Consider the following 285,484-nt stretch of genomic DNA (forward strand, 5'->3'; position numbering starts at 1 on the left):
AAGCCAGTACCTGGGCTGCTACAAACTTGCCTTTTTTTATTTACTGCTATCATATCGCCTGAATGGCAGTGCCTCTTAAAGGAGCCCTGTCCTTTTTCTTTTTTCTTTCAGCTTTCTCAGGCCCTACATGGAAATATGGCCCCTTGTTGGGTGTCAAAATATTGTTGTTGTTTTTTTTTTAAACTCTTTACTCTTTTGACTCTTTTGGAGGCCCACCACCCAGTTCCCAAATAAATCGTACATGGGGTCTTACCCGTTCTTATAAATGCCCAGCCTTAGCTTGGCTTGTTTCTAGCCAGTTTTTCTTAAATTATCCCATCTATCTTTTGCCCCTGAGCTTCTCCCTTTCTCTATTTCTGGATATCTTTTCTTTCCTTCTTATTCCATGTCTGGCTGAGTGGCTGGGTGACTGGCCCCTGGAGTCCTCCTCTCCTCTCTCCTCTTTCTCGCTCCTAGATTTTTTTTTCTTCCCAGATTTCTCTTTCTATTTATTCTCTCTGCTGCCAGCCCTGCCTGTCCTTTCTCCTGCCTAGCTATTGGCTGTTCACCTCTTTATTAGTAGATGGGCACGGTAAAACAGAGTTAAACAAATGCAACATAAAAGAATGCAGCACATCTTTGCATCATTCAACAAACGTTCCACAGAAAACAAATGTAACACACCTTAAATTAATATTCCACAACAGTGGTGGGACAAAGACTGGGTCAAGGAAACCTGGGAGACCTTTGGAGGCAGACTAGACTAGAATGATGATCACATATTTGAAGATATATTCTCAGAAGCTGGACATGGTGGTAAATGCCTGTAATTCTAAATTTGAGAGGCTGAGACGGCAGTATCAAGAGAGCTAAAATGGGGGAGGGGCTGGAGAGATGGCTCAGGGGGGCTGGAGAGATGGCTCAGTGGTTAAGAGCATTGCCTGGTCTTCCAAAAGTCCTGAGTTCAATTCCCGGCAACCACATGGTGGCTCACAACCATCTGTAATGAGGTCTGGTGCCCTCTTCTGGCCTGCAGGCATACATACAGGAAGAATATTGTATATGTAACAAATATTTTTTTAAAAAAAAATGAGAGCTAAAATGAACTAGGCTTGGTGGCATGTGCCTTTAATTCCAACACACTGGGGGCAGAGGCAGGCAAGTCTTTGTAAATTTGAAGCCAGTCTAGTCTACAGATTAAGTTCAAGGCCTGCCAGGACTATGGAATGAGAACCTGTCTCAAGACAAATAAATAAGCAAACATGCAAACAGGAAGTAAAATGACAGAAACTAGCATGAGGCATGGGGAGGGAACAGCCCCTAAAACCTTTAGGTAGATGTACTACTTAAAAGACAATAAAAACAAAAAAATAGAACTCTTCTCATATTTGTGGCCTCCCATGAGGACATTTTATGAGGAGCTGCTTTGGGCTCTTTTTCCATCTGACAAAGTTTTATCTGTTCTCACCATTCCCTCCTTTGAAGTAACAATGCTAAAATCATTTAGGAACCAGACCAGGGATTAAAGCCTACAAACAGTTTTGGCATTTCTTTGGCCTCCAGTTAGGACATTTTTAAAAAAAAATTTTTTCTTCTTCTTTCCTCTTTCTGTCTTTGTCTTTTCTATCTCTATGTGTATGTATATATTTTGTTTTGTTTTGTTTTTACAGTTAGGACATTTTTAGCTCATGACTGAGGATACAGATATTGACTGAGGTCCTGTCTCTAAACTGCCTGTCCCATCTTTATCTCCCAGCCTCATCATTCCTGCCTGAAAATGTGGCTCTGAAAGCCATTTAGGAAATTGGGATGTTTCTTATTACATTTATTTGGTGTGTGTATGTAGGCCAGAGAACAAGGGAGTCTGTTCTTTCCCTCCAACATGGGGTTCCAGAGATGGGTGGTCAGGCTTAGCACCTTTACAAACCAAGTTATCTCTTAATACTGCCAATCACCCTAGAATATTTTATTTTATTTTATTCTATTTATTTATTTTTGGTTTTTCGAGACAGGGTTTCACTGTAGCTTTGGAGCTTATCCTGGAACTATCTTTTGTAGACCAGGCTGACCTTGAACTCATGGAGATCTGCCAGCCTCTGCTTCCTGAGTGCTGGGATTAAAGGCTGTGCCACAACTGCCAGCTTTTTTTTTTTTTTTTTTTTTTAACAGAGTCTCGCTATGTAGCCCTTGCTAACCTGGAACTCACTATGTAAACTAGGTTAGTCTCAGACTCAAGGAGATTCACCTGCCTTTGCCTCCCAAATCTTGGGATTAAAGATATAAACTCTCCTACTCTAAAAAAAAAAAAAAAAAAAAAAAAAAAAACATACACACATACATACACACACAAAGAAAACAGGGCTTCTCTCTACAGCCCTGGCTGTCCTAGAACTCTATATAGATCAGACTAGTCTTGAACTCACAGAGATATCCACCTGCCCTTACCTCCCCAGTGCTTGAATTAAAGTCATTCAGCTCTATTTGAACTTTTTGGTTTTTCGTGACAGGGTTTTGGAGCCTGTCCTGGCACTTGCTCTGTAGACCAGGCTGGCCTTGAACTCACAGAGATCTGCCTGCCCCTGCCTCCCTATTTGAACTTTTTTTTTTTTTTTTTTTTGGTTTTTCGAGACAGGGTTTCTCTGTGGCTTTGGAGCCCCTATTTGAACTTTTAATAGATGTCTCCAACCTACCATCTACAAAATGGGCTTTCTGATCTTGCCTATCCCCAAATGCTCTCTGCTTGTATCTGCTTTCTCCATCTCGGGTGATTACGTATATATATATACATAGCTAAACTGTTGGGATGTAAAAGAAAAATCATCCTCGACTCTTCTCATCATTTTGTCATTTCCCTTTTACAAGCATCTTAGTACTGCTTTTCTGGCTCAGGTATCTTCTTTCTGATCTGACCTGGATGGCTACTATAGCCTCCTTATGTTTTCTGTGCACGTGCGTGCGCACACACACACACACCATTGTTCTTTATACAACAGTCAAGGTGATCTTTGAATTTCTTTTTTCTGATTAAAATTTTTATATTGCCGAGTGGTGGTAGCACACGCCTTTAATCCCAGCACTCGGGAGGCAGAGGCTGGCAGATCTCCATGAGTTTGAGGTCAGCCTGATCTACAAAAGCTAGTTCCAGGACAAGCACCAAAGCTATACAGAGAAACTTTGTCTTGAACAAAACAACAAAACAGAAAAAAAATATTTTTATTTGTGTGTGCTGCAGTGCATGTCTTAGAGGTCAGAGAGAGCTTGAGAGATTCAGTTCTCTCCTTTCACCATGTGGATCCTAGGGAACAACCTCACATCATCAGACTTGGCTGGTTTTTGTTATTGTTCTTGTTTTTCCCCAGGACAAGGTTTCTCTGTGTAGCCATGATGATCCTGGAACTCTCTCTGTAGACCAGTTGTTAGCTTGAATTCACAAGAGATCCCCCTGCCTCCGCCTTCTGAGGGCTGGGATTAAAGGCATGTGCCACCAGTGCCTGGAACAATCATTTTTAACTGCTAAGATGATTACCTCAACTCCCTTTAGAGTCTATAAAAAGCTTGGAGCGTATTTCCTTGTAGGGCTGGGATGACTGTAGATGGAGCTAGCTCAGCAGTTAAGAGTGTGTACTGACTTGGTGTACATGTCTGTCTGTACCACATTTGTACAGATCTTTTTATTCCAGGCCTTGAGGATGATGAAAAGGAAAGGGGGGCAGTGAATGTCTCTCTGGCCTACAAGAAGAGTGAACTCTTCTGTCCCTGGAACTTTCTTGCATGGATCACTTAGACCGACATCAAACAGTCCATCCATTGACTGTTAGGCTGGTTGCAAGTTCAGGGATTTGGAGAGGGAGGAGAGAAGAAGACAGGAGAGGAGAGAGACCAGGCTGACATTGCAACCCCAATGAAACCCCTTTGAGGTTTCTGTACCAGAGATGCTAGATCTGAGCAGACCTGGAAACCAAACCTTAACCGATGCAGACTATTCTTTGTCTTTTTTTTTTTTTTTATTTTCGAGACAGGGTTTCTCCATAGCTTTTGGTTCCTGTCCTGGAACTAGCTCTTGTAGACCAGGCAGGCCTCGAACTCACAGAGATCCGCCTGCCTCTGTCTCCCGAGTACTGGGATTAAAGGCATGCGCCACCACCGCCCGGCTCAGACTATTCTTTGATAAAGTCGAGGGACAACAACCTCACTTGGGAAATGGGGATTGGGTGCCATGGCATCAAAGCGTGAGGTTTGGTGGGGTTTGGAGGGGTTTGAAGGGATTTGAAGGGGGAAGGACCTGTCAGGGTGGGGGTTCAGTAGAAATTTTTTTTATCTTAGTTCTGCTTCTGTGATTTCAGACAGGAAGATCTTCTGGAGCTTGGGGGTGTCAAGCAAACTTGCCAGACAAGGTATTTTCACACGAAAGGACTAGGACTTATATTTACACCGAGTTTCTCATATTCGGTGGGCATCATTCACCACTGAGGACTGTCAGAAACACAGAACCTCTGGACCGACCTGAGTAACATAGAAACGCCTGTAAAATAAGAACCGGGAGTAGTGAAGCAAGCCTTTTATTCCACCATTCGGGAGGCAGAAGTGGGTGGGATCTCTGGATTCGAGACCAGCCTGGTATACCTGAAGAGTACCAGGACAGGCAGGGCTGCATAGAAAGACCCTGTCTCTCAATAAAATAAAAATAAATATGATGACCGTAGTGGCTCATGCTCGTAATCTCAGCGTTCTGGAAGACTGAGGCCGGTTGGATTATAGCGATTTCGTGACTGGCCTGGGTTACCTAGGGAGAGACACACTGTCTCAAAAAAGTAAAAGCTAGATGTCAGGGCTGCTTCCCACCCTCTGATTCCATGCGTCTAGGAAACGACCAGGAAACGGCATGCCATAGGTTTGGCGCTGCTCAGTACTTTTTGGCAAGGAGAGAATTCCTTTCCCAGATCAGTGATAGACTCGATGCTGGCTGGGGTGGACTTTTGGCCAATCCTAGGGACCGCTGGCGCGGAGAAGTTCGCACAGTTCTAACCCATCTTTTAGCAGAGTAAATTCCCTCAAAAGCAGTCACTCCGCTCTCCCGAAAATGACGTTTGCAGCTCTTGAAGAGAACTCTCTTGGGAGTCACCAAAGACAGGTGCCTGAGATAAAATTGTTGAAGAACTAGGCGACGTGACAGCCCCGTTCCCGCCGCTCTCCACCCGCGGCTACAGGGCTCAACCGCCTTCGCAGGACACGCCCTCCCGACCTCCCTCGGGCCTTTCCCCCGACAGGAAGTTCCCAGTTGGACCAATTAAAAAATGGAATGGGGGCGTGGTCTTCATCTTTCTTTTTATTGGCTCAGAGGAGTAGGCGGCGGGGATCTTCCCGCGCCGAGGCGGAAATTGTGCTGTGTTCTCTGCGTGCTTTCAGCTTTCTCGGGCTCTTTCCACGATGGTGCGGAAGCTAAAGTTCCACGAGCAGAAGCTGCTGAAGCAGGTGGACTTCCTGAACTGGGAGGTCACCGACCACAACCTTCACGAGCTGCGCGTGCTGCGGCGGTACGGGCTCCAGCGGCGCGAGGAATACACGCGCTACAACCAGCTGAGCCGCGCCGTGCGCGAGCTGGCGCGGCGCCTGCGCGACCTCCCCGAACGCGACCCGTTCCGCGTGCGCGCTACGGCGGCGCTGTTGGACAAGCTCTACGCCCTCGGCCTGGTGCCCACGCGCGGCTCGCTCGAACTCTGCGACTCCGTCACAGCCTCGTCCTTCTGCCGCCGCCGCCTGCCCACTTTGCTCCTCAAGCTCCGCATGGCGCAGCACCTCCAGGCTGCTGTGGCCTTTGTGGAGCAGGGTCACGTCCGCGTCGGCCCTGACGTGGTCACCGATCCCGCCTTTCTCGTTACTCGCAGCATGGAGGACTTTGTCACTTGGGTGGACTCGTCCAAGATTAAGCGGCACGTGCTGGAGTACAATGAGGAACGCGATGACTTTGATCTGGATGCCTAGCTAGGATTCTTCCCGTGGCAACTACAGGTTACTGACCCGGGGATGGGAGGAATCGCCCTTTGTGTTCCGGGAAATTTTCTTCGAATTTGAACTGATAATTAAATGACTGTCTTAGGAGTCAGTGAGAAGCAGTTTTGTATTGCACTGGGGATTGTTAGCTGCTAGTGCCTTAAACTTGATGGTGCAGAAGCAGGACGTTAACCCCTTTCCTCCTTTGCTTTATCGTCTTGAAATAGGACTGAACAGATGGAGAATTGGAGTTAAGTTTTTTTGTTGTTTTTTTATATATAAAGTGGTGCAACTTGAATGTTAAGTGTTCACTCTCTCATTTAAAGAAATCTTTAACTTATGCCAATAAATGCCCCTACCACCTTGTTAAGTGTAAATATTTGTCTTCTTACCCAGGTTTCTATCTAGCCGTATCTATTGATCGTACAAGCTCATGAACCCTAAGAATGGGAATGGGATTATAGGCGTGAGGTCTGCTGCGGGAGCCTCACGTGGAGGCTGCACGGTGTTGGACAAGCTGAGCAGATTTGTCACCAGCCCTTTTCCCGGAATGAATGTTTTGGCAGAGTTTTTATCCAGAAGACTTCCTGTTGATAGCCCAGCCCCAGGAAATACCATATTAAAGGCCTGGAGTGTTTGCTTGCCTAAGGAAATGATCACCCTGTAGCTTGGTCGGCTAGTGGTTAGAAGTGATCTGGGAGGTTCCTAAAAAGGAGTGGTAAAATGTGTGCAAGGTCATAGGTTCGATGTTAACCCCTACTGCAAAAACGAAGCAAAAAAAACCAATAGAATTGGTGAAGAGAGAATCAAGTTTTAGCCCAGACAAAATAGAATACAGAGCCCAGCCTATTAAGTTCATTTTTGGGGTGAGAGTGCTTTTATTTTTCACAGGTTTTGATATACAACTCAGGCAGGTCTAGAACTTGAAGTGATCCTCTTGCCTCAGTGTCTCCAGTGCTGGGATTACAGTGTGCACTGATGGATTTTTTGTTTGTTTTTCGAGACAGGGTCTCATTGAATATCCCTGGCGGCCCGGAATGCTGGGATTAAAGGTGTGTACCACCTCCGCCCGACAAGGCTTAGGTTTTATGTGCTTTCTCTACTTCACTAGGTGGAGGCATTAATGTCCCAGGTAAGATGGCTCAATGGGAGAATTCTTGCTGCTCAGCCTGACAACCTGAGTTTATTCCTAGAATCCACATGTGAGGTGTGTCGTGTGTATCCACACAAAATAAATTAAAACAAGCAAGCAACCACAGAGAAACCCTGTCTCGAAAAACCAAAAAAAATAAAATAAAACAAGCAAGCAATAAACAGGGAAGGTACCATGAGGTGCTTCCAAATGTTAGACCCATTTTTAAGTAGGTAGTATGTATTAACCTATATAACCCTTCCAACAACCCATTTAAATAGACCAGTTACTCTCCACCTTTCAGATGATAATGGAAGATGGGTCAGAGTATTTGATTGTATGATAAATGAATTAGGCTACTCCCTTTTAAGAGACTGCCAATGTCAGCACAGCCAGCTTTTATTTTATTTATTTATTTATTTTTTTTTTTGGTTTTTCGAGACAGGGTTTCTCTGTGGTTTTGGAGCCTGTCCTGGAACTAGCTCTTGTAGACCAGGCTGGTCTCGAACTCACAGAGATCCGCCTGCCTCTGCCTCCCGAGTGCTGGGATTAAAGGCATGCGCCACCACCACCCGGCCAGCCAGCTTTTAAAAGGTATGTGAGAGTCTCAGCTTGAGTTTCCAAACCAGTAGCAATAGTAGGCAATGACTGGTCTCAGCAGAATGCTATATAAAAAGTTAGAGCTGGTGTGGTGTCCACTAAGTATCTGGGAGGTAATGACAGGAGGAACACTGCAAGTTTAGGGTCAGCCAAGGCTACTCAGCCAGACTGTCTCAAAAAGCAAAACAAAAGGCTGAAGAGATGACTCAGCAGTCAGGAGTACTAGCTGTTTTTCCAGAAACTACAATACTTCCAAGGGCTCCAGTGTCCTCCAGGCATGCACATGGCACATAGATATACTTGCAAGCAAAATGCCTCCCCACACAAACACACACAAAAAGGTTGATGTGTTGTGTGCCTTTAATACCACCACCTGGGAAGTGGAGGCTGAAGGATCAGAAATTTGAGCCCAGACTGGGTTACAGGAGACCATTTCAGAAGAATGGTAGAGAGAAGTACACATTTGGGAGAGGTAGAGGTAAGATCAAGTGTCAAAAAGAGAACACGCCTCTGGGGAGTGGATAACAAGGTGATACTCAAGGTAAGCAGTGGTAGAAACAACTGGAGCTATGCAGTGGTGGCACAGTCCTTTGATTCCAGCACTCGGGAAGCAGAGGCAGGGGTTCGAGGCCAGTCTGGTCTACAGAGCAAGTTCCAGGACAGGTAGGGTTACACAGAGAAACCCTGTCTCAACTCTCACCGCTGCTGAAAGTGAGAACAGAGAAATGGCTCAGATGCTAGGAGCCTATTCTACTCTTACAGAGGACCAGTTTGTCAGACTTAACTATCCATAAATCTAGCTCCAAGGGCATGAAATACCTCTTGTCTCTTCAGGCATCCACACTTGTGTATACCCACACACACATAAAATGAATACTTTTTTTTTTTTTTTTTTTTTTGGTTTTTCGAGACAGGGTTTCTCTGTAGCTTTGGTACCTGTCCTGGAACTAGCTCTGTAGACCAGGCTGCCAGGCTGGCCTCGAACTCCCAGAGATCCGCCTGCCTCTGCCTCCCGAGTGCTGGGATTAAAGGCGTGCGCCACCACCGCCCGGCAAATGAATACTTCTTAAAGAATGAAGAATGGTCTGGAGAGATGGCTCAGCTAGGATGTTTGGTTGTTATAAATAACTTGGGTATTCACCAGAGAAGACTGCTCAGACATAGGTTTAAGCCAATAGAAAGTATTTATTAGCCTACCAGCGACTACAATGGGTGCTTGGGATCCTGGTGTAGCCCCCAGACCTTTCACAGGGTGAACTTTTGAACACAAAAACCATATTCCGGGTTGACACACTTCAGTTAAAAAGAACAGCCAGAAGCAGTACTATAGAAGCCAATAAAACAAGGTTATTTCACTTAGAGATGTTCCCGGAACGATGGACTTTGATGGGTTATGTCTTTGTTTTTACTTTGGCTGGTGGTGCTATGTGCTGTTTTATAGCATGAATTGCACTTCCACCATGAAGTCAGTTGTGCTAAGGTATGTGACCCTGTTACATAAATACGGCATAGAGAAAGAGAGTTCAGCAGTTCAGAGCACTTGTTTTTCTTGCCGAGAAACTTAAGGTTTGGTTCCTAGCACCTATATGGTAGCTTATAACCATAATGCCAGTTCCAAGGATTCAATTCCTCCTTCTGACCTATGTGAGCATCAGCTATACACACCATACATGTACATATATTCAGGCAGACACTCATACACATAAAATGAGAATAAATAAATCTAAAAAAATAATAGCTGTGGCCACTTTGCCCAGAGGTATTTATGGCATCTCTTAGCAACAGTAGTCCATTTATGTCTTTTTATTCATGCATGCTATACAAACACTGTATCACTAAGTTATAGCCTAGTTCTTTTGCTTTTTTGTTTGTTTGCTTGCTTTTTGAGACAGGGTTTTTCTGTGTAATATTCCTGGGTATCCTGGAACTCACTCTATTGTCATAGCCACATGTTGGGGTGACATCTGTCGTGGTCAAGCAAATGCAAAATAAACGTGGCGTATTCTGGATTCAGTATTCACTGGGCTGCCCTCCTGGTACTATCCTATGTCTCTGTATTTCTTTCATATCTGTTCTTCTTGCCTAATAACATTTCTAACCCACATGTCCCTACCCTGGAGTGTATGAACTCATATAGAGGCTGGACCCTCTATAGACCAGGCTGGCCTCGAACTCACTTTTGAGGTCAGTCTAGGCTATAGAACTAGACCCTATCTAAAAATAAAAGCCAAAGTCTAAAGCTGGGTGGGTCCAAGAACTTTCACTTAGAATTTTTTTTTTAATTAATTTATTTATTATGTATACAATATTCTGTCTGTGTGTATGCCTGAAGGCCAGAAGAGGGCGCCAGACCTCATTACAGATGGTTGTGAGCCACCATGTGGTTGCTGGGAATTGAACTCAGGACCTTTGGAAGAGCAGGCAATGCTCTTAACCACTGAGCCATCTCTCCAGCCCTTTCGCTTAGAATTTTTGCCAGTTTACTTTGAGACAGAATCCCATGTGGCCCAGGTTGAATGCCTATTCTCCTGCCTCCACCTCCCAAGTGCTAGGGTTATAGTCCAGGGTCACCACAACCTGATTCCTGGTTATTTTTATATTTTTATACATGTATATTTTGTCACCTTTTTTTTTTTTTAAAGTCCTGGATGTCCTGGAACTATCTCTAGATCAGGCTGCCCTTGAACTTACAGAGATCTACCTGTCTCTGCCCCCCAAGTACTGGGATTAAAGGTGTGCACCACCACCACCCAGTGATATTTTGTCCCTCCTTTTTGAGGATGGGCCGAGTTTATGTTTTACACTCTGTAAGTTTCTAATATTGAATGCAGGAGTTTAATATTTATTCATCAAATAAGGAAAAATTTAAAAACAGGATCTCCATGCAATTTTGGGTGCCTGGAGCTCCCATGCAAATGGATGGTGTTATATATCCAAGAGATAGGCATCTTGGTTTTTTTTTTGTTTTTTTGTTTTGTTGTTGTTGTTTTCTAATTTTGAGTGTTTTGCTGGCAATGTGAGCTGCCTTGTAAGTGCTAGGAATTAAATCTGAGTCGTCTTTGCAAGAGCAACAATTGCTCTTAATAGCTGAGTCATCTCTCCAGTCCTCATCTTGGATTTGTCTAGACTCAACATGTACCAACTTTTGATAGCTTGTTTCTATTGTATAGTTATGATAGTAATGGGTAACTTAGTTCTGTGACAGTCAAACATTCAGCAAATTAAAACGTTATCAAGAGCTGTGTGGTGGCGCACACCCTTAATCCCAGCATTTGGGAGGCAGAGGGAGGGGCATCTCTGAGTTTGAGGCGAGTCTGATCTACATAGAAAGTCCAAGGACAGCCAGGACTGTTACACAGAGAAACCCTGTCTCGAAAAACAAAACAAAACAAAGCAAAACAAACCCCAAAACCTACAGAGAGTGGTTCTCATGTAGCTCAGACTTGCTTCTAGATCGCTATGTAGTGGAGGATGAACTTAAACTTCTGTCCTTTCTGCTTCTACCTGCCTACCTCCTGATGTTGGGATTACAGGTAGGTGCCACTACGAATTTATGTGGTCTTGGGGGTAGAATGCAGGCGTTAGTGCATGCTAGAAAACACCCTACGGAGATACATCCCCAGAGGCAGACTCCTGTTCACTGAAGAGTAAATTAAGTAAAGCATTACATCTGTCTCATAGTAAATATTCAATAAGAAGCAAGTCGTGGTGAGGTTTTTTTTTTTTTTATTTTTTTTTTGGGGGGGGAGGGTTTCGAGACAGGGTTTCTCTGTAGCTTTGGAGCTGGAACTCGCTCTGTAGACCTGGCTGGCCTCGGAACTCGAAAGGGGTTTTTATTTTACAGCCTAGCAATGATCTTATCGTGCAGACACTGTTTATTGGTTTTATTAGGATCTCTGAACGCTAACTAACAAGATCCAAGCCAGGTTCCTTTCCACGCAGTTAGAAGGGAGAATGGGGAAAGAACATCTTTTAGTTCGAAACTTGAATGCCATTCCGAAAACGACACAAGCAAGACAAAGACAAGCTGTGGGCGCAGTGCTAGAGCTTGGGCAGACCCGGAGTGGTGACGGCCACGAAGTCAGGGCTTTGTTAGCCCAAGGACCCGGGACAAGTTTGTGCTCAGGAGTGAAGCCTCTGCTTCGCTAACCATCTACGCAGAGTTCTGAACAAACACCAAACCAAATCTGTTAGCCCTTCCCGGCGCAAAAACACCAATCCCGTATTCAGGGCGGAAGTAATGGCCTGTCGCCACTCCCGCGATGCACCACGGTAGGCGGAACCGGAAGTTTGGTGTGCCACTCCTAAGGGGGGGCGGGTCTAACTCCGCTAGGGCGGGTAATTGGTCAGTTCGTGGAGGCGGAGGCTGCGTGCGCGACTGACTCCTCGGTGCGGTAAGTCTTGAGTTTGGCCCTGTCCGCTTCCTGCGACTTAGCTGTAACTTCTTCCGATCGCCCAATACTTTGCCTTTCCAGTCGCTACCCAGAGAGGCCAACCAGTCTAGGATGTCGGGTTTGGCCATATTTCTGCCGTTGTATGCCAGGGAATCTGACCTTAATTCATGAGGAATATTATTGTGTGGCAGGGTGAGCTAGAGATAGATGACCCCATCAATAGAGACAGTGGGGAGGGGGTAGTGACAGGGAGGACGTTAGAGTCCACGGCCGCCTTGAGGGAGCATCTGTCAGACTAGGGAAGAGGCTTACGTGGGCCTTACACTCGGGAGTTCGTTTCCTTCCTCAGTCTTACTGCCATTGCAGGCGTGTGCCACCCTCTAGTGTACCGTTAGGGACGGTTTCAGTGGCATACTATTGAGGATACCTTGGGGGGGGGGAAGCTCAATAATTATCCTAATATTCCCAGTTGTATTACAAATACTTTGATACACAACCTTAAATTCACACTGATAGTATTTCACTTAACACATTTTCTAAAAGAAGCACTCTTAATGTCTTAAGGATATATAAATGCTGCTTGCTGCTGTCTTTCTTTTTCTTTTTTCCTCCTGGCTTTCAAACCCAAGGCCTGGTGCAAATTCGGTGCATACTGAGCAAATGCTCTACCAACGGAAGTATATTCCTATCCTTTTTTCCCCGTTTTTTTAAATATTTAATTAATTAATTAATTAATTAATTATTATGTATACAATATTCTGTCTACATGTATGCCTGCAGGCCAGAAGAGGGCACTAGACCTCATTACAGATGGTTGTGACCACCATGTGGTTGCTGAGAATTGAACTCAGGACCTTTGGAAGAGCAGGCAATGCTCTTAACCGCTGAGCCATCTCTCCAGCCCTCCCTGTTTATTTTTATGTGTCATGTATGCACATTTAAAAGAAAACGTGTATGGGTGTTTTGCTTGCATGTCTGTGCGCCACATGGGTGCACTGCTGGGGGGAAAGAAGAGGACTCCAGTTCCCCAGAACTGCTTTACAGATGCTCAGTAACCACTATGTGGAACCCGGGCCCTCTGGAAGAGCAGCCAGTACTCTTAACCTAATAGCTGAAAAGCTGAGCCATCTCTCCAGTACTCTCCCACCCTACATCCAGTCTCTCCTTCCTCCCTTTTAATGAGATAGTTTTATTCTGTAGCTCAGGCTGATTGGAACTTGGTGAAATCCTCCTGTCTCAACCTTCCAGGTTTTGGATAACGTGGGCATGCTACCACAACCAGCTAGAAGGTTAATTTTGCAAGCTGGAAACAGTTGGTAACAATGTAAAGTTATTCCCCACTGCAGAACTGTGTACTTAAATGGTTAAAGTGGTGAATCCATATGTATTAACCTCACTCCACCCTCCTGGCCAATCAAAGCCAAACACTTGACACTGAGCTCCAAAACCAGCTGGGATTGAAGAACTGTGAATTGAACCAGGAGCATTGCATGCAATGGAAACACTTCTCTATTGAGCTATAATTCCAGCTACCCCCTTTTAAAAAGATTTGTAACTATATGTATGCACCATGTGCTTGCCTGGAGAGGCCAGAAGACAGCCTCAAATTTGTTGTGAGCCACTGTATTGGTTCCAGGAATTGAATCCAGTTCCTCTGCAGGAATGACAAGTGCTCCTAACCCCTGAGTCATCTCTACAGCCCATTTGTTTTTTGAGGCGGGGGTCTCAATAGTCCCATACTTATCTAGAATTCCCTACGTATTTGTGGCTGGTCTTGAACTGCTGATCCTCCTTTCCTGCCTTCATCCCCTTGTGCTGGGATTTTAGGCATTAGTGAGCCTGGTCCCACCTAATTTTCACTTTCTTTTTCTTTCCTCTCCTTTCTTTTTCCAGCTGGTTTTTTTTAAAGATTTATTTATTTATTATGTATACAACATTCCTTCCATGTATGCTTGCCAGAAGAGGGCATCAGATCTCATTATAGATGGCTGTGAGCCACCATGTGGTTGCTGGGAATTGAACTCAGGACCTTTGGAAGAGCAGTCAGTGCTCTTAACCTCTGAGCCATCTCTCCAGACCTCCTTTCTTTTTCCTAAGATAGGGTAGTGCTAGGTTACCCAGGCTGGTTGTGAGCTTATTCTGTAGCCCAGCCAGGCCTTTAACTTGTCATTCTCTTCCTTACCCTGCGGAGTAGATGAGATTATGAGATTACAGGCCTGACTCATCACAGTTTTGTTTTTGTTTTGGAACAGGGCCTCCTTAATGTTTTCCTGTCTGGCTTGGGAACTCAATATATAGACCAGCCTGACCTTGAATTTGCAGTATCCTGGGTGCAGTGGTGCGGTATGCACTTTTGTTTTTCGAGACAGGGTTTCTCTGTAGCTTTAGAGCCTGTCCTAGAACTAGCTCTTGTAGACCAGGCTGGCCTCGAACTCATAGAGATCCGCCTGCCTCTGCCTCCCGAGTGCTGGGATTAAAGGCGTGCACCACCACCACCTGGCTTGCTTGCTTGTTTTCTTTCTTTCTTTCCTTCTTTCTAAGCTTCTTGGTAGACTATGTCTTTAATCTCAGCACTTGGGGGCAGAGGCAAGTCTATGTAAGTTTGAAGCCAGCCAGGATTACATGGTGAAAAATAAACAAAAATATCATCAGAATTATATTTAGAACTATTTAGGAACCAAGTTAAGATGCTCTTTCACATGGCCGGGCGGTGGTGGTGCACGCCTTTAATCCCAGCACTTGGGAGGCAGAGGCAGACGGATCTCTGTGAGTTCGAGACCAGCCTGGTCTACAGAGCTAGTTCCAGGACAGGCTCCAAAACCACAGAGAAACCCTGTCTCGGAAAAAAAAAAAAAAAAAAAAAAAGATGCTCTTTCACATCACTGGGTGTTAGGGGTAACTTATTATGATGAGAAGCAGAAAAAAAGGCAATAAAGGAACTTTATTTAATGATTGGTGTTTAGATTTATTCCCTCAGCTATTAAACTTTCTGTTATTGAAGTACTAATAGAAAATAACATTATTACTAATATATAACTCATTTATCTTTTGTCTCCCTCCACAGAAATAACTAATTTTGGTTAAGTGAGATTTTTCTTTTAAATAATAACTGCCTTATTATCAAAATATGAAATAAATAAACAAACCATTTTATGTTTTCCTTTCTAGGGAAGATGGAAGAACTGAGTCAGGCCCTAGCTAGTAGCTTTTCTGTGTCTCAAGAACTGAACAGCACGGCTGCCCCGCACCCTCGCCTATCCCAATACAAGTCCAAGTACAGTTCCTGGGAGCAAAGTGAGCGGCGCCGCCAGCTGCTAGAGCTACAGAAATCGTAAGGGTGCTTCCACTCCTTGGCTTCTTTACGCTGGGAGCTGTGAATCATTCACAGGCCACTGAACTTCTCTCCATAGAGCCCCTGCCCAGAAGAAGGTTATTCCTGTCCACTAGGCTTCTCTCCATAGAACCCCTGCCCAGAAGGTTATTCCTGTCCGCTAGGCTTCTCTCCGTAGAACCCCTGCCCAGAAGAAGGTTATTCCTGTCCGCTAGGCTTCTCTCCATAGAACCCCTGCCCAGAAGGGTATTCCTGTCTACTAGGCTGGTCTCCTTAGAACTCCTTCACAGAAGAAGGTTATTCCTGTCCACAAGGTTGGGTGGGTAAATTCTGTCACAGGTATTTATCTTTTATCCGTACATTTTCTGCATATAAAAAAAGAAGGAAAAACTGAAATTTTGAAGCAAAAGCTCACTAATAAGTGATTACATGTTTCTATTTTTCCTGGCAACACTACTGAACTTTGTAATTTAGACTTCTGCTCCCACATTCCCTGTATTGCTGATGTGTGACTTCTCACCCACTCTGATGATGGTCTTGGTATGGCCTTCCCATCTGCCTTCAGTCCAAATGTTTCTGTAGTGCCCTTGGAAGTTCAAGTTAATTCTACAGAGAATCGGTGGAAATGTTTTCCCTACATTTAATTCTAAATGCCAAAATGAACAAAGAGGAAAAGGGCAAGATAGGTGTGTGTTAGGCTGTGCTCTCTGAGGTCAAGGCCTGTCCTTTGTCTCAGTGCATCTTTGGCCTCTTTGGAGTCCTAACTTAAGGAAAAGCGCATTGGAAGGAACTAGCCACAGCTGTACCGCTTGCATAGCGTCTGCGTTTTGCACAGCACTGCCAGTAGATGGGTTTAACACACGCAGTCCTGATAAATTCTGAGTTGTTTGCTGATTGCAGCCCCACTCACTCCTTTCCTTCCCTGTTTTTTTTTTTTTTTGGCATTTTTGAGACAGAGTTTCTCTGTGTGGCCCTGGACATCCTAAAACTTGCTCTGTAGACCAGGTTGGCCTCGAACTCAGAGATCTGCCTGCCTCTGCCTCCTGAGTGCTGGAATTAAAATTAAAGTTGTGTCCCATTACTGCTGGGACAAACCAGGCTCTTGGTGCTTTTTTTTTTTTTTTTTTTTTTTTCCTTTTTTAGACAAGGTCTCACTATGTAGCTATTCTGGAACTCACTATATAGACGAGGTTTCCTGAACTCCCAGAGATCCACCTGCCTCTGTCTCTGGGGTACTGGGATCAAAAATGTGTACCACCACACCAGCAAAAATGTCAAGTCTTAAGCCAAGTAACTTCTTTTGAAACTCAAACAAGATCAATATGCTGTATGAAGCGGAATGCCCCAGAAGTGTCTCTTGCTTTGAACTTCTCACTGCCTTTAGTGTTTCCTCCTTCCCATCTCTGGGCTTTTGATGAGTCTGCCAGGCAGGAGATGTTTCTCATCTGTAGTGCAGTGGGGTAATGTGGGTTTAGCTTATTCAGCTAGTGAGTCTTGGAAATTCCTCTAAGGATGGTTTACTATGAACATTTTTTAAATAATTTATTTTTATATTCACTGGTGCTCCATCTACATATATGTCTGTGTGAGGGTGTCTGATCCTGGATTCCAGACAGCTCTGACCTGCCATGTGGGCTCTGGGGATTGAACCCAGGTCCTCTGGAATAGCAGTCATGCTCCCAACCGCTGAGCCACTTTTCCTGCCCCTACTTTGAACATTCTTTTTTTTTTTTTTTTTTAATATTTATTTATTTATTTATTATGTATACAATATTCTATCTGTGTGTATGTCTGCAGACCAGAAGAGGGCAGCAGACCTCGTTACAGATGGTTGTGAGCCACCATGTAGTTGCTGGGAATTGAACTCATGACCTTTGGAAGAGCAGGCAATGCTCTTAACCACTGAGCCATCTCTCCAGCCCCCTACTTTGAACATTCTTTAGAAACCGAGGAAGACTGTTCAGAGGTGTTCCCTGATTAGGAACTGTGAGGTGATGGTTACTAGTTTAACCTTACAAAAGAAGTTTTGTTATTTCTTACCCCCACCAGATTTCTCTAGTCACTTCCAAATTTGTCATCCTTTAATTGAATGACATCTGTATGCTGTGGGATATCTTTGTATAGTATGCATAGACCTGACCTTATCTTCTCCTCCAGCAAGCGGTTGGACTATGTGAACCATGCCAGAAGACTGGCTGAAGATGACTGGACGGGGATGGAGAGTGGGGAAGAAGATAAGAAAGATGATGAGGAAATGGACATTGACCCTGGCAAGAAGTTACCAAAACGCTATGCTAATCAAGTGAGTGTTCCAAAGGTTTACACTCTCCACATGTAGTCAAAACCCACCAAAATAAATGCTGCTATAAAAAGAGGGTGGGCAGCTACAGAGCGAGTGCCAGGACAGTCTACGCACAGAAACCTTGTCTCAAAAAACCAAAGGAAAAAAATAAAAAAAGGATGGGCACTGGGTGGTGGTACATGTCTTTAATTCGAGCACTTGGTGGGCAGAGGCAGGTGGCTATGAGTTCGATTGAGGCCAGCCTGGTCTACCAAGCGAGTTCCAGGACAGCCAAGGCTGATACACAGAAAAATCATGTCTCGAAAAGAAAAAAAAAAAAAACAAACTAAAAATGGGGATGGGCAAGGCTAATGAATAGGAATTGCTGGTGTGTTTGTAGAGAGAATGGATGGTAGCAGAGCTGGCTTAAAGTTGTGTGGCTGAATGGAGACACTGATGAAGCTAGATGTAGTGGCGCACGCCTTTAATCCAGCACTTAGGAGGTAGAGACAGGTGGATTTCTGTGAGTTTGAGGCCAGCCTGATCCACATAGTGAGTTCCAGGACAGCCAGGACTATGTAGAGAAACTGAATTTCAAATCAAAACCAAAACCACTGATGAAGTCTGTGGCTAGTGACTTGGAATTACTAGTCCATCTGACCCCACACTGTTAGCCAGAGGTTGCCAGCTCATACAGAGCGCTGAACTACTCCAGTAGCAGATCCACATCCTCTTTTTTTGGACAGGGATTATAACCCAGGGCTTTGTGTATTCTAGGCAAATGTTCTGTCACTATTGATTGAGAAACCCAGCCTCCTTGTCTTTTGTCTTTTTTTTTTTTTTTTTTGAGATAGGGTCTTTCTGTGTAGCCCTGTCTGGAACTATTGTGTAGATCAGGCTGTCCCTTCTTTTACTTTATTTATAAGCAGGTACTACCATTCCTGGCCTTCCTTCTTTTTTTTTTTTTTTTTCCTTTTTGGTTTTTCGAGATAGGGTTTCTCTGTAGTTTTGGAGCCTGTCCTGGAACTAACTCTTGTAGACCAGGCTGGCCTTGAACTCACAGAGATCAGCGTGCCTCTGTCTCCCAAGTGCTAGGATTAAAGGCGTGCACCACCACTGCCCGGCTCTAACCATTCTTAATAATAAATCTTGGAGTCAGCTGTCAGGGGGTGAAAGTGGAAGGATCAGAGAAGCACAGTGCCCAGACACTAGATTTCTTACCTCTATCAATGCTCAGACCAAAGGGCGATCCTATCAAGACTGCTTTCTCAGACCGATTGCCCAGGCTGCACTGAGCTCCTCCCAGCTGTATCACATTCCTGTCTCCACCTCCCTAGTGCCGGGATTAAAGGTGTGTGATCCCTAGTGCTAAGATCACCTTTGTGTGAGCTCTGTTCCCCTTTAGACTGGATCAATTTCATGTAGCCCAGGGTAGCCTTGAACTAACAGAGATCCCTCTGCCTCTGTCTCCTGAGTCCTGGGATAACAGGTTTCTGCCACCACTGCTTGGCACTCTGATCTTCAGGCAAGCTTTATTTGTTAAAACATAAACAAAGTATCACCATGATTGTTGGTTTGGATGGGGCCTACCCACAATCCCAGTGTCCTCATCCCTTCCTTGGTTGGTAGTTTTTCCCTGCTTGAGTATTGCGAGGCCAGTCTTGGCATTGTACATTGGGGTGGTATCGGGTAGGAGGAAGTACATCTGCCCCTAAAGAGATCCAGAGTGGGACATCCAGTTGACCACGGTAATGTTGAACCATAAAACAACCAATCTCTTTGCCACACTCAACTAAATGCCTTGTTATAGCTGGTGGTGCTACAGGGGAAACAGGAAAGGACGTGCCACACCGTCGTGGTGTTCCAGAAGAAAGGGTGTAGGTCTGAGTTAAAGCAGGGGTCTTCCTTGCTGTAATATACTACTTTGTAGAATCCTCTTGCCTTTAGAATACACTTCTTGGGAATACCCACCTACCTGTTTCTCTCCCCAAAATACAGTACATATAATACAGACAAAGTATTCTTCAGTTTTTGTTTATTTGTGACAAGGTTTGGCTGTGTAACTAAAGTTGGCCTTGAACTCATGATTCTTCTGCCTCATACATACAATTCAGTTCTGTTCGGGAAAAGTGAAAAACTTGTTATATGTAATCAGGCTTTGCTGTGTGATAGACATGGACCATAAATAGCCTCTATACCCTTATTTTTTATTTTTATTTTATTTATTTTCGTTTTTGGAGACAAGGTTTCTCTGTGTAGCCTTGGCTGTTCTGGAACTTTCTCTGTAGACCAGGCTGACCTTGAATTCAGAGATGCACCTGCCTCTGCCTCTTGAGCCCTGGGATTGAAGTGTAGATATAAGTTTGCTATACAAAAATAAAATTCTTGAACCAGGTACAGTAGCTCTTATCTGTAAATTTTAGCATTTAGTTGAAAGGTTAAGGCCTTAGCCAAGGATTGCCAGAGGTTGAAGGTCAGCCTAGGCTATATAATAAATGCCAGATCAGCCTGATCTACAGTATGAAATTCAATTTCAAGAGAGAGACAGAAAGGAAAAGAATACTACAATTCTGTTTTTTTTTTTGGTATAGTCACAGGCCTGGGCAGCTATCACCATTATTCAATTCTAAGACATTAACTTTCTGTTCTGAAGTATTTTTATTAGCTATGTTTATTTGTTTATAATTTCATATGGATATATAATGCTTTCTGCTTGCCCTTCATCCTTTCTCATATCCCTCTCACTTCTTCAACTCCCCTCCTTCCTACAAATCCTTCCCCCAGGTTTATGCCTTTCTGTTTTGTGACCTGCTGCATTTACCCAAAGTCATCCCTGTATCTATATTTGGAACTATGATATGCATTGAAGCCTGGTGGGCTTACTAGTGGGTTTGTATCTGAAGACATTGATTCCCCATTTCCAGAATCTATCCATAGCCTCTAGTTCTGTGTGTGTGTGTATGTTTGTGTGTGTGTGTAGTTACCAAGGCCTGTCTTTTGTTGGCCTTGTGCAAAGAAACTGCAGGGTCTGTGAGTTCGTGATTGTAATGGTTATTCATGCCCATAAAATTGGGAAGATAGCATTTCATAGCCCTTCTCCATATCTTCCAGTCTTCCATTCTTTCTGTTTCCTCTTCCAAGATGTTCCCTAAGCCTTAGAAGGGAGGTATAAATGTCTGTTTTAGAACTGAACATTCAACTGTCACTTATTCTTAACACCTTAACCAGCCAAACATCATTCACTCCAAAGAGGCTTCTCTGATTAAGATTAAAAGTAGTTGCCAGGCCGGGCGGTAGTGGCGCACACCTTTAATCCCAGCACTCGTGAGGCAGAGGCAGGCGGATCTCTGTGAGTTCGAGACCAGCCTGGTCTACAAGAGCTAGTTCCAGGACAGGCTCCAAAACCACAGAGAAACCCTGTCTCGAAAAACCAAAAAAAAAAAATAAATAAATAGTTGCCAGGTGGTGGTGGCACATACCTTTAATTCCAGTATTCGGGTGACAGAGGTGGACAGATCTCCGTGAGTTTGAGGCCAGCCTAGTTTACATACCTAGTTCCAGGACAGCCAGGACTACACAAAGAAATCCTGTCTTGGAAAAAAAAACAAAAACCAAAAAGCAGGCCGGGCGGTGGTGGCGCACGCCTTTAATCCCAGCACTCGGGAGGCAGAGGCAGGCAGATCTCTGGGAGTTCGAGGCCAGCCTGGTCTACAAGAGCTAGTTCCGGGACGGGCACCAAAGCTACAGAGAAACCCTGTCTCAAAAAACCAAAAAAAAAAAAAAAAAAAACCCAAAAGCAGAAACCAACCAAACAAAAAGACTAAAAGTAGTGTTTGTTTGTATAACTATTGAGAGTTAGAAGGCAGTTTGACATGATGTTAGTTTAGCTAAAAAAAAAAGTAGTAAGTCCCTTTCCCAGAGCAGATGACTTTTGTGGCCATTTGTCTCTGACTGAGGTTTATATTACCATGCATAGGTTCCCTCCTGTAGCCCACACCTCGAAGGTGATTAAGTTGGTTACTCCTGTAACAGTCACACCACTATTGCACAAATGGGCAGGTTGGTATTGTAGGTGTTAGGAGGAATTGAAGAATAGCAGGCTTGGTAGAAGAAGAAGCTGAGACCCTTCAGAAATGAGCTTTATTAGGAAAGAGATACTGAAGACTCTGGGGGCCGTGACTGGGCTGTGAGGTTGGAAATCATCAAAAGGGCAGTCTGTCAGATCAGAGGCAGCATGATAGGGAGAAATAGAGGCTTCCTCTTAAAACTTGGAAAGGAGACAGATATGTAGTGCACTTATTTGATCCCAGTATTTGGGAAGCAGAAGCAGGCAGATCTCTGTGAATTCAAAACCAGTCTAGATTTCATATTGAGTTATAGACCAGCCAGGGTTACACAGTGAAACCCTGTTTCAAATAAACAACAATCCAAACAAACGAAAGTGGAAAGGAGATTCATTAACCAGTCAGCTTAAAGTAAAAGAGTGAGCTGGATTAGCTACCATGAACAGTATGATGGAGACCTGAAGGGGAGAGAGTTCCTTTAGAGAAATTCCCAAAACCAACTGAATATTTGGACTTTTATACTTTTTTCAGAGATTAGGGGCAATTCCACCTGTGTGACTGAGTTTCATTTACTCTAGATGACTCCTTGCATGGAGCCATGTACTGAGCAGGGCCATATTTTTCTTGCACGGTTGACTAGGACCATTGATGTCTTTGCTCTTCCTGCATTCTACATAGCGCCTCCTGGCACTATTTTCTTACAACCAAGACTGTGTTGTCTTTAGAAATAGTGTCTTTTTTTAAAGTTTGTTTGTTTATTTGTTTGCATTTGTGTATCTGTGTGAATGTACATGCATGCCTGCATGTATGTATACAATATAAGTATACATATGGGGCGTGACCATAGATGTCAAAGAGGGCGTCAGATCATCTGAAGTTGGAGTTACAGGTTATTGTGGGCTGTTGGGACATGGGTGTTAGGACCTGGTCTCTCTTTCTCTGGAAGAGCTACAAGCACTCTTAACCACTGAGCTATCTCTCTAGCCCCAGCAATAAATTCTTATTATCTTGTTCTAGTAGGTTACTTTTTATTTAAGACAGTAGCTCAGGCTGGCCTTTAAGTTGCTATGTAGCCAAGGATGATTTTGAATTCCAGATCCTTCGAAATGTTCACTTCCAAGTGTAGAATTACTAGTGTGCACTACTACTCCTAGTTAATTTTAGAACATTTTCATTATCAGTACACACCCACACACATACACCATCACAAATGCTCCATAGTAATTAGCAGTCAATCTCTACTATGATTGCTTTCCCTTTTGCAAATCTACTATCTATGTCTATAGACCAGCCTATTCTGGATAACTGTGGTCTTTTGTGGTTGGCTTCTTTCAGTTAGTATAAGGTTTTCAAGGTTCATTTATATTATAGTATTTATCAGTCTGTTTATTGTCAACAAATAATCCATTGAAGGGACATATTTGTGCATTGTTCAGTTAATGGCCTTTTGAGTTCCTTCTACTTTTTTTTGTTTTTTTTTTGGTTTTTCGAGACAGGGTTTCTCTGTGGTTTTGGAGCCTGTCCTGGAACTAGCTCTTGTAGACCAGGCTGGTCTTGAACTCACAGAGATCTGCCTGCCTCTGCCTCCCGAGTGCTGGGATTAAAGGCGTGCGCCACCATCGCCCGGCTCCTTCTAGTTTTTGACTATTATGAGTAATGCTATAATAGTTGTGTGTGTGTGTTTGCACACATGCCACTCCTCATATCCTGCCCATTTAGGACAGCTTTTAATGTGCTTACTAAACATTTGCATATACTCTTTGGAAAAATGTCCTATCTTTTACCATTTCTTTTCTTTCCTTTTTTTTTTTTTTTTTTTTTTTTTTTTGAGGCAGTGTTTCTCTATATAACAGCCCTGGCTGTCCTGGCACTCACTCTGTATATCAGGCTGGCCTTGAACTCACAGAGATCTGCCTGCCTGTGCCTCCCGAATGCTGGGATTAAAGGTGTGCCCCATCATTGCCAGCACCATTTATTTTCTTTCTGTTAAAGATGTTTCATTTAGGGGGGCTGGAAAGATGGCTCAGCAGTTAAGAGTACTGGCTGGTCTTCCAGAGAACCTGGGTTCAATTCCTAGCACCCACATGGCAGATCACAACTGTCTGTAACTCCAGTTCCAGGGGCTCTGATACCTTCGCACCAATGCATATAAAATAAATTTGAATAAATTATTAAAATAGAAAAGAAAAGAAGGAAGAAAGAAGAAAAGGGATTTACCATGATCTGAGTTGTAGGCTGTTGATGTGGGCGCCACTCTGTAGTAGGAGGAGCCGCCCAGCTAGCTTACACCTGAAATAACCACACAGAAATTGTATTAATTAAATTACTGCTGGGCCCATAAGCTCTAGCCTCTTATTGGCTAACTCTCACATCTTGGTTCAACCCATTTCTAGTAATCTGTATGTCACCATGAGGTTGTGGCTTACCAGGAAAGATTCAGCATGTCTGACCTGGCAGCTTCATGGCGGCTCAGCTCTATCTGCTGCTTTCTTCCTCACAGAGTACAGTTCTGTCTTCTCTGCCTATCTAAGTTCTGCCCTATCAGGCCAAGCAGTTTCTTTATTGATTAACCAATGAAAGCAACACAAATACAAAAGGACCTCCTACACCATTTCCCCTTTTTCTGTTTAAACAAAAAGGAAGGCTTTAACTTTAACATAGTAAAATTACATATAATAAAACAGTTATCAAGCAAGAATTACAGTTACATTATTTATATCTATTTTATCTTTTATCATAACTAAGGAAAACTATAACTATCTATTTATTCTTCAACTCCATCAAAGACTCCAGAAGGATTTAATATTACCTAAGTAAACAAGAAGTGCATTGTAAGCAACTTCCAAAACTCTAGAAATGACAGAGACATCTCGCTGCCTGGACAGGTTACCCAGAGTTTTTCTGTACCATTGGGGCATCCATCTTTGGCCTTCAGGCCCATAGTATCCAGCAGACTTTTCCATGAAGCAGGAAATTTTAAAGACAGTTCAGTCACTTTCTTTTATATCCTGCAGAATGTCTTGCAGACTCTTTCATGAAACAAGAATCCCGAAGGACCATCTCACCTTTAGGCAAGTTCAGCAGTCATCTCTCTGTGGGTACTGCATGTCCAGTTTATGCATCAGTCCAGGCAAGAGCAATTTCTTGCCCAGATGGTATCAAACTCCATAAGGAGCCTCTTCAATGCCCATCTTCCTCTTGAAGTAGCTGGTGCTGCCAGGAGCAGACATGTCTCATTGTCATGAAAAACCCTAAGTTATTAAAACATTAGGAAATATAGGTTGTTAATGGATAATTATCAATAATAGTCAAGCTTGTAGTCATGTTAGTTAGATTTTCTAGATATATAGAGATATATTTCAGTTAGATAGGCATTCTTCATATCTTTCAAAGACTAGAGAATATGGCATTTAAAATGTTTTAATAACTTAGGGTTTCATTTATTTTATGTGTGTTTTGTGTTGTGCCTATGTGTCTGCATGAGAGAACAACTTTCAGAGGCCTTTTCCCCCCAGGCTTGCATAGCACGTACTTTACCCTGCCCCCCAATACCTCTCCCTAGCCCTTATTTCCCCCCCCTCCACTTGTCCTCCCTTCCTTGCCTTCCTTTCCTTTTTACCTTTTGAATTGAACCCAACACTATGAACGTTCACAAGGCAAGCATTCTCCACTATTCTGTACCCCCGTCCCACTTCTTTCTTAGATTTGGAGCTGGATCCTGTCAGTGGTGGTGCAGCGAACTAGAGATGTAGCTCCATGCTGCCCCGCTACAACAGCCTTTTCAGAACTGCACTCTGGTAAAGTCACATCATTTACTTGGCCTCTGAAAGGAATTTCACGATGAAACAATATGAAGCAGTGTTATAGTTTATTTTATTTTTAACATTTTATTATTTATTTGAATGTCTACATGTGTATGCTGGCTAGTTTTTACATCAACTTAACAGAAGCTAGGTCATCTGGGAAGGACTCTTAATGGAGAAAACTCCCTCCATAGGATTGATTCATAGGCAAGTCTGTAAGGCATTTTCTGATTGATGATTGATGTGGGTGATGCAACTCCTGGACAGATGGTTCAAGGTGTTATAAGAAAGCAGGCTCTGTAACTGGGCGGTGGTGGCACACGCCTTTAATCCCAGCATTCAAAACAGAGAGGCAGGTGGATCTCTGAGTTCGAGGCCAGCCTGCTCTACAAATCAAGTTCCAGGACAGCCAGAGCAGTTACACAAAGAAACCCTGTCTCAACTGAGCAAGCTATGAAGAGCAAGCCATGAAGCAGCATCCTCCATGGCCTCTGCATCAGCTCTTGCCTCCAGGTTCTGCTGTGCTTTGTGTTCCTGCCCAACTTAGTAGAATTGCAAGTGAAATAAACCCTTTTCTCCCCAAGTTACTTTTGTTCCAGTACTTTATCACAGCAATAGAAACCTTAAATAAAGCCGGGCGATGGTGGCGCACACCTTTAATCCCAGCACTCGGGAGGCAGAGGCAGGCGGATCTCTGTGAGTTCGAGACCAGCCTGGTCTACAGAGCTAGTTCCAGGACAGGCTCCAAAGCCACAGAGAAACCCTGTCTCGAAAAACCAAAAAAAAAATAAAAATAAAAAATAAAAAAAAAAGAAACCTTAAATAAGAAGTGTGTGAGAGGGGGCTGGAGAGATGGCTCAGAGGTTAAGAACACTGGCTACTCTTCCAGGGGTCCTGAGTTCAATTCCCAGCAACCACATGGTGGCTCACAACCATCTGTACTGAGATCTGGTGCCCTCCTCTGGCGTGCAGGCATACACTGAGGCAGAATGTTATATACATAATAAATAAATAAATCTTTAAAAAAAACAAAAACAAAAAAAGTGTGTGAGATGCTGGGCGGTGGTGGTGCACACCTTTAACCCCAGCACTCGGGAGGCAGAGGCAGGTGGATCTCTGTGAGTTCAAGGCCAGCCTTGCTCTTCTGGAACTCACTCTGTAGACCAGACTTGCCTCAAACTCAGAGATTCTCCTGTCTCTGTCTCCCTAGTGCTGGTATTAAAGGCATATACCACCACACCTGGTTTTTAAAGTATTTTCTATTGAGTTAATAGCTCTTTCAGCAAATACTGGCAATCATGCTTGAATTATTATATTATTATTTGTTTTTTCGAGGCAGGGTTTCTCTGTGTAATAGTCCTAGATGTCCTGGAACTCGCTTTGTAGACCAGGCTAGTCTCAAGTTTACTGAGATACGCCTACCTCTGTCCAAGTGCTGAGATTAAAAGCATGTGCCCCCACCGCCCAGCTCAAATTATTTTTGTAAACTATGACTATGTCTATGCCTGCATGAGTTTTGTGTACTACATGCATATAATATGCTGGAATCCCCCCACACACACACTGGGTTTCTCTGTAGCCCTGATTGTCCTGGAACTAGCTCTGTAGACCAGAGATCCACATGCCTCTGCCTCCTGAGTGCTGGGATTAAAGATGTGAGCCACCACTGCCAGTTCAGGATTGCAACTTTAACATTTAGGAGGTGGAGCCAGGAGGATCATAAGTTCAGAGTCATGTTCACCTACATAATGAGTTAAGGCCAACTTTAAAATTTTGAAACGTCATTAAGTTGTCCAGGCAAGCTGTGAATTTGACAATCTTCCCACCTGAGCATCCCAAGTAACTGAGATTATATGCCTATACCACCATGCCTGTCTCCATAAAATCTTTTATCATAATGTGTGGCATGTCAATTTGGGAAATGATGCTCAAGTCTGAGCATGACTCAGGATGAGTATTCATTCCTGAGGTGCAAACCCAGAATATAATAGTTATAGACCTTTAGGCCTTGAGGTAAGGCAGTAAGTAGGATGCAGATGGTGATAGTAAGGGCAGATGCCAAGTCACCAGTAAATGCCTTCCATCTGTCGGTTATGCTGGAGATGAGCTTGCTTCTTAGAGCACCTGGCATGGAAGTACCTCTGCCCTCAGCTTTTAGCTGTATTTGTATTACATATGTAAGATGTTAATGCTTTGTTCTTGTGATGTTTGAATTATATATTCTTGCTGATCTTTTAACACCATTTTTGTGTTCCTAGTTGATGCTTTCTGAGTGGTTAATTGACGTCCCTTCAGATTTGGGGCAAGAATGGATTGTGGTTGTGTGTCCTGTTGGGAAAAGAGCCCTTATCGTGGCCTCCAGGGTGAGTAACTGCTTCTTGCCTCTAACACCAGCAAGCCTACTATGTGACAAGTGTATATTTGCTCCCCATTTTTATCGGCCACACCTCTGTGCCTGGTGTTGGCCTCAGAGTGCTTTCCTCCTGGAAGAGACTTTTGCTGACCATCTTTGCGCTATGACAGCCCTGTAGTAAAAAGCGAGAGTCAAGGACATCTGTGAATGCCTAATGAGAATGGCAGCTTTCTCCCTACAGGGTTCAACCAGCGCCTACACCAAGAGTGGCTACTGTGTCAATAGATTTTCTTCCCTTCTGCCAGGAGGTAACAGGAGAAACTCAACAACAGCCAAAGGTACCTACATATGATATGTATTTACTGTTTTTTTGGGTCTTTCTCTCCCACTATCTCTTTGGTGCTGGAGCTCAATCACAAAGGACCTCTGAGGCTTCAGGAGCTAGCCAGCCAATTCCGTAGGTAAAAGGGCTTTTTGCCGACTCCTCGTAACCTGAGATTGAGCCCACATTGAAGGTTAGAAAGTTAACTCCTAAAAGTTGTCTTGTGAGCTTCACATATGTGCTGTAGGACATGCCCGTGTACATGCAACATACATAATAATAAAACTTACAATTAAAATGCAACACTAGGTCTAAAAGCAAGTTTGAGAGGAAGAGCTTATTTGTCTTATACTTCTGCATTGTAGCTCATCATTTATGGAAGCCAGGACAGGAGCTCAAACAGGGCAGGAACCTGGAGGCAGGAGCTGATGTAGAGGCCGTAGAGGGGTGCTGCTTACTGGCATGCTCGGCCTGCCTTCTCATAGGACCCAGGACCACCAGCCTAGGGGTAGCACCACTCACCCATCAATAACTAATTAAGAAAATGCTCTAAAGATTCGCCTATAACCCAATCTTATAGAAGCATTCTCTCTCTTTCTCTCTCTCTTCCCCTCCCTCCCTCCCTTCCTCCCTCCCTCCCTCCCTCCCTCCCTCCCTCCCTCCCTCCCTCCCTCCTTCCTTCCTTCCTTCCTTCCTTCCTTTTTTTTTCTTCTTCAGTTTTTTGTGATGAATTTCTCTGTGTAACAGTCCCGGCTATCCTGGAACTCGCTTGGAACTCACTTTGTAGAGTTCAGCAGGCAGGTCTTGAAATCACTGAGATTCACCTGCCTCTACCTCCCAAGTGTGAGAATTGAAGGCGTGCACCACCACTGTCTGGCTTATTTGGAATTTTGAGACAGGGTTTCCCTGTATAGCCCTGAATATCCTAGAACTTCCTTTGTAGACCATGCTGGCCTTGAAAAATACACCTGCTTCTGCCTCCCAAGTGCTGGGGATTAAAGGCATTGTGCTACCACCTCCTGGCAGTAAGCATTTTTTTTTAAAGATTTATTATGTATACAGTATTCTGTCTGCATGCATGCCTTCACGCCAAAAGAGGGCATCAGATCTCATTACAGATGGTTGTGAGCCACCATGTAGTTGCTGGGTACTGAACTCAGGATCTCCAGAAGAGCATCCAGTGCTCTTAACCTCTGAACCATCTCTCCAGCCCAAGGAAGCATTTTTAAAATTGAGGTTCCTTTCTCAAAGATGACTTTAGCTTATGTCAAGTTGACATAAAACTACCCAGCACACCATGTAACTGAGGCTGGCCCGAACCTCCTAATCTTCCTGCCTTAGCCTCCCTGGTGCTAAGATTACAAACTGAGATTATAAGAATGTACCATTATGCGTAGTTATTTGCTAAGTTTTTGTCATTTAAAGAAAAAAGTAAGGTCTTGTATAGCCCAGGCTATCTTCAAACTTGCTGTGTAATCAAGACTTGAACTCTAAACCTTTGATCTATTTTCCAAGCAGTAGGTTATAAGCATGTGTCATTATGTGCTGTTCATTTTCAATTTTTTTTACTAGTAAAAGATAGTATCTTGCCTGGCTAGGTATTTTTTGTTTGGGTATTTTTTTTTCTATTAATTTTTTTATATTTTATTATTTTGTGTGTGTGGATATTTCGCCTGTATGTGTATCTGTGTACCACTTGCATACAGTGGCTCTGGAAGCCAAAAGTGTTTGTCAGACCCCCAACACTAAATCTATAAACTACTGTGACTTGCTATGTGGATGCTGGAAATTGAACTGGGGTTCTCTGAAAAAGCAATCACTGTTTTTAACTTCTGAGTCATTGCTCCAGCACCATGGTTTTGTTTATGAGACAATATCATGGTGCACAGGCTGGGCTTCAAATTGCTCTGTGGCTAAGAATGATATTGCTTTATTGAATGTTGAATATTGTTGAGTATTGAACCCATAGCTTTGTGCTTTCCAGACAAACACTTTAACAATGAAGTTACAGGACTGGAGAGATGGCTCAGAGGTTAAGAGCATTGCCTGCTCTTCCAAAGGTCCTGAGTTCAATTCCCAGCAACCACTTGGTGGCTCACAACCATCTGTAAAAGAGGTCTGGCGCCCTCTTCTGGCCTTCAGGCATACAGACAGAATATTGTATACATAATAAATAAATATTTAAAAAAAAATGAAGTTACATCCTTTGACTCCATGTTTTACTATTGTTTGTTTTTAACAGGCGGTCTGTTCAACAGGCTCTGGGATAGAACGAAATTTAAAACTTTGCAAATATTCTCCATGGGAAAAAGCAGAAAGCAAACCAGATGCTGAAATTAGCATTTCAGTTGATGGTGGGACGAGTGGGATGTTTCTGATGCTTCAGTGTGGGGGCCATGAGTTTTGAGTGAACCCAAGGAAGTTGGGGGTGGACCTCTGACATGTTTGGGTGGATTCCCAGGGTTAATGAATGCACCCTTGGAGCCTGGAGATGGATTGCAAGAGCAGGTGTGTGTACATACTGGGTCTGAAGGTTAGGCGATGAAATGAGTGAATGCCTGGGGATAGTGGGTGGATACATGAATCGGGGAAGTATACACCCAATGTTAAAGTGGGACCCCAGCCAAGCCAGCTGGAAAGGTGGAGGGCATCGGGTTAGAAGCAGACCGAGCAAAATGAGAGCCAGGGTTGATTCACACTCAGCTGAGTCTTGCAGAGGCACTGGGTGGGGCTGGTTGCTCCTGAATTTAATGTGGAACTGGAGTAAAAACTACTAATTGGTTTCCAGTTCCAGTGAATCCAAAAACTTGTCTTTGGCTTTGTTAGTCTCTCTCCTCCGCACCTAGAAGACAATGGTCTGTAGGACTTGATCCATAAGCAGTTACACTTATCCTCTATTGAGGATAGAGGGACTCAGTCCTCTAGTTATAGGCAGACAGAACATAGTGGAAGGGCCTATTGGCCCTGGTGATCTCAAGGTTGTCCATCTAGAGCAGGAGGTTCTGTTAGCCCATCTCTGTGCACCTCTGCTGCTTTGTATCCCAGGCTGCTGATAGTCACAACCTTCTTTCTTTCCACTTTGACCCTTCTGGAAGTTGGCAGGACAAGGCCTCTTTGACTTTCATGGGTATTCCCTGGGTCAAGTTGTCTAATGCTCTTGCCCTTAAATATGGGTGAGGTAGGACCCTTCTTTATTTTATAGAATCAGGCAGAGTTTACATTTGTAAAAATTCTAGGTGATTTTCTATAAAATATGAACTGTCTTTTTTTTTCAAGATAGAGTTTCTTTGTGTAGCCTTGGCTGTCCTACAACACCTAGCTCTGTAGACTAAATTGTCCTCAAACTCACAGAGATCTGCCTGCCTCTGCCTCCCGAGTGCTGGGATTAAAAGCATGTACTACCATGGCCCAGCTGTCATTGATTTTGATAGTCTCAGGGCCAGCTGCTGTTGGTTTTCTTGTTGATCCCTGTTACTCTCCAAGGACGAGGCCACGACCCCATTCCTACTCTCGCGCCCTGGTTAATGCTGGAAATCCATAGGGGAAGGACTTGGGCTTTAGGAGACAGGGAAAACCCCTCTCCTGAGGCCTCACCATCAGAGCATCCACAGCTTTCTGTGTGAAAGCACAAAGCAGACTTCTGGTTATTTGTTTTAATGACCCACTTTGAATGCTTCCTCCCCTCAGGGTCAGGTCTCCTCAATTTCATGATAAAATGCAGCCCTGTGAGGCCCTCTATGTAGTATATCTCTGAAAGAAGATCATGCCTTGGGCCCATTATTACAGTTTTTTCTCCTATAAAGGTCCCTGAGAAACTGTCAATTGTAATGACACAGTGAGCTGTTGCTGAGGTTTCCCAGTCCAATTCTCTTTCTTCTTTGTCATTTTCCTACTTAGCTATTCTCCTACCTGGCCCTAGTAAGTGGACTAGGATTAAATAATGTATTGGTTGTTTTGAGTGGAACTGGCAAAGCTGAGGCCCAAACCCTGCTCTATTTTCTTCCTGCTCAGACTCATTGAAGATTTCTTCTGTTTTCTCTAGTAAGGGTAGCCTTCTCTGTTTTGTTTTGTTTTTCCTCTTTTTTTTTTCTTTTCTTTTTTATAATGGAGGTTCATGTAAGGATCAGGTTGATCATGTACTAAGGATGACATTAAATTCCTGATCCTCACCAGGTGGTGGTGGCGCATGCCTTTAATCCCAGCACTCAGGAGGCAGAGGCAGGCAGATCTTTGTGAGTTGGAGGCTGTCTAGTCTACAGAGTGAGGTCCAGGGCAGTCAGGGCTACACAGAGAAACCCTGTCTCAAAAAACCACACACACACACAGACACACAAATTAAATAAATAAAGCAAAAAAAGAAAGAAAAAAGTTCCTCATCCTCTTGCTTCAGCTTGCCAAGGGCAGGGAGTACAGGCAAGAGGCAATGTAGCCTGCCAACTCCTATTGTTCATAGTTTATGTTGGTGACTTAGCTCTTGTCTCTTTCTCTGATCATCTTATATCTATTTCCTTGAAGAAAGTGATGAGTTCTACTTGATATTCCTCACATAGCACAGCACTTACAGTAAGAACATGAAAAGTAATTGTAAGCCAGATGTGGCTGTGTCCAGTCCCTCAGAAGGTCAGTGAAGCTTGGGTAACAGCAAAACCTTTCACAAACACACATAATAAAAATAGCCTAGAGTGGCTGGAAGGAAATCAGGGACAGTAGGACTGCTGTGAGTTTGAGGCCAGACTGGGCTACAGCGTGCAGTCCTGTCTTAAAACAGGAAAAGAGCAGGTTTGATGGTGCCTGCCTGTAGTCTTAGCACTTGGAAGATGGAAGCAAGAAGATCAGGAGTTCAAAGTCATCTTGGGTCCATAATGAATTCCCGGGTAGCTTATCTTTAAAAAAAAAAAAAAGCAAAATAAAATCTGACCTTCTTTAAAAGTAAATAAATGTCCCAACTTGTTTAGAATTCCCACTTGGCTAAAGTGTGATCTCTAAAGACTTCTGCTATGCCAGGTATCTAGAAAGGGCTATGTAGGATTCTCTTCTTGATGAGCCCATCATCTTTTTTTTTTTTTTTTTTTTTTTTTTTTTTTTTTTTTTTTGGTTTTTCGAGACAGGGTTTCTCTGTGGTTTTGGAGCCTGTCCTGGAACTAGCTCTGTAGACCAGGCTGGTCTCGAACTCACAGAGATCCGCCTGCCTCTGCCTCCCAAGTGCTGGGATTAAAGGCGTGCGCCACCACCGCCCGGCCTGAGCCCATCATCTTTAGTACTGACAGTTGCCATAAGTCCTAAGGATTGTTAAGATGGGGCTCCTCCCATCATGGTGGATGGAACACTATCTTTGAGTTCTGTGTTGACTTTCTTCCTTATATCTGTAGACTACACCATCCTGGACTGCATTTACAGTGAAGTGAACCAGACCTACTATGTTTTGGATGTGATGTGCTGGCGGGGACACCCTTTTTATGACTGCCAGGTAAGGATTGATAATCTCCTCGTGTCTTTCCTGTCTTCTTTCCTCCTGGGAAGGTGGGTCAGCATGTGGGTTTGGTACGTGACCAACTTCTTGGTAGATACAGGATGTGGTAATCAAGAACATTATCTAGTGCTCCCTGCATCTTCAAGGGTGTCTGAAATAGCTTACTTTTAAAAATAAGTAGGAGGAACTAAGGGAAGTATGACAGTTCTTAGAGCTGCGGGCTGGGCCTATGCTAGCCGTTGTGGCCGCCCCTTGCCTCGCTCTAGAGAATGGGAGGATTGTTGTAGGGACAATTGAAGGGTAAGACGTTTTGCAGACAACACCATCAAATTAACTCCTGTACCTTCTGTCTTTCACCCACCACATCCTGACCCTGAAAATGCCAGGTCATCTTTGGTATGATACAGAGCCTCATCTCAAAGCTTGCTCTAGGAAGAGATTACAGACATGATCCACTGTGCCTAGCTCCAGACTGACTGACTGACTGACTTCCTTCTTTCCTTCCTTCCTTCCTCCTTTCTTTTTTTCTTTTGTGAGACAAAGTCCCACTGTGCAGCCCTAGCTGGCCTGAAACTCAGAGATGCACCTCCCTCTGCCTCCTGAGTGCTGGGATCCAAAGCGTGTACCCCTGTAGTGGGAGCTGCGGGCTGTGTTCCTGCCGCCCCAGCTCCTGGTCGCCTGGCTAGCTTATGCCTCGAAATAATTACACGGAAACTGTATTCTTTTAAACACTGCTTGGCCCATTAGTTTCAGCCTCTTATTGGCTAGCTCTTACATATTTATCTAACCCATTTCTAATATTCTGTATAGCACCATGAGATGGTGGCTTACCGGGAAAGATTCAGCATGTCTGACCTGGTGGCTTGCTTCATCGCGTCTGGCCCAGAGAGGAGAGGAAATGGCATCTGAGCTCACTTCCTCTTCCTCCCCGCATTCTGTTCTGTTTACTCCACCCACCTATGTTCTAACCTATGAGGGCCAAGCAGTTTCTTTATTATTTAACCAATGACCTTCCTCCATCATTTCCCCCTTTTCTGTTTAAACAAAAAAGGAAGGCTTTAACTTTAACATAGCAAATTTACATATAGCAAAATAGTTATCAAGTAAGAATTACAGTTACAATATTCACAACTGTTTTATCTTTATCATAACTAAGGAAAACTATAACTATCTATCTGTTCTTCAACTCCATCAAAGACTCCAGAAGGATATAATATTACCTAAGTAAATGAGAAGTAAGCAACTTACAAAACTCTAGAAATCACAGAGACATCTTACTGCCTGGACAGTCACCCAAAGTTCCTCTGTACCGTTGGGGCATCCATCTTCGGCCTACAGGTCCATAGTATCCAAAGACATTTCCATGAAGCAGGAAATTTCAAAGGCAGTTCAGTCACTATCTGCTGTGTCCTGCAGAATGTCTCGCAGACTCTTTCATGAATCAGGAACCCCAAAATATCATCTCACCTTTAGGCAAGTTCAGTAGTCCTCTCTCTGTGGGTTCTCTGTGTCCAGTTTATACAATAGTCCAGGCAAGAGCAGTTTCTTGCCCAAATAGCTATCAAACTCCATAAGGTGCCTCTTCGATGCCCATCTTCTTCTTGACGTAGATTGGTGCTGCCAGGAGCAGAGTATCTCATTGTCATGAAAAACCCAAAGTTATTAAAACATTTAAAATGCCATATTCTATAATCTTTGAAAGATATGAAGAATGCCTATCTAAAATATATCTATGTACATCTAGAAAATCTAACATGACTACAAGCTTGACTATTATTGATAATTATCTATTAACAACCTATATACATTACATTTTTAAATGAACTACACAATCACAATACCCTAATCAATATCAGAAATATATATACAGCCGGGCGGTGGTGGCGCACGCCTTTAATCCCAGCACTTGGGAGGCAGAGGTAGGTGGATCTCTGTGAGTTCGAGACCAGCCTGGTCTACAAGAGCTAGTTCCAGGACAGGCTCCAAAGCCACAGAGAAACCCTGTCTCGAAAAACCAAAAAAAAAAAAAAAGAAATATATATACATATAACAAAATTGACCTTAAATTTATATCAACAAAGTAAAATTTATATCAATGTAAATTATTCATATCTATATCATTTCCCCCTTTAAATGTAAAAGAACATTTATAAACAATATATGGGAACATGGGCGCAGTTTTTTCTCTCCAAACTGCTTCCTGCTGAATGGGGGTGCTGTTATTTGGGTCTTTTATGGGATAACCTGTCTGCTAGGTTCATCTCAGTTGGCAGTTGAGCGAAGCAATTTTTTAAGGGTGTTCACAGCAACCCTTCAGGAGGGCGTGGTCTATCATACCATATTGGGATTGAAGAAGCAATCCATAGAGTCTCATTCTCTGTGAAAACAAAAGAAGAATCTCTTTTCCAAAGTATCATATCCTTAGATCCAAATTCTGAAGTCAAGGTATTTTGAAAATATCTATCTTGGATTAGTTCAGCAACATTTATAAACAAATATCTTTTAGCAGCTGTTGCTCCTTCCTCAGCATTCAATTCAAACAGAGCATAATAGCATATAGTATCAAGATTCTCATTGTATTTTCCATCTTTGTGCGGCTTTATTTTAACCTCTATTTTGTTTACTTTTACTTTTATTTTATATTTTCTGTATATCTTCGTCCTGGAATAACTCTTTTGACCAGGCTGTCCTTGAACTCTCAGAGATCCATCTGTCTCTGCCTCCCAGGCATTGGGATTAAAGGTGTGTACTACCACACCTTGAAGTCACAGAGGTCAATCTCCCCCTGCCTCCCAAGTGTTGGGATTAAAAGTGTGGACTACCACACCCAACTACTTCCTTATTTTTGTTTTTTTTTTACTTTTAAGAACTTTAATTTTAGCCTGCATATATTTTTAAACACACTGTAAATCATTTAAAGTTTTCTTTGTCTTTGAATCTCTCTTTACTGTATATCTCTCTTTTTTTGACCACATGAGTCTTTAATTTACCAAGCAATATCAGTAGGACAAAACCCGTGACTTTGCCGGCTAGATTCAGCCCGTTCCTTAGCTTTCTGCCATTCCAACCTTGTGGCTAAGGTACTGGCCAGAGCCGCGTTCAGTGACACAAGTCTACAGTGTTTCAAGGTCCTTGCCAGCAAACAAGCTACAACACTCAAATGCTCTCTCTGTAGCTGACCTCCTGCCTCAAAGAGTCAGAGTTTGCCCTGGCAGGATGGCCCACAAAGCCAGCATTTTTAAACGGCACAACTTTTTTCCTGCTACAGCTGAAAACCGAAAAGCATGCGTTCAGCTTTTCATCAACACCGTTTAAGTGTTTCATGGCAGGATTTTGCACCTAAAGCTGAGTCAGGAAGCCTTTCTTATATGAGAGCACTTGCTTGCCTCTAGCAAACAGAGCAGACCCAAGAAATTGCTGCTACCAAGAAAACATGCGTTATTCTTTCCCAAGCTTTCTAGGCTTTCTGTGGATATAGCCGTCCCACGTTGGGCGCCATTTTGTAGTGGGAGCTGCGGGCTGTGTTCCTGCCGCCCCAGCTCCTGGTCGCCTGGCTAGCTTATGCCTCGAAATAATTACACGGAAACTGTATTCTTTTAAACACTGCTTGGCCCATTAGTTTCAGCCTCTTATTGGCTAGCTCTTACATATTTATCTAACCCATTTCTAATATTCTGTATAGCACCATGAGATGGTGGCTTACCGGGAAAGATTCAGCATGTCTGACCTGGTGGCTTGCTTCATCGCGTCTGGCCCAGAGAGGAGAGGAAATGGCATCTGAGCTCACTTCCTCTTCCTCCCCGCATTCTGTTCTGTTTACTCCACCCACCTATGTTCTAACCTATGAGGGCCAAGCAGTTTCTTTATTATTTAACCAATGACCTTCCTCCATCACACCCCTACACTGGGATAGCCCACTAGACGGTTTCTTTCTATTCTGTTACCTTATGGTGGATTTCAGGAATGCCAGCTAGTGATGGCTCAGTTTGTCTGGGATAGAATCTTGCTATCTAGCCCTGGGCGACCTGGAACTCATTAAGTAGCCACACCCTGCTTTGTCTTTGAAACAAGAAGTCATTATTTAGCCTAAGACAGTCCCAAACCTACCGTCCTCCTCCTGCTTCCTTCTCCCCAAGGGGTTGAGAGTATAGGTTTTGTCTTCATTCCTGCTCCAAGTTTTCCTTTAGTTTTTCATGTTTGGTATTTTTGTTTGCTTGTTTGTTTTTTATTTTCCAAGGCAGGCTTTCTCTGTGTAGTCCAGGCTGTCCTGGAACTTGTTCTGTAGACCAGACTGGCCTTGAATTTACAGAGATCCTCCTGCCTCTCTCTGCTTTCCTAGTGCTGGGATTAAAGATGTGTGCCACCACCACCTGGCTCTCCCTTTAGTTTTGTTAAAGGATATTCACCACATATATTCATAACTTACAGATTTGGTGATTAAAACCATATATATACTTCCACATATATAGTTATACTATAAGGAAAACACAGTTTCAGCATGGTAGCTCATGCCTGTGGTCCCTTTATTACAGGCTGAAGCTAAAAGAATGTCATGAGTCTCAAGCCCAGCCTGAGCTATGTAGCAAGACCATTCCTGTTTCAACAAAACAGATCAGGAGACTGAAGGTGCAACTCAGTTAGTAAAACGCTTACATACTGCACACAAAACTCTGCATTCAGTTCCCAGCACCTCATAAACTGGTACATGCCTGCAGCCTCCACAGAGGATCAGAAGTTCAAAGCCACCCTCTGATATATAGCAAGTTTGAGACCAGCCTGAGCTACACAAAACCCTATCTCAACAAGAACATAGGGCTGGAGAGGTGGCTCAGAGGTTAAGAGCACTGGCTGTTCTTCCAGAGGACCCGAGTTCTATTCCCAGCACCCACATGGCAACTCACAACCATCTGCAATAAGATCTGGTGACTTCTTCTGGTGTGCAGGAATACATGCAGGCAGAATGCTGTATACATAATAAGTAAATAAATTTTTTAAAAAACACACATATACACAGAAGAAAAAGAAAATCACTTTTATTGTTTCAAATTTCCAGAAGTAAAGTAAAAGAACAAGGAGTGTCTCATAGAAAGATGCATGTTAATAATTCAGAGAATCAAGTGCTTAGGAAAAGATTCAGCAGTATAGTGTTTTTAATAGCCAGATTAAAATGAACAAGGAGGAGTGAAGCGTGGAGGAATCTAGGTCTCACACATTTTCTTTGTTTGCCCAGGCTAGTGACTTTACTCTTTTGATTCTCAGAGTCCTCAAAATGTAAAATAACAATAATGATAAAATAGTGGTTGGTTGAAGTTATAGCAAGTAGTTGAAGTTACTTATTCATTAATTCATTAATTATTCATCTATTTATTTGTTTTTCCAGTCAGGGTTTCTCTGTATAGTTCTGACTGTCCTGGAACTTGCTCTATAAGATCAGGCTGGCCTTATACTCACAGAGATACACCTGCCTCTCCCTCCGGAGTACTGGTATTAAAGGTGTGTGCCACCATAGCCCAGTTATGTATGTATGTATGTATGTATGTATGTATGTATGTATGTATGTATGTATGTATTTAAAGACAGAGTCTCATTCTATAGTTGAAGTTGGCATAGATCTAACTATGTAGCCTTGGTTGGCCTAAATCTTTCTTTTTTAAGATTTATTTATTTATTATATATACAATATTCTGCCTGCATGTATCCCTGTGGGCCAGAAGAGGGCACCAGATCTTATTACAGATGGTTGTGAGCCACCATGTGGTTGCTGGAAATTGAACTCAAGATCTCTGGAAGAGGCTGGGCAGTGGTGGCACAAGCCTTTAATCCCAGCACTTGGGAGGCAGAGGCAGGCGGATCTCTGTGAGTTCGAGACCAGCCTGGTCTACAAGAGCTAGTTCCAGGACAGGCTCCAAAACCACAGAGAAACCCTGTCTCGAAAAAAAAAAAAAAAAAAAGATCTCTGGAAGAGCAGCCAGTGCTCTTATCCTCTGAGCCATCTCACCAGCCCCTGGCCTAAATCTTGTGGGCAATCCTGCTGTGGCTTTCCAAATGCTGGGTTTACAGGCATGACCCACTATATCTGAGTAAAGATTGTATTGTTCTTATTGTTTGAAGCAGGTCACCCTATATAAGAGGCTGAAGATTGCTAGACAGTGGTGGTGCACACCTTTGATCACTGGGGAGGCAGAGAAAGGAGCATCTCTGAATTCGAGGTCAGCCTGGTCTACAAAGTGAGTTCCAAGACAGCCAGGGCTGTTACACAGAGAAGCCCTGTCTCGAAAAACCAGACCAAGGGCTGAAGAGATGACTTAGCAGTTAAGAGCTAGCTGTTTTTCTAGAGGTTGTAAGTTCAGTTCCTTTCAACCACATGGTGTCTCACAATCATTCATAGGATCTGATGCCCTCTTCTGGAATGCAGGGTTATATGCAGAACACTCATACATAAAACATAAATAAATAAAAATTTTTTAAAAGAAAAAAGAGAGGTGAAAGATTAATTAATTAGATTATAGGTGTTGGCTGGGCCTGGTAGTCTTTGATTCCAGCACCTGGGGAGGCAAGGGGGGCTTTATGAGTTTGAGCCCAGCTCAGACTACATAGTGAGACTTTGTCTTTAAAAAATAAATATAGCCAGGTGTGGTGGTATGTGCCCTTCATCCCAGCCCTCAGGAGGCAAGTAGATGTCTCTGAGTTTTTAGAGGCAAGCAAGCAGATCTCTGTTAGTTTGAGGCTAGCTTGGTCTACACAGAAGATTCCAAGATTCCAAGACAGTCATATATACGTGTGTGTGTGTGTGTGTGAGGGAGGGAGGGAGGGAGGGAGGGAGGGAGGAAGGGAGGGAGGAAGAGATTCTATTTCAAAAACAAACAAACAAATGCCCACCAAACCTAAATAAATAAATACTAGATGTTGCTGTATGATCCAGGATAACCTCCAACTTGTGGTCCTTCTGATTATGGGGATTGCAAGTGTGAGCCACTATGCCCTGGCACCCTAAGAAGGAGAGTGGAGTCAAGACAGATTTTATATATCATAGGCTGATTTCACTATGTAGTCAAGGATATCTGCCTCTATCTCCCGAATGTTGGGATTTGTGCAGGTTTGAGTCACTATGACTGTCAGCTTTGCTAAATTTTTGTTTTTTTGTTTTTTTTGGTTTTTCGAGACAGGGTTTCTCTGTGGTTTTGGACCCTGTCCTGGAACTAGCTCTTGTAGACCAGGCTGGTCTCGAACTCACAGAGATCCGCCTGCCTCTGCCTCCCAAGTGCTGGGATTAAAGGCGTGCGCCACCACCGCCCGGCAGCTTTGCTAAATTTTAAAAGAAAAAAAATCTCAACAACATATACTTGTCTGAAAATGCTTTATATAATATAAAATTTTGTATAACATAAACAGTGAAAATCTATTTTGGAATTTTATTTATCTTTATTGTGTGTGATGTGTTTGAATGAATGAAGGCAAGTACATGGAGGTCAAAGTATATCTCTTGGGTGAAGGTTTTCATCTTCCAAGTGTGAGTTATAAAGATAAATCCAGGTTATAAGTTTGCATAGCAAGTGCTCTCAACCACTGATCCATCTTCCCATCGGAAACACCTGCCTCACACACAATTAAAATCTTGAAATTTTTGATAAATTTATGGTTATCAATGGAAATGGGGATAGCAACAGCAGGACTTGGGGATTTTTAAGTCACATGGCTGTGAGAATGAGGTATTTCATTCATATAAACATTTGAGATGAACAATATTTTATCTTTTTTTCTTGACCTTCTGTGTGGCAGACTGATTTCCGATTCTACTGGATGCACTCAAAGTTACCAGAAGAAGAAGGACTCGGAGAGAAAACCAAGATTAATCCTGTAAGGCTACTGTTAATATTACACAGTTCTTTATCATTATTATTGTTTAGTTTAGAGACAAGGCTTCATACGGCCCAAGCTGGCTTTGCGTCTATGGCCTTAGAACCCTGATCTTCTTGCCTCAGCTTCCTAACTGTTTGGATTACAGGCATGAGCTACAATTCTTCCTTCCTTCCTTCCTTCCTTCCTTCCTTCCTCCCTCCCTCCCTCCCTCCCTCCCTCCCTCCCTCCCTCCCTCCCTGCCCAAGGTTTATTATGTATACAATGTCCTGCCTACATGTATGCCTGTAGGCCAGAAGAGGGCACCAGATCTCATTACAGATGTTTGCGGTCACTGCCACCGTGTGGTTGCTGGGAATTGAACTCAGGACCTCTGGCAGAACAACCAGTGCTCTTAACTGCTGAGCCATCTCTCCAGCAACCCCCCTACTTTCTTTTATTTTTTTTTTTAAATATTTATTTATGTATTATGTGTACAATGTTCTGTCTGGCCAGAAGAGGGCACCAGACCTTATTACAGATGGTTGTGAGCCACCATGTGGCTGTTGGGAATTGAACTCAGGACCTTTGGAAGAACAGGCAATGCTCTTAACCACTGAGCCATCTCTCCAGCCCCCCCCCTTTCTTTTCTTTCCTTTTTTTTTTTTTTTTTTTTTGATTTTGCGAGACAGGGTTTCTCTGTAGCTTTTGGCTCCTGTCCTGGAACTAGCTCTTGTAGACCAGGCTGGCCTCGAACTCACAGAGATCTGCCTGCCGCTGCCTCCCGAGTGCTGGGATTAAAGGCGTGCGCCACCACCGCCCGGCGATGAGTTTATCTTTTGAGGCAGCATATAATGGTGCAATGGGATGATTGTGAGTTTAATAGGCATCCAGGTTTGAATTGTTTCAGTTTAATAACTGCTAGTGTAGGGCTAGAGGTGGGGCTCAGTTTATAGAACTTGTTTAGAATATGTAAAGGTTCAATCCCTAGGACCATTAAAAATAATAATGGTAATTATTAGGATAATAGCCTCACTTACTTTAGTGGTGTGTGTGTGTGTGTTTTATCTGCAGATTGCACTAATAAGCCAGGAGGGGTAGTGCATACTTATAATCCTAGCACACAGGAGGCTGAGGAAGGAGGAGCTCAATTTTGACATTATCCTGGACAATATAGCTATAGAGTGAGAGCCCATCTCTAAAAATAAAGGGCACTATCAAGAGTTATCGTAGGAACCAAATTACACGCACGCACACACACACACACATACACACACACACACGTAGCTCTTCATAGCTTAATCCTTATGGTAAGGCACTTAGTAAATGATGCTTATTATAAAATGCTTTGTGTGTGTCTGTGTGTGTAGTAATTGAATCCAGGGCCTCACCCATGCTCTCAGTAAGCATTTTACCACTTTCTCTGTGTGTGTGTGTCTGTGTGTGTGTAGTGATTGAACAGAGAGCCTCATGCATGCTCAGTGAGCATTTTACCACTGTGTGTGTGTGTGTGTGTGTGTGTGTGTAGTAATTGAATCCACAGCCTCACCCATGTTCACTGAGCTGTACCTATGCTGTGTGGCAAACTTTTCTTGAGGAAACACAATAACACATTTACTCACTCCAGATAGGAACCCCTATAGAACAAGGTACAATGCTCCCCACAGTCCCACATGGTGAACCAATGAATTCTGTTGGGATTAGTTATAGGAATACAGGTAAGGGGTTACTTATAGGTGACAGCTCACAAAAGTGGGAAATCTGAGCACCTGTAGGTAGCTCAGCAGGTTGGAGAGTATCCTAGCTGAGTGACACTTTTTCTTGTTTTCCGTGACAGGGTTTCTCTGTAGCTTTGGAGCCTGTCCTGGCACTAGCTCTTGTAGGCCAGGCTAGCCTCGAACTCACAGAGATCCGCCTGCCTCTGCCTCCCGAGTGCTGGGATTAAAGGCGTGCGCCACCACCGCCCGGCTTCTCTGTAGTTTTAGAGCCTGTCTTGGAACTAGCTCTTGTAGACCAGGCTGGTCTCAAACTCACAGAGATCCGCCTGCCTCTGCCTCCCACATGCTCGGATTAAAGGCCTGCGCCACCACCGCCCGGCTCTGGGTGACTTTTCTAAGCCTTTTCCTCAGCTGGTTTCTGCCTCTTCTAGGCGCTGCCTGGTCTCAGAGCCTTCTTTGCAGAGTTTGCACTTTTGATCTGAGAGAGATGCTCAGCATTTATCGTTTACTCCGTCAGCATAACAGGGCCTAGTTCATCTGGTCAACTTTAGGGACGCCCTGAGTTGTTTACCCATTTACGGAGCTTCCCTGTGCGATGGAATATTTCAATATACAGCAACCTATTAGCATTTTTTAGAGACAAGGATTTCACTGTATAGCCCAGGCTGGCCTGGAGCTTGCTATATAAACCAGACTAGCTTAGATCTCTGTGAGTAGTACCTGGGACTTGGTGAAACACATACTTCTAGACTGTTCTTAGAGTGCTGGAAGTGGGGTCTAAGCATTTGAATTTCTTTCTATTCCTTACCCCCTTTTTAAAGACTGGATTGATAGCTTAGGTTGACCTTGAAACTCCAAACTCACAGTGATTTTCCTGCCTCAGCTTCCCGAGTACTGGGAAGCAAAAGTTATTTGATAAAGTTTTCAGTCATTAGAGCTAGTATCATCTGAAACATGTACTAACTCTTTGATCTCATTTATATTTCAGTTTAAATTTGTGGGGCTAAAGAATTTCCCATGTACCCCTGAGAGCCTGTGTAAAGTGCTATCTATGGATTTTCCTTTTGAGGTAATGAAACCATTGTCTATTGCTCTGACATGATTATAGGACACAAGGAGACCGGGATACATGAAATCTTAACAGAGCCTCTGATTTTGCTCTGTCTAAGCATCAAAACAGGGCTAAAAAATACTTTTTTTTTTTGCTGAAAATGAATTCTAAGTAAGTGTTGTTGCTGCTCTCCAGAGCCGCAGCCTTACCTCCACTAAAGTCAACACTGGCATTGAATAGTCCCCAGCACCCCAGGAAACAGGCCTAGAGAAGAGCAGAGGATCCCTCCATCCTGGGTCATCATTGTGTGCCTTGTTTGACGGCCATGGCAGGTTGTAAAGGCATATGGGCATATGTGGCTGACTGACCCCCACAGATGTTTGAACCTCTGATTCTTTTTTAGTTTTTCGAGACAGGGTTTCTCTGTGGTTTTGGAGCCTGTCCTGGAACTAGCTCTTGTAGACCAGGCTGGCCTCGAACTCTTAGAGATCCGCCTGCCTCTGCCTCCCAAGTGCTGGGATTAAAGGCGTGCACCACCACCGCCCCGCTGAACCTTTGATTATTTTTGATCAGACCACCGATGGCTCCTAGGATAACGGTGTTTACTAATCGGTGGTATGGTGGGAGGGCCAGCTCCCTTACTTTGTCCATACTTCCATATATTAGCACTGAAACTCTCCTGTCCCCAGGAACTCCTGGGACAGTCTTTTATCATCCTCAGAACCTGCAGTTACTCCCTTGGCTTAACAAGCAAAGTTTTCTTTGCTATCATCCTTTTCAAAGTTTTCTTTGGTTTTTCGAGACAGGGTTTCTCTGTGGTTTTGGAGCCTGTCCTGGAACTAGCTCTTGTAGACAAGGCTGGTCTTGAACTCACAGAGATCCGCCTGCCTCTGCCTTCCACGTGCTGGGATTAAAGGCGTGCGCCACCACCGCCTGGCTCCTTTTTAAAGTTTTCTTTGCTATCATCCTTTTTAGAATTCTGCCCAGTCATAGTCAAATGTATTTAATTCGTGAAGGATCACAGCTCTCTGGATAAGGAAATGGCAGAGACTAAGTTGCTTCATTTCTGGGATCAATTAAGAAGGTGGTAGGAGCACTATCTTTATTTGTAACTCTTAGAGCTTTTTAAGGGTGAGTCACAAAGGAGCTGCAGGAGTTTTTCCCGTCTAGAAGAATGGAATTTCCCAGAATGTGGCTCCTGGCAGTCTAGGGGGAGGTCTAGGCAGCAACAGTAGCTTGGGCAGCAGGGCCTTTGAACAGGATTGTTCCTGTGTCAGTCTGTGCGTTGGTGGGGCTACCTAGATCTCTTGCTCTTATCCCATATGAGGAGCTCAGCCTCACTATTGAGACTTTGTGGTGATAGAAAGAACCCAGAATGTGGGGAGAGAAGACATGGACTCAGGTTGAATTCCTGCTTCATACTTTGCATCTTTACAGAGGTGCCTAGAACTTTCTATATTGAAAAACCCCATCTCTAAAAAAGTAAAACAGGGGCTGGAGAGATGGCTCAGAGGTTAAGAGAACTGACTGCTGTTCCTGAGGTCCTGAGTTCAATTCCCAGCAACCACATGATGGCTCAGACCCACCTATAATGAGATCTGGTCTCCAGAACGCTATATACATAATAAATAAATTTAAAAAAAAACTTAAAAAAAACAATAAAAAAGCAAAACAATGGGTGGAAAGCATTTTGTAAGTGGAACAGTGTTCTTTTTTTAATTTTTGTTTTGTTTTTGTTTAGATCTCCCCTTTCCCTTTTTTTTTGGGGGGGGGGTTCACTATATAGCTCAGTCTGTTTGATCTTAAGATCTCCCTACTTCAACCTGCAGAGTCCTAGGGTTATAGGCGTGTACTGCCAATTCTAGCCCCAGCCCTTTCTTTAAGAAGCTTCATATGAGAAGCAAAGGAGTTTTTTTTCCACTGGCAGTTGCTTAGAAAAAGAAAGAAGAAAGAAAGAAAAATTGCCTGGGCCTGGCTGCACATTCCTTTAATCCCATCACTTAGAAGGCAGAGGCTGGTGGATCTCTGTGAGTTCAAGGCCAGACTGGTCTACAGAGATAGGCTTCATAATAGACAAGACCTAGTTTTCCAGCAACAACAAAAGGACCCAGAAGAGCTGCCTCTGTGTAGTTGTCTTTGAAATATGTGGCCTACAGTCATTCTGATTCCTGATTTTTCCTCTTATAGGTAGATGGACTCCTCTTCTACCATAAACAGACACACTATAGCCCTGGGAGTACTCCCTTGGTGGGCTGGCTGCGCCCCTACATGGTGTCAGATATTCTAGGTGTAGCTGTGCCAGCTGGCCCACTGACCACCAAGCCAGAATATGCTGGGCACCAACTCCAACAGATTATTGAGCACAAGAGGAGCCAGGAGGACATGAAGGATAAACTCACACACAAGACTTCTGAGAATGGGCACTATGAGCTGGAGCACCTGTCTACTCCCAAGCTGAAGAATCCTCCCCACAGCCCTGGGAACCTCATGGACAACTAAAGAGGACAGCCCATGAAAGACTGGGGAGGAGGACAGTGGTAATGGCAATAGGTGATCTTATTTCAGAGTGCTCTTTCCAAACCCACCCTGCTGGAAAGTTGGCTCAGACTGTTGGGGATGAGTCCCTATTGGATGGAGTTAGAATCCAGGTAGATCTTAATATCTCTTTGCTGTGGTATGTACATCCCAGGTCCACAATGTAAATATATATGATTCTTAAGAAAAAGGTTGTTTGTGATTATTTTGTTTTATTTTTGTGATTATTAAGATTTAGCTATCTCCTCCCCCTTCCCCTTACTCCCTAGGATACTTATGGCATGACTATTCAAATCTTGACCCATTTCACCCTTCTTAGCACTTGAACATTCTGCTGAGTTTCCAGTTGCTGCTGTTGGTAATACCACTTTCTGAAAGGTCTTACCAGGAACTGCAGTTCTTGGTATTTGAATATGTTCCTTCTTCTGAGAAGAGAAGTGTGATTTTTCTACGGTTTAGACCTTCCCAGAGATAAAATGCTAATGGGGTTCATTTACTTCAAGAAATGGTAGAGCCGGGCGGTGGTGGCGCATGCCTTTAATCCCAGCACTTGGGAGGCAGAGGTAGGCGGATCTCTGTGAGTTCGAGACCAGCCTGGTCTACAAGAGCTAGTTCCAGGACAGGCTCCAAAACCACAGAGAAACCCTGTCTCGAAAAACCAAAAAAAAAAAAAAAAGAAAAGAAATGGTAGAGCCCCTATTAAGAGATAAACCCTGCGCTATGCCTGAGATGTGGGCTATAAAGGTAGACAAGACCTTGAGGGGTGTGCCCTGCAGCGAGGAAATAAACCTCATAGTGTGTAGAGTGTGGTGATATGATTGCTTTAGTGCAGAGAAGTACCTAGTTTAGAGGGAAAGGAAGAGCATGAGATCTCACAGAGGAGAATGGAGCTGGGCTAAGTCTATGGGGAGGGCCCTAGTGTATTTTGCAGACCAGGAAGAAAGCAGGTCCTCAAAGAGTTAGATGTTATGTAGCTGCACTCCCCTAAACAGGTTCAGCATGGCTCAAGTACAAAATAGGAGTGGAGAGTTAGGGAGAGAAAGCTGGAAGGCAGAGGGGGCTTTAGATTTTTGTCCTAGTGAAAGGGGGTTAAGCAAAAGTGCTGGGGCAAGATTCCATGGGAAGCAAAGCCTTCATCAGCTGTGGAAGCACAAGATGGTGCTTAAGGTTAACTAATTAGTTTTCCACTCCGTTCAGAAAGTACATTCCAGGTCCTCTGGCTTCAATCTGCATCCCAATCTGCTTCCCACATTGTTAGGACTTCTCTGTTGGACAAACTGGGCATCATCATTCTCTTCAACAGAAATAGTCTCAAAGGGATCCAGGTCAGATCTTGAGTTAACTCCCTTTGAGTTAATTAGTTCTGAGAACTGGTGGTTCTGGCCAGAAGTAGTAGTTACCCAGATCAGCACATCCAGTGGAACTCGTCGAAGCATCTGCTCTTACAGGGCATAAGCTGCTTTCTGATCAGACAGGAAGAAACTCTGCTTTACTCTCGCTGACTATAGATTTAGGCATTTGCCTATAAGTTCTTTCCTGTATTTAGGTCAGATTTGCTATATTAATGTAGCAGTGTTCCTTATATTAAAGAATATTTCTGTAGGCTGGCCTTGAACTTGCTTTCTGCCCAGGCAAAGCCTTGAATTTTCAAACAAGTCTCAGCTTCCCAAATTGCTGGGAGTATATGCCTTTGCCACCATTCCTGACTTGTTTGAGAGGCTTCTGAATTCTTCAGTTTTATCAGTCTTGGGACTGTGCATGCCAGTGTCAGCAATTTAGCCAGACTTGGCTTAGAAATAAGCCTGGGCTTTGGGGATGGTGGCTTATGTTTATAATTCCAACACTTTTAAGAAACTGAGACAGGAGAATTGCCATGGATTTGAGGCCAGCATGGGCTATAGTGTGAGACACTATCTCAAAAATAATTAAATAAGTAAACCCCAAAATAAACGTGGAAGGATTACTTTCTCAAATTACCCACTCTGGAGACAGATGCATGAGTAAGTCAAAACATCTATCAACTAAATTTAACCACAAGCACAATTTGGTATCATTAAAATAAATACTTCCTAATATCTTTAACCGTTGAACTGGTTTGGTTGATCATACATAACAGTATGTCTCCTGGTCATATTTCTTTGAGAATTATAAAACCACTTCTTACCATTTATTTAAAAAATGGTTTTATGGGTGGTTGGATATATGGTAGATTTTAAGAATAAGTACTTTATTTGGTCCTGTGAATTTGATTGGACTGAGGTAGAATGCATACCTGTTTTCCCAGCATTTGGAAAGTAAAGGCAGGAAAACTAGGAATTCATAGTCGGCCTGGACTGCCTGAGACTCTGTATCACAAAAAAACCCAAGACAGTCAGGGCAGCCTAGGGGTGGTGGTGGAGACATAGCTCCTAGACAGTCAGGGCAGCCTAGGGGTGGTGGTGGAGACATAGCTCCGAGACAGTCAGGACAGCCTAGGGGTGGTGGTGGAGACATAGTTCTGAGACAGTCAGGACAGCCTAGGGGTGGTGGAGACATAGCTCCAAGACAGTCAGGACAGCCTAGGGGTGGTGGAGACATAGCTCCTAGACAGTCAGGACAGCCTAGGGGTGGGGAGACATAGCTCCTAGACAGTCAGGACAGCCTAGGGGTGGTGGAGACATAGCTCCTAGACAGTCAGGACAGCCTAGGGGTGGTGGTGGTGGAGAGATGCTCAGTGGTGAAGAGCACTTGTTGTTGCTGAAGAGAACCAGGTTGGACTTCTGGCACTCACATGATAGCTAATGACCATCCACAACTACAGTTTCTGGGCATTTCAGACTCTTGTGACTTACACAGGCATCTGCATGCACATGGCGGACATACAGACATACAGTCACACATAAAAGTTTTTTTTTTTTTTTTTTTTCGAGACAGGGTTTCTCTGTGGTTTTGGAGCCTGTCCTGGAACTAGCTCTTGTAGACCAGGCTGGTCTCGAACTCACAGAGATCCACCTGCCTCTGCCTCCCAAGTGCTGGGATTAAAGGCATGCGCCACCACCGCCCGGCCTATAAAGTTTTTTTTAAAAAAAAAAAAAAAAAAATAGTTCCAGGACAGGCTCCAAAACCACAGAGAAACCCTGTCTCGAAAAAACAAAACAAAACAAAAAAAAAAAAAAAATAGGTGCTAAAGAGATGGTTTAGTAGCTAAGAGTGTATATTGCTCTTACAGAGGATAGGAGTTCAGTTCCCAGCACTCCTGTTGGGAATCCCCTGTAACTCCAGGTGATCCAGCGCCCTCTTCTGGAGTCCATGAGCATGTACACCCACGTGTACTATCCCCCAAAGAGATAAGCACATATGCACATAATTAAAAAATAATAAAATCTTTAAAACTATTAAAAAATGTGTTTTGGTAAGAAACAACCTTCCTATCTATAAATTAGTAATAAAGAAATGAGTCAAGAGCTATGTGATGGCTCAGTGGCTTAAGGTAGTTTCTGCCAAAGCCTGAGGACCCGAGTTTGAGTCCTAGAACTCACATGTAGCAGAGAATAAACTTCCATGAAGTATTCTCTGATTTCCATATGTGTGCCATGGCACATATGCTCCTCCCAATAAATATGTTTTATATATAAAAACACACATGTAATAAAAGCATGTAATAAAATAAAATATTTAAAAGTTTTTTTTTAAGCTTTTCTTTCTTTTTAAGTGCATTGGTATTTTGCCTGCATGTATGTCAGTGTGAAAATGTCAGATTCGCTGGGATTGGAGTTGCAGACAGTTGTGAGCTGCCATATTGCTGCTGGAAATTGAACCTAGGTTCTCTGGAAGAGTAGCCAGTGCTCTCAACTGCTGAGTCATCTCTCCAGCCCAAATGCTGGAATTTTTAAAGCAGTTAGGATTTTTTTTTTGTTGTTGTTGTTGCTGTTTCTTTGAAACAGGATCTCTCTATGTAGCCCTGGCTGTCCTGGAACTCACCATATAGACCAGATTGGCCTTGAACTTGTAGAGGTCTGCCAGCCTTTGCTGGGATTGAAGGCTGTGGAGGAGACTATACCAATTTCAACCTTGAATTTTTGGTACTTCTGCCTCCATTCCTGAACTCTGCTACAAGGTTTCATGCAGTGCTGGGGATCAGAATCTAACTCTGGGACACTGTATATGCCAGGCAAGCATTCTACCAACCGAGGCACGTACCTAGCTTCTCTGCCCTCCTTTTTTGCTGGGGGGATGAGAATCAAACTTGGATTCATCTTGTGTTAGGTCTACAGATGTGCACCAACATGTTTGGTACTGGTGACTTTGTGTGTGTGTGTGTGTGCATGCGCGCATGTGTTTGTGTGCATGTGTGTGTGTGCATGTGTGTGTACACGTGCGCGTGTGTGTGTGCAGGTGTGCATGTATATGCAGGCATCTGGAGGCAAAAGGTCAATGTTGGGTATCTTCTTCAATGGGTTTCCATCTTATGTTTTAGCTAGGAGGTCTATATTAGTAATATGGGTCTTCTAATATATGTATATATGTATGTGTATGTGTAGCTATATGTGTGTGTGTATACACACATACAACCATAGATGTCTTTTGTAAAGCGAAACTTATGATTTTCCTTTCTTTTTTTTTTTTTTTTTTTTTTTTTTGGTTTTTTTGAGACAGGGTTTCTCTGTGGTTTTGGAGCCTGTCCTGGAACTAGCTCTTGTAGACCAGGCTGGCCTCGAACTCACAGAGATCCGCCTGCCTCTGCCTCCCGAATGCTGGGATTAAAGGCGTGCGCCACCACCGCCCGGCCGATTTTCCTTCCTTATAGCAGTATTGTTAGATTAGATGAAAAAATTATTTACTTATTTTAATTTTTTAGTTTTTGGTTTCTTGAGACAGGGTCTCTCTATGTAATCCTGGCTGACCTACAATTCAAAATCACTATGTAGACCAGACTGGCCTTGAACTCACAAAATTCTGCCTGCCCCTGCCTTCTGTATGATATGCTACCACAACCACTGAGAATAATTTAGGGCAGTGTCTAGGGGAATTATGATAAGGACACAAGCAATGTTGTGTACATAAATTCCAGTTGTGTACATATATTCCAGTGTATGTACAGTATGATTTATTACTAAGTCGATTGAGGACCATTATGTTGCTTCCAATATTCTGCACTTTGATCTATTCTGTAGTCTAAGATCTGTCTCAGCAGGATAGCTATATCATGCCTGGTTTTGTTAGTTCAAGAATGTAGTTTGGGCCAGGCGGTGGTGGCGCACACCTTTAATCCCAGCACTTGGGAGGCAGAGGCAGGCGGATCTCTATGAGTTCAAGACCAGCCTGGTCTACAAGAGCTAGTTCCAGGACAGGCTCCAAAACCACAGAGAAACCCTGTCTCAAAAAACCAAAAAAAAACCAAAACAAAACAAAACAAAAAAAAAACCAAAGAATGTAGTTTGGGCCAGGTTTGGTGACACATTTTTGATCCCAGCACTTAGGGGTCATAGGTAGGTGGATCTCTGTGAACTCAAGGCCTAGCCTGGTCTACATAGAGAATTCTAGTCTAGCTATAGCTACATAGTAAGACCCTGTTTCAAAAAAGATAGTTTGGCCGGGCGGTGGTGGCGCACGCCTTTAATCCCAGCACTTGGGAGGCAGAGGCAGGCGGATCTCTGTGTGTTCGAGGCCAGCCTGGTCTACAAGAGCTAGTTCCAGGACAGGCTCCAAAACCACAGAGAAACCCTGTCTCAAAAAACCAAAAGAAAAAAAAAAAAAAAGAACGGATAGGGCATGAAAAAAGATAGTTTGGGGCCCGTTGATTAGGTGGCGGCCATCAAACCTAACAATCTGAGTTCCACGTGTAGGACTGAGTGAACTGGCTCCTGAAATTGTCCCTTCACACGCAATGATATACACACAGGCATGTGTGACACACATGTTAAATATATAATTGTAATTAAAAAATCCGAAAGCAGGGCTGGAGAGATGGCTCAGCGGTTAAAAGCATTGCCTGGTCTTCCAAAGGTCCTGAGTTCAATTCCCAGCAACCACATGGTGGCTCACAACCATCTGTAATAAGGTCTGGTGCCCTCTTCTGGCCTGCAGGCATACATGTAGACAGAATATTGTATACATAATAAGTAAACATTAAAAAAAAATAAAAATAAAAATCCGAAAGCAACCAAACAAAACTAGATTGTAGTTAACTAGGTGTGGTGTCACCCGTAAACACTTATAATCCCAGCCCTGGAGATCTGAGGAAAGATTATAATCCCAGCCCTGGAGAGCTGAGGAAAGAGAATCGGGATTTCAAGGTCATCCTCAGCTAAATATGGAGTTCTGAACTACAGGAGGCCCGGTTCAAGAGGACAACAATAATAAACAAAAAACCAGACAAAACAGAAAAGACTATATAGTTCAAGGCAATCTTAGAAGTACATGGCAAACTATGCTTGCAATCCTAGCACTTAGGTTGTTAAGGCAGGAGAATTGCTTTGAATTCCAGCCAGCATGGGTTACAGAGTGAGACCTTGGGACAAAAAAAAAAAAAAAAATACCCCTCTCCCCCCCAAAAAACCACCAAGAGAACAAATGAATAAATAAACTCAAGGTGGATACTGGCATTTGTACTCTGGTTCTATGAATTTTTTCTAAGAGCAAAGCTAGCCACCCAAGTTCTTGGTGCTTTGTTTTTGTGTCTCATTCCTTTCTGAACATCGTCCTGTTGAGCTTGCAATAGGTAACAATTCTGGCAAGCTTCCTTTATTTACTGCATTGCCCCTACACACATTTGCACGTCTGAACCCCTAAGCTCTTTCCATTCATCTAAGTTGCATCCTTTATTATTTTCCTTACCACATCGGTAGATTTAGTTCTTCAGCCTGGGTTCAGGTTTCACCTCACTAGAAATTTTGTGGCTGGCTGAATCGCTGACTGCAAGGTTCCCTAGGATCACTGGGCAAAAGATGTGCAAAAGTAATATCAGTAGTAGGTGGAGACAGGCTGGCTTTCTGTTTATGGTCATTTGTAATTTCTTGTAATGTAACGGCATTCCTTTTCTTTTTTTTTTTTTTTTTTTTTTTTTTTGGTTTTTCGAGACAGGGTTTCTCTGTGGTTTTGGAGCCTGTCCTGGAACTAGCTCTTGTAGACCAGGCTGGTCTCGAACTCACAGAGATTCGCCTGCCTCTGCCTCCCGAGTGCTGGGATTAAAGGCCTGCGCCACCACCGCGCGGCCCTTTTCTTTTTTCTTCATTGGTTTATGCAGCGTTACTGAGAAGAATTACTAGCAAGGCTCCTGGTGATCACTCATCCACTGACAACTGCCTCAGTTATTTACTGCGACACTAAATGTCAGGCAGACTGTTTTATAGATCCGCGCACTCTCTGACACAAAAGGGTCACCTGAGTTTGGCTTATGTCACAATGGACAGATGGTCCAGATGTAGTGGAGCATGCCTGTCATCCCAGCATTTGGACTACCAGGAGTTTAAAGATAGGTTTGCATCCTTGGCTACAAAGTAAGTCCAAGGCCAGTCTGGGCTATAGGAGACCCTATTTCAAAAAATCAAAACCAAGCTGGGCAGTGGTGGCGCATGCCTTTAATCCCAGCACTCGGGAGGCAGAGATAGGCGGATCTTTGTGAGTTCGAGGCCAGCCTGGTCTACAAGAGCTCGTTCCAGGACAGGCTCCGTAGCTATAGAGAAACCCTGTCTCGAAAAACCAAAAAAAAAAAAAAAAAAAAAAAAATCAAAACCAAAAGAAGCTAGGTGTGTTGGGGACACTTTTAATGCCAGCACTGAGGAGGCAGAAGCAGAAAGATTGAAAAGTTTGCTGGTGCCACCCTGTTCTCTATAGGGATTTCCCGGTCAGCTAAGGCTACAGAGGGAAAATGTTAAAAAATGAAAGCCAAACAACAAAAAGACCTTTAGAATCCATCATGGTGGTGTATGCCTTTAGTCCCAGCACTCAGGAAGCAGAGCAGATGGATCTCTGAGTTTGAGGCCAGCCTGGTCTACAGAGTTCCAGGATAGACAAGCTACACAGAGAAACTCTATCTCAAAAAAAAAAAAAAAGAAAGAAAGAAAGAAAGAAAGAAAGAAAGAAAGAAAGAAAGAAAGACTTTAGAAATAGTTAAAGCAGGAAACCACTATGAATCATAATATTGATATAAATGCTACCATTACTGTTAATATTTAGATGAAAAATTCCTTGGTTGTTTAAGAGGAATCTATAGGATAATTAAATATATACACATTTCAAGCACCATCTTGATTGGGATTGCTAGTAGGTTCTAGTACACACTGGCAGCAGGGAAGGATCATCTCTTTATCTCACCTTGGCACACAAGAGCAGAGGCCTCCATCAGTCTGTGGTCTTGTTTGTCTCTCTCTGTCATGTAATTTCTTACTCTGCTTTGTTTCGTTGTATCTTCCTAACTCCTGAACTTTGTTCTAGAGCATTTTTCTTATTAGGGAAAAAACACGAATTTGTTTAAATGATTGTTTTTTTTTTTTAAAAAAAATATTTATTTATTGTTTGTTTGTTTTTGGAGACAGGGTTTCACTATTTAACCCTGGTTGGCCTGGGTTGTATGAACCTGGTTGGACACAAAACCACAGAGGAGTATCTGCCTTTTTCTGCCTCCTGACTACTGAGATTAAAGGTATGTACCACAAATGCCCTGCCTAAATGACTATTTAAACATACACAAGTAAAGCTATAGTCTTGGAGCTAAGACAGTAGTTACCCTTTAAAGCAGAATTGAGGCCGGGCGGTGGTGGTGCACGCCTTTAATCCCAGCACTCGGGAGGCAGAGGCAGGCGGATCTCTGTGAGTTCGAGACCAGCCTGGTCTACAAGAGCTAGTTCCAGGACAGGCTCCAAAACCACAGAGAAACCCTGTCTCGAAAAACCAAAAAAAAAAAAAAAAAAAAAAAAAAAAAAAAACTTCATTTGGAAAAATAAAAAAACCCAGGATAGCCAAAACAATCCTACACAATAAAAGAACTTCTGGAGGCATCACAATCCCTGACTTCAAACTCTACTACAGAGCTACAGTACTGAAAACAGCCTGGTACTGGCATAAGAACAGACAGGAGGACCAATGGAACCGAATAGAAGACCCAGATATCAATCCACACATCTTTGAATACCTAATCTTTGATAAAAAAAGAAAGCAAAAAATATCAAATGGAAAAAGAAAAGCATATTTAACAAATGGTGCTGGCATAACTGGATATCAACATGTAGAAAAAGGAAAATAGACCCCTATCTATCACCATGCACCAAACTCAAGTCCAAATAGATCAAAGACCTCAACATAAAGCCAGCCACACTGAACCTTATAGAAGAGAAAGTGGGAAATACACTTGAACGTAATGGCACAGGGAACCACTTCCTAAATAGAACCCCAGCAGCACAGACAGTGAGAGAAACAACAAATAAATGGGACCTCCTGAAACTGAAAAGCAAAGGACACGGTCAACAAGACAAAACGACAGCCTACAGAATGGGAAAAGATCTTCACTAACCCCACGTCAGAGGTCTGATCTCCAAAATATACAAAGAACTCAAGAAATTGGACACCAAAAGAACACATAATCCAATAAAAAGAAAAATGGAGTACAGACCTAAACAGAGAACTCTCAACAGAGGAATCTAAAATGGCTGAAAGACACTTAAGGAAATGTTCAACACCTTATCATATCAGAGAATCATATGATATCATATGATATCAACCATATCAGAGAAATGCAAATCAAAACAACTCTGAGATTCCACCTTACACCTGTAAGAATGGCCAAGATCAAAAACACTGATGACAACTTATGCTGGAGAGGTTGTGAGGTAAAGGGAACACTCCTGCATTGCTGGTGGGAGTGCAAGCTGGTACAACCCCTTTGGATTTCAGTGTGGCAATTTCTCAGAAAATTATGAAACAACCTTCCTCAAGACCCCAAGACCCAGTAATACCACTTTTGGGTATATATCCAAAGGATGCTCAATCGTACCACAAGGACATGTGCTCAACTATGTTCATAGTATCTTTGTTTGTCATAGCCAGAACCTGGAAACAACCTAAATGCCCCTTGATCAAATAATGGATAAGAAAAATGTGGTAATTTATACAATGGAGTACTACACAGCAGAAAAAAATGTCAACAGCATGAATTTTGCAGGAAAATGAATGGAGCTAGAAAACATTATTTTGAGTGAGGTAATCCAGACACAGAAAAACAATTATAACATGTACTCACTCATAAGTGTTTTTTTTTTTTTTTTTGGTTTTTCGAGACAGGGTTTCTCTGTAGCTTTGGAGCCTGTCCTGGAACTAGCTCTTGTAGACCAGGCTGGGCTCGAACTCACAGAGATCCGCCTGCCTCTGCCTCCCGAGTGCTGGGATTAAAGGCGTGCGCCACCACCGCCCGGCTCATAAGTGGTTTTTAAACATAAAGCAAAGAAAGCCAGCCTACAAACCACAATCCCAGAGAACTCAGACAACAATGAGAAGACTAAGAGAGACTCACATAGATCTAATCTACATGGGAAGTAGAAAAAGACAAGATCTCCTGAGTAAATTGGGAGCATGGGGACCTTGGGGGAGGGTTGAATGGGGGAGGGGAGAGGCAGGGAGGGGAACAGAGAAAAATGTAGAGCTCAATAAATATCAATAAAATAAAAAAAGATTTTATTTATTTATTTAGTTTTTGAGACAGGGTTTCTTTGTGTAGCCCTGGCTGTTGTGGAACTCTTTAGACCAGACTGGGCTCTATTGAAGTCAGAGATTCATCTGCCTCTGCCTCCTGAGTGGTGGGATTAAAGGTGTGCACCACCACCATCACCACCACTATTGCCTGGCCTAAGATTTATTTTTATTATTTTTATTATGTGTATGTCTGCATATGTGTTCACAGGTACCTGAAGAGGCCAGAAGAGGGTGTTGGATACCCTGGAGCTAAAAATTTAGATAGTCGTGAGCTGCCTAATGTGAGTGCTGGGAACCAAATGCAATGGAAGAGCAGGCAAGTGCTCTTAACTGCTGAGCCATCCTCTCCAAATCCAATTTCTCCTTCCTTCCTTCCTTCCTTCCTTCCTTCCTTCCTTCCTTCCTTCCTTCCTTCCTTCCTTCCTTCCTTCCTTCCTCCCTCCCTCCCTCCCTCCCTCCCTCCCTCCCTCCCTTTCTCCCTTCCTTCTTTCTTTGTTTCTTTTTTTTTCTCCCCACCACCTCCCCACTTCCGTTCTTTCTTTTTGTATCAAGGTTTCTCTGTATAGTCCTGTCTGTCCTGGAATTCCCTTTGTAGATCAGACTAGCCTTGAACTCAGAGATCTGCCTGTCTCTACCTTCAGAGTGCTGGGATTCAAGGCATGTGTCACCACTGCTGGGCTCCGAGTTCTATTTTTTTGATTTATTGGTTTTAATACTTTACAGTTTAAGCCGGGCGGTGGTGGCGCACGCCTTTAATCCCAGCACTCAGGAGGCAGAGACAGGCGGATCTCTGTGAGTTCGAGGCCAGCCTGGTCTACAAGAGCTAGTTCCAGGACAGGAACCAAAAAAGCTACGGAGAAACCCTGTCTCGAAAAATAAAAAAAACAAAACAAAACAAAAAAACAACAACAAAAACTTTACAGTTTATAAAAACTCATGTGGCTGGATATTTACATTTTTACATTTTTCTGTGTATATTATACATTAATAGAAAAAATAAGCAAAATGCATCTTCCCTTCAGTTTTGTACTGTTTCTTTTTTCTTTTATTTATTATGTATACAGTGTTCTGTCTGCATGCCAGAGGAGGGAACCCGATCAAATTACAGATGGTTGTGAGCCACGGTATGGTTGCTGGTAATTGAACGCAGGACCTCTGGAAGAGCAGTCAGTGCTCTTAACCTCTGAGTCATCTCTCCAGCCCCCTTTTTTCTTTATATAAATGATAGCTTGTTATGTATACTATTTGAAGTCTTGCATTTTTAATGTTTTCTCTCTATATATTTTTTTTAATGTGTATGGTTGTTTTTCTCTGCATGTATGTCTATTCATCATATGCTCCCTCAGAGTCCAGAAGAGAATGTTGGATCCCCTGCGACTGGAGTTACCATGTGGGTACTAGAATTGAACCCAGGTCCTAGGGTCAGCCCAGTATTCTTCTTTTTAAATTTTATTTATTTAATTTAGGTTTTTTAGGACAGGGTTTCTCTATAGGTTTGGAGCCTGTCCTGGAACTCTGTAGACCATGCTGGCCTAGAATTGAACCCAGGTCCTAAGGTCAGCCCAGCATTCTTCTTTTTAAATTTAATTAATTAATTAATTAATGTATTTCTTTAGTTTTTTCAAGACAGGGTTTTTTCTGTAGCTTTGGAGCCTGTCCTGGAACTCTCTCTATAGCCAGGCTTGCCTCAAACTCAGAGATCCACCTGCCTCTGCCTCCCAAGTGCTGGGATTAAAGGCGTGCGCCACTACTGCCTGGCATAAACAGTATTCTCACCCTTTGACCCATCATCATTTCAGCCCAAGTGTTTCATTTTTTACCTCCTGCTATATTTTCATAATTGTATACTGTCTTATTTTAACTCCAGTACTTACTGCATACTTACAGTGCCTAGTATACCAGGCTTTTTCTTTTAGGCCACTAACCAACTCCCAAATCATGACAAAGAGACTTTTACCTCTCTTCTTTTTTTGTAATAGTTTTATTTTTTATTTTTTAAATTTATTTAATCTTATTTTATGTGCATTGATGTAAGGGTGTCAGATCTCCTGGAACTTGAGTTACAGACAGTTGTGAGCTGTCATGTGGTTGTTGGGAATTGAACCTGGGTCCTCTGCAAGAGCAGCCAGGGCTCTTAACCATTGAGTCATCTCTCCAGCCCCTCTTCTATATATTTTACTTTCACTGCTTCTCAGTATACCTGGCTAGTGGCTGCCTTGTTCTCCCCTCCTTTTTTCCTTTCTGAGCCTAGATTTCCCCTCTTATGTATTCTCTATGCCTGCTGGCCCCACCTGTCCTTTCCCTGTCTAGCTATCGGCCATTCAGCTTTCTTAGACCAATCTGGTGCCTTAGGCAGGCAAGGTGAAAAGGATGCAACACATCTTTACATAATTCAACAAGTGCAGCATAAACAAAAGTAACATACCTTTACACAGTCAAAATAATATTCTGCAGCATAAACAAATATAACACATCTTTGCCCAGTTAATATCCCACAACAGCCCGGCACGTAAATATACTTGTTACATAGGCTGTCTTCCAGTTACAGTACTGAAACCAGCTCTTGTGTGGGTTCCTGAGTTCAACCTAGAGTCCATCTTACTGGTGGCAAAAGACAAACTAACCTAGTTGAAGGGGTCACAAGCATGAAGGGGTCATGCTTTTAATTCTATCACTTAAGATGCAGATCTCTGTGAGTTCAAGGCCAGACCGATTTACACAGCCAGGATGTGTACAGTTAGGGCTATATGGAGAGGTAATTTCTCAAAAACACCTCCCCCTTCAAAAAAAAAAAACCCAAAAAACAAAAAACACTTAGCTGATGTTGCTACTGCACCAGTGCAAAAATGAAGTTAAGACTATATTGTAAGAAAAAAATATTTTCAATTAAAAAATATCTAAAGTTAGGTTTGCTGGTGCATTTAATCCCAGCACTCAGGAGGATCTCTGCAAGTTGAACCCAGTATGGCAGCCAGACGTACATAGAGAAACCATCTTTCAAAAACAAACAAGCACACCCACATTTTAAAATCAAGTGAAGTCGGGCATTACTTTTCAGGTCCTACAGTTGTTGCAAGGGCATGTACTGGAGTACCAGTTTCCTGGACCACTTGAAGCCAATAGGTCAAAAACGCCTGAGAAAAGAGGGAGGCTGGACTCCATCCTGCCTTTAAAAAGTTCTCCAAGATGAGCATCAAAAACCGACAGCGTTTTCTTTTCTGAAGACTCTTCTCCTGGTTCTTTCTGCGCCCTCCAGTCCTGGGGGGCCTAGCTGTGGCACTCTGGTTTGTTGAAATCCTCTGGAATACTTATCTTTGGTCTAAAATGATGAAAAACCACAGCAGGCTCAGTCAGCCAGCCCTTCACAATGCCCCTATCCTGAGAGGCCCAAACTCTGGTGCGCTTGCCCTACAGAAAAATGAAGCATTTGCAAAGGCTGTGTGTTCCTGAATGAATTCTGACATAAAATGTATTTTTCTCGTACGCGATTAAAATTAGCTACAATGATGCTAGAATACAGGATACATTGAGCAAAGAAATGTGACCCTTGCTTATCTGTCAGATTCTTGGCATCTGAGCTTCTTAGACCTCGGAGGCAACCTTTTAAGACCCTAAGATGTGGGTTCCTCACGAATAGGTGGTAGCCGCCTGTGAATGCGGGGAAGGGTGCCCGTTTTACCATAATTTTGGATTCTTTTAACTCAGTCCCGTCTTCCTCTCCCTCCGGTAGGGGAGTTGCCTCGTCTCCCGCAGCCCCTCCCCCGCCACTCCGCTCGGCCTCCCCTCCTCCCAGCTCCTCTCTGTCTCCCCCTCTCGGACAGCTTTCGGCCCGGCCCTCCCCGGCGCCTGTTTGTGAATGAGATGCTCAGTTTCTCAATGGAGCCGCGGGGGGCTCGGGCGGACGCGGCGCAGGCCGCAGCGCTGGCCCTGGGCCGGGAGGGGGACGCCTTTTCCTCGCTCGCTCGCGCCCGCCCTCCCTCTCGCCGCCGCGGCTTTTGAGGAACTGGGCCGCGAGGCCGCCGCGCAGGTCGCAGGGCCCGCATCCCCGAGGACGCCCGGGCTGGGCGCGCTCGCGGCGCCGGCGCTTTCTGGGCCAGCGAGCTCTGCACGCGAGTGAAGACGCCCCGGAGGCCGGCGGCCTTCGCGGGGGGGCTTTAAAAGTTGTCGCTCTCATTATTTCCTTTAAAGAAAAAATAATAATAACCACCCCGCGCTGTTAGTTCCTCCGCTGACTTTTTTCCTCCTCTGGAGAGGCGGGGTAGCTCGAGGAAAGGAGTGAAGAAAATAAGAGGCATTTCCTCCCCGCGGGAGCGACAGCAGATTCTCCGGCCAGCAGGAGCGACGTTGGCAGCCGCCGCGGGCGCCGGGCCGCGTCGGTCCCACCATGCGTGAGCCGGCCGAGAGCTGCTGAGGCGCCGGGCCGCAGACGCGGAGTTGGAGGGCGGGCGGCGGGCTCCGGCGCTCGCGGACCAGTGCTGTCCCCCGGCGGGCGACGGCGGCGGCGGCGGCGGGATGGAGCCGGTGACCGCGCCCCGGCCGGACATGGCGCCGGAGCTGACCCCCGAGGAGGAGCAGGTAAGCTCGGCCGCCGCGGTGGGTGTGTCCGAGCCTCCGAGGCCTAGGCCGGCGTCTGCTCGCCAGGCTGCGCTCGTCGCCCCGGGCCCTCCGCGCTTCTGCTCACCTTCAGGCCTGCGGGCTGGCCTTCCCGGCCGGAGACCGCGCCCCAGGCCGCCGCCCGCCCAGCCCGGGAGCCGCGGGACCCCTCGCCCTGAGATTCTTATGATTCGAGGCTTCCGCTCCCCTCCCCCTCCCGCCGCTCTATTCCAATGAATATTAAAGTTCCCGAACTGGGGTAGGCTCCCCCTCGGGATGATTGCAGAACACCTTGCCCCCGGTCCTTCTCTCTTATAAAGGTTTTGTTTCTTTTCTTGAGGGTCAGTTTTCAAGGGCAAGAAAAGCCATGGGGGGGGGGGCGGGTTCTTAGGTGGTTACCTCCGTTCCCAAGAAGAGGGGAGGTAGCAGCGCTGGTAAATGGGTGCCCCAGTTTCTCAAATGAATCCTTCATGCTTTCCAGACTGCTGTGACGGGCCTACTTAGACAGATCCTGAAAGATCTGCCTCTTCTCCGGCTCCCCAATTCCCTGGCCTTGACCTCCCCATTCTGCTTTCCCAGGCTGGGCTCTTCCCCTCATCCCCCACTTCCCTGCCCCCACCTCGTCTGACTGTCTCGTCTCCATCTTTCTGAAGCCCACATTGGAGTTCCATTGTCCATTTTTAAAGCTCATGACCTTAAGTTCCCAGAAAGGAGTAGTTGGTTGCATTATCTTTTGAGGGGGTTTAGTAAGGGAGAAGTCTGGCGCTCTTGTAACTTTCCACCCCCATATTTCAGCTGTGGAAGCACAGACTGCTTCAGAGGAAGATAGGAAAACCGGATAGGATGAGATCGGCTCTTGCTTCTCTCCTTAGCGCTGCTCATACCCAAACATAGCTGTGCTCAAATATGGCCATGGTCTGGTTGTACCTTAAAAAAAATAAATAAAATAAATGAAAGAGGAAAAGGTGAGGCATGCTGGCAACTCATTTCACGCTCTCTAACCTTTGTTCACGAGACCCACATTTGTTAGCAGTCTGTAGAGGAGAGATATTTGGTTTAATGGGCTTATTGAAGACCTGAGTTTTTGGGGGTGGGGTGGAGCGGGGTTTAGACAGGGTTATTCTGTGTAGCCTTAGCTTCTTGGGTATTCTGGAACTCGCTCTGTAGACCAGGCTGTCCTGGAATTCTCAGAGATCCCCCTGCCTCTGCTTCCTGAGTGCTAGGATTTAAAAGTGTGCACCACCACTGGATGGCTAGGACCTGATTTCTTAAAAGCCCATGATTTTTCTTTTTTTTTTTTTCTTTTTTTTTTGGTTTTTTCGAGACAGAGTTTCTCTGTGGCTTTGGAGCCTGTCCTGGAACTAGCTCTGCGGACCAGGCTGGTCTCGAACTCACAGAGATCCGCCTGCCTCTGCCTCCCGAGTGCTGGGATTAAAGGCGTGCGCCACCATCGCCCGGCTCGATTTTTCTTTTCTTTTGTGGGAATGATGTTTTTTGTATTTGGTCTCAGACCATACTCTTAGATAAACTCAGCATGAGTAGAAAACTTAAAAGAAATACATTTTTTAAAAACAATGATAACAGCCGGGCGGTGGTGGCGCACGCCTTTAATCCCAGCACTCGGGAGGCAGAGGCAGGTGGATCTCTGTGAGTTCGAGACCAGCCTGGTCTACAAGAGCTAGTTCCAGGACAGGCTCCAAAACCACAGAGAAACCCTGTCTCGAAAAACCAAAAAAAAAAAAAAAAAAAAAAAAAAAAAAAAAGATAACAATCTTGGTAACTGCAACTGGGTCTTCTGTGTGTCTGTGTTCTGTCTCTGTGTGTGTGTGTGTCTGTCAGTGTTCTGTCTCTGTCTCTCTGTGTCTCTCTCTGTGTATGTTTGTCTCTGTCTCTCTGTGTTCTGTCTCTCTCTGGGTGTATGTGTGTCTCTGTCTCTCTGTTCTGTCTCTGTCTCTGTCTCTCTGTGTGTCTCTCTCTGGGTGTATGTGTGTCTCTGTCTCTCTGTGTTCTGTCTCTCTGTGTGTCTCTCTCTGGGTGTATGTGTGTCTCTGTCTCTCTGTGTTCTGTCTCTGTCTCTCTCTGTCTCTCTCTGTCTGGGTCTCTCTCTGTGAGTGTGTCTCTGTCTCTCTGTGTTCTGTCTCTGTCTCTCTTTCTCTGTCTCTCTGTGTCTCTCTCTGTGTATGTGTGTCTCTGTCTCTCTTTGTGTTCTGTCTCTGTCTCTCTCATCTGTCTGTCTGTCTGTCTGTCTCTCTCTCTCTCTCTCTGGACAGGGTTTCACTGTGTAGTAACTGTGACTGTTCTGGAATTTGATTTGTTGACCAGACTGGCCTTGAACTCACAGAGATTCCTGTCCTGGCCTCCTGGGTGCTGGGGTTAGAGGAGTGTGGCACCGCCCGCCTGGCTCAAAGCGGTTTAGCAGTTTTTATTTCACATTCTCCTGCACTCACAAGATTGTAGACTCATTGAGGGTGGGCCTATGTCTTTGTCTTTCTGACACCTGTGTATGTACATAGTAATGAGGGCTAAATATATTGTTAGCCACACAGTATATTCAGGAAAGGCGGAAAATCCCATACCCATTTTTGTTATCTTTCCATTCTTGATTTTAAAAAAGAAAGAAAATCCTGTTGATCATAGAATAGAAGCATTTTTTAAACTGATAATACTGATTTCTTTAAAGAAACCCAGAGAGAACCATTTTTTCCTTTCTAGTTTTTAATTAGTTTTACTACTGATTTTATAATCAGACAACTCTTCATTCATAAAATAGAATAAATGTGGCTCTGGGCTGAGGAGAGCAAAAGAAAGCAGAAACAAGAGCTAACAGTGGGTTGTCTTTATCAGAGTTAACTCTTTTAGCTTCTTGAGACACATTCTCACTCTGAACTAAAAACTTCTCTCTTTCTATTAAGTGTTTTTTTTTTTTCTTTTTGATTAGTTTCAGAGGGACATTTTCCTTTCTTATTTTCTTTGGGGTTCATCAGTTCTGAAGTTACGAGACCTCAGCAAGGTGTGGTGTTGTTACACCTGTAACCCCAGCACTTGGCAGGAAGGGGCAGTACCAGCAGTCCTAGGTCATCTCCAGTTTATTTAGTGATTTGTCTTTAATTCTTATTTTTATATGTATGCATGTGCACTTGAATGCAGTTACCCACAAAGTTCAGAAGAGGACAGTTGAATCCCCTGCAAATCTAGGCAGTTATGAGCTGCCTGATGTAGGTGCTGGGACCTGAACTTGGGTTCTCTGGAAGAGCAGTGTATACTCTCAAACACTGAGCCATCTTCTAACCTCTGTGTAGTGATTTTGAGGCCAGCCTGGTCATTATGCTGGGCCTGGTTGTACACACCTTTAAGCCAGCACTGGGGAAGAACAGGTAGGCAGATCTCTGTGAGTTTAAAGCCAGCCTGTTCAATATGGTGAACTCTAGGGCTACGTAGTGAGACCCCCCGACATACCAAAAAAAAGAGGCATCAGTGTCATTAGAAAATTTAAAATAAAAATCTAAGGAAAGTAGATACTTAAAACATTGAATAAGAACATTCAATTCATAGAATTAGTATTGTACCTGTAGGTTCCTTTTTCTACTTCATATGAGAAAAAAAATAATAAAATTAAGTAACTGTGACCTAGAAGAAAACCCTGACAAAACAGTTATGCCTGATTCCCAAGGACATACTTTCTAGTCATTCCAGAATGTCGAAATACAAATAGAGCTTTATTATTTTCTTTTTCTTTTTGGTTTTCTGAGACAGGGTTTCTCTGTATGGTCCTAACTGTCCTGGAACTCCTTTGTAGACCAGGCTGGCCTTCAATTCAGTCCCCTTGCCTCTGCCTCCTAAATGTTGGCATTAAAGGCATGTGCCACCTCTGCCCAGCCTAGTCTTATTTTAGCTCAATAAAGCTTGAGGTTTTAAATTAATTAGTTAATTTTAAGGCAAGGTCTCCCAATTTAGTCCTGCCTGGTGTGAAATTTGCTGTGTAGAGCAGGTTGGCCTTAATCTCACAGAGATCCACCTGCTTATGCCTCCCATGTACTGAGATTAAAGGTGTGTACTACCATGCCTGGCCACATCACAGTATCCATCTGGAGTGTTGGGATTATAGGCTTGTTCCACTTTACATAAAAGGAATTCCTCTTAGTTTTTTTAGAGATAGGGTTTCTCTGTGTAGTCCTATCCTGGAACTTACTCTTTATCCTACATTGCCCTTGAACTGGTTCCTCCTACCTCTGCCTCCTGAGTACTTGGATTAAAGGCATGTACCACCACCACCACACCACCACTTTTGGTTTTTCGAGACAGGGTTTCTCTGTGGCTTTGGAGCCTGTCCTGGAACTAGCTCTGTAGACCAGGCTGGTCTCGAACTCACAGAGATCCGCCTGCCTCTGCCTCCCGAGTGCTGGGATTAAAGGCGTGCGCCACCATCGCTCGGCTCCTTTTAAGGTATTTTTAAGACCAGTCTTGGTGACACTCAGCATTGGGGAGGTATAGACAGGATTTCTGAGTTTGAGGGCCAGCTTGATTTTCATAATGACTTCCAGATCATAGCGAGGCCATATTCTAATAAAGAAAAAGAGGGGTTTAAAAAAATTGCTAATATTGCTTGGGTGACTTGGTCTTTTTTTTTTTTTTTTTTTTTTTTGGTTTTTCGAGACAGGGTTTCTCTGTGGTTTTGGAGCCTGTCCCGGAACTAGCTCTTGTAGACCAGGCTGGTCTCGAACTCACAGAGATCCGCCTGCCTCTGCCTCCCAAGTGCTGGGATTAAAGGCGTGCGCCACCACCGCCCGGCTTGGTCCTTATTTTTTATTTCTATTTGTTTTTCCTATTTTTTTTTTTGGGGGGGGGAAAGGGGAAAAGAACCCAGAGCCTTTGTTGAGCCATCCTCTTGTCATGAAATCCTGTTCTGTAAGGAAATAGGATATTACACTAGATTAGAATATACTCCGGAGGTGGGATAGGAGGGGGTATTCGTCCTTTTGAAATGTTTTAACTGCTTTACAGCTCCTTGAGGACTCCTGCTCCTGGGCATGTCTTCTGCAGTCATGCCAATCAAAATCTTGGACACTTTGTTGCTTTTATTCCTTGTATAAAATGTATCATAGAAAATGTATCATTAGGTTTTCTTTAGTATCTCTTGAATTTGTCAGCTTCAGTCTGTCACCCTCACTTGATCACAATCCCCTATCCAAACTACTGCCTATCATAATAAGAGTCTGTTTAAAAATTTTTTTAACGTTTATTTTCCCCTCGGCTCCATCTATATTTGAGAAGCTAAATCCAGACTATGGGTCTGATCACATCTTCCTGTCAGCCTGCCTGCCTCCCAGATAAGCGCTGAAGGGAGTATTTTGTTTTGTTTTGATGGCTCTGGTGATTGAGTCCAGGGCCTTGTGAAGGAAAAGCATATACTGTAGCCTTCCTTTTAAGAGGTTTTCATTTCTGAGTATGTTTGTATGCCGTGTGTACATGTACTCTCAGAGGTTCGGAGAGGAAGTCAGATGCCCTGGAGCTGGCGTTCTGGGTGGCTATGAGCTAGCTGTCCAGTGCAGATGCTGAGGCCTAAGCTCAGGTCCTCTGCAAGAACAGGAAGCACTGTTAAATGTTAAATGCTTAGAGAGCATCTCTAAGGCTCTTCATGCTTTTCTTTTTTTTTTTTTTTTTTTTTTTTCGAGACAGGGTTTCTCTGTGGCTTTGGAGCCTGTCCTGGAACTAGCTCTGTAGACCAGGCTGGTCTCAAACTCACAGAGATCCGCCTGCCTCTGCCTCCCAAGTGCTGGGATTAAAGGCATGTGCCACCACCGCCCGGCCTCTTCATGCTTTTCTACCTGAGAAATAGTCACAGCATCCTCTCGTCTCGCTGTGCTTCCTCCTGCCATGGAGTCTGTACAAGCTGGGCTCCATTTCTGGGAACACCTCTCCCTTTGACCTCAGTCCTAATCCTTTATCTGTCAGTTTGCACCTCCTTGTGGAAGATAGTCTTAGATCTGTCTCAGTTAGGTTAAACCCCTTCCCTGGCTCTTGCTTACCTCTCTGTCCTTGATGCCATTTATCATGAGTTTGTACTTCCTTCATTTCGTGACTGTGAACTTCAGAAGAGTTGAACATTTTGCTTTTGCTCACCATCATATTAAACTCATTTGTTTTTTTGTTTGTTTGTTTGTTTTTCTTTCTTTTTCTTTTATTTTCTTAAACATCAAGGATGGTGGTACAGACCTATAATCCCAGTGCTGTGGAAGCTGAGGCAGGAAGATTGAGTTGAGGCAAGCCTGGCCTAGGTAGTGACCCCTGTCTCCAAAAACAAACAAGAAAATAAAATTTTTAGTACGTATTTTGATAAGACTTTGTTTTTGTTTGTTTTTATAAACTTAAACCAGGTATGATATAGAACATGCCTTTAATTCTAGTGCTCGGGAGGCAGAGGCAGGTGGATCTCTGAGTCTGAGACCAGGTTGGTCTAGGGAATGAGTTCTAGGACAGCCACAGTGAAACCCAGTTTTGAAAAACCAAAAAAAAAAAAAGTCTCTTGAAATCTCTCAAAGCCCACTCCCATGCCACATCTCCTCCACGAAGGCCATATCTCCTAATTATTCCCCAAACAGTGCCACCATCTGGGAACTGCATATTCAAATATATGCACATTTGTGGGACGTTATCATTCAAACAACCACACCATTCATGTTCTTTTTTTTTTTTTTTCAATTGGTTTTTCATGACAGGGTTTCTCTGTGTAACAGTCTTGACTGTCCTGCAACTCACTTTGTAGACCAGACTGCCTTTGAAATCACTGAGATCCTCCTGTCTGTGTCTCCTAAGTGCAGTGATTAAGTGTGTGCCACCTCTGTCTGATGTAAGAAGTCCTTCTGTCTATGTGTTGTTTTTTTTTGGTTAATGAATAAAGCTGCTTTCAGCCAATGGCTTAGCAGAGTAAAGCCGGGCAGGAAATCCAAACAGAGATGTAGAGAGAGAGTAGACCAAGTTGGGGAGAAGCCAAGTAGCCACACAGGAGACAGCCGCCTTCACCAGAGCCGTTGAAACTTTGCTGATAGGCCATGACCTTGTGGTGATGCACAGATTAATGGAGATGGGTTAGTTTAGGATATAAGAGCTAGCTAGAAATACGCCTAAGCTATTGGCCAAACGGTGCTGTAATTAATATAGTTTCTATGTGATTATTCATGTCTGGGCGACCGGGAAAAATGAGTAACCTTCTTGCAACCACTGTCTGGCTATTTTTCCCCCCATCCATTTCTTTGAGACAAGGTCTCTTGCTAGCTTGGTGCTCACCCATTAGACCTGACTAGTTGGCCAGTGAGCCCTAAGGGCTTTCTCATCTCTGCCTTCCTAGCACAGGGATTATAATTGTGTGCTCCTCGCTCTGGGTCTGGGAGTTTTACTTGGGTTCTGACCATGAAATTCAGGTCCTTGTGCTTGCTAGGAAGACTCTTGACCAACTGAGCCATCCCCTCCCCCACTGTCTTTTGTCTTTTTTTTTTTTTTTTGAAATGAGGTTTCAAGTGGTCTGGCATCTACATGGATGACCTTGAGTTTCTGACCTTCCTGCTTGCCTCTACTTTCTCAGTGTTGGGACTGTAGTTCTGAGTCTTGCCGCCTGATTTTATATGATGCTGGAGATCCAACCCAGGGCTTTTGCATGCTAGGCAAATGCTACTAACTGAGCTATATCCTCTGATGATTTTAATTGTATGTGAAAAGTATTTACTTATATATTCTTTTAAAGATTTATGTTTTAAGTTTTAAAAATATTTTTTATTAGTTTTTTTTTCACTTTATTTTGTGTGTGTCTTATCTGCCTGTACATATGTACTGTGTGCATGCTTGATGTCTGCAGAGGTCAGAGGAGGGCAACAGATTCTTTGGAACTGGAGGTACTGACAGTTAGACCCCATATAGGTCATGGGAATCGAATCTAGGTCCTCTGGAAGAGTAGCCAGTGCTCTTAACCTCCAAGCCACCTCTTCTACCCCCCCCCACTTCTAGTTTTAAGTGTGTGTGTGTGTGAGAGAGAGAGAGAGAGAGAGAGAGAGAGAGAGAGAGAGAACGCGTGAGAATGAGCAGATACTGGAAGAGAACAGAGGCATCAGATCCCGCTAGAGCTGGAGTTACAGGGGGTTGTGAGTTGTCCAAAGTGGGTTTTGGGATCTGAACTGCTACAAGAACAATACCTGCTTTTAATCACCAAGCCATTTCTCCAGCCCTGTCATTTTCAGTTTTTTGAATTTTCATAAATTTTTTGAAGATAATCATTATAGTTGGGTGTGATACACAGGCCTGTAATTTCAACACTTAGGAAACAGGCAGATGGATCAGGAGTTCAACCTTGACCCTAACAATATATCAAATTTGAGGCTAGCCTGGACAACATGAGACTCTGTCTCAAAAGACAAAAAAGAAAGCCATTAATATTTTATAATTCTATTGTCCTTTCTAGACATATGTTGACTTGATATAAATCCTCATTTGTAATTATCATATTTTTGCCTTCATTTTATTTCATTATTTTATTTATTTAAAATTTTATTTGTAGCTGGGCAGTGGTGACATACACCACCTTTAATCCCAGCACTCGGGAGGCAGAGGTAGGTGGAGCTCTGAGTTCGAGGCCTGTTCTATAGAGCAAGTTCTAAGACAGCCAGGGTTACACAGAGAAATTCTGTCTAGAAAAAATTTTATTCTGTGTGAATTTTATATTGTGTATGTGTAGTGAGGGTGTATATGTGAGTAAGGATATGTGTGTACCATGGGGTGTGTGCATGGCACTCACATGGAGGCCAGAGACAAGCTCAAGTCACCATATCTCACTTTCTTGGCGTGTTTGAGGCAGAACTACTTGACAGCAAACTGCATAGCCAGGCTAGCTGTCCCCTGAACTCCTGAGGATTCTCCTGTCTCTACCTTAAATTTTCTTTATTTCACAGGTATTATAGCCCACTTCCTGCCATCTGGCTTTTCTGTGAGCCTGGGAACCTGAACTCAGGTTGTCAGGCTTGGCAGTGAGTGGCTTCACCTCGCACCTTCTCCTTGGCACTCTTGTTTGTGTTTGCTGCCCACAGGTGGGGTTCGGGGCCTGTTCCTGAGCTACTTCCCTGCCTCTATTTCTTGCCTTCATTTTTTTCAGTTCCTCAATAATGAGCCTATAGTGAGGTCATAAGGAAAGCAAATCTTTAAGGAGTTGATGAGAATAACAGCAAAATAATAAGAGTGACTATCTCTTAGCTCCTGCTTTGAATCAGACTCTTGGCTATTTCTCTGCTTGGTCTTAGCTGAAAGGCAGAAAAGCTATGTGTGGTGGACGGTTCGCACACAGTTAATCCTACCAGTGGAAACTGGAATTAAACCTTGTTATTTTGCACACAAAATTCAAATTGAAAGAGGAAAATTGCCCAGGAGCAGTTGACTAGCAAATGATGAACTATAATTTCTATCCATGACTATGTTATTTTGTCTCGATTGCCTGTGTTCTATTTAACTTCATTATTTCTTAGGAAGAAAGTGGCTGTTTATTCAGCTACCACAGTGGGCCATATATAAAACAGGTAATTTGGGGAATTTATGATATACTTGTTTGGTTTTTATAATGCGTATGTGTCTGTGTACAGGTGCGTACATATGTGAGTGAGTATATGTGTGTAATATGTACATGTGTGTATGTATGTATGTACATGCTTGAATGCACACATGGGGAAACTGGAGGAGGATATCCTGTTTTGTCACTCTTCATTTATTCCCTCAAGACAGCATCTTTTCCTGAGCCTGGACCTAGTCTGGTATCGAGTAGTCTCCAGTGATTCTTCTGTCTTCTCACTCCCCCACTTTTCTCAGTGCCAAGGTAGCAGCGTCTGTGTAGCCATGACCAGGTTTCTATGTGTCAGGATCCAGCTCAGGTTCTCAGACTAGAGTAAGCAGTGTTATCACTCACAAGCCTTTTCCAGCCCCGTTGATAATGCTTCTGGGTGGTGGTAGCACACTGTTACTCCCACCGCTTGGGAAGCAGAGGCTCCAGGACAGCCAGGACTACATACCGAGACCCCATCTCAAAACAAACAAACAATGTCCAGACTGGTTTTATTTTGGCCTGTGATTCTCCATATCTTTAATCGCAGTGTTGGAGAGATAGAAGAGGCAGGCAAGTCTCTGTAAGATGAGGCCAGGCTGGTCTACATAAAAGCTCTAGGCCAGCTAAAGTTATATAGTGAGACTTTTGTCTACCATCCCCCCCCCCAAAAAAAAAGGAAGAAAGAAAAAATAGGTTGTAAAATTGATCACAGTAGCACCTGCCTGTGATCTCAGAACTTGGGAGACTGAGGTAGGAGGTCTGCCATGAGTTGAAGGCCAACGTAGGCTATATAACTAGACCCTCTCTGTAAAGTTTATGACGTTCAGACATTGGACTGGGTGTGGGAGCGCATACCTATAAGCCTAGTACATGACAGGCTAAGGTGGAAAAATTGCTTGAGATCATCTTGAGGAACATGGTGGGAAACTTTTTTTTTTTTTTTTAAATGGTTGGGGATATGGTTCAGCAGTTAGGAGCACTGGCTGCCCTTCCAGAGGACCTGTGTTTGATTCCCATCACCCACATGACCGTTCAAGACATCTGCAATCCAGTTCCAGGAGAACCAATGCTCTCCCTCTCTGGTCTTGTCAGGCACAAGGTTCACTGGTGATATATAGACATACATGCAGGCAAAACACCCATAAACACAGATAAAATAAAGCCCGAAATAAAGACAGAAAGAAGGAGAATGAGAGAGAGAGAATCGTGGATTGCAGCAGAGCACTGTGCTCTGTTGAGAAACTGATGCCATTACTCTTGGATAGGATTGCTCTTCAAGGTGGAGGTGGCACTCTGCATGTCAGTTGTGGCCTTGATCACAACAAGTTTGGTTTTCTTTGTGTCTTTAACACAATAGAAATAGCTGTTCTTTGAGCCTAATATAATGAATATGATCTCTTCAAATTAAAAGTCAAGTTGTATTTTTGTGTTAATAGCCATTTTTAAGATATGCTTCTGTATAAATGTATAAGGCACAATTAATAGGCTTGTGATTTGTTGGTATGAAAGGATAATTTCTTTTTTCCCTTTTGTTATTAAAATGATTTATTTTTATTTATGTGATTGGGGTTTTGCTAGCTAGTATATCTGTGTGAGGATTTTGGATCCCTTGGAATTAGAGTTACAGACTGGTGTGAGCTGGCTTGTGGGCGCTGGGAATTGAATCCAGGTTCTTTAGGAGAGTGGCCAGTGCTCTTAACCACTGTGCTACCTCTCCCCCCTTTTTTTGAGAGAGGGTCTCACTGCTTGCCCTAGAGCTCCCTATGTAGACCAGGTTGGCATAGCCAAGGTGTCAAGGTGTCAGATCTCCTGGAAATAAAGTGACAGTTGTAATGTGGATGCTGGGAACCTAACAGGTCCTCTGGTATTTATTTGCTTGTTTTTACAAGACAGGGTTTCTCTGTGTAGCCTTGCCTGCCCTAGAACTCACTCTATAGACCAGGGTGACCTCAAACTCACAGAGATTGCCTTGCCTGTGCCTCCTGAGTGCTGGCATTAAAGTCATGTGCCACCACTGCCTGGTCTCTAACAGGTCTTCTATAAGAGCAGTAAGTGCTCTTACCTGCTGAGTCATCTCACCAGCCCCCAAAGGGTTATTTCTATATATCACTGTTAACCTTTATTCTCATTTTGTGTGAGCTGCAGAAGTTAAGTGGGCTTGGTTTAGTAATTTACAGATTTTGTCTGTAAGGACATGTTGTTAGACTGTCTTCTTTGAAATAAACTGTGAACGTCATGGTGGCTCACACTGTAAGGCTGGCACCTGGAAAGTTGAAGCTGGAGGATTGCCACAAGGTTGAGGCCAAACTGAGCTAAGTAGTGAGATTCTGTCTCACAAAAGGGAATGAGTCTGAGAAGTTAGCTCTTTAGTAAACACTTGCCTTGTAAGCATGAGGGCTTCATTTGATTCCCCAGAACTCACTAAGAAATGCTGAGTGAGGCTGTGCTCCCTTGTAATCACAGAGCTAGGGAGGTGGAGGAGACAGGAGGATCCCTGGGGGCTCCATGGCCAGACAGCCTGGTCTAATTGTTGAGTCTGTGATCAACAAAACATAGGTGCGCACGCACACACACACACACAGACACACACAAACACGCACACAGAGGAATAAACCATAAACAGTGACTCAACTACAACTCTATAATGATATTTAAATTCAATGATTATAGCTATTTAGGGTCTTCTGTGGTTATCCCAGTAGCAGTTGATGTGGCAGACAATACAGTAATTCTCCTAAGTATTTGCAGTTCTGTTCATTTTCAACTAGCAGTGGTTTGATTAATTTTTTGTTTTGTGTTAAGACAGGGTTTTTCTGTGTAACAGCTGTCCTGGAACTCATTCTGTAGACCAGGCTGGCCTCAAACGCATAGAGATCCACCTGCCTCTGCCTCCCGAATGCTGCACCACTACTGTCTGGCTAAAGTTTAATATTTAACTGCTGTGAAAAAGATTTTTGGTCCTTTTCCCTAGGGCAAGGGTTTGTTCTTTCTTGTGGCTAAGAATTTTTCTTTCCCACAGTCTTATATGTCCTATGCTAAATGTCATCTGTCCCCCCTGGAAGGAACCAGATGTCAAGAACCAAATGATTCATGATGTTAAGTTGAGACTTTCCCGAGAAATCTACTCTGTAGACCATAGAAGGAGAGAAATGGGAGGAAAGGAAAGGTGAATTCTCAGTTTCATTACTGCAATTACTAAACATGTAATTAACAACTGGGTGAGATGTTATTTGGGTTTAAGTAAATTTGGGTATAAGAATAAAGTAAAAATTTTACTCTAAAATTTTGGAGTATGAGTGCTGGAATTAGTTTTGTAAATATGAAGATGCACAGGCTTTTTCCCAGAATGTGACTTATTATTTACTCATTCCTAGAGCTGCAGTTACATTTGTGAGTTTCCACACCTGGCAGGATTACTATATTGGAGTAAGCTTTTTTACCTATGGCTTTATTTTCGTAGAAAAGGCATAGGCCTCATTTTATATCGGAAAGGCTGGCTCATTACAGTCTCAACACTCTGGTTCTGAGCCCTAACTCTGGTATTTTATCAGCAGTTTTACATTTCTGTTTTGAACACCTTGTTTTGAACTTTCAGGTGATAGCATATTTTACCTTTCTGGACTAATTACTATAATACTTTCCCACTGCGCACATTCATGTAAAAACTCAGAAAAACTGGGGGCTAGCTCACAGGAGCAGAGCATTGCCTTGCGTGAGAAAGGCTATACTTGAGGCCAACCTGGGCTAGACTCTCTGTTTAAAAAAAAAAAAAAAACAAAATAAGGGACAGGAAGTGATAGCTCACGCCTTTAATTCCAGTACTTGGGAGGCAGAGGCAGGCGGATCTCTGAGTTTGAGGTCAGCATGGTTACCGAGCTAGTTACACAACAGCCAGGGCTACATAGAGAAACCCTGTCTCGGAAAATCTGAAATGAATAAATAAAACAAAATAAAAGTAAATAAATAATTGCAATTTTTTGTGTGAATGGATGTTTTGCCTGCATGTACATCTGTTGTACCCCTTACATGTCTGGTGCCCACGGGAACCAGAAGAGAGTGTTGGAGCTCCTGAACTGAGGTTAAAGATGGTTGTGAGCTGCTGTGTGGGCGCTGGCAACAAAAGCCAAGTCTTGTATAATAAGAACAGTAAGTGCTCCTGATCACTGAGGGATCTCTTCATCCCCACTTTATATTTTATTGTTGTGTGTGTATATGATATGTGTGTGAGTATGGGTATATATACATGTGGAGTCAGAGGGCCACTTTGCAGGCAGTTGGTTCTCTCCTTTCACTGTGGGTTCCAGGACTGACTTGTGTGATGAGCTTTTACCAGCTGAGCCATCTGTCTGGCCCATAGTTAACATTATTTTAGAATAACCATAAGTTTCTTTTAGAATTGATAAATCTGATAAAAAGTACTGTAGATCCATTTAGGATTATAGCACTCAGTACACAGATCTTGGGATTTAAGACTAATTTAAGGGGACATGATGATAGAAGCCTAAATTTTCAGCACTTGTGAGATGGACACAGGCAGGAAGACCAGAGTTTTCCTGGGCTACATAGTGAGTGGAAGACTAGCTTGGTGTAGAGACACTGTCTTCTCTCCTTTTCCCACCTCTACCCCTTAAAAAATTCTAACATTCACTGGGCTGGAGATGTAGCTCAGTGATAAGAGCACTTACCTGGCATGAGTGTGGCTATGGGTTCTTTTTCTATAACCGTGGAAAAAACATTTCTGTACCGTACAGTGCGTTAGTAATGTACATAGAAGATGACAATGACAGAGGGGCTACTTGTACCTTTTGTCTACTCAGAGTACATTTGGGCTGTCCTTTGGCGTGTTTCCTTATAGATTGCCTAGGTCCGTGGTGGTGGCGGGTGGTGGTCTTCTGCTGCTTATTAGGCAAAACTGACTTTAACTCAGTCACTGTCTAAGTGCTGGGATTGAACCCAGGCTCAGCAATGATAGGACATGTTCTGCCACTGAGCCCTACCCCAGGGCATGTAAGACTCTACAAAGGTCATCTGATGACAAGAGTTATTCAGAACATACTGTTAATGAATGACATTTGTATCCTTTCACAGATAAATGAGGTAGACTTGGATTCCATTATCTTAATTATTCCCAACTTGGGTGACTTAATTTTTCAAGCTATGTTTGTCAATATCGAGAGGTATTTTTGATGGTCAGAGCTTGAGGATGCTGCTGGCATCTAGCTGGAAAAGACTGCGAATGCTGCTGAGCTTCCTCTTTTGCATAGGGCAGATCCTGTCAGAAAGAACTCTGGCTGAAGATGTTAGTAGTCTAATGATAGACAGTCATGATTTATCACTGAAGAATTTTGTAGTAGCCGGGCGGTGGTGGCGCACGCCTTTAATCCCAGCACTTGGGAGGCAGAGGCAGGCGGATCTCTGTGAGTTCGAGACCAGCCTGGTCTACAAGAGCTAGTTCCAGGACAGGCTCCAAAGCTACAGAGAAACCATGTCTCGAAAAACCAAAAAAAAAGAATTTTGTAGTTAGGACTGTTGTCGTTCCTGACTTTAAGTCAAATATAAGTCTCTGCATTTATTCAGGTAAGTTTCCTAAATGTTGGCTCTAGCCTTCACATGACCCATTACTCCCAGTTTACTTATCATGGTCTTTGAAAAATGGCTTCTCGGTGGCCACGTTTGTGATTATAGTACTCATAGGAGACACAGGAGGATGAGAGGAGTCATCCTTACCAGCCTGGGCGACTTGAGACTCTGACCCTGCCTTTTAAAAACCATTTCTGTTCACATGAACTGAAAAGACTGCTCATCACCTCAGCTGGTGGATGAGCCTCTTCATAGCAGTGCTCAAGTGTTTGAGAGGAATTGACTATGGGCTTGCACTCATAATACTAGTGTTCCAGAGACCAAGGCAAGAGGGGTGCCTTGAATTTGAGGCAAACCTACCTCTATATTGTAACTGTGCTAATTTTGGAATCTGAGTCAAGAAAAATATACATTCTCAGCAAGGTGTGGTGGCTCATACACACTTGTAATTCCAACACTAGGGGTCTTGAGGGAGGAGCAGCTTGGGCTCCTTAGGAAGTCCTAGGCCAGTCTGGAGTAAATATTGAAACCCTGTCTTAGAAATTCAAAGAAAAGGGGTGAAGACATTCCTTCTTATTTTTTTATTTTTATTTTTTTAAAATTCTGCACCTGTGTGTGTGTGTGTCTGTGTGTCAGTGTGTAAGTTACACACAGACATGTAGGCACACATGAGTGCAGAGACCAGAGCATTTGGGTTTTCCTGGAGCTGGAGTTTCAGATGATTGTGAGCCACCTGATGCGAATTAAACTCAGGACCTCTCTGGAAGAGCAGTACAGGCTCTTAACCATTGAACCCAATTTCTCTAGTCCTCTTTCTTGTTTTTATATTTTATTTTTATGTCTGTGTTTGCTGAAATGTATGTCTGTGTACTGTGTACTTGCATTGTCTATGGAGGTCAGAGAGAGCATCAGACCCCCTGGAACTGGAGGTATACACTGTTGTAAGTCATTGTGAACGTGCTGGGAACCAAACTTGACTACTCTGTCAGCAGCCAATGCTCGAAACTGCTGTGCCATATCTCTGGCCCCTGCAGCCCTACTTAAAAAAATAAAATTGCGCATGGGTATATGCACACATGGGCACAGATGCACAAGAAGTCAGAAGCATCAGGTCCCCTGGAGCTGAGTTATCAGGCGGTAGTGAGTTGCCAGATATGGATGCTTGGAGACAAACTTGGGTTCTCTGCAAGAGCCCTTTGATCTCTGGGTCTCCTTTCTGTGCATTCCCTCCCCTTTATTTTTGATTTTCTTTTTACTTTTGAGAGAGGATTTCAGACAGTCCAGGTTGTCCTCAAACTAGAATTTACTGTATAATAGAAAATGACTTCAGATTCTGGTTTATTTTCTTAAACTTTTAAAGTATTATACTTATTTATGGTGGTGATGGTGTGTGTGTTCCTGTTCTGTCCTTCCACCATATGGTCAGGGTTGGATACTTCCAGGTTCTTGACCTCTAATCCAAATACTTGAACATAATGACAAGGAAACTACAGAGTAAAGCAATAGAAAATATAAGAGTTCAGAGCAGGAGAGCTGCAGGGGCACCAGTGAAAGCAGCTGGCTTTGTTACTGTCCTTTTTTTGCTGTGAAGAGACACCAAGACCAAGACAGCTCTTATAAAAGAAAGCATTTAATTGGGGCCTTGCTTCCAGTTTCAGAGGCTTAGTCCATTATCATCATAGGCGCGAGCATGGCAGTAGTTGAGAGCTCAGTGCTGATCTGCAGGCAGGGAAGAGGTGAAACTGGTGTGAGCTTTTGAAACCTCAAGGCCCCCCTCCCTCCAGTGATACACCTCCCAAGTGCTGGGATTAAAGGTGGACACCACCATGTTTCAGCTAGCTATGATTATTGTTGGTGGCTTTGTTTTATGGAGTTGAGGAAGACTTTGGTAACTATGGGCATAGTGAGGGTACACTATGGGCATTGTTAAATAGGTTAGGTCATGCATTAACTTTTCCTGCTGCAAATGTCCATTCCCATGATGCAGCTGATTAATATTCATAAGCATAACATGATAAATGCCCTAAAAGCTCACTTGAAGGACACAGCTTGCCTTAGTGTTCATGTACCCCAAACTACTTTGAGCTGTAGCAGCCCTTCAGTTCTTTTACTGGTTGGTTACACTGGGAATGTATTGGAGTAGAAACTACCTGAGTTTGGGCTAGAGAAATGGCTCAGTGATAATGAGCAAATTCAGTTTGGTGCGCCCTCAGCAGGAGACTTAAAACAGTCTGTAACTCTAGCTCTCGGGGGCTCCCATGCCCTCTTCTGGATTCACAGATGACTACACTCACCTGTACATGCCTCACACAGACACACATATGTACACTCATTAAAACTAAAATCCCTTTTGTTTTTAAGGAAACTGTCTAAATTCGGTTATTGCTAGGGGTGAAGAAATCGATACTTTTGTTCAGAGACAGAGGTGTATATATAGTCCCATGAATTTGGAGGTTCAAGGGGTTCTGAGGTTGCTTAGGTGCATTGAAGAGGGGCACGTATGCACAGCGCTTAGTCAGACACAGGAGCTGGACTGCCAAGTGCATTGTTATAGGAAGGAGTGGGGGTTTGCATAACCTAAGCTAAATCCAAGTTCAAGAGACCACCATTTTCACGTTTACTTACCAGAATACACAGACATGTATGTAGGCAAAACCTCACATACATGAAATAAAGTAATTTTAAAAATTTAGCCGGGCCGTGGTGGAGCACACTTTGATCCCAACTCTTGGGAGGCAGAGGCTGGCGGATCTCTGTGAGTTCAAGGCCAGCCTGGTCTACAGAGTGAGTTCCAGGACAGGCAGGGATACACAGAGAAACCCTGTCTCAGGGAGAAAAATTGCTACTAAAGGCTCCTCTTACCCCATAGTCTAGCTTTTGAGCCCCTTTTCTCCTATGAGAATGATTTTCCAGGTTTCCTTTGGTTGTGTGATTCACCCCCAGCTAGCAACAATGCATAGCAGTTGGAAGCTGCCTACAAGTTTTTTCCTTGTGTGCAGTGACCAGCGGACTTTGCCCTTGGAGAATGGTTAGGAGCTTCCTGTTCTTCAAATGTTTGTTTCTTTTCTGCTTCCCTTCTGTGTTACAGTCTCTGACCTCATAACCTCTTGACATGAAATTTTTCTTAAGACAATTTAAAGTTTTTGTTGTTGAGTTATTTTTTTTTTCTGTTGTCTCTGGAAGATTTTTATTTTGACAACCTTTGTTGGAGAGTTTTTTTGTTTGTTTTTCTTGTGGTAGTCTAGGGCCTTGTGCCTTCTAGGCAATCACTTTATCAATGGGCTTTAGCTCTACCACACCCCCACTCCACATCCCACTTATTTTACTTAATTTTTTTTTTTTTGAGGCAAAGCTTTCTCTTAAGTTGCCAGGTTAACCATCCTCCTGCCTTCGCCTTCAGAGTAGCTGTAATTGCAGACCTGTGCCTAAACCTGAGTGAGAGAGTACTTTTAAAGGCTGGCAGGAAGGGACACCAGGGCTGTTTAGTAAACGGTAGCAATGCCCTCTAGGTGGAAAGTGAGTAAGGTGCCTGTGGAAGTCCTATCTGAGGCCTGAGGGGCAAGGTCTCTTGGTTTTGCTGGAAAGACTGTCAAAAGACATTATTAGTTAGTAGGATAGTTTGTTTTCTGATTTTTCTTATGTATTTATTTTTAGAATTTCTTTTTTTTTTCATTTTATGTGCATTGTTGTTTTGCCTGCGTGTGTAACTATGTGGAGGTAACTCCTGGAGTTGGAATTACAGACAGCTGTGAGCTGCCATGGGGGTGCTGGGGGGAATTGAACCCTGGTCCTCTGGAAGAGCAGCCAGTGCTCTTAGCTGCTGAGCCATATCTCCAGCCCAGTAGACGAATAACAACCCCCCACTCCAGACAGGGTTTTTCAGTGTAGCTTTTCAAGCCTATCCTGGAACTAGCTCTTGCAGACCAGGCTGGCCTTGAACTCAGAGATCCTTAGGCTTCTGCCTCCCAAGTGCTTTGATTAAAAGTGTGTACCAACACCACCAGGCTAAATAGTTTTAAAAGAAAAAGTTTTTTTTTTAATTTATTTATTTATTTATTAAGTATACAATATTCTGTCTGCATATATGCCTGCAGGCCAGAAGAGGGCACCAGATCTCATTACAGATGGTTGTGAGCCACCATGTGGTTGCTGGGAATTGAACTCAGGACCTTTGGAAGAGCAGGTGCTCTTAACCGCTGAGCCATCTCGCCAGCCCCTTTTTTTGGTTTTTCGAGACAGGGTTTCTCTGTGGCTTTGGAGCCTGTCCTGGAACTAGCTCTGTAGACCAGGCTGGTCTCGAACTCACAGAGATCCGCCTGCCTCTGCCTCCCGAGTGCTGGGATTAAAGGCTTGTGCCACCTGAGTTCTCAACCTAGATTGTGCTTAAACTCTCTAAGTAGATAAGAGAAACATGAACTCCTTATCTTCCTTCACTAACGTGAAGTCTTGGCTATAGGCATGTGCCACCCACCCTGTGTCTCTACCTTCCAATGCTGAGAGTATGGTGTATGCTGCTGTGCCTGACCTTTTTTTTTTTTTTTTTTTTTTTTTAAGATTTATTTTATTTATTATGTGTACAGCATTCCTTCCATGTGTGCCCGCAGGCCAGAAGGGGGCGCCGGGTCTCATTATAGATGGCTGTGAGCCACCATGTGGTTGCTGGGAATTGAACTCAGGACCTCTGGAAGAGCAGGTGCTCTTAACCGCTGAGCCATCTCGCCAGCCCCTTTTTTTGGTTTTTCGAGACAGGGTTTCTCTGTGGCTTTGGAGCCTGTCCTGGAACTAGCTCTGTAGACCAGGCTGGTCTCGAACTCACAGAGATCCGCCTGCCTCTGCCTCCCGAGTGCTGGGATTAAAGGCTTGTGCCACCTGAGTTCTCAACCTAGATTGTGCTTAAACTCTCTAAGTAGATAAGAGAAACATGAACTCCTTATCTTCCTTCACTAACGTGAAGTCTTGGCTATAGGCATGTGCCACCCACCCTGTGTCTCTACCTTCCAATGCTGAGAGTATGGTGTATGCTGCTGTGCCTGACCTTTTTTTTTTTTTTTTTTTTTTTTTTAAGATTTATTTTATTTATTATGTGTACAGCATTCCTTCCATGTGTGCCCGCAGGCCAGAAGGGGGCGCCGGGTCTCATTATAGATGGCTGTGAGCCACCATGTGGTTGCTGGGAATTGAACTCAGGACCTCTGGAAGAGCAGTCAGTGCTCTTAACCACTGGGCCATTTCTCCAGCCCCAGCGTTTCTTTTTGTAGCCCTTGCTGTTCTGGAACTGGCTCTGTAGACCAGTCTACAGAGTGACCTCAAACTCATAGAATCTGCCTGCCTTTGCCTCACAAGTGCTGGAGTTGAATGTGTGCTGCCACTGTCAGACCTGTGCTTGACTTTTTATCTGGGTGCTTGGGGCACAAACTTGGGTCCTCATGTTTGTGCAGTGAGTTCCTGATTTATTGAGCTGTCTCTTCAACCTCTGGAATTCTTTAAAAATATTCTGCTCAGTTGAGTATGGTGGCCCAGACACTTAGGTGAGCTAGAGGAAGATCTCAGAAAGTTATAATCCAGCTAAGCTGTATAATGAGACAGCGCCTCAAAACAAACAAACAAACAGGTAAATAATGAGACTGACAAGGTGACTCAGTGGGTAGAAGGCACTTGCCTTGTAAGCTTGCAGACCTGAGTAAAGCTGAAGGAGCCAACTCTGCAGTTTTCTTCCGGCCTCTTTATGTGTGCTGAGACATGCTCCCCTCAGTCATGTATGTGCACCACATTACAATTAACAGTTATCTCCAGGAATTCTGAGTTAAAAGTTATCAAAAAGTAATACTCTTTAGTTTTACTTTTTGAGTAGATCTCATGGCTTTTTTAACTTAGAAAAAAGTACAAAAACAAGCTGGGTGTGGTTTCATGTATACCCCGACAACTCTAGAGGATCCTTGAACCAGGGATTTGGAGGCCAGAGAGAAATAAAGGTATAGGAGGGAAGAAAGAAAATACTGCTTTGTCTCATGGTCTCCCAGCCACCAGTTCTCCTCTGACATAGTAAATCTTACCAATTTCTTGTGCATGCTTCCAGAGTAACTGTGTGCCAAGACAGACCCTAATATGTCCTTCGTTGATGGCCACTGTATGTCTAGTAGGTCTCCAGACTGCTCTGTGGAGTGGAGAGACTGTTATAAAATTTGAAAACATTTGGATTTAAACTTTTTTTTTTCTTTTTCTTTTTCGAGACAGGGTTTCTCTGTGGTTTTGGAGCCTGTCCTGGAACTAGCTCTTGTAGACCAGGCTGGTCTCGAACTCACAGAGATCCGCCTGCCTCTGCCTCCCAAGTGCTGGGATTAAAGGCGTGCGCCACCACCGCCCGGCTTTGGATTCAAACTTAACCATTTATTAATTAAGTTACCTTGGACACTTTACCTATTTCTGTGAATTTTTGTTTTGTTTTGTTTTTGTTTCTTGAGACAGGGTTTCTCTGTGTAATAGCCCTGGCTGTCCTGGATCTCACTCTGTAGACCAGGCTTCTGTGAATTTTTTTTCTTCCTCCTTTCCTCCTGACCTATTTTGTTGTTCTGCTAAGGATCCATCTTAGGGCCTGGTGCAAGCTAAGGAAGAAGTCATTGCTGAGCCTTTATGCTTAATATACCCAGTTGACCGCCCTGTTGAGTTGCATACTTGTCACGTCTGAAGTGCTTCACAAATGGTTACTAAAACAGTCCTTGTGTATCTTTTTCCCGAGTCCTGGGATTACAGTCATGAGTCATCATGCCTGGCCTCAAACTGTCGTTAGTGTAATATGTGGCTGGAAGCCAACCTTGAACTAAGTGACACAGTCTAGGAGTCTGATTGAGTTGGTTTTCTTTGCCAGTTAAATAATTAAAAAGCAGGAAAAATGTAAACTTAAGCAGCCTCTAACTCCTGCAGAGGGTTTAGGACCTCAGTGTATCTCAACTAGTAGCCTAAAGAAAAAGAGGATCAGTTGCTCTGCTGTAGTGTCCCCTTGATGTCATGTCCATTTTTTATGTTTTGTTTGTCAAGACAAAGTTTCTCTGTGTATCCCAGACTATCTTGGAGCTAACTCTGTAGACCAACTGGCTTTTTACTCAGAGCTCTGCCTCTTTCTGCCTCCTGAGTGCAGGGATTAAAGGCATGAGTCACCACCGCCTATCCCATTTTTAAATTTTTTAAAGCTGTAAGTATATATTATTTTTTTTCAGATAGAAAGCATGTTAACCACTCATGTTTTTTTTTTAATTTAAAGAATATTGCCTAAATGAGTCTTTTTTACAATTTATCATATGTTATAGGATAGAAAACAAAGCAGAACAAGTGACATTTAAAAGAACATGGAGAGGCCGGGTGGTGGTGGCACAGGCCTTTAATCCCAGCACTCGGGAGGCAGAGGCAGGTGGATCTCTGTGAGTTCAAGGCCAGCCTGGTCTACAAGAGCTAGTTCCAGGACAGGCACCAAAAACTACAGAGAAACCCTGTCTCGAAAATAAAAAATAAAAAAAAAAAAAAGAACATGGAGAGTGTTCATATTAGGTTATTTATTTTTGGTTTTATGATGTAGAGTTTCTCTCTGTAACAATCCTAGCTGTTCTGGAACTAGCTCTTTTTTTTTTTTTTTTTTTGGAAGGAACTAGTTCTTGTAGACCAGGCTGGCCTCGAACTCACAGAGATCCACCTGTTTCTGCTTTCTGAGTGCTGGGATTAAAGGTGTCTGCCACCACCGTCTGTCAGGGCTAAGAAGATTAATGGGTGCCACCATCCTTGGTTTATGTCATGCAGTTATACCTTAACCAAGATGGCGACCTAGTAACATGGCTCACGCTATCTTGATGAAGTCACCAGCAAAGAGAGTGCTAAGCTACATGGTTACTTTTTTCTCAAGGTGAGCCCAGCTCCTGTCAGGCAGGAGTCCCTATGGGATCTACCAGTTTCACAGATTAAATATGGACTTCTGTATTCTTTTGTTTAAACAGACTCATTAGTTAGCATGGATAAAGGACAGCTCACAGCTCTATAACTCCAGTTCCAGGGGACCTAACACCCTCACACCAATACACATAAAGTTAAATAATTTTTTTTAATATTTATTTATTATGCATACAATATTCTGTCTGTGTGTATGTCTGTAGGCCAGAAGAAGGAATCAGACCTCATTACAGATGGTTGTGAGCCACCATGTGGTTGCCGGGAATTGAACTCAGGACCTTTGGAAGAGCAGGCAATGCTCTTAACCACTGAGCCATCTCTCCAGCCCAAGTTAAATAATTTTTAAAAATAGAGGAAAGAAGCTATAATTTCAGCTAGAGTAATATAATCAGTTTGAAGTTTCTAGGATGACTTTTAGGGAGAGGGAGAGAAGAAATTTACCATCATCCAGTTTTCGTTTGAAGCAGTAGTTGGGCTCTCAGTCTTTGCATCTCAGCAGAGATTCTCCTGCCTCTGCCTCCTGAGTTTTGGAATCAAAGGCGTGTGCCATCTCTGCCCAGCTATCACCAAATATATATTTTTAAATTTTTTTTATTTTATGTGTATTGGTATTTTGCCTGTGTATGTCTGTGCGAGGGTGATGGGTCCCCTGGAACTGAAGTTACAGACAGTTGTGAGCTGTCATGTGGGTGCTGGGAATTGAATCTGGGTCCTGGAAGAACAGTCAGTGCTCTTAACTACTGAGCCATCTCCCCTGCTCATCACCAAACATTTTAACTAGCTTCCTAGAGTATATCGACATTAAAGTTAGAAGGTTTGAGTGGACCTTCTAATTAGAAGAAATTAAATTAGCAGCCCACTTCCAGGGTAGGGGAGGGTACATGCATCTAAAAGGTGGATACACCTTTTAGAGTTTGGCCTAATTTTTTGACTTGATGAATCTACAGTCCTCAAAAGAAATCCCAGATGAGTTCCACAAATAATGCAATCTAGGGATTGGGTTTTTGTTTGTGTGTTTGTTTGTTTTTTGTTGTTGTTGTTGTTTTTGGCTTGGGTTTTTTGACTTTTTTGAGGCAAGGTTTCCTGGCTGTTCTGAAACTGACTTTTCAGACTAAGCTGGCCTCAAACTCAGAGATCTGCCTTCCTCTGCCTCTCAAGTTCTGGGATTAAAGGCGTGTAGTGCCTCGCAGAATCAGGTTCATTTTCTTTGCCAGCTAAAGAATTAAAAGGCAGGAAAAATCTGAACTGCAACAGATCACAGCAGAGAAATCTCAGGTACCACAGACAGAGCCAGCAGCTGACGGAAGGTGTTTATTGAGGGTAAGGAAACTCACACATGCAGAGACACACAGAGAAAAAGACCCTCTGCAAATAGAAGGATTTGGCAAGCCAAGAACTCCAGTGTCTTCTCGAGGGTTGGGGTTTAAAACCTCTCAAGAGCCTCCTGCCCTATTTTAGGGTTGGTAGGTTTGAAGATGGATGGTTGATTGATTGGTCAGCAGCTGTTGTGTGGCCTGCCCTGAGCAGGCTTTGATCTTGTAGAGCTAGTCCATCAGTAGGGGACCTGCTGGTGGAGACCAAAGATGCCAGGCTTTTGTTTCAAGTCAGGAGGAAGATGCTGGCAGTCTTGGAAACTTACTCCTTTGTTACCTAGCCATGGCTCATGGCCCCTCTCCCTATCTCTCTGCCTACCAGAGCATCTGTCTAACTCTTGTCTCAAAAAGAAGACATTTTTGTGTATTTTGGGGGTAGGATAGGTTGGGCAGGGATGGGTGGTACTGGGAGTTAAATCTAGGACTTTGCACACGCCATAGGCACTCTACCACTGAGTCTTCCTAAGGGAATAGAACATTTTCTGTTTGTCAGCTCTTGGAGATTCATTGGGCCTTTAACACTTGGCTGTTGGAGTGTTGATAAGCCTTACTCCTTTCCTTCCACTGGAAGGAAGTCATTAACACCAAAGAGCTTTCTATGTTTAATAGCCTAATTAACTCTGGCCTTTCCTTGTCCTATGAAGCTTTGGGGAGCTTTACTTATTCAGGCTTGGTTTCCTATTGTTCAGTTCTCAGTGTGATGTAATCTTTTAATTGTACTTAGCTTTTTTTCCCCTTTGGTCCTTGTACAGTGTTTGATGTAATAGATGAGAGAATCCTGAATTTCACAACCATTCCACTTATTTTCTTTGAGAGGGTAAATGAATATTAAGCTTTTCTTCATTGTTAGTTGGCCTTAAGATTTGTAGGGCTTTGAGTTTGAAGTTTATTTTATTTTAGGGGGTAGAAGAAAGATTTTCTATCATACAACCCATTGATATGAGAATAGAATACCTCTTAAGTAAGTTACTGCTGTCTTTTTTTTAAAAATATTTATTTATTTATTATGTATACAATATTCTCTCTGTGTGTATGTATGCAGGCCAGAAGAGGGCACCAGACCTCATTATAGATGGTTGTGAGCCACCATGTGGTTGCTGGGAATTGAACTCAGGACCTTTGGAAGAGCAGGCAATGCTCTTAACCACTGAGCCATCTCTCCAGACCCTTGTTTTTGTTTTTGTGTAACACAGTGTGGCCTTCGTTAACTTACTTTGTAGCGCACACTGGTCTTGATTGCCTCATCATCCATGTGCCTCTACAGGCTGACATCTTCTAAAGAAAGTCAAAAATAAGTTTGTTTGTTTGTTTGTTTGTTTTGGTACTGGGAATTAAACCCAGGAACTCCTTCTAGGCAAAGAAAAAAATGTGAGTACTCACTATGTAAGATTCTGTGTGCTAGATGTTCTTATTTATTTATTGTGTGTGTCTGTGACTGTGCTGAGTACAGGCAAGCATGTGCCATTGTGCCCATGTGGAAGTCAGAAGTCTGTCCTCTCCTTCCTCCTTGTATCTGAGGCAAATGTCTTTTGTTTTTGTAGTTTGTACATCAAACTATCTGACCTCAAGTTTCTGGGCATTCTCCTGTCTTTGCCTCTCACCTTAGAAGTTCTGGGGTTACAGATGCTCGCTGTTACCTTTGGTTCTTGACGTGGGTCCCAGGGATTGAACTCAGGTCCTTATCAGTCTTGTGAGTAAGGCTGTTACTCACCAAGACCTAGTTTCACATAGTTGATTCTGAGTTCTAGAAATGTTATTCTCTAGATTGCTGACAGTAGTCTCATTACTGATTTATAAATCAATTCTATTTGCCATAGTCTTTCTGACAGGATTTGCTATTTGAACACAGAAGACTTAACTGGGAAAGGAAAGAATATATCCTGTTTGGATAGATGAAATTGTGATAAATTATATGTCCCGCTTTCTTTCCTTCCTACTTTCTCCTTCCTTCCTTCCTTCCTTCCTTCCTTCCTTCCTTCCTTCCTTCCTTCCTTCCGTGTGCCACCACCGCCTGACATATCCTGCTTTATTTTCTGTGAATTATGAAGCATACATTTTCTTTTCTTTTTTTTTTCTTTTTTTTTTTTTTTTTTTGGTTTTTCGAGACAGGGTTTCTCTGTGGTTTTGGAGCCTGTCCTGGAACTAGCTCTTGTAGACCAGGCTGGTCTCGAACTCACAGAGATCCGCCTGCCTCTGTCTCCTGAGTGCTGGGATTAAAGGCGTGCGCCACCACCACCCGGCTAGCATACATTTTCTTGTAGCTAAATCTTGAAGAAGGCATCATTTAAAAAAATACACACATTGGCCTATCTAGTGGTACGCCTTTAATCCCAGCACTTGGGAGGCAGAAGCAGGTGGATCTCTGAGTTTGAGGCCAGCTTGGTCTACAGAGAGAGTTTGAGGACAGGTCCCAAAGCTATACAGAGAAACTCCGTCTCCAAACAAACAGACAGACACCCCTAAACCAAACACCACACATTGAAATATTACAGTTTCTCTTTTTTTGAAGAACAGCATCAGCAATTAAAAAAAAAAACAAAAAACAACTGAAACTGACTTTTAAAAATAGTTTGATTAAGAGGGTGTACACCTGTAATTATAGCACTTTAGAGATCAAGACAAGAGAATGGAGCATATCAAGACTCTGGTTGAAACAATAAAGCTAAAATAAAAAACAATTTAAGTCCATGGAAATAGAGCAAATAAATAACCTTGGAGGGAAACTGGGTAGAAATCAGCTAGACTATATATTTTCTAAAAAATAATTAATATGCCTGCTGTATTTCTGATTATTTTTAAAAACTAGAATATTTGTTTATTCTTTGACAATGTAATACTTGTAAACAATGTGTTTTGTTCATTTCTACCCTCAGCAGCTCTCTCAGTCCTGTGAGTGCTGCCTGTCGGGACGCTGTCGCAGGTTCATGTGAGTTCATGAGCGCAGTGGCTATGCCATGTAGAAGGCAGCCCGTCATCTCTTCCAGGAAGTCCCCGCCTTTGTGGTGTTGACAGAGCCCATTTAGGGCTGAGTGTTCACTAATTCGTGACACACTGCTCAGTTTGAAGTCTCTGCACTCTGCACTCTTGCACGACTCTTGCTGTTTGTGGGGAAAGTGCCTCTGGTCAAGATTGAGGGCTGCATTGATCCTTGGTTGTAACCACAACTATTTAGGAGCCAGTTTGTCAGCAAACCCATTAAGTGGGGTAGTAGTAGTAGTTTCTCCCTGAGGTTCTAAGACCTCCAGAACCATGAGCTTTTGGTCAGGTTTACAGTACCAGACCTGAATTCCCTCTTTTGAAGCAGGTGATGAGTACATGAGGGCTCTTAGGTGTGGTTGAAGAGAAGGTTTGTTGTAGATGTGAGGGGGAGTATAGCCAGAGGCATCTAGAATGGCCCAGACTGAACTGGGCCAGGAGAAGATAGAGAAGGGGAGAGAGTTCGAGAAGAAGAGGAAGAGAAAGGAGAGAGGGCAGGAGAGGGGCCCAGGAGCGAGCCAGGAGACTAGTTCCACCAGATGGACATCAAAATCTAGGTGGCTTCTGGCCATCCTGTTTCCACCTCTTAAATGCTAGGAATATAGATTTATGCTGCATACACAGTTTGGTACAACATTAATGAAAGAAATGTTATTTTAGTTTAGAAATTCAGTACACATTGTAGCAGTATTGCAAATTTGTGTTTGTTTAGATCCTGTTTCTGTTTCCTCAAAGATTGATGTGGATTCAGTGATTAATAGACATAAAAAGGGCAATAATTCACAACAAAGGAAAGATGGGAAACAGGCACGAAGTGAAAGCATCTGTCACAGGATAATGGGGAAACAGCATGTGACTTGAGATATAGAGGTATTGTCTTCATTAGGGTTTATTGCTGTGAAGAAATACCATGACCACAGCAACTTTTATAAAAGACAACATTTGATTGGGGCTGGCTTACAGGTTCAGAGGTTTAGTCCATTATCCTCATGGTGAGAAACATGGCAGCATGCAGGCAGACATGGTACTGGAGAAGGAACTGAGAGTTCTACATTTAGATCCATAGGCAGCAGAAAGAGACTACTACACTAGTCCTAGCTTGAGCATATGAGACCTCAAAATCTGCCTCCACAGTGACATACTTCCTCCAACAAGGCCATACCTCCTAGAAGTGCCCCTCCCTATATGCCAAGCATTCCAATGCATGAGTCTATGGGGGCCATTCCTATTCAGACCATCACAGGTAGCTTCTAAAAAAACTAGATATTGAGTCTTTTACTTATTTAGGTGTTCAGTCTAGGGTGTCTGGTTACATTTTTTTTTTTTTTTTTTCTGAGACGGTTTCTCTGTGTAATAGTCCTGGCTGTTCTGGAACTCGCTCTTGTAGACCAGACAGGCCTCGAACTCACAGAGATCCGCCTGTCTCTGCCTCCTGAGTGCTGGGATTAAAAGTGGGCGCCACCCCCCCCCCAGTTTATTTGGTTACAGTTTTCCCCCCATGTATGTCTTAGATGAAGTAGTTCCTTTATTGTCATTATAATGAGTGGTCTCTCAGTTGGTGCCATGTGCTTAGAAGCCTTTGCTCTAGTCACTGTCCTGCTGCTGTGTAGAGAGAGCATGACCAAGGCCACTCTTGCAAAGGGAACATTGAATTGAGGGCTTACTTAGTCACTGTTATATTGTTGTGAATAGACATGACCAAGACAAATCTTATAAAAGGAAGCATTTAATATGAAATGGTGGTGCACGTCTTTAATCCCAGCATTCAGGAGACAGAGAGTTTGAGGCCAGCCTGATCTACAAAGTTAGTTTCCAAACAGCCAGGGCTACAGAGTGAAAACCAAAGAGGAAGGAAGGAAGGAAGGAAGGAAGGAAGGAAGGAAGGAAGGAAGGAAGGAAGGAAGGAAGGAAGGAAGGAAGACAGGAAGACAGAAGAAAAAGAAGCATTTAATTGGAGGGTGGCTTACATTTTAGAGGCTTATTCCATTATCATCATGACTGGGACCATGGTAGCACACAGACAGTTGTTGGAGCCATAACTGAGACCTTTACATCTTGATCTGAAGGCAGAGAGAGAAACCTCAAAGCCCGCCTCCAGTGGCTCTTCTTCAACAAGGCCACACCTCTCGATCCTTTAACTCTATCAAGAGTCCACTACCTGACCTGTGGGGGCCATTCTTAGTCAAACACCACAAGGCCTGCAATCTCAGCTCAGTGGAGACTGAGGTAGAAGAATCACAAGTTCAGTGCCTGCCTGGACTACCAAGGCCAATTTGAGCAGGCTGGGGAATATGTATCTCAGAATAGAAGGAATAAATCGGGGGCTGGGAATATAGGAGAAAACAGTTTGTGCTTATGATGGCAGTGTTAGTCCTTTTCAGAGAGAAAGGACTTAGAGAAGGGAGCAGATGTAAAAATACTATTCACAGAGCTGCAGATAAGGAATTGCCCCCTTATGGGCTTTTTCTCCTTCTCTTCCTCCTTTTTTTTTTTTTTTTCAGATGGATACATTTTGTATGTTTATGCTGTTGGGTAAAATGGATTAGAACTTCTGAACTGTTGTAGGCTGAAGGCACATAACAGGAAACCCAGTTCTAAGGAACTCTCTCTACTGAAAGAAATTTTTGTGTGAAAACAACTGGATTAAAGAAAAAAGAAAATCATTTATTTAGAGATTACTGTGTGCTAGGTGTGGTCATAGGTGCTTTCTCATCCATTGTTCCGTTTCACCTTATCTTTTCAGAAGAGAAAACTAAGGCTTAGAGAGGGTCAGTGCCGTCTTCAGATAACACATTGAGTGAGCGAGAGGGTGGATGTTTTATTCCTAGACTCACTCTCCATTGTTCCTTGATGGCTACATGGGTGGTATCCCAACAGACAGGCTATGCTTTAGTATTATTATTATTATTTTGTGTGTCTGTGTATGTGCACTCTTGTAGAGGTCTTCTGTCAAATGTCTTCCTCAGTCACTTCTCTATCTTCCTTTTTTGAGACAGGATCTCTCACTAAACCTGGATCTCACCAATTGGCTAAGCTGGTAGCCTGTGAGCCCCAGTGATCCTCCTGTCTGCCCTCCATCCCCAGTACTGGAATTAATGGGCATACATGCTTTTACCTGGTTTATTTTAGGTGTTGAAGTTGCCTATGTGCAGCAAAAACGATTACCCATAAAGCTATCTCTCCAGTTCTTCTGTGAGGTTTAAGATAGGATCTCTCACAGGGACTTGGGACTTGCTGACTGCTGGGATTAAGGGTGTGTGCCACCACTGCCCAGCTAAGTAGAAATTGATGGTAAAGGTCAACCAGATTACTGTGTGATCTGAGTGGCTTATTATGAGCTGGGTATTATCTGATGCACCAAGCTGTAAAGTTGGGTGTACACAGCAGTAGTCCATCATCAAGTGAAGTGGCCTGGGGTGGTCCTGAGGGCACAAGTTTCATAAGAAATTGCTTTTTGTCGTGGGTTTTTTTTCTCCCCGAGACAGGGTTTCTCTGTAGCTTTGGAGCCTGTCCTGGAACTAGCTTTTATAGACCAGGCTGGCCTCGAACTCACAGAGATTTGCCTGCCTCTGCCTCCTGGGATTAAAGTGGGATTAAAGGTGTGCGCCACCACTGCCTGGCGTGTCATGGTGTTTATCATAGCATTAGAAAGCAGTCTAGAACATGAACTGTATTGGATTTTTTGTTTTTAATTTACTTTTTTTCGAGGCAGGGTGTCTCTGTAGCTTTCAGAGCCTGTTCTAGAACTAGCTCTTGTAGACCAGGCTGGCCTTGAACTCACAGAGATCCGCCTGCCTCTGTCTCCCGAGTGCTGGGATTAAAGGCGTGCGCCACCACCACCTGGCTGGATTTTTTTTTTTAATGTGCGTTCCAGTGATCAAATTCATATTATTATTCTTGCACAGGAAATGCTTTTACCTGTGGAAGCATGTTGCTAACCTTAGAATGTATGTTTATTAAGAAAGAGTGAGAAACAACTCCCAACTCTAGGAGGGCTTCCACGGGAGGAATTTTCAGCATTGCACATTTAGAAAATTTTATTATGGGACTGGAGAGATGGCTCAGCAGTCAAGAGCACTGAGAACAAGGGGTCAATTCCTAGCACCTATATATTAGCTCATAACTCTCTGTAACTCTGGTTCTGGGGGATCTGACATGCTCTTCTCGCCCTCTTGGGCACTGTACACATGTGATGCATAGACATGCATGTAGGCAAAATACCTATATACATAAAATAAAAATAAATCTTTAAAAAATTAGTTTTATTTGCTTATTTATTTTTGCAATGGAAGGGCTCATGCATCTGAGTCGGCCCGGGGTTCTCTGAGTGGTAGAATTGTAGGCATGTCGTCCCATACCCAGTTTATGTGCAGCTACTCTGCCAACTGAGCCGCCTCTCCAGCCTTATTTATTGAGATAGGACCTCACACACTTCAGGCTGGCTTTGAGATCGCCGTCCTCTGACTCATCTTGAGCTCATGGTAATCCTCCTGCTTTAGCCTCCTAAGTGTCAGGATTATAGGTGTATGCCACTCACTTCCAATCCTGTTGGTTTTTTCTCTGATACCATTATTTCAGCAGCATGTGGATGACGTCCAGTATGTTACCTACTTAATGTCTAGATTTCCTTGCTGTTTTATGGCAGGTTCTCAAGTACCTGTGGCCTTGTTGCCATAGTCAGGAACTTTATTGTTGTTACTTTTTAATCTAAATATGATTGTGGCCTTTAATACCAGCCCTTGGGAAGCAGAGGCAGGGGGATCTTTAGGAGTTCAAGATCAGCCTGATCTACACAGGCATTGTAGGCTAGTTAGGGGTACGTATTGAGACTCTCAAGCAAAAAACCCACGTCAAAATAAGTCCCCAAACCCAAATAAACATGATTTTGGGAGTGTAATTAAACTCGCAATCTTTTGATTGTGCTGGAACAAATCTTTTACTGGAAGAGTCAGTCGAAGGGCTTTGTAAGTGATAGTGCTAGTTTTTCAGTACAGTAATTTAGGCCTTTTCCCAATCCTAAGGTCTTTTCCCAATCCTTGCAGCTGCTCAGAACCCTAGATGAAGTCCAACACAGACCTTGAGCTGGAATCGTTTCTAAACTGTGACTCATCTTTTGGTTTGTTCTTTTTTTCACCAGGAAATGCACTGAGTATTAATTTGAAGAATTTCAGTTATCCCTCTTAATGAGTATGTTGCTTGTCGGAGTTGCTAGGACATGCTTTTGTGGTAATCCACAGGCCACCAATGAGTGTATATATGCTCATTAGTTGTGCATAATCCATGTGTAAGAAGATATGTAAGTCTGTCTCGGAAGATGTGAAGATAAGACCGTCCTTTTTGACTTCTTTCAGGGGTTCATCTGTTTCACCAGAGGGATGGAGATGCAGGAGGTTGAGGCTGAATAAAACAGGTGGTGTGAATGTGTTTGAATTTGTAAATATCACATCACTGTTTACAGTACATTGGTCTCTCTTCGGGCAGGGCCTTGTACTAGCCAAACCAGGAGGAATTGTTCCCGTGCTTAAAGCCAAAAACAACATCCTGACCAGCAGGGGGACAGAGGTCAGCTCAAGGCAACAGTTATTGGAGGATTTTTGCAAAGAGAAAATCAAAAAAAAAAAAAAGAGAGAACTTTGGAACTGAGTTTATTAAAAAGAAGACAAAGTGTAGAAAAGAACACTTGATCTTAGCCAAGTGGCTGAAGATTGATAAGAGAAGGGCCAACACTACACCACATACTTTTAGAATTTAGAATATTCACAGTCAGTAGAATGGGGTGGGTACCAGAACTGGAATGTGACGAGAGTAGAGAGATAGATGATAGCCAAAATGTGCAAAGTTTCAGTTACATCCGTCCGCATAGGGGGTAATTATAGATAATAGTAAGGTGCTGCATACTTTACCGTTTCTCTCTCTCTCTCTCTCTCTTCTCTCTCTCTCTCTCTCTCTCTCTCTCTCTCTCTCTTCTCTGTTAGTATAAGGGCACAGAGAAAGGCTGGCTTAGTAAGCCTAACACAAGGTGCTGGCCTCTAGAAGCCTTCTATAAATGTCAATTGCTTTATGTATTTCACTGTAACTATGTTTTTAATCTCACCAGACTGATGAATTACTGATATTACAGCTACAATTTGACTTATCATTCTACCATACCTTAAGTATTTTTAACTGCTTCATTAAAGCTTAATTGACAGGGGCTGAGGAGATATTTCAGTTGGTAAAATGCTTGCCATGCGAGCATCAACACCTCATCTAGATCCTTAGGGCCCATGTAGTATAGCTGGCTGTGGTGGGACAGATTTGTAATTCCAGTACACGAGAAGTTGAGACTTTTGGGCCCCAGCAGCTTGATTAGCCACATTAGCCAGTTATCAAGCCACAGGCCAAGTAAAGACCTTATCTCAAAATAAGGTGGGCAGTGACCATAAGACAGCACCTGAGGTTGACCTCTGGTGCACACACATACACACTCCCCACCCCTACATCTACTTTAAAATTTTTAAGAACGCATTTCAAATGTTTACATCACAAAAAATAATTATTTCAATTAGTAGATAGGTAATTTGCTTGATTTAATCATTCTACACTGTATACGTATGTGTGTATATGTAGGTATAAAAATATGCTGTTCCCCATAAACATATCATTTGTCAGTACACATAAAAACAATACAAATTAAAAACATGAACCATCTCTGCAGTGAGTTAAAAAGCAAACAGGTGGTGCACACCTTTAATCCCAGCACTCAGGAATTCAAGGCCAGCCTGGTGTACAGAGAGTTCCAGGACAGCCAAGGCTACACTGAGAAACCCTGTCTCAAACAACCAAGCAAACAAATAAAAACTATACCCTGTGTGTGGTTATCCATGTCTTTAATCTTAGCAGTGGCAGGGAGAGGGGGGTGGAGCAGAGGCAGGTGGATCTATATGGATTTAAAGCTAGCCTGGTCTGCAAAGAGTTCCCAACCAAACACAAGAAGAGAAAAACAGTAAGATGTACTTCAAAGGAAGTATATGAAAACCATGTGCAACTGCCACTCTGGTTGTCCTGTTACTTGATACGTAGACCAGTCTGGCTTGGAACTTGTGGAGATCCTTCTGCCTCTGCCTCTGCCTCTTGAGCCATTAGTGTTACAGATGTAGACATTACATCTGGTCTTGTTTTGTAGCAGTTGCCTGGGAGTTCAAACATTTCATTCTAGAGCAGCAGTTCTCAACTGGTGGCTCACAGCTCCTTTAGGTTTGCATGCCACATACCTGCATATCAGATATTTACAATTCATAACCGAGGTAAAATTACAGTTATGAAATAGCAGTGGAAGAATTTTATGGTTGGGCTCACCATAACATAAGGAATTATATTAAAGAATTGCAGCGTTAGGATGGTTGAGAACCAGTCTTCTAGAGGAAGGTCCTTTAAAGCTCAGAAAGTTCCAAGTACTAAATTGAAACATTTCTTCCAAAGTAAACAACTCACAAGTCTCAAAAAATTCTTGAAACTAACAAGATACACAGGAACTCTCCTCTTTCCTCATCTACAGCCGTCCCCCCCCCCAAAGAAATAGGAACAGATGTTAGAGGTAAGAGAGGAGGCAGAGCTGAGAGCTGTTTGAAGGGGGCTTTCTGATCTGTTGTGCTACCTCAGGTTGTGCAGAGAGCTCTACCAATGCAGCTTTCCAGTATCATCACTCAGGTTGTGGTTGATGCAGTTGCCTTTGAATTAACAACTGCCCCTGCTCCTGTGATTAATCGCAGTAAACTAATTGGTTTTCCAAATTGCTCTTCGTGTAATTGTCACTTTCATCTGGAGTTGGTTACTTATCCAGGATGAGTAGACATTGGTTTTCATCTCCACAGTAAGCCTCACCTTACTTAGGGTTAGGCTAGGTTTTTCACAGTGAAAGGTCATCTTACCAATTGGGTATGTGTTGATCATATCCCCTTTCTATCTATACAAAGTTTGATAGATGTTCTCACAGCTAAGCAACAAGAAAGGTGTGTTCTCTTACTCTAGTGTTTTATTTACAAACATCAGAAATCCATTATAAAAGTAGATTTAAAAGGTGATTTGTTAAATTGGGCATGGTTGCACATGCCTTTAATTCATCATTTGGGATGCAGGCATAGGAGGATCTCTGTGAGTTCCGTGCCAGTCTGGTTGGTTTACATAGTGAGTTCCAGGCCTGCCAGAGCTACACAGTGAAACCCTTTCAAGAAAAATGTAAAAGGTTATTGGTTCATCAAAAAAAAACCAAAAAAACAAAACCAAAAAAACAAAAACAAAAAAAACACCCCATTTGTGGCCTTTCTGGCCTACTAGGACTTTGTTTGGGCTTCTGTGCCTGCTTTTCTTCTTTTTTTCCTCATTTTGATGCTGGCCACTCATTAGAAGGTGCAACTCTACAGGTGGAACACAAATGCTTTCCCTTGGGGAACATTCTATTTATTTATTTATTTATTTATTTATTTATTTATTTATTTATTTATTTTGTGTGCAGCATTCTATCTGTGTGTATGTCTGCAGGCCAGAAGAGGGCACCAGACCTCATTACAGATGGTTGTGAGCCACCATGTGGTTGCTGGGAATTGAACTCAGGACCCTTGGAAGAGCAGGCAATGCTCCTAACCACTGAGCCATCTCTCCAGCCCCCTTGGGGAGCATTCTAAATTTGTTCTCTTATCTTCTCTAAGATTCAGTGCTGTGGTCTGGCTTCAGGTGGCTGAGGAACAGTGTGCTCTTCTGAAAGCTTTTCTTGGTGGTCTGCTTCTTGACCCCGTGCCCTGTGCTTAGTAGTTTTCTTCTTCTCTTTCCCAGTGGTGTGTGGCATTGCCTCACTTGCAGAGCTCTAAGACTCAGCTGTGCTCCAGGCCTTGGACTTTCCCCTGGTTTAGAAAGGTCTTTTGTGTTTTCCTAGGAAATTGGGGATGAATCAGGTGCTATGCGGTAAGGTATGCTGATCCTTGTAGGATTCTGGTTTGATAGTTGTTTAAACAGGATGCAGCAATTTGAATTGGATTTGGGAGGGAGGATTGTTGCCAAGCCTCTGAAACAGGCCATTGACCCTATCCTTTCCCCTTATGTTCCTTTTGTTTGTTTGACCCGGTCTCATATGCCCAGGCTTGACTTTTGTGTAGCGGAGGATGGCTTTGAACAGTTCCTAATATTCCTGTCACCCCTCCCAATGCTGGGATTATAAATATGTGCCACAACACCCAAGTCTCCTTTGCTTTCCTACCCTGTCCTTGAGATGGGATTTTGCTATGTAGCCTTTGATTGGCTGTGTAACCAGGGTGGCCTAGAATTTAGGACCAATTCTTCTGCCTTTCTTTGCTTCTTTAGTGCTGAAATTTCAGGCACATATAACCCTTATTTCGCGACCCTCCTCCTCTTTTGAGGAAAAGGTCTCAATTATATAGTACTGCCTGCCTGTCTTACTTAATATGTAAAACAGGGTAACCTCAAACTCCCAAAGATCTGCCTGTCTCTATGATGGGATTAAGGCCGTGCGCCATCGTGCCTAGCCTCGCCCCCTTATTTTTCATCGTAAGTTAGTGAAGAAGACTTCCCTAGGCCATGATCGCATAGTAGGCTGGGTGTCATGCCTTTGGAGCAGCTTCATGTTTAGTATTTTTTCCTCGGCATTGGTGGTAGTTGAAGAAAAAAGTATGGTTTAATATGAGTAGATACATCTTTTTGTTGTTATTTTTTTGAGTCAGGGTCTCACTAAACATACTTTGGCTGTATTGAAAATCACTGTGTAGACCATGCTGGCCTTGAACTCACAGAGTTCCTCCTGCCTCTGCTTCTTGAGTGTTAGGATTAAAGGCATGTGCTACTATGCCCAACTGAGTAGGTACATCATAATTGTGAGTTGATTGACAGATAATATGGGTATAGTTAAAATTAAGAAATTTTGTCATTTTCTGAACTAATAACCAAGAAAAGTTTCTAGATGGGTAGAACAGAATCACAATGCAGTAATCTTTTAGCCATTCAAAATATACGTGCACAAAAATCCCAGTTTAAATAATTCTAAAATGGCCTAGTGGTGGTGGCGCACGCCTTTAATCTCAGCACGCGCAGAGGCAGACAGGACAGATCTCTGTGAGTTGGAGGCCAGCCTGGTCTACAAGAGCTATTTCTAAGCCGGGCGGTGGTGGCGCACGCCTTTAATCCCAGCACTTGGGAGGCAGAGGCAGGTGGATCTCTGTGAGTTCAAGACCAGCCTGGTCTACAAGAGCTAGTTCCAGGACAGGCTCCAAAACCACAGAGAAACCCTGTCTCGAAAAACCAAAAAAAAAAAAAAAAAAAAAAAAAAAAAAAGAGCTATTTCTGGGCTGGAAAGATGGCTCAGCCGTTAAAGGCTAGGCTCACAACCAAAAATATAAGAGTTTGGTTCCCAACATCCACGGCTGTCTCTCCAGCCATCTTTTTTTTTTTTTTTTTTTTTAAAAAAAAAAAGCTATTTCCAGGACAGGTCAAAGCTACCGAGAAACCCTGCTCGAGGTGTGTGTGTGTGTGTGGGTTCTAAAATGAAGAAATAGCTGTTTTGGGTAAAGCCAGAGTACTGGGAGAGTGCTCTATTCCCAACTCTTAGGAGGAGTTATTTCTCATTATTTCTTCATGGGTCCCAGACCTGTTTCCTCTCTCTGATTTGATTCTACTTTCTGGACTAAAATGTAAAGAATAAAATTACACAAATTTTAACCCTTTTAAAATATTTTTAACGCTTTATTTGTTTATTATATATGCAGTGTTCTGCTGTATGCTGGAAGAGGGCACCAGATCTCATTACAGGTGGTTGTGAACCACCATGTCGTTGCTGGGAATTGAACTCAGGACCTTTGGAAGAGTAACCAGTGCTTTTAACCTCTGAGCCATTTCTCCAGCCTCTTAAAATATTTTTTAAATTAAAATTTAAAATTCCTTTTATTTATTTGTATGTGTACTCATTCGAGCATGTGGAGGTCAGAGGACAATTTGCAAGGATCTTCTTTTCCTTCTCCCATGTGGGACCTGGCGATTGAACTAGTGGCAGGTGTTTTTACATGCTAAACCATCTTTTTTTTTTTTTGAGACAGAGTCTCATGTAGCCCAGACTGGCCTAAAACTTCATAAATACCGGAGTCTTGTTTGGGGAACAAATAATAATCTTTGCCTGCTGTCTCTTTTATATTTCCAAAATATGTTCTCTTCTCACTAATTATTCTTTCTTTGTTTATTAAACAGGCTACCAAGCAGTTTCTTGAGGAGATCAACAAGTGGACAGTTCAGTACAATGTTTCTCCACTCTCTTGGAATGTGGCTGTCAAGTTCCTCATGGCCAGAAAGTTCGATGTGCTTCGGGCCGTAGAGTTGTTTCACTCCTACAGAGTACGTGGGTCACGTGGTTTGTAGCAGTTGAGCTAAGTATTGCTGTTCTTTGTGCTCTCCTCACACACACTGGATCAGCGTCCAGCAGCTGGGAGAGCTGAGATTGGACTGGCCAGCTCCTGCAAACACTCTTTATGTACCCAGAGTTTGCTGCGATGGTGGAGGCTAAGGAAATCCCTCGGTATCAGCCTGTGACAACTCCTCCTCGATGTCTGAGTCTTTGCCCTTTTCTGCCTCCTGGCTGACTTATTTGGTACACTTCACAGGTGTTTGAGGTCTTTTGAAGTTTTACGAAGCTGCCGTTCTGATGACTGGAGAGCTTAGAGAGCTGTTCAGGAAGGGGGGTGTTAACTCTAGAAAAAAAAACATATTAGCTAAGTTCTGTTCTTAGAAGTTCTTTTTTTAAAATTTTTAATTTTTTTTTTTTTTGTGTGTGTGTGTGCATTGGTGTCTGTGTGAGGGTGTCAGACATTTGTAAGCTGTCATGTGGGTACTGGGAATTGAACCTGTATCCACTGGGAGAATAACCAGTACTCCTAACCGCTGACCATCTCTCCAGACCCCTTGTTTTTTCTTTGGTTTTTCGAGACAGGGTTTCTCGGTGGTTTTGGAGCCTGTCCTGGAACTAGCTCTAGTAGACCAGGCTGGTCTCGAACTCACAGAGATCCGCCTGCCTCTGCCTCCCAAGTGCTGGGATTAAAGGCGTGCACCACCACTGCCCGGCTTTTTTTTTTTTTTTTTTTTTTTTGACACAAGGTTTCTCTATTTCCTGGAATTCACTATGTAGACCATGATGGCCTCAAACTCACAGAGTTTCTCTGCCTCCTGAGTGCTGGACCAAAGGTGAGCACCATCATGCCTGACTACATAGCTACAATACTAACAGTGCCGTGATTGCTACCTAGAAGAGGGAGTAAATACATTTACAGATGTGTTCTGATAAGAGAGTAGTACTCTGGAAGAGCATTTAGCTAAGCAAAGGAAGCATTCCTAAAAGAAATAACTTCTAGCTGGACATAGTGGGTCACTCCTTTAATCCTAGCATTCAGGAGGTAGGGGCAGTTGATCTCTGTGAATTCCAGGCCAAGCCTGTTCTATGTAGTGAGGTCTAGGTCAGCCAGGGCTGAATAGTGGCACCTTGTTTCAAAAACCAAACCAAACCAAAAAACCACACCTAAAGGATGGATAGGAATCAAGCCCTGGTGAAGTATAGTAAAGAAAGCAGTGTGGGCTTGAGAGATAACTTAGCTGTTAAAGGTTTACAATCAAAATACAAGAAACTGTAAGTTCAGATGCCCAGTGCTGGAAAGTAAAATTTAGCGAAGTCAGAATGTTTAGTAGGAGTTTAGTAGGAGTCAAGGTACGGTAAAAGGCTGAAAGCGCAGATCAATAAAGCCAGGTCGTTAAGGCCTCAGAAATCCATTAGTAATACAAACAACATGGTAGGGTTTTCCATATTTGCATTCCAGAAAGATTTTGACATAGTAGTTTTTGGAGAGTGTGTCTCAGCTGTTATTTTGGAGCCAGAAAATCAGTTTAAGGACTGTTAAATTTACAAGGAGAGAGAATGGCAGTATTATTAAGCACATAATATCAGGGGAGGTGGAGAAAAGTAGGACAGAGCTGCTTAAACTAGTGTGTGAGGAGAAGGAGTTGGGTATCTGGATTGGGACGAGTGAGTCAAGATCAGAGCTGGCATTCATTAATTTAGGAAACAGGAAAGTGGGGTGGGTTCATGGTAGGAAGAAGGACATAATTTTAATTTGTCTGTGCCTGTGGGATATCCAAATAGACATGTCTGTCCTTTAAGCAGATAGAATCTGAACATGGGCTACAGAAAAGAAATCTGCATTAGAAATAGAGATTTCTAAATGACCAAACTAGAGCAACTATTGGACGCATCAGAAGAGTTCCCGGTAAGGTAGCTTTGGACAGAACTGTGGGAACAGTTAACTGCCCTGGAGTGCAGGCATGTTACAAAGGAATTCACAATTCATTTAGTACCTTAGCTCCAAGCTATGTAAAGTTGTTCTGGATATATCGTATTTCCATATTAATTCATCTCTTTATTATTTCCTTTTTAGGAAACAAGAAGGAAGGAAGGCATTGTGAAGCTGAAACCTCATGAGGAACCTCTCCGTTCTGAGATCCTCAGTGGAAAATTTACCATCTTGGTGAGTCTTTAGAGCCTGTCTTGGCCTTGTTACTTTCTCTTGTCCTATTTGGATTTTTGTGCCTAGGTTCCTTATCAACACATTTTGCTACTAAATTATTCTAATAATAATTGAATAATTACTAATTGAAAATTACTAGTTATTAATAATAGTTGAATTATTGAGCTTTGGAGCAGTAGACGTAAACATTTTTCTTCATTGATCCATCTAAGTTGTTGGTCAGCATCTTGGGAAAGCTAACAGTGTGTCAGAGCATAGCATACCCTTACCTAATGGAAGCTCTCGTTTATAGAGATCTCTTGGTCTCTCAGATGAATATGTAATAATATGTTTAAGATAGCACGGAAATCATTATCTTGATCTGTTTTTCTCCATCCTGCCTGGGAAATTAGTTACAAATCCAGTGCAGAATTATCCTTGGATTGCTCTGCAGTTGAAGAAAATGTGATTTTTTTTTTCAAAGCTACAAGAATATGGTTCTAGGAAATGCTGATAAGATCAGACATGGGTAATGATAACATTTCTCCCTTTATGGAAGAACAGACACAAATCAAGGAAGTTTTGTTAGTAGCTGTTCTCATCATATGTCAACTCTTTATCCAGGATAATAAGTCTAAAAGATTGCTGTGACTTTTTTTAAAATTATTATTTGATTTCTAAATATTTCTTGTTTATTTGCTTTAGAATGTTCGAGATCCAACTGGAGCCTCCATTGCCCTTTTCACTGCCAGGCTACATCATCCTCACAAGTCCGTCCAACACGTGGTACTTCAGGCCTTATTTTACTTGCTGGACAGAGCTGTGGACAGGTGAGCACTGAGATTATCTTATAGGTATCTACCTCATTAGGAAAGTGACAGTTTTAAATTGATGAAATTCAGAAGTGCTCCTACCATGTCCCTAGGATACAGCCTAGACAGCCTCTGAGTAGAAAATACCTCATGTTGTTACGAGTGTTTATTTTTAGCACCATCCTGATGCTGGATACTCTTTTTTTTCATCCCCTTGCCTATTTTAGGATTAACAGAAGCTGAGAAAGACAATTCCTAACAGTTGTTAATACATTGAGGATAGAGGAAAGAGACTGTTGATTGCTTGTGTGTGTGTGTGTGTGTATTAATATAAGGCATCCATATGCTATCATTAGGCTAAATCCTAATCTGTCATTTTTTTTTTTGAAAAAATATTATTAACCTTTACTTTGAGATATAGTCTGACTTAATTGCCCAGGCTAGGCTTGAAATCATTCTTTAGCTTAGTTCAGATATGAATTTGCTGTCCTTCTGCTTCAGCATCTCAAATAACAGAGATTATAGGCCTGTATTTCCAGACCCTAGGTCATCTGTTTGTTGGTTTTGTTCATATTAAAACCCTCTGGGTGCTAGAGATATGGCTCAGAAATTAAGAACACTGGATGCTCTTCTAGAGGACCCAGGTTTGATTCCCAGCACCCACGTGGTGGCTAATAACAATCTACAACTCCAGTCCTAGTACATCCGATGTACATGTAGACAAAACACTCACACACATGAAATAATAATAATAATAATAAATACCACCAACAACAACCCTCTGGGATAACCTGGGGATATACAGGGATAGCTACTTGTCTAGCATGTGGAAGACCCTAAGTTCTTTCTCTAGTATGGAAAAACAAAGATAAAACAAGCTAGGTCCAGGCAGATCTCTGGTTTTGAGGCCAGCCTGCTTTACAGAGTTTGTTCAAGAACAGCAAAGCTAGCTGGGCCGTGGTGGCACATGCTTTTAATCCCAGCACTCAGGAGGCAGAGCCAGGAAGATCTTTGTTTGTTCGAGGCCAGACTGGTCTACAAGAACTAGTTCCATGACAGGCTCCAAAGCTACAGAGAAAGCCTGTCTCGAAAAACCAAAAAAAGTTTATAAACAAGAACAGCAAGGCTACACAGAGAAACCCTGTCTTGAAAACCAAAACAACCAACCAACCAAACAAACAAAAACCAAGCCAGGCCTAGTGGTATCCACAATCTTAGCATTCAAGAATCAGAGGCAGAAGGATCACCACAAATTTGAGGTTTGCAAGGTCTATATAGTAAGTTCCAGGCTAGCTAAGGCTACATAGAGAAAAATCTTTCTTGATAAAAACCAAACCAAAGGGGCTGGAGAGATGGCTCAGTGGTTAAGAGCATTGCCTGCTCTTCCAAAGGTCCTGAGTTCAGTTCCTGGCAACCACATGGTGGCTCACAACCATCTATAATGAGGTCTGGTGCCCTCTTCTGGCCTGCAGACGTACACACAGACAGAATATTGTATCCATAATAAACAAACAAACAAACAAATAAATATATAAGATGAATATTTTTTAAAAAAAACTAAACCAAAACAACAAGCCAATCTGGAAGCTGGGGTTATGTGGCTTGCTGGTGGAGTGCTTGCCTAGCTTGCCTATTGTCCTGTGTTCCCAGTACTACAAAAATAATTAGCCAGCTGGGTTGGTGCATGCCTTTAATCCCAGCATTCTGGAAGCAGAGACTGGTGGGTCTTTATGAGTTTAAGGTTAGCTTGGTCCACATAGTGAGTTCCAGGTTATCCAGAGCTGTAAAGTGATTCCCTGCCTCACAAAAAGAGTGTGTCGGGGGTTGGGATGCCAGGAGATGATTTAGCAGTTTTGAGTACTGGCTAATCATTCAGAGGACTGGATCTCTATTCCCAACAACCATTGGTAGTTCCAATTCCAAGGACGTCTGACACCATCTTTGATTTCTGTGGTTACTAGACATGTGGTGCACATACATGTATAGAGGCAAAACGCTCATACATATGAAGGAAATTAAAAATAACCATTGGAGGGGCTAGAGAGATGGCTTAGAGGTTAAGAGCACTGACTGTTCTTCCAGAGGTTCTGAGTTCAATTCCCAGCAACCACATGGTGGCTCACAACCATCTGTAATGAGATCTGGTGCCCTCTTCTGGCCTGCAGGGATATGTGCAGGAAGAACCCTATATACATAATTAATAAATAAATTTTAAAAAAAGATAAAAAAATAACCATTGGTTTGTTGACCTATTATACCTGTAATGTCAGCGCTTAAGTGGGGGAAGATGCTATAGTTTTGAGGCCAGCTTAGGCTGTGAGAAGAGACTGTCTCCAAAAAGGAGCAAAAAACAAAACAAAAACTGTGACCACAACCTATGGGGGTTAGACACAGTAGTACCTTAAAGCCTGATGTGGTAGGAGTGTGAGTTTGAGGCTAACTTGAGTTTCTTTTTTTTGGTTTTTCGAGACAGGGTTTCTCTGTGGCTTTGGAGCCTGTCCTGGAACTAGCTCTGTTGACCAGGCTGGTCTCGAACTCACAGAGATCCGCCTGCCTCTGCCTCCCGAGTGCTGGGATTAAAGGCCTGCGCCACCATCGCCCGGCTGGCTTGAGTTTCATAGAGATATCTCCTGTTGCATGTAGCTCGAGTCAAACTTACTAGGGAAGCAGTTGGCTATCATTGTGACACTGCATAGTGCGTACAAGAAAGCACTTTATGTTCTATAGCATTCCCTGTGTTTTCAGAGGATGAGAAATTCCATATAGACTATAGAACCCGGATCATTATGCCCTGTAGTTCCTTCTTAATTCATTTCTTTCCCATCACTGACTTGTTTTAGGCCCCTATCTTGAGAACAAAGTTTGCAATTCTTTTAAATGTCCCTAGTTGAGTTTGTGGAGAAATGGAAACTCTCTAGACCTAGATAATCTACTTGGTAATTATGCCTCAATTGACAGCATCTGTGATCTTCCTGAATGATAGTTTCTGTGTGGTTATGAAAAAGGAATCAAGATTAATATTAATGCATTAGGGGCCAGTAGAAATAAATTCTGCCAGAAAAATTTCTGTGCATTTTAGAAAGAAATGGTTTTTTTTCTTGCTCTTCTAAAAAGTTAATTCATTGATCCTGAGATATATTAGATAGACAACAAACTTTAAATTTACATACATGAACTGAATTTTGAAGTATTTCCTTTTTTTTTTTTTTTTTTTTTGAGACAGGGTTTCTCTGTAGCTTTGGAACCTGTCCTGGAACTAGTGAATTTTGAAGTATTCCCTCTTCAATGTTGTAGAAGTTTGATGGTATGGGGGCTATAGGAGGGAAGCAAAGATGAGGACGCAAAATAATAACCTTGGGATGGCTCATACCTGTAATCCTAGCACTAAGGAGAGTGAATCGGGGATTGCTTTGAGTTTGAGGCAAGCCTGATTTACATAGTAAAGCTAGCCTGGACTACATGAAACCCTCTTTGGAAAAAACTAAAACAAATAGGTGTAAAACTTGTTATCTAGAAATAGTACGATTAAATGATTTATTTCTGGATTGGCAAGATTGCTTAGTATCTCAAAGCACTTTTCATACAAGCTTGTGGACCTGGAAGGAAAGGAGGGAGCTGACTCTTAGGAGTTGTGTTCTGATCCCACACTTCCTGGCACATGCCTCTCCTCCTTACCCATGATGATGATAATTCTAATAACCTTCTGGGTCATAAAAGCATCTAAGGATCTCACTTAACTTTGCATGAAATATTTGTATTGAATTAAATATTTGTTTAATTGGTTTACAGCTTTGAAACTCAAAGGAATGGATTGGTGTTTATCTATGACATGTGTGGTTCCAATTATGCCAACTTTGAGCTAGACCTTGGCAAGAAAGTCCTAAACCTGCTGAAGGTAAGGTTGTAAAGGGGAAATCCTTTTAAGTCTCGCTATTGCTCTCAAACCAAAACAATAACAACGAATAAAAAATTGAAAAGGAAAAAATGAAAATGAACAATCTCAGGGAAATTCTTAGTTATAAAAGTGTCTTTTTCCAGAGTTTTGTGGAACAGTAACTCATAAAGGCCTACCCATGGGAACTGTGAGAAATGCCAGCTAGCGGGAACTTTCTAGACATGTGCTGGTCGACTCAGGGTGAAGTGTGTTTTGCACTACACTTCAGTGTCTTCACTTCAGTGCATGTGAGTTCATTTGGTCTATTCATGTTCATGTAGAATTACGCACATATACAGATGTGTATAAGTCCTATACACATAGCTTCATAGTTCCTTATCCTAGGCCTAGTGACTTGTTTTGTAAATGTATGTGTGTGTGTGTACAGGTGCACTTGTGTGCTTGTTTATGTGGAGGAGAGCAGACAATCTTAGGTGTCATCCTCAGGCATGTCATCCACTTTTTTGAGACATAATCTGTCATTGACGTACAGTTCACCAGTCAGGCTGGCTGGCTAACACGCCCCAGGGATCCTCCTGTTTCTGCTTCACCCCCTTGTGTTACAAATACTACACTTAGCAATTTTGCATTAGTTCTAGAAAACGAATTCAAATCCTTGTGCGTATGGGGTAAACATACTACCCACTTAGTTAACTTCCCCAGCCATAAAGGTATTTTTGTTTTTTTATTTTAAAAGGTTATGCGACAGGGCTGAAGATACAGTTAAACTGGTAGCATTCAGAGGCCTTGCATTTGATTCCAAGTACCTAGAGCAGGGGGCTGAGAAGCTCATGGTCATCCTTGGCTACATAGCAAGTTCTCTCCCAGCATAGCTTGTTTTTCTGCTGCTGTGACAAAAATACCACGACTAAAGCATGTATGAAAGACAGCAGTTAATTGGTCTTATGGCTTCAGAGGGTTAGACCTATTATGCTGGAACAAAAATATGGTTATAGTAATGGTTAAGGACTCACATCTTGATCTAATAGCTGGAGGGAGAACACGCTGGGATTTGTACTCGTCTTTTGAAACGTCAAAGCTTGCCCTCAGTAATATACCTTCTCTAACAAGGCCACACTTCCTAATTCTTCCCAAACACTTCCACCAACATGGAAACAATTACTCAAATATGGGCCTATGGGAGCCATTCTCATTCATTCTACTAGAATGGGCTGCATGAGACCATGTCTCAAATGACAACACCCCCACATACACAAACTTCATTATAATGTATAACTATTTAATATGATTAAGGAAGGTTGAATGACATAAAATAAATTGTGCAAGCCAGCTATGGTGATACATGCCTATAATCTCAGCACTCATGGTAGGAGTTCAAGATCACCCTGGACTATATAACCAGATCCTTTGTCTCAGAAAACAAAAATAAAAATATGCAAGTGAAATAACTGTTCAGGAGTTGGGAGTATAGCTCAGTTGGAGAGTGTGCACTTGACATCTGTGATGAGTGTTGTCATGGGCTTATTAATACTAGCACTTGGGGCCGGGCGGTGGTGGCGCACGCCTTTAATCCCAGCACTTGGGAGGCAGAGGCAGGCGGATCTCTGTGAGTTTGAGACCAGCCTGGTCTACAAGAGCTAGTTCCAGGACAGGCTCCAAAACCACAGAGAAACCCTGTCTCGAAAAACCAAAAAAAAAAAAAATATATATTAATAAAAAAAATATAATAATACTAGCACTTGGGAAGCTTAGGCAGAAAGTTTGTCAAAGATTTAGGGCCAGAATGGGCTACATATGAGTGCCAGCTCAACCCAGGCTGACTGTAGGCAATACCCTGTCTTCAACTAAGGTAAAAGAACAAAACAAAACAAAAATATTTGGGCCAGATTGTCCTAGCACAGGAGAAAAGCAGAGGCAGATGGATCTCTGTGAGTTCAAGGCCAGCCTAGATTCCTTAGCAAGTTTCAAACAAGTCAGAACAATATAGTGAGACCCTTTCTTGGTGGGGTGTGGGGGTGGAGGAGCATTTGTATTTCTAGAATAACATTTCAGAAATTGAATTGACTAAAGGATATATGTACATTTTAAAGAATATATAATGGGCCGGGTGGTGGTGGCTCATGCCTTTAGTTCCAGTACTTGGGAGGCAGAGGCAGGAGGATCTCTGTGAGTTCGAGGCCAGCCTTGTCTACAAGAACTAGTTCCAGGGCAGGTTCCAAAGCTACAGAGAAACCTGTCTCAAAAAAGAAAAAAAGAGGAAGAGATGGCTCAATGGTTAAGAGACTCCCAGAAAACCAGATTCATGCCCCATCAAACACATGGCAGCTCACAACTGTCTGTGGTTTTAGCTCTCCAGGTATCCAGCATCCTCACAGCAATGCACATAACATAAAAAAATTTTAATTAAAATAAAAGGGTATATAATGGAAATTGCCTCCTAAAGACACCATCAATAAGCAGGTCTACCAAGTCTGAATGAAAAAGCCTTTGAAGGGGCTGGAGAGATGGCTCAGAGGTTAAGAGAACTGACTGCTGTTTCGGAGGTCCTGAGTTCAATTCCCAGCAACCACATGATGACTCACACCCATCTATAATGAGATCTGGTGCCCAGAACACTATACGCATAATAAATAAATTAAAAAAGAAAATGAAAAAGCCTTTGACGAACTTTGTTGTATAGTCTGTGTAGGGAGTGATTGTAAATTTCTCAAATTTAGTAGAACCAAAACTAACTGGAGCCCAGTGGTGGTGTCACATGCCCAGGACAGCTGGGGCTACACTGAGACAAAGAAGCAAACAAAGGCTTAACTAAAAAGACAGTAACAAATGAAATTGAGAGTGGTTTATTCAAAATGGAAGAAAAATTAGGGTAGGAGTGTTTTTTCCCCCCTGGAGACAGGGTTTCTCTGTGTAACTTTGGAGCCTGTCTTGACACTCACTCAGTAGACCAGGCTGACCTTGAACTCACAGAGATTTGCCTGTCTCTGCCTCCTGAGTGCTGGAATTAAAGATGTGTGCCAACACCCACCCAACCTTTTTTTTTTTTTTTTTTTTTTTTTTTTTTTTTTAAGACCAGGCTGGCCTTGAACTCACAGAGATTCTCCTCCCTTTGGCTCCTGAGTGCTAGGATTAAAGGCATGTGCCATCACTGCCAAGCCATATTTTTTGTTTTTTGAGATTGGGTTTTTCCCAGGGACTTGGATTTTCAAGTACAATTCCAGTACTGATTTTTTTTTTGCTGTTAATGTAGCTTATTAAAAGCAAAGCACTGAAAATGCTTAGATGGATGCAAGCAGGCTCATTGATTATTAGGCTAGGCTGCTGGCTAGTGGGCCTCGGGGATCCATCTCTTTGTCTCACTTGTGCTGGTATTACATGCCTAGGTTTTTATGTTGGCACTGGAGGTTGAATTCAGGTCCTCTATACTTGGATGGTATGCACTTTATGGATTGAGCCATCCCTCCAGCCCCCTGATTTCTTATTACATGGGAACACTGCCCCCAAGAAAGGCTGGAATGTTAAAAATTGGAATGAAGCCAAGCACTTGTGGCTTAGCAATGATCTTTACGTCTTGTAGACACAAGATTATCTCTTTTTTCCCTCTAAGAGTAGTTTAGACTATTTCCTTTTCTGAGACCTAATTTCTACTTGTACACACTAGATCATATTTATTTATTTATGTATGTATTTTGTGGTGTTAGGTATCAAACCTAAGTCATATGCATGCTAAACACACACTATCGTTGAGTTATACCTCCAACCTAGGTTGTGTATCTTGGTTTAATAAATAAACAAGTGGAGAAAAGACTAAAAATAGAAATATTATAGATGGGCAGTGGTGGCCCACGCCTTTAATCCCAGCACTTGGGAGGCAGAGGCAGGCGGATCTCTGTGAGTTTGAGACCAGCCTGGTATATAGAGGATGTTCCAGGACAGGCTCCAAAGCTATGCTGAGAAGCCCTGTTTTTAAAAACAAAACAAAACAAAATAAATATTATACACATACACACACATACATGCACACACATATCAAACTAAAACTTATATAAGTAAAATGTGTATCTTCAGTTTATTAAAAACCTTAAGTTTTAATAAGCTGAACTTTTATAGGCACTTGCTGCTAAAGCCTGGTGGCCTGCGTTCAATACCCAGGATCTATATGGACACTGTGGAATAAAAATAAAAGAATAGGGGGCTGGAGAGATGGCTCAGTGGTTAAGAGCACCACCTGCTCTTCCAAAGATCCTGAGTTCAATTCCCAGCAACCACATGGTGGCTCACAACCATCTGTAATGAGATCTGGCACCTTCCTCTGGTGTGTGGGCATACATGGAGGCAGAATGTTGTATATATAATAAACAAATCTTTGAAAAAAAAATAAAAGAATAATTTGTGATCCCTAAAGTGTATGGTTGACATGAGTGTAACACACATTTAGGGTAGATCAACTTCTAGTTTCTTTCTTTCTTTCTTTCTTTCTTTCTTTCTTTCTTTCTTTCTTTCTTTCTTTCTTTCTTTCTTTCTTTCTTTCTTTTACAAGACAGGGAAAATAAAATTTTATTTACTCATGAAACTGTACATAGGAAAACATAATAACTTCAATGCTGTACTGTCCAATTTTCAATTCTTTTTTTTTTTTTTTTTTGGATTTTCGAGACAGGGTTTCTCCGTAGCTTTTTTTTGGTTCCTGTCCTGGAACTAGCTCTTGTAATCCAGGCTGGCCTCGAACTCACAGAGATCCACCTGCCTCTGCCTCCCGAGTGCTGGGAATAAAGGCGTGCGCCACCACCGCCTGGCTCAATTTTCAATTCTTATTTTTTTGTTTGTTTGTTTGTTTGTTTTCGAGACAGGGTTTCTCTGTGGTTTTGGAGCCTGTCCTGGAACTAGCTCTTGCAGACCAAGCTGGTCTCGAACTCACAGAGATCCGCCTGCCTCTGCCTCCTAAGTGCTGGGATTAAAGGCGTGCACCACCACCGCCCGGCTCAATTTTCAATTCTTAAGGAACATTATTTATCACATAACTTTCAAAATCTGGTCCAGCGCAGCAAACGGGTTTCAATAGAAGCATTTCCTCTGGTAATGGCTTGTTCACTGTGACGCACAGGTCTGTGAAGGACCATCACTTACGGAAGCTTTGGGTTAGAATCATAGGATAGCTGGATTTTTGGTCACAGAGGTCTTGGCACTGGTGTATGCAAATGTTCCACAAGGGTATCCTGCACACAGGCACAATCTTCTGCAAGCCTTGCAGAGCAACACCCTCCTCCTGCTGTGGGCACTGCATCTCCTTGGTTGACTTTGAGGACACATACATGATGGTGTGTGATTTCTTACAAGCTCCTTTTTCCGGTTTGCTTGTAGTTTCTTTCCTTTCTTTCTCCTCTGTTGAAAGCTTTGATTCCGCAGATAACCCGGGAGAGCTGGGGGTGTTCCCACTTTGTTCACGTACGGCCTCAGCACTGCCTGGATTGTCCGTGAGCCTTACACATTTCTCCTCCATCTGCGGCTGCATCTCCAGAGGCGGACTCCTGTGAGGAGAGAGCCTAGCTGACTGAGTGGCCCAAGAGGCCGGAGGTCCCCTCTGCACAGTGCTATCATTTAAGCTATTAAGGCAGGACTCTCTCTCTCTGAAATGGCAGTCTAGAAACTTCCCCATGACACTGGCAGCAGGTGTGTCTTCTGGGGTGGTTACATCCAATGGCAGCACCTCACGCCTCTTTTTGAGCACAGGTACTTCAATTTTCTCTTCAGGTTCGTACTTCAGCTTTAATTCATCTGACTTAGCTCTCGGTTTTATATTCTCACTTTCTGAAAGCTGCAGGCGTCTTTCATTTGGTGTTTTTCATTCACAAACAGTTTCCACTCAATATCCAGGGCCGCCCGCTCTCGGACAACGCCTTCATTCTCTGTATGGATAGCTCCCCTTTTGTGCTTTCCTTTTCTTTGTTTAACTTCTCAAGCTTTAGTTGAAGTAAATCTGCATAATAGGTGCTGTCTTCTAGAGAACAAGGGCTGGCTGATGTGGACGGCTTAGATTCTATACTTTCATATAAGGTCTTAAATTTCTCCAGATTTTTTATTTCACCTAAAAGAAGTTTTATTTCACCATTCTTTTGTTCTAACATGGCAACCAACCGTTCCTGCTGCTCCAACTCAGTTTGAGATCTCGCATCCTCAGCAGTGTGGAGATTTGTAACTTCATTCTGCTCTCTGGTGAATGCATTGTGCTTCTTCAGTGACTGATATTTGACTTTCATCGAGTTGAGCTGGCGTTCTATAGCCACCCTTCCATCATCCACCTCTGCCAACAGGGAGTTGCCTTTACTATTGGGATCCAAGGCTTGCTGAAGCACGTGACCCCACTGCACTTGGAGATCTTGATTTTCTACATGAGCTTTCTCTAAGGCGTTATAATACGACACCACTTCCTTTTCTCGCTCTTCTTTTTCTTCTTGAAGCCGGTCTACCCGGTGCATTAAGGAAGCATTGAAACATTCTAGTTGTTCTTGTTTGTACTGCAGCTCGTTTACCTCTTCTTGGAGAGCAATCTTCACACCTTCCATTTCATTTAGCTCAATCTGAAGAGCCAGCACCTCCAAAGACATGCTATTGAGCATGCGCTGCTCAGTCATTAGCCGGAGCTCTTCCGATTTGTGGGCGAGAACTTCGTCCTAGTGGTCCAGCTTCTGCTTCAGTGCTTCTGACTTAACCTCGCTTCATCTAATTCCACTTTCAGTTTCTCTAACTTATTTTTCAGGTCATTCACTTCCTGCCTATGGCTTCTGTTTAGCTGAATTTCTAACTGCTCCAGCTGCGTTTTCTGTTGTTGTTTCAAAGCTTCACATTCACAGCTCAAACTTTCTAACATCCGATCCTTGAGCTCAGCTTCTCTTTGAAGGGCATACTTCTGGTTATAACCCTCAGTAACAGTCATCACTTCTTCATGACATTTATCCTATCGATTCTGCAGTTCAGTTTGCCCCTCCAAGAGCTGTAAGCCGTACTGTACAGCTTTCAATCACTCCTTTTCACTCTTTGAGTTTGCTTAGAAGATCTGTGATCTCTCTCTCTCTCTCCATGCTTTCTGTTTTCAGCCTACTTCCTGCTCACGCTTCCCAGTGCCTCAACCAGAGACTTGTCCAGAAAGCACCAGGTGCCCGGATTCGTGTCGATACATCCACTGCAGCACAAAAAAAACCCCGCCCTTCTAGTTTCTTTCTTTTAATCACTGCCTGCTTACCAATTTGTCTGAATTGCGCTGTCAAGTTTCTGTGTTGACTGTGAATGAAAAAGAGTGAAAAGAAGCCATGCTTTAGGCCATACAAGTATCATTGGTTTTAATTCATACATTTTCTCTGCAGGGAGCATTTCCGGCTCGTTTAAAGAAGGTGCTGATTGTAGGAGCACCCATATGGTTCCGAGTGCCGTATTCTATCATCAGCCTGCTCCTGAAGGACAAAGTCCGGGAGAGGGTAAGGCAAGCCAGCCTTTTCTATTGGAGGTAGATAAGTAGATTCTAGTTTCTGCAGGTGAACTCTTGCCAGTTACTCTTCTGCCTTCAAAAAATCCCCCTGTTTATTCCCCCAGAATGTTTTCTGCTCCTGTATTCGTTCACACACTCCATGTAGTCCTTTGCTTGGGACAGAATACCCCTTCACTGTCCACACATTTGTTGTGGTTATGGTTTATCCGACTCTTTCTTCACAACACTTTGAGTAAACAGTATTGAACCAGTGTGTCCCAGAAGTATTTTATTTTTATTTATTAATTTTTTTTTATGAGCATACCAAGCCAATCTTTTCTTTCTTTTTTTTTTTTAATATTTATTTATTTATGTATACAATGTGTGTATGCCTGCAGGCCAGAAGAGGGCACCAGACCTCATTACAGATGGTTGTGAGCCACCATGTGGTTGCTGGGAATTGAACTCAGGACCTTTGGAAGAGCAGGCAATGCTCTTAACCGCTGAGCCATCTCTCCAGCCCTATTTATTAATTTTTTAATAATTTATTTAATGCTATTTTATGTGCATTGGTGTGAAGGTATCAGATCCCCTGGAACTGGAGCTACAGATAGTTGCAAGCTGCCTTGTGGGTGCTGGGAATTGAACCTGGATCCTCTGGAAGAACAGCCAGTGCTTCCAGCCACTGAGCCATTTCTCTATCTCCCGCAGAAGTATATTAAGGATTATATAATTTCCAAAGTTGATTTAGTACTGCATAAGGCACTATTAATATTTAACAGTATTTAAAGGTTGGGGGTGTACTCAATGTCAGTATTGCTCAAGGGTCTGGGTATAGTCCCTAATACCCCAAACCAAAACCAAGACCAAAAATTGGCATTTAATATAATTATGTTACTGAACTGGTATTAGAATTTATTTGGGGCTGAGTATGTAGCTTAGTGAAAGAGTACTTAACTAGCTTATAAAAGTTCCTAGAGTCTGTCTCTACTTTACAGAGAGAGACAGACAGAGAAACAGAGAGGTTTATTTACTGGAAAGTACTATTAAGTCCCTGTGACCTTCAGAGTGGTGGGGAGGTCTCTCCTGAGTTTAGTTCCTTTTTTTTTTTTTTTTTTTTTTTTTTGTCTTTTGGTTTATTTGAGACAGGGTTTCATTCTATAGTTGAGGCCGGCTAATAGCTACTCACTGTGTTCTAGCAGACTTTCATGGCAGTCTTCCTGTCTCAGCCTTTCAAGTACTGGAATAGGAGGAGTGTACCACCCACTGTGAGCATCTCTGGGTATTGCTTTTTATTTTTCTTTTTTCTTTTCTTTTTTAAATTTATTTATTATATATAGTGTTCTGCCTGCATGTATCCTTGCAGGCCAGAAGAAGACACCAGATCTTATTACAGATGGTTGTGAGCCACCATGTGGTTACTGGGAATTGAATTCGGGATCTCTTGAAGAACAGCCAGTGCTCTTAATTGCTAAGCCATCTCTCCAGCCTGTATAAGTTTTTCTTAAGCCACTTTCTTATTGTTTTCATTTTAAAAATGTTTGTATTACTACTACTACTAATTTTTAATTTTCCCCGAGACAGGTTTCTCTGTGTATCCCTGGCTGTCCTGGAACTTACTCTGTAGACCAGGCTGGCCTCCAACTCACAGAGATCCGCCTGCCTCTGCCTCAGAAGAGGGTGTTGGATTCCTTGGTTCTGGAGTTAAGCCATGTGGATGCTGGGAATTGAACTGACTCTTAACTACTTAACATCTCTCCAACTCGTATGAGCTGGTTCTTTAAGAGGTAGAAGAGGAAAGGGGACAGATTTTTAAGAAGAGGCTGCGGTGGGGTGCTGGAGTGGTGCCTCAGTGGTTAGAGCGTGTACCCGAGTTAGGTTTCCACCACCCAAGTTGATTGACTCCTCACTATAACTGCAATTCCAGGGATCCAGTGCCCTCCTCTAGCCTCTCCTCATCTTTACATGGTACACACACACACATACACACACACACAATTTAAAAAAAAATAATCAAGGGGGCTGGAGAGATGGCTCAGTGGTTAAGAGCACTGCCTGTTCTTCCAAAGGTCCTGAGTTCAGTTCCCAGCAACCACATGGTGGCTTACAACCATCTATAAAGGGGTCTGGTGCCCTCTTCTGGCTTGCAGGCATACATGCAGACAGAATACTGAGAATACTGTATACATAATAAATAAATCTTTTTTAAAAAAAAAATAAATAAATAAAAAATAAAATAAAAAAAATAATCAAGAAGAGACAGTGGGAAGTTGGAGAGATGGCTGAGAGGTTAAGAGTGCTGGCTGCTCTCCAGAGGACCTGAACTCAATTTCCAGCAAGTACATGGTGCCTCACAACCATCTATAATGACATCTGGCTCCCTCTTCTGGCATGTAGTATACATGTAGTCATACAGGTAGGACACTATATATGATAAAGAAACAATTTTTTTTTTTTTTTAAAGAAAAGGCAGGGTCTGGAGTGATGACTTAGTGGTTAAGAGCACTGACTGCTCTTCAAGAGGGCCCAGGTTCAGTTCTCAGTGCCCACATGGCAGCTCACAACTGTATGTCACAACTCCTGTTTCAGGGTACCCAATGCCTTCATACAGACATGCATGTAGGCAAAGCAACAATATACATAAAAGGTATAGTTAATTAAAAAAATGGAAAAAAAAATAAAGATGCCTATGCTTAAAAAAAAAAAAAGGAAAGAGGCACTGGCAAGGGACAGTCTTTTAAGAATAGCATTTCTCGGGGGCTGGAGAGATGGCTCAGAGGTTAAGAGTACTGGCTGCCTTTCCAGAGGACCTGAGTTCAATTCCCAGCTTCCACATGGTGGCTCACAACTATCTGTAATGAGATGCATGCAGGCACACATGCAGGTAGAATACTGTATACCTAATAAATAAATCTTTAAAAAAAAGAATAGCATTTCTGTGCTACAAAGATCTTGGCTTATCATGGCTATATTTTAATGTGTAGCAGAATCAAATATGACTTTTTATCTAGGCTTTTTCCTGGATTACCATTTCTAGGTGGCTTTGTCTTTCATAGAAATCTTTCTTTGAGGACATCCATACCAAGCAGTCAGTAAAATATAAGCTAAGAGACTTAGAATAGGTTGAGTTAGTATGTGATTGACAAAAGTAATCATTAACTATAGTCTTAGCTTCTGAAAAAAAAAAAAGGACCAGCGCCAGGCGGTGGTGGTGCACGCCTTTAATCCCAGCACTCGGGAGGCAGAGGCGGGCGGATCTCTGTGAGTTTGAGGCCAGCCTGGTCTATAAGAGCTAGTTCCAGTCTCTGAGAGTTCGAGACCAGCCTGGTCTACAAGAGCTAAGTCCAGGACAGGCTCCAAAGCCACAGAGAAACCCTGTCTTGAAAAACCAAAAAAAAAAAAAAAAAAAGGACCAGCAAGAGATGGTGCTGAAAAGCCTTGTGTACAGTGTGAAGCCTTTGTTTACTATCCCTTCATTCCAGAAGAAAAATAGCTTGACTCTAATTCCAGGAGTGAATTTGAAGGACATTCTGGGGACTTAGCTCTCTGAAAAATTTATGGGATTTTAATCCAAAGCAGATAAAATTCACTCTGCTTCTTTTCAAATATACAGTGTTTCAAGCAAATCTCATCTGATTTTCAAATCCAGCATAAACACATTTGTTTTTTATTCTGTCTATATGCTTTCTGACCTATAGCCCCAGTACTCAGTGCAGTTCTTTGTGTCCTTACAGATTCAGATATTAAAGACGTCTGAAGTTACCCAGCATCTGCCCAGGGAGTGCCTTCCAGAAAATCTGGGTGGGTTCGTCAAAATTGACCTTGCCACTTGGAATTTCCAGTTCCTGCCCCAAGTGAATGGCCACCCAGATCCCTTCGATGAGATCATCCTGTTTTCCCTACCTCCTGCCTTAGACTGGGACTCAGTACATGTTCCAGGTCCCCATGCCATGACCATCCAAGAGTTGGTAGACTATGTTAATACCAGGCAAAAGCGGGGCATATATGAGGAATATGAAGACATCCGTCGTGAGAACCCTGTTGGCACTTTCCACTGTTCCATGTAAGTAGGAGAGGTTTGGGTCAACAATCAGTTACCAGGGTGCTTCTGGCTACTTCGGTGCCTCAGTTCCTTTGTAGAGGGTTTTCCTGGTGTTAAAATGCTTTCTGGGAAGACCAAACATGGTAGTTTGTGCCTTAGCCATTAAAGGCTAGGCTCACAGCCAAAAATAATGCCAGTATTTGGAAGACAGATAAAAGTAAATCTGAGTTGGAACCCAATCTGGTCTACATAGTGAACTCCAGGACAGCCAGGGCAACGTTTAAAATAAATAAATAAGTAAATTAATTATTTTAAAAAAGCTTCTTGGGGATATGGATACGTGGGTAAGAGCACTTGCTCTGCAACATGAGGATCTTAGTTCGAATCTCCAGCACTCATATACAAAGCAAGGCGTGGCTGCGCTTGTATATATCATTGTTGGGACAGTCGGAGGCTGGTCCTGAGCATTCACAGGTGAAGAACAGCAGATGAAGATGAAGACACCTGATGTCCTGCTTTGCCTTTTGCATGCGTATACATAGGCATGTGCACTTCTACGCTCAGGTTCACACAATGCATATGTACTAACACAAAAAGCTTCTCAGTCACTTTATAGTTATGTCTAAGAGTTGTTATCTCCTGCTTTGGCCTTGTTGTTGATGTCTTCTGTTTCAAAACTTCTGGTGGTCTTTTTTACCAATGGAGAAACCTTGTAATGATGGATATATCTTTTTTTTTTTCCAAGACAGGGTTTCTCTGTAGCTTTTTGGTTCCTGTCCTGGAACTAGTTCTCCTAGACCAGGCTGGCCTTGAACTCACAGAGATCCGCCTGCCTCTGCCTCAGGAGTGCTAGGATTAAAGGCGTGCGCCACCACCGCCCGCCAGGCCCATGATGGATATATCTTTGTGTGTGTGTGTGTGTGTGTGTGTGTGTGTGTGTGTGTGTGTGTATAAATATATATATATATATATTTTGGCCAGGAACTAGCTCTTGTAAACCAGGCTGGCCTTGAACTCACTGAGATTCGCCTGCTTCTGCCTCCCGAGTGTTGGGATTAAAGGCATGTGCCATCAGTGCCTGGCAATATATTTCTTACTTTTTCTTTTATCCTATCCATCCATCCATCCATCCATCCATCCATCCATCCATCCATCCATCCATCCATCCATCCATCTGTCATTTGAAACAGTGTAGCTCTGACTGGCCTGAAACTTACTTTGTAGACTGAACTGGTCTTGAACTCACAGAGGTAGGTCCTCATGTCTCTGCCTCCAGAGTGCTGGTCTTATGGGCATGTATCACTATGGCAAGCTTGAATGTTTTCTTGAAATGCAAATGCTGTTTAAGAAAGGCTGAAAATGTACCTGGGTGGTAGTGGCACACACTTATAATCTCAGCATTAGGGAGGCAGAGACAGGCGGATCCCTGTGAGTTCGAGACCAGTCTGGTGTACAGAGGGAGTACCAGGACAGGCTCTAAAGCTACAAAGAAACCCTGTTCCACAACAAAACAAAACACAAAAAAGGACTGAAAATGTAATAAAACGCTAGATCTTGTTAGGAGCTGGGACTGTGTATTGAAAGAATTCCACATCAGAAAGAGAGAAGTGTTGCTTCTTAGGAATTTAACCTCTCAGGACTTTGCTTCTACCCAAATTCTACCATAAAATCATCTTGTGAGTTTATCACTCTGATTCATAATGATTTGGTGCCTACAGTTGCAGCATAGGGCATTTCCTACCTTTTGTTTTGGGACGTGTTTGTATACATGTTTATATGTGTACCTATGTATCTGTGGAGGCCAAAAATTGATACTGGGTTTTCTTCTCAGATGTTCTCTACCTTATTTATTTATTTTAAATAATCAGACTTTTTGTTGTTGTTATTTTATTTTGAGACAAGATCCTAGTATGTAGCCTTGACTGGCCTGGAACTCATCAAAACAGGGAGCCATTGATTCCTTTACCTCTGCCTCTCTAATGCTAGGATTAAAGGTGTGCACCACCACACCTATATAGCCTTACCATGTTTTAATTTTTTTTTAGTTATTGTATTTTATGTATATGAGTGTTTTGCCTCTTTGTGTGTCTAAACACCTCATGCATGAAGTGCTCACAGAGGGAAGTAGAGGGCATCAAATCCCCTGGGACTGAAGTTACAGGAGAATGTGAGCCCCCATGTCTGTGCTGTTTGAACCTGGGTTCTCTGGAAAAGCAACTAGTGCTCTTAATGGCTGAACTATCTCTCTTGCTTTCTTGCCATGCTTTAATTGGCTGTTTTTCTCCCACTAGTGAGCTCTGTTTATTGAATATTAATCATGTTGTCTCATTGAGCTCTTAGTTTAAATTCCAAGTTAGCTAGAAGTCCCTTCTGCAAATGACGATTATTTTCCTTCTCTCTATACCTTAGTTTTTCTGTGCCTAATATGTGACTGTTGCATGTTTACCTTCCCTTAAATGTCTTAGGAATCCATGAGTCCCCTCAAAATTCTTGTTCAGTGTAGTCATGGTCCGTGAAGAAAATGCCAAAGAAAGAGGGAAAATCACAAGTTAGTAAACTGAGGAGAGGCCATTGAGAAAGAAACTAGTAAACAGAGCAAGAATATTGTGGAAAAAAAAATTAAAAAAAAAAAAAAGAACTTGTGAAAGACTAGTGGGCCGGCTCAGCAGGTAAAGGTGCTTGCCGCCAAGCCTGACGGCCTGACTGACTCCTGGGACCCACATGGTAGAAGGAGAAAGCTGACCCCACAAGTTGTCCTGACTTCCACACATGCACCCAGTGTACTGTGGCATGTGTGTGAACTCTCTCTTTCTTTCCCCACCCTACAATAATATCAATAATAGATAAAATAAATGGAAAAGAATGAGAAAGAGAAGCCGGTGCTGTAGTTTCATGGTTGAGCTCTGTCTGGAATTGGTACGGCCTTGCGTTTGATTCCTAGCACCCTGTAAAGAGGCCGAGAGTGAAGAAAGGCAAAGCAGGGTGTGTATCAAGAGTGGAAATACTATTTTATCTGTCAACTTCTTTTCCTTTCTATGTGCTCAAGATCTCTTTTTACACTGAATCTCCTTCCAAAGCAGAACACTTTTTGTTTTTGTTTCCCTAGCCATCCTTGAACATACATATTCCAGGCTAGCCTAAAATGGTGATCCTCCTGTCTTAATCTCCCAAGTGCTGAACCTCTCTTAAAAACCACCATGCATGCTTTCCCTAAAGTTGTTACCCTCCACCCTTTTGATTCTCTTCCTACTCCATGGGATCTCATCTAGCCCAGGCTGCTCTAAGACTTGACTCTGTAGCTAAGGATAACCCTGACCTTTTGATATTCCTGCCTCTTCTTCCTGTATGCTGGATACAGGTGTGCACTACTGTCTTCAGTTTCCTCAATGGGAATCAAGGAAACAGTCTGGGACCAGGGAAGTGTAGTATACTTTTTGGGGATTTAAGATTTTGATGTAGTCGGGAGGCAGAGGCAGGCGGATCTCTGTGAGTTCAAGACCAGCCTGGTCTACAAGAGCTAGTTCCAGGACAGGAACCAAAGCTAGAGAAACCCTGTCTCGAAAAACCAAAAAAAAAAAAAAAAAAAAAAAAAAAAGATTTTGATGTAGGTACCCCTGTAGTTATTTATTGCCTCAAAAGGGTGGGTTTTGGTTGTGTGCTTGTACCATTCAGACTAGCTGCTATTTTAGAATCTGGAACTAGCTTTTGTAGACCAGGCTAGCCTCAAACTCACAAAGATCCACCTGTCTCTGACTCCCGAGTGCTGGGATTAAAGACGTGCACCACTATCACCCGGAAAATCTTGCCTTTTTTATTGAACTTGGAGCCCTTGCTTGATTATCTAGTACCCATAAGCCTTATTAGCTCCTGAGTTTACATTCTTCAACAAGTTTCTATTAAAACTACCTACTACCTACAGATAGCAAACTATATCTTTACTGGAATTCGGGATTGTAAAGTAAATATCAGAGTGTTCACAATTGCTCAAATTTTCCATAGAATTTTTAAATTAAAAACACTTAATTTTTAAAAATTTTACTTAAAATTTAATTCCCCCAAATTTTAATTAATTAACTAACTAATTAATAAATATTTGGTTTTGCGAGGCAGGGTTTCTCTGTGTAACAGTTCTGACTGTCCTGGGACTCTCTTTGTAGACCAGGCTGGCCTCAAACTCACTGATATCTGCCTGTCTCTGCCTCCTGAGTGCTAGGATTAAAAGAGTGTGCCACCATTGCCCAGCTTATTTTTTTAAAGACTGTGTGATTGTCTGACTGAGAATATTCTTTATAAGGCTTGTATTTGAAGACTTAGTGTGCAGTTTGTGAAACTGTTTGGGAAGGATTAGGAGGTGTGGCCTTGCTTGAGGATATGTAATAATGCTCTTTTTTGTTTGTTTGTTTGTTTTTGTTTTTGTTTTTCGAGACAGGGTTTCTCTGGTTTTGGAGCCTGTCCTGGAACTAGCTCTTGTAGACCAGGCTGGTCTCGAACTCACAGAGATCCGCCTGCCTCTGCCTCCCAAGTGCTGGGATTGAAGGCGTGCGCCACCACCACCGGGCGTGATAATGCTCTTATACACTGTAAAGATTTGTCACTTGTATTAGTTCAATAAAATGCTGATTCACCAGTAGCCAGGCAGGAAGTACAGGTGGGGCAACCAGACTAGGAGAATTCTGGGAAGAGGAAAGGCAGAGATGCAGTCATCAACTAGACTCAGAGGAAGCAAGATGGGAATGCTGTACTTAGAAAAGGTACCAAGCCACGTGGCTAAACATAGACAAGAATTATGGGTTAATTTAAGTTTAAGAAGTAGTTAATAATAAACTTGAGCTAATAGGCCAAACAGTTTATAATTAATATAAGCCTCTGTGTGTTTCTTTGGGACTGAACGGCTGTGGAACCAGGCAGGACAGAAACTTCTGTCTACATTCATAGGCTTGTGTTTGAAGGTATAGTGAGCAGTTTGTAGATAGTAGAGTTGGAATCAGAGGTGGTTCTAAGTGTTCTTAACGGCCAAACTGTCTTTCTAGCCTCAAAGGAGAGTTTTTAAGATGTAGAAAAGAGCCGGGCGGTGGTGGCGCACAGCTTTAATCCCAGCACTCGGGAGGCAGAGTCAGCCGGATCTCTGTGAGTTCGAGGCCAGCCTGGTCTACAAGAGCTAATTCCAGGACAGTCTCCAAAGCTACGGAGAAACCTTGTCTTGAAAAACAAACAACAGCCGGGCAGTGGTGACACATGCCTTTAATCCCAGCACTGGGGAGGCAGAGGCAGGCGGATCTCTGTGAGTTTGAGGCCAGCCTGGTCTACAAGAGCTAGTTCCAGGACAGGAACCAAAAGCTACAGAGAAACCCTGTCTCGAAAAAAAAAAACAAAAAAAACAAAAAAAAAAACAAAACCAAACAACAACAACAAAAAAGATGTAGTAAAGAGCCAGGTATAGTGACTTGAAATGTAATCCCATTACTTGGGAGTCTGCAGAAGAGTTGAGGCCGCCTGGCTATAGTGTGAGAACCTATGTCAAAACAAAGCAAAGCAAAAAAACAATAAGGAGATGGTTCTTTGGATAAATCCACTTGCTTCTAAGCCTAAGGACCTGAATTTGATCTTTGGAACTCACTTTGTGGACGGAGAGAACTAACTTCTGCAATTCCTGTCTCTTTGACTTCTACATGTACCCCAACACACCAAGTAAATACAAATTTAAATTAAAAAGGTGAAGGAAAAATATATGTAAAAAAGTAAAAAGTATAAATCCCCAGTTCCTATGACCAGAGGTGATACTTGTTCCTGTTCAGTCATATCTGTCTTTTAATTTTTTTTTACATGAATGAATTCATTATGAAGCTGAATCACTTCCAGTCCTTACCCTTAGTTCCTTCTTTTTACAAGCAGTTACACCTTGTATAAATATAGTGTCTTTCTAGACATTTTGATTATACTATTATGTATTCATATGTGCCCAACAGTATAGAATATATTGTGTAACCCTGACTGATCTTGAACTCTGTATGACCTAAGTTTGACATTGAACTTCCGATCCTCCTCACTCTACCACGTGAGTGTTGACCTTACAGGCATGTCCTTCCACACCCAGCTCAGGCAGTACCTGAAGATCAAGCCAGTGTTTTGTGCATGGGAAGCAAGCCCTATTCCACTTGAGCAACATCCCCAGTGCTCCAATAGTATAGGATATTATTATTCATTATATGTGGGAGGTCTTGGTAAGTTTTTAATCAGTAATATATCTAAATCATTTTTTTCAGAGCCAAATAGTACAAAGCAAAAAGCAGTGAGGGTTGAGGATATGCAAGCACCCTTTTACTGAGCTACAGTTTATTTTTAGAGGAGTCTTGTATAGTTCTGAAGTCTTGAAGTTCTCTTTGTAGCTAAGAATGACCTTGAACACCTGATCCTCACACGTCTCCTTATTTTAACTTGCCCCTTGTTTTCTTCAGGTCTCCCGGAAACCTAGAGAAAAACCGATATGGAGATGTACCCTGCCTGGACCAAACAAGAGTGAAGCTGACAAAACGAAGTGGCCACACTCAGGTAGATAGATTGATGCCATTTTTCTCTCGGCATCCTAGGAAATTAAACCTCTTCCAAGGTGAAACTTGTACTGTTCTCAGGTGGCTGAAATGGGCTCCAAAGCCAGAGAGATGAGTTTTGGTTCTGGTTTTGCTATGTAGTAGTGTGTGACTGAAGATGTTCTGTAAATGCTCATCTCACCATCCTAAAGAGCAACCACATGGTGGCTCACAACCATCTGTAATGAGATCTGGCGCCCTCTTCTGACGTGCAGGTGTACATGGAGGCAGATTGTTGTATACGTAATAAATAAATCTTAAAAAGGAGACTTTAAGATTCCAATGAAGCCATAAAATTAAAAAAAAAAAAAGAGTTTGTAGCCAACTTAGGCTACATAGGAAGACCCTCTAAAGTAAAATAAAGTATAGAGTAAAGTCAGCCAGAGCCTGGGCTGGTTAGATGGCTCAGCAGGGCAAAGCATTTGTTACTAAGCCTGGCAACCTCACTTCAATGCCCAGAACCACTTGGTAGAAAGAGAAAAATGACTGTTTTTGAGTTGTCATTTAACCTTCATATATATGCTGTGGCCCACAAGTTCGTGCATGTATCTGCACACACACACACACACACACACACAAAAAAAAAAGGGGAAACCATAAGCAAACAACTCCTGATTATAGTTTTTCTTTCAAAGTAAAGGAAATTCAGAGCATCTATGTAACATGACTTACTTTTTTTTGCGGGGGGGCGGGGCTTTTCGAGACAGGGTTTCTCTGTGTAACAGCCCTGACTGTCGTGGAACTCACTGTGTAGTCCAAACTGGTCTCCAACTCACAGAGATGCTCCTGCCTCTGTCCTCCTGAGTGCTGGGATTAAAGACGTGCACCACCACCTCCTGGTTTAATGTGATTTACCTTATAAAGGCTTGGCATTTTAGCTCTTATTTTGCTTGTTGATAATTTTAAGAAAAATCATGGGCATGGTTTCAGACCTTTTTGACCCTTTTCTTTTAGGCATTTATAGTCCTGCTTATGATTCTTGCATATTTTTTTTATCCTTCTTCACTGAGAGTTAGTGAAGCTGCTTGCTCATAGTACTTTCGAAATTGTCCTAGTACATTCTCTTCAGAAGTGAAGTACACTGATTGAGTTGGGTCTCTTGAGTCCAAAATACTTTTTTTTTTTTTCAAGGCAAGGTTTCTCTGTAGCTTTGTTGCCTGTCTTGGAACTCACTCTGTAGATCAGTCTGGCCTCGAACTCACAGAGGTCTGCCTGTCTCTGCCTCCTGAGTGCTGGAATTAAAGGCGTGTGCCACCGCTTTTAATCTGTTTTGTATACACTGCTCTGTCACAAGTGTATAGAACAGTGCTTGGCAGGTTTTAAGAAATATTTGTGAGTAAATCCCAGTGTTACAGGAGATTATTCTAGCTATCTTATAATAAATCTGAGGATTAGTGCCTGGTATACATGTGCAGGTATTGGGAATATATTTATGAGTGGGTATATTTACAGATGAGTAAATTCCAGTGTAACAGGTGATTCTAATCATCCTGTAGTTAATCTGAAGATCATCATCTGACTTGTAATTCCATTGCTACAAACAATACCAGCAGCTGTTCTCACAGTAAATGGGAATTTATGTCCCAGCCCTTGAGTTTTGTGTTTTTATTTTGTTCTTTGTTTGTTTGTTTTTGAAATAGGATGTTGTTATATAGCCAGGCTGGCCTCCTGTCTTAGTCTCTAGAATTTTGGTTCAGAGGCATTTATCACAATACCAGCTTTGATTATTGACTTACTTGTTTATTGACAATGCTCCTGTACGCCAGACTGTTCTCAAATTTACCATGTAACACAGGATGACTTTAACTCTGATCCTCTGCCTCTCACTTCCAAGGGCTAGGATTACCTGTATACACCAGAATAGGCAGTTTTTTGTTTGTTTGTCTTATTGTTGAAATAAAACCTGGCCTAATAGTTCATTTAAACAAAACCTTAAATGGTGATAAAACTTAAGTAGTCCCAGAGAATTAACAGCTAAAACAAAAAAAAAAAAAAAAGAAAAGAAAAATTGTTGAAAAAAATTACAGGAAGCACATGTGAATAGGGTCAGTCCAAATCTTAATTATATTCTAGTCATATTGCCTTCCAGAATTTCTAATTCAGAGAGATGCCATATAGCCCTGTTGGAGACAGACACCAAAACTTTAGCCAGTAAGCCACAGCTTCGTGGCAATACACAGATTAATAAAAATGAGTCAAATTTATATATACACATTAGCCAATAAAAAGCTATAGCTAATGGGCCAAGGAGTGATTTAATTAATACAGTCTCTATGTAATTATTTTTGGGCTAACCAGCTAAAAACCAACAAGCGGCCATTCTCCAATAGATTGGTGCCCAATATGGGGCCTGAACTCAGGACCCTGAGATTAAGAGTCTCATGCTCTACCGATGAACTAGCCAGCCCTTCTTCAACATTTTCTGATGCTGAGGATGAATCCAGGGCTTCATGCCTGCTAGGAAGCTCTCTAACCCTGAGTTAGAACAGTTAGACTTATACTTTCAAAAATTGTCCCTCCACCTTTTTTTTTTTTTTTTTTGGATTTTAGGGGTATATTATTAATTTGTTCTTCTGTTGCTATGATAAACACTAGCTTAAAAGAACTTGAAGAGGAAAGAATTTATTTGACTTATAATCCATCATCAGGGTAAGCCAAGGCAGCAACCTGGGTACAGGAACTGAAGCAGAGACCATGGGGGTACTCCGTACTAGTTTGTTCTCTATGGCTTGTTCAGCTTGATTTTTTTCTGAGAGCTTAATTATTTTAACATCTTTCTTTGGGTCTTTATTCTGTTTTGAGGTATTTTGTTTTTGTCTATAAGTTTTCATTTTTAAAGAGAGGATCTCACTCTGTAGCTGTGTTGGCTTAGAACTTAATTCTAGACAAGGGCGGCCTTTGAATTTGGAGTTATCCTCCAGCCTCTGCCTCCCGAGTGCTGGGATTACAGGCATGACATTATGTAGGATTTCACTTTTGTGTATAATTTGATGTAAGGAACGCTATGATATCTGTCTGTCTCTATCTATCTATCTATCTATCTATCTATCTATCTATCTATCTATCTATCTATCTATCCATCCATCCTAAGATATTTGTTGGAGTGGAGCCAGTAACCCACAGAAGAACTGTTCCATTCAGCTCTACCCCTGCCTCTTCTTTACTCCCTTTCTTTTTTTTTTTCCCCCGAGACAGGGTTTCCATTGTAGCTTTGGAGCCTGTCCTGGAACTAGCTCTTGTAGACCAGGCTGGCCTCGAACTCACAGAGATCCGCCTGCCTCTGCCTCCCGAGTGCTGGGATTAAAGGTGTGCGCCACCACCGCCCGGCTTTTTACTCCCTTTCTTTACCAATAAAGGTAAAACTCACATTTTTTCCCCTAGTACTAAATTGGCCCTCTTGTTTTTCATTTTCTGCTTGACAGGAAGAGACTAGCCACACCTTGAACTGAACTTGCCCAACACATACATTACTTTGTGAGCCAAATGGTGTTTTCATGCACTTGCAATAATGTCTCCCTTTTATTATTAGACAGATTACATCAATGCCAGTTTCATGGATGGCTACAAGCAGAAGAATGCTTATATTGGTACACAAGGTAAGCTATTTTAGCCTTACATGTTGATTTCGTATCACTTACACATGGTTTTTCAATTCAGGTGATTTTTTATTTTAATTAATTGTACACGTGTGTTTGGTATGTGTGTCAGTCTGTGTATACCTGGTGTATACAGAGATCAGAAGAGGGTGTCAGATCTCCTGAACCTGGATCTGGAGTTATAGATGGTTGTATGCTGCACAGTATGGGTGCAGAATTCAAACCTGGGGAAGGCAGCAAGTGTTCTTCACCATTGAGCCCCTGTGTCCAGCTTTTATTTAGGTGCTAAGTTCCAAAATCAGGATTGAGCAGCAATCATTCTTATCTATTGAACCCTCTTTCCAGCCTCCAGATTTTTTCTTTTCTTTTCTCTTCTTTTCTTTTCTTTCTTTTCTTTTCTTTTCTTTTCTTTTCTTTTCTTTTCGGTGTTTCACTATACAGCCCTAGTTGTCTTGGAATTTCTTGAATTTGCTCTGTAGATGAGACTGGCTTTGAACTCAGAGATCTACCTGCCTCTGTCTGCCTTGCCAGTAATGGGATTAAAGGTGTGTACCACCACCACACCCAATTCAGATGGCATAATTTTTAAAGGAAGTGTATTGTGAACACTAAAATCCTGGTCTTTCATTAAGTTTAGTAGTGAGGAGAACAGTTAAGTTTGTAGTTTCAGTTCCAGATATTCATGGAAACTTACAACAAAGAGAAAATCTAGAGATTTAAATCTATAATGTTATTGCTTGCCAGCCTGTTTTTGGGACTGTGTTTTAGTATAGTGATCCAAGAGTTTAGGGCATCAGAGCTTTGAGTAGTAGTTCATAGCCGTCATGCACACACACAATAAAGATCTGATTCAGGCCGGGAATGTAATTTAGTGATGTAGCACATGTCTAGGTTTGAATGTGATCTCTACCGTCTCAAGAAAGTAGTAATAATAATCAAAAATCTAAATCTAGCCGGGCGGTGGCGCACGCCTTTAATCCCAGCACTCGGGAGGCAGAGGCAGGCGGATCTCTGTGAGTTCGAGACCAGCCTGGTCTACAAGAGCTAGTTCCAGGACAGGCTCCAAAACCGCAGAGAAACCCTGTCTCGAAAAACCAAAAAAAAAAAAAAAAAAAAAAATCTAAATCTAGTTTTAAGTAACAAATCAGTAATTCAGATTGTTTAGCATAGTACAAGGAAACATGCTGAGTCTAGGTCGGCATGTTGGTATGTACTTGCTTATAATCCCACTACTCAGGCGATTCTAAGTTCAAAACCTGTCTGTTTTACATAGTTAATTGGAGTTAAGCCTCTGTTACACAACAAGACTCTATGTTGAAAAAAAAAGTAAGTGAATCCAATTCTTTAAAGTTAATGTCTTGAAAAACAAGAACAGGAAGAGAACTGTTGTAGATTACTAAAGGAAGAACTAAAGGTAATGTGGGACTTATGATGTGTCCTCTATAGGGAGAAAGTAGCATTAAGGACAAATTACTGGGACAAGTGTAGACTTGCTATCAGTTAAGCTTGTATCTGTATTCCATTGGGTGGTACTATAATGCTGAATAATGATATATAAAGGGGCCGGGCGGTGGTGGCGCACGCCTTTAATCCCAGCACTTGGGAGGCAGAGGCAGGCGGATCTCTGTGAGTTCGATGCCAACCTGGTCTACAAGAGCTAGTTCCAGGACAGGAACCAAAAGCTACGGAGAAACCCTGTCTCGAAAAATCCAAAGGGAAAAAAAAAAAAGATATATAAAGGGAATGAACAAATACATATATATGCACAATAATCTCTCACACACACACACACACACACACGCTAGTTGGACAAGGTCTCATCTACCTTAGGCTCTTTTCATACTTGCTGTGTAGCTAATGATTACTTTGAATTCCTGATCCTTCTGCCTCTTCCTTTTTATTTCTGGGATTACATGCATGAACTCTAGTGGAATCGTTCTTATATACCCATATATGCATACTAGTAATATTCTAATAAGTCATCTGTTAAGAATATGTATTATATTTCAGGTGCATAATCTCTGATTATTAAAGTAAGTCTGTGAAGGTTTTTCTTTTTAATTTTAGTGTGTATGTGCGTTTATTTAAGCAAACTGAGGCCCAATTGGTTAGGTGACTTTGATCATAAAGCTAGTAGCAGAACCAGAATTTGAATCTCTGTCCAGGTCAGAAGTTCTTAGAAACCATCTCTCTGAATTGGTTCTTCTGTGTCAAAGTAAACCACTAACTTTATATCTATAGACATCCCCTTCTATCTGTGTGGTATATGGACACATGAGTATGCTTATTTATGTGTGGGGACAGATCTAGAGGAGGACGTCAGGTGACTTGTTCTGTCTTCCTTCACCTTGTTCCTTTGAGACGGGTCTCTCACTGAACTTGGAGCTAGACTAGTGGTCAAGAAGCTCTAGAGAGCCTTTCTTTCCCTACAAGTGCTGGAGTTATAAGCATGTACATCCATGTCTGTCCTTTTTATGTGAGTTCCTGGATTTGATTTGAGGGCTTTATGCTTGTGTGGCAAGAACTTTTACCTGAGCCCATTTCTTTATGTTTTTCAGAGAGTTTAGCTGCAAAGCCCTTGTTGTTTTGGAGTTTGCTGAGTGTGGTGTCACAAATCCACACTGTGGCAGAGCATGGGCTGTAGAGATCCTGGGTGCTAGGGATCAGCTCAGGTACTCACACAGCAGGCACATTGCCAATTAGGCAGGCCCCAGCTCCTTGGGGCTTTTGTTGTTCTTTGTTTTGAGATAGTGCTCAGGTTGGCCTGTAACTCACCATGATCATCCTGCCCCAGTCTCCCAAGTCCTCCTGGAGATTATGGGTATGATAACTAGCTTCACTAACATCTTTTATTTTGATTTTCTGGTTTGAAAAGGGGTCTTATGTAACCTAGGCTTGGCTAGAACTCCCTATATAGTTTAGGATGAATTTGAATTCCTGATGTTGCCTCCTCCTCCTCCTTCTAAGAACTGGGATTATAGGTGTCTTCAGTTTGTACTGACATCTTTTTTTTTGGTTTTTTGAGACAGGGTTTCTCTGTGGTTTTGGAGCCTGTCCTGGAACTAGCTCTTCCCCACTGCTGGTGGTCAAGCCTAGGGCTTCACATGGGACCAGCAGGTGTTCTCCCGCTGACCCACATGCACTCTCATACACTTGGTTTTCCACATTCAGATCTTGAGCAGTGGCTAAGTAAGGGTGATACCAGCTGGAGACAGGCGTAGGATTATACGTTCAGGAACAGCCTGTGCTGCACAATGAGACAAAAGACCCTAAAACCAAAACTATTGTTGGAACTGGGACATCTGAGCAGTCAGAATATCTGATAAACCAGATATAAAATCCAAGGTAGGTAGATAGAGGGACTAAACTTTCTTAAAGGCACAAGAAAAAGATTTAGAAGAAAAAGGTAAGTTACCCAAATTAGGATTTCCCACATACTTGGTTTTTCGAGACAGGGTTTCACTGTAGTTTTAGAGCCTGGCCTGGAACTAGCTCTTGTAGACCAGGCTAGCTTCGAACTCACAGAGATCCACTGCCTCTGCCTCCCGAGTGCTGGGATTAAAGGCGTGTGCCACCACCACCCAGCTTCCCTTCATACTTTTGAATCTGGTAATTGAACCCAGAGCTTTGAGCATACTAAGCATAAGCTCTACCACTAAGCTATACTACTGCCTTCTCTCTATCCTGAGATGAGATCATTTGAAATTCCTTTTCTTATTTTTATTGTGTGGGTGTGTGTGTGCGTGTGATGTATGTATTTTGCCTTCATTTGTGCCTGTGTACTATATATATGCATTGACTACAGAAGTCAGAAGAAGGCATCAGATCCTCTGAAATTGAAGTGGTTGTGAGCCAATGTGGGTGCCAGGAACTGATATCCTGGATTCTCTGAAAGAACAGTTAGGGGGCTGGAGAGATGGCTCAGTGGTTAAGAGCATTGCCTCGTCTTCCAAAGGTCCTGAGTTCAATTCCCAGCAACCACATGGTGGCTCACAACCATCTGTAATGAGGTCTGGTGCCCTCTTCTGGCCTGCAGGCATACACACAGACAGAATATTGTATACATAATAAATAAATAAATAAATAAATAAATAAATAAATAAATAAATAAATAATAAAAGAAGAACAGTTAGTGCTCTTAACCACTGAGCCATCTCTCCAGTGAAATAATAGCATTTTGTCCATTTCTTTTCCTCCCTCCGTCCCTCCCTCCCTCCTTCTCTCCCTCCCTCCTCCCCTTCTCTCCCCCCTTTTCTCTCCCAACTACCTACCCAACAATCATCCATCCACCCATCCACCCATCCATCCATCCATCCATCCATCCATCCATCCATCCATCCTCCATCCAGCTATCTATCTGAGTCTGGCTTTGTAGACTAGGCTGGTGCTCCTCCCACCTCTTTTCTCTGTTTTTGTTTTTAAAGGTTTGTTTTGTTTTTGTTTTACATGTATGAGTGTTTTGCCTGCATGCTTATAGGTACATGCATGCTGTGACCATGGATGCCAGAAGGCAGGCGTCAGATCCCCTGAAACTAGAGGGATGGATGGTGGTGAGTCACCAAGTGGGTACTGTTGTCAGGCACTTGTTATCCCAGCACTAGGTGGCAGAGATAGGAGGATTTCTGGGGCTCAGGGGCTATCCAACCTACCCTAATTGGCAGGTCCCAATGAGAGAACATGTCTCAAAACAAAATACTACTAAACCCAAAACAAGGTGGATAGCAGTGGTTTCAATGTGCATACATGAGTGGCTATTTGAACATAGACATACTCTTTTTTTAAAATTTCACACACAAATGTTAGTGCTTACTAAAAGACTTTCAGAGAAGTAGTAGAACCAGTGGGCTTTTGGGTCTAAATTAACCCTTGATGTTACCCTGCTTCTCTGAAAATGGAGAGGGAAAACACTTGGAAGGCATAAAGAATCACCTTGCGGAGTTATTGCAGTGTGCTCACCATTGTGCAGATTCTAAATAGAAAAGGTCAGTTTCTCAAAGGCGTTTGTCCTTCACATCCTATTTACCGAATGTCTGATGTAAGATGCTATAAATTAAATGGTTAAAGTATTTAGGACCAGCCATATCATCCAGAGCTTAGGGGAGAGGAAATCCCTTTAGTGTTCTGGTCAAAGAGAGCCTGGAGGAAGATCCAGCACTTAAAAATAGAGGGTTGGAGAGATGGCTCAGCACTTGCTGCTCTTCCAGAGGACCAGAGTTCAGTTCCTAGTAACTGCATAGAGAGGCTTATGACTGCCTGTAACTCTAGGTCTAGGCACTCAGACACCTTCTTCTGACCTCTGCAGTTATCCATACGCGTTTGGAATGTACTCCTTCAGACAAGCACGCACATGCACAAAAGTAAACATAAAATAAATCTTAAAAAGTGGATAAAATGGTATAGTTTTATAGATGAGGGAGGCAGTACAAAGGAAAGAGAGATTCAGTGCTGCATTATGATGAAGCAAGTTTAGTAGTAAGTTGTAAGGAGAAAGATATTCAGGAAAAATACTTTAGAATGGTATTAGTAACTTAGAAAAAAATGAGAAAATCCTCATGGCTGTGAAACTTAGTATAAAGAACAGGGGAGCCTGGCAGTGGTGGCACACTTAATCCCAGCACTAGGGAGGCAGAGGCAGATGGATCTCTGTGAGTTTGAGGCCAACCTGGTCTACTAGAGCTAGTTTTAGGACAGCTAGGGCTGTTACACAGAGAAGCCCTGTCTCAGGTGGAAAAAAAAAAAAAGAACAGGGGAGATGGCAGGAGTTAAAAGATAAAAGCAAAAATATTCCAAGGGAAAAAAATTGTGAGAATTCACTTTGCAACTTCTGGAGATGATGGAAATAGGTGTGTTGACTTTAATTTAGCTGGGCGGTGGTGGTGCACACCTTTAATCCCAGCACTCGGGAGGCAGATACAGGTGGACCTCTGGGAGTTAATGGTCAGCCTGGTCTACAAAGTGAGTTTCAGAACAGGCTTCAAAGTTACAGAGAAACCCTGTCTAGAAAAACAAAACAAAAACAACAACAACAACAACAAAAGTTGGCTTTAACTTTTTTGAAGAATAAATGATTTAAAAATATCAGAATTGGGGTAGGTGAGATGGCTCATACAGTAAAGGTGCTTGTGGTCCTGGCCTGGTGGGCCCTATAAGGTGGGAGGAGAAAACAGACTTAAAATACAAGTTCTTAGCACTGATCCACTTGTTCACGTGGCACACCTGTTCCCATACTTACTAACAAAAACAATAGTGATAATCATTTTAACAAAGACTACTAGGAGTCTTATATAGTGATAAGAAAGTCAAGAATGAAAGCTGGGCATGGCGGCACATGCCTAATTCCTGCACACTGGCAACCGGGGCAGCAGGGTCCCAAGTTCCAGGCCTGTCTAAGCTCTACAGTAAGACCCTGTCGAAAAAGGGAAAGGGACTGAGGGAGGGTACGTGAAGGATGAAATTACTTTTTTTAAAATTTTTTTTTATGATTTATTTATCTTTATTTTATGTGCATTGGTGTAAAGGTGTCAGATCCCCTGGAACTGGATTTTTCAGACAGTTGTGAGCTGCCATGTGGGTGATAGGAATTGAACCCGGGTCCTCTGGAAGAGCAGTCAGTGCTCTTAACCGCTGAGCCATTTCTCCATCCCCATGAAATGACTTTTGAAGAAGACTATGTCCTAGTCCTGAGGGACTTGAGCCAATGGTTTGTAGTTAATTGTTCTGAGGCTGAGGGTCAGGTGGGGTGAGACAGGTCAGTGGCACTGGTCCATCAGGTTGCTGAGGCGCTGTGGCTCAGGCTCTGAGAGGTCTTTAACAGTGCTCTCTGCATATGGCTCACTTGTGAACATTCTGTTCCCTTTTATTTTTGGTGAAGCTTCATTTTTATTTATCTTTAAAATTTTATTTTTATATGTGTAGGTGTTTTGCCTGCTTGCATGTCTAGCACCACATGCATGCAGTACCCACAGAGACCAGAAGAGGGCATCAGATCCTCTGGAATTTACATTACAAATGCTCTTAGCTGCCATGTGGGTGCTTGGAATTCAACCCAGTTCCTTTACAAGATCAACAACTGGTCTTAACCACTGGTCTCTCTAGCCCTGGTTTATTTTTATTTTTAATTATGTATATGTATGTTTGTATGTGGATGTGTGCATGTGAATGCAGGTTCCTGTGGATGCCAGAAAAGGGCATTGGATCCCTTGGAAGGTGGAGTTACACACTGAGATACCTGATGTATGTTCTGGGAACTGAATTTAGGATTTCTGCAAGAACAGCATGAGTTTTCAACTGCTGGGCCATCTCTCCAGCCCTGTCATTCTATGTTTCTAATACTCATACTGAGATGTTATGGTTGGTTTGAGAACTGAAAAAGTCAGAGATAAAAGCAGGAAGTCTGTGGTGGCTCATATTAATGCTTGTAATTGCAGCACTTGGGAGGGGAGACCAGAGGAACAGGAGTTCTGGGTCATGCTGGAGTACAGATGAGTCTGAGTCTAGGAGAGACCCTCTCTCAGAAAAACAGCAACAACGGAAAGAAAAGCAGGGAGCTTACATCTGTGCTTTGGAGTTACTATTTGGAAGAAAGACAGATGTGTTTCTGAAGGGTCTGTTCTTCGTTTTCTTCTTTCATTCCAGGCCCTTTGGAGAATACCTATCGTGACTTCTGGCTCATGGTTTGGGAGCAAAAAGTTTTGGTGATTGTAATGACCACCCGGTAAGTTAGTCTTTTTTCCATACCCTCCATGCCTTTACCCTGACCCTGAGTGACTAGGAAAGCCATGGCATATCACTTGTTGACATGCTGAGGTCTGGTGGAGAAAGAGATAGCCTTGTAGATATTTAATCCCTAATTCTAGGGACCCAGTGCTAGTTACAGCGCCCTGGGGTCCTAGCCTTATTCACTGGAGGAAGCGCTGTGAAGCAGAAGGCTTGACTCAAGAGGGAAGATGTTTCTGGCTGCTGGATCCCCAGTCCCTTCGCTCTTCATTTCCTGCTTTCTTCAATTGCTTCCTCTTCCTTCATTTGTCTTCATTCAAGAGGGAACAGGAGGGAGGGGAACATGAGGCAGGAAGTTCTGAATCAAGAAATTTGGCAATTCTGCCAGATTTAAAGAATTTAATATTTTATTAGTTTCATCATTAGTTATAACCTATTTTAGATGGGGAAGAACAAAAAGATGATGGCTGGGCAGTATGCCTTTAATTCCAGCACTTGTGAGGCCTAGGGTGGCAAGTCGCTGTATTTAAGGCCAGCCTGGTCTACAAAGAGAGTTCCAGGATGGCCAGAGCTACACAGAGAGACCCATTCTCAAATAGAGGAAGGAAGGGAGGGAGGGAGGGAGGGAGGGAGGGAGGGAGGGAGGGAGGGAGGAAGGAAGGAAGGAAGGAAGGAAGGAAGGAAGGAAGGAAGGAAGGAAGGAAGGAAGGAAAAGGAAGGAAGGAACAAAGGGAGGAAGGAAGGGAGGGAGGGAGGGAGGAAGGAAGGAAGGAAGGAAGGAAGGAAAAGGAAAAGATGTTTGCTCAGTTCCCTTCCTCAGGGCCCTGTTAAGGGCCACCTGTAGTTAAGAGAAGTATCACCTCAGATTATTCTGAGGACTCTGAGAAATGGTGAGGTGAAGTCTGTGGACCTCCTAGTCACATCCAGGACTTGTCTTCCCCAGTGCTGTGTCAGCCAAGGGCCCCTCCTTAGTGGAGAAGAAACTGAGCAGTGACTTAGGCCTGGTCCTCACTCTGTTTTTGCTTCTCTTTATCCCAGATAAGTGAGATGATATAGTTAATGCACCATGCATATCTGCCAACCGTACATATGTAGGGACTTTAGCTGTTTATCATCTGTTTAGAATGGAGAGATTTCACTCTTTTTCTGCTGAACATCAGTGGCAGACTTCAGGAGCTTTGCAGATCACATGACATTGCTGCCTAGGAGCTCAGCAGTTTGTGGTAGGAAGAAGCTTTTTGCCAGTTGAAGAGTGAAGCTTAACTTGCTCTGTCTTCAGCTTCGAGGAAGGCGGAAGGAGAAAATGTGGACAGTACTGGCCGTTAGAAAAAGACTCTCGGATCCGATTTGGATTCCTCACGGTGACTAATCTAGGAGTGGAGAACATGAACCATTATAAGAAAACAACTCTAGAAATTCACAACACAGAGGTAAATGAAGCTTTCTCTTTTCTCACTTTCGTAAAACTAGGGAAGCTCCTTTAAAGAGGTTCTTATTGAGGGTGATGAGGCATACTTTTAATCAACACTTGGCAAGAAAAGGCAGGTGGATAGCTGTGAGTTCAAAGTCAGTCTGGCCTATACGGTGAGTTCCGGGCCATCCAGGGCTACATATTGAGTTCCGATCTCAACAAAACAAAAACAAAAAAGAAAATTTCTCAAGGGAATAGACAGGATTTTAAGGAGGTTATAAACTGCTTTTGTTTTTTTCTTTTTCTTTCTTTTTTTTTTTTTTAATCTTTTTTTTTTTGGATTTTCGAGACAGGGTTTCTCCGTAGCTTTTGGTTCATGTCCTGGAACTAGCTCTTGTAGACCAGGTTGGCATCGAACTCACAGAGATCCGCCTGCCTCTGCCTCCCGAGTAGCTGGGATTAAAGGCGTGCGCCACCACCGCCCGGCTGCTTTTGTTTTTTCTGTAAACAAGTTAGAGATATTCAGCTGAGAAGCCACTTATGTGGTGTATGCTTTTAATCCCACACTCCAGAGACAGGGGCAGCTGGATCTCTTATGAGTTTAAGGCCAGCCTGGTCTACATAGTAAGTTCCAAGCCAGTACTACATAGACACAAACACACCCACCTTCCAAACTAATAAAGTCATCATCTCAATACAAGTGTAGCATTAAAGAGAAATTAAACTTTCAACGTTGGGAATCTGGGTCTTAAGCCATGCTTATTATCCTACGCTGCAGGAGGCTGAGGCAGAATTATAAATTGAAAATAGCCTGGACTACACAATATGGATCTTGTCTTAGAAAACTACAATAAGGAACTAGAGCGATGCTGGCTTAGCTTGCTACTCAAGCATGAGAATGAGAATTCAGATCATGGTACCCATGCATCAACTGGGAGTCCCATACATGCCTGTAAACAATTCTGATGGATGTGGGGGCAAGAGGATTCCTGGGCTTTCTGGCTTATAGCCTAGCTGAGAATAGATGTGCTCCAGGTTGAGAAAGAACTCTGCCTCAAAGGAATAGGCAGAAAGTGTGAGAGGAGGACACCTGATGTTCTACTTGGGCTTGCATGTGTACATATGCACACATGTACATACACTCACACATAGATATATATGCATGAAGGAATGGAGTAAGTCAGTAAGTGGATAAATATGTCTCTTACTATGTAACCTTAGCTGGCCTAGAGCTCACTATATAGATAGACCAGTCTGGGCTCAAATTCACAGAAATCCTTCTGCTTCCCTCTGTCTCCCACATTCTGGGATTTAGAGGTGTGTCCTATCGTGCCTGACAATTTTTTTTAAGCAAGATTTTTTTTTTGATACTATAATTTAATTACATTTCTCCCTTTCCTTTCTTCCCTCCAAACCTTCCCTGTTCTCCTTCAAATGCATAGCTTTTTTTCTTATTGTTACTGCATGAATATATATATTTGTGTGTGCATACATACATATGTATATATTGTATGTGTAAATATATATGTGTGTGTGTGTATATATATATTCTTAAATATAACCTGTTGAGTCCATATAACTACTGTATTATTTTTGCAGAACTGACTGTTTGGCACTGAACAACTAGTTGGTGTGCTCTTCCTAGGGAATACCACTTCTCTGGCTGAAAGGCTTTTTTTTTGTTTTTGTTTTTTTGTTTTTTTTCAAGACAGGGTTTCTCTGTAGCTTTGGAGCCTGTCCTGGAACTAGCTCTTGTAGACCAGGTTGGCCTCGAACTCACAGAGATCTGCCTGCCTCTGCCTCTTGAGTGCTGGAATTAAAAGTGTGTGCCACCACTGTCTGACCTAAAATAACTTCTATTTTTTTTAAGGTTTATTTTATTTATTATGTATACAGTGTTCTGCCTGAATGTATGTCTGCAATGCAGTCTAAAAGAGGGTACCAGAATAATGTAGTATAGATGGTTGTGAGCCACCATGTGGTTGCTGGGAATTGAACTCAGCACCTCTGGTAGAGCATTCAGTGCTCTAAACCTCTGAGCCATCTCTCTAGCCCTCTTTTTTTTTTTAACTACAAAAATAAACAAGAAAAATAAACACTGCTACTATATAGTAGTCTGCCTTCCCCAAACATTTAGCCCTTCCTTTGGGTTTTGGGTAGAGAAGCAGCTGTGATGAAAGGTGAGACCAGAAGACAGGAGCCTTGTTGATATGAATGCTAAGTTGTTAAGAACCTGGATAGTCAGAGTAAATAGGGATGATAGCATTAACTTTTGCTTCTTCTTTTCTTTTCTCTTTTTTAATTTAAGGAGCGGCAGAAACGCCAGGTGACCCACTTCCAGTTCCTGAGCTGGCCAGATTATGGCGTCCCTTCCTCAGCAGCTTCCCTCATTGACTTTCTGAGAGTGGTCAGAAACCAGCAGAGCCTGGCTGTTGGCAGCCTGGGAGCACGGTCCAAAGGGCAGTGCCCCGAGCCACCCATTGTGGTACATTGCAGTGCAGGCATTGGCAGGACAGGTACTGTACCTCTTACAATGCTGGCAGTGGGGGTAAAGAGGAGGAACTAGAAGCCTGGGGCATGTCTGTGATGGGAGAAAGAACTCATTCATTCCCTTAGTGGCAAACTACGTTGATAATCACTCTTCAATGTTCTTTTTTTTTTTTTTAAAAAAAATATTTATTATGTATACAATATTCTGTCTGTGTGTAATACATGCAGGCCAGAAGAGGGCACTAGACCCCATTACAGATGGTTGTGAGCCACCATGTGGTTGCTGGGAATTGAACTCAGGACCTTTGGAAGAACAGGCAATGCTCTTAACCTCTGAGCCATCTCTCCAGCCCCTTCAATGTTCTTTGTATTTTTTATGCTGGGGATACTGCTTGCCAAAATATATAATTTACAAACCACGTTCTTAGAGTTGTTTTATACATTCTATCATCAATGATCTTCTGACCTTGTCAACTCTGTCATCACCATGATTATGGTTCCCAGAGGGATTAGCTGGCCCTTTCCTGGGGGCTGCTTTTCCCTTTGTTGGTCTTATCTTTCCCTCCCTCCCCCTCCTCCTCTTTTTTGTTATTTCTTTGAGACCACATCTTACTATGAAGTCCAGTCTGACCTGGAATTCACAGCAATCCTTTTGCCTTAGCCTCCCCAGCTTTGGCTTAATAAAATGTGTGCTGTATGTATGCTGACTTTACAAGGTCAGAGGTCCCCTGGGGAGGAAAATCAAGAAAAAATCTATTTGTGGTAGACCCCTGGAGAGTACAAGCTCTGGAAATGGGGTGTGGAAGTACTGTTGCTCTGTCTGGTATTGAAGCAGGAAGTTCGTCTTCAACACCTCTCTACTTACTGTTCTTGTTCCCCCCATGTATGTCCTGAGAGACGGAGACTCTGGCCTTTAGCACATCCTGTGATACTATTAGACTTAAGTCCTCCTGCCATCACACCCTTTGCCTTTGAATTCATTCATCCAGTTTTGCAAGCTGTTTTGATAAAAGGAAGAATATGGGGAGTACACTCATGTGACTATTTCCTTCCTTCTTCAGGTACCTTCTGCTCACTGGACATCTGCCTGGCACAGCTGGAGGAGCTTGGCACCCTTAATGTGTTCCAGACAGTGTCGCGCATGAGGACACAGAGGGCCTTCAGTATCCAGACCCCTGAGCAGTACTACTTTTGCTACAAGGCCATTCTGGAATTTGCAGAGAAGGAAGGAATGGTTCCCTCTGGTCACAGCCTGTTGGCCATGGAGGGTCAATAGCTGTTCCACGAGTTTCCACCTGCTGGCCAGCCTTCCTTAAACTACCCTGGACACCGCTGAGCCTATAGGTTGCCATCAGCTATGCTGAAGCCATGGATCAACCTCTTTCTTGTGTCTCCCAGCGCACATGTGCACGCAAGGCAGCCTTTCCCTTTGGCTAGATAAATGTGGTGAAATTGCCACTAGAAAGGGCCAGCAGCAATGTGTTCTTAATTCCTAGCACCTGCTATTGAACTGTGCCTTACTAAAACCAAATCGTGGCTATTGATTTTTGCCAGGGTCCCTGAGGTAAGTGGGGAAGGAACCCCCATCTCCCAATGCCATTCTTCTAGAAGTCTCCTCCTTCCCTTTGCTAGGATTTGACAGGGAGGTTTGGTGAGCATTCACCTTCCTGCCCAGAGAGCTTGACCAAGTTACATATTCTAGAGAATATCCCGAGTGCCAAGCACGTTTATACATAGGGCGTGTATTCCAGTCTTTTCTGTCCTTCTGTGTGTGTGCGTGTGTACGTATGTGCACTTATGTGTATGGATCTATATGTATGTGTGTATATAATATATACTGTATGTGATAATATGGTTGTATTCTATAAATACATATACACACAGATACTCTTTGTAGACGTTCCTGGGGCTTCAACTCACAGTTGAGCATTCTTTGCTTCTTGGACCTTGCTGACTGACTAGTCTGAACTAGCTGGGATTGGGGCTCATGCTCATGTTGTCAGACAGCAGAGTGATAGAAGACAACACATACTTTTTTCCCAGGCCACAGGCTCCTCTTCCTTAATGACATCTTTCCCTCTGGACTCAATGCTTGTTGGAGCCAAAAATACTGACGATGGTAACACTGGTTCACTTTAGCATGGGTTGTCCTCCATCTAACAAATTTTCTGTTTACCTTGCTGATTTGGGGAACAGACCTCCACTGTGATTCCAGACTCTGTCTTACCCCAGCAATGGGGTCCAAGGCTAGAGATGAATTTACAGAGCTGCCAGAGCCAAAAGTAATCGGTACGAAATCTTAAAAGAAAGGAGAATCCTGGAGTGACTGAGAGGAACCTACTATGAAACTCCCTTCCTGGGAGGACAAACTGGGGCCCCTTTTTCTTTCATTGAAAGACCCTTTCTTTGTGTAACTCTTCCTAGTCGACTGAGATGCCCAGTTCTCCTTGCCTGCTAGCCTGCCAGATCCTAGACCTCAAACTAGATGTGTTCTATGTCCTTATAAAGTATAATAATCCCCTTGGCTGGATGAGGTAGTTTCTTGCAATCACTGGTCCCCTAACCATCCATCTTGATCCTGTCTTTTCCCAGTCTGATTCGCCAGGAATAGAATCAAGAGTTCTCAACACTTAGTGTTCCCACAAAACTCCACTGAACCCCCCTAAATCTTCCCCTACTCCAGATGATGAGGTTGGCAGCTGGTCAGACCCAATAATTTTATACTGTAATAAGATCTTTGAATGTGTATATTCTTATTTTTTACAATCATTTCATTTTGTATTTAACATCAATGGACTGAGTCAGATTCAGTAAATAATTGTAATGTTCATATTCAATATCTTATAGTGGTACAGTTTTGTATTTACATATAAATATACCAACATGATTAAACCCTTTTAGCTTCATCAATTTAGCACTCTGGGGTTGGGAAGGTGGTTCTGGACAGATGGGGTGGAAGGGGGGGATCCAAAGCTTCACCATCTGAGATCCAGTTCTGAGAAGCACCTGCCATGTCTGTGGCTATGGCCTTACCTTTCAACAAAGGTACCAGTACCAACTGAATGCTTGTTGTATGGAAATCTTAGTACTAATTGCTTTGTCTTGTACGTTATTTCACTGAAACTTCATAATTCTAGTGAATATCCTGTCCTTTCTACACATCCTTCTTCCGTTTCTTCAGCATTGGGATTACGGACATGTGCTATTTCATCAGTCTTTCACTGAGTTATTAATGAGAAATATATATATGTATAATGATATAATAATATAATGTATAAATGAGAACAGTGGGGTCCAGAGGAATACAGTGATTTGGCTTAAAACTGTAACCCAAACGAATGAAGTCTCTTGATTTACCAGAGACGGAATGGTGCTTGTCGTTGTTGTTGTTGCTCCCCTTTTAGAGTATCATTGTTTTTAAAACTCTAGGACAGTTCACGGTTTTGTTTTGTTTGAGACAGGAACTTACCAAGTTCAAGGACAGCAATTCTACCTCAGTCTCCCCAGGGCTGGGCTAATAAGGCCTACTCTGCCTCACTAAGTTTAGGGAAATTGACCTTGAGCTCAGTTCCTTGTAGTGGACTTGAAAGATTATAGAATTGATGACGTCTTCCAGGCGGGGATATCTTGGTCTATCCTGAAATCTGCACAGTACCAAAGGGGTCATGCTTCACAGAAGCACCACAAACACTGTCCTGCTAGCCTTTCCCTCAGAGTGGAGTGAGAAGCATTGGCCTTGTAGGGACACTCTTCATATCATGTGCTTTCTAGCTGTTAGCCAGTGACAGCCTGTCCCCTTGGAGCAGCTGTGGCCTGCAATATGCAAATTGTAAATAACAGGAATACAAACAACATTTAATGGAAACCCAATATATTTTAGGTCCTGTTCAGAGTACTCTGTAGATACAAACACACTCACTCTCAACAACTGCTTGAAGATAGGTGCTGATAGAAGAAAACAATGAAATACCAGAAAGTTAATTTGCTATGCTGTAGCTCAGAGAGCCTATCTTTACATTAGAAGTTTCTAAGGATCTGTTTCTTGATATGCCGGCACATTTTTCTTGATGGTTTTATCTTAACCAAAGACTAAACTGTTGGATGTTGTGGAATGTGACTGTGATCTCAGTATTGGAGAGGTAGAGGCAAGATGATCAAGAATTCAAGGCTAATTTTAGCTCTACTGGTAGTAGGAGACCAGCCTGTGCTACATGAGACACTCCTTTGAAGGAAAAACAAAATGGTAGCAGACTAAGACAGAATCTCTGAAATTGGAAATCAGAAAGATTACAGAAATACTTAGAATTGGTGAACTATACAGAAAACAAGCCTTAACAATAAAAAGTTTGGAAGAGGTAATTTAGAACTGTTATTTGTTCAAACTTGCTGTAACTTTGCCCTGTAAATTGCTCAATTCAAGGTTGTGTACTAGTTCCTAGGTGCAAATTCCTGGGCGCAAATTCCTGGGCCCACCCAGTTGGTGTTTGAATACACAATGACCTAGGCTTTTTTTTTTTTTTTTTTTTTTTTTTTTGGTTTTTTGAGACAGGGTTTCTCTGTGGTTTTGGAGCCTGTCCTGGAACTAGCTCTTGTAGACCAGGCTGGTCTCGAACTCACAGAGATCCGCCTGCCTCTGCCTCCCGAGTGCTGGGATTAAAGGCGTGCACCACCACCGCCCGGCTGACCTAGGCTTTTGAATTGTTATTTAACTCATATCTCAGATTCTGGGCACAACCAATGATATCTCCTGAGTATTCAGTAAAATTTCTGAGAGAAAAGGGTTTAGTAGTTTTCCCAAACTGCTATTATGCATAGTGCTATCTTTATTAATATTGAAATTTTTAATAAATTTTTGGTGGTTTTTAAAATTTATTTATTTACTTATTTTTCAGTTTTTCGAGACAGGGTTTCTCTGTAGCTTTGGAGCCTGTTCTGGAACTAACTCTTGTAGACCAGGCTGGCCACAAACTCACAGAGATCCATCTGCCTGCCTCTGCCTCCCGAGTGCTGGGATTAAAGGTGTGTGCCACCACCGCCCGGCTTGAACTTCTATATGCTGGGATTTCAGTAGACTTGCCACCGCACCCAGCTATTTGTAGCGTTTGCCAGTGTGAGCCTACCTGTGATAGGTTTTTGTTTTTTGGGTTTTGTTTGTTTGAGACAGGGTTTCTTTAGAGCTCATGCTGGCCTGGAACACAGCTCCATCTGTGTGCCTCCCAAATGTTGGGTTGAAAGGAGTGTGCAACACACCTGGCTTGGTAGTAGACATCAAAGGAACCTTTAAGGAAGAGAAGCCCAGAAGATCATCACACAGGAGATAGGGAATAAAGCTAGGGAAATGTGTCCACAGAGTAATGAACATTGTGGGCCTATGCAGACTTTTGCTTCTGATTGGATTATCCCTACCCCCCCCAACATTCCTATGTCTGTGCTCTGTATTGCTTCTTTCATTACAGTCAGAATGATGTTGAAGCGACCCTAGCGCCTTCAGTCTAAGGAGATCTGCTACTGCCAGTGTCTGTTAGAATGTACTAGTCAATGGGTATGAATGTGGGAGCAGAAGTGGTGCGGTGCGTGTGGCAAGTGGACTAGGTAGTATCACGACCCCAGAAGAATTGGCTTTTGCTCATAAAAGGGTGCATCCAGTCTCTGGGGCAGCCCCAACTGCAGGAATTTGCAAATTAATGCGACCTGAGAGAGGTGAGCTGTGAGATTTTTTTTTTTTTTGCTTTTTTGAGACAGGGTTTCTCTGTGGTTTTTTGGAGCCTGTCCTGGAACTAGCTCTTGTAGACCAGGCTGGTCTCGAACTCACAGAGATCCGCCTGCCTCTGCCTCCCAAGTGCTGGGATTAAAGGCGTGCGCCACCACCGCCCGGCTGAGCTGTGAGATTAAGGTGGATGCATTAACTAGACAGAAAGGTTTTCCTAGAATGACTGAGATCTTTAGTGGTTCCAAGGTTTTAACCTCCTTAATCCAACCAAGTCCTAGCGTCCTTCTTTAAATGGGACTACTTTAGACAATCACATACTATGGGTCCACTGACCCTAACGGCTTAGTTTGTTAGAATTATCAGACTCTTTCTTAGGCTAGATCCTCCACTTTAGCTCCCTAAGTTTATCTTATTCCCAAAGACCCCTCTTTCAAACTCTTGCCATTCCTTTACATTGCCTCAGTTCTTTTCTACTTGGTCCCCAAGTTGGATAGAAAGTAGGTTAAGGGCCAGGTATGGTAGTGTGTATCTTTAATCCTAGCACTGAGAAGGCAAAGGCAGGCAGATCTCTATTGAGTTTGAGGCCTGCCTGGTCTGCATTGCAAGTTCCTAGACAACCAAGGTTACATACAGAGACCCTGTCTTTTTTTTTTTTTTTTTTTTTTTGGTTTTTTAAGACAGGGTTTCTCTGTGGCTTTGGAGCCTGTCCTGGAACTAGCTCTGTAGACCAGGCTGGTCTCGAACTCACAGAGATCCGCCTGCCTCTGCCTCCCGAGTGCTGGGATTAAAGGCGTGCGCCACCAGAGACCCTGTCTTAAAACATAAAATAAAAGGAAAGAAGTAGGAGGAGGAAGATATACCCTTGAATCTCCAGTGCTTCTTTTTTTGGGGGGGGGGGTTTGATTTTTTGAGATAGGGTTTCTCTGTGCAGCTTTTATTTATTTATTTATTTATTTATTTATTTATTTATTTATTTATTTATTTATTATACAATATCCTGTCTGTGTGTATGCCTGCAGGCCAGAAGATGGCACCAGACCTCATTACAGATGGTTGTGAGCCACCATGTGGTTGCTGGGAATTGAACTCAGGACCCTTGGAAGAGCAGGCAATGCTCCTAACCACTGAGCCATCTCTCCAGCCCTCTGTGTAGCTTTTAGAGCCTGTCCCAGAACTAGCTCTGTAGACAGGCTGGTCTCAAACTCACAGAGATCCACCTGCCTCTACCAAGTGCTTGGAGTAAAGGTGTGCACCACCACCACTCGGCTCTTTTAAGTTGTTCTTTAACAAGGCAGAGCACTCAGGAAATAGAGGCAGATGGATCTCCGTGAGTTCGAGTCCAGCCTGGTCTACAAGAGCTAATTCTAAGACAGCTAGGACTGTTACACAGAGAAATCCTATCTTGCAAAACAAAACAAAACAAAACTGAACAGTTTAAAGTAGTTGATATGTTCATGATGGTTACTGGGACTCTGATGATTATAGTCACTAAAGGCCCCCTCACTCCAGGCTGACTTCCCTGTGCCTATATACCATATTAAATTCTTGTTTTCCAATCTACTGCAGAATTTTGTCTTAAAACCTTCAAGTCTAGCCAGACACAGAGCAGAGCAAAGGTCAGCCAGTTCATCTAGTGACATCTCTTCATTTACTTCCTGACTTAAGTACATATCCTTGCAGGTGCTGTTTTGGAGGAAACTTGAGGCAATGGGGAAGGAATATGGATAGTGCTCAGGCTGCCTTCACTTCAGGGTACCTTTTTCTTTGATAGTGAGCTTCTCAGAGTTTATGTGAGCACAGGAACCTGTTGTCTTAATAAAAAAGGCACCAGCCACCAATCTGTCTATAAAACAACGCCAGATAAACTTGGGGAATATACTATTACTACATCTGCCTTCCTGAGTTAGGATCATAATGGCCCTGGGTAAACTTGTGTTCGGTGAAGAGAAGACATTTCCAGATTGTGAGTAACCTCAGTTTTTAAACCCACTAAGAAATCCCAACCGGGGCCAGAGAGATGGCTCAGTGATTAAGAGCACTGACTGCTCTTCCAGAGGACCTGGGTTCAGTTCCCAGCGTGGCATCTAACAACTGTCTGTAGCTCCAAGATCTGATACCCTCACACAGACATATATGTAGGCAAAACACCAATGCACATAAAAATAATAGAAATTCCAACTTTCCAATAAAAAATACTATAGTAAATGCCACTGAAGATGGCTAGCTAGCTAGAGATGAGAGTTTTTTCTTTGAGGTATGCAATGCAGGGACTTTGCTGTTAATTGACCAGGAGAGGAGTGTTGTAACATTGAAAAAGGAAGAAAAAGTGAAGGACTCATGAGTGGAGGCTAGACATACTTATTTTAAATTTCCTAAAATCCTACAGCCACTGTAGTAAGGAACCTTACTAATCAAAGATAAATGATTTGCTTAAATAATCTAGCTATAAGGTGGTTAAACTTGTTTGTTTGTTTGTTTTAGTTTTTTTTAGTTTTTCTCTGTAGCTTTGGGGCCTTTCCCAGAACTAGCTCTTGTAGACCAGGCTGGCCTCGAACTCATAGAGATCCACCTGCCTCTGCCTCCGGAGTGCTGGGATTAAAGGCGTGCCACCACCACCCGGCCACTAGCTCACATTTTTGAAACAGTTAGAATGAGCTAAGCACATGCGTGTTACAAGTGCTCACATTTGCATTACTAGCTCTGAGGACTCAGGAGGCTTGGGTAGGATCATCATGGATTTTAGGCCAGCAGGGCTATGTGAAACCCTTTCTCAAAAAATAAGGTGTGTTGTGGGGAGGGGAGGAACTTGAGAGACAGTCAAGTTTTTGTCCCACAAGAATGAAGCCAGTTCAATTTCCTGTACCCATGGAAATCAACATGGGTGGCATAAGCTTTTAATTCCAGCAATAGGGAAGAGAAGGTAGGCCAGAGACTGGCATGTGAAGGAGTTCCTTTTCCTGAATGAGGGTTTGTACGTCATGTCCATGAAGTAGATGGAGGGTAGCAGTTTTAAATATGTATTTTTTTTTTTTTTTGGTTTTTCGAGACAGGGTTTCTCTGTGGTTTTGGATCCTGTCCTGGAACTAGCTCTTGTAGACCAGGCTGGTCTCGAACTCACAGAGATCCGCCTGCCTCTGCCTCCCGAGTGCTGGGATTAAAGGCGTGCGCCACCACCGCCCGGCTCAATATGTATGTTTTGAATTGAAGACTCATGCTGTATGTGGCTGGGAGGCAAATCCTGTTTTTCTAGAACTATTTGGTGACAAAGTGCTGTTAGAATTAGAATCCTCTCAAGGGAGCAGGCAGGGTTTCTCTCTAAAGGGCCTAACTTGGATGGTACCCTGAATGTATGCAGAGACTGCGTATGGGGGAGTGAACAAACTCAGGATTTGGACTTGGATAAACTTGCCTTGGCGACTTCCTGTAGGCAAGTCCCTCTGACTGAGGCCTGTTTGCTCATCTATAATTAAGGATAATGGTGTCTAACTCAGAAAACTTCTAGGGTATTTCACACAAATACATCCCAAAGTGGTTTTCCAAAGAGGACACTCACCCAGATTATTCAATTCACTACTAGAGGAGTGAGAAACCGGTAGCATCTTTGGTACATTCAGGGGTTAATGTCCACAGAGTACTCAGTCAGAAAGTCACTGGGTCTCTTCCTGGGGCTCCTTGACTACATTGAATACTGAGACCCCTCAGAGGTGAATTAGATAAGGTGGTTGTCTTTTCAAAGACCTCAGTCTACAGGGTGTTCAGAAGGGTGTGAATATCAGCCATTTCTTTCTCCACAATGAAGGTGGAGAGATGGAGAGATGTCTCATTGGTAAGAGCACTTTCTGTACAAGCAGGAGGACATGAATTAAATTTCCCTTCCCCCATGTAAAAAGTCCAGTATGGCAAACCTTTTAATCCCAGTTCTAGGATAGTCAAGACTATACAAAGTACAAACAAACAAAAGCCCAGTATGGTGTTTTTTTTGTTTTGTTTTGTTTTTTGAGACAGAGTTTGTTTGTAGCTTTGGAGCATATCTTGGAACTTGCTCTATAGACCAGCCTGGCCTCGAACTTATGGAAATCTGTCTCTGCCTCCCGAATGCTGGGATTAAAAGTGTGTGCCACCCATGCCCAGCTCCTAGTATGGTTTTTTTTTTTTTTTTTTTTTTTTTTTTTTTTTTTTTTTTATTTTTCGAGATAGGGTTTCTCCGCAGCTTTTGCTTCCTGTCCTGGAACTAGCTCTTGTAGACCAGGCTGGCCTCGAACTCACAGAGATCCACCTGCCTCTGCCTCCCAGAGTGCTGGGATGAAAGGCCTGCACCACCATCGCCCGGCTCCTAGTATGGTTTTTTAACATGCCTATCTGTAATCCAAGAGCTGGGGGCTGGGAGGTGGCAGGAGAATCACTGGGGCTTGCTGGCCACCAATCTAGCTCTAGATTCAGGAAAAACTTTGCCTCAACAGAATAAGGCAGAGATTAATAGTAGGACACTTGACATCCTTCAAATATGACTGGCATATTTTGTTGCATACAGCACACATACACATAGGTGTGCATGCTTGTGCATATGTGTACACACTAACTACAGTATGACACTTGCTGTCTAGGAGAACAGTCAAATGCCTTGGCTTCTGGCCTCCACTGATATTCAGGATCTTACTAGGCAATAATGGTATTGATCATCATACCAGGAAAAGAACTGTAATCCTTAGAGGAGCCTGACCCACACATAAGGATGGACTAAATGGGAGCCAACATAAATGGGACTTAGCTTTTCTGAGTAGTGTTCTCTCCGTGATACCACTGTGTTTCAACCCATCAACACACTCTTCAGCCAAAAGTTGATCTTCATCCTAGGAAGAATGAACGTTGACTTCCATGGTTGTCGGCTTTACACTGAACCCATTGTTCTCATCACCTGGCCTTTCCCTGCTACTTGGTTCTTTCCGGTTACCACTCACATTCCAGTCCCCATATACAAGGTGGAATGACCACCGCCCTTCCCACATTGGTACTTCTTCCTGCCTGTTCTGTCACCCTCAGTGACAGCTTTCCCCATGGACTCTGAGTAAGGGAAGAATCTTTACATTATCTCCCTCATTTTCCTGGGAACTGAATCCCTGAAACTAGGAAGAGATTTTCTTGAGCATAACACTACCAATCACAGGCTATGGTGACCCTCTCTCAAAGGCCACTGACCACCTCTTCTATTACCTACCCTGAAACCTACTTCCTTGAGGTTTTCTCAAATATGGCTTTTTCTTTTCTTTTCTTTTCTTTTCTTTTTTTTTGAGACAGGGTTTCTCTCTAGCTTTGGGTCCTCTCTGTAGATCCTCTCTACAAACTCACTATGTAGCCCTGACTGGTCTTGAAATCACAGAGGTTTGGCTGCCTCTTCTCCAGAGTGCTGGGATAAAGGCGTGTGCCACCACCACGCAGCTAAATATGGTAGCCTAAGATGGCGTTGGACTCAAGGTCTTCTTTCCTTTGCCTCCCAATTGATGCAATTACAGCCATTTGTCATACAAGCTTGGTAAAGTTCTTGTGAGGAACTCAGGCTATTGGAAGTTGTCTAACTGGCAGAGGATCCTTTCCTGTCCATACACTATTCCCTTTCTTCAGTGCCTTCCAAAACACATGTTTCTTGGGGCTGGGCTGTTGCTCATTTGGAAGAGTGCTTGCCTAGCATGCATGAAGCCCTGGGTTTGATTTCCAGCACCATAGAAAAACCAATGGTGTACTCAGCTGTAATCCAAGTACTTAGGTTGAGGCAGTAGAAGTTAATGTCATCTGCTATGTCTTTGGGATCAGTCTGGGCTCCACGAGATCCTGTCTGCAAAACAAAACAGAAAAAGGAAACAAGAATAGTTGTTTTTCTTTCTTTTTTTTTTCTTTCTTTTTTTTTTTTTTTTTTTTTTTTTTTTTTTTTTTTTTTTTTTTTTTTTTTGGTTTTTCGAGACAGGGTTTCTCTGTAGCTTTGGAGCCTGTCCTGGAACTCCCTTTGTAGACCAGGCTGGCCTCGAACTCACAGAGATCCGCCTGCCTCTGCCTCCCAAGTGCTGGGATTAAAGGCGTGCGCCACCACTGCCCGGCCTTTTTTTTTTTTTATCATCCCTGCTATTTGAAAAAATAGTTCTTGCTCATACTGCTGTGCCATGGTTCTGCTCAGCTCTTGAACAAATAGTGATACATAGCAAGTGAGACAGGTAAGGAGTTTCAACCGAGGGCGGTTGAAAGTGAGGAGGGTTTTCTGGATTGTGTGGTGAGGAGGAGGAGGATAATTTGCCTTTGCTTTCCCCAATCTATGTCCCTACCCAAGGTACACCTCTCAAGCCTGTAAACCCACATTACAGCCTCTGTGCTGCCTCTGTTGCCTGTTGGCACCCTTTTTGTTCAGTCTACTCTCAGAATCTGTTCAGCTGCTAGCTAGACAGTATTTCCCATGTTGGGGTGACTTTGGATCTACAGACACACACACAAACACTCTTGCCTTACCTCCTGCAGCACCTAACTGGATCTGAAGTGTTTGGAGGGTATCGTGAACATCTCAGCCAATTTACAATTGCACTCTGTAGCAGATACAGTGAAATGTCTGATTTATCTCTCAGTAGATACTCAGTTTTCCCGGCTTACAGATTTCATAGCTGAAAGGCACCTAACAATGTAGGCTGGACACACGGTTAAATCAGTCTGTAGCTGCCTGCCTCCAATCCAAGTACTAACCAGGACGGACTGTGCTTCGCTCCCGAGATCTGAGGCGTCTAGGTGGTAAAATCACAAACTGCTACACGCTTCTCCTGACCCCGCTCCAAATGGATTGTGTGTGAAGGAAATTGGGGCTGGGTAGTTATGATGCACCTACTTTGATTTCCACGCTGCGGAACTCGTAATTCCCAAAGGCCTAGTCCGAAGTCCTCGAAAAATTCCAGGTGGCAGTGTGAGAGATGTAGGAGCCTCTGCTTCGGATGTGACTCCAACTCGTGGCTAGTTTAATTTATTTATTTTTATTTTTGTGGAAGCAGGGGGGCTATCAATGAAGGGGAAGGGGCGGGGAGAGGGAGGAGGTGGACCCAGAGTGCTGACGTATGCGAGGGCGAGCCAATGGCTAGTGGGGGGCGTTCCCTCCCATTCAGGACTCCTCGCCTGGTTCCGAAGGTATGTTAAACAGCTGCTTTTAATTTGGTCTCCCCAATTTCAGTCTTTTAGGGGGCTAGTTCCTTTGCTGCTTTCTTTGGCTGGCCTAATGCTGTGTAGGTGCCGTGGTCCCCAAGACCGAGTTGCGTGGAGGCTCGGAGTCCCGCGGCCGAGGTAGGCTAGAGGCAGGCCAGGAAGAAGAGCGCTTGGCGCCGCCCGCTCATAGTGTGTTTCTAAGCCGGACTGAAGCCGTGGGGAGGGGGCCAGCCTGGCCTGGGGTCGTCCTTCCGCCGGCCGCGCCGCCCAGTTCATTTCACCAAGCACTCGGTTTCGGTAGGTCTCGGCAGCAGGAGACCAACTGCTCTTGTAATGCTTTAAAAATATTTTAAAAGAAAAAAAATCTCATAAAGAAAAAAATGAGGTATTTCTGTACAGCGAATGGAACAGGGCCCGAGCTGCGGCGCGCGGGCTCGGCAGGGGGCGGCGGCCGCAGCCTGGTGGGTCAGGCCCACCGAGCTCGCGGTGTCCGGAGTTGGTTGACCGCTGGAGTTTAGAGCAAGCCGTGACCGGCGTTCTTTCTCCGCTAACCGGGGTGGGCGAGTGCAGTAGCCGCCCCAAGGGTTTGTTTCTGTCGGCAAACTTGGTGGGGTCGGTGGGCGAGCTCTGGGGAGGCGCGGGCAGCATGGGCCCGCGGTTGTTAAGGACTCCGGGGGCGGGAGCAATGCTGTATTTGCGGGAGGAGATTGAGGGCGGGAGAGGTTCTGGCCACTAACCCCGGGAGCCGCCGGTGTCTCGGAACTCCTGAACCGTGGCAATCTAGCAAGTATTCGGCGCCAGAGCCAGATAGGCTGCGATCCGGCGGGGAGCGCTGGCTGAGTGTCGAAAAGCTCCAGGAACTCGGCGAATTCAATTCGCGGCCCCAGCTGATCCCCCTTGCAAACATGGAGCTGCCTCCTTCCCCGCCCACCTCACGGTGGCGGCGACTGCTCCCCCCCCCCCTCCCCGCGTAGTGTGCTGCCTGGGCTCCTCTTTCCGCGAGGTGCCGCTGCGTGCCACAGGGCTGCGTACGGGGTGGGGGCAGCCGTGCGCGCACGCGCGCTCGCTCACGAGGGGGTGGCCTGAAAGGGGCAGTGAAGGTCGGAAACTGGGAAAAGAGACTCCAAGCTTGGAATAGGGAAAAGGAAATGCATCAGCGGGCGGGGAGGGGCACGCCTGTCAGCCGGATGGCGGCTGCGGGCCGAGAGGCGGGGCGCCAGCGCAAAGTGCGGGCAGTGGCGGTGTAGTGAGGGGAGGGGAGGCTCAGAGGCAGGCCGAGTGGCCACCTCTGCCTCTACTGCTTGGCCTAGACTGTTTACTATCTCCTGCGGGGAGCTTGTGCAACCGGCCTGCAGGGGACCCGAGAGGGGCGGGGCCATTTCCTCTTCTACCCACTTCAGGCTCTCCAGAGGCCCCGCCTTCTCTTGTCTTCCACTGGTTGGGTGCGAGTCCCTTTTTCCCTTCTTGTGTATGGATTGGATGACATTCTCTAGAGCTCCGCCTATTGGGAGGCTGGACTGGAGTTTAAGTTGCTAAGATTTTTTTCTTCTTCGAAGGGCGGAGGGAGGATTCCTGGGGCTTATGCGAGGTGCAAACCCCCGCCCCTTCTTCTGATTGGCGAATTCCATAGGCCATCCCCCTTCTAGGACAAGCTAGGAGGGGACATCCTCCTGCTCCCTGCCCCCCCTTCTCGTGAGCGCGCTCGGCACATGTTTGCGGCCCGCCTAGCTCCCTGCAACTTCCCTCCCGCCCGGAAGTCTCAGACTCCGCGCCCTTAGTAAGGGGGGCGGGGAATGCCTTGGAGGCACACAAAGATTCTTCCGAGTGTAGAGATCTAGTAGCTTTACTGTTGTGTTTTTGCGCTGGAAAGCGTAGCTCCGGATCTTCCCCATTGAGGGCAGGGAATGAGTTCGGGTCAACCGTTGCTGTTTTTCTTCGTGCCCCTTGACTTCCTTAAATTTAAGTTTGAGAAAGCTTGGACACTGGCCGCATCCTTAATTCCCTGGGCAAGACAGTCGTGGTCCTTAGTCTACGGAATCTGATGGCAACCTAGTGATGGAACAAGATCTATGATACTTCGTTCTCTTGCGGTCAAGGGAAGTCCAGGAGACCTATTTCTGGCAAAGACGTGTGGGGGGGGTTGTTGATACCATGGTGGGAGTGCTGCGTGGTAGGTACGCAGTATAGTGGGTAAGGCGTTTCATTTCAAGGTAGGAATCTGTCAGTTCTGGAGTGCTGCTTTCTCTACCTCTGGACGGTTTGGCCCCGTGTTTTTCTTATTTTTAGAGCCCTGTCTTGGCCTAGGGCTTGGCTTGGTTACCATTGTGACCGCTCCCACCTGTCGGGCACTCTTGTAGTTCACAACTCATTACTGTGGCCTCGCGGCGTGGAGCCGTCCTCGGAGTCAAAACCCACCTGTTGCCAACACTTATTTATGGTAGTCTCCGCAGGATTGCAGGAGGGCAGCATTGGGTTTACGAAACGTTTCCCCGTGCAGTATCTCTTGGGGACACACAACTCTAGAGAGAAATTTTTCTTTTTTATTTTTTTGTCGGTAGAGCCCTGGAAGACTAGTCCTGCCTAACTGTTCCTCATGGTGGAGCGAAAGCACCCCCAAAGCAACATGGGCTTTGGTCCCACGCTTTATTGGTGAAATAAATAAAAGGAATTAGGTATTTGAGAGCACTTTGTGTACTTCACGCATTGTTACTTACCCAGAGGACTTAGAGACCGCCATTAACGCATTCTGACAAAGAGACTATGGGTGGCTCCCAATTTTTTTTTATTTTTGAAGAGGCTGGTCTATAGTTCTTAAATTCAAGCAATATTCCTGCCTCGTTCTCCCGAAGAGTTGTGATGGCAGTTTCTTTTCTTTGAACAGTCATTTTCAAGACCACCCCCTCACAGACACACTGGAATTTTTACTCATCCTCTGAATATGAATGCATCCTCAAGGTTTATTTATACCGTGGTCTGTTTGAGTTATTCTGTATCTCGGTTCTCCTGGCCTAAAATGTCTCTGGATCAACCCTGCCAATAGGGAATACATTTTGCCTCATGCTCCGCCTTCCGGAGGCTTGCCCAGGCAGTGACATTTAAAGGCCTCCGCTTGCTTGTCTCCGCCCTCTGAGGGCTGCATTTTCAGGCTGTCGGAGTGTCACAGAATGCAGCCAGCCGTAGCGACTGGCTTGTAATCTCCGGGTTTATCAGTTTAAAGCTCCAGACCTTAATTTGGGAGTCTGCTGCTGAAAGTAGCTGCTGAATGGTCCAGATGGCTATATTTAGGAGACAGTGAAAAGTGTAAAAATAAGTGGGTAGAAGGTTTTCTGACATTGTTTTGGTAAGTCCTCTACGGTGGTAATACTACTGTCTTTTCCTCAAAGTCTTAAAAACCTCAACCCTGAGCTCGCGCCATTTCCAGTTCGGGCCTTGGAACTCTGAGCGTCAGTCTCTAGTGTAAACATTCCACAAAAGGACTGCTAAGGTTCAGCATCGCGCAGGGCGGAATGGTCTCCTTCCTGGACCGGCACCGTGTCCAATGGCGGCTCCTACCGGCGCCAAGATAATCCAATCAGATTGTTGGGGGCGGGGCCTGGCCCAGCAGTGTGGTGGGTGGAGTCTGCTTCACTTACAGACATTTTTACCCCACATTGGTTACTTACCTTCCTGGGGCTGTGAGGGAACCGAAGGTAGCCTTCCAATGCGGTGACCGGCGGAGGCGGGAGCCGATTTGTTAGGCCTGTGGCTGGGGCGGTAATGGGGAGGGATATGTGGGACTCTCCAATGAAATGTGAGGAGGTGCTTTTCTTCCTCCAATAATATTGCAGCCTGGGGGAGGGATTCGGCAATCAGTCTCCAATAGGCGGGGTTGAGTTAGGGACGCTCCCCGCCAATAGGGGCGTGGAGAAGGTGAGCGGCTCGCCCTCCCCTCCCAGCGAGGAAAGGAGGCGGGAGTAGGTCTGTATGGCGCGGTGATTGGCTCAACCTTTGACGGATGGCTAGTATATCCCGTGGCGGAGCGAGGTTAAGCCTTCCCTCGGCGGGGCGGGCTGGGAGAGTGGGCGGGATTTCCCGGGTAACAGAGAAGCGGCCGCGGCGGTAGAGGCGGCAGAGACGGTTTCTCCATCTTCCCCCCTCCCCTTCCCCCCTTAGAGTTTCCCTCCCTCCCTCCCTCCTTCCCAGTCTGGGCACCCAGGCCTGTGACCGCTTCGTGAGCGCATAGGAGGTTGCCAGTCCGCTCTTGCGGGCCTGTGCCCGCGCCGTTCCGGGGCCTCCGTGCTGGGTGCGAGGCTCACACCGGGAGCGACGCACAGGCTGAGTGGCTGGAGCTTTTGCGGTAAGAGCACGCCGCGTTGCGGTCTGCCCGGCAGCTGGGTGGCGGGTAACCTGGGACTGGAGGGCGTGTGTTTTTCGGGGGGGCTGACCTCGGCTTCCCGTGCGTGGCTATGGGGGGCGGAGCGGGGCCGCACTCCGTGCGGGAGGGGGGAGGAGAGCGTAGTCCCGGTGCGCACGGAGGGGCGGGCCCTCGTCCCGCCGATCAGAGGCGGGGCCGGCGCGCGTGCGGTGGTGGAGAAAGGGGCGGGACGCACTCGCGCTAAATGCCCGCGGCTGCGGCCCCGCCCCTCCTCCCCGCCGCGTGGGTGGGGCCTTGGGCTGCATCGCTTCGGGCCCGCGGGGTTTGCGGGACGGGAAGGGGGTCTCCCGCGTGCGGCTTTCAGGGCGCGGCGGCGAGGGGGCGTGAAGCCCGTGTTCCCCCGCCTTCGTGGGATCCGGTTGGCCGGAAGGCGCGTTCGGGGCTGCGATGCCACGCCCCCCGTCCCGCCCCCGCCGGGGTTTCCGCCTCCTTGGCAGTGAAGCGGCGCCGGGGAAAGCCCGCTGTTGCGTCTGGCCGGGACTTGGGGCTCCGTGTGTGCCCCGCCCTGCGTCCCTGTGGGTGGGAGGGGCTCTCGCCGACGGGGAGCAGTGGAGGTGTTCGGACTTTATGCTGTCGCTCTTTAGTCTTTTCTGCCGTGGGCATAGGGACCCTGAGCTGTAGTCTTCTCTACTTTGCTCCTAACATCGTGGTTGATGCCGTAACAGCTAAGAGAGTAGAAGCATGCTCAGCGGCTCCTCTTAGTCGTAATTATTGGGAGGAGATGCTCAGCGTCCTCTCAGTGCCCGCGGGGGGTGCGGCTGGTGCTGTGCCCATGCTTCCGCGGCAGTGACTGGTGGGGGAGGGTCAGAGCCATCAGGGGCTGGAAACGTGGAGGGCGCCAACCTTTCCTGGAGTTCTCTTGCTGTTCAGCGACTGTGTGTGGCTTTATGGGCGGAGCTTCGCATCAGAGGGGTAGATAGCTAAAATTTGCTACCAGTTTTGGTGCCTTAGGACTTTAGACTCAGTTTTGTCCTTCGAGCTGCTCACAAATCTGAGATTTTATTTTTATAGAAAGCATTGAATTTACATTTTAGTCTCATAACTGGTTTTTGACAAAGGTGATTTAAAAAAAATGATTGTGCATGTTGGAATTTATCAGAGGCACATAGTCATTGCTCCACCACTAGACTATGCATCTCAGGCTTGATTCTTTTTCTTTTCCTTCTTTTTTGGAAGATGGGGCGTATTCGAGACAGGGTTTCTCTGTGTAGTTTTAGAGCCAGTCCTGGAACTCTGTCCGTAGACCAGGCTGGAGATATCCACTGGTCTCTGCCTCCCCAGTGCTAGGATTAAAGGTGTGTGCCACTGCCAGGCATTCCTTCCTTCCTTCCTTTTTTTTTTTTTCCTTGGTTTTTAAGTTAGGGGTTTCACTCTGTACCCCTACCTGGCTAAGAAGATTTTTTTTTTTTTTCCCCGAGACAGGGTTTCTCTGTGGTTTTGGAGCCTGTCCTGGAACTAGCTCTTGTAGACCAGGCTGGTCTCGAACTCCCAGAGATCCGCCTGCCTCTGCCTCCCGAGTGCTGGGATTAAAGGCGTGCGCCACCACCGCCCGGCTAAGAAGATTTTTTTTAAAGTAAAAAACTCTGATTTCTTGACTGATACTCTCACCAAAGAAGGTTTTGTTACATAATCATAGCACCCCCAAAGATAAATTATAAAGAGCTTAATGTTGCTCTTTTTAGATATAAAGTAGGTTACCTGGACTCCTCTATGGAACCTGTATAGCATACTCCTACCAACCTGTGCTGCAAAGTTACTTTGGCCATATGGATTTTTTTTTTTTTTTTTTTTTTTTTTGGTTTTTCGAGACAGGGTTTCTCTGTGATTTTGGAGCCTGTCCTGGAACTAGCTCTGTAGACCAGGCTGGTCTCGAACTCACAGAGATCCTCCTGTCTCTGCCTCCCAAGTGCTGGGATTAAAGGCGTGCGCCACCACCGCCCGGCTGGCCATATGGATTTAGTGCATAGGTAACCATATATATATTAGATGGGATGTTGTTAGATCTTAGAAAAATAACTTTATGAAAAGTAAACATTGGAATCCTTATTTAGGTACTGGTGTCTGAATGAATATGTTTAAACTGCTTTTTAAAAATTATTTATAGTATGTGGTTTGTGTGTACGAGTGTGTGCGCCCACCCGCAAGGGTCAGAAGAGGGTGTCAGATCCCCGGTAGCTGGAGTTCGCCACCTGGGAAGGGTCTGGGAGCCCAACTCAGGTCCTCTGTATTGAGCCATCTCTGCAACCCAGTGTCTGTATTTAGTCATACTGAAGTTAAGTTCTAGATTTGTCCTTTGCTCAGTAGAGGCTGAAAACCATGCACTGTGCAATACTTAAAGAGGTTAAGTGTTCACTTTCAGCTAAAGAATTAGCAATAGTAATAGAATTGATGTGGAGGCCAAAAAATAAGAGCTTGGGTGCTTTACAGATGTATAAACTTAAAAAGTAGTGGATGATACTTTGCCTTTGAGGAAAGTTTGGCCAAAACATAGTTAATTCTACCATTTGAAGTTCAGTCTGGGATTCTTTGAGACAGGGTTTCTCCTCCTAGCCCTGGCTGTCCTGGAACTGTAGACCAGTCTGGCATAGAACTCTCGGAACTCAGCCAGCTTCTGCATCTCAAGTGCTGGGATTAAAGACGTGTGCCACACACCTGGCATAAGATATATTCTTATAGAATGTACAGTATATAGTATGCTGGAGTCACAAATCCTAGGCTTTAAAAATTCAAGTAAGAGGTGCTGGAGAGACCGCTGAGTGTTTAAGAGCAGTATCTGCTCTTCCAGAGGACCTGGGTTCAATTCCCAGTACCCACATGGCAGTTCATAACTGTAACTCTAGTGTCAGGGGATCCAACAACCTCACAGAGAAATGCAGGCAAAACACCAATGCACATAAAAATTTAAAAAATAAAATTAAAATTAAAAAAATTTCAAGTAAAAACCTAGTTAGGATTTTTTTGTGCTTTTTCATACATCAGTATTATATGCTTTAGTTTTGTTCACAGTTAAAATAGCTTAGAATTATTAGCATTTGGGAGCATGGACAGGTGGCTAAGCTATAAGAATGTGTATTATCCTTGCAGAGACCTGAGTTCCATTTTCAGCGCCTATGTCAACCTGAAACTGGAGCTCCAGGACCTCCATGGACACCTGAATCCAGGTACATAGATTCTCCACCTCCATACTCCTAATTAAAAATAATAGAAAAATATCTAAAAATTAAATATTACCATTTTTTTCTTTTTTAAGAATCAAGATGGGAGCCGGGCGGTGGTGGCGCACGCCTTTAATCCCAGCACTTGGGAGGCAGAGGCAGGCGGATCTCTGAGTTCGAGGCCAGCCTGGTCTACAAGAGCTAGTTCCAGGACAGGCACCAAAGCTACAGAGAAACCCTGTCTCGAAAAACCAAAAAAAAAAAAAAAAAAAAAAAAAAAATCAAGATGGGTATTAATTTAACAAGATCTCTGGTAAAAACAAAGCCCTCGTGACAGAGCAGCCAATATACTGAAAAGCTATCCAGGGCAGCTTTAGTCTAGGAATTTTACTTAAAATTCAGAGGTTGTGTTCATGGCCTTTAGTAATCTAACAGTGCTTTCCAGTTTCAGATGACTCCCCCAGCTGAAAGTATGTTAAATTATATCTTTTGTATGTTCTTAAAAAATGACAGTACATTTCAAACAATAGCCTCTTCCCTCTGGTAAAACGGGTTTACATTTACTGAACTGACTCTGCCCGAGGCACTGTACATTTGTTTAAGGTGTGTGTGTGTGTGTGTGTGTGTGTGTGTGTGTGTGTACACGTGTACGCATAGATATCTGTGTGAATGGTATACACACATGTAATTTAAGTTTTATGTCAGCTTTGGATTGTGGAGTGGTGAAATGGCTTATGCACTCTGTAGCCCAGGCTGCCTAGAACTCAAAGTGATTTTTTTCTTACTTCGCCCCAGCTGATTACATCTTTGACTTTAAATACATGTTTTAAAAGTGAAGATGTCTGATGAGGTGGCTTCAGTGGGTAAAGACACTTGCTGTGCGAACTCTTAAGACTGAACTAGGCCGGGCGGTGGTGGTGCACGCCTTTAATCCCAGCACTCGGGAGGCAGAGGCAGGCGGATCTCTGTGAGTTCGAGACTAGCCTGGTCTACAGAGCTAGTTCCAGGACAGGCTCCAAAGCCACAGAGAAACCCTGTCTCGAAAAACCAAAAAAAAAAAAAAAAAAAAAGACTGAACTAGATCCCAGGAGCCCACTTTGGAAGGAGAGACTGATTCCTGAAAGTGGTCCTCTGACCATCACATCTTTGCTACCTTCCCAACAATAATAAATATTTCAAAGAAAACAAGGCATGGGACCAGGGAAATGTCTGTCAGCAAAGATGCCGTTCAAGTAAAGGACTTGTCCTATTCCTGGAACATATACTTGGAAAACTGACCTTAGAAATCTAAATGCTTGGGGCTGGAGAGATGGCTCAGTGGTTAAGAGCACGGACTGCTCTTCCAAAGGACCCGGGTTCAATTCCCAGCACCCACATGGCAGCTCACAACTGTCTGAAGATCCAGTTGTAGGGGATCTGACACCTTCACACCAATGCACATAAAATAAAGTTAAATAAACCATAAAAATATTTAAAAAAAAAAAGAAAGAAAGAAATCTAAATGCTTGGTAGCCTGGTCTTGAACTCCAAACACTGGGGGAGCAGTAGATGATAGGGAGGCTCTTGGGATCGACCTATGTGGGCCAACCCCAAATCAGAAAGGAACTTGCTTGAAAAATAAGATGGACTTATAGGGCTTACAGCTGAGGTTGACCTGGCTCCTACATACACACATAAAAAATAAATAGGGGCAGCAGTATGGCACAGTGGGTATAGCTCTTGTGACTAGGGCTTGAAGGCCTGTGTGTGATCCCTGGAACTCACATAAAGGTGGGCAGAGAAAACCAGTGGCACAAAGATGTTCTTTGACCTTTTCACGAGTGCACACTTCAAAATCATACATATATACAATAGTAATTTTTTTTTTTAAGGGGAAGAAAGCCAGGAGAGATTACAGTACCTGTAATCCTAGCACTTGGGAGATGGAGGCAGGAGGTCAGGTGTTCAAGGCAGCCCTTTGCTACTTAGAGGGTTTAAATCAGCCTGGGCTACATAAGATCCTGCCTCACAAACTCAGACTAAGTGACTGAGTAGAGAATAGCACAGAGTGACTTAGACCACATCAGTGGTCAAGACAGGATTTGAATCCAGGGATTCTGCCTCCAGTACCTCAACCATGTAAAGTTGCCTCTGCTTTACTAAGAGAGTAGTATGTAAAATGTGTGTGCATTTATGTGTGTGTGTTTTAATCATAATAAATGTGTGTACTTAAGAAAATGAGTTGTGTGAGGGGAATATGAGCTCAGTTTATAGAGTGCTTGCTTTGTGTGTCTGAATCACTGGTTTCAGCCTCCACAACTTCATGAGACCAGGTATGGGGACAAACCTGCAATCCTAGTACTTGGGAGGTAAGTTGAAGGTCAGTTTCAACTATACAGTGAGCTTGAGGCCAGTAAGAAATACGGCCTGTAAGTTGGCTTAGCAGGTAAAAACAATGGTTGCCACACCTGATAGCCTTGAGTTTGATCCCTAAGACACAGTGTGGTAGAAGAAAACTGTAAGTAGGCGTCACACACATGCACACACCCCACTCACACCCTTGTGCAGCATTTACCACCGTCCAGCTTCAGAACTTACTCATCTTCCACCGGAGGAACTTTATATACATGAAGCAGTAAGTCTTCTTTAACAGAAGTGTTCATTGTTTTAAGTATACATGTGAATGCAAACACCTTTGGAGACCAGAGACATGGGATCCCCTGGAGCTGTGGTTATGAACTACTTGATACTGTTTCTAGGAATCAATCTCTGGTCCTCTGAAGGAATAGCAAGTGCTTCGAACTGCTGAACTCACTCTTTAGTCCCTACCCCTTAATTTTTATTTTATTTTTGAGACACGGTCTCATATTACTGGCTGTCCAGGAATTCATAGAGCTCTTACCTGCTTCTTCCTCTTGAGCGCTGGAGTTAAAGTCCTGTGCCACTGCATAGCACACTCACTTTTATCTTTTGTGATTGGCTTCTTTTACCTAGTTTGTCCTCACCGTTCACTGATGTTGTAGTATATGTCAGAATTTTCTTCCTGTTTAAGGATCAGTACTATTGTGTATGTACATACCACAGTTAACTTGTTTTTTTTTTTTTCTGCCTTATAGATTCGTTTGTCTATTTTCATTTTCTCTGTATGTTTTGCCTATAAGTATGTATGTGCATTTTTGGTGCCCAAAAAGACTAGAAGAGGACATCAGATTCTTTGGAACTAGAGTTACAGACTGTTGTGAACCTCCTCTGTGTAGGTGCTGGGAACTGAACCTGGGTCCTCTGGAAGAGCTATTAGTGTGCTTACCCATTGATCTGTCTTTTCTACTCTGCCTTGTGTTTTTATGACTAATTCTCAAGTTCTTTAGTTCTTGGATCAATATATAGAGGTGGGATTGTGCTAATTGTGTTATTTATTTTGAGGAACTGTCAGTTTTTGCTTTGTGAAAAAAGGTTCGGGATGGGGGTGGGGTTACTGCAGAGATGGTTCAGTGGTTAAGAGCACTGACTGCTCTTCCAGATGACCTAGGGTTGAATTCTTAGCACCATGGCACTCACAGCCATCTGTAATTCCAGATCCAGGCAATCCGATGCCTTCTTCTGGTCTAGTGGGTACTAGGCACAAAAGTGGTGCATAGGCAGACATACAGGCAAAATAAATACATCTTTTTTTGTTTTGTTCATTTTTCGAGATAAGTAACCCCGGCTGTCCTGGAACTCACTCTGTATTATAGACCAGACTGGCCTCCAAAGATTTGCCTGTATGAGAGGTGTAGACCACCACTGCCTGGCTAAAATAAACACATCTTTAATAAAAGAATTGGAGCCAGGCAGTGGTGGCACACATCTTTAATCACAGCACTTGGGATGCAGAGCAGGTGGATCTCTGAGTTTGAGGCCAACCTGGTCTACAGTGCAAGTTCCAGGACAGGCTCCATAGCTACTGGGAAAAACTGTGGGGGGAGGGGGGGATTGGATTGGGCCTTGAATTCTGAGAGTGAATTGACGCACCACCCATTTAATTGACCACCTGCTTAAATTGCTCTGGGCTGGTGAGGAACAGTCTTTGTCACTAAGAACTTAACATTCTTGTCAGGAAAGACAAGTAGATACATGCTTTTACCACACATCATTGAACGTTAAATGCATTAAGAATCAACTACAACATGTTGTAGGAGATGCAGAGGAGGGACATGGCACTTGGATATGTAGGAAGAGGAGACTCTACAGGAGAGACACAAGAAAACCATATGCCTTCTCTGAGCTATTGAGTGTCCTTAGGTATCTTAACAGTAGTCCTGATGGTGGATAGCATCATCGCGAAATTCAGTTCTCTTATGTGAAGTCCTCCCTTTAGGAGCAAGTGCTCTTGCTGAGCCCTCTCTGTCTCTCTCTGTCTCTCTGTCTCTCTGTCTCTCTGTCTCTCTCTCTCTGTCTCTCTCTCTCTCTCTCTCTCTCTCTCTCTCTCTCTCTCTCTCTCTCTCTCTCTCTCTCTTCAGGGAGGCCAGAAGAAGTTGGATTCCCTAGAACTGGAGTTACAGCTGCTTGTGAGCTGCTTAACATGACTGATGGGAATTAAACTCAGGTCCTCTGCAAGAGCAGTATGCACTTTTAACCAAGTCATTTCTCCAGCCCCTGAAGTCTAATTTCTTGATGTATTTCTCAGTCTTTGGTTTTTCGAGACAAGGTTTTTCTGTAACTTTGGAGCCTGTCCTGGAACTCCCTTTGTAGACCAGGCGGGCCTCGAACTCACAGAGATCCGCCTGCCTCTGCCTCTGAGTGCTGGGATTAAAGGCGTGCGCCACCACCGCCCGGCATTTCTCAGTCATATTGTAGTACACTTACAAAAAGTACTTGATAAACAGTATTTGTGTATAGTGGTTTTTCACTTGACTGTTTGCTTATTCGGTATGTTCCATAGTGTGACTATCCCTCAGCACTTTTGTGGACATTGGACAGCTTGAAGTTGTCAGTCTGTTCTTCTAGCATGTCGATTCTAGGGATTAAGCGTAGACTGTTAGGCTTGGCAGCAGATGTCCTGCCCACCAAGCTATCGTGCCAGCCAGCATTTTTCCTTTTGATGTAAAGTTACATAGAATAGAGTATATGTGTTGAGTGTGTGGTGTGTGTGTGTGTACACATGCATGAGATCATGGTGTTTATGTTTTGTGGCCCATTTTCACTTAGCATGTCTTCAATTGAGGATGAACACTGATTTTCATAATGACTGTTCATTTTCTCACAATATGGATGGAGCTCAGTTAGCTAATACTTTTTCATCCTCTCCTGCAGTAGTTAGATTTGGCAAATGTGTAGGACAGAGACTGGGTAGGTTAAGTAGTGTGCACAGACGAGACCAGCCTGGTCTACAGAGCTAGTTCCAGGACAGGCTCCAAAGCCACAGAGAAACCCTGTCTCGAAAAACCAAAAAAAAAAAAAAAAAAAAAAAAAAAAGTAGTGTGCACAGAGATCCACCTGCCTCTGCCTCCTGAGCTCTGGGATCAAAGGTGTGCACTACCACTGTCCAGTTTAGACTAAACTTTTAAAAGCTTCCAAGCCAGTGAGATGGCCCAGCAGTAAAAGCTCTTTCCAACACAACCTGAGTTCAGTCTGGAAACCAAGTGAAAAGGAGGATGTGGTAGTGTGTGCTTGCAGTCCCAGAACTCCTATAGCTGGGAGGTGCAGCCAGTATAATCCTCTGGAGTCTCCTGAACTAGCTGGCCTAGAGTGTACTTCAAGACAGAAAACAAGAAAAAGCCTGTTTCAGCCAGGTGGAAAGTGAGAACTGACTCCCAAAAGTTGTCTGACCTTCGTACTTGAGCCTTGATGCACTTGTGCAAGCACTCAGTTTAGACACTCACCGTAATAAACAATAAGGGGGAGGTACCCCCTATAGTATTAACATACATTCTTATCCAAAGGACCAGCAATTATTTTCTTTTAGTTTTTATTTTAAAGTAGATAGCGTTTTATTTCACATGTCTTTGATTAATTAGGCTTCCCAGCTAGTTCTGAAGCTTTTGGGGGGCAAAGAGTCATCTGTGGTCTTCCTAATCTTTGTGTTCAAGTTTTCCATATTTATAAAATTGAGACTAGAACCAAGTTCAGTGCAGATGTCTGTAATCCCGGTGCTGTGGAGGCACGGGTAGGAGGATCATGAGGCAGGATCCAGACTGCCGTTACACATCAACGTCTTGTCTCAAAAGCAAAAAGTAACAAGTGAAATAAGAGAACGGCAGTACTTAGCAATATTTCTGGAAGAGTTAATGTTTGTTATTCCATGCATATTAACTATTACTGTCATTTTTCTTCTGCGGTTAGAACATTCAGCCCTTATTTCCACAAGTTCCACATTGATGGATTCAACCAACCTCAGATCAGAAATATTTGGGAAAAAATAATACATCTTTACTCAACACATACAGATTTTCTCTATTTGTTCTCTTGAGAATACAGTTTGTTTAACTTGCAGAGTATGACAAGTTGCCTAGAGATTAAAATATATGGGATAATATGCTGGAAGATACATAGATTATATGCAAATATTACATCAGTTTGTATAAAAGACTTGATGCCGGTGGGTTTTAGTATCCATGGGTAGAGTGGTTCATATCTTAGAACAAATTTTCTATAGTGTGAGGAGTGTCTACAAAATTAGTGATAGCGGAGCCTTGTGGGTCAAACCTGTAGTCCCAGTTCCCCAAGAGTTGGTCTTCCTAAGTAACAGTGAGTTCAAGACCAGCCTGAGTAACTTGTTTAAAAAACAAAAATGGGGTGACTGGGATTGTAGCTTAGGGTAGACTATTTGCATTAAATTAAGTTGACCCCAACATGGTGTTGCCCATTGCCCCAGAGTTGGTAGACTAGATGAAGGAATGGATTCTGAAAGGTAAAGTAAGATTCCCTCCCTCCAGAAGTACCTGACTCAAGGGGTTTTTGTTTGGTTGTGGTTTTGAGTATATGTGTTTTGTTTGGTTTTGGTGCTGTTTTCTGAAGCAGAGTCATGTAAAACTCTAGCTGGTCTTGAACTTTTTATGAAAGCCTTGGTGATCTGGTCCTTGAGGTGATGCCTCTGCCTCCTGAGTGCTGGGGTTATAGGCATTCTGACTTCAATGATACTAGTATACTAAACTAAGGAATTCTAGGAATTTGGGTTATACTTTTAAAACAAAACTTGACATTTTTATGTGTAGGGGTATTTTGCCTGAGTGTATGTTTATGTATCTTGTGAATGAAGGTGTGGAGCCTGCAGAGGACAGAAGAGGGCATTGGACCCCTTGGAGTAGAGTGACAGGTTGTGAGCTGCCATGTGGATGTCGGGAGCCGAATCCTGGACTCTTAATTGCCAAGCCATCTTTGCAGTCCTATGGGTTGTATTTAAAGTATTGGGAAACTAGTGGTAGATCAGATTCCTATTTGAGGGACATTTTGAAAACGGTGTATAGAGGAGAATAGAGGGCGAGAAATGCTTGGGAAGTATGTCAGCTGTCTTGATGAGGAGTAAAGGAGCGGGTGTGTTACTTAAAGGGAAGTGATTTGTTGGGGAGATAGGAAATTGACAAAATAGCATAATTAAGAGAAAATGCAGGCTCTGGATAACATCGCTTCAGTGTTTTTTTTTTTTTTTTTTTTTTTTTTGGTTTTTTGAGACAGGGTTTCTCTGTGGTTTTGGAGCCTGTCCTGGAACTAGCTCTTGTAGACCAGGCTGGTCTCAAACTCACAGAGATCCGCCTGCCTCTGCCTCCCGAGTGCTGGGATTAAAGGCGTGCGCCACCACCGCCCGGCTTCTTCAGTTTTATACACATGGTCCAGGAAGAAAAGTTCTGAAAATAAATGTGGTTAAATATGTCATAAAAGTAGTTTCTGACTAGGCATGCAACTTCGTGGTAGTTGCTTAGCCTACAAAAGGCCCTGGGTTTGATCCAGCACTGAAACCCACAAATTACAGTTACTTTTACTTTCTGTTTGTTTGTTTGTTTGAGACAGGGTTTCTCTGTGTAGCCCTGGCTGTCTTGAAACTTGCTCTGTAGACTAGTCTGGTCTTAAACCCAGAGATCCATTTGCCTCTGCCTCCTGACTGCTGGGATTAAAGATGTGCACTACCACCTCCTAGCTTGATTCTTATTTGTATCTCAGGCACCAGGTATGCATGTTATACACTGACATATGTGCAGGTAAAACACCCATATACTCAAAGAAAATTTTTAAATATTAAAAAAAATAGTAAAACAAATGTTAAAACATGATCTCACAATAAATTAAGATGCTTTTAATACTTAACCAGTGAAAAACTCACTTAGCAGTTGAGCATCACAAACAAACAACAAAAAAAAAAACCCCACAGGGCCAGGGCCAAAGCTACAAAGTTCAAGAGAGTTTGTCTAGAATCTAGTACCTAACAAATATTCTATTTTCATATTCCTTTGCTATGTTCTTCATACACATTTGTTTATTTATCATTTATAAAATATTGGCATTTTGGTAGAGATTAATCTCAAAAGATTAACATCTAAGTTTTAATCCAATAAAAACTAAGCCAAACTCTGGTTTCATTTGTGACTAAAAGTAGCAGCCAGCAGTTCTTATGAAATTTGTAGTTCATCCATTTATTTTTTTTTTTAATCTAGTTTCTCTTCCCGAAATAGGTGGAGGTTTAGTGACCTGTGACACTTTGGTTGTCAGCCACTATGTGGGTGCTGGAAACTGAACCTAGGTCTTCTTAACACTTCCTTAGTTACTTCTAGCTCTCAAATAGCATGCGTAACATGCTTATAACCCTTTAATGTGTATAATTTTTTTAATGTTGAACTAAAAGAATTAGCATTTATTTATTTATTTATTTATTTATTTATTTATTTATTTATTTATTTTTTGGTTTTTTCGAAACAGGGTTTCTCTGTGGTTTTGGAGCCTGTCCTGGAACTAGCTCTTGTAGACCAGGCTGGTCTCGAACTCACAGAGATCCGCCTGACTCTGCCTCCCAAGTGCTGGGATTAAAGGCGTGTGCCACCACCGCCCGGCTTTATTTTTTATTTTTTTATTTTTTTTAAATATTTATTTATTTATTATACTATGTGTATAGCATTCCTTCCACGTATGCCTGCAAGCCAGAAGGGGGCGCCAGGTCTCGTTATAGATGACTGTAAGCCACCATGTGGTTGCTGGGAATTGAACTCAGGACTTCTGAAAGAGCAGTCAGTGCTCTTAACCTCTGAGCCGTCTCTCCAGCCCAGAATTAGTTTTTAGTAGGTAAACATAATCAGTTAAGGCATTTTGGCATTTTAAATGATTTCCTTTCAGAGCTGTCTGTCTGTTCAGCTCTAGTTAACTAGAGTCAGATGTACTATATCACATATAAACTTGGGAATAATTCTTGGATCTAAAGTTTTTTTTGTTTGTTTGTTTGTTTGTTTTTTTGGTTTTTCGAGACAAGGTTTCTCTGTGGTTTTGGAGCCTGTCCTGGAACTAGCTCTTGTAGATCAGGCTGGTCTTGAACTCACAGAGATCCACCTGCCTCTGCCTCTTGAGTGCTGAGATTAAAGGCGTGCGCCACCAGCGCCCGGCTAAGTTTTTTATTATTATTTATTTATTTATTTATTTATTTATTTATTTATTTATTTATTATGTATACAATATTCTGTCTGTGTGTATGCCTGCTGGCCAGAAGAGGGCACCAGACCTCATTACAGATGGTTGTGAGCCACCATGTGGTTGCTGGGAATTGAACTCAGGACCTTTGGAAGAGCAGGCAGTGCTCTTAACCTCTGAGCCATCTCTCCAGCCCCCTTGGATCTAAAGTTACAGACCAGAGTATATCTGTAGCTTGAAGTTTTTGAAAAGATTAATTATTGTATTTATTAAGAGTCTTCAGATATGGGGACTAATGTACTAAATCTTAGCCATTACTGAATTTTCCTTTCCTGTGTGTGTGTTTATATATGTGTATGTATGCATGTGCACACATGCATGGAAGGTATATTCTTCAACCTGGAGCACTCCAACTTGGCCAGACTAGCAGGCCAGCAAGCTCTGGAGATTCTATCTCTGGCTCACGTACCATTTTTGCATCTGTCAGGTTAACAGATGCCGACTGCCCAGCCCTTTAATAAAGTTGGTTCTGAAAAACAGTCTAAGTTGTCTAAGGCTGTGCCCTTGAACTTCGAAACTGCAATTCTCCTGCAGGCTGTCCCCCAATACCAAGCCTGTCCCCCAATACCAAGCCTGTCCATAACTATAATTTTTATCTTCTTGAAATAGGGTTGATGTCTTTAAGTTTTTATACATTAAAACTTGTGTGTATGGTAGTTTTTACCTGCATGCTTGTCGTTGCACTACTTGCATGCTTGGTGCCATTGGGGCCCTAAGAGGGTGTTAGATCCCCTGGAACCTGAGTTGCTGAATTATTGTCGTAAGCTGATGTGTGGGTGCTAGAACTCAAACCTGGGTCCTTTGAAAGGACCAGTGCTCTTAACCAGTAAACCATCTCTCCTGTTCCAGTTTTGTTTGTTTTATGAATTCTGGAGATTGCACTTAGAGCTTCATGTTTGCAAAGCAAGCACATTACTGATTGAGCTTTCTCCCTAGCCCAAGTAGACAGAATGTCTGCCTGCCTGTTCATTTGTTTTATTTTTAATTGTGTTTGTGTGTGTATATCTTGTAGAGGCAGGGGTGGGGGAGGGGGACTGTGTCCTTGTGAACATAAATGAAGTTTCTGCAGAGGCTGGATCCCATTTAGTCGGGGTTACAGCGAGCTGTGACCTAAGAGGTGTGGGTGTTGGGATGGGAACTTGGAACTTGGGTCCTTATGATTGAACAGCCCCTGGAGCATCTCTCTCCAGCCCCTCTTTCATTTGCATAGTGTGCACGTATGTGCCAGGGTGTGTGTGTGTGTGTGTGTGTGTGAGAGAGAGAGAGAGAGAGAGAGAGAGAGAGAGAGAGAGAGAGAGAGAGAGAGAGAGAGAGGAGAGAGAGAGAGAGAGACAGAGGAGACTTGCAGTTGCCTTTTCTTTTCCATTATGGTCCCAGGAATTGAATTTAGACTGTCAGTCTTGGCAGCAAGCACCTTTACTTACTGAACCATTTTGCTGGCTTCTAAGTATTCCTTCTTAACTGTAGTATATTATCTTTGTGTTAAGGATACTGATGTCAGAAATGCTCAGGAAAAAAGTAGGTTCCTGGACAAAGTGCATCTAGACTTTGTGTACCCTTTGATGAGAATGCCACTCCCTACAAAGGTATTGTTAAGCTGAAGAAACTTCTTGTACTTAAAGAATGTGAGAAAGGGCCAGAAGGAAACTTGGAAGTCATCTATTCTACTTAAGTTTTTTAGTTTGAGGTGCTAAAAATTACTTGAAAACAAGAGTTTTTTAAAACGTACTTTTTTTTTTTTTTGAGACAGTTTTTCTATGTAGCACTGGCTGTCCTGGAACTTGCTCATTTTTCTGGCATATCATCACTCTATGATAGCTTTAGTTGTAACAATTGATATTTATGAAACGAAACCCATCTAATACTAGTCCCCCCTTTCACCTTCATAGTGTGCATACTCTGTGCCAGTACTAAAGTTTGAGAGTTGTATTTGCAGCATATGAGTATATAACTAGTATTAGCTATAATAGTGTTTTGGGAGCTACCTTTGGCTACTGTTCTACTGATGTGAGGAAACACCATCAGCAGGACAATTTAGAGGAAAAGCATTTTAATTGGGGGCTTCTTTACAGGTCAGGGTTATTGTGGCCAGGGGCAGCTGGGCAGGCATGGGTTTGAGCAATAGCTGAGAGCTTATTTGTTGAGGCACAACTAGGAAGGGGAGAGACAGAGACAGAGACAGAGGGGAAGGGGAGGAATAGCTGGGAATGGTGTGGGCTTTTGAAACCCCTAGTGACATACCTCCTCTAACAAGGTCACATCTTCTAGTTCTTCCTAAACAGTCCGTCAACTAGGAACCAAGCATTCAAAAATATGACCTAGGGGACCACTGTCATTGAAACCACCACAGGAGAATGACTAGAAAAGGAGATTTTTTTAATTATTTGCAGTTTTGAATTGTAGGATTATTTTCAATTTAGTGTTACCAGATTGATTAAAACTCTCTGAACCACATCTCCTAATTCTAACTTGCTCGCTGTGAGGTGTGTGTAAACTATTTGGTGATCATTTCTAAGATGAGTATATCAGTTCTGAAAGTCAGGCTTACATTAAACTTGGGGAACTACGTCATCCTAGAGGGAGATTTTAGTTCTGTGTTACTTTTTGGATTTTACAGGTTTATAGTGCATTCCTGAGCATGAGTGCAGAATGAAGCGACGTTTGGATGACCAGGAGTCACCGGTGTATGCAGCCCAGCAGCGAAGGATTCCTGGAAGCACAGAGGCTTTTCCTCACCAGCACCGGGTACTTGCCCCCGCCCCTCCTGTGTATGAAGCAGTGTCTGAGACCATGCAGTCAGCTACAGGAATTCAATACTCAGTGGCACCCAACTACCAGGTAAGCTAGAGCCAGGGGAGGGAGTAGGAATAAGGGGTGAGAGTGGTGGTTTCATCCATTGAGAGTGATTTTTATAGAGCATAGAGCTACCCACGAAAAACTTGACGTGAAATACATATGGAGATGTTTTAAATATATGCATATGGTAGTGTGAAAACCACCAGATAACAAAAGTCATGTAATGACTTCTGAAGTTCTCTGCATGTTGCTTGTTGACCCTTAATCTTTCTTCCACCTCATTAAGGTCTCTCTCTCTCTGTGAAATTTGTTCTCATGGAGCCCAGACTAGCCTTGGACTTCTGTCCTCCTGCTTTACTTTCCCATTTGTGGGATTACAGGCTGTGCCACCTTACCTTGCTTCTTTGTGTTAGTTGAGGTTAATTCCAGGGTCTTGTGCGTATCAGCAACCACTAACCCTTCTTTGTTATTACCTTTTCTCTTTTCTTTTCTTTTCTTTTCTTTTCTTTTCTTTTCTTTTCTTTTCTTTTCTTTTTTTATCTTTAGGCAGGGTCTCACTGTGTAGCTGTGACTGACCTGCAAGTCTTGGTTTAGACCAGGCTGTCTGTCTCTGCCTCCAAGTGTTTGGATTAAAGGCATATACTACCACACCTCACTTGGTTTTTTTTATTTTAATTCTTCAGTGATAGAGATTGAACTCAGACCCTCATGTGTGCCAGAAAGCACCTGAGTGTCAGTTTCTCAGGAGTCTGCTCTGAAGCAGTGTAATGCTTGCATGTGAGGCTGATGGAGCAGTAAGTAACAGATGATTATTAACTTAGGACTAGAAGAAAAGGGGTTTTACTTGTGAGGTTATTTTTATTTTCCAAATAGGTTTATAGTTATCTTGTCTGTTAGATACAGTTGTATATATCCTCAGTGGTGTGTGCTTGTAGTAAATGCAGCTGTCTCATATTAGCAAAGGATAATTAATGGTACTATCTTGTTACCTCGAAGTTCTAGGGACCTGGTCCACAGCCTTTGCTTGCTGGGCAAGCACTGCCGCTGAGCTCAGATCTTCAGCCCATATAATTGTTTTTTTTGTTGTTGTTGCTTTTTGTCTTTTTTAGGGGGAGATGGGTTTCGAGACAAGGTTTCTCTATGTAACAGTCCTGGCTGTCCTGGAACTAGCTCTGTAGAACAGGCTGACCTTAAACTCTCAGAGATCCTCCTGCCTCTGCCTCTCAAGTGCTGGGAGTAAGGCATGTACCACCACTGCCTGGCCATATGATTTAAGTTTTATGAAAACCTGTAAAACACATAATTTGAAATAGAAAAGCTCAGATTGAGACCCCTTATGAAACATGTATGTATTAGAATTTGTAGAATTTATTTAATTTTTTTTTCTTTCTTTTTCCCCCCTTTTTTCTTCTTTGAGGTAAGGTCTCTTCCAACCCAGACTGTCCTTGAATTTGCTGTGTAGCTGAGGAAGACTTAAACTTTTGGCCTCTGTCTTCCAGCTGTTGAAATTGCAGGCAAGCACCAGCACATCAAGTCTGAGTGCTGGAGGTGGAGCCCAAGGCTTCAGGAGCACTGGGCACATATTCTTTCAGCTGAGCTGCATCTCCAGCCCCTTCCATATTTTCTTATCCATTTTCTTAATAATATAATAATTTTCTTTTATATCTGTAATTTTACACACAGTTGTTTTTTCTCTCTCCCGCACAGAGTGATTTTTATAAACTTGTGAGAATTTGTGAAAAACCTTGTTGTTTACTAAGTTGGGGTGTACAGTTTATACTGCATAGAGAAGGTAGATTTTACATTGCTCAGTCTCATTTGGAGATGACAGTCAGATCTACTGACATTAAAACTGTCCCTCCCCCCATTATTTACTTATTCTTCGTTTTAGAGGCAGGATCTCCCTCTGTAGCTTAGGTTGACCTGAAATTTTCTATATCAATCCAGTAGACCTCAAACTTAGAGCAGCGCTACCTTCTTTAGCTTTTTGTTTGTTTGTTTTTTGTTTTTGTTTTTTCGAGATAGGGTTTCTCTGTGGTTTTGGAGCCTGTCCTGGAACTAGCTTTTGTAGCCCAGGCTGGTTTCGAACTCACAGAGATCCGCCTGCCTCTGCCTCCAAGTGCTGGGATTAAAGGCGTGCACCACCACCGCCCGGCCCTTCTTTAGCTTTTTAAGTGCTGGCATTATAGGCATGAGCTCCTACTTTTGGCTTTAATAGTTTTGAAATAGGAGAAGTGCTCAGGAAATTTATTACTATTATTACTATTTGTGACAGGGTCTCACTGTATGTACTTATATACACACACACACACATATACTCACTATATGTACATATATACACGTGCGTGCGTGCGTGCGTGTGTGTGTGTGTGTGTGTGTGTGTGTGTGTTTGGAACTCAGAGGTATCTGCCTGCCTCCACCTCCCTAGTTCTGGGATTAAAGATATGTGCGCTTCACCTTGCTGAAATTGAATTATTTTTAACATCTGTAAAACATTAAATATAGGGGGGGTTATAACATCAGTAATTCCTTTTTTTTTCTGGGACATTTCGTTTTGTTAGTATCTTTGTGCATGAAGAAATACATAGGCATGCTTTGTAGATTTGTGTTATTTCTCAGATGTGTTTGAGGAAGAATGCCTAAGCCTGAATTTGTCTGTATTTTTCTCACTCCAGGTCTCAGCTGTGCCACAGAGTTCTGGCAGTCATGGGCCCGCCATAGCAGCAGTTCATAGCAGTCATCATCACCCCACAGCTGTCCAGCCTCACGGAGGCCAGGTGGTCCAGAGCCATGCCCACCCAGCGCCACCAGTTGCACCAGTGCAGGGACAGCAGCAGTTTCAGAGGCTAAAGGTGGTATTCTGTTTCTTTACTTGGATCACTGTGTCTTCGGCAGGAAGTAATGCCTTCACCTAAGAGAGTGGGGTTTGAATTACAAGAAGTTTTGCTTTTGAAACTTATGTGTATTTCCTTTTTTGTATATTTTCCTGTGTATGTGCCTAATCCAGAAAAACATACACTCAGAAAATGTTGACTGTATGAATGCATGATACACAAACACACCAGAATTGAAGGATCATTGTCTTAGAAAATGAAGTCTGGGTTTGAGGTGCTTTCTTTTAGAACCAAGACTTCTTAGTATTATAAGATTTTTATTGAGTACACACATATCTGGGAGCAGTCCAATTGGGGAATAACAAATTAGTACCACAATATATAATACAGCTCAAACTTAATATTCCTATGCTCTGAACATCTGAATTTGTGGGCATCTTTAAATCTGTGCTTTGTAAAACATGCTGCTTTTGAGGCACACTTTTTTTTTCAATATTTATATATTTATTATGTATACAATATTCTTTCTGCGTGTATGCCTGAAGGCCAGAAGAGGGCACCAGACCTCATTACACATGTTGTGAGCCACCATGTGGTTGCTGGGAATTGAACTCAGGACCTTTGGAAGAACAGGCAGTGCTCTTAACTGCTGAGCCATCTCTCCAGCCCCTGAGGCACATTTTATAATGCAGTTTGGGGACAATAGTTGTGACTGAAGTGTCAGTGTTTTCATATGTCCTACTGAATGCGTAGTGGTGCTGTGGAGTACGTGAAGCTTGTGTTTCCGGCTAACCTTTTTCCATTTTTGTTTGAGTATTGTGTGTGTGTGTGTGTGTGTGTGTAGCAATTGCTTAGTTTTCAATTTTTCTGATTTACACTTAGGTAAATCAGTTTGAAACCACATACAAAACAATGTCAATTAAAACGGAAGTGATGAGAGTTGTTTTATCTTCATTTGGTTATAATAGCTTAATTCTACCTAGGGGCTTGCATGTGGGAGGAACAGTATGCCCCGAAGTGCATCTGTGTGTCAAAAATGTCTGCTCTTTGTTTTCCCTAATGTAGTCCTTCCTCTTACCTGACAGCTTGCTTTCTGCTATTTCAATTACCCACAGTTAACTTGTTGAAAATTGGGAAAAAAATTTCCAGAATAAGCAATATATAAACTTTAAATACTGTGCCATCATGATTAATATTTTGATGAAATCTCATTCAGTCCCCCATCCCAAGTGGGATATAAATCATCCTTTTTACCCAGCAAACTCAGTATGTGTCCTGCCTGTGACACTTAGAAACCCAGATCATAGTCCCTCCTCCCCGGTACAAGAATAGTGATACTCGTGATTGGGATGTCCTGAAGAGAAGCCATAGTGGGTGTCCTTTAAAGTGTAAATGGGACCATTCTCAGCATGGAGAGGGAGGAAAAGCTGTGCTGAGGCTGGTAAAATGGGAGGTAAGTTGTCTTTACTAATTTATAAGTCAGATCTTACCTTAAATACGTATGTAGAGGGGAAAAAAAACAGTAGGGTAGGGTTCAGACTATACTAAGCTTCAGGCATCCACTAGAGAGCTTGGACATGAGACCTATCTATACTACTAATTGAGTTTTTTCTGGTACCTGCCTCATTGGTTTCTGATTTACGGTATTTAATATCAACCTAAGGACAATAAATACTAGGTAAATAACATAATGAACACCAGTGTTTGACAATATAGAGGAATTGTATGAAATCTGGTATCTGTCTTGGTTTAAGTAATTTCAGAGTTTACTGAGGAATAGTCTGAAGAACACAAGTTATTTGTGCCATTTTAGAAAATTTGTTCTTAGAAACATTTTCACATTCTGTAGACACATGAGTTTTAGAGGATATTCATGTTATAATACCACTTAATGATTTATTTGAACGTAAACATTCTGTTTCATGGTACATCAAAAATTGTAGCTTATATATTATTTTCTAAACTTCCCTAAAACCTGAAATTTTATTCAATTTAAAATGTTATCTCAGCCGGGCAGTGGTGACGCACGCCTTTAATCCCAGCACTCGGGAGGCAGAGGCAGGCGGATCTCTGGGAGTTCGAGGCCAGCCTGGTCTACAAGAGCTAGTTCCAGGACAGGCTCCAAAGCTACAGAGAAACCCTGTCTTGAAAAACCAAAACAAAAGCTGGGCGGTGGTGGCACACGCCTTTAATCCCAGCACTTGGGAGGCAAAGGCAGGTGGATCTCTGTGGGTTTGAGACCAGCCTGGTCTACAAGAGCTAGTTCCAGGACAGGCTCCAAAACCACAGAGAAACCCTGTCTCGAAAAACCAAAAAAAAAAAAAAAAGTTATCTCAGTAATTCTAACATTATCCTAATTATCCTAAGATGTACTCATCTCTTTCTAGCCCATCAGACACCTGTCTGTGGTAGGTCACTTTTGGATGCTCACTTTTCGTTGTCTCTTTTGTTCAGTTACTCCTCAAATCCACCCTGTAATTCAAGCCATTTTCACATCAGTTACAATTAACCCCATAGCTTCCCTTCCTTCCTTTCTCTTCTTTTCTTCCTAGTTGTTTGTGTATGTGAAGTGTGTGTGTTGGGTAGGGGGTATACACCTCACGTATTCATGTTTGTGTAGGCCTGAGATTGATTATGGGTGTCTACTGTATTCCTTTCCATCTTATTTTGTGAGGCAGGGTCTCTGAACCAGAAGCTCATTTCTGCCAGAGTAGCTGGCCAGCCAGCAAGCCCCTCAACTCTACCTGTGCTCAAATACTACCTGTAACCCCTCTACTGGGTTTACAGACATATGCTAATGTGGCCAACATATATATATATTTTTTCTGGGGATCCAATTTCATGTGTTCTGAGGATTCAATCCTGGGTCCTCATGCTTACACAGAGAACATTTTTTTCCGTTGTGTCATCTTCAAAAGCCCCATTCATACCTTGTTTTAATCTGTATTGTGGTCATGTCAACTGGATTACATGGAAATGAAGAAGATAACATCTAAGTTGATTTTTGCAAGATTAATGAGTTCTGGGGGCTGGAGAGATGGCTCAGAGGTTAAGAGCACTAACTGCTCTTCCAGAGGACCTGAGTTCAATTCCCAGCAACCACATGGTGGATCACAACCATCTATAATGAGATCTGGTGCCTCTTCTGGTGTATATATGTTAACAGAACATTGTATGTATAATAAATAAATCTTTAAAAAAAAAAGATTAATGAGTTCTTCATGATCTGGATCCTGTTGCTTTTCCATCTTTATTTTTCCTAGCCATGCTTAACTTTTAGCAGACTGACTGGTTTTAGTTTTGCAGATAGACTACATGAGATTATTCCCTTGCTGCTGCTTCTGACATTCTTCACAGGGCCTCATGTACTTGTTTGCTAATGTGTACTTGTCTTTAGGTTTCAGCTTATAAACCACCTCTTTGATTTCCCTCGCTTTGACAGAGAAAGTGATGCTGTTTCCATGTGCTGTAATGACTTTCAGTCGTTGTTTTACACCCACTGTGTTAGGAGTTATACTAGATAAGAGCAGTTTCTGTGCAGTTACGATTTTAACTTGTTATTGAATCTTCACCACCTGTGTTGGTTGTGCTGCGTTGTATCTTAGCACGTACTTACAAAATGGCTAAGTGAATACTATGGTAATATAATTATTAGTCACTGATCATTCCCTATAGAATTATCCATGGCAAGGGTACAGAATTTGAGTTGATTTTTTTGTTTGTTTATTTTAAATTTGAATCATATTTTAAGTGTTCATACTAATTTCTGGTACTTCATATATAATTCACTTACTGTCTTGATTTGAATATGGATGATCTGTTGTTAAAAAGTTTTGACTTCTTACATATTTGAAATGTATTCCTGCCTCAGGTGGAGGATGCCCTGTCCTATCTTGACCAGGTGAAGCTCCAGTTTGGTAGTCAGCCTCAGGTCTACAATGATTTCCTTGATATCATGAAGGAATTTAAATCTCAGAGGTAAAAAAATTTGTGTGACTGCATGTAAGTTTGTGCTTGGCTTTTTTTTTGTTGTTGTTTTTTAAGATTTTTATTTATTATGTATATAGTGCTCTGTCTGCATATATGCCTACTCGCCAGAAGAGGGCACCAGATCTCATTACAGATGGTTGTGAGCTACCTTGTGGTTGCTGGGAATTGAACTCAGGAACTTAGGAAGAGCAGTCAGTACTCTTAACCTCTGAGCCATCTCTCCAGCCTAGCATGTTGATTTTTAGTGGGAATATATATATATATATACATCACCCCCTTTTATAGATTATTATTTTCATCGGGGGAATGCTTTTGAGATTAGGGTCGTGCTGTATGTAGTTCAGGGTGGCCTTGAACTTTGGGCAGCCCTATTGCCTCATCCTCTCAAGTGGCATGTACAGCTATGCGTCACCGTATTTTGATTTCATGATGGAAATAGCAGAGTTTTTAGGCTTTTTGTTTGTTTGGTTTTTGGTTTTTCAAGACAGGGCTTCTCTGTGAAATAGTTCTGGCTGTTTTGTATACTAGAAAATTTTAACTAAAATCTTTCTTGGTGCTTATTTCAGTCAGGGAAGTAACAGAAGTAAATTGATATTTATTTATTATTTATTGTTGTAAGATACCCTGCTCTTCTGGCATGACTGTGTGAGAGTAACTCACCTGAACAGTCTAGACATAAAACCCATTACAGTTCATACTGGTATATTAAAGATTGGCCCCAGCTTGGGAATTATAGAGATGTACTCTCTGTACATCTGTTTGATAGAATTATGTGCATGAATGTATATTTTATTTAAAATTTTGACCAAACCTATAACTCTAAAGCTAAGTGGCTTTGGAATTTAAGTTCTTTGGTTATTATGTTTTCCTGTTTAGAGAAAATATAGAAGGTAGTTTTCTCTAGGTTTTCTGTCAAGCCCGCCTTTTATCACTTCTCTTTCTTTGTAATTGTTTTTGTCAGCATTGATACTCCAGGTGTGATTAGCCGTGTGTCCCAGTTATTTAAAGGCCATCCTGACCTGATCATGGGCTTCAATACCTTCTTGCCTCCTGGCTACAAAATTGAGGTGCAGACTAATGACATGGTGAACGTGACAACTCCTGGCCAGGTTCATCAGATCCCCACCCATGGCATCCAGCCCCAGCCTCAGCCACCACCTCCACATCCTTCTCAGCCTTCAGCCCAGTCAGCTCCAGCTCCTACTCAGCCAGCTCCTCAGCCCACACCTGCCAAAGTCAGCAAGGTGAGTCATGGGAAGACACCACATCCCTAGACAGTACTTCTCAGACATTCCCCTGTATTAGGCTCAGATAGATATCCAAGTTACAACAGTGATGTCGTTAGAGAGGATGTTGACATCTCACCCCAATCACATGGGTCATGTTTATACTCACTTAAGTCATCATGCCAGCAGACTGTAGGACTCTGCCCTCCGCTTCTGTTTAGTTAGCCTCTGAACTGGCTTTGTAGTAAGTAGTCCTTTGACACCACAGGTGGGAAGAAATGAAAGTGTGTGTGTGGTTTGCTTTGTTTTTTGGCTAGGGTTTTCTGTGTTGCCCAGGCTGGTAGAATCCTGGACTTTGGTGGTCCTGAGTAACTGTAACTCTAGGTGTTGCGAACACACCTAGCTCAGAAATGATTATTTTTATCATGGTCAAATTAGACTCTACTTACATGATTGCCATTTTATAAACGTTACAGAGCTGGGCATGATGACTTGTTTATAAATCTCAGCACTTGGAAGGTGGAGGTAGTCGGATAAGGAATTTGATGATATCCTGAGTTGTATAAAATACTGCCTCAAAAATCACAATCAAGTTGCTCCATTTGGCAGGTCAGCTGATAATCACGATAAGTGGAAGGTACTCTTGATCTAGATAGAATAGTCATTAGCTACATAACATTGGATTTTAGGTCAAGCAAATTCAGCGTTTTAGTCATATTAGCTAAATTTCATGTCTCAAGAACCAGCATGTAGCTGGTGGCTCTTGTGTCTGATGACATTTCAGAGCGCTCTTTTGAACAGAGCTAGTGTAGAAACATTTCATATTGGATTATGGGCACAATTAATTGTGGTGTTATTCTTGACATTAAAAATCTGTGTAGGATGAGTTTTTCTTTTTAATTTGCACCTGTTAAGCTAGTGAGCTTTAAATTTGCTTATGAAAAATTTATAATTAGAAATAGCTCCTTATTTGAGGTTGTATGTAGAAAATTTGATGTTGAGATAGTGTCAGAATGTGAAAACTTTGTTATGTATCATTTGAATTGAACCAAAATGGCTTGGCTTAATTGATCAGTACTTAATGGCTTAGATTAGTTTAAAAAAAAAGATATGGGTTGATCAAATACCTTATTTTTTTGTTTTGGTTTGAATTTTCTTCCCTAGTATCAAACCACTTATGCTCTTGAGGAAAATAAAGACTTTTTTCTTTTTAGCCTTCCCAACTACAAGCACATACTCCAGCCAGTCAGCAGACTCCCCCACTCCCACCATATGCATCCCCACGTTCTCCACCGGTCCAGCCTCACACACCAGTGACAATCTCCTTGGGAACGGCCCCATCTTTGCAGAACAATCAACCTGTGGAGTTTAATCATGCCATCAACTATGTTAATAAGATCAAGAACAGATTCCAGGGCCAACCAGACATCTACAAAGCATTCTTGGAGATTTTGCACACATACCAGGTAAGGGGGTTACTCATTTATCCCTTTTTAAGCAGGTCTTAGATTATAGACTCTGATGATCCTCTTCCCTCAGCCTCCTAAGTAGATGGGATGTTGGTTGTTGCCAGCACACCTAGCTCAGAAATGGTTGTTTTTGTAGTGGTAAAATTAGACTCTTTACATGTCTGTCAGTCTCTGAGTATTTATCTAGTCTGAGGAGAGCTAGAATATCCATTATGCTCAATAGTTCTTATGGGGAATATTACCTGATTATAACTGTAATGGTGTTTATGAATTCACTTGTACCCACCTGCTTTGCTCGTTCTGCAGCATCTTGTCAGGATTTTTAAGGTCACTAGCTTGTTAAGAGGATGCTTGTTTCATAGTGCAAGTCTCTGAGGGTAATTTGTGTATCATGATTAATTTACAAGAGAACGTGGACAAGATTTTCTAATGTCTTGTGTTTTATCAGTTTAATTGACATAGCATTTATATGTTCTTAGTTTTATAAAGACCTGTCTTTCAGCATCTTCTTTTTCAAAAGACTGCAATCAAAATAGTAATTAAATACTTCCTTTAATGTTACTTAAGTAGGTAACATATTTTAGCCGTATCACATTTCAGAAAACAATTGTTCCGTGTGTGGTGTAGGATTCAGAACAGTATGTATCATCTGTCTCTTTTGTCATTATTCAGAAAGAACAGCGGAATGCCAAGGAAGCTGGAGGAAACTACACTCCAGCTTTGACCGAGCAGGAGGTGTATGCCCAGGTGGCACGTCTCTTCAAAAACCAGGAGGATCTGCTTTCTGAGTTTGGACAGTTCTTGCCAGATGCCAACAGCTCGGTGGTAGGTCTCATTTAGACAAACTACATTATTTAAGATTGTCACCATAAGTTTGGAAGCTATAGTTACAGTGGACTTTTTAGATGACACTTTGATCGGATTATTAATTTCTCATATGTCTTAATCAGCTTTTAAGCAAAACAACTGCTGAGAAGGTTGATTCTGTGAGAAATGACCATGGGGGTACTGTGAAGAAGCCCCAACTGAACAACAAGCCACAGAGGCCCAGCCAGAATGGCTGCCAGATCCGCAGACACTCTGGGACAGGAGCCACGCCACCAGTGAAGGTGAGAGTAGACAGTAAGATGGTCGGAACGTGTATATCCAGAGCAAGTACTATAGGTCACAGAATTTCCCTACAGAGCTTCTTAGCAGCTTTGCAAAAGGTAGGTAGGAAGAACACACATTGTGTGGATTTGTGTGATTTTGGTTTTTTTTTTTCCAGTCTTTGCATTTTTCCTATATTATCTCTTCTTTGCTGTGAGCCTCCTACTCTTTTTTTTTTTTTAATCAAGATTTACTAATTCTTCTCTTGATCAGATATGTTAAACTTGCCTTGTGTTGCAGGAAGAAGATTGATAAAATTGATAAATTGATAAACCATAAATAGGTAAATGTGTCTGAGGAAGCTCAACTCTTTTGAGCATAGTGCCCCTGTAATGTCAGAGGCTTTGTTCAAACACTTTGACTAGGGGTCTGTCCTGTCCTTGCTTCTTTTTGGGTTGACAGATCTTACGTGTTTTATCTTAGTTTTCCAGGAAAGCAATTTGGGCAGTGCTAGAGGGAAATCTTAACCTCCTGTTAGTAACTTCCTACAGTAATTGTCAATAGAAAACCTAGCTTGTTCTCTTTGATTTAGTGTGTTGGTGATAAAAAAGGAAGCTGTATGTATTCAGTGTTGAATTTCTCTAGGAATTCTAAAGTGTGATATGGAGTAGAGGTGTCTACAGAATTTGGCTAAGGAAGGTGGTGGGTGTCAAGTGGCTCCAAGGACTGACATACTCTGAAAGGTTGTTTTGGTGCTTGCCGCGTTTTCTTGGTTCTGGAATCAGGTTGATAGAGTAGTAGTTTGATGTTTTGTTTTTAACTTTAAAAGGCACTCTGTGGGGTGCAGGGATCAACTACATAGCTAAGAGCTCTCTTAGATCTGTTTCCTTCTACACCTGATAATCCACAGGTAGGACAGAAGCTGCTCGCAGAGGTGGTGTAGTTCTTCATGGTAGTAAAAGGTGGGCTTTTTAAAAGTAAATTTTTCCTAGTGGGGTTATATTATGACCTTTTCATTTGTTTGGTTTTGGGGGTTTTTGGTGTATGTTGGAGAAAAGTATCTCACCATGTAACCTAATTGCCAGTCCATTGCAGCCCTCCTGCCCCAGACTGATGAGTGAAAGGACACAGGCGTGTGTCACTGTGCCTAACTCCTCCCCACTTTTTTTTTTTTTTTTTTTTTCTTTTTTGGTTTTCGAGACAAGGTTTCTCTGTAGCTTTTGAAGCCTGTCCTGGAACTAGCTCTTGTAGACCATGCTGGTATCGAACTCACAGAGATCTGTCTGCCTCTGCCTCCCTAGTGCTAGAATTAAAGGTGTGCGCCACCACCGCCTGGACTCCCCACTTTTAAAAATCGGTTTTTGTGTTGTTTTTTTGTATTGCGAGACAGGGTTTCTCCGTGTAGCCTTGACTGTCCTGGAACTTTGGCTTAGCCTTGACTCTGTAGACCAGGTTAGCCTTAAACTCAGGGATCCAACTGTCTCCTGAGTACTGGGATTAAAGGCATGCGCCACCACCGCCTGTCTCAATGTTAAATTACTAGCCTGGCTAGGTGTTTGCGGTGGAGCCTCTACTGTCAACCCTGTATTGGGCAAGGCAATAAAGAAACAACTGAATCTCTTGAGTTTGAGTCCGGCCAGGACTGCATATGACATACTCAAAAAAAAAAAAAAAAATAGTCTAAGTGGGTATGCTAATAAGGTGGTTGTGCTGTCTACTAGACAGTGAACTAATTATTCTTTTTTCTTAGAAATTTTTAAGTGAAGTAATGTAGATTAAAGATTTGTTGTTGTTTTTTTTTTTAACTCCAGATAGTATATGCGATCTTAGAAACAGTGTGGTATTAGACTGATGAAGATACTTCTGGCTCAGGGCAAGTGTCTTGGTTAGTGTGGCTGTTGCTGTGATAAACACTGGCTCAAAGCCTCTTGAGGAGAGGGTGTATTTTGTTTACACTTCACATCTTTGTTTATGGTGGAAGGAAGTTGGCAGGAACTTGGGCAAGAACCTGGAAATAGGCGCTGATACAGAGGCCAGAAGTGTTGTTTATAGGCTTCTCATAGCTTGCTAAGCCTGCTTCATAAGGAATGAGCTGGGCCCTCCCACTTCACTAAATAAGAAAATGCCCTACAGGCTTGCCCATAGTCTGATCTTGGAGGTGCCCTCCTACCTGACTCTACCTTGTGTCAAGGTGACATAAAACTGACTAGCACAACTGACCCTTTGTCAGCTCGACACACAAACACCAGTTTCCTTCCTTTTTTTTTTTTGGGTTTTTCAAGACAGGGTTTCTCTGCAGCTTTGGAGCCTGTCCTGGAACTAGCTCTTGTAGACCAGGCTGGCCTCGAACTCACAGAGATCCGCCTGCCTCTGCCTCCCGAGTGCTGGGATTAAAGGCGTGCGCCACCACCGCCTGGCTCAAACATCAGTTTTCAAGTAGAACCTTTTCTTTTTCATTTGTCCCCCAAATGGTCTATTAACATATCAGAATATAATAAAACATAAATAACTTTAAAAGTTCCCACAATCCTTACAAATTTAAACACATTAAAAGTTCAGTCTCAGCCCAGTGATCATAGTGCACTCCTTTAATCCCAGCACTCAGGCAGAGGCAAACAGATTTCCAAGTTCGAGGCCAGCCTGGTCTACATAGCTAGTGCCAGGATAGGCTCCAAAACTACACAGAGAAACCCTGTCTCCACCTCCCCCCGCCCCCCCAAAAAAGTAGTCTCTTTCAAATAGCCAGTATTTTAAAAATCTGAACTCTCCTTAAAAGTTTAGAGTCTCTGCATTATGGGCTCCTGTAAAATCAAAAATGAGCCAACTACTTTCTTTAAGTGGGAAGGACCAGGGCATAGCTTCGTCTGATTAAAGTAAAACCAAGCCCGAGCTGTTTAAAGAACTGTGTCCAATGTCTGGGATCCTCTTCTAGTCTTCTCTGTTCCTCCAAGGTGTCTGGTTCACTTTTCTGACTCCAACCGCTGCAGCAGACACAGATTGTCATTGAAGCTCAGGCTGGTTCTACTCCACTGCTGGTGTTCTTAGCAGTCCTCCTAATGGTACTCACATCTCTAGAATGCTCGGTTCTTATAATGTAGCTAGGCTGCCCTTTCACCAGTAGCCTCTCCTAGGCTTTTTGTGCTGCCAAGCCTCAGGTTCTCTGCGTGACCCCTCTAATCTTAGGGCGTTAGTTGCTACTCAGGTGCACCTTCATGTAGCCTCTCCCTGTGTCAAGCCTCAGCTGTTCTCTTATGCTCTCCAGTAACACCTGGAAGACTTTGACACATGATCAAATTTGACTTCCACTTCAAGAGTGAGACTGGTCTCTTAATTGCTGCCAGTTTGTCTCCAGCTGACCAGCATTAGTTGTCAGTAATGCAGAGGTTTCACTTGAATGTGCACACTCACTCTCACATGCGCTCGCTCTCTGTCTCTCTCTCTCTCTCTCGTTTTTTTAGACAAGGTGTCTCTGGGTAGCCCTGGCCCGAACCACAAAGTTTTAAGGACAGCAGATAGCTCCAATAGAGTCTTTGAACTTACCTCTGAACTTTACAAGCCAGGCTTAAGTTATGGTTTCGAATATTCAGGATTTTCTGAAGGTAACAGAGGCAGGAGTATCATAAGATTAAAGCCAGCACAATTTAATTCTAAACATTGGTCACATTAATTCTAAACATTGTTCACAAGCGGGAACGTCTGTGAGCAGAGTGATCTAAAAGCCTTTGATGGAAAGAAACTGTCAAGAAAACTAAAGTAGAAGAAAAGGTTATGATAGAAATTTGTGGCTGAATTTGTTCCATGTTATTAGTAGTAGAGCTAGTCTAGCAAAATTAAAGGAAATCACTCTGTGTTTGTTTTTGTTTTATTTCTTCTTTTTTAATTCCAGAAAAAACCCAAACTGCTTAGTCTAAAGGAATCTTCAATGGCAGATGCCAGCAAGCATGGTGTTGGAACAGAATCATTATTTTTTGATAAGGTAAGTAATGGGTAACATTTGATAGTAGTTGTTAAGGACGATCATCTGATCTCCAAGGATTTGTTTAAAATATGTCAACTGATGAGGATTTTTTGGTATTGTTTAATTAAAGAATTAAATATTTAATTCTTTGATCTTGTTTTATTTGGAGACAGAATTTTTCTATATGTAACTTAAGTTGGCCTTAAGCTCACCTTGTAGCCTAGGCCTTCAGTTTCTGATCCTTCTTTCGCCACCCAAGTGCCACCACATAATAGCCCACCTGTTCTTTTTTTATTTTTTATTTATACACACACACCTTTTTGTTTTTCGAGACAGGGTTTCTCTGTGGCTTTGGAGCCTGTCCTGGAACTAGCTCTGTAGACCAGGCTGGTCTTGAACTCACAGAGATTCACCTGCCTCTGCCTCCCAAGTGCTGGGATTAAAGGTGTGCACCACCACTGCCTGGCTACACATTTTTTTTTTAAAGTGAGGATCTTAACTACATCTCACTATGTAGTCTTAGCTGGCCTGGGATTTACTGTGTAGAACAGGCTGACCTCAGATTCATAGAATTATGTCTGCCTTTGCTTCCCTAGTGCTAGGAAACGAGGGTATATGCCCCCACGCCCTGTTTTCCTAGACTGGTTATGGAGCTCAGAGGCTCAGACACACACACTAGGCATGTTCTCTGCAGTTGAGCTGCAGTGCTTTAAGTGACTTGTAATCTAGTTATTCTGCCACTTCCTGGTGGTACAGGAGTGAGAATTCTCTTACATTATCACCCAGATTTGCCTCAAACTTGCTCTGAAACCAGGGATGAGTTTTAACTACTGCTCTTCTTCCTCTGCCTCCTAAATAGGCTATTGACACACACTACCATGCCTAGCTTGAGAATTCTTGACTACTTGAATGTTTTCAAAGATCTTAAGTGTTTTTATACAGTAGCTAGAGTTGAAGTTTCTGGTGGACACCATGAATTCTGTTTTAGTTTGACTATTTCTGTATCTGATTCTGTCCTTAGAGCGAGCTGATGATTAGCAAGCAGTTTCCATCAGTAAAGTGGGCAGTTGACGGGCTTCTCACAGGACCTCTGGGTGTTGGCAAAAAACAAATTATTTAATGGTTGCATTAATGATAGATAGTTCTAGATAGTTGTCTGTCTCTGTGTCTTCAGGAGCTCTCCTGATGAAGGATAATGGTATTAGTAGTACATTTTTTGTAGATATGTGTATGTATATATACATAAATATATATAATTAAAAGTATGTTTATAGTAACTATCTCAAAGTTTCTTTTTAATTCACTGGAAAAAGAAATGGTTAATGAATGACAAAAGATTTACTGTGCATTTATCATTTAGGTTGAGTGACTATCATTAGGGCCTGTTGGACAGTTTAAAAGCTGATACATTAAAAGGAAGTAACTGGCATACACTACAAAAAGTGTAGTCTTTTTTCATCTGTAACATTAAAAGTTCATATTTCAGAAGTTGGGTGCACACTCAATCCTAGCTCCTGACAGATAGAGGCAGGAGACTTACCACAAGTTGTCAGCCAGCCTGGGCTATGCAGTGAAATCTTGCCTCAAAAAATAATTTTTTAGGGGCTGGAGAGTTGGCTCAGAGGTTAAGAGCACTGACTGTTCTTCCAGAGGTTCTGAGTTCAATTCCCAGCAACCACATGGTGACTCACAACCATCTGTTATGAGATCTGGTGCCCCCTTCTGGCCTGCAGAACACATGCAAGCAGAATGCTGTATACATAATTAATAAATAAATCTTTAAAAAAAATAATTTTTTAGTAAAAAGCCTTTCCTATCAAGGTTGTGCATCTGTGAATTCCCAGTCTGTTCTGTGTAGTGCCTGTTTTGTGCCTCCTGCTACATAGGAGGAGGAATCTGAACAGACAAGTGTGTTGGTAAATCCTAGGCATGCAGGTCCACAGTGCTAACTACCGGCTTTTAAAACTAATACTCCAGACTTACCACCTCATTTGGTAGTTCTACATTTTCTGTAAGCTGCTAAATATTTTAATTTTTGAGCATTTTAAAATGTTAGTTTTCAATTCTGTAAGTAGGATAATAGCCTAATATGTATGTGTGGGGGGGGGAGTTTGCGTGTGCAATCAAAACATAAATGTCTGTCCTCATCTTTCACCTTACTTGAGGCAGGGTCTTTTGCTGAGCACTATTGACAGCTTAAGGTAGCTGGCCCTGGAGTTCTAGGGAATCTCCTGTCTGCCTCCCGTAGGTGTGCTGGGATTGCAGATCATACACTGCTGCGTCTGGCTTTATGTGGTCTGCTGATCCCAGTTCTCTCCTCAAACTTGCATGGCAGGTGCTTTATTCATTGAACCATCTCAGTTCTTTGTTTGTTTGGGGTGTGTGTATACATTTTTTCATGTGTGTGTCTGTTTATACGCATGTGTGCATATCTGTGTGTGGAGGTCAGAGGTCAGTGTTAGGTATTGTCTTCAGTTGTATCTCTACCTTATTTTTTGAGACAAGGACTCATTGAACCTAGAGCTCACTGATTGGCTACAATGGATTGTCTGTAAGCTCTGGGGATCTTCCTGTCTCTAATTCCCCATAGCTGGGATTACAGTTTTGTACTGCTTTGCCTAATGTTTTATGTGGGTGCTGGGAATACAAACTCCCGTCCTCTGCTCGTGGAAGAATCCCTTAGCCATTTGATCCATATTCTCAGGCTTTTTCTGTTGTTGCTTTTAAGATTTAATTATTAGGTGTATGTATGTGCCTTTATGAACTCCTCTATGCCACAGATGTGCAGGTGGTTATGAACTACGTCATGTTTGTTGGCGCCCACCCTGGGTCCTGCTAGAGTGGGAAGAGCACTTCTAATTACTAAGCCATCTTCTAGCCCCTCAGCTCATTTTTGGTTTTTGAAGCGAGATCTTGTTGCACCTCTGGCTGGCCTCGGGAGCAGATTGGTCTTGAAATTGTTCCTGCTGCCCCGCCTCCAGAATGCTGAACTTCCATGCATTGAGGAGGAAGAGTATCCAGAATTTATAGGCTATCCTTGGCTATATATAGCAAGTTTAGTGGTCTGCCTCTGCTATATGACATCATGCCTGGAACAAAACAAAAAAAATTTATTAACAAGAATATGAAAACAGTATTAATAAAAATTCCTGTAAATATCTGTTAGGACGGGCTACCAAAGCTTTGTAACTGACATGGTCTGGAGTAGCAAGCATTTGAGAAGGCATCATGCATGATCTCATGTTTTAATTATAGAAAATTCTAAACACGTGTAAAATTAAAGAAACTAGTGAAATGACCCCTTGTGTTATTACCATCCAGTGTCAGTGGTTCACATGTATTCCTATTGATTTTAGACTGTTTAGAGACATATTACAGTGTAATGTCTTTTTTTTTTTTTAGGGTGATTTTTCTGATTGTATCTAAACAAAATAACATTGTTTCCTTAGTAAATGTCAGATTAAATTTACCTTATTAAAAAAATTGATGACCCTGATTCTCGTTGTATTTATTTTTTTTTTGATTGTTTCTATAAGGTCCGAAAGGCTCTTCGGAGTGCAGAGGCCTATGAAAACTTTCTGCGCTGTCTGGTTATCTTTAACCAGGAGGTGATCTCCCGGGCTGAGCTTGTACAGCTGGTCTCTCCTTTTCTGGGGTAAGTGAGGTAAACAGCCTAGCACTTCTGATATGAAGTGCAGAGACTGTGAGGGCATGCATCTAATAGACAAAGGTATTTGAGTTGCCACAAAGGACAGTGCCAGGAGGGGCCTCATGTCTTCTAACTTTCAGGATGGGTGTGGTGGCACAGGCCTTTAATCCCAGCACCAGGGAGGCAGAGGAAGTTGAGTTAGACAGAGAGACCCTGTCTCAAAAAAAAGAGAAGAAAAGTGTTCACAGCGTATCAGCTAATGATGCAACAGTCATGGTCTCTCGATTGTCTGACCAGCACTAGATGTTTATAGACACTGATCACCCAGGCTCTAGAATCCTGATTGCATTTGCTGTCCTGAGGATTTTATGAACAGTGAAGCAGTATTGAGCCAAAGAATGGCTTTTTAGTTTCTTACTGTCTTGTTGGAGAGCATTTTATATAAGGAAAGTGGAACCTAACTAATTAAAGCATGCTTCTCAGGGAGAAAATAATTGTCTCTGGTAGCAGAGCTGTGACCCAACCATGAATTGTGATGTTATTCCTCATAATAACTGCATCCTGCTTCAAATTGCTTACCAGTTTTTGGTTTGGTTCTTCAGGAAATTCCCTGAATTGTTTAATTGGTTTAAAAACTTTCTGGGCTATAAGGAGTCTGTACATCTGGAAAGTTTTCCCAAGGAACGAGCTACAGAAGGCATTGCCATGGAGATCGACTATGCCTCTTGTAAAAGATTGGGCTCTAGCTACCGAGCCCTACCAAAAAGTTACCAGCAGCCCAAGTGTACAGGACGGACTCCTCTGTGTAAAGAGGTAAGGGTCAGCATTGGATCTTCAGATTCTTCAGAAGAGCGTAATGGTAGTACCAGGGCCAGAATTTTTTTAAGTTTTCATTTATTTGGTTGATAAGTGTATAAGCATGTCAGCTGTGGTCTGCTTGTGGAGAGTAGAGACAACTTGTCAGCTGTTTCTCTCCTACCATATGGGTTTCCAGGTTCAGACACAGGTGGTCTGATTTGATGACAAGTGCTCTTATCTGCTAACCCTGTTACAAGAAAGGCCAGTGTTGAATTGTGAAAGCATGTACCTTCTCTTTTTTTCAAAAGAAAACTTTTAATCAGAACTTTCTTTTTTCTTTTATAAACTAGATGTCTTAGCTTGGTTTCTATTGCTCTAATGTAACACCATGACTTGGGGGCAAAACTGTCTGTCTGGCTTGTGCTTCCCACATCACTGTTCATCACTGAAAGAAATCAGGCGAGAACTCAGACAGGGCTGGAGGCAGGAGCTAATTCAGAGACTATGGAGGGGTGCTGCTTACTGGCTTGTTCTCATGTCTTACTCAACTGCTTTCTTGTAGAACTAAGATCCAGCAGTCTAGGGATGGAACCATCCATAATGGGCTGGGCCCTTCTCCATCAATCACTAGTTAAGAAAATAACTTACAGGTTTGCGTATAGCCAGATCTTACTCTTCTTAATGAAGGTATTTTCTCTCAACTGAGGTTCCCTCCTTTCAGATAACTCTAGCTTGTGTCAAATCGTCATAAAGCTAGCCAGTGTTTTTTCCTCTCTGTAGCATTGTCTTTTTATTCAGTGTTTAATTTCCAGTAAAGTTTTACAAGCTTTTCTGCCTCCTCATTTTCTATCCAAAGGTTTTAAATGATACCTGGGTTTCCTTCCCATCGTGGTCTGAAGACTCCACTTTTGTTAGTTCCAAGAAAACTCAGTATGAAGAACATATTTATCGTTGTGAAGATGAACGATTTGAGGTATCCTCCTTTGTGATTTGAAGTTTGGGGAACAAGGAAGATATAAATGAAGGGGTATTTAAATACTGTGTATGAATTAACTTAAAAAGATGGGTCTGGAGAGATGGCTTAGTGCTTAAGAACACTGGGTTCAATTGCCAGCACCCACATGGCAGCTTATAACAGTCTGTAACTCCACTTCCAGGGGATCTGACACCTTCACAGCAATGCACATAAAATAAGTTGAAATAAATTATTTTAAAAAAAGATTAAAGAATTAACCCTAGTGGTACATGCCGGTAAGACTTAAATCGTAAAGGTAGTCAGTGGGATGGGTAGATCTAGAATGAATGAATCGGCTAGCAGAGATCCCCTATTGTAGGAAGAGAATTTCTGAAACTAGGCTCAAAAAAATCTCCATTATCAGATGACAGTTACTAATACCACACTGAAAGGAGTTAATTGTGTTTTGCATGAATGTATCTGACTTAGTATATTTATTACACTGTGTTGACTGGGCCTGCTTCTTCAGATCAGTGGGAGAGAGCTCATTCCCTCTGCAGATGGAATCAGCTTTTCCCCATCTCAGTTACATTCCTATCACTGTGATAAAATGCCATCACCGAGACAATCTGTAAGAGTTTGACTTGGTTTAAATCTTCAGAGGGTAAGAGTCCATGTGGTGGAGGGCAGCAACAACTGAGAGCTCTCATATTGATCCTGAGCCATATCCAGGAGGCAGAGAGAATGCATTGAGAATCATATTAGTCTTTTGAAACCTAAAGGCTCACCTCCTAGTGATATACCTCCTTACTTTTTCTAGACAGTTTTACAACTAAGAATTAACTATTTAAATATATGAGCCTATTGGGGCTATCTTCATTCAAACCACCCCAGCCCTGGAATTAATGACCTGATTAGTCATTTCAGAAAACTAAATTGTATTAAGTGTTAATTTCTATGGGAAATTTCATTCATTCATTCAATCATTTTTTCTTTCTTTTTTTTTCTTCTTCTTTTTCTTTTTTTTTTTTTTTTTTTTTTTTTTTGGTTTTTCGAGACAGGGTTTCTCTGTGGTTTTGGAGCCTGTCCTGGAACTAGCTCTTGTAGACCAGGCTGGTCTCGAACTCACAGAGATCCGCCTGCCTCTGCCTCCCAAGTGCTGGGATTAAAGGCGTGTGCCACCACTGCCTGACTAATCATTCATTTTTCAACAGGGTTTCTCTGTAGCCCTGGCTATCCTAGAACTCTCTCTGTATACCTGTCTGGCCTTGAACTCAGATCTACCTGCCTCTGCCTCCTGGGTGCCGGATAAATGTGTACACCACCACACCTGGCTTCTATGGGAAGTTTTTTTTCCTGTTTTTTAAAAAGACTTATTATGTATACAGTGTTCTTTTTGCATGTATGTCTGTAGCCAGAAGAGGGCACCAGATTTCATAACAGATTGTTGTAAGCCACCATGTGGCTGCTGGGAATTGAACTCAGGACCTTTGAAAGAGCAGGCATTGCTCTTAACCTGTGAGTTATCTCTCCAGCCTCTATGGGATGTTTTTAATCAACTGAAAATCATTTTTAAGCAAGGGCAATGGAATATAGCTATAATCCCTGGGGAGGGAAAGGCAGAAGGATTTAAGAATTTATAGTCATCCTCACCTGCATGGACAGTCAGGGCTACATGCTAACCTGTTTCAAAAGGAAAGGATAATCCTGAATTTGTTGCTATTGGATGGGAAGCAGTAACTTAATATTTAAATCTTTTAGACATATTTAATACCCCCAAACTTGTTAATCTCATAACTGTCTTTTGGGACTGTTTTCTTATACGTTAGACCAGATATAGTGGCTCACATTTGCAATCCCAGCCTTTAGGTAGCAGAGGCAAGAACTTGCCATATGTTGAAGGCCCGTCTAGTCTATATTGCAAGTTCCAGGTCATCCATTGTAAGGCCTTGTCTCAGTACAAACAAAAGTGTAAGGAAATATATCAGTAGAGTAGACTTCTCTTAGGTCCCACTGGCCTATGGTCAGCAGCGCTAAACAGTGTGTGGAAGTTGTGATAGGTGTGATGACCGTTGATCACTCCATGTGCTTCCAGAAGACAGCTTTATGAAAGTAGTAGGTGCCATTGTTCACATCCTACTATAGCGAGTCTTACGTGGCTTGTATAGAAACCATGACTCCAGTCTCAAGGGCTTAGACACTCTCCTTATTCTCCCAGCTCTGCTATGTTCAGGTTTTGATCTGAGCACCCTCTTCTGTTCTTTTGTTTCGTTTTGTTTTAAGCTTGATGTAGTTTTAGAGACCAATCTTGCAACAATCCGGGTTCTGGAAGCAATACAGAAAAAACTTTCACGCTTGTCTGCTGAGGAACAAGCCAAATTTCGCTTGGATAACACCCTTGGGGGCACCTCAGAAGTCATCCATCGGAAAGCACTCCAGAGGATATATGCCGATAAAGCTGCTGATATCATCGATGGTCTGAGGAAGAATCCCTCCATTGCCGTTCCAATTGTTCTTAAAAGGCATGTATCTTCCGGATTCTGTGTGTCTTCTGAGAGGTTCAGTATCCTATTAAATAGGGTTTTGATTTTCCACGTGGTTTTAGAGTTCCAGTTTTCTTTCTTGGTTGTTTTACTTTGGGGACAGAGTACAATGGTGGAACTTGGCTAAGGGTTTTAAATACCAAATGGAATAAATATTGACAGGTAACGGATGAAGGATTAGAGATGCACCTCAGTGACAGAATGTTTGCGTAATACCCATAAATCCCTGAGTTGTTTCCTGTGCCAGAGAGAGAGAAAGTGAGTTAGTGTATGATAGTGTGCTTTGATTTTATATTTGCAGGTTATGTTTTAGTTTTTGTTTCTCAGTAGAGGAGATTGAATTTAGGACCATTTGTGTAATATGCTTGGTAAGCAAATGTTTTACCACATCCCAATCTGTGTGGGCGTCTGTGTCTGTATCTGTATGTATTTAAGAACTTTGTTTTGGAATAACATCTCACTATATGGTCCAGACTGGCCTTGAACTTGCAAACTTCCCCCTTCACCAAATGCCCTCTCTGGGACTTTGGATTTCATTAGCTCAGTAAGCATTCTGAGTCATGATGTAGAAGCAACTTTAATGTTGGCTTTAGTTGGACAAGGAGAACTTAGTTTTCAAGAATATTTTTCGGAGCCATATGTGGCTCATGCTTATAGTCCTTACACTAGGGAGGAAGATTGCTGTAAATTTGATGTTAGCTTGGTCTACATTGTCAATTTCAAATCATGCAATGCTTCAAAGTGAGTCCTTGTCTCAGAAACCGCTCCATGCTCCCTCATGGAAACTTCATTGATGTTACCATTTTTTTTTTTCTTTTTTCCTAGACAGGGTTTCTCTGTGTATCCTTGGCTGTCCTGGAACTTTTGTAGGCTAGGCTGGCCTTGAACTCACAAAGATCTGCCTGCCTCTCCCTCCCAAGGTCTGGGATTAAAGGCATGTGCCACCACACCCAACTTTCACTCAACTTTCTCAATACTCAGGGTAGGAAGCCAGATGTGGGTTCTCGTTCCTGTAATATCACAAATGAGGAGGTGGAAAACAGAATTACTGTAAGTTTGACCACTTGTGTGGTCTGTATAGCATGTTCTAGGCCAAAACTTCACAGTAAGACTTATCTAGAAAAACAAAATCTCCCCACTTTCCAAAAAACCTCATTTACGTAATACCAAGGATATTATCTCAAGTATCAACCATCGATCAGAATTTGCATAGGTTCGAGTTTACAACAAATAATATAAGCCTGGCATATTTCCCATTCCTACACCCTCTAAATTCTCAATTGTTATGTACATTTTTCCCACCCTACTAAGGTTGAAGATGAAAGAGGAAGAATGGCGAGAAGCTCAGAGAGGCTTTAACAAGGTGTGGCGAGAGCAAAATGAGAAGTACTACTTGAAGTCTTTGGATCACCAGGGCATTAACTTCAAACAGAATGACACCAAGGTCCTGAGGTCTAAGAGCCTACTCAATGAGATTGAGAGCATCTATGATGAGGTGAGCTGGGTGAGCTACATGTCCGTCAGCTTTGGTCTCTGTGTGCAGCCTGGCTTTCACTCTCCAGTCACTGAGAGCTGCTGATTCTTTCTTCTTGAGTAGAGTCCGGCATGACTTTTGATTCCTGGTCTACATCTTAGACCTAAGACTCGTTGTTACACTTAGTCCTTCCTCTAGTTTCCTAATTTATCATTCTGGTTTCAGTTTATACCTTTGGTCCCCTTCCCCCCAGTTCTCCCAACAAATACCTTGTGTCAGTGGAAACCCTCTTATCTACCTCAGTTTAAAAAGTGTTGGCAATCCTTGTCACTCTACACACCCACCGGGAGTGTAAATAGTACTAGGAGCCAAGAATCGGGTAATAGAAGTTGACCTGTCTCAGGAGGTAGGAAGCTTTCTAAAAGTGAACCTGAGTTTCAAAGAATAAAAATAGTAAGTGAACTTTTTCACTTAATTGTCTATGTTTGACCATGTTAACCTCCATGTGACAAACTCCACCCTAATATTTTTATATCACCCATAAGTGATAGTCTAAAAATTATTTTATTGAAAAAAAATTTTTTCCCGCTTCCTCCCCGCCTCCCATTTCCCTCCCCCTCCTCCCGCCACTCTCCCCCTCCCCCCACTCCTCTTCTCCTCCCTCTCCAGTCCCAAGAGCAGTCAGGGTTCCCTGCCCTGTGGAAAGTCCAAAGTCCTCCCCCCTCCATCCAGGTCTAGGAAGGTGAACATCCAAACTGTCTAGGCTCCCACAAAGCCAGAACATGAAGTAGGATCAAAACCCCATGCCATTGTCCTCCATGTTCAGAGAGTCCGGTTTTATCCCATGCTTTTTCAGTACCAGTCCAGCTGGCCTTGGTGAGCTCCCAATAGATCGGCCCCACTGTCTCGGTGGGTGCACCCCTCGTGGTCCTGACTTCCTTGTTCATGTTCTCCCTCCTTCTGCTCCTCATTAGGACCTTGGGAGCTCAGTCCGGTGCTCCAGTGTGGGTCTCTGTCTCTTATCTCCATCTATCGCTAGATGAAGGTTCTATGGTGATATGCAAGATATTCATCAGTATGGCTATAGGATAGGTTCATTTCAGGTTCCCTATCGTCAGGTGCCCAAGGAACTAACTGGGGACATTGCCCTGGGCACCTGGTAGCCACTCCAAGTTCAAGTCTCTTGCCAACCCTTAGGTGGCTCCCTTAACTAAGATATGAGTTTCCCTGCTTCCCTATCCAGCCTTCCTTTATCCCCAATCATCCCGTTTCCCCCAGTTCCCCTCATCCTCTCCTTCACACTTTTCTCTCCCCATCTCCCCTCACCCCCATCTTCAACAAATTGTGCTGGCAAAACTGGATGTCAATCTGTAGAAGAATGAAAATAGATCCATATCTATCACCATGCACAAAACTCAAGTCCAAATGGATCAAAGACCTCAATATCAATCCGAACACACTGAACCTGATAGAAGAGAAAATGGGAAGTACTCTACAACACATGGGCACAGGAGATTGCTTCCTATGTATAACCCCAGCAGCACAGACATTAAGGGCAACATTGAATAAATGGGACCTCCTGAAACTGAGAAGCTTCTGTAAAGCAAAGGACACTGTCATTAAGACAAAAAGGCAGCCTACTGACTGGGAGTAGTCTAAAATTTTAAAGACTGTTCTCTTAAGTCTTCAATATCTGAAGGTACTAATCTTTTTTTATCAAGCCACAATGACCATAGTACCCATGAATATTTGAAAGAGAGATAAAAATTAAGCTCAGTTCCTGTATTTCAGATTGGGTAGCCACTATTATGTATCTGTCTGTCTGATTTGAGATGGGAATCTCACTGGATAAGCCCAAACTGGCTTAGCATGTTCACTTTTTCTGACATAGCCACCCAGAGGCTGGAGTTAGGCAGTGCCAGTGTGCCTAGTTCTCACTATGGTTCATAATAAAATGTGCTGCTGGTGTAGTCTTTTGTTTGTTTGTTTTTGTTTTTCAAGACAGAGTTTCTGTGTATTGCCCTGGTGATCCTAGAACTTGGTTCTTGGCTTTTTAGACCAGGCTGACCTCGCTTAGATTCAACTGCCTCTGTCTCCTGAGTGCTGGGATTAAAGGTGTGCACCACCACCGCCTGGCATTGCTGATACAGTCTTGTAAGCTTGTTGCTGTATACATGTCACACAATTGTTTTGTGTCTATTCCTCCAGAGACAAGAACAGGCTACAGAAGAGAATGCTGGCGTACCTGTTGGCCCACACCTTTCCCTTGCCTATGAAGACAAGCAGATACTAGAAGATGCTGCTGCTCTGATCATCCATCATGTGAAGAGGCAGACAGGCATTCAGAAAGAGGACAAGTACAAAATCAAGCAAATTATGCATCATTTCATTCCTGATCTACTGTTTGCTCAGAGAGGTGATCTCTCAGATGTAGAAGAAGAAGAAGAGGAAGAAATGGATGTGGACGAAGCCACAGGGGCACCTAAGAAGCACAATGGTGTTGGGGGCAGTCCCCCTAAGTCCAAGTTGTTATTTAGTAACACAGCAGCTCAGAAGTTAAGAGGGATGGATGAAGTATATAACCTCTTCTATGTTAATAATAACTGGTATATCTTTATGCGACTGCATCAGATTCTCTGCTTGAGGCTGCTACGGATTTGTTCCCAAGCTGAGCGGCAAATTGAAGAAGAAAACCGCGAGAGAGAGTGGGAACGGGAGGTGCTAGGCATAAAGCGAGACAAGAGTGATAGCCCTGCCATACAGCTGCGTCTCAAAGAGCCTAGTGAGTGCTTAGACTGTTGGCGTTCAGAATGTATGTAGATTGGATGACTGGCTTCAAGGCCTCATGAAATTTGCAGTTGCTTTAGTTTGGTACTAGGGTTTATATCATACCTCTCAACTTAATTGGTTGTGTAACCTTCCTTAAACCCATGAACCCATAAATGAACCAATACAATGGAGGCAGTAATTGTTACTTTATGGGGTTGCTTGAGGGTTAGGGAAGGATGTATACATAGCATCTTGTGTAGTCCCCAGTTTCTGGACACATGGGTCCATTGTTAGCACTGTGGAATGTGAGGGATGGGGGATTGATTGGCAGGCTAATGAGTAGTGTTTCAGATGAGAAGAAATGTCATAGTTCATTCCATTCCATAACAATATATAAATTCCTCATTATTCATGCTAATGGCAAATAGGAAAGTTCTAGATGTGTGTTAGCAAGCTTCTCTTTGATGGGCTTCATGGCTCATTCTAATATTTTCTAAAAAAGAATTGGGACTCTTAAATGGTGTGAGACACAACAGAGGAATAAAGAGGATTCTAAAAAAACCAAGGGCTCATTGAAGAAGCTACCATATGCTTTGTGCCATGCTGTGCTGCATGCTTCCAGATAACAGTTCACTCGTCAGTTATGTATTTAACCTACGAGGCAGACGTCTCCTCACAGGCTTCCCTTCCGCGAGCTTCATGAACTAGTAAATCGGAATCCTGTGTACAACCCTAGCTTCTTATCTTTTGAACTAATGACACTAGGAATCTCTTTGAAAAACCTTTATCTGTATTAGATCTAGTTTGAAAGTAATAACTTTGGGGCTTAAATGTGGTGATTTTTTCTGTTTTGGTAGAAATTACAAATACAGTGGCCAAATCTGGGTTTGATAACTGTCTTAGCCTGGACCTAGACTGCAACAGTGTTATCTTCAGTGATCATCCAGACCTCATTCCAGTTATAGCTGTGGCTACAAATCTATGATTTGGACTCTGCTTTATCCTAGCATATTTCAGAGGCTACCTGTCTCTTTCATGGGCTTAGAGAAAGTGATATTCTGTGACAGAACTCCAGCCAGTAGCTTGTTGTAAACAGCAATTGTTCGTTTTGCCTGTCTATAAGATCCACCCAGTTTTCCTTAAGTGGATCTTCCTTTGTTTTCCCTTACAAATTTGGTGGCCAGTTAATCATCGAGAAGAGTTCCTTTTGTGATTAACTTTTTTTTTTTTTTTTTTTTTTTTTTGATTTTTCGAGACAGGTTTTTCCGTGGCTTTTGGTTCCTGTCCTGGAACTAGCTCTTGTAGACCAGGCTGGCCTCAAACTCACAGAGATCCACCTGCCTCTGCCTCCCGAATGCTGGGATTAAAGGTGTGCACCACCTCTGCCTGGCTTGTGATTAACATTTTTAATGAATTTTTTATTGAAGTGCAACATATATGAAAAAGGACACAAGATTTTCTGTATGAGGTGGTGCATGTGCAGTGAGGCTAGAGAACAGGGAGTGTCCGTTAGTATTCTGTACCTTACTCCTTGAGACAGGCTCTCACTGAACCTGGAGCTCGGTTGGTGGTCAGGACACCCTAGTGCTTCACCTTCCCACCCCACAGTGCTGAAGGTACAGGTGGTCATAGCCAGGTTTTTATATGGGTGCTGTGGCTCCTTTTATGTTGAAAGTGTTCTTATCCACCGAACCATGTCCTCTGCCCCACAAATAGAATTTTACAGCTCTATAAAATTTTCTATACTTCATCATTAAAGAGAACAAGGAAGAGAATAAAGCTAAGACCCAGTAAGAACCTCGTGCCCACCCCCCTCTCTATTTGAGAGTCTCCTGCTTCAAAATGCTCACTGTCCAAAAACTTGTTATGTAGTCTACGTTGGTTTCAAATTCTCAGAAATCCTTTTGCCTTAACCTCCCTCAGGTACAGGCATGTGCCACAATGTGCAAGATGAGGTTAGTTTTTGAACTCTGCATAAATGGGTGCTAATTAGTAAGTTTAGGCGACCCCATTCCTGGCGCCCTGTCCTAGCAGCTGTCTCTTTACTAGTAAGATTCATTCCAGCTATTGGTGAAGTGCTGCATGTGCAACAAGTACAAATCATTTCATGTCATTAGTTGGATACAGCATTGCAAATCCTTTTTAAACAAGAAGACATTTATAAAAATCAGATAAGTTCATTCATAGGGGTCTTGATTTGAATAACTATTCTGTGGCCAAGAGGTTTCGAAGTGCTAGCTAGCATCTAACTATGCTGCCTTTTCTTTTCTATACTTTACTTTTCATTGAAATAGCTTTATGTACAAATATCCACCTTGAGAAATGGTTCTGTGTAAGTGGGGGAGCCAGCAACTTGAAGGACCCTCTTGGTATATTTGGCTCTCAGATGACATAGAACTCAGCAGTGCTGTAAAACCCCTCTCTCGTGTGGTCAGTCGTGTTGGAAGTCCCTGTTCTTGGATGGCCAGTGCTGGTGATTACAGTCTATCAGATTTTTTTTCTGTTTGAATTGGGTTGAGTCGTATCTGGTGTTTTTCTTTTCCAATGGTGTATAATCAGCTATGGGATTCCCTGCTCTGTCCTTGAGCTTGTCTTAGCAGAGTAAGGTCTTACTATCTCATCTTTCCCATAGTGGATGTTGATGTAGAAGATTATTATCCAGCTTTCCTGGACATGGTGCGGAGCCTGCTTGATGGCAACATAGACTCATCACAGTACGAAGATTCACTGAGAGAGATGTTCACCATTCACGCCTATATTGCTTTTACTATGGACAAACTAATCCAGAGCATCGTCAGACAGGTGAGAGAGTATGGTGGAGCCTAGACCTCCAAGGGAAGGTGTCCTTACCTAAAAGTGGGTTAGGCAAAGAAAAAGCAAATTTCTATGGGAAAAGGAAAACAGCTTAACTATGTAACCGTGTTTATAAATTATGTCTCTGAAAGGAAAGGGCCAATTTTAAGGGAAGTATGCTGTGTGCCTTTTCCTGGGGAGACAACAAACGTCTCTTTACCCATTATCATGCACTGACAAGAAACCAAAGAAATAGTTCTAACCAAGTCTAGCTTACTGAACTATTATGTTTATTGGGGTTACTTAATGAACATAGGTAACCCAAAAAGGCAGTCACATCATTGAAAAGCCCACCATACACATTCCAGCATGGCTGACAATTCATAGAAGTTCTTGAATTCTGTCGTTCCTGAATAACCACTCTCTATTCTATATTTTACCATGAGGCTCATGACTTGTTACCTCACATCTTGCTTCTCTGGTAGCTGCTGGTGTCTCCCAGGCTTTGCCTTCTTTTTCTTTGTATCTTTGTATCTTCCACCTAGCTATATTCTGTCCTGCCATAGGCCAAAGCAGCTTCTTTATTAACGAATGGTAGTAAAACTTATTCACAGTATATAGAAGGGCATCCCACATTACTTGTGCACAACCAGAAGGCAGCTTGACCTATGAGAGAATGTCCTCTCCCCAGCTACTGTTACTACTTTTATGGGAGGATTAGAAATTCAAGGTATTTTTCAGCTACATTCTAGGCCGACCTGAGATACATAAGACCTCATTGTGTATTGAGGGGTGTTAATTCTAAGTTTTTATGTTTACTTACTGAGCCTTGTATGTTTGATGTTCTTACCAAGTCTGATGTTTCTGTTCAGAGGAAATAGCTGGACAACATCTGTTTCTCCTGTTAACAAAACACAACTCTTACAGCCTTGGATTTGGATCATATACTGTTCTCAGTGTTGTAGTAGTGTGACCCTCCTTAGAGCCTGTCCTAATGGCCATGGATAGAGTACATAGAGGTTCACCTAACATTTTTTAAGAAGAAAACATAGATGTAACATTCCCTTCTATTTGCCTTATTTAATATTAGAAGTCCTTTATAATGCTCTGCCCACTTCATTTATCTGAGACTGTGTTTGGTTTGTAGTTGCTTTTACATTTTATTTTTGGGAATTTTAAATATATGGAGTTGTTTGTTATAGGATTCACAATAGAGCATTGACTGATCTTGAGCTAGTATTATTTCTGTGTCAGCTTCTTGAATACTGAGATTACAGGTGTGAGATGCCACACCCAGCCAATGTGATTCCTTTTAACCGTGTTATCCTTCTGACAGGGAGGTCTGTCATAGGTTCTCTGCTTCAGGGTTAGACTTCGTACTAGTATTCTGAACTCCTAGGGGATCAGAGCACATAAATGCTGTGATCTAGAAAGAAAAAGCAAATTCTAACCTGGAGTCCACACTGCTACAGTAGAGGAAAAGGCCAAGAGTTCCCTTGAGGAAAATACTAACTGTTGCAAAGAACCCTTGGTTTTTCCTTGGCTTTGGAAGGATACCGGCCTCTGAATGCTCACAGAATCTTGTCTGGATGGGTGAAGAAAGCTGCATGTATCTGAATCTTGTGTCTTACTGAAAGTTGTTAGTGAGACACCTCTGAAAATTGAAAAGCTCCTCGGCCTTCCCTTTAAAGGGGTCTGTCTTGTTGGTGAGTGATAGTCAGCTATACTCATAATTTGAGAGACAAATCCTTATTGAGTTCTTAAATGTATATAAGTTACCAGCTCTATTTCCCCCATATATATTTCTGCTTCCAAGCTTACTATTGGCTATAACTAGGAACAAACTGTCTTTCATAGTACTAACCCAGTATTTTTAAAAGAAAGCTGATAAAATTAACTTTCTATAAGCCCTTGGTTAATGTTTGAAATAGAATTAATTTACTTAGCAGAATCTGGTTATGAATTTGTGTGGTTAACACTATCAGTATACTTTTACAAACTGGAGAACAGGAGTTTCCTCCAGAAACCCAAATTCATGTGTCTTTAATGGTGTAGTCAAGCTTCTTGTCTTAGGGTTTTATTGCTGTGAAAGAGATACCACAACCACAGCAATTGGTTTTTGGAGACAGGGTTTCTCTGCATTTTTGGAGCCTGTCCTGGAACTCACTCTTGTAGACCAGGCTGGCCTCGAACTCACAGAAATTCACCTGCCTCTGCCTCCCAAGTGCTGGGATTAAAGGCGTGCACCACCATCGCCCAGCCTTTTTATTATTATTATTATTATTATTATTATTATTATTATTATTATTATTATTAATTTTTTTCAAGACAGGGTTTTTTTTGTAGTTTTGGCTGTTTTGTATTTCGTTCTGTAGATCAGGCTGGCCTTGAACTCACAGAGATCCACCTGCCTCTGTATCCCAAGTGCTGGGATTAAAGGCCTACACCACCACTGCCCAACTCATAGCAACTCTTATAAAAGAAACATTTCATTGGGGCTGGCCTACAGTTTCAGAGGTTCAGTCCATTGTCCTCATGGCGAGAAGCATGGCAGCGTGTAAGCAGAGATGGTCAGCAGGCAGCTGGTCAGATTGGTCAGCAGGCAGCAGCAGGAGATTGTATTCCATACTGGGTGTAGCTTAAGCAAATGAGATCTCAAAGCTTTATCCCACAGTGACACACTTCTTCCCGCAATGCCACCCACACCTAGTAGTGCCACTCCCTATGGGCCAAACATTCCTGCACATGGGGCCATTCCTATTCAAACCACCACACTTGTCATAACTCTTCAGGGAATAGTGCCTGATTGTCCTTTTCTTTTTACTTTGTGGTCCCCTGGAGTTCAATTCTGGTTGAACAAGTTTCAAGGTCAGGCCATACATTTGTCTTATCTTTTTCAAGTTGGGACTTTAGTTAGCTGAATTGATAGAGTTAATTCCCAAGCATACATGAAGCACTGGGTTGGATCTCCAACACTCCATAAAGTGGGTATGGTAATATGCTTATAATCTCAGCAGTTTGAAAGAGGAGGCAGGAAGACCAAAAGTTGGTCATCTTCAGCTATATTATAGGAAGTTCAAGACCAGATTGATACATAAGACCTTGTCTCAAAAACGAGGAGGGGTTAATTCTTAAGTAGGCAGTCTCAGATCTCTTGTGATAGAGCTCAAATATGTCATAATGTGAGGACCTGACAAGGGAAGCATCCCTTTATCCTTGAATCGTCCTTCTCATGTTTCTCTGCATTGGGCATATGCCTTCTCCAGCCCTCTTGAGACTTCAGCACCTCTGGCCTTGGTATTACCCAGCTTTTCAATGCAGGTGTTTCTCTATTTCAAAAAGAAGAAAAATTGCTTCTTTTTTAAACATAAAAATAAATCCTCAAAACTATCCCTACAACATTTCAGGTTACTAGATGAAAGTCTTAACGTGGGTGTGAGTATACTTGATGCCGGTTGTGTATGAATTTATAGTGCTTCCTTTTCCAAAGATTCTGAGAGGCCAGAAACCTAAAAGAGGATATGAATAGGGAGTCAGTCCACTTTAACAAGGTTTAAGCCAGGAGGTGAGTCTTCATGGAACAGAGAGTTCATGTCTTAGATAAACTTTTACCTTGCTCCTCTTTCTCCCCCACTTAAAACTTTGTGAAGCTTTTTCTGTGTTCCCAGGTCATACTTTAATGGTGATGTCCAGATCGTTTAGACTTCACAAAAATCAGATCTTCCTAAAAGTAGAATGGCTTAGTGGCTATGACAGCATAAGAATGACTAAGTAAAATAGATAAATCACTATTGAAATTATCATTTATGCTTTCTGTTTCTAGGGCTTGGTCAGTTTGGTGTTAGGGACTAAACTCAAGACCTTGTCTTGTTAGGCAAGCCCTCTACCACTAAGCTATATATTCCCCAGTCCTAACTTATATTTTTCTCTGGTATTTTTATGGTTAGGGTTTCATTTCACTTGTGAGAGTTACTGTTTTTACATTTATTTAAGTATTTTGTATATTATGTGTCATGTGGATATGTGAAGGTCAGGGGAATAGCTTATGGGTGTGTGTTCTCTTCTTCCACCATGTGGATTTCAGGGGTTAAGCTCAGGATATCAAGCTTGAAGTCAATCAACTTTACCCTTTTAGTCATCTAGGAGAATTTTGATTTCATAGTAAGAATAGTGAGGAAAATCAAAACAGAAATAGTGGGGTGGGGATGTTGCCCATTATTGTAGCAAGCACTTGCATAGCATGTGTCATGGTCAGGGTTTGCCCACAGGGTGCATTAAAGGTTCAACTTTCTAGGGCTGTTAACAGAAGTCACTAGGTCTAGTAAGCCTCCTGCAATCCCCCGTTAAAAGAAAGGTTAACAATTTTCAACCACACAGTTAAGGCAAAGGGTGTAACCTTTCATGGTTCTGGGTTTAATTTAACCCAACCTTGGGGGTAAAAAAAAAGAATTAACATGCACAATTTAAGGATTATACTTCTGCCAGGTGTAGACTGGCCAGTGGACTGATGGTGAGAAAGTTGGCCTTGGGTTAGGAACTTGACTTCTAGTTTCAGCTCTGCTCATTAGGTGAGCTCCTGGGGGGAAGGTGGTGAGGAGAAGGGTCTCTACATAGCCCTAGCTGTTCTGGAACTCACTCTGTAGACCAGACTGGTCTTGAACTCAAAAGTGATCCACATACCTCCCATACCTCTGCCTCCTGAGTGCTGGGATCAAAGACATGGGCCACCCCACATGGTTTATACAGCAACTGTTTTGTTGTTTTGTTTTTCTTTTTTTGAGACTGGGTTTCTCTGTAGCTTTGGAGCCCATCCTGTAGCTCTTATAGACCAGGCTGGCCTTGAATTCACAGAGATCATGCCTCCCGCGTGCTGGGATTAAAAGTGTGTGCCACCACCACCTGGCCATACAGCAACTTTTTAAGTTTCAGGTTTTATACAAGGATTAGGAATCCTATATAATGGGCTCAGAATTTTGGAGCCCTTGCTATTCTTCCCAGCACCCACATGGTGGCTCACAACTTCATGTAGCTCCTGTTCTAGGGGATCCAGTGTTCTCTGAGGCCACCCAAACACATAGAGCTGACACCACAGGCTCAAATTCAATGTATATAAATAAAAATAAATGGTTTTTTTTTTTTTGAAATCACATGGATCCTGTTTTCAGAGTTCTCTGAGCTACCTCTCCACACTCCAAGTCTCATAAAGTTTTATTATTTAACAACAACAAAATAAAATTCTTACAATAGGGCATCTTTCCTATTCCAGCCTGTTTTCCAAAGTATTTGTGGATTGGATAAGAAATATATGTGAAAACAAAATTGTAAATAATTTAAAAATACATGGAGGTGGGGATACAAATTATGGAACCTGGTATGGTGGTACATGTCATAATCCCCAAACATGGGAAGTGGAGGCAGGAAGATTAAGACTTCAAGGTTATCCTCAGCTACATACTAAATTTGAAACCAGCCTAGACTACATTAGACCCTGTCACGAACAAAAAAGCCACGTAACTGCAAAACATTTTTAAAAAAATACTTGGGTAACATTTTATTTACTCTGCTAGGAAACATGAATGAAAAACATACCATTGAGACTTGGTTCTGCTTTACATATATGTGAGTTTTCTTTATGAAGTGTTTATGAATGCAGGAGATCCGGACTTGGTTCTTTTCCATGAGCATGATAATGCTTAACTTGTAATTTTAAAAAAAAAAAAAAGTCTTTAAGTTGAATGACTAGAGGATAGGAAAAGAGCTTTCCTCGCTCACCGCTGGTCTGTGCTTTGTTCCAGCTACAGCACATTGTCAGCGATGAGGTCTGTGTGCAGGTTACTGACCTTTACTTGGCAGAAAACAATAATGGAGCCACTGGAGGCCAGCTGAACAGTCAGACATCAAGGAGCCTTCTGGAATCAACATACCAGAGGAAAGCAGAGCAACTTATGTCAGATGAGAACTGCTTTAAGGTAGGAGCTGCTACTGAAGCTGATCTCCAAAACCAACTCTCCTTTGGGCAGTCTACTTTGATCCTTTCCTGCCATTCATTCGCTCACTCACTCGTGTCTATTACATGTTTGTGTGTATGTATATGTGCGCAGCAGGAGCTGTACACTATACAGGTTTTGTGCCCCTCCCTTTTTTTTATATAGTCTGTCTCATTGGCCTTGAGCTCACTGAGTTTTTTTTCTTTGGTGGGCTGGCTGTCTCTCCAGTGCTGTGATTTTGAGCCAGAGTTGTGCATAAGTATTGGGAATCAAACCAGATCCCCGTGCTTCTTTGGCACCAAGCATCTTACCAACTGAGCTGACTGTCCCAGTTACTTTTACTGCATTTAAAACAAAACAAAACAGTAAAATAAAAAACAAGCTTCCTTAGTCTCAGCTTTTAAAAAATTACAATGCTTTGTAAATATTTTTTGGAAAATGTTTATGTGTAAAAATCAATGGACCATTGTCCTGCTAGCCCAACAGAATATTCTTTTAAATTTCTTTTCATTTTTAATGGTTGTAAATTTCTTACATGAATACTATGTTTGCATCATGTCCACCCCTTTCTTTTCTCCGTCCAATTTCTCCTGTGTTCCCTTCCCACTTTTCTCAGATTCATGGCCTCTTCTTGAATGTTCACTGTCATGTATGTATACAACCCCCGGAGTTCATTTGGTGGTGTTCTTATGTACATATATTTAGGACTGACACCTGGGGTAACCTATCAGGGCTTGTCACTGGAGAAAATAGGTTCTCCCTCTCTCAGCAGCCAGTGACTGCCTGTAGCTCTTCATCTAATGGTGGGCATTTGTGAAATTTCCCTTCCACGTTGGAATATCAGCTCATGTCATGCAGGTCTTGTGTAGGTAACCCTATTTTTGAGATTTCGTGGATGTGGCTTCCCTGTTATGTCTAGAAGACGCTGTCTCAAAACAGATGTTTTGGTCTTCTGGCTCTTAAAATCTTTGTGACTCTTTCCTGAGCCTTAAGCATTGCAGATATATCAGCAGCTTTTCAATAGCCTCATCTTTTTCTTTGGAACAAAATTTTATCATTTTAATGCCTTTCCACCGACAGTATGACAGTCTAGGTTTATAGCCTTGGGAATTTTGTTTTATGTTTTTATGGTCTTCTTCTGTTTTCAGCTAATGTTCATTCAGAGTCAAGGCCAGGTTCAACTGACCATTGAGCTTTTGGACACAGAAGAGGAGAATTCAGATGACCCTGTGGAAGCAGAGGTATGGACAAGTATATCTCACATAGAGCTTGCCTAGTTGCTCTGAATTCTTGGGAGCCGTAGCTCCGTAGGGTTTCTGTGATTATGATTTTAGAATTTACTTTTTATTTTATTTTACTTATTTTTGAGAGAGGGTCTCTCTGTGTACTCCTGGCTTTCCTGGAACTTGCTCTGTAGACTAGTCTGACCTCAAACTCAGAGATCTACCTGCCTCTGCCCCCCAAGTATTGAGATTAAAGGTATGCGCCGCTACTGCCTGGTGAGCCCAGGAATTTTTAACTGAGGGAATATATTATCATTGGTCTGCAATCAATGGTAATATAAGTAGGGGCCAGGCCACATAGATGATGTTTGGGAGAATAAGAAGAGACCATTTGGCTTATGTTTGCCAGAACTTTACTTTTTTTCAAGAGGTGCCAGTATTCCAATTATTAGTGTGGAATGTATCAATGACACTGTTTTGCAGTTTCTACAAATTTATTTTTGATAACTATCTCAAATGTACTATCTTGTTGGCTAATAGCATTTAAGTATCTATTTCAGTACTAAGTAATAAGCATGTTCTTTAGGGAAAAGGGTGTTTTTATTTTCACAGTTTTGGGATTCAAAGGCAAACTCTTTCCCACTGAGCTATAATCTGAGTGACCTCCCCCCCCTTTGGCCCTCATTGACCTCAGGTTTGCAGTCCCTCCTGTGTTAGTCTCCCAGGTGCTAGAATTATTTTTGTATACTATCACAGTAGGCTATTTTGTTCTTGAAATCTATAGTCTTTGAACAGTTTGTGATAGGATTAGACTCATGTAGCTGTTTTTATGATCTTTCTCTTACATTTGTCTTCCTAGCGTTGGTCAGACTACGTGGAGCGATACATGAGTTCTGATACTACATCTCCTGAACTTCGAGAACATCTGGCACAGAAACCAGTATTTCTCCCAAGGCAAGTCTGCAGAGTCACCTCTGGTGGTGCTACATACTGTTCACAGCATGGAGGGGGGCAGATGGAGGGCAGCTTGAGAGTCTTGTTTTCCTCAATTGTTCAACTGTTATGTCTGCTAAGGATGGTATTAGAGCATTTGCTGGCTTACCTGTAAAATCTCCAACATTCAAGAGGTGAGAACACTAGAGAACCTGTGGTCCTCACTCCATCGGGTAGAGTGTGTGTCCATGGATCAGTGATTCACTAGCAGGACTCACCATGCAGCCATACTCAGAACTCCAGTTGTCACAAGAAAATACAGAGCAGAATCGGCAAAAGGAAAAAGCTTCTAAGAGTCCTCTCCAGCAGAGTCACATAGGACAAGTCCTATAGTACCTCCAAACCATCACTGTGTTTGGAGCTCTGCCTCCCAGAGAAGCTCATTAGACTGGATGCCGGGCTTTTTATTGAGGTTGACATATAGGCACACCATTGATCCCCGCACAGAGGAGGCAGAGGCAGGCAGATCCCTGGGTTCAAGGCGAGTCTGGTCTATAGAACAAATTCCAAGACAGCCAAGGATACATACAGAAACCCTGTTTTCGCCTTGACATGTACCAAAATTCCAGACAGAAGAATAGACATTTTAGATTCATTGAACCACTTTTGTAGTTTTGGGGATGATAGAAAGGGCCTCCAAATCTCTTGTAGCCTCTGTGTAATTCTCTTCTGTTTAGAACTTTAAATTTTCCCCCATATACAGACAAGTTTAATGCTAATCCTCTGATTTTGAAAACTATTTTAGAAGTAGAAATTGGATAGATGAGCCAGTTATGTGGTTTATACCTGTGATCATGGAATTGGAAAGTTCTGGCACAAGGATTGCTGGGATTTCAAGACTAGCCTGGGCTATACCATACAACCCTTCCATATAAATCAGGATTCTCTAGGGGAACAGAATGAATGTATTTAGAAAGGGGATTTATTAGAATTGCTATCAGGCTGTGGTCTAGCTAATACAACAGTAGCTGGCTGTGAATGGAAGCCCCAAGAATCCAGTAGTTGTTTGGTCCACAAGGCTGGGTGTCTCAGCTGTCTTCAGAATAAGCCAGAATTTCAAAGAAGTAGGCTCTAATGCCAGTGAAGGAATATACTTGATAGCAAAACGATAGAAAGCAGGCAAGGAATAAAAGCTTCCTTTTCATCTCATATAGGTTTCCATCAGTGTGGCCCAGATCAGTGATGGAGCTTCCAGTTCAAAAGATCTGGATTAAAGGGGTGTCTTCCCACCCCAAAGATCGTGGATTAGAAGTAGATCTTTCCACTTTAAGCAGAAGTCTCTTGCGGGTATATCTTCCATGTTTTAGGTTTTAGTTAATTCCAGATTAGTCACGTTGACAAGGACATCATACCCATTATTTTCTCTTAAAAGTGAGAGCAAAATCTCTATTTTAGAGCCAGCCATGATGGCCCATGCCTTTAATCCCAGCGCTTAGGAGGCAGAGGCAGGTGAATCTCTGATTTCAAGGCTAGTCTGGTCTACAGAACAAGTTCCAGGACAGTCAGGTCTACACAGTGAAACCCTCAAAAAAAGTCTCAAAAAAAAAAAAAAAAGATATAAAGCCCAAACCCTCAAATTCCTAAACACTGTATTCAATGACTGACTGGCTTCGTCTCAGCACGTAGAGAAAAGGGTTTCCCAGGTTCTGTACTCAGCGGTCCGCGTAGCTGGCTTTGAGCATTTTTCAGGCATTTCTCAGCAGGGTGGAGACCAACTCTATATCATCTTTATCATCATGTCACATTTTAAGATTTATTTGGTTGGTTTCTGTTGTTTTCAGACAGGGTCTCATTATAAGAGTTTTGGTGGCCTGAAACTCACAGAACTCTCTGCCTTTGTCTCCAAGTGCTTGGATTAAAGGTGTGCACCACAGTTTTCAAACACTTGACAATAAAAATTGTTTCCCAGGGGCTAGAAAGGTGGCTCAGTGGTTACAAGCACTTGTTCTTACAGACAACCTGGGTTCAGTTCCCAGCATTTACATGGTGGTTTACAACCATCCATAACTCAAGTTCCAGAGAATGTCCTCTTCTGACCTCAGGCACCTGGTACTCATATGGTGCGTAAACATACATACATACATATATACATACATACATACATACATACATACATACATACATACATACGTGGGATGAAAACCCTCATACACACAACTTTTTAATTTTTAAATATTTTAAAAGTCTGTTTTCAGCCGGGCGGTGGTGGTGCACGCCTTTAATCCCAGCACTCGGGAGGCAGAGGCAGGCGGATCTCTGTGAGTTCGAGACCAGCCTGGTCTACAAGAGGTAGTTCCAGGACAGGCTCCAAAACCGCAGAGAAACCCTGTCTCGAAAAAACCCAAAAAAAAAAAAAAAAAAAGAGTCTGTTTTCCTTTAATCTGGTTATGAAATGGAAATAGTTGGTAGAAATTTTTCTTAATATAATTTAACATTTAAAGGCAAAATAGTTTTCATTCACAAATATAAGAACCACATAACATTAAATCATTAACGTGCAGCCATTTTAATTTAAATCTGATTTAAAAGAGAAAATGGGGGCTGGAGAGATAGCTCAGATGTTAAGAGCATTGCCTGCTCTTCCAAAGGTCCTGAGTTCAGTTCCCAACAACCACATGGTGACTCACAGCCATCTGTAATGGGGTCTGGTGCCCTCTTCTGGCCTGCAGGCATACATACAGACAGAATATTGTATACATACATACTAAATAAATAATTATTTTTTAAAAAAGAGAAAATGGATGTGTAGAACAGCAGTTTTACAGATTTTTATTTTTAATTATGTGTATAGTGTATTTTCACATGAATGTAGGTGATCACAGAAGCCAGAGATGTCAGATCCCCTGGTTGCCATAAATGCTGAGTGTTGTTCATTTTTCTCTTGAAGTTTAAAACTCACCAAGTGATTTAGATAAACATTAGTTTATAGTCCATTAATTATGAACTTCATAACGTACTAGATAACGTTTTTCTAAGTATATAATATAGGCAAAAATACAAAAGAATAAATTTAGTTTATTTCTCTAACTTAAAATACAAAGTAAATATTGATGAATTTAGTCTCAATAATACCCTTTTACAAAGAAAATCAGAATAAGCATAACTTTGGGATTTTGATACAGGGTCTCTAATATAGACCTGGTTGTTCTAGAACTCACTCTGTAGACCAGGCTGGTCCCGAACTCAGAAATCCACCTGTCTCTACCTTCCAGATGCTGGGAATAAAGCTGTGTGTCACCACACCTAGCAAAGTGGGACTTTAAAAAGAGCCAGGTTTTAGTTGACAGTGATTTGTCTTCAGCTGATGTGGTAGATATGATCTGGTTTGTGCATGTATCGTAGAGCACCTGTTGAAGCTAAAGGACAGTTAACTTGTGTGAGTTGGTTCTTTACTTCCACCATGTGTGTCCCAGGGATTGAATGCCATCTGCTGTGCCTTCCAACCAGGGCTAAGCCAGCTCACCATCCCGACTCCTTGTCTTTGGGGCCTTTGTGCATTCTTAGGGCTTGAGTTCCCAAAACACTTTTATTCATTGTGATCATGCTAATTGCATTTGCCAGATTAGAGATTAAAACTGAAAGATGGGCTGGGTGGTGGTGGCAGCTCAAGCCTTTAATCCCAGCTCTTGGGAGAGAGAGGCAGGCAGATCTCTATGAGTTTGAGGCCATCTTGGTCTACAGAGTGAGTTTTGGGACAGTCTCCAAAGCTACAGAGAAACCCTGTCTTGAAAAACGAAACAAACAAAAACCCAGCCAATGCTTAGAGGCATAGAGTTCTGAGTTTGGCCCCGAGGCTATATAAAGCAGGCACGGTGGTGCATAACTGAATTCTAGCACTTCCACAGGAAGATCAGAAGTGACGTCATTCTCAGAAGCCAGACACTGTCTTAAACAAACATAAAAGCAAGATATGAAGCCCCACTATGTTTTCCTAAATGATCTTACTGCAAAGCTAATTTAAAACAAAGTTTACAAACCTTTTTTTTTAATATAAAGAAATTATAGCCTCACTTGTATATAGAGCTGTAGACTATTTTCAGACTTTTTGGACTGTGGTGGGTCCTGTTCTTTGACAAATATTTTCCAAGTGGGTGGACCATATAGTAGAAAAATGCGTGTTGAGCATGCTTGATAGATCTGAATTCCTACTCAGAATCCATGGTGGAAGGAGAGCAGATTCCCAAACCTCGTCCTCTGACTCCACGCATATGTGCAAGCATTTGTGTACACACACACTCTATTAAGTTTTTAAAAAAGACTTTGCAAATGGTAATATGCAGTGTCTATGAGCTTTATAGGACATTGTCTTGTGCCTTGAGTAAATTCTTTTCATAGATGATTAATTATTTGGGAGGCATTAACTCTACTAAGTATGCTAAATAAATATCAATGTGTTTTACATTATCCCTCTAAAAGTCACCTTCGTTTCTGCCAGTGCTTTTATCACAGACAACTTTCAGGTACCTGGAAGCCAGGGAGCTTATGGTTATTGTCACTTTATCCAAAGCTCTGTTTTATTCAAAAGTTCCAATCTTATCATTGACAATAAATATGTTGTTTTTCTTGATGTAATGTGCATTTTTGAGAAAATATCTTGCATGTTCCCAAGGCTAAGTTTTTATTCTGTTGTCTTTCATTTGTAAGTCCGGTAATTGCTCAAGTACCTTTCAAGAATACTTTTTCCTTCAATACACAAGGGGGCTTTATGGGTAGTTCCCATTTCATCACAAGGCACACTAAAATGATGGAGATGAGGGCTGGAGAGATGGCTCGGGAGTTAAGAGCACTGACTACTCTTCCCGAGGACCTGGGTTCAATTTCCAGCACCCACATGGCAGCTCACAACTGCCTATAACTCCAGGATCTGACACCCTCACACAGATACATGCAGGCAGAGCACCAGTGCACATAAAATATAAATAAATTATTGAGATAGGATATAGACCATTTCACATTTTTATGTATGTGTAGCTAAAATTGTAGTAAGTAATCGTGAGGCACATAAGGAAAGAGCATTTGGTAGGCGTCATGGAGATCTGTATAGAGATGGTTTCTCAACCTGAAGGGCTTTCTGCTTTGTAGAAATTTGCGGCGTATCCGAAAGTGTCAGCGTGGTCGAGAACAACAGGAGAAAGAAGGGAAAGAAGGAAACAGCAAGAAGCCCATGGAGAATGTAGAGAGCCTGGATAAACTGGAGTGTAGGTTCAAGCTGAACTCCTATAAAATGGTGTATGTGATCAAGTCAGAGGACTACATGTACCGGAGGACCGCTTTACTCAGAGCTCATCAGGTGAGAACTGGTGGTTGGGATTTCTCTACATTGCCCCCAGTCCTACTGCACTGGTGTGATATATTTCCTTTTTATAAAAGCCTGTTTCTGGAACAGTCCTTATGTGAGCAGGTGTGTTTGTTTGTTTGTTTAGGATCTTGTAATAGAACCACAGACTTCATGGCTTAACGAATAGAAATTGCTGGGGATCTGTAGTTCTTGGAGGAACACTTCCCAGTAGAAGGTCTTGGCATGGTCCCCAAATACCTGCTTTCCACACGTACTTAGAACATCTTTAGGTTCTCAGACCTAAAACTCCCAAGATATGTCAAAAGTGTTGGAATCTTTTCAGGCCCTGGGGGAGAAGAGCTGTTGGTGCTGTGCTGTGTTAGTGTCCTGGGTCATTCATAGATTTCTAGTGGATGTCTAAAGAAATGTCATTAGAAAGGATGGCTGTGTGGGGTGAAGGCTTCAGAGTTTTGCCTATAGCTTAACCTACAAGAGCTTGTTAAACACCTGGAGTTACTTTGTAGAAAAGCATTTCCCAGTGTTTCCATTTCAGAGTGTCTCATCTTTTGTTTGTGTGGACCCTGTTTTCAAAGGCTGTCTCACTTCTTATGTAGCATGTGTTACAGCAGGTACAGCCACAAACTAAGGCAAGTGTGTAGTGTTTCTGTGCATTATGAAGGAAATAAAGTCAAAGGAACCGACATGTGGGATTTCAGTTGTGGCTTCTCAAGACCAGGATACTTGAGACCTAAATAACAAGTTGTAGAGTTAAGGGAGAAGTGTTTTCTTTGCAACAGAAATGTAAGATGCAAGGCTGGGAAGAAGGGAAGGCATTGGCATATTAGTGAAAATAGAAACAGTGGGTCAGGTTGAGAGCTATAGAGAAAGGAGACATTGTGCAGTTGTGAGGGGAGGCGAAGGCACATTCGTCTCAATGGGTCACGCTTCAGATTTTGTTTCAGATATATTAGGACCCCTTTGTTTACATTTATTTTATGTGTTCATTCATGTTTATGTGAGTGTGGAAGTCATGGGATGAGCTGTAGAAGTCTATTTTCTCTGTTTGGGTACAGGGATGGAGTACAGGCCATTATGCTTAGTGTCAGGAACCTTCACTGAGGTATTTTGCCAACCTACCTTACTTTATTTTTTATTTTTTATTTTTTTGTTTTGTTTTAAAGATAGCATTCTACAGGCAGGTCTGGAGAGATGGCTCAGTGGTTAAAGAACACTGGCTGTTCATCTAAAGGGGCCAGGTTCAATTCCCAGCACCCATATGGCAGCTCACAACTGTCTGTAACTCCAGTTCCAGGGCATCCAGTGGTCTCTTATGACTTCTCAAACACCAGGCACAAAGATGGCAATGCACATACATACAGGCAGAATTGCCGACTATACACATAAAGTAATAAAATTAGCCAGGGGTGTTGGCATTATTTCTCAATCCCAACACCCAGGAGGCATGGGCAGGCAGACCTTGAGTTTGAGGCCAGGGAGCGCTACATAGTGAGACTCTGTCTCAAATAAATAAATAAATAGAACTGGCTTTCGTATTTGAAAGGTTTGTTTGCCTATTTTATATTTTCTCTCTCTTTTTGATTTTAGTCCCATGAACGTGTAAGCAAGCGTCTGCATCAGCGGTTTCAGGCCTGGGTAGATAAATGGACCAAGGAGCATGTGCCTCGTGAAATGGCAGCAGAGACCAGCAAGTGGCTCATGGGTGAAGGGCTAGAGGGCCTGGTGCCCTGCACCACCACCTGTGACACAGAGACTCTGCACTTTGTGAGCATTAACAAGTATCGTGTCAAATACGGCACAGTATTCAAAGGCCCTTAACTCCAGAGCCATAGCAGGTAGCTCAGAGGGGTGTGTCTGTGTGTGTGTGTGTGTCTGTGTGCATATGCATGCACACACCGAAGAATCAAGGAAGATGCCTTTCAAGCCACCAGTGCAACCTGGCACCAAGCAGGATATACACAAGGAATGTGGACGGATACCTTAGAAAGCTGGAACTGGCACTTTTCCCAAGGGTACTAGCCTGCCCAAGAGGGAGTGAAGTCCATGCAAGCACAGAGACAAGCAGTTTGCTTGCACACACCAGCAGAGCTCAAACCAGAACTTCTGTGACCTGACCTTAGATGAACAACCAGATGCTGTTACTCTTTGGATGGATGGAGGCACATTTACAAAACAGATGGACTGTAACTGATGGTCACTGCTCCACTCCCTACCCCCAAAAGGTGGCGGGGAGACTGCATTTGATGACACCCTGACTTGAGCACATCTAAGATCCCCTGTTAGATTTTATCTGAGGTCTGCTGTTTGGCTTTGGGATTGATACCTTGTGGATTTCATTTCTGAGTCCTTGCAGCCCACCTTCCTCCCTCTTCTGGTTCTCAGCCTCAACAAATTCCAGTCAGTCCTCCTTTTTAGCTCCTGTGGGACTGTTTTGTACCTGCTTCTTTACTAGTCTACCCTAGTGCCATCCACCAGCTTTACCCACTCACACACATACACACTCACACACACACAATTTTAACTTGGATTTTCTTTTTTTTGTAAATAATGTACATATTGTCAATTTTTTATTAAAGGAAATATGCTTTGATGTGCTAGCATAAGTGCTCTAGCTTCTTGTGTACCATAGTACTATGTGGCTCCAGATTTAGTACCTATAAAGAGATGTGCAAGACATTTATCACACTTTTTACCAAAGGGAGATACCATTGTAGTACTTTTGTGTAAAACTTGTCTCCCCCTCCAACTTTTCTTCTTTTTTTCCCTTTTTCTTTTTTCTTTTTTTAAATGTAAATAAAGCTTGGTTCTTAAGGAAATAAGTAACCCAAGTCCCTTGTCCTCACCAAAGAGCTACTGTAGAGATTGGCTTTAGTTTCTTTTTTAGGTTAGAAATAGGATTTTGCTTTAAATGAATAGGTACTTGAATTTGTCAAATCAGCATCTATCAGAAGATGACTCCGTAGGTAAATGTGCTTGCCACACAAGCCTGATAGCCTGAGTTTGATCCCTGGATCCCACAATGGAAGGGGCGGGCTGACTCCCCAAATGGTCCTTTGACCTCCACAAGTGCCCTCGGTGCCTACATTCCTGTGTACTCATACACAGGCACACCCAGGTTTTTTGCTTTTACTTTCCTTTCAGAATTTTAATTTTTCTTACTGGGAATGAGGCAGCAACTCAAGATACCAAGCCGAGGTAAATGTCAAGTGACTAGTTGGAAGAAGTTGGAAAGGAATGAATTTGATATTTTGCTTAGCAACTTCAATGATCAAACGTTTTTAAAAGTCTAGCAATAGGCTTTTAATCTTAGCACTCAGAGGCAGAAGCAAACAGGTCTCTGTTAGTTCAAGACCAGCCTGGACTACATAATTTCAGGATAGCCAGGGCTACAGAGAGACCCTGTCTCAAAAAATGAAATTTTCAAAAAATTTATTTATTTATTTATTTATTTATCTATTTATTTATTTTTTGGTTTTTCGGGACAGGGTTTCTCTGTGATTTTGGAGCCTGTCCTGGAACTAGCTCTTGTAGACCAGGTTGGTCTCGAACTCACAGAGATCCGCCTGCCTCTGCCTCTCGAATGCTGGGATTAAAGGCGTGCGCCACCACCGCCTGGCTAAAAAATTTATTTTTGTGTGTACACTTGTATGTGTATGGAAGTTAGAACAACTTGAAGTCAGTTCTAGGGATCAAACTCAGGTTGTCAGACTTGACTATAAATGTATTTATCTGTGCTGTTATTACCTTCACCCATCTATCTAGACCCCACTTTTTAAGTTACATAAGTTGAAACATGAACATTAAGGATCTTCAAATATGATTGACCTGGACTTCCTAGCCCTCATAGTTAGAATTGGGTATCATGTTATTTTCCAGTTAAAGAAATCACTGGTACCTGGGCCCCACGTAGTAGAAGGAGTGACTGTGTCGTCGTCAGTCCCTGACCCCCTCCCCCCCAATAAAATATAGCAACGTTTTTTGGATTCTCAACATTACCATAATGGAAAAAAAAATGGCTCCTGGGTTTTCAAAATACAAAGTGAGCTTTTATTTGTCTGACACAGGGAGTGTGTAGCCAGGGCTCCCAAATTCTAGAATACAGGTGTTGTTGTCACTCTTGAAGGTGATAGAAAGCCTAATGAAAAAGCATTTTCATTAGAACAACAGCTGAGACAGCATGCCAGGAAGACAGAATCTGATTTCCTCAGCCATAACTCACCCCTTCCTCTGCTCCCTCAAGACCATGCTGGCCTGGCAAGAAATGGGTCTGAGTAGAGGCAGCCTTGCCTGTTGCTACCCATGGTTAGTCTTACTGTGTACAGCACCTTCCTGCAGGTCAGGATAGGATTTTAGCTCCAGTTCAGGAGAGAAAGTTCTTGGGACCAATAAAACAGGTAACTTTGGTCAAGCTTTCACAAAGCAGAAAGTTATCTTTAAATGACATTTGGACGGCCGTGTTTTTTGTTGTTTTTCCAAGACGGCTTCACTGTACAGTCCTGGCCGTCCTGGAACTGGCTTTGAACTCACAGAGATCCGTCTGCCTCTGTTGCCCTGCTCCCTGCCCAGTGCTGGGATTAAGAGCCCGCGCCAACCACGCCCAGTTCTTGGTCATTTTTTCTAAATAACCTGAATTTGAAATGCAAACCCAGTTATTTCCATTAAAACAGGCTAGTTATATTGATCCTCTGTTTCCTTCTAGCGGTTTTACAGATACTCTGGCAAACGGTAAAGCTGGAGGTCGGCTTTTGGCATTAAAACTTCTTGCACTTCCTGTCTCGAAAAATCAAAAAAAAAAAAAAAATTCTTGCACTTGTTGACCTGCTGCATCAGGTCAAAATTCCAGACATTTTGGTGATGGACAACAGTGATGTATATAATGTATGTAAAAGCCCCTTTCCCCTATTCTTAATACACTGCCGATTAGGTTGACCACACACCCGAGGCAGCCTTGCCCTTTTCATATTAAGCAGATATTAGTGCTCCCGTCGGTGAAGCCACAGGGAAGCAAATTAACTCGATTTGGGGAATCCCACATCAGGGCCTATTTTTTTTTTTTTTCAGGACCTTCCCGAGGTTCCACGCTCTTCAAAGTCTTACATAGCCCAAGCTATTCTCAAATCCCTATGGCGCCATGGATATCCTTCAGTTTACACTCCCGCCTCCACGAACCCAGGACTTCGTGCGTGCTGAGCAAGCACTCTCCTTACCGAACCACATAACCAGTTCAAACTTACCATTTTATTTAAGGATAATTTACCCAGCTGTCTGACAGCTGGGATGAGAAGAGAACCGCGAAGGCGCAGCTTCCGGTTTTCACCAGGATAGCTCCCCAAAGTCAGCATCTTGAAAAAGCTGCTGGTGTCCCAAGAAAAGCTGCTCGGGCCAGGAAAGGTGCTGGTCGAACGCCGGAACCTTTGGTTCCAGGCGGTGCAGCGACCCGGCAGCACCAAGGGTCTTCCGGGAAGAGAAGTGGGCGCATCGCCATGGCGGTAGCCCCGTTTTTGAAGCATTGGCGTACCACTTTTGAGCGGGTGGAGAAGTTCGTGTCCCCAGTCTACTTCACAGACTGTAACCTCCGCGGCAGGTGTGGCCCCTGTTTTGGCGTGGCTGCAAACTGCATCCGCGCGTTCTTTCCTTCCCTTCCGGAGGGAAACCCAGGCTTGTGGCCCCCCGGGCCGCGGAAGAAAGTGTCCGCCGCGGACAAGGCAGGGGCTGGGGAGCAGTGAGCAGAGGGTGGTATGTGCTGCCGAGCTGCCAGGTAGTCCTCAAGGCGTTAGGCTGAGAGAGCGTTTCCGACCGATCGGCTGGCTCACGGGTGGAAAGGGGGCGGCTTCAGGCACGCGCCCATTGGCTCTTCCCGCCCAGGCTCTTCGGGGACCGGTGCCCGGTGACACTTTCCAGCTTCCTAACGCCAGAGAGACTTCCCTACGAGGAGGCGGTGCAGCAGGACTTCAGCCCTGCGCAGGTCGGCGACAACTTCGGACCCACGTGGGTAACACCCAGCTTGGGGAAGCCCTGCCCCTCTAAGTCCTCACCACCGAAGGCCACGCCTCATTGTCTTGGTCCCTAGAGTGTTCTGTGGCAGAGCGTAGCGCCCTCTGTTGGGAGACGCATCTTTATCCTTTAGTGTGCCTTTTTCCCCCCACTCATTTCTCTGTTCTTGTGGCTCAAAGCTTGTGATGTTGTAGATGCATGGAGAAAGTCTTCAGGCCCTGCTGACATTTAATTCAAGGAACTACGTCAGAACAGGGTTTCTACTCCTAGGTCCATCACCATAGCTCTCTTACAGATGGTGGACCTGCTGGTTCCGGGTAGAACTGGTCATCCCCGAAGCGTGGGTGGGCCAGGAAGTTCATCTTTGCTGGGAAAGTGATGGAGAAAGCCTTGTCTGGCGTGATGGGGAACCTGTCCAGGTGAGGCACCCCCACCCCAGACCCAGACACAACCGCAGATTAGCCCTGGTTTTTGCACAAGACACAGTTGAATTACCGGGCCTCCAGACTGGTTTCATGAGTTCAGAACTGAGGGGATTGCCATTTGAATGTAATGAAGCCCCAATTTTCATAAGCTATTTTTATTGTATTTAATATATACTTATTGGAGAAACTTCAGATCATTCTAGAATAGTATAAAGTAAGGCATTAAATTATCTTCCCATGAGTAATGTATCTCTTATCTCCGCATCTCATTCCCCAGATATATAACCGCTTCTGTATGTTAAATGCCATGCCAGGTTTAGTCTTTGTAATCCTATATGATAGGACTTTATGTCCATTTATAGATATAAAAATCAAGAGGTTTCATTTATGGTTCATACAACTTCCATTCCAAATTCCAATATCTGGGGTGGGAATGTCCTAAAAGAAAGCAGGATCCTACCCAACTTTCCTCCCTTCACTGTCTAAACACCTGGGAACATCTGGAACCCAACTCATTGAACACCAGGGATGAGCAATACTCATCCCTGTCTCAAACTTCTTGAGCTTTTTTTTTTTTTTTTTTTTTTAGTTAGCTGAGCCCAGGACCTCATAAGTGCTAGAAACAAGTGTTCTTACTACTTTGTTAATCCACCCCCCCACCAACACCATTTAATTTGAAAAAGATCTTGCAGAGTTTCTGTGCTGGTAGCCTTGGCCTTGTTATCCTCCCCCATCCACCTCCCAAGTAGGTGGAATTATAGACCTGTATCACCATATCTGGCTCATTCCATGGAATTTCCCTTTATATATTCACGGGAGAGAGGCCATCAGAACCCACTCCAGTCCTTCTAACCCCTGCCAAGGATCCTTCCCATTAGACCATCTGCTAACAAACATACGCTGTGTGCTGGTCATCAGTAGGCGGGGCGCTCGCTACCAGGCATCCCTGATTAGTTTATCCTAGCCTTTCCTGGTAGAGAAGACTTGGGGTTGAGCAACTGGACGGCAGTTACACTCGGCTTTACACTTCCACTGAATTTTCCAAAGTCCTCAGGCCCTGCCTTTCTTTTCTTTACCAGGGTTTGACCAAAGAGGGTGAAAAGACCAGTTATGTTCTAACTGATAAGCTGGGAGAAGGAGACCCTCGGAGGTGAGCGAGTCCCAGGGGCCTGATAGGCTGGGAGGAGCTGAGGCCGAGTGACCTCAGAAGTACCTCCTAGCACATCCTTTGGTTATAGGAAGCTTGATTTTTTTCCTCCATGACTATAAAAATATTTACTGTGGGGCTGGAGAGATGGCTCAGAGGGTAAGAGCACTAGCTGCTCTTCCAGAGGTCCTGAGTTCAATTTCCAGCAACCATATGGTGGCTCACAACCATTTGTAATGTAATGAGACCTGGTGCCTTCCTTGCCAGCAGTACATTGTATGCTTAATAAATAAAATAAATCTTTAAAAAAAAATTTACTGTGTAGGGCTAGAGAGATGGCTCAACAGTTAAAAGCACTTATTCCTCTTCTAGAGGACCTGAGTTTGGTTCTCAGCACCCATGCGGGCAGCTCCTAACTGCCTGTAACTCCAGTTATATTCTGAGGGTGCCTCTGCATGTGGCTTTCATTTGCACAAACATAGATACATAAATTAAATCTTAATATCTTCTTTCTTACCATAAACATCAAAGAACATCAAGAAACGAATCACTTCTATTATCCCTCCACCCAGGGATGATCGTTCCTCACATCTCAGCATTCATATTCTCGAGATTTCTTTCAGCAAACTCTTTTTACTAATTGAGAATTACATCTTTGGGATTTTGCACTCAGACCTTTTATAGTCCTTTTTTTTTCATATTGAGGGGACAGCTATGATACCATCAAAAGCTAAGACATTATTGGTTTGTTTTTTGTTTTGTTTTGTTTGAGACAGGGTCCCCCTGGGTAGCCCTGGCTGTCCTGGCACTCACTATGTAGACCAGATTGGCTTTGAAGTCACAGATCTACATGCTACTTGCTTCCCACGTGCTGGCATTAAAGTTGGATGCCACCATGCATGATTACATTATCGTATTTTATATTTAACTGTACACTTTCAGATACGTTCAAACCCTGGGACCATTGTAAAGTTCTCTTGACAACAAGGGAGGACAGAGGTATTCATAGAATTATGAAACTGCTGAAGATTCTGGAAGAATCTTTGTACTGAGAACTACATATGAGAATCACCTGCCTTGGGAGGGGAGGGGCTGGAAGAAGAGTCAAAGTCTTCCCTCATGACGTTGAGTTTAGCTCCAGCAGAGTGCTCTGCCACCCGGGTCTGCTTCCAGGAAAAGCTGTCCTATGCTGGCTGGTGGAGCGTGGGGCTGAAAGTCAGCCTTGGAAGAGCCAGGTTTGTTTACTGTGCACTGAGGGCTCTGAGACCAAGAATAGTTTGCACAGACAACTTCAGATATATAAAGCTAAATAGCAGTGTAGCTTGTAGGAATTCAAAATTAGCCAATTCTCTCTGCCCATAGTGAAACTCTCCTCAGGAGGACATGGGTTTGAGCTGGTATTTCTACTGTGATCCTCCCACAAATACACCTGACATCCTATGGCTTCCTCTGGGAAGTGAATCCTGGAAGTGAATGGGAAGGTGTCAACTGAATGCCTCCTCCTTGCCCTCTTCTCAGGCTCCCAGAATCCTCTGCCAGTTCATTGTCCTGAAACTGCTTCTCTACATTTATAGCTTGACCCTCTACATAGAAGTGGCCTGCAATGGGCTTCTGGGGGCTGGGAAAGGAAGCATGATTGCAGCCCCTGACCCTGAGAAGATGTTCCGACTGAGCCAGGCTGAGCTGGCTGTGTTCCATCGTGATGTCCACAAGCTCCTGGTGGACCTGGAGCTGCTCCTGGGCATGGCCAAGGTACTGTAGCCTCCCACCCCTCATCTCGAGCCCTGCTCCAGCCAGATTGTTTCTTGGGTGGGATCACTGGGAATCCAGAGTCAGAGTAGAGTTTTCCTGTGCAAACAGGGCAGGAATGGTATTGATTGGAGGAATAAAGGAATAGAAGTGGGGGAGCTTTGCTGAGACCCCCTGCGAGACCAGCTGGAGCCTAGTTCTGTAGTAGTGCTTGAGAAGGCATTAAAGTCCAGAACCCTGCCTCAGGGCCTCGGGGAAGACAACCAGCGCAGCTTCCAGGCCCTGTACACAGCCAATCAGATGGTGAATGTGTGTGACCCTGCCCAGCCTGAGACCTACTCAGCAACCAAGGCCCTGGCCTCCAAGTTCTTTGGCCAACATGGAGGTGAAAGCCAACATACCATCCATGCCATGGGGCACTGCCATATTGATACAGGTAGGTTGTTGGGTATCAGGTATGCCTGCAAACACATAATTCTTGGTAAGTTTTTGCCCTTTTTGGACCTTATTTTTCCTCATGTCTATAATGACTCAGGGATATTGGCTCATGGGCTCTGCCAACTATGACTTATTTATTCTTCCAACAAAAACGCAGGCCTCAAGAGGCCTGTGACAGACACTGAATAGTTTGTGGAGACTGACGACCCCAGGGTGGCCAGGCATGGTGATGTTGCTTATGAAACTTGGGGCCAGGAGAGGCCCTAGCTAGATTAGGAAGTCCAGAGGGGTTTCGTAAGCAAACTGATGTTTGAATTAGTGAGAATGAAAAAAAAAATGGAATTAATTGGGATAGGGATCCCCCAAGCACAGGGGCGGGTTTCCAAGAAGTGTCAAGTGTTCAGCTTTGAACTGATGAGTTTGTAATATCTCTGAGATCTTTGGGTTTTTGTTTGTTTGCCCATTGTTATTGTGCTTAAGTTCTGGTTTTTGCTATGTAGCATTGGCAGGTTTTTATAGCAGTCCTCCTGCCTCAGCCACCTGAATGCTGGGTTACAGGTATGAGTCATCACAACTTGAAATGCATGTTTTTAACAAGATCCTTGCTATATCGATTCTGATTCAGCTAAGATTTCTGAATATGCAGCAAGGGCTTTGTCTGCTGAGCCACCATGTGGTGTCCTGGGCTAATGAGGTTGGACCTGAGGCCTAGAGGTCAGCAGGCACTCCAGGTACCTCCCATAGTGAAGCTTGTACAGACGGTCCTGTGCTGTGTTCTGGTACCTCTGCCTCTGGGGAATCTGAACCTTAATGTTCGTCTATGGCCTGGAGCCTGTGTCCCGGCAGTTGCTCTCAGTCCGTCTCCACCCCCCACCCCACCCCACCCCACCCCCACCTTGCAGGAGGGATTCCATAAGGATTAGCAGGGTAGGCATGGATGAGAAGAGGGCTCAGCTGACCCTCTGGAACCTTAGGCGGGATCTGAAAAGATTTGGAGGTGGGAAGAGAGGGGGTGGGCTGGAGAACTGTGAAGAACAGGGGCCTCGTTGTCTCTCAACTCTGGCCCCCTCTGTCTCTAGCCTGGCTTTGGCCCTTCAAGGAGACTGTGCGGAAATGTGCCCGGAGCTGGTCAACAGCTGTGAAGCTCATGGAGCAGGACCCTGAGTTCGTCTTTGTCTGCTCTCAGGTCAGAGGGCAACAACGTGGAGCATGCTGGGTGGGCCTGAAGTTCCCTACGGTCTGGGGACTTCAAAGGCCAAGAATGTTCTTCACTCTCAGCTACCCACAAGGCCACAGCTGCTGGACTGTGAGTAGGTTCCTTTTTACTCCAGGCCCAGCTCCTACCCCATGTTCCCCACAGGCACAGCAGCTGCAGTGGGTGAAGAACCACTACCCTGGCCTGCATGCTCGGCTCCAGGAGTTTGCCTGCCGCGGACAGTTTGTGCCTGTGGGGGGCACATGGGTGGAAATGGTAAGTGCCCATTCCTCGCACCATCCTCCAGCGGCTAGTTAGCTGAGCATGAAATGAGCAGGACGGGAGGCTGGAGAGATGGCTCAGCGGTTAAGAGCATTGCCTGCTCTTCCAAAGGTCCTGAGTTCAATTCCCAGCAACCACATGGTGACTCACAACCATCTGTAATGAGGTCTGGTGCCCTCTTCTGGCCTGCAGGAATACACGCAGACAGAATATTGTATACATAATTAATAAATAAATATTTTTTTAAAAAAAGAAGAAATGAGCAGGATGGTCTCCTCTGGGGTCATAACCCTGGGTTAGAGCACCCCTGGCACCATGACGACCGAGTGAAGTTGGCCCAAGCTCCTGCCCGAGTTCAGTCTGCTGCTAAAGCCAGCTCTCTTGCTGTGCCCCCCATCAGGATGGGAACCTTCCCAGTGGAGAGTCCATGGTGAGGCAGTTCCTGCAGGGCCAGAACTTCTTTCTGCAAGAGTTTGGGAAGGTGTGCTCTGAGGTAGGCTGGGAGCTGCCACACCAGGCTATACACAGACCACTGGGACCTGGCCCACCCAGAGCTTAGAACCTTCTCCCTGCAGTTCTGGTTGCCAGACACATTTGGATACTCAGCACAGCTCCCCCAAATCATGCGTGGCTGTGGCATCAAGCGCTTCCTGACACAGAAACTGAGCTGGAACTTGGTCAACTCCTTCCCAGTAAGCAAGCCCCAGGAGACAGGGTCACAGGGTTTGGATCCCACGTGACCCATTTACCCCTTTCCAATCTCTTGAGGGGGCCTGGACAGACTCCCAAAACCCTATATGGGCTGTGGTAGGCCTCTAACATGGATGTGGATGGCCCACGCTGCCTCAGACCTGACTCTGGCTTCTCCTGCCTGTTTCTGTCGGCAGCATCATACCTTCGTCTGGGAGGGGCTGGATGGCTCCCAGGTGCTGGTCCATTTCCCACCTGGAGACTCATACGGAATGCAGGGCACTGTGGAGGAGGTGAGGGGCTCTGTAATGCTGGGGATTCAGAGAGGGAAGGGTATCCTGGTTTAGGCTGACCTGTCCCTACCCATCTAGGTGCTGAAGACCGTGACCAACAACCGGGACAAGGGGCGGACCAACCACAGTGGCTTCCTCTTCGGCTTCGGGGATGGGGGTGGTGGCCCCACACAGACCATGCTGGACCGCTTAAAGCGGTTGAGCAATACTGATGGGCTGCCCAGGTCAGGCCTGAGCCAACATCAGCCCTTGGCTCTCAAGCCACCTTCATGTAGCCCTGTCCTTAAGCCCTTGCCTTGAGTCTGCTCTTTGTTTATATATGAAGCTCAACCCCTCGCCTGGACCTTGTGTCTCTCAAGCTCTGGCCCACCAATCTTACAAGCTTCCACTCTGGGGATAGGGTGGAGGGAAGTTCTTAACCCCACCAGAGTGCATCACTGTCTATGGGGTTTTCTAGGGCGTGTCTTCTCTGGCTCCTCAGGTCTGCACCATAGACCAAGGGCAAACTGTAGGACTCCCGAGTGGGAGCCCAGGCTTTTGGTCTTCCTCAGGGTGCAGCTGTCGTCTCCTGAGCAGCTCTTCACAGCACTGGAGAGAGATTCGGGACAGCTGTGTACGTGGGTTGGGGAACTCTTCCTGGAACTGCACAATGGCACCTACACTACTCATGCCCAGGTCAGGGCCAGGCTACCAGCCTAGCAAACAGAGGAGGGCCTTGGTCCGGGTGGGACTGTGGGGGAAGGGTGGGGAGGGGCAAAGGTGGAACTTAGTGGCCTCCTCCAAGTAGGGGCTCGAAAAAGGCATAATGCAGGGTAAATCCTGCACATAGGCAGGAGGTGGGACAGGGCCTCTGTGGATGATGGTTCTGGTGGAAGGCCATTTGAGGTTAGTTTCCTATGAGAGGCTATGTCCAAGTGACCTTGGGTGACTGTTAAGGGTTCTGAGCAAGAGAGAGCTTTGGAAGGTGTCCTGGGTCACAGCAGACTCCAACATGACTCTCCCGCCCTGGGCACAGCTCAAGAAGGGGAACCGGGAATGTGAGCAAATCCTTCATGATGTGGAACTGCTGAGCAGCCTGGCTCTAGCCCGCAGTGCCCAGTTCCTATACCCAGCTGCCCAGCTGGAGCACCTCTGGAGGTTAGTCAGGTGTCCCTTCCTGCTGCTCACCTAACTTGTCACCCCCCATTGGCCGCCCTTCTCAGCCTTCCCTGTCTCTGCCTTTGGTCCCCGCAGGCTCCTACTCCTAAACCAGTTCCATGATGTGCTGACTGGAAGCTGCATTCAGCTGGTGGCAGAAGATGCCATGAGCTACTATGAAGGTGAGGCTGGCCTGAATCCACAGTGGTCCTGCTGCTCTCCACCCAGGGCCAAGTGGAAACACTGCCCAGCCATGATCAAACCTATCTCTCCTCAGACATCCGTTCCCATGGCAATACACTGCTCAGTACTGCAGCCGCGGCCTTGTGTGCTGGGGAGCCAGGTCCTGAGGGTCTCCTTATTGTCAACACGTTGCCCTGGAAGCGCACTGAAGTGTTGGCATTGCCCAAGCCCGGTGGGGCTCACAGTCTAGGTATGAGCAAGAGGGGAAGGCTAGTCCTGTAGCAGGAGGAACCAAAGCTAGGCAGTGTGGCAGGGATACTCCCCCAGGGATCTCTATTTTGGGCTACCCCAGTCTAGAGAGAAGTAGCTACATCCTACCCCACTCAACCTATCCTTAACCTGTGTGAGGTCTCCAGAAGGTCAGAGGGATTACACTGATGCCCAGGCCTTGTCCCCAGCCCTGGTGACAGTGCCTAGTGTTGGCTATGCTCCTGCTCCCACCTCACTGCAGCCCCTGCTGCCCCAGCAGCCTGTGTTTGTGGTGCAGGAGGTAAGTCCTAGCAGCCCGCAATGGGGTGGGGCCTACTCTGGGATGCTCCTTGGTCTTGAACAAGGTACTAGGGTAATGCACAGCTTTAAGAGGGTTGGACTGGAGGTGGGGAACACAGCTAACTCAGCGTAAGGCCTTTCCCACCCAAGACTGATGGTTCTGTGACTCTGGACAATGGCATCATCCGGGTGAGACTGGATCCAACTGGCTGCCTTACTTCCCTGGTCCTGGTGGCTTCTGGCAGGTGCCAACCCTTCTTTGTTCTTAACCCCATGCATGGCAGATAGATCCCAAGCTCTGCCCTCTTCTCTTGTCCCCTCGCCACCACACTGTCCAAGCAGTGCCTCTAGCCTGGGACCCACGCACGGGGCAGGGCAGACTGGGCTAGCTGGAGAGAACAAGGTTATAGCGACCCTGTGTCCTTCCAGGGAGGCCATTGCAGAGGGTGCCCTGGGGAACCAGTTCGTGCTGTTTGATGATGTGCCGTTGTACTGGGATGCATGGGATGTCATGGACTATCATCTAGAGACACGGTACACACTGGGCAGCTCCTGGGGGCGGTTGTGGATACAAGCTGCTCTGGCTTAGTACCCCCCACCTTCATCCCACAGGAAGCCTGTGCGGGGCCAGGCAGGGACCCTGGCAATAGGCACTGAAGGTGGCCTTCGGGGCAGTGCCTGGTTCCTGCTGCAGATCAGCCCCAGCAGTCGGCTCAGCCAGGAAGTTGTGCTGGACATTGGTTGCCCCTATGTCCGCTTCCACACTGAGGTAGAGGGGCAGGATAGTGGCCATCTTTCCCAGAAGGGGCTGGTGAGGAGGCCGGATGCCCTTTTCTTGTCCCCACCCTCCATCCCTCTCCCAGGTGCACTGGCATGAGGCCCACAAGTTCCTGAAGGTGGAATTCCCTGCTCGCATACGGAGCCCCCAGGCTACCTATGAGATCCAGTTTGGGCACCTTCAGAGGCCTACCCACTATAACACCTCTTGGGACTGGGCTCGATACGAGGTCTGACATGGGGAATCGGGGTGGGGGGCTTTTACTCACCCCTGACTGAGGAGAGATTAGTGTTGTGGTTTGTGAGCAAGGGGAGGGAAACGCCTGACACCGTGATTTTCACATGGGCCAGGCATCTGCTAAATGCTTTACTTTGGTTTGATGCCATGGCCGCCATTGCCATTTCACAGATGAGGAAGCTGGCACAGGTGGGATGGCGTGCCCAAAGCTTCCTTGAGAATCAGCTAGGGACACAACCATGGGCTCCTACTGCAAAGAGCTTTGGGGTAGAGCCACCCATGGGCGTGGGTCTGCCCTTCAGGTGTGGGCCCAGCGCTGGATAGATCTGTCTGAGTGTGACTTTGGGCTGGCCCTGCTCAACAACTGCAAGTACGGAGCATCCGTGCGGGGCAACGTCCTCAGCCTCTCACTGTGAGTGCGGGGCCTGTCGGGTGCAGGGCTGGCGTGGATGCATGGGGCTTCCTGTGCTGGAGCTCCAGCCCTCCCGTATCTCCCACTCCAGGTTGCGTGCACCCAAGGCCCCAGATGTTACTGCTGATATGGGGCGCCATGAATTCACTTATGCCTTGATGCCACACAAGGGTAAGTACCAGGGAGATGGGGCCCTCCCTTCTCTGCCCTTTCCTGAACCTCCAGCAGGCACTGTGGTAAACTGAGGCAGCCTAGCCCTATATCTCCTCCAGAGGCACGGTGGGGAGCTCCCAGCGGTCACATGTGTTTCGTTCTGGTCATTCCCCAGGTTCCTTCCAAGAAGCTGGTGTTATCCATGCTGCCTACAACCTCAACTTTCCTCTGTTGGCCCTGCCAGCTCCAGGCCCAGCGCCTGCCACCGCCTGGAGTGCCTTTTCTGTATCTTCACCCGCAGTAGTGTTGGAGACCATCAAGCAGGCAAGGGCAGGATAGTCTGGGAGGTTCCTGGGAGGCACAGGTTCTTGGCTGCCTACTGCCCTGCCTTCCTTTCACAGGCTGAGAAGAGCCATCAACACCGCACACTGGTTCTAAGGCTGTATGAGGCCCATGGCAGCCACGTGGACTGCTGGCTATACACGTCTTTGCCCATTCAGGAGGCCATCCTGTAAGTGGGAATGAGAGAGGTCACGGTGGGAGCCCTGCCCTTGTCAGTCCTTATGGCCTCTCCTTTTCTCTATCTAGTTGTAATCTCCTGGAGCAGCGAGACCCTACTGGTCACCTGTCCCTTCGTGACAACCGCCTGAAGCTTACCTTTTCTCCCTTTCAAGTGAGGTCCCTTTTGCTGGTGCTTCAGCCTCCACCAAACTGAGTCATGTTGTGGAAACCTTTGGGAACTGCTCATTTCCACCTCCTCAGCCCGAAACAAGCATCTTGTGCAATAAATGCTTAGATTAGCAGCCCTGTGATCGAGCCTTGCTGCTACTCTTAGGACCACTTCTTGGCTTGTAAGGAGGATGGAGAGAGGTGTTTTCCAGGGGCAAGATCTCAGGTAACCTGTGTATGAAGGGTCTGGCTATTGACCCTATCTGAGAGACCGGAGACCTCAGGTGACCTTAAGATAAAGGGTTCATCCTGTATCCGCAGCAGATTGCCCTTACACACATCCCCACATCTTCCCACCCCACCACCCTCAGCTGGGAGGAAGGCTTTGGCAAGTGTTGGCCATAGGCCCCAAAGAATCCTGGACTGCCTGAGTCCAGGTCAGCAGAGGGCTGGCCCTGCAGAGGCAGACTGTCCTCTTGATTAAGTCTTGAGTAGGTGAGGAAGGTGGAAGGCAGAATTACATTTATAATTAGGTGGAGCCAAGCAACATGCCTTTCCAACCTGGCCTCATCATACATCATGCAGCCAAACCAAGAAGTTCAAATTTACTAGTCTGGTAATGTTTTCATGTGGGCTTGCAAATAATGTGTGATATTTACAATCATCACAAACCAGGCGGGGTGGTAGCATACACCTTTAATCTCAGATGCAGATGCAGGCCGATCCTAAATTCAAGGCCAGCCTGGTCTACAGATTAAGTTCCAGGACAGCCAGGGCTCCATAGAGAAACCCTTGAAAAGACAACAACAGAAAAATCAGTTAGCAGGGTCAGGTGCTCACACCTGTAATCCCAGCAGTTATGGTATGGAAATGAAGGCTTGAAGATCGGTCAGGAGTTCATTGTCATCCCCGGGTACATCCCAGCTCAAGGCCAGCCTAAGATATATGAGACCCTGCCTCAAAAAACAGCTGTACAGGAAAAGTCAGATGGCCTAGGGCACACAGCCCTACAAATACTGCTTCCAGGGATCAGACATACCCCTAGATCCACAGCAAGGCAGCAGGGAAAAGAGTGCCAAGCAAGGAGACCTCCCTCTATGAGGCTGAAGTTTTCCCAGCCTCCTGGGATTGGGTATGGGCCTCACTCTTCTTCGGAGGTCTGCGGCGACCTGTGGTGAGAGCAGGCGAGGCAGTGACCGTGTGTCCTGTACTAGGTCTTCCTCCCTCCGCCACCCTGTGTTACCTCCCATCCGCCCTGAAGAGCCACTCCCCGGTCCCTTCCCAGCTCCAGGAGGATGTGTAAAAAGGTCCACCTGTGGCCGCTAGTCGCCCCCTTCTCTTTCCTCTCTTGGGGGCTGTAGCGGTTTCCTGGTTTTGTTGGAGGCTGGTCCCTTCAGACTGTCGAGCTATACTCTTTGGGGTGTGTTTCCTGTCCCTCTGAGTCCTGGAAATGGTCTTGCTCAAAAGCAGAAGGTCCTGGATAAGGAAGGTGGTCCTTACTAGGTTTCTCTCCTAGCAGTTTACAGGTTCGTTAGGACCCACCACTGACATCCCCACCATGCACTGACATGCCCTTGAGAGGGGGGAGGCAGCTGGCCAGGAGTAAGCACAAAAGAGGCAGGGCCAGCTCTCCTACCTCTTTCCTGACCTCGGCCCCCAGCTGTGTCTCCTTTGACTTCTTTTTCCGGGATCTGCCCCCTGCAGGACATGGCACTGGAGTTAGAGAGCCCTAGGGCTTCAGCCCCACTCTAGACTCCTACTGCTGGGGGACTCCAAGGCTGGAGAGGGATGGGAAATGGGGTGCAAGGCCAGCCCTTGGTCTTCCAGCCCTTTATCTCTTACATTAAGAACTGCTTACCTTTGGGTGCCAAGGGTCCAGGATCACCCTAAAATGGAATGAGGATAATTCTGGAATCAACCTGGTCTGGTGAAGGGGCAGTTTTCCTTGGAGTGGCAAGGACATATCCTTTCAGATCAGTATAGTCCTGTCTAGGGAGCCTTTGAGTCCCTCCAACCCGTGTGTGTGTGTGTACATATGCGAGCACACATGCGCACATACAAACATTAGCTGCTTTCAGCTGTTCTACTGGCTTGAACCCTGGGGCTCCAAGAAGAGGATCACATTGGAGAACTATACACTCAGGAATGATGTTATCTTTGGCAGACTTCCACCTGGCTCAGACCTCTGCCTCCTATCTTGTTGCCCCACCAGCTTCCCTAGGGTCTCCATGTGCTTATGGGAGCAGTAGGGCTCAAACCTTGAACCAGATGGTACGGCCGTGCCGGTCTCGCAGGGAACTCATGCCTGGCACGCCATAGCACTGCAGCCAGGCTCGAAAGGCAGCAAAATCCTCCTCTCCACGCTCTGGCCCATAGCCTTTGCCCCCTGAGGGACAGAAGAACCAGTCAGAGGTGAGGGAGTATTGTGGAGTGGGAGGAACAAGGAGTCAGATTCACCATGGCTCAGAGCTCAGCTAAAGAAGCTGATGGACCGAGTCAGGGCCACACTGCCTTCTCCCACTGTGACTAGGCTGGCATCCTCCCACCCTGGCTCCTGGCCCCTCTCCATCAGCAAGGATGAATCCTTGTCCTTCCTACTGCATGGGAGGCTGGGAGAAAGTGGGAACTTGCCAAGAGACCTGGTCTGTTTAGCAAACTCCCATTGTCCAGGGTCAAGAGGATAGCTGCCCAGTATCTCAGAGCTAAAGCAGAGAGCACTGGCCATCTTGGCTTCCCAGGCCTCACCCAGCTGAACTACTTCCTTGGGTACCAAGTGACACAGTTCCAGCAGGTCTGGGTTCTGCAGTTTGGCCTTGATCTTCTGGCTCAGAGTCAGCTCTGGGCTCTGAAGGGGGAATGGGTAGAACCAAGGTGTTAATACAGGGTACTCATCCCACCTCACGCTGAAAACAGTGGACTTCCCCTCTGAGCTCAGCAAGACCTCTGATGTGGTTCACACCCCCTCCTCACGCTCCACACACTTGGTGAGCTGAGGTATGGCTCTACCATACCCTTGCCACCCAAACCCACACACATGCTTGCACACCGTCCTCACCGGCCGGGACTGCTGCAGGGCCTCTAGAACTGTGCGGGCCTTCTCAAAAGGGGGGATCTTCAGCCTGGAACAGTGGGGAGGGCCCAGGCTAAGTAGTGGATAGGATCACCCATGCCCCACCCCAGCCATTGTTCCCACAGCCTGCCTGCTGACCGGTATAAGATCTCTGCCCTCAGATAGTTGCCAATGCCATTGAAGAATCTCTGGTCCAACAAGGCCTCACAGATGGGCCGGTCAAAGGCTTTGTCTGATAGGTTCCGAAGTACGTTGTCCCTGGGGGGGCAGGCCGGATGCATGAGACCCATCCCACACCTCAGGATAGGGATAAAGGGCGGGGGGTGGGGTGGGGGGGGAGGCAGTTCCTGAGTGCGAGGAGAAACTGTCTCAGTACTGTCCAGTCTTAGTACTATTGGGACAGCTGGAGCCTCAGTTTTCCTGTTTGCTACATGGGAATAACATGGGATTGTTTATTATTATTATTATTTTGGTTTTTGGAGATGGTTTCTCTGTAGCTTTGGAGCCTGTCCTGGAACTAGCTCTTGTAGACCAGGCTGACCTCGCATTCACAGAGATCCGCCTGCCTCTGCCTCCCGAGTGCTGGGATTAAAAGCGTGCAGCACCACCGCCCGGCGGGATTGTTTATTATTAAAGAATCAAAAATGAGCCGGGCGGTGGTGGCGCACGCCTTTAATCCCAGCACTCGGGAGGCAGAGGCAGGCGGATCTCTGTGAGTTCGAGACCAGCCTGGTCTACAAGAGCTAGTTCCAGGACAGGCTCCAAAACCACAGAGAAACCCTGTCTCGAAAAACCAAAAAAAAAAAAAAAAAATCAAAAACGTTCAGCTAGGCATGGTAGTTCACACCTGAAGTTCCAATACTTGGGGGGCTGAGACAGAAGAACAGAGGCAAGTCTGGGGCCTGCCTTACCGACATAGCTAATCCCAGGCCAGGCAGGGCTCCGTGATAAGATCCTGTACCCCTGTACACACACACACACACACACACACACACACACCTTGGTGAGGCAATAACCCCACTGCTATGAGTATGTATCAAATGCCAGGCTGTCCTGGGATAGGGTGAAATCCTGTGTCAACTTGCCCCTACTCCCTCAAAGTATGAAGACTGGCTGGGTGGTGGGCATGAGTGTGATGAGACATTCTAAGAAAAAAAATGTAGCTGCTTCTGTGTGGTTCTAACCCCCCTCCCGCCCAAGGCACACAGCTGGAGGACCACGGAAACAGCTTTGAAGTTAGTCAAGAGATAAACTAGAACCTCCTGGCAAACAGTCCATAGCCCTCACCTCCCAAGGAAAGACAAGCAACGACAACCGAAGGCTATGGATAGTGGCTTTCCTGGGCCAGCCAGGAGTCAAGTGCTTCTGTGACAGAGATGTGACCAAGTCTAGGGCTCGACAGAGGCACAATCTGTTCCCAAGAAGGAAAATGAGAGTGTGTCAGGTCCACCCCAGACCTGCAGAGACACCTTCATTTCTTGCCAAGACTCTCCTGGAGTTTACATAGTTTGCTCCACCTCTACCAGCCAGATCTCAGTTCAAAGATCACTTCCCGTGAGTGGCCGTTCCTGACATGCTCCCCACACTCGGCTAAAGGTCTGTGAATTTATTTTGTGGTGTCCTGGCCCCATGCCTTACCTGCACATCAGTGCCATGGACAAAGGGACACATTTACCCCGCCCACTGCTGTACCCTACAGGGCCTGTCTTGGAGTAAAGACTCTTATTACCTGTTTAGAGGAAAGTACTGAAAACAGAGACAATCAGAGGAGGCCCCAGGCAGACTGTGAGGACCACCAAAACCTGACTAACAGTCACTAGACCACCCTCTCCCCACTGTGCAGACTCGTTTCTTTTTCTTTTTTTTTTTTTTTTTAGATTTTCAAGACAGGGTTTCTCCATAGCTTTTTGGTTCCTGTCCTGGAACTAGCTCTTGTAGACCAGGCTGGCCTCGAACTCACAGACATCCGCCTGCCTCTGCCTCCCGAGTGCTGGGATTAAAGGCGTGCGCCACCACCGCCCAGCCAGGCTCGTTTCTTAAGGTGCTTTGAAAGCCCTCCACCTTCCTTGATGGCCTGGGGCCACCAGGAAGCAAGTTGGGATGCTGGGCCCCAGTCCAACTCTAATGCTGTCTCTGTGTCCTCAGACCTTTGGCTGTCCTTCCTTTGGCCTGCCCTGACACCATCTCAATCCATAGATGGAGACTAAGGCTCATTCGGGGCTAGGATTTGTTTCTCGGGGGCCTGGATGGTATTCTAGAATACACAGTCCTACCTGAACCGTTCATACTCCAGCAAGACACAGGGTCCACGGCCTGGCTGCCATTCACCCTCAGGATCCCAGTGGCCAAAACGGCGGATGTCCACGAAACAGAGGGCAAGCCGGGGGGCAGGTGGGGCCGTGTAAAAGCGTAGATGGGCATGGGGCGGCAGTGCATCTGCAGGTGCCAGCTGGAAGGATCCAGACATACCAAAGCGGAAGACAAGGGACAGCGGCTTCTGAGGGGGCTGGGCACCAGGCAGGGGGCTCAAAGTCAGGCGCAGCTCCTTGCCTCGGGCTACGGCTGAGATGTGGTAGGCGCTGCTCTCGAAGGGCACCTCGGGGTTGCGGCTGACAGAGGACTTCTCCACAAACCTGCCAAATACCAGCCCCTTACATGTCTCATTTACAAAGCAGCTGGCCAGGTGCAGCTCTGGGCCCTCCGGCATTCTGAAGGCTGAATGGCGGCCCCTGTAGTGGGAAGAGGGCAACAGGTTGTGCCAGAAGATATCTTGTTGAGTCGGAATTGTCACCAAGGTTTTACAGAGTGGGAGGCAGAGAGGCACATGGCCATCTAGGATAGGCAGGAAAATGCTGACCTATTTGCATTCTCTGTTTCCCATCCAAAGTGCTAGCAAAGCCAGGGGACCAGGAAGCTGAAGCTGGAAGGCAGGATGGCAGGATGGCAGTCTTGCTCACTAATGCTTTCCTTGCATGGGCTTCCACACCCGCTTTTAGAATACAGTTCAGATCCTTGCTGAAGCCTGTTACCTTGTGTCCTCCGTGCTCACCCACCCACCCACAAACCTGTTCCTCCCATCTCCATGTCCCTCCCACCACACACAGTAGAACAGTGGAGGGAGGCTTGCTTTCTCCCCATCCACATCCTGACTTCAGAGCTCCCAGAGTTCAGTGGTTCTCACCATCTGTTCAGCTGACTCTATCTGCTGGCAAGCCAAAGGCAAAGTTCTGATCATTCATCAACCACAGCTTAGACTAGCCCTGAGTTTCTCTAGCATCCATGGAGGTGGAAACTCAACTGCGTATTGGGCCAGCAGCAGCAGACCTAGCCTGCTGTTACCACAAATACAGGACTGAGAGGCTCCCTCCCAGCTGCCCTCTAGTCTGAGCAGGACCCTATTCTTTTGTGCACAGCCCCATTCTTACACCAGGTGTGGGGTGGGGTAGGTGTAGTGGGGGTACAAGAAAGAACGGGGGTCTGGTTCTTTGCCCTCACGCCCTCTTTGCTACTTGCTATTTGAGGAGAAGGTACATGTCGAGAGGGCAGGCGGCTTGTCCAGGTCAAAAAAAAAGTTCGGTTAGGGGAAAACCTTTAGGGTCCTAGTTTTGCGAGGAGGCGGAGTTCCCTTCCCACCCCAAAAAAATCTTGGGTTTCCTGCCTTCCCGGTCTCCCCGGTACTTTAGATCTTCAGTTTCACCGAGGACCCGTATCGCCCGCATCCAAGCTGGATACCTGTGCTGGTTGTGGTTCAAACGTAGGTTGCCACTAAGGGGTTAATTGCAGCGGCTTGCCGAACCTTAGAGCACGCTGGGAGAGGACGTAGCAGTAGCCCTGGCTTCTGCTGGGAAGTGTAGTTCCTCGGGCAGGAGGCGCTGAAGGGAATGGAGTTCTTTAGTTACGGAGATCCCGGGTGGTAGGCAAGCTTTGTGGCAGTCGCAAGGCCCGGAGGTGGCGTCTTACGGTGAGCACGGTCAGAACTGGTGCCCGGAGTCGCAACTATCTGCAGTTGAAGTTACCAGTTAGTCTGGCCAGGGTTGACACCCGCAGCCGGAAACGGCATTGACTGTGTAGAACCACCTGCAAGCTGTGTGCAAGACACACACAGGTGCATGATAAACTCCCTGGGGACCCAAGATGACCGTAATTGTCAGTGCAGTCAGGCATAACATATAAACAACATTATCACTATCCGCGGAGCAGGAAGTGCTTCCGGCAATAACAGGCTTTTAAATTGAATCCGCAGTTCTGTAGGGGAGGGGCTCTGTGACAGCCTTCGGTAAAGTCAGGATTTAGGCCCAAAGGTTCGTACAAAGTGTAGACAAGATACTTTTTTGACAAACACAAGGGATCTATGCAGAGTGCAGGAACAGAACCTGAGGAAGTCCTGCGGCAGGGGGTGGGCTAGGTTGAGCACAAGAGAAGAGAGAAGTACTATTAGGACTGAGCCTCAAAAAGCCCTGGGAAGTGGAAGCAGAAGGATTAAAAAATGTAACAGAGAAAGAAAGCCTCTGCAGGGTGTTTTGCATTTACCCAGCGCTGACCAACAACCATGATTGCCCTTCCGTTTATTTACTTCTCAATTTTTTTTTTTTTATTTTTAGGTGAGGAAAGCTAAAGAGGGGTCTTGCTATGTATTCCTGATTGGCCTGGAACTCAAACTGGCCTCCAATTTACTCTAATCCTCCTTCCTCAGCCTCCCCAGTAAGAACTGAGGTTCTAGGTGTGAGCCACTGTGGTGGTTTGAATGAGGATGGCCCCCATAGGCTTATGTTTTTGAATACCTGGGTCCCACGTGCAGGAACTGTTTGGGAAGAATTAGGAAGTGTGGCCTTGTAGAAGGTGTATCACTAGGGGCAGGTTTTGAGGTTTCAAAAGCCCACACCATTTTTGTCTGTCTCTGTCTCCCTCTCCACCCGCCTCTCCTCTCTGCTTCCTGCTTGTGTCTTAACATGTAAGCTCTCAGCTACTGTCCAGTGCCTTGCCTGCCTTCCAGACGTCATGTTCCTGGCCATGATGGCCATGTACTCACCCTCTGAAACTTTAAGCCCCAACAAACTCTTCTATAAGTTGCCTTCCTTTGTAGCACGATTAATAAAAACCCAGAGACAGATATTGGGATTCAACCTGAAGATCAGAAAAGCAAAGCAGCCAGCTACTGGCTCTTACCTCTACCTCAGACTGAAATGACTATCCTGCCTCCATGAATCCTCAGAATAAGACTGAGCCGAGTGAGAGCTGTCTCCTCCTGTTTTACATTCCTAGCGCTGGGATTAAAGGCGTGCACCACTACTGCCGGCTTCTTTGGCGAACTAGTGTGGCTACTGGGATGAAAGGTGTGTGTGACCATTGCCTGGTCTGTAAGGCTGCCCAGTGGAACTGTTGTACTCTCTGATCTTCAGGCAAGCTTTAATTATTAAAATACAAATGAAATGAGCCGGGCGGTGGTGGCGCACGCCTTTAATCCCAGCACTTGGGAGGCAGAGGCAGGCGGATCTCTGTGAGTTCGAGACCAGCCTGGTCTACAAGAGCTAGTTCCAGGACAGGCTCCAAAACCACAGAGAAACCCTGTCTCGAAAAACCAAAAAAAAAAAAAAAATACAAATGAAATGTCATGACATTTTTGGTCATGGTGTTTTGTCACAGCAGCAGGAAAGTAAGACATCCATTATGCCTGGCTTCAGTATGCGCTTTTAAAAAGATTTGTTTTTATTTTAAGTATGTAAGTGTTTATCTACATGTATGTATGTGCTTCGTGTGCCTGTCTGGTGCACTCTGAGGCAAGAAGAAGGCATTGGATCCCTGTAACTGGAATTACAGATGGTTTTGTTCCACCATAGGGTGCTGGGAACTGAAACCGGATCCTCTGAAAGAGCAGCAAGTGCCCTCTGTCTTTCTAGCCATCAAGTATGAGGGGTTTCGCATTTTGTTTTGTTTTGTGTTTTTTGAGACAGGGTCTCACTAGATAGCCCTAGCTGACCTGAAACTTGCTGTGTAGACCAGGATGGCCTCAGACTCAGAGAGATCCACCTGCCCCTGCTGGAATTAAAGGTGCTGCCACGCCTGGCTGAGTGTGACAAATACATAATTATACTGTTGGACCCTAGATTCCAATTACTGAGGAGGAGTCACCCCAAGAGACCATCTCTCACACCACAGCTGATGTAAAAGCATGAGGATTTTATTAATTCTGTCATGATAGGTTCGTTCAGCATTCGAGAGGCTAGAAAGACCCCGGATGGCTGATACAGGCTATTTTTAAAGGAAAAAACACAGAAGCAAGGGTGTGTGTGTGTGTGTTGTTCATTAACTATTTTGATTGGCTTATTCAAAAGGGTTGTTACCAATAATTGGCTGGAGAGCCATTGCCAGATCAGATGAGGTAAGGGGGAACATCTGAGGGTCACTTTGCCTCTTTCCCAGGGACTTAGTCAAAACACCAGGAACTGAGTCAACACCTAAGGGTTATCTTGCCCCTATTCAGGGAGATGGAAAGTTCCCAACATCTCAGTATGTGCATGTGTAGCTGTTACATCCTTGGTTCTCCCGGGGAGGGAGGAACACTACTGCTGAGAGGCCTCAAACATGGCTTCAGAATTGTCTTAAAGTTTTACAATACATGCTCCTCACACTCAGGAGATTAGACCCATGAAAGCATATATAGCATTACAGAGAAGAAACCACCGTGCTAGCTATCTGTGGATACACAGATTTTTTTTTTTTTTTTTTTTTTGGTTTTTCGAGACAGGGTTTCTCTATGGCTTTGGAGCCTGTCCTGGAACTAGCTCTGTAGACCAGGCTGGTCTCGAACTCACAGAGATCCGCCTGCCTCTGCCTCCTGAGTGCTGGGATTAAAGGCGTGCGCCACCACCGCCCGGCAGATACACAGATTTTTAAAACATGTGGCATATATACTGGGCCGGAAAGATAGCTCAGTGGTTAAAGCACTTATTCTTCAGATACTCTGCCAATCATAGTGGTCTTGGTCACTTTTCTCTTGCAGTGACAAAAGGCCAAGACTGTGACCAAGCTGGTTCTCAGCACCCACATCTGACAGCTCACAACTGTAGCTCCAAGGGGATCTGAAACCTCTGGTCTCATCAGGCAATTGTACTCGTGTGTGAGAACATGAACTAGTGAGTGCACGTGTGTACATACACCCAGGCACATGCACAGTTATAAAGATGAATCTTAAGAAACAGCACGAGGGTTATAAGCAGAGTAGAATGTTATTCACTGCCCGCCACAGGCAGCAGCATAGATAACCTTGAGGACATCATGCCAAGTGGTAGATCAGTCAGAAGGACCCTGAGATTCCATTTACATGGGGCATCTAAATTAACCAAACACACAATAGGACATGAGTTTCCAGGATCAAAAGCAAGTACCTTGACCCCCGAGCCATCTATGTTAACTGCCCTTATCACAGTATAGGGAATATATTTTACCTTCTACTCCCAGATTTGCCTGTGCTGTTATACTCCCTAGCTCATTCCTTTTTTTTTTTTTTTGTTTTGTTTTGTTTTGTTTTTTGAGACAGGGTTTCTCTGTAGCTTTGGTGCCCGTCCCGGAACAAGCTCTTGTAGACCAGGCTGGCCTCGAACCCACAAAAGATCCGCCTGTCTCTGCCTCCCGAGTGCTGGGATTAAAGGTGTGTGCCACCACCGCCCGGCTGCTCATTCCTCTTGACAGCCAAACTATTCTCTTGTGAGATGAGCTACTTTGTTTATGCAGTTCCTACCTGGGGGCAGCTGGGTGTAAGACTGATCATTTCCTCAGCATCATGCAAATATCCACTTTCACATCAACATCTAAAAAAAGTTTTTAAAGATAGGGCCTCACTATATAGCCCTGGCTTTCCTAGAACTGGCTGTGCAGACCAGTCTGGTTTTGAGCTCACAGAGACTCACCTGTCTCTGCTTCAGGAGTGCGGGATTAAAGGCATTGACTGGATTAATGGTATCGACTACCATGCTCATCTTAACTTGTTTTGTTTTCCAAGACAGGGTTTCTCTGTGTAGCCCTGGCTGTCCTGGAACTTGCTTTGTAGACCAGGCTGGCCTTGAACTCATAAAGATCCCCCTGCCTCTGCCTCCTGAGTGCTAGGATTAAAAATGTACAACACCACCACTCAGTTTCCAGGTCCAACTTTTACAAACCGCCTTTTACTCTGTGGGTGGAGGCTCACACTGAGCGGTGGGGTACATCTGTTAGGTACACTGACAGTATGTCTTCAGTGTGTCTGAAGGTTAGGGACAGTTTTCTGGAGTCATTCTTCCTTCCCCATGTAGGCCACCTACTCACTGTTCTCTCACAGGGCCCTTCTAGAAACATGGACAGAGGGGTGGCTTCAGACATGGTGTGTGCGCGTTCATGTGCGTGTGTGTGTGTGTGCGTATATGTGTGTGAACATTCAGTTTGCAGCACCCAACCTCTTGCTAAGGAGGAGTTCAGGCTTGGAGTCTTCTCATCCTAGCAAGCACAGCAAGGAGATGCTCTTTTCTCTGCCCCAGGCACCAGCATCAGTGTCACTCACTTGCTGGGAGCCTGAGGACAAGGGCAGAAGGGGCAGAGCCAAAAGCCTCACAAGTCAGAGTTTGGACCCCAACTTGCCTAGCTGTAGACATGCTGTTCACTCTGGTCTTTGGTCCCAGGGTTGAGGAAATAAGTGATGGGCAGGGTAGGACATAAGAGCTTGCCCGACACGCATGAAGCCCTGGGTTTGTTCCCAATGCCACATAAACCAGGCATGGCGGTGCATGGCTGTAATCTCAAGAAGTAGAGGCAGTAGGATTACAAGTTTTAGATCGACCTCAACTAGATACCAAGGTGGAGTCCAACTTGGCCTCAGGACTTCTTTAGAAAACAACAGAAGCAAGCAAGCCCCATATGCGTTCTGTACACAAGTTTATTCTTTTTTTCCTGTAAAAAATGGTCGATAAGTATTTTTTTTCAAAGGAAAGAAGGGAATTCTATGGAAGATCCCCAGGAGCTCCACGGAGAAAGCCAGCAGTCAGAGGGCCAAGAGGACAGAGCCACCCTTGGAAGTGACGTGTGGAGGGGAGCGACTCAGTGCAGGCAGGGCAGCTCCACAGAGGCCGGGAACACCCTTCTCAGCTCAAAGCCGCCATCAGGGTCTGGGCCTGCTTCAGTTCTGCAGGGAAAGGGGGTGCACGGGGAGTGACAAGGAGCAGAAGCCAGTCTAAGGCCAGCTTGGCCTTTATAGCCAGTTCTAAGTCAGCCAGACCCAGGTGGGTCCCCACCCCCTGTAGTCTTACCTGCCAGGAGAACCTGGAACTTGTCTGCCGAGAGGGACATGGAAACAGGTTGGGCTAGGGCACCCGGGGCAGGCACAACCTCTAGCTGCAGGTGCACCATGGGCTCCTCCACAGAACGCAGCAGGCTGGAGCTCAGGGTGTAGTCCACCCGCCAGCCCACATTGGCCAGCTTGTTCACTGCAGGCAAGAAGTCGGGCAGCTGTCAATCAGGCAAGCCAGGAAATCATCCACTCACTCCCTGATGGGGCTCATTTCACAACCCTTCAACCCAGGCCTGTAGGACAGGTACTTGAGTATCTATCATGGGCCTCAGAGAAAAGAAACTCAGGCCATAGTCGTGAGATCCTTCGCCAGTTCTAAACCCTTCAACTGCTCTGGGTGCACCTGTGGTTCAGGCTTCCCCTGGAGCAATGGTATTTGGCTTGTGTTTATACCTTTGAGAGTACAGCCCCCCCCCCCCCCCCCCCCCCCCCGGCTGTTTTCGTACTCACCGCGCAGGCTGCAGGCCCGAAGGTGCTCCTGTAGGGGGCTCTGCTTCTCTTCATAACAGCGGCACAGGCTGGTGGCGTGCTCTGCAGGTAGACGGAGCTCTGTTGAGGTGGCAGGTGGAGCCTGGCATCGGGCTTAGAGGGTGGGTCTCAGGATCCAGGGCCCACGAGGCCTCAGTGTACCCTCCGGGAAGCCCTCCCCACAGGATTCCCACCTGCCTGTCCACCCTGCATACCTCTGGGCAGCCCCAGCTGCTGTAGCTCACTGGACAAGGAATCGCTGTCCACACTGTGCTTGGCTGCACTCGAGAGGATGAAACTCAGCACCGCGACTGTGGCCTTTACATCTCCAGACTCTACAGTTGGGCACACAGGTTGGGCAGGGGATGGCACAGTGACCCCGACCACCCCCCTGCCCTGTTATCTTCAGTTTTGGACTCCAAGTTTTTTGGGTTTTTTTTTTTGTTTTTTTGTTTTTTTGTTTTTTTTTGTTTTTTTTTTTGTTTTTGGTTTTTCGAGACAGGGTTTCTCTGTGGTTTTGGTGCCTGTCCTGGAACTAGCTCTTGTAGACCAGGCTGGTCTTGAACTCAGAGATCCGTCTGCCTCTGCCTCCCGAGTGCTGGGATTAAAGCGTGCGCCACCACCGCCCGGTGGACTCCAAGTTTCTTGAACCCTGGGCACTACTACTGGACCAGCACAAGCTGGGAGAGGGTGGGGACAGGACTAGCAATATGGTTCTTCCCTTTTTGTCCTGCCCTGAAGCAGGAGGGTCAAGGATGGCTGTGGTTCCCGGAACGGGGTACTCACCAAACTTGGCATCAGCAGTAAGCTTCAGGATCTTCTCATACTGTGGGGAAAGGAGGTCCTCAGGGGGTGCCAGAGCCCTGTCTCCAGCCTTGCCCCTAGCCCAGATCCTTTGGTAAGGAATGTTCTGGGAAGGAAGGGGATGTCCAAGGGGGCTGAGAGGCTGCAGAACAGACTTCTATGGGGCTCATAAGGTTATCAGACAATGGAATGTTGGGTCCTGTACTCACATCAATGCCCTGCCCCAGAAGCTCCTTTAGCACCTGGCTACACAGCAGCCGCAGCTTCACAGAGGACTGCAAAGGATGACTCTGTTTCAGACAGACTGACCCACCCACCTTACCCCTCATTTTTGGAGGATTGCCTGAAGAAGAACGTGACCACAGTCACAGTCACATAGCATGGCGGTCCCAAGCTCCTCCCTCCTCCCCCCAACCCCAAGTAAACTGGTGCACTCAACAATCTTGGCCAGTGTGCTGATCTCTGCCAGGACCCAGTCAGGACAGTCCAGATCGCCACAGAACCGGAACCTCTGTAAGAGGGTAAGGTGGAAGTCAGACTGCAGAAAGGGCTGAGGTGTGCCCAGGATCCATGTTCAGGATGCGCACTCTCTGGCCACCTGTTCTCCTTATCACCAGACTGTCTTGGGTGCTGCTCTCTCCCTGCCCGCATGGCCACCTGACCTTGTTCTGACTTCTACTCTATCTGCTCAACAAGCATCAACAGGTGGCAGGCCTACATAAGTGCCCACCATGCTCCAGCCCAACAGCTTGCTGTACGCTACCTGATTCTAGGTTTTGGGGGCTTTGTTGTTGGCAGTGCTGGGGCTCAAAATCAGAGCCTTGGGCATGTCTACCACTGAGATACAGCACCAGATCCTACTTCCTATAGTTTCCTCTTTATTACAAGGCACTGTGGGCGGTCGGAGGGAATACTAGTTTGATAATGGTGATCCAAGTCCCAGCAAGATTTGATCTTTGCTTATCTTGCCCCATCTTCACGAAGCTCTAGCGAGACAAGATGTGCACTCTCCCGGGGGCCTAGCTCTTTCAGAGGCTGCACAACTGCTCCGTCTTAGGACACCCTTCTGTTGCCGCTGCTTCCCGAAAGGATTACACAAACTACCCTTCACTGAGAGGGCTCAAAAAGTCTCCGCGGTTGGAGAAAGGACTATGCCTGCCAATCCCTGCTTCTGCCTTGCCCTCTCCTTTTGCAGCTGAAATCGTGGTGCCTGTGCTGGCTGGACGCTCAACACGAATCTGCTGAATGAATGGATGTGTGAGTCAGGAAGCTCATCCAATCAAGAATCACTTCCTGGCTCTGGAAAGCGGAGAGGTTTCCTAACGGTGTGGACCGGTCCTAAGCATATTCTCGTCTCGATCACCCGACATCTGGGGAAGTGGGCTCCCGCGGGAGGTCCTCGTGGGACCGTGGAGAGTGTGTGAGAATCCGGGTGGGTCCCTCCAGGCCCAGGGATGAACGCGGTCCCCTGCCCATGCTGTGATGCATGGCTGCGCCTGCGGACTCGACCGCCCCGCCGCACCCAGCGCCAGTGAAGAGTCTCTCTCTACTCTCCCAGAGCCACCAAGCCTCTTCTCGCCCGAAACCCATCTTTTCATCTCTGCTAATCCCTCACCATGGTGTCAAGAGACCGACTCCTTCCAGGACTTCTTCCGGCTCAACACAGGTCAGCTGACTCGGCGGTCACGTGACACCGACTGGTAAAGGCTTAGAGGGCGGAACGTTAAGGCGAAAACCGACTACCACCGAGACTACTGAGAGTACGTACGCGTGTACCTCCTGATCCCTCCCAGAACAACCAGCCTGCCTGCGTTTCACCGGAATTATCAAGGCAGGAAGAAAGGGGTGGGAAATTTTTCATGAAGTTGGAGTCAGGATCCCACAAGCCAGGCGATTTCAGGTGGGTTCCGTGATTTCCTCTGTGAGCAATACATATAGCGAAGGAGCGTGGGATAATGTTTTTAAAAAAAATCTTACGGAATGCCCAGGGAGTGAGGGCTCGCACCGGTAGTGCCAAACCTTGAGAGACTGTGAGGCAAGAGGATCAAAGATTCAAGCAAGCCTGGACTACAGAGTGAGAACTTGTTTCCCCAAACTTAAAATTTCCCAGATGACTTAGAGAAGCACCCAAGTTCGATCCCGGCACTTGCGTATAAAGGCTTTCGTGAGAACCGACGCACAGAAATTGTCCTCGACCTCCACATACGTACCGTGGCACAAATATGCCCACACATACATCACACACATACAATAATAGATTAATAAAATTTTAACGTAAAGGGAGGGAAACCTAAGTCCAGGTTATGGGGAAAGTCCCAGTTGATGAAATGTATGCAGGGCAAGCCTGAGGACCCAAACAAGTTCAGGTAGCACCCATGTAAAACGCTGGACTGCGGGGCGGGTATGTGTGGATAGAGACAGGTGGATTCCCAGAGCTCACCAGCCCCTTAGCCTGACTAATCTGTGCGCTCCTAGTGCAGAAAGACTTGGGTGGGGACGGGAAGTGGAGCTCGAAGACATCTGGCAAAAGATGCCGACCTCTGACCCCTAGGTGTACACTGGTACAGTCTCACATACCCCAAAAAACAACAAAAAGGCCCCCCAAACCCCACATACACAGAAACAAAAAATATTAATGAAAATGAATAAGACTCTATTAAAATATGATGCACATGCAGGAAATTATACATAAGCATGAAGCCAAGAGAATCTACATTAACTGCACGCTCCCTTGTAATCACATGACCAGTACCCAAATAAGGAAAGGGAACGTTACTAGTACCATTCCCCTTATCTCCAAGTGTGGCTGTGCATTTGACTCACTTCTGTGGATGCTCTTGGGTGCTTAGCTCAGAGGGCAAAAACATTTTAGCTACCCAGGAAAGATTCCCTGCAGGTTTCTTAACACCAGACATTAATTTAAAAATGCGTATTATTGAAGCCGGGTGGTGGTAGCGCACGCCTTTAATCCCAGCACTTGGGAGGCAGAGGCAGGTGAATCTCTGTGAGTTCGAGACCAGCCTGGTCTACAAGAGCTAGTTCCAGGACAGGCTCCAAAACCACAGAGAAACCCTGTCTCGAAAAACCAAAAAAAAAAAAGAAGAAAAAAATGCGTATTATTTATCTTATTTATGTGGGTGTGTATTTGCCTCAGTGTGTGCATGTGCCCCATGTGCAGAGGTCTGAAGATGACTTTAGATCCCCTGGAAGTGGAATTACAGCCACCTGATGTAGTTGCTGAGAACCAAAGTTGGTCCTCTGGAAAAGCAGCAAGTGCTTTTAACTTTAACCCTTGAGCCATCTCTCCAGCCCCCATATGGTAATTTACATCCCAGTGAGTAGCAAAGCTGCTGTTTACCTTTCTGGTGTTATTGGGGTAACAGGAGGTAGGGTCCTAAGCCAATTCATGAGGGAGGAGTCAGTCCTCATGGCCCGAAACTCCTGGAACATCCTCAAGAACTACAGATTTATCATTTGACCAGTAGGTTCTTACCTTCTACATCCCATAGGGGGTGGAAGAGCCATTTGATGGATTTTCTGGGTCCCTGGATAAAGATTGTTCCCAGTGGAGGTCTTTGTTTAGGATGCTTGGGGCCATTGGGCATTAGGCTGGAATTACTTGGGCGTGGGAGGGGTGCTCATACTGGAGGGAGGGAAATGACCTGAGCTGGGTGCTGGGCTCTCCCATGCTGCCCTTTGTTCCCATGCAGCACCTTTAAGGATGACTGCAGGCCTGATGATCAAGCATTGGGCTGATAGAAACGGACAAGGTAAAGAGCATGTGCCCCTAATGCTATCAGTGCCAGGCAGGGCAGGCCAGGCAGGCAGGTAGACAAGATAGCACTTATGGCTATATTATCACCCTTGCTTTGTCCCTGAGGCTTCTGGGAGTGAGTCCCCCAAGCACCGCTATGCTATTTGTTCAGATGGGAATATTTAACCTGACTTAGAAAAGCAATCTGGTGTGCACACCTATAATCCCGCCTCTTAGGTGCTAGAAGAGGGAGGATGGGCAGAATGGCCAAGAGTTGAAGGCCAGCCTGGACTCCATGAGACCCTGTCTGAAACAAGGGGAACTCTGTTGGCCATGACAATGGAGCAGGTATTGAGAAACTGCTCTTACATTGGCTCACGGGGCCCCCAGAGGACTAAAGGGGACGAAGCCTTCCCTCTTTGACTTCATTTTGGTTCTCTCTCCTTTAGGCGTCTTATTGCCAGCATTTCCAGGGTCTCCTTCCAGGCCTTTAGAGGACTCCCAATGTTACTAGGATTTTAGGATAATAGACTGAACCTTGGGAGCCTCAACAAGGTAGGCTTAGCCATCGCTGTTCAATACACCAACATGTTCTTTGGGGTCTTCTCTAGACCAAGGGTTGGAAGAAGGTTCTTAGCTGTCCCTTCCTCAGGATCACTCTGCCGTGCCTACTTATCCCAAAGCCCAAGGTCCTCCCTCTGCTCACCTGGGAGAATCAGGCTGGGTCTCTGCAGTACCATGGTGTCCCTTGTGACTGTGGGCCTTACACAGTCCTTCCATCTCTGCAGCTTGGTGACTTAGGGCCAGTGTGGAGGGAGTGACTGAGAGCTTGCCCAGGGAGAGGCATTATCAAGGGCTTTAGGGCAGAATGGGTGAATGGGTGACTCCCTCAGACTGACGTAGCGGAGAGTCCCATGGTAACCAAAGGTTCTGTCCCCCTGCTTGTCATACGCTCATGTCTTTCTGCCTCATTGCCACCAGATGGCAGAAAGAGGCCGAGGTAGTGCCGAGCCTGTTCCCTGCTCGACAAGGTTGTTGCAGGTAGCCCGGGTGGGAAGACAAATACTCCTCAAGTATCTCCCAGCCTCCCTTACCCAGCTTGCTCTGGGGTCCTTGTGGGCACTGAGGTACCCTCCTCCGAGTCCTAGTACCCATCTTCTAGAGTACTTGGGGGTACAGGGGTCCAGCTGTGTTGCCCAGTTGGTGTAGACCTCCCTGGCTGGCCATGTTCTGCCAGCCAAAGTTTTCCCTTTTCTATACTAAGCCAACCTGGAGGCCTGTCTTGGGGACTGCGAACTAAGGAGGTCAAGACCTCAAGGACATCTACCACAGGCTGTAGGAAGTGCCTGTTAGAAGACACAGTGACATCCTGCAGGGGGCAGTCTTTCCCACCCAGACATGTCTTCCCTGTGCAGAGGCTCAGTTCTCACTGGGCCCTGGGAACTCAGACAAGTCCTAGTCATCTTGTGGAAAGTTCCAAACCCCCCTCTCATGTCCCATGCCCCCTCCTTAATGACTCCAGGCAGGCAGACTGGGGACAACACCCTTTCCACCATGTATTTTTAGATACAAGTTGTCATGGGCCCAAGACACAGCCAGGGCTTGAATAGGCAGGATCTTGAGCACTGGGTGGGTGAGTTGTACAATGAAGCTGATATGCTCAGAGACACTGAAGTCTGTGCTGTCCTATGGCCTGGAGCCCTTACCCCACTACCACTCAGAATCCTCTGCCCAAGGTGGCCCAAGGGCTGAGGACCCAAGGGTGCTGCTTGGCCCGAGAGGGGAAGGATGCATTGAGTAGGGTTCTATGGGTTTGGTAGGTACAGCAGACCTGGCAGGGCTCACGCCAGCTGGGCAGTAAGGAGTGGTGGAGGAAGATATAGATCAGAGAGTGGGTGGATTATACTTAGGTCTCTGGTGCCCTTAGGAGTAGAGTGCCTTAAAAAGGCGAAAAGCTGGCTGGGCAGTGGTGGCGCACACCTTTAATTCTAGCACTCAGGAGGCAGAGGCAGGCAGATCTCTGTGAGTTCTAGGCCAGCCTGGTGAGTGAGCTCCAGGACAGGCTTCAAAGCTACACAAAGAAACCCTATCTCAAATCACTCACACACACACACACACACACACACACACACACACACACAAACACACGTCAAATAGTTGAAGGGCCTTGGTGGAGTTCTGTGGTCCCTGGAACAAGGAGATTGAGGCAGGAGAGTTGTCAATAACAGACTCTGCTACACAGTGAGACCCTACCTCAAAAGGACAAACAAGTTAGAACCATCTCCCCCTAGCACCCACCCCCAGGAAAACCATTATATAAAAATAAAATGTGGGAATGGGCTAGTGTTGGGGTCTGAAGACCCCCAGACCCTGAATTTTCTGTAAACAACTTGTTTTCCTATGCTTGCAGCTGCTCTGAGCAAAGAACTTGATTTCCTTTGTTTACAGCTGCTCTGAGCATGAGGCAGGGGAGTGGTTTCTGGTGGCTTGCAGCTGAAAAACCCTAAGAGTTGGGGCGTGGCCATTTAGTCAAGGAGACCCTATATAAGCTGCCCTGGAACACAAATAAAGGGGGCATTCTTAATTCAAGTTGGTATTCTTGGTGTTCATGTTTCAAGAATGACCCATGCCTCTGTCTCTGTGTGTATTCCAATCTGCAGCCCCTTGCCTGGCTAGCAAACCGTACCATGGCACGTAGCACATAGAATAGGCATTGGGCTACAGGATGGGAAGAGCAAAGGACACAAGGCAAGGCAAGGCACAGTTGCTAAATGCTAGCCAAAAGAAAAAGCACTACAGAGAAACCCTGTCTTGAAAAACCAAAAAAAAAGCACTAACTGCGCAATTTTTGCAAATATTAAAGATAGGAATGGAATGCCTCCTGAGACAGAGAATAACTGAAGGAAAAAGTCCTGAGACAGAGAATAACTGAAGGAAAAGGGCCCTCTCAGTAGAGAAAAGGACAGACAGGAGATAAAAAGGAAATCTTTCCAAAAGAGAAGAGGAAAGGAAAGGAAATAAAAGAAAAGAAAACTTATTGATAAAAAAGGAAAAATGTTTAATAAAGGATTTTCCCAGTAAGAAAGGGTAAAATACTGAATCAAGACCTAAAAATTAAAAGGTCTCATAAATGAAAAATAGGAAAGAAAAAAAAGACATTTCCCAGTAAAAGTAGAGGATGAAAAAAAGACTCTTTCAGACATAAGAAATTCAGGATAGCTGAAACTCAGAGCTCCCCCTGCCTGTCAGTCTGTGAGTCGGCAGAGAGCAGCGGCATCTGAACCCCAGACTGAGGGCAGGCGACCTCATTGCTGCACCCTGGAGCACAGCAGGCCCAGGATTTAGAAGTTTCTTGTTGTCTGTTTGCTAATCTTTGGTTTAAATTGTTTTTGTTTGTTTGTTTGTTTTTTAGCTTTTAGTTTTTTCCCCCTCAGATGGGGAATAACTAACTCAGTATTAAAGATCCCTTCATGGAAAATGTTTTTTAATTTTCCCTAATAGTGGAAATGACTCATCAATGGTCCTCCTTCATGGGAGAAAAAAAAATTACACAAGCCCAACTTCTAGTAGAAGACAATTGTGGTCAGGGCATAAAATACTAATTCAATGCTGTTTAAATTTCTAGAGATATCAAGTGTTCATTGTATAGATGTTCTTTCTTGATTGTGTAATTAATGTTTAAATTTTAATTTTGACAATAAATGAACTAAAAAGACAGAATTCATGATTTTTTTGCTTGAACGTATTTCTTTATGTGATATGAATAGAAAGGTTACCCATAAAAAGTTAGAAAAATTAAGAGAAATTATATATTAGTACACAATTATATAAAAATTCCACCTAATGCACTGTTATTTCAATTTACACAATAAAAATGCCTAGATATGGCAGATGCCTTCTATCTCTGCATATATTCTCCCCATAGAAGGCTTACTTGTTGAGTCACTTTTTATAAGTTTTATTTAACTGATAGCCTTATTGATTATCAGTACACCCAGCTAATAAGGACCCACTGTGGCTCCATTCTTAGTTTCTCAATGGCTTTGTCTAGACTGTCATTTATGACGATCACATCAAAGCAGTGGCTGAATGCTCTTGATTCGTGCGCTTTCATGCACTGTTTTCTTCAAATCAAAGTCCATCAATGGCTTGGTGGTGATTCCTGCATCCACCACAGCCTTGTGCATGGCACGCAGGGTCTCTAGCTCTGGAGCAGCAATAAATACCACATGAGGCTCGAACTCAGATGTCCTCAACACTTTCAATGCTTGTGGGTTGACGTCTAAAATGCAAGTACGTCCAGTCTGTACCACTTCAAGGATAGAGTCAATCTCAGTTCCATAGGACTTTCCTTCATATTCCCCATGCTCCAAATACTTTCAAGCTTTAGTATCTGCTTCCATTTCTGATCAGGACACAAATTTATCCTTTTCATCTTCTCTTGGCTTCCGTGAAGTAAATGGCACCGTTGTTCCGAATCTAGCAGGATTCAGCACTATGAATCTATTTTTCAAGCTTCTTCTGCCCGCACCTTGAGCTCCTATCAACACTAATGTTTTTCGCTGGAAGGGTGGCATTTTTGCTACTTCCTCATAGATCTGAATTTCATGGTGATCAAACTCTGCATTCCTAGTTGTGAGGTACATCATTATCATCTTCTTTTTGTTGTTGTTGTTGCTTATAGTTCCACAAAAGGGTCCTGAATTGTCCCAGTCTCTGGGAACAAATGCCTTTCTCTTCTCTTCCAGGAACTGGCTTGGGGTCAGACCAGCACTTCCGCCCTCTTTCACATGGCTAGCCTGCTACCAATTTGGGTCTTCACTGTTTACAATTTGAAGAATTTCTCCTTTGGAAAACTTCAGTCCCGCTTCTTTGCAGGGTATCAGGTTATCATTGAATGGATTATAATCGAAATGACACTTGACAAATACTTGTTGAGGAGTAATAGTATCTCTATAACTTGGCAAAATTGTTAGTGTGACATTTCCACTAATATTTTGCAACAACTCTTGTTTCCAACCTCATGTCCATTGACTTCCTTATGATATCTCCCACATGAAGCAGACCTTGCCGATCTATCATTTCTCCATGAAGGATTCGGGCGATTACTAGATCATTATTTTCCACCCTAAATGTTACACCCAATGGCTCTCCAGCTCTTTTGTGAATACCAAGAATATGAATGGCATCTACTGGCAATAACTGATGATTGAGAGAAGAATTACTCATTTCTGGACTTGAGGGAGGTGAATCGTAACATTTTGATGTCACAATATCTTGGGCCTCCCAGGAGCGACTGGACATGAGGTTCTTTGAGTATTCCAACCAGTTCTGCCGCATTTTCATCCACACTTATTAGAAAACTGATATCTTCAAGAATTTCATTTACTAATTCCAAGTTATTATCATTGACAGCTTCTTATTTTGAATCTTCAAGCCTGTCACGAGGTCGGGCGGGCAGCTCCCACTGTCCCCACCTGCCACGGTTAGCCCCACCCCCCTCTCAGTTGCTTGGCTCTGACGCCGCCACAGGGGTGCTCTTCTCCTGGCCTCGCGTCCAAAATTCATAATTTTAAACTATATATTGGGTATGCTATATTTTGGGGGGGGAGTTTAAATAGTATGTTTATTTGGGTTCGTTACTTAGGAATTATATCTCCATGCTGTCAGGAACCTTCCCTTTCTGCTGTTTCCAGCCCAGGTATGGAGCAGGCTGCTTCCATCCACAACCTGTGGGGCCTGTGCCCATGCCACTGGCCCGCTCTGACACAGAGGTGCCCCTCCCACCTGTGCTGGGCTCTCAGTGGCTCCACACTCTTCAGACAGGTGCAAGCCTGTCCCTGCAGCCCAGAGTATTCAACTCTTGAGATGGGGCCTTGTTCCCAACTCTGTTGCCACTAGTATCTTCCATTGCTGGGGGTTCAGGGAAAGGAATGGGTTTGGGAATATGGGCATGAGACAGAGCCACGCTGGACCAGGTCAGCTTTTTCTCAAGAGAGCCGCTCAACGGCTGCAAGTAGCTCAGGCCTCAAGACAGACGTGGCTGGCTCAGTTCCTGCAGCTCCCTTGTCCTCCAACATCGAAGAGGAGAAGGTCAGCAGGGCAGACGGTACCAGCCCACACTCATTCAGGGTCAGGCTGCGCCTTTCACCAGCCTCTGTCCGCCAGAGGCCCGCAGCTCAAAAGGCAGTCCATTCTGCAGTGCCTCACGTACCAACTGGAAGAGCACAGGTAGCCGCTCCGGGGAGTAGAAGATCCCCTGCAGCTGGCAGCCATCGGGCGGGCCGAGGGCGGGCCCCTCCCGCTGCTCCTCCTTCTCCAGCACCGCCTCGGTCCTCAGCGAGCTCAACCACTCCACAACCTCGGTTCTGAGCCTCTGCTCGAGTTTTACCTCCTCAGCAGTGAGGCTAAAGAATTCTATATCTATTAAATAAACTATTTTTCCTTAAGAAGTTAAAAAAAAAAAAAGTCGGCAGGGAGCTCGAAGTGCGAGACCTGGGTCGAGGGGCAGAAGACACGGCGCTGCCGGTCCAGCACTGACTCCGTGTCCATCAGCAGCTGCTTCTGTCGCTCCAGGCTCTCCGGCTGCGCGCCGTGCGACCTCGCCTAGCTCATAGAACTATTCGGAGCCCCCTGATCTTGAACCGGCAGTGTCGCCTTCTTGAAGCCAATGTCTTCGAAGAACTCCTGGGCACCCTTCAGGCAGTTGATGAACTCCTGCAACACCTTGCTCTGCAGTTTGATTTTTCTAGTACCTTTCCTCTTTTGGGTGAAAATGGATGTTTCCAGGTACCTGGCAGTGATATCCACTCGCAACTTCACCCGCACCTGGTCTCTGTTAAATGTATCTTCATGATGGAGGCAGCAACCGGGTCTGTGGAGAAGTGCGACAGGATAGCCTCTTTGATGTGGGCATCTCGCTGGTCCCTCTTCAAGGTGACACCTGGGAGTGGGCAGATGAAGTATATACCAGGCACTGCTAGGTGGAGAGAGATTTCCTCTTTGGGTTCAGGTACCAAGTTGAACCCGGGAGCTCCTCTGCTGTTGCGGTAGGTGGCTTCGGCCTGAAGTTCCTTTCTCACCCGGTTCCGGATGGAGTCCCGAGATGTTGGGCCCAGGGCTCGGGACTGCCTCTGTTCCAGCCGGGTCAGGGCAGCAGCAGCAGCAGCAGCCATTTGTGCCTCTTCAGAGGCAGGGCTGCCCGAGGGCCAGCTGTGGTGACTTTTCCTTGGGGTTCTTCTCCCCTGTGGAATCCGTGAGCTCTGGCAGGGTGCCGCACTCTTGAATTTGATGTCAGCCTTGATCTCCTAGAAGAACTTCATGGTGGTGGCGGCTGGACCTTGGGTATGCTCTTGTCTGTTTATTATTACTGAAAATTTGATAATGCTCTTTTGAGATTGAAGGATGATTAGATTCCGGTGCTCTCTAAAAATTCTTGGTTAAATTCTATAAAAGTAGAACACCTGAAACAGAGCAAGTTATTAGCTTATTAAATAAAGTGGTTCCTAAGGTAAAAGCTCATAAAAACAATCTCTTACTGATAAAGAACTTACAAAATTATTTTTGCCACTAAATAAAATACAGATAAATTGTCACACAGTTAATAATTAGTAAGTTACATTAACATGATACTTGAGATCTATAAACAAGGATCCTCTTTTTAAAAATTTTATAGAATTTATAATTTTATAAACTATAGCATTGCCTACAGTTACCTCTTAAAATTCTATAGAGATGATTTATTTTTAATGCTTTTATAGATGGTTTATACAAAAAGGACTATGCAAATAAATGCTGGTGATAAAATTGCTCAATTGTTATTACTCTCGTATTTTAAATGCAAAGCAGCCCCAATTGTAAGAGAGGAAGTTTGGAAGTACAAAAAAAAAAAAAAAAAAAAAAGGTATTTTGGCAAATGATCATCAATGATGTAAGGCCTAAATTAAAAATAAAACTAAATGGAATTGAGATAAAAGGATTATTACATTCTGGTGCTGGTGTATTTATACTTTCTCAAGAATCCCGAGATTCGAGATTCCAACTGGCCTTTGCAAGAAGTCTCCACTCAATTTGTGGGCATTGGAACCTTATCTCAGGGAAAACAGAGTGTAGACTGCATTAAATGTATAGAGCCTGAAGGATACATAGGGGTGTTAAAGTTTTATGTCACTGATATAATCATGAATTTATGGGGGAGAGCTTTGTTACAATGGGGAGCACAGATTAATATTCTTACAATTTCAGAAACAGCTTGTAAAATAATGTTAAAAATGGGGTATGTTCCTGGATAAAGGTATTGGAAAAAAACTGCCACAAAAAATCAGAGATTAGGGGGCTGGAGAGATGGCTCAGAGGTTAAGAGCACTGACTGTTCTTCCAGAGGTCCTGAGTTCAATTCCCAGCAACTACATGGTGGCTCACAACCATCTGTAATGAGATCTGGTGCCCTCTACTGGCCTATATATATATATCCTATGTAGGCAGAATACTGTATACATAATAAGTAAATCTTTTAAAAAAAAAAAAAACCAGAGATTATACAGGTTGTTCAACAGCAGGACAAAATAGGAATTGGCTATCCAGATTTGGAGTAGGGGCTCCTGCTGGTAACCTCAGGGCTCTGCCTCTAAAATGGCTAACTAATAAAGAAAAATTGCAGGTGCTCGAGCAATTGGTACTGGGACAGTTAGATGCTAAGCACAGTGAGGAAACTATTAGTCCTTGGAATTCTCCTGTATTTGTCAGAAAAAGAAAACTGGAAAATGAAGAATACCTGATTTAAGAGTTATTAATAAGATAATTCAACCTATGGGTTACCCTGTTGGGGATTACAGATTTCTCCTGAAAAAAATACACACTTATTAGAGGCAATGGCTGTGATGGGCATACCGATACAACTTAAAACTGATAATGCCACAGCTTACGCTTCCAGTATGACGGAGGGATTTTTTTTTTTTAAGACATTACAACATAAAAAATTATAAGGAGGCCGGGTGGTGGTGGCGCACGCCTTTAATCCCAGCACTCAGGAGGCAGAAGCAGGCGGATCTCTGTGAGTTTGAGGCCAGCCTGGTCTACAAGAGCTAGTTCCAGGACAGGAACCAAAAGCTACGGAGAAACCCTGTCTCGAAAAATCAAAAAAAAAAAAAAATTACAGGGATACCATATAATCCTACAGGACAAGCAATTGTTGAAAAATTTAATTGCACATTAAAGGGGATACTTGTTTTACAGAAGTGGGATATGAGGACCCCTAGGGATAGACTGCACAATGCTTTACTAACTTTTAAATGCTAATGAAACAGGAACAACAGCTCATGAAAGATGTAGGGTTGTGTAACTGAGTCAACCATGTATTATAATTGTTTTAACATCAAAAGAGTTCAGGGAAAGTATTAAGTTAGCATCAAGGGCAAGCTTATATTTTCATAGGAGATAAAAAGTTATGGATCCCATCAAAACTGACAAAAATCTGGCATGAGTGAGACGAGTCTCTAGGACGCTGCTAAGATGCCTCTGGGAAAGAGGAAATAAGGAGGTCTTTGGAGCAGACAGCTGAGCCTCCCACCTGGGAACAGTTGTTTAAGAGTTTGTGTGACCAAGGGGAGGTGATAATCCAAATGACTCAGAAACCTTTGTTCCTTGCTGTGCTGTCAGTGATAAATGTACAGATAAAAGGGACTGATTGTAGTTACTGGGCATATATTCCCAATCCTCCAATTAATTTAGCAATAAATTGGGGGGAAATGGGTATTCTTGCAGTGGTTAATGTATCTTCTTGGCTGCCTGGTCCTTATGACAATGGAGGTCCTACTCAGCCAAATGGAGGAGGATAAAGAGATTAAAAATTATACCTGGAAGTACAAGGAATCCCTATTTGTATGAGAAATGGATTTCAATGCCTAAATACAACCTTTCAAGGATGGCTGTCTATAGTCAATACCACCCAAGATTATCACAACAAGTTTTATATTTTTCATGCATCTGGTTTTGAAGGACAGGAGATTAATGTTACTAGTTCCATCCATCTACCTTTCTGTGAGATGAAGGTTACCAACAAGGAATCTGACTGGGTGCGTGGACAACAATGTAAGAGTGAGAAACCTTGAGTGCTGATTAATCTCTCACAGAGACTCCATTGACCAGAGTCCTTATGGTCCTTCAAGGGAAATACTCTCAAAGTTATGATGGCAGTGGTGTAGTTTGAATGGAACTGTAGAAATTAGTTCTTCTGTTAATGAACCTATTGAATGGCGTGGAGTTGCAATGTCAAGACCTCTCCTGCAGGAAGTTAAGGCTTACTAGGCCAAGAGGAGCCAACCCCGAGTCTGCCTGGTGCTGTCAGAAGCCTTGATTGTATCTAGCCAACGAGGGGCGACCATGTGATGCTGCCTAAGAGCCTAGCAACAGATGCTGTCAGAGATTCTGATTGTGCTACCAATGAGGGGTGACCACACAATATCAACAGATGGGAATACCTTGGTGCTGGGAGGGTATATGTTTTCCCTTGATGTTAAATGAGTCTGCTGTATGCCTTCTACCTGACTCCCAGTGTCTGAGCCATTGATGCTGTGTCTTCTCACCCCCTCCCCCAAGGAAGACATTAGGGCGCAGACATACCTGGCACCCAGCACAGGGACTTCTAGCATAGGTTTTGAGCTCGCCTGGTTGAGTCCTTTTTTTTTCATCGCAGCTGTAATTTTGGGGTTTTGCCTGGAACAGGTCCTTGTCACCCCTCTTTCCTTGCTCGCGGTGCTGGACAGTGCCTCCAAGATGTGTATTTTCAGTAAGAAGCTCCCTTGATGTTGTGTGATCTCGGTCCATTCAACAGCAGAAGCGTTGGGACTCCGGTCCTTTCCTTCTTTTGGGTTGTTTATCAGGTCTGTCTGCCTGTCTGGTTAGGAAGGCATGTTTTTTTCTGTTACACAATTTCCCACCCATGATGACTATTGTCTCCTTCTACAAATTGTCTCCTTCATCTCCATCCCCTCCATGTCTGATCTCTATGTCTGATGAAGGGGAGACACACAGTTCAGGCTCCAAGAGGCCTTCTGCGGCCACAGTTAAGCCTGCATGTGCTGCCTCCCAGTCAGCTCCGTTTCCACTGTGGGAAGCCACCCTTCTGCTGTGGGACTCTTGTAGCTACTGACCGAGTTGAGTGGCAGCAGCCCCCATTGGGTGTACGGAAGGGCTGGGCTGGACCAGCAGGTGCCGCAGCACTGGGTCTAGACCGCTTAACCTTGCACTCACAGCAGTCACCCTGGCCTTGCTGGCTGTGGGGTGAGTGTGGCCTGGTGGGACCTCAGTTGTAAACTCCATCATTTGTGCGTGACTAGTGCCACCACCTTCAGCCCAGCTTACTGCTTTCGCCACCTCAAGTCAGCGGTCAGTGGCGACCTCTGTGAACCCTGCAGCCTTCTTGGAGACCCAGACCCACTGAGCTTCTACCCATGGGCAGCTCCCTGGGCAAGCCTGGCCCACCACCGACCAATGGGGCCAAAGGGAAGGACAGTGATTATTGAACATAGTTGTGGAAGTCCAAAAGTAACAAAAGATGGGGTCACTGTTGCAAAATCAGTTGACTTAAAGGAGAAATACAAAAATACCAGAGCTAAATTTGCTCAAGGTATTGCCAATAATACAAATGAAGAGTCTGGCCAAGTTCAGGCACATTCTATTGCCAAGGTCAGCAAAGGGGCTAATCCAGCAGAAATGTGTGGTGTTGGCTGTTGATGTGGTAATTGCTGAAAAGGCCATTGGTCAGCACCTCCTCAGACTCCAAACCTACAGCCTCCTTCCTGGGGCTGACTCCTTCATCTGCAACATCACTCACTGGCACCAAATCCCCTGGAGTCCCTCAGGCTGAGCAGTCTGTCAGCACCCCAGCCTCCATGACTCCTTCCCCCATCCCAAAGCACATGACGCTTTTGGGAGTGTTGAACCTATCTGACAACTCTTTCTCCCTTGCTGCTGCTGGTCCAGCTTGTGTTTTTCCTGTGTTAAACCCATTTTTATGGTTACACCTAAAAATGAGAATAATAGTGAGAATAAAAGCCCCCTGCCATCTAGCTCCTTAGCCACCACTACAGCTTCATCTGGCACATATGCACTATGCCCCCTTTTGCAATCTTAAATTTGTGCATGTGATAATAAATACCCGTTTCTCCTCTGTTTATGCCCTCACCCTTTCTGGGGAGAAAGGTGTCGGTGCTATCAAGGCCCTTAAATTGGCCATGACAGTTATGCAGGGTACCTTGGGCACTTAAAACTGACAATGTCATTAAAGACTATGTCTCTCAACAATTCAATGGTTTTCTGCAGTCCTGGCAGATTTCCTATGCCACTGGCATCCCCTATAATCTGTAGAGATAAACCATTGTGTGAGGACAAACAGCGCTCTTAAGGAGCTGTTGGCCAGGACTATCTCACCTGAGGCTAGGAGAGATCCTCATCAGGCCTTAGCGGAGGTCCTTTTCTGTATGAACGTTCTCAGTTTTGATGACAAGCAGCTCAGCCTGGCCTATAAGCACTGGGCGTCTCTGCCAAGGAACACACCCCTGCCCCGGTGAGACAGAGAGATCCTATCTCCCCACAGCAGCTACCAGCTCCCCTGCTAACCGCTGGGAGAGGGTATGCTTGAGTTTTTCCTCAGTGGCCCTTCATGAAGAAATGTAAAATGCTGATTTTGCTAGAGATTGGCATAAATACTCAACAGAACCAACTGACCAGAATAGATAGTGAGATAGTTAATGAATTAGTTGATTGGATGCAAGCTGTTACACTGTCAGGAGCCTGGGCTACCATGCTAAAGGTGGCTCTTCTGTCTGGGCTCTGGAAGGGAGCCAGCCGATGGCCAGTGCAGCCCTGAAGCCTACTGGCCCCAAGATGCCAGCGCTAAGGCACTGGCCCAGGAGGTTCCAAAGGGTGGACAACTGGACTCTCAGTCTGGGACCAATTAGGCTGCTGCTGAAACGGGGAGTTTAGGAAACATGGGACTTCCTCCCTAGAGGGCATCTCTGTTTTCTCCAGGATGGGGTGAGGGGTTTTACCCTACCTTCCTGCCTTCAGTGCTGTCACCTTCCGAGCCACGGCTTGGCTTTCTCGCTCTTTTATATCAGCTATGCCTTTGTGAGATGTTCTTTCGGGGTTCCTGTTTCATAAAAGAGTCTGCGAGACATTCTACAGGACACAGCAAAAAGTGACTGAACTGTCTTTGGAATTTCCTACTTGATAAAAATGTCTGCTAGATACTATGGGTCTAAAGGCTAAAGATGGATGCCCCAACAGTACAAAAGAACTTTGGGTGACTGTCCAGGCAATGAGATGTCTCTGTCATTTCTAGAGTTTTGGATCTCTTGTTTGCTTAGATAATATTATATCCTTCTGGAGTCTTTGATGGAGTTAAAGAATGGTTAGTTATAGTTATAGTTTTCCTTAGTTATGATAAAAGATAAAATAGATATAAATATTGTAACTGTAATTCTTGCTTGATAACTGTTTTGCTATATGTAATCTTACTATGTTAAAATGAAAGCCTTTCTTTTTTGTTTAAACAGAAAAAGGGGAAATGATGGAGGTGGGTCTTGTATTAATCTGTTGCTTTCATTGGTTAATTAATAAAGAAACTGCCTAGGCCCATTTGATAGGCCAACCCTTAGGTGGGTGGAGTAAACAGAACAGAATGCTGGGAGAAAGAAGCTGAGTCAGGGAGTCGCCATGATTCTCCCACTTCAGACAGACGTAGGTTAAGATCTTTCCTGGTAAGCCAGCTCATGGTGCTACACAGAATATTAGAAATGGGTTAGATAAATATGTAAGAACTAGCCAATAAGAGGCTAAAACTAATGGGCTAAACAGTGTTCAAAAGAATACAGTTTCCGTGTAATTATTTTGGGGCATAAGCCATGCGGGCGGCCGGGTGCCGGGGACGCAGCCCCACCACTCATATTACAACATCTGCCCTCAATGTCAAAGTCACCTAGAAAAGGAGCAGCGACATCAGAATCTCTACACCTCAATGTCCCAACTCAAAGTCACCTAGAGCAGCAGATGGCATCCACAGTGTCACAGATATCGGATATGGCTCTTCTTCCCATGTGCCCATTGTCCAAAGAAACAATCTCCTTGCCATGGTGTATCAGAGCTCCACCTGAGAAGGACACAGCTCAGGAGAGGCTGCTTGAGAACAAAAGCAAGAGGGATGGAACCCTCCAGATCAAGAAGCAAAGGCTCAGTCCAAACCCTACCACTCAGCAGGGTGAACTGAGGCATGGAGAAAGAAGGGTGGATCATACACCAGGAAGTCATCATCCTGCCAGGGGACCCACAGTCAAGGGACCAGAACCCTGAAGGAATTACCTGAAAACTGCTCTAGAAGGGAGGAGGAGTCAGAAGGCAGCAAAGGGAGGCTTGGAAACCCAGAAGAGAGGAGGGGCAACCCTGTAGGAGCATCCATAAGCCTGGGAGGAATGTGGCCTTCAAATCTAGTTAAGCAGGCAGCTTAACTCCTGGGCTCAGATTCCCAGCAAACAGGTGTTCCAAGGAAAAGGACCTGACCTCTCTGGGCCTCCAGATAGAGTAAAGGCATAAAGAGAGGATTGACTGATTTTCCTGAGTGACCCTGAGCTACCCACACTTGGTAAAACCCTAACACTGGCATTTCAGCTCAACCCAAATGAAAATGTGGATTCAGGAATATGCAACAGCCAGACTCTGAGTTTCATGACAACACTGTACCTGTGAGCTTCTCCTTTCTGAACCAACAGATACCCATAGCAAATAACCCAATTTGGGGGTACTGGATTATGGCACCCAGAAAAGGTTGGACAGACACTAGGTCGTTGGAATATGGGGCTGCAGGCAGCAAATACTGTAGAAAGGGCCAAGCGTTCCTGATCTAATTTACCAACACAGAAAAGTTCATGCCTTCCTCAACCCTGGGTTAAATAAGTTGAGTTTTTCCAGCACCAAATATTGAAGTATTTGTGTATCTTCTAGGACATTAAAATAACAAACAAACAAAATCTAAAAACCAAACTGGAAAACTGATTTTGGTAACACACACCTAATCCTAGTCCTATGGAGGCAGGAACACCCCAAATCTGAGGCTAGTCTGCATTGTTTAGTGAGACTCTGTAGCAATGTGGAGAAGGTAAAAAGTGCAGCTGGAGAGCCAGAACCATGCATCATTGTAAGGAAGAGAAACACAAGCAACCCACTAGCTCAGGGCAGCATTCCCTTGCATACAAGCACCAGGAGACAGGAGAGAAGTCCATTCAAAGGACAGTATCTGTGGGAAGGAGGGTGGGGCTCTGTCAGATCCTAAGCAGAGGTGAACAGGGATGCTCCACCAGGATCGGAAAGACTGCAGGCAGGAAGTAAGCTGAGAGCAAAGCTGAAGCTTGTGGATGGTGATGAGGACACAGTGGGAAGCCCTGGTACCAACAGCCAGAATGAGGTGGGATATTTGGGTCTAGCGCTATGAAGCAGGGAGGCCCAGCCAAAGGCCCAGGAAGAAGCCCACACAAGACACAGAAGTGCACATCCAGGAAAGAATTTACAAAGGTTTCATGGAAACAGAGATGGCTGATGCTTAGAGACTCAAGAGGGTGAGGGGAGCTGTGAAGTCCCAGGAATCCTAACCCTTGCCCAGCTTAAGATCTTAGAATCACTCAGCCCTCCCTTAATCCAGCCACACACCACATTCCTCATTTCATAAAAAGCTCTGGTCTATGGGGCTGCCCCATGCTTGTCAAGCTGGTGACAAGCACGACGACACTGCTGGAGGCCCAGCAGGTCAAGGAAGATGCTTAGCAGCTGACAGTGACAGCAGCTTCACCACCCACGTGTGAGGTGCAGTCATGCAGGGCACGGTTCTGAAGCTCATACCTTCAGTAGGTGGTGGACAAGTTCCACAGGTGCTTGTGCAGGAATTGGTGCCCAGTGGTTGCTGGCAGTCTTGTAAAGAGCTTCTCTTGTACCAGGTGAATGGGCGCTCACACCACATGTGTGTGCAGGAGAGGTGCACTGCGCTGTGCACTGCTCTGTGCCCATGGGACAGCAGCTGGCCAGGGAGATGCTGCAGTTCTGATGCACAGCCTGGTCCTACAGCCCAACTGTAGCTACACTGTTGCATTTCTGTTGACGTGAGCCACACACAGATGGAATGATGTGTGCATCTGCCAGTAGTGCCCAGCACAGCGTCATCGCATCATGGACACTGAGGGGTAGGAGAGAGGAGGACCGACTGCACTTCGCATAAGTTTGTGGGAAGGCATGGAGATGACCTCTACATCCACGCAATACGTGGGGGTCCAAAAGGGTCTTCTTCCAGCTCTGCTGGATCTGGAAATAGAGTAAGTTTAGTCAGGAAACAGAGATGAGGTTTTCACCAAGTTTTTATCAGACTGTTAGATGTTCCCTGGAGGACCAAGGTGACTCCCCCCCCCCCCCAGGTGCCGTCTTCCTTGCTACTCGCATGTTTGGGGAAATTTCTGCTGCTTTTATTCTTTTTCTATGTCTTTCCTCATCTGGGAACAACACTTCCTAGGGCACTGAGCTCTTCCCTCTTGGTTCAGTTCTCCTGCTTGAACAGCTGGTCACCAGTGGCCTTCACTTCTGCTCCCTAACAAAAGGACCAAATCAGGTGGTGTACTAAGTCTCAGGTGACTGTCTGCCCGGGAATGTTCCTGTGAAGTGCTCATTTCTGTCCCCTCACAGCTGGGCCTAAGGCTGTGTGCGCAGCTTTGTGAGGGAGTCAATAGGGCCATGAATCAAGGGAAAGGGGACAAGGTACTGATGGGTGACTGAGGATCTATTTGTATACACTCAGTTCTGAGGCTGGGGAATCACAACATGGTTAGGTCAGGTCATGTGGACAATGAGGTGAGGCCAGGGATACAAGGTCAGAAACAAGGTAGCAGGTGAAAAATATACAAAAGGCCTTAATGGACTGCCAGGCACAGAACTCAGTGACAAAATGGCCTAGGGCAATGGAGAGGGGGACTCTGGGTAAGAGGCAATCAGAGAAAGTGTGACTGAAGGATGTGGTCAGGCAGGTGGTTCCTTGGGGCTCTAGGCAGGACCACAGGACAGACTCAGTGCATGGACAATGAGAGAAGGTGGTCATCACTCTTGGTGATGAGCAAAGGCTACGACATTACTTCAGAGGCTCCTGGGAAGACAGCTGGAGGACAGAATACTCAGCTTACAAACTGGTGCCTGCAGAAGAGAAGGACTCAGAACTCTCTTGAGTAGAACACACAGGAGTTCCACAGACCTCAGAGGACAGAGGTCACAGACATGGCACTGTAATCGGAGAAGATGGGGGTAGTAAATGAGGTTTACACATGTGTGAGTCTATGGCCCAGGAGAGGTGATGCCCACGTGTCCAGGCCTTTTAGCTCTATGAATGCCTACCGTAGTTGTAGATAGAACTGTGAGTCTCACCCTCTGCATCTCAGTGCTCAAGCAAGAGTATCTGAAAAGCAGGCCAAAGCTGGAGCAAAAGGCCATGTCCCTCAACAGTCACTCAGTCTGAGGCTCCCAGATGGACAGGCAGTTCTCTAGCCTCCCTTGCCTGGTACCCATCCATGCCCCTCAAGAGTGGGGCACAGGCCGCAAAGGAGGTAAAAGTAAGCTCTGTGCTCCCCTCCCAGCTCCACAGAGAGCAGAGCACAGGCGAGAGCCACTCTGTTCTCTCTCCACGTGTGCCCTTTAAAGAGGGACTATAAGGACAGAAAGAACCTGCATGTGGTCCTACATGTATGGACAGACTAGAAAGAGATATGCCTCTCTGGCACTGATGGGCCCAATCTATAGGGCTTGTGTCTCCAGGTTTGTGCCAAGTGCCCCTGAGAGAGTTGTGCCCTACCAGGTAGATTCCCTCTGCCACAGGTCAGTATCCCAAAGTCAAACCTTGATGGACCATTGACTGGAGTAAGCACAACAAAGGAGATAGGAGGGAGTAGAGATCATTCATAAATGACAGAGCCAGCAGCAAGCACAGCAAAGTCCACAGACAGCACAGCTCATCCTACTGCAGGAAAGGAAAAGCACACACATCTCCACGTGTCTCACCCCCTTCCCTGCTCCCTCAGCCTCTGAAGCAGGGTGTGTCCTGGCTGCTCCTGGTCACACTGCATCCCACAGGGATGCTTTGACTTCACCCCATTCTGCTTCTCCCTCTTCAGGGTCATTAGATCCCAATGTCCCCTAACTGCTACACTTGTCAGACGCTGGCTCCCTCATTCCTGCCTGAGCCACGGGAAGCCTCACAGGTTTAACAGCTTTCCTCTTGTTAATGGTTCCCTCCCCTTTCATCACGATCAACATACAAAATTCACTTGTCAAGTTTTTCTCATATCATTTTGGGTGGACTCTGTTTTGTTTCCCTGCTTGAAGTGCTAGGACTTTTGTGTCTCTCTCTGAAGATGTTGTCCTTGAGGTCTGGTTTTATTCACAGACTTTATGCTCAATGAGCTTTCTAGGCACCTGTGTTACAAAGCTAAGAGTCACATTCCTGAAGGCTGTGTGCAGAGGAAGTAGCGTTGTAGGTAATTGTTGCATAGTTCACGTGTGAGTGTATCTGGTCCCATGTATGGGTGCAAGTGCTGTGTTTAGGCCAGGGAGCACCTTGGGTGTCATTCCTCAGGCATCGCCTCCCTTTCCCCCTTTTTTGAGAAAGGTAGGCAATGACCTGGGATATGGCAGGTCATCTAGGATGCCTGGACACGGAGCCTGGGCTCCTGACAGAAGGGACTGATAACTATAGCTACTACCACAGTGCACAGCTTCTCACATGAACTTCTAGGACTATAATCAGGGTCTCATGCCTGCAAGGCAGGTACGTTTCTAGCTGGGTTATTGCCCCAATGCTAGAGAGAAAATTCAGAGTTTTGGCCAACTGTTGCTTGTTGGTGAAGCCTGATCTTTTCACCCAGCGAATTACAATCTTGCATTGAATTTCTGTGATTTCAGACATACAAATTCTTAAGGCTTCAGACTGGTTGTGTGCTTTGCTTTCCTCTTCTCTCCATTCTCTTTGTCAAAATAGATTATCTCATGTGCACACTTTCAAAAAAAAAGAAAATCTGCAGCACAAAATCCGCCGCATATAGCAGTGCCCCAACATGAAGGCAGAGCTAAGCAAACAGGCTTTGCTTTGATTGCCTCAGTTATTGGTGGAAAACATGAAAATTGCTGACAAGATGACTCAGCACTTAAAAGCACCTGCCAACTGTTCCAGAGGACCAGGGTTCAATGATAGGCACCAATATGGTGTCTCACCATCATCTGTAGCTCTGGTCCCAGGACATCCAATGCTCTTTTCTGGGTTGCCTGGAAGTCATGGTGCACAGACATATATGTAGGCAATACATCCACAATTATAACAATAATTAATAAAATGTCCAAAAAATTTAAGCTGGCTGGGTGGTGGTGGCGCACGCCTTTAATCCCAGCACTCGGGAGGCAGAGGCAGGCAGATCTCTGTGAGTTCGAGACCAGCCTGGTCTACAGGAGCTTGTTTCCAGGACAGGCTCCAAAACTACAGAGGAAACCCTGTCTCGAAAAAAAAAACAACAAACCTAAACTGCCTTAACATCTTGAACAAGTGAAACTCAGTGACTTAGAGCATTTGCTCCTCTGCAGCTGACTTTGGTTCAGTTCTGGGCCCCCACATGGTCTTTCACATCTATCTGTAATCCAGTTCCAGGGATCTGATGTGCTCTTCTGACCTCCACAGACACAGGAATGCAGGTGCTACATTTACATATATCCAAGCAAACAACAGACACATAAAATTTTAAGCTATAAAAGAGAAAAAAGCCAATTAATAAGTCCACATAATGCTACAAAAGCAAGCAAACAGAGAATCCAGCAGACAAGTGGAGATCAGGAAGAGGTGAACTGACAAATTCATAGTCAGCCTCTACCTTGGAGAATATGATAATTCAGAGAATAAGCTGTTCAGTTTATATGTCTTTTGACATACAAAATAATGGTGAATCCTCTTCTCTCCCCATTTTTCTTTCTTTGACACACGTGTATTCGGTGTGGCTTCTCTTGTGTCACAAAAGATTTTGTTTTTCACAAGTGTGGTTCCAATGAGAGGTAACACATTTGAAATTACCCAACTACTTATTAATAAGAGAGTACCATGAGGATGAAGAGGCAGTTTGTGCTAGGAACATACTCTCTTCTTCAATGGGGGAAGGATGATAAAAATAATTAGAAAAAATGAACTCTTGAATTTGCACTGAGAATCCATTACATGACATGAGATGCTCAATATGACAAGATCATAAAACACATAGGTTATGTTCAGGTTTTGCAGGAGAAGTGCCTCCTAACGTGTTTGATTTCAGTTGGGGGTGCAGTAGGGAAGAGTTGGGAACATTCAGAAGATGGACTCTCGTAGATAGACGTGAAAAGTGCAGGAAAACCAGAGGTTAAAGAATTGAGCACCAGTTCTGTTTGCTCTCTGCTTCCTGAGTATGGATGCAGTGTGAGCAGTCTGCATCCTGGAACTCTGACCACACTCTCTCTGCCCACTGCCATGTTTCTCTGCATGGATAACATGATAGCCTTGAATCACAATCCAGAATAAACCCTATCTAACTCAAATTGTGTCTTGTTGGGCTTTTGGTCATTGAGTCTCCCCATTATTCTATGTCGACCAGGGAGTTCATGTAATTACATTCTCACTTCGTCTGCCTCTCTGGTAGGAGGAGACACCCAGTTCCTCCTACACCGGTTACATTTATCTGACTAAGAATGCCAGTACCTACCGATAAAACCTTCCTCACTATGGAGGGTCTCCACACTGGAGAGATCTTGCTCAAGATCTTCATAATTTTCAGTTTCCTGAAACTCCTCTTGGTCTGGAAGAAAGTTGATAGAGAGAGTGGCTCACAGACACATGTTGTATATCATGTGAAGTCAATGCTTCCTATGAGAAGAGCAGCTTTGGCAGGCCAAGAGAGAGCATGTTGCTGCATTTCCCCCACTTTACATTTATTGGTCACAGATTTCTAGTCAAATTATTCAGGAGTTCAGTATAGCACATGACCTCCCTGTTTGCTTTCTTAAAATTTAAAGCCCTTAAATTGACCTTTTCACCTCTTAGAGTTTGCTGGACAGTTTATAAGACATGACTCTGTTGATCCATGAATTAAGCTGACAGTGTTGCTTTGTGCAGCTCTTATCTGTTTTATGACTCTGAGAAATGCAAGCCCTGTAACCTTGCTATTGCCACACAAATGCTGATGGAGAGAGGTGTGTGTATACATATATATACATAAATATCATATATATATATATATACATACACATATTAGAAACACTGCAGAACGCCAGAAGAATAAAGATGCTGATTTGTAAAAATATGTAGTAAGAGAATTCATTCACCTTCAGAAATCCTGAGTTCCACTGTTTGCTGTTGCATCACCTATGAACCCTGAGAGGGCCTTGAGGCTGGACCCAAGAAGTCCTCATTATTTTTTCCTAGTACAGGAAGTTTTTCCATTCAGTATCTATGCCATTTCACACATAAAATAAGGTGATGCCACACCTTCCCTTTTATATTTCTTCGATAAATACACATTCTGTGTGACATTGTTAATGTCACAAAAGATTTTGAGTTCTGTAACTGTGGTTCAAATTAAGGTAACACATGTGAAATTACCGAATTACTTAGTAATTAAATCAAGCCTGAGGATGAAGAGGCAATTTGGGCTTGGAACATATTATTTTTTACAATGGAAGATGGAAGCCTGGCGGTGGTGGCGCACGCCTTTAATCCCAGCACTTGGGAGGCAGAGGCAGGCGGATCTCTGTGAGTTCGAGACCAGCCTGGTCTACAAGAGCTAGTTCCAGGACAGGCTCCAAAACCACAGAGAAACCCTGTCTCGAAAAACCAAAAAAAAAAAAAAAAAAAAAAAAAAAAATATATATATATATATATATATATATACAATGGAAGATGGATGATAAAAATGCATCACACGCTCAAAGGAGGCCTTGCATTTGCACTGAGAATCCAATACATGACATGAGATGGTCAACATACGTAAGACGATAAATCACATGGCTGTGATCTGGCTTTGAAGGAGCACTGTCCTCCACAGCCTCATGTGTCTGAACACAGCTGGAGGCAACACAGGGAAGAGATTGCAACCTTTAGAAGATGGAGTTCATAACAGCATTGTCTGTCACAGCCAGAAACTGGAAACAACCTAAATGTCCTTTAACCGAAGAATGGATAAGGAAAATGTTGTATATATATTGCAAATCAAAACAACTATGAGATTCCATCTTACACCTGTAAGAATGGCCAAGATCGGCCGGGCAGTGGTGGCGCACGCCTTTAATCCCAGCACTCGGGAGGCAGAGGCAGGCGGATCTCTGTGAGTTCGAGACCAGCCTGGTCTACAGAGCTAGTTCCAGGACAGGCTCCAAAGCCACAGAGAAACCCTGTCTCGAAAAAACCAAAAAAAAAAAAAAAAAAAAAAGAATGGCCAAGATCAAAAACACTGATGACAACTTATGCTGGAGAGTTTGTGGGGAAAAGGGAACACTTCTACATTGCTGGTGGGAATGCAAAATGATATAACCTCTTTGGATGTCAGTGTGGCGATTTCTCAGAAAATACCTTCCTCAAGACCCAGTAATACCACTTTTGGGTATATATCCAAAGGATTCTCAATCGTGCCACAAGGACATGTGCTCAACTATGTTCATAGCAGCTTTGTTTGTCATAGCCAGAACCTGGAAACAACCTAAATGCCCCTCAACCAAAGAATGGATAAGGAAAATGTGGTATATTTATACAATGGAGTACTACAGAGCAGAAAAAAAAAACCATCTTGAATTTTGCAGGAAAATGGATGGAGTTAGAAAACATTATATTGAGTGAGGTAACCTAGACACAGAAAGATAATTATCACATATACTCACTCATAGTTGGTTTTTAAACATAAAGCAATCCCAGAGGTTTTAGACAACAATGAGGACATTAAGAGAGATTTACATAGATCTAATCTACATGGGAAGTAGAAAGCATAAAAAGACAAGATCTCCTGAGTAAATTGGGAGCATGGGGACCTTGGGGAAGGAATGAAAGGGGGAGGGGAGACGCAGGAAGGGGAGCAGAGAAAAATGTAGAGCTCAATGAACATCAATAAAAAAATGAGAAAAAAAGAAAATTTGGTACATTTACATAATGGAGTACTATATATCAGAAAAAATAACAGCATCTTAAATTTTTCAGGCAAATGGATGGAGCTAGAAAATATCATTTTGAGTGAGGTAACCAAGACACAGAGAGACAAATATCACATGAACTCACTCTTAAGTGGTTCTTAAACATAAAGCAAAGAAAACCAGCCCCCAAATAAATCACAATCCCAGAGAACCGGAACAACAATGAGGAACCTAAGGGAGAAAACATAGATCTACAAAGGAGGTAGAAAAAGACAAGATCTCCTGAGTAATTGGGAGCATGGGGATCTTGGAAGAGGGTTGAAGGAGAGAGAAGAGGTAGGGAGGAGAGCAGAGAAAAATGTAGAGCTCAAAATTATAATAGTAAAAAAAGAAGATGGAGATTTCGTGATGGAAGTGTGCTGTAGAAGACCAGAAATTAGAGAGTCAAGTCCCAGTTCTGTTTTCTCTCTGCTTCCTGAGTATGGATGCAGTGTGCGCAGTCTGCCTCCTGGACCTCTGAGCACACTCTCTCTGCCCACTGCCATGTCTTCTCTGCATGGATAATATGACAGCCTGAATCACAATCCAGAATAAACCCCATCTACCTCAAATTGTGTCTTGTTGGGCTTTTGGTCATAGAGTCTCCCTATTGTCCTATGTCGACCAGGGAGTCCATGTAATTACTTTCTCACTTCGTCTGCCTCTCTGATAGGAGGAAACACCCAACTTTTCCTGCATCCTGCTTCACCCATCTGAATAGGAATGCCAGTACGTACCGATCACCCCTTCCTCACTTTCAAGCGTTCTCAAGCTCAGTAGACTGTGATTGTCTTCAATATGATCCTGCTCCTCTAGGTCTGAAAGAAAGTTGGTAGAGAGAGTGGATCACAGACACATGTTATTGTATAACACCATGTGGAGTCAATACGCTTCCTAAGATAACAACCTCATTTTTGCTTTGCTTCTTAGCATTCAATTAGAAACTCATGTTCATTTAAATGCTTTTTCATAACGGTTTTGGTGTTGTTATATTAATGAACTATGTAAAGTCACACTTTATCATATTAGATGTGATGTGCAGCATCACACAAAGATGCTGTGTATGACTCTTTGAGCATTGCATTTTAAATACCTTCTCCAATATTCTCCCATTAATTTAAAAGTACCTTTTTTCTGACCCCCTTGGGAGATCTATACCACAGCTCCACAAGAGTTCCCTCAGAGGTAAAGGATCACGTTAGCCCACAAGTGCTATGCTAGGGTTCTTGTTCCACTGTTGTAGGTTGGATAGATTACACAGCCTCCAAACTCCTTGGATACATTTTTCTAGACTCCTAATATAAACAGCAGACTTCCTCATTACTTAAAAGTTCAGGGCAGAGTTCAGGGATGACCCAGAACCCACAAAATATAGACATCCCACAAGCTGACCATCAGCACTCTAATCAGCATGGGTTCTATCTATGGGCTGTCCACATTCGTCCAACCATGAAAACCTGACACCCTAGCAGCATTATCTCCTCCCCATAACAATGGACTGTGGTAGCTGGGATCCTCCCTAATCACATGGAATTCAGTGTGCTTCAGAAAGTCAGGTGTTTACACAGAACTTGGACCTTTCATGCAGATCATAGCGCATGATTCTACAGCTGAAATATGAGCAGAGATTAACAGTTTGGGACCTCAGAATCATGGTCCAAATTTATGATGTCAAACATGGCCATCTTATGTGAGTATCATTAAACTGGGTCCATTTATTGCTGGATCTGTTTGATGACAACCAGGCAGTGTGCATCACAAGAAAGCCAAACGGCTGTGTTTCCTTACCAGCTTAATGAAGGTCAGGCACGTGATATTAATGTCCAGGAGTTTCAACTATTGGCAGAGGATCCTGTTATTAGCCTCACACACTGGCATTTTTCAAAGAATCACTAAGCCCTGGTTTCAAATTCTCAAGTCAAAGTTCTTCTATGATATATATCTGCTTCTCCTGACTCAAGTCCAAAACAGTCAAATATAGGGATTTAAATGATGTCTAGGTTAACATGCATGCATTCTCTGAGTGCACACCTAAAGTAAGGTCAGCATTATTGGTAAGACTCTAACATTTCCGATCACGGTCTTTAGGTCGGTTGGAAAGAGATCACCCTAGAACACTGGGCAGATTGTGGCTAGATACTGAACAGTTGGTCTAGTATCAAAAGACCTGCAAAACTCAGCATCTTTCTTTAACGCCACACAAAATTGTGTACCTGTCCACATATCTATTAGCTGGGTCATTGGACACTCCTTGTACATGAAGGCAAGCACCTTGTTGCCTGAGCTCCCTACCTGGCCTTTCTTAGGGATAGAGAGGGAACAGGATCAAGTGTGTATTAATGAAAGCCTGATCTTTCTCAGCTGTGGTCCCCAGGATTATGTAACGAGATTTCAGCTGAAAAATCAGAAGGTCAACCCTCCAGAAATATGCATTCTGATGGAGACAAGCTCAGATGCAAGACTCTGAGAATACTGTCTTTTGAATAGTGGCTGTTCTTGTTGTAAATCCCTTGTGAAGCCATAGTGTTCATCTTCTATAATGAAATTCATCCCAAAAGCTTCAGCAGTGTATGAATCAATTATTGGGCACAATTTTCTCATGTACCGGTGTATGTGACTTTTGCCCATATTGTGGGACCCTGGTGAGAAAGCCTCACAGGCAAAATCTTTGTGTCTACAGTCAAATCTCTACTCCTTTACCTGAGATAAACTTAGAAGCCAGTGCCCTGCAATTACCTTCTATGGCAAGACATTTGGCCAGAAGAAGAGTCTTACAACTAGATCACTTTTGGGACCATCCCTTCCAGATAGGTACAAATATGAAAGTATGGCATGTCTGGGTTTCTTGATTTGTGACCCTCACAGATAGGGAGGACTGGGTGTCCCAAATTCACCCGAAGCTCATATGGGAAAGAGCAAACTCAGTTAAGCACGCTCTAACCTTAACAGGCTATGAACAGCCTGAATTCACTCTCACCTTGGTTCATTGATACAAGATCTTAGACTAGGAAATTTACCCTTTGTGACTTAACCCTGAGAGATAACAGGAAAAGCTACTGATCACCTAAACAGCTCTGGAGAAAGGTAATTCTCTCCACAAGGCACCATGGGAACAGATGCTGCCATTTGGCCCCTGGCTGTTGGAAAGTATCGGCCTCAGATTTTCTACTATATCACCATAGATTTTCCTTTGTTCTAACCAATTAGGTTGAAAGATGCAATTCTTAGATCTGAGTGGTCCCCTCATCTAGCTAACCTTTGGTGAAGATGCTCATGTGGACCAGGCTCCACATATCTCCTTCTGCAGTTTATGCCAGTTGCTATGGCTACCAAGATGCGGTCCTAGGTACCACAACTTTGGCAGGCCAAGAAAGTGCATGTTGCTGCATTTCTCCCCACTTTACATTGATTGGTCACAGATTTATAGTCAAATTAATCTACTCAGGAGTTCAGTGTAGCACATGACCTCCCTGTTTGCCTTCCTAGAATTTAAAGTCCTTAAATTGACCTTTTCACATCTTACAGTTTCCTGGGCAGTTTATAAGACATGACTCTGTTGATCCATGAATTAAGTTGATGGTGTTGCTTTGTGCAGCTCTTATCTGTTTTATGACTCTGAGAAATGCAAGCCCTGTAACCTTGCTATTTCCACACAAATGCTGATGGAGTATATGTCTCTCTCTCTGTGTATATATATGATATTTATATATTTGTGTGTATATAAACATATATATCAAAAATATTGCAGAATGACAGGAAAATAAAGACACTGATTTGGAAAAATATGTGGTAAGAGCATTCATTCACCCCCAGAACTCCTAAGTTCCACTGTTTGCTGTTGAATCCCCTCTGAATCCTGGAAGGGCTTTGAGGCTGGATCCCAAAGATTCTCATTATTTTTTCCTTGTTCAGTAGTTCTCCATTCAGTATCTATGCCATTTGACATATATAATAATGGTGAAGCCACTCCTTTCCATTTTTATTTCTTTGATATTTGTACATTCTGTCTGATGTTTCCAATGTCACAAATGAATTTGCTTTCTGTAACTGTGCTTCAAATTAATGTAACATATGTGAAATTACCAAATTACTTAGTAATTAACCCAAGACTGAGTATGAAGAGGCAATTTGGCTTTGGAACACATTATCTTTTACAATGGAAAACGGATGATAAAAATGCATCACACGCTCAATGGAGGCCTTGCATTTGCACTAAGAATCCAATACATGACATGAGATGGTCAACATACATAAGAAAATAAATACATAGGCTGTGATCTGGTTTTGAGGAGCACTGTCCTCCACAGCCTCATGTTTCTGAACACAGCTGGAGGCAACACAGGGAAGAGATTGCAACCTTTAGAAGATGGAGTTGTGTGTGTTCATAGCAGCAATTTTTGTCATAGCCAGAAACTTGGAACAACCTTAATGCCCTTCAACCAAAGAATGGATAAGGAAAATGTGGTACATTTACACAATGGAGTACTACACAGCAGAAAAAAATAATGACGTCTTGATTGCAGGCTAATGGATGGAGCTAGAAAACATCATTTTGAGTGAGGTGAACAATACAAAAAGAGACAACTATCACAAGTACTCATAGGTGTTTTTTAAAAATAAAGCAAAGAATACCAGCCCACAATCACAATCCCAGAGAAGCTAGATGACAATGGGTTCCTAAGAGAGGCTTACATAGATCTAATCTACATGGGAAATAGAAAAAGACATGATCTCTTGAGTAAATTGGAAGCAAGAGGACCTTGAGAGAGGGTTGAAGGGGCATGGGAACTTTGGAAGAGGGTTGAAGGGGAGGGGAGAAGTAGGGAAGAGACCAGAGAAAAATGTAGAGCTCAATAATAATAATAATAATAATAATAATAATAATAATACAACAAAAGAAGGTGGAATTTTCCTGATGGAAGTGTGCTGTAGAAGACTAGAAATTAAAGAGTCAATCCCAGTTCTGTTTGCTCTCTGCTTCCTGAGTATGAATGCACTGTAAGCAGTCTGTCTCCTGGATCTCTTGACCACACTCTCTCTGCCCACTGCCATGTTTCTCTGCATGGATAACATGATAGCCTTGAATCACAACCAGAATAAACCCCATCTACCTCAAATTGTGTCTTGTTGGGCTTTTGATCCTAGAGTCTCCCCATTATCCTATGTCGACCAGGGAGTTGATGTAATTTACTTTCCTACTTTATCTGCCTCTCTGGTAGGAGGAGACAACAAACTCCTCCTAAATCCTGTTCCACCCATCTGAGTAGAAATGCCAGTACATACCGATCTCCCCTTCCTCAGACTGGAAGGTCCTCAAGCTCTGTATACTGAGCTTGTCTTCATCACGATCCCACTCCTCTTGTTCTGGAAGAAAGTTGGTATAGAGACTGGATCACAGACACATGTTGTATACATCATGTGAAGTCATAACGCTTCCTAACACAACCTCATTTTTGCTTTGTTTCTTAGCATTCAATTAGAAACTAATGGACATTAAATGCTTTTTCAAAAAGGTTTCTGTGTTGTTATATTAATCACCTATGTAATGAAATACTTCGTCACACGGTAATTCAGAGAGATAGAAACCATCTATTTTAGATGTGATGTGCAGCATCATACAAAGATGCTATGTATGACTCCTTTGAGCATTGCATTTTAAGTACCTTCTCCAAAAATTCTCCCATTAATTTCAAAGACCCTTTGACATTAATCCTGACCTGCTTTGGAGATCACAGGTCCACATGAATTCCCACAGAGATGAGGCATCACGTTAGCCCAGAAGTTCTATTCTAGGGTTCTTATTCCACTATCTTTGTTTGGATAGATCACAGCCTCCAAACTCCTTGGATACATTTTTCTAGACTCCTAATATAAACAGCAGACCACCCCATTACTGAACGTTCAGGGCAGGGTTCAGGGATGACCAAGTGCCCACAGAATATAGACATCCCACTTGCTGACCATCAACACTCTAATCAGCATGGGTTTTATCTATGGGCTGTCCACACTGGTCCAACCATGAAAACCTAACACCCAGCAGCATTATCTTCTCCCCACAACAATGGACTGTGGTAGCTGGGATCCTCCCTCATCACATGGAACTCAGTGTGCTTCAGAAAGTCAGGTGTTTAACAGAACTTGGACCTTTCATGCAGATCATAGACCATGATTCTACAGATGAAATATGAGCAGAGATTAACAGTTTGGGACCTCAGAATCGTGGTCCAAATTTATGATGCCAAACGTGGTCATTTTACGTGAGCATCATGAAACTGGGACCATTTATTGCTGGGTCTGTTTGATGACAACCAGGCAGTGTGCATCACAAGAAAGAACAAATGACTGTGCTTTTTTTTACCAGCTTAATGAACATCAGGCATGTGGTATTAATGTTCAGGAGGTTAAGCTATTGGCAAAGGGTCCTGCCTTTGGCCTCAGAGATTAACAATTTTCAAAGAATCACTAATGCCCTGGTTTCAAATTCTCAAGTCAAAGTTCTTCTATGATATATATCTGCTTCCCCTGACTAAAGTCCAAAAGAGTCATATAAAGGGATTTAAGTGATGTCTGCATTAGGCTGCATGTATTCTCTGTGTGCACACCTAAAGTAAGGTCAGCATTATTGGTAAGACTGTAACATTTTCTGACCACGGTCCTTAGGTCTGTTGGAAAGAGATCACCCTAGAACACTGGGCAGATTGTGGCTAGATACTGAACAGTTGGTCTAGTATCAAAAGCATGCAAAAATCATCATCTTTCTTTAATGCCTCACAAAATTGAGTACCTGTCCACATATCCATTCGCTAAGTCATGGGACAGTCCTTGTACATGAAAGGCAAGCACCTTGTTGCCTGAGCTCTCTACCTGGCCTTTCTTAGGGATAGAGAGGGAACAGGATCAAGTGTGTATTGATGAAAGCCTGATCTTTCTCGGCTGTGGTCCCCAGGATTATGCAACGAGATTTCAGCTGAAAAATCAGAAGGTCAACCCTCCAGAAATATGCATTCTGATGGAGACAAGCTCAGATGCAAGACTCTGAGAATACTGTCTTTTGAATAGTGACTGTTCTTGCTGTACATCTCCTGTGTGGTGTAGGAGGTCCTTCTGTTTATGTGTAGCTTTCAATGGTTAATCAATAAAGAAACTCCTTGGCCTGATAGGGCAAAACTTAGGTACGTGGAGAAGCCAGACCTGAATTCTGGGAGGAAGAACAGAGACAGAGAGTCATCATAGAGATGCCAGGTTGGACATGCTGAATCTTTCCTAGTTAGCCACGACTTCATGGTGACATACAGATTACTAGAAATGGGTTAAATCAAGATGTGAGAGTTAGCCAATAGGAGGGTAGAGATAATGGGCCAGGCAGTGATTTAATTAATACAATTTCTATGTGATTATTTTGGGTGTAAGCCTGCTGGGCAGCCGGAACAAGGGGCCCTCTCTCCTCTTAGAGCTGTGATACCATACCGTTCTCCCTCTATGGTGGAATTCATCCCAAAAGCTTCAGCAGTGTATGAATCAATTATTGGGCACTATTTTCTCACATACTGCTATAGGTGACTTTTGCCCACACTGTGGGACCCTGGCGAGAAAGCCTCACAGGCAAAATCTTTGTTTCTACAGTTAAATCTCTGCTCCTTTCCCTGATATAAACTTAGAAGCCAGTGCCATGCCTTTAGGAGCCATTACCTTTTATGGCAGGACATTTGGCCAGAAGAAGAGTCTTATAGCTGGATCACATTTATACCTTCACAGACTTGTACAAGGATGGCATATCTGGGTTTGTTGATTCATGACCCTCACAGATAAGGAGAACTGGGTGTCCCCAATTCACCCACAGTTGACACGGGAAAGTGCAACCTCAGTTAAGCACGCTCTAACCTTAACAGGCTATTAACAGCCTGCACTCACTCTCACCTTGGTTCATTGATACAAGATCTTAGACTAGGAAATTTGTCCCTGTGACTTAACCCTGAGAGATAACAGGAAAAGCTCCTGATTACTTAAGCAACTCTGGAGGAAGGTAATTCTTTCCACAGAGGCACGATGGGAACAGATGCTGCTATTTGGCCCCTGGATGCCTCAGATTTTCTACTATATGACCATAGATTTTCCTTTGTTCTAACCAATTAGCTTGAAAGATGCAATTCTTAGATCTGAGAGGTCCCCTCATCTAGCTAACCTTGGGTGAAAATGCTCATGTGGACCAAGCTCCACATATCTCCTTCTGCAGTTTATGCCAGTTGCCATGGCTACCCAGTTGCGGTTCCCAGGTGCCACAGTTTTGGCATGCCAAGAGAGAGCGTGTTTCTGCATTTCTCCCCACTTCACATTTATTGGTCACAGATTTCTAGTCTAATTAATCACACTCAGGAGTTCAGTATTGCACACGACCTCCATGTTTGCCTTCTTAGAATTTAAAGCCCTTAAATTGACCTTTTCACACTTGGAGTTTCCTGACCTCTGTTGATCCATGAATTAAGATGACAGTGTTGTTTCTTGAGCTCTTCTCTGTTTTAAGACTCTGAGAAATGCAAGCCTTGTAACCTTGCTATTGCCAGAGAAATGCTGATTGAGAGGGTGTGTGTGCTTGTGTGTGTATATACATACAAATATAAATATAAGATTTATTTATTTGTGTATATATAAGTACATATTAGAAAAATTGCAAAATAACAAAAGAATAAAGACACTGATTTGGAAAAATATGTAGTAAGAGAATTCATTCACCCCCATAAATCCTAAGTTCCACTGTTTGCTGTTGAATCCCCTCTGAATCCTGAGAGGGCTTTGAGGATGTATCCCAAAGATTCTCATTATTTTTTCCTAGTACAGAAACTTTTTCAATTCAGTATGTATGCCATTTGACATATAAAATAAACAAGACGTCACTCCTTCCTATTTTTATGTTTTTTATATATGTACATTCTGTGTGACGTTGCCAATGTCACAAAAGATTTTGCAAACATGTGAAATTTCTGAATTACTTAGTAATAAAACCAAGCCTGAGGATGAAGAGGCAATTTGGGCTTGGAACATATTATCTTTTAAAATTGAAGACGTATGATATAAATGCATCACACATTCAATGGAGGCCTTGCATTTGCACTGAGAATCCATTACATCACTTGAGATGGTCAACATACAGAAGAAAATAAAACACATAGGCTGTGATCTGGTTTTGAAGGAGCACTGTCCTCCACAGCCTCATGTGTCTGAACACACTTGGAGGTTACACAGGAAAGAGTTTGCAACCTTTAGAAGATGGAGTTGTGTGTGTTCATAGCAGCAATTTTTGTCATAGCCAGAAACTGGGAACAACCTAAATGCCCTTCGACCAAAAATAGATAAGGAAAATATGGTATAATTTCACAATGGAGTACTACATAGCAGAAAAATTAACAACATCTTGAATTTGGAGGCAAATGGATGGAGCTAGAAAACATCATTTTGAGTGAGGTAACCAAGACACAGAGAGACAACTATCACAGATATTCAGTCTAAGTGGTTTTTAAACATAAAGCCAAAAAAAGCAGCCCACAAATCACAATCCCAGAGAACCAGGACAAAACTGAGGATCCTAAGAGAGTCATACATAGATCAAATCTACATGGGAAGTAAAAAAAGACAAGATCTCTTGAGTAATTTGAGAGCATGGGGACCTTGGGAGAGGGTTGAAGGAGAGGGGAAAGGTATGGAGGGTGTAGAGAAAAATGTCTATAATAATAATAATAATAATAATAATAATAATAATAGCGTTTTCCTGATGGAAGTGTACTGTAGAAGACCAGATTAAAGAGTTGAGTCCCAGTTATTTTTTCTGTCTGTTTCCTGAGCTTGGATGCAATGTGAGCAGATTGCATCCTGGACCTCTGACTACATTCTCTCTGCCTACTGCCATGTCTTCTCTGCACGAATAACATGATAGCCTGAATCACAATCCAGAATAAACCCCATCTACTTCAAATTGTTTCTTGTTCGGATTTTGGCCATAGAGTCTCCCCATTATTTTATGTCAACCAGGGAGTTCATGTAATTACTTTCTCACTTCCTCTGCCTCTCTGATAGGAGAAGACACCCAAATCCTACAGCATTCTGTTCCACCTAGCTAGGAAGAAATACCAGTACATACCGATCCCTTCCTCATTCTGGATGGTTCTCACGCTCAGACGAATGAGCTTGTCCTTATTACGGTCCTGCTCCTCTTGGTCTGAAAGAAAGTTGATAGAGAGAGTGGATCACAGGCACATGTTATTGTATAACACCATGTGGAGTCAGTACGCTTCCTAAGATAACAACCTCATTTTTGCTTTGCTTCCTAGCATTCAATAAGAAGCTAATGGACATTTAAACGCTTTTTCAAAAAGGTTTTGGTATTTTTATATTAATGAACTATGTAAAGTCACACTTTATCAAATAATGAAAAGGAGAGCTAGACATCATCCCTTTTAGATGTGATGTGCAGCATCATACAAAGATGCTGTGTATGACTCTTTGAGCATTGCATTTTAAATACCTTCTCCAATATTCTCCCATTAATTTAAAGTACCTTTGACCTTTGTCCTGACCCCCTTGAGAGATCTATACCACAGCTCCACATGAGTTCTCACAGAGGTGAAGGGTCATATTAGCCCAGAAGTACTATTCTAGGGTTCTTGTTCCACTATCTTAGTTTGAAAAGATCACACAGCCTCCAAACTCCTTGGATACATTTTTCTAGACTGCTGATGTCAGCAGCAGACCACCCCATCACTGAAAGTTCAGGGCAGAGTTCAGGGATGACCCAGAACCCACAGAATATAGACATCCCACATGCTGACCATCAACACTCCAATCAGCATGGGTTCTATCTATGGGCTGTCCACACTGGTCCAACCATGAAAACCTAACACCCTAGCAGCATTATCTCCTCCCCATAACAATGGACTGTGGTAGCTGGGATTCTCCCTCATCACATGGAACTCAGTGTGCTTCAGAAAGTCAGGTGTTTAACAGAACTTGGACCTTTTATGCAAATCATAGACCATGATTCTACAGCTGAAAAATGAGCAGAGATTAACAGTTTGGGACCTCAGAATCATGGTCCAAATTTATGATGCCAAACATGGCCATCTCAGGTGAGTATCATGAAACCGGGTCCATTTATTGCTGGGTCTGTTTGATGACAACCAGGCAGTGGGCATCACAAGAAAGCCAAACGGCTGTGCTTCCTTACCAGCTTAATAAACGTCAGGCAAGTGGTATTAATGTCTAGGAGTTTCAACTATTGGCAGACAATCCTGTTATTAGCCTCACACATTGGCATTTTTCAAAGAATCACTAACATCCTGGTTTAAATTCTCAAGTCAAAGTTCTTCTATGATATATACCTGCTTTCCCTGACTAAAGTCCAAAAGAGTCATACAAAGGGATTTAAGTGATGTCCGGGTTAGGCTGCATGCATACTCTGTGTACACTCCTAAAGTAAGGTCCGCATTATTTTTAACACTGTAACA

At 43.8% G+C, this 285,484-nt stretch overlaps 7 protein-coding genes and 3 pseudogenes across 15 annotated transcripts; 5 read left to right on the forward strand and 5 right to left on the reverse strand.

Moving 5' to 3' along the window:
• Positions 1 to 5,331: 5,331 nt before the first annotated feature.
• Imp3 (IMP U3 small nucleolar ribonucleoprotein 3) lies at positions 5,332 to 5,961 on the forward strand. Its single transcript, XM_057768966.1, has one exon. The coding sequence runs from the start codon at positions 5,407 to 5,409 to the stop codon at positions 5,959 to 5,961; it is 555 nt and encodes a 184-aa protein (XP_057624949.1). The 5' UTR covers positions 5,332 to 5,406.
• Positions 5,903 to 47,062, forward strand: Snupn (snurportin 1). 4 transcript variants are annotated; one of them, XM_057768961.1, is made up of 10 exons: positions 5,903 to 5,988; positions 6,978 to 7,022; positions 15,265 to 15,427; positions 17,585 to 17,729; positions 27,834 to 27,938; positions 28,170 to 28,266; positions 33,620 to 33,717; positions 41,500 to 41,577; positions 44,263 to 44,343; positions 46,513 to 47,062. In XM_057768961.1, exons 3-10 carry the CDS (start codon positions 15,270 to 15,272, stop codon positions 46,822 to 46,824), a joined length of 1,074 nt encoding a protein of 357 aa, XP_057624944.1. In that variant the 5' UTR covers positions 5,903 to 5,988; positions 6,978 to 7,022; positions 15,265 to 15,269; the 3' UTR covers positions 46,825 to 47,062. The 4 variants fall into 4 exon arrangements, with proteins under 4 accessions (XP_057624944.1, XP_057624947.1, XP_057624946.1 ...); XM_057768964.1 differs by lacking the exons at positions 5,903 to 5,988; positions 6,978 to 7,022 and adding an exon at positions 7,084 to 7,102; XM_057768963.1 differs by lacking the exons at positions 5,903 to 5,988; positions 6,978 to 7,022 and adding an exon at positions 11,197 to 11,235.
• A 14,865-nt stretch (positions 47,063 to 61,927) lies between these two features.
• On the forward strand, positions 61,928 to 144,389 carry Ptpn9 (protein tyrosine phosphatase non-receptor type 9). Its single transcript, XM_057768598.1, has 13 exons — positions 61,928 to 62,100; positions 100,783 to 100,926; positions 103,011 to 103,100; positions 103,785 to 103,909; positions 107,681 to 107,786; positions 115,148 to 115,258; positions 118,983 to 119,311; positions 125,746 to 125,839; positions 129,407 to 129,473; positions 137,109 to 137,187; positions 138,469 to 138,619; positions 140,909 to 141,116; positions 142,152 to 144,389. The coding sequence occupies exons 1-13, from the start codon at positions 62,038 to 62,040 to the stop codon at positions 142,364 to 142,366; spliced, it is 1,782 nt and encodes a 593-aa protein (XP_057624581.1). The 5' UTR covers positions 61,928 to 62,037; the 3' UTR covers positions 142,367 to 144,389.
• Positions 112,906 to 114,813, reverse strand: LOC130872605 (protein Spindly-like; annotated as a pseudogene).
• Positions 144,390 to 153,934: 9,545 nt separating the features above from the next.
• Positions 153,935 to 219,781, forward strand: Sin3a (SIN3 transcription regulator family member A). Of its 4 annotated transcripts, none has more exons than XM_057766214.1 (21): positions 153,935 to 153,952; positions 173,781 to 174,001; positions 176,635 to 176,811; positions 180,665 to 180,771; positions 181,745 to 182,027; positions 183,224 to 183,475; positions 184,151 to 184,303; positions 184,429 to 184,587; positions 188,454 to 188,543; positions 192,062 to 192,180; positions 192,777 to 192,987; positions 193,829 to 193,945; positions 196,211 to 196,449; positions 197,782 to 197,965; positions 200,153 to 200,726; positions 203,346 to 203,515; positions 209,302 to 209,475; positions 210,642 to 210,734; positions 211,576 to 211,670; positions 216,792 to 216,999; positions 218,593 to 219,781. In XM_057766214.1, exons 2-21 carry the CDS (start codon positions 173,813 to 173,815, stop codon positions 218,821 to 218,823), a joined length of 3,825 nt encoding a protein of 1,274 aa, XP_057622197.1. In that variant the 5' UTR covers positions 153,935 to 153,952; positions 173,781 to 173,812; the 3' UTR covers positions 218,824 to 219,781. The 4 variants fall into 4 exon arrangements, with proteins under 4 accessions (XP_057622197.1, XP_057622196.1, XP_057622194.1 ...); XM_057766213.1 differs by lacking the exon at positions 153,935 to 153,952 and adding an exon at positions 154,087 to 154,105; XM_057766211.1 differs by lacking the exon at positions 153,935 to 153,952 and adding an exon at positions 158,088 to 158,303.
• A 2,536-nt stretch (positions 219,782 to 222,317) lies between these two features.
• Man2c1 (mannosidase alpha class 2C member 1) lies at positions 222,318 to 233,464 on the forward strand. 2 transcript variants are annotated; one of them, XM_057766215.1, is made up of 26 exons: positions 222,318 to 222,589; positions 222,871 to 222,993; positions 223,295 to 223,418; positions 224,504 to 224,574; positions 226,146 to 226,323; positions 226,567 to 226,756; positions 227,838 to 227,944; positions 228,119 to 228,229; positions 228,636 to 228,728; positions 228,811 to 228,927; positions 229,123 to 229,218; positions 229,297 to 229,442; positions 229,770 to 229,893; positions 230,234 to 230,355; positions 230,452 to 230,537; positions 230,633 to 230,788; positions 230,997 to 231,088; positions 231,238 to 231,332; positions 231,517 to 231,621; positions 231,700 to 231,856; positions 231,951 to 232,094; positions 232,405 to 232,514; positions 232,606 to 232,685; positions 232,843 to 232,991; positions 233,069 to 233,178; positions 233,256 to 233,464. In XM_057766215.1, exons 1-26 carry the CDS (start codon positions 222,489 to 222,491, stop codon positions 233,380 to 233,382), a joined length of 3,114 nt encoding a protein of 1,037 aa, XP_057622198.1. In that variant the 5' UTR covers positions 222,318 to 222,488; the 3' UTR covers positions 233,383 to 233,464. The 2 variants fall into 2 exon arrangements, with proteins under 2 accessions (XP_057622198.1, XP_057622199.1); XM_057766216.1 differs by having other exon boundaries at positions 233,275 to 233,446.
• A 561-nt stretch (positions 233,465 to 234,025) lies between these two features.
• Positions 234,026 to 240,265, reverse strand: Neil1 (nei like DNA glycosylase 1). Of its 2 annotated transcripts, none has more exons than XM_057767556.1 (10): positions 240,139 to 240,265; positions 238,680 to 239,135; positions 236,545 to 236,664; positions 236,392 to 236,455; positions 236,082 to 236,181; positions 235,595 to 235,722; positions 235,195 to 235,222; positions 234,973 to 235,034; positions 234,650 to 234,812; positions 234,026 to 234,505 (listed from the first exon to the last, which is right to left on the reverse strand). In XM_057767556.1, exons 2-10 carry the CDS (start codon positions 239,111 to 239,113, stop codon positions 234,432 to 234,434), a joined length of 1,173 nt encoding a protein of 390 aa, XP_057623539.1. In that variant the 5' UTR covers positions 239,114 to 239,135; positions 240,139 to 240,265; the 3' UTR covers positions 234,026 to 234,431. The 2 variants fall into 2 exon arrangements, with proteins under 2 accessions (XP_057623539.1, XP_057623538.1); XM_057767555.1 differs by lacking the exon at positions 240,139 to 240,265 and adding an exon at positions 239,264 to 239,273.
• Positions 240,266 to 245,300: 5,035 nt separating this feature from the next.
• On the reverse strand, positions 245,301 to 248,665 carry Commd4 (COMM domain containing 4). The gene is made up of 8 exons (XM_057767869.1): positions 248,610 to 248,665; positions 247,434 to 247,505; positions 247,204 to 247,269; positions 246,977 to 247,016; positions 246,406 to 246,525; positions 246,173 to 246,253; positions 245,682 to 245,858; positions 245,301 to 245,557 (listed from the first exon to the last, which is right to left on the reverse strand). The coding sequence occupies exons 1-8, from the start codon at positions 248,610 to 248,612 to the stop codon at positions 245,517 to 245,519; spliced, it is 600 nt and encodes a 199-aa protein (XP_057623852.1). The 5' UTR covers positions 248,613 to 248,665; the 3' UTR covers positions 245,301 to 245,516.
• Positions 248,666 to 254,658: 5,993 nt separating this feature from the next.
• Positions 254,659 to 256,094, reverse strand: LOC130873101 (protein PALS2-like; annotated as a pseudogene).
• A 591-nt stretch (positions 256,095 to 256,685) lies between these two features.
• LOC130873515 (UBX domain-containing protein 6-like) lies at positions 256,686 to 258,070 on the reverse strand (annotated as a pseudogene).
• Between the last annotated feature and the right edge of the window lie 27,414 nt (positions 258,071 to 285,484).

Source organism: Chionomys nivalis, chromosome 4, assembly GCF_950005125.1.
Source record: "Chionomys nivalis chromosome 4, mChiNiv1.1, whole genome shotgun sequence".
Classification (NCBI taxonomy): Eukaryota; Metazoa; Chordata; class Mammalia; order Rodentia; family Cricetidae; genus Chionomys; species Chionomys nivalis.

What these genes read in the sequence shown, in the direction of transcription:
- Imp3 (XM_057768966.1), top strand. Translation starts at nt 5,407, where the DNA reads ATGGTGCGGAAGCTAAAGTTCCACGAGCAGAAGCTGCTGAAGCAGGTG.
- Snupn (XM_057768961.1), top strand. Translation starts at nt 15,270, where the DNA reads ATGGAAGAACTGAGTCAGGCCCTAGCTAGTAGCTTTTCTGTGTCTCAA. An exon ending in CTGCTAGAGCTACAGAAATC is followed by an intron (nt 15,428 to 17,584) that starts GTAAGGGTGCTT and finishes CTTCTCCTCCAG; the next exon opens with CAAGCGGTTGGACTATGTGA. An exon ending in AGAAAACCAAGATTAATCCT is followed by an intron (nt 41,578 to 44,262) that starts GTAAGGCTACTG and finishes TTTATATTTCAG; the next exon opens with TTTAAATTTGTGGGGCTAAA.
- Ptpn9 (XM_057768598.1), top strand. Translation starts at nt 62,038, where the DNA reads ATGGAGCCGGTGACCGCGCCCCGGCCGGACATGGCGCCGGAGCTGACC. An exon ending in AGGACAAAGTCCGGGAGAGG is followed by an intron (nt 115,259 to 118,982) that starts GTAAGGCAAGCC and finishes GTGTCCTTACAG; the next exon opens with ATTCAGATATTAAAGACGTC. An exon ending in AACGAAGTGGCCACACTCAG is followed by an intron (nt 125,840 to 129,406) that starts GTAGATAGATTG and finishes TTTTATTATTAG; the next exon opens with ACAGATTACATCAATGCCAG.
- Sin3a (XM_057766214.1), top strand. Translation starts at nt 173,813, where the DNA reads ATGAAGCGACGTTTGGATGACCAGGAGTCACCGGTGTATGCAGCCCAG. An exon ending in AGATTTTGCACACATACCAG is followed by an intron (nt 183,476 to 184,150) that starts GTAAGGGGGTTA and finishes GTCATTATTCAG; the next exon opens with AAAGAACAGCGGAATGCCAA. An exon ending in CTTTACTCAGAGCTCATCAG is followed by an intron (nt 217,000 to 218,592) that starts GTGAGAACTGGT and finishes TTTTGATTTTAG; the next exon opens with TCCCATGAACGTGTAAGCAA.
- Man2c1 (XM_057766215.1), top strand. Translation starts at nt 222,489, where the DNA reads ATGGCGGTAGCCCCGTTTTTGAAGCATTGGCGTACCACTTTTGAGCGG. An exon ending in GACTGTAACCTCCGCGGCAG is followed by an intron (nt 222,590 to 222,870) that starts GTGTGGCCCCTG and finishes CTTCCCGCCCAG; the next exon opens with GCTCTTCGGGGACCGGTGCC. An exon ending in GTCCTGGTGGCTTCTGGCAG is followed by an intron (nt 231,333 to 231,516) that starts GTGCCAACCCTT and finishes GTGTCCTTCCAG; the next exon opens with GGAGGCCATTGCAGAGGGTG.
- Neil1 (XM_057767556.1), bottom strand. Translation starts at nt 239,113, where the DNA reads ATGCCGGAGGGCCCAGAGCTGCACCTGGCCAGCTGCTTTGTAAATGAG. An exon ending in GGGCCGAGGTCAGGAAAGAG is followed by an intron (nt 234,813 to 234,972) that starts GTAGGAGAGCTG and finishes TTCCTTATCCAG; the next exon opens with GACCTTCTGCTTTTGAGCAA. An exon ending in GGGGCGACTAGCGGCCACAG is followed by an intron (nt 234,506 to 234,649) that starts GTGGACCTTTTT and finishes CTCTCACCACAG; the next exon opens with GTCGCCGCAGACCTCCGAAG.
- Commd4 (XM_057767869.1), bottom strand. An exon ending in TCAGCACACTGGCCAAGATT is followed by an intron (nt 247,270 to 247,433) that starts GTTGAGTGCACC and finishes CATCCTTTGCAG; the next exon opens with TCCTCTGTGAAGCTGCGGCT. An exon ending in TACTGCTGATGCCAAGTTTG is followed by an intron (nt 246,526 to 246,976) that starts GTGAGTACCCCG and finishes GCCCAACTGTAG; the next exon opens with AGTCTGGAGATGTAAAGGCC.